This window comes from Arachis ipaensis, chromosome B5, assembly GCF_059453495.1.
Source record: "Arachis ipaensis isolate K30076 ecotype BB chromosome B5, ASM5945349v1, whole genome shotgun sequence".
Classification (NCBI taxonomy): Eukaryota; Viridiplantae; Streptophyta; class Magnoliopsida; order Fabales; family Fabaceae; genus Arachis; species Arachis ipaensis.
Window position 1 is genome coordinate 15,798,414 of NC_142440.1, and position 286,610 is coordinate 16,085,023.

General features: G+C 35.0%; 24 protein-coding genes, 2 non-coding genes and 1 pseudogene across 45 annotated transcripts; 15 read left to right on the top strand and 12 right to left on the bottom strand.

Moving 5' to 3' along the window:
• Window positions 1–538: 538 nt before the first annotated feature.
• On the top strand, window positions 539–1,476 carry LOC107643062 (protein P21). The gene has a single exon (XM_016346610.3). The coding sequence runs from the start codon at window positions 596–598 to the stop codon at window positions 1,268–1,270; it is 675 nt and encodes a 224-aa protein (XP_016202096.1). The 5' UTR covers window positions 539–595; the 3' UTR covers window positions 1,271–1,476.
• A 7,603-nt stretch (window positions 1,477–9,079) lies between these two features.
• Window positions 9,080–10,069, top strand: LOC107643061 (thaumatin-like protein 1). Its single transcript, XM_088488851.1, has one exon. The coding sequence runs from the start codon at window positions 9,150–9,152 to the stop codon at window positions 9,879–9,881; it is 732 nt and encodes a 243-aa protein (XP_088344977.1). The 5' UTR covers window positions 9,080–9,149; the 3' UTR covers window positions 9,882–10,069.
• Window positions 10,070–10,854: 785 nt separating this feature from the next.
• LOC107643060 (uncharacterized) lies at window positions 10,855–18,295 on the bottom strand. The gene is made up of 9 exons (XM_088486667.1): window positions 18,102–18,295; window positions 16,905–17,215; window positions 16,703–16,804; window positions 15,932–16,060; window positions 15,460–15,750; window positions 15,040–15,174; window positions 14,461–14,524; window positions 14,144–14,332; window positions 10,855–14,037 (listed from the first exon to the last, which is right to left on the bottom strand). Exons 2-9 carry the CDS (start codon window positions 16,980–16,982, stop codon window positions 11,288–11,290), a joined length of 3,738 nt encoding a protein of 1,245 aa, XP_088342793.1. The 5' UTR covers window positions 16,983–17,215; window positions 18,102–18,295; the 3' UTR covers window positions 10,855–11,287.
• Window positions 18,296–29,205: 10,910 nt separating this feature from the next.
• LOC107643063 (transcription initiation factor IIE subunit beta) lies at window positions 29,206–31,772 on the top strand. Of its 2 annotated transcripts, none has more exons than XM_016346611.3 (5): window positions 29,206–29,378; window positions 29,670–29,915; window positions 30,046–30,177; window positions 30,293–30,409; window positions 30,933–31,772. In XM_016346611.3, exons 2-5 carry the CDS (start codon window positions 29,670–29,672, stop codon window positions 31,272–31,274), a joined length of 837 nt encoding a protein of 278 aa, XP_016202097.1. In that variant the 5' UTR covers window positions 29,206–29,378; the 3' UTR covers window positions 31,275–31,772. The 2 variants fall into 2 exon arrangements, with proteins under 2 accessions (XP_016202097.1, XP_016202098.1); XM_016346612.3 differs by having other exon boundaries at window positions 29,216–29,568.
• Window positions 31,773–32,260: 488 nt separating this feature from the next.
• On the bottom strand, window positions 32,261–34,810 carry LOC107641713 (tetraspanin-10). The gene is made up of 11 exons (XM_016345182.3): window positions 34,568–34,810; window positions 34,108–34,220; window positions 33,949–34,003; window positions 33,796–33,851; window positions 33,493–33,540; window positions 33,328–33,376; window positions 33,157–33,240; window positions 33,012–33,079; window positions 32,759–32,884; window positions 32,593–32,668; window positions 32,261–32,467 (listed from the first exon to the last, which is right to left on the bottom strand). Exons 1-11 carry the CDS (start codon window positions 34,619–34,621, stop codon window positions 32,399–32,401), a joined length of 798 nt encoding a protein of 265 aa, XP_016200668.1. The 5' UTR covers window positions 34,622–34,810; the 3' UTR covers window positions 32,261–32,398.
• A 606-nt stretch (window positions 34,811–35,416) lies between these two features.
• On the bottom strand, window positions 35,417–38,215 carry LOC107641714 (remorin 1.4). Of its 2 annotated transcripts, none has more exons than XM_016345183.3 (5): window positions 37,523–38,215; window positions 37,138–37,188; window positions 36,976–37,063; window positions 35,986–36,067; window positions 35,417–35,848 (listed from the first exon to the last, which is right to left on the bottom strand). In XM_016345183.3, the coding sequence occupies exons 1-5, from the start codon at window positions 37,662–37,664 to the stop codon at window positions 35,648–35,650; spliced, it is 564 nt and encodes a 187-aa protein (XP_016200669.1). In that variant the 5' UTR covers window positions 37,665–38,215; the 3' UTR covers window positions 35,417–35,647. The 2 variants fall into 2 exon arrangements, with proteins under 2 accessions (XP_016200669.1, XP_016200670.1); XM_016345184.3 differs by having other exon boundaries at window positions 37,162–37,188; window positions 37,523–37,802.
• Window positions 38,216–58,716: 20,501 nt separating this feature from the next.
• LOC107643064 (uncharacterized) lies at window positions 58,717–63,330 on the top strand. 4 transcript variants are annotated; one of them, XM_088489099.1, is made up of 9 exons: window positions 58,717–59,370; window positions 59,494–59,694; window positions 59,773–59,895; window positions 60,046–60,083; window positions 60,172–60,280; window positions 60,413–60,590; window positions 60,693–62,527; window positions 62,655–62,792; window positions 62,884–63,330. In XM_088489099.1, exons 1-9 carry the CDS (start codon window positions 59,293–59,295, stop codon window positions 63,109–63,111), a joined length of 2,928 nt encoding a protein of 975 aa, XP_088345225.1. In that variant the 5' UTR covers window positions 58,717–59,292; the 3' UTR covers window positions 63,112–63,330. The 4 variants fall into 4 exon arrangements, with proteins under 4 accessions (XP_088345225.1, XP_016202101.1, XP_020978788.1 ...); XM_088489098.1 differs by having other exon boundaries at window positions 59,152–59,370; window positions 62,652–62,792; XM_016346615.3 differs by having other exon boundaries at window positions 59,004–59,370; window positions 60,413–62,527.
• Window positions 63,004–64,316, bottom strand: LOC107643065 (protein LURP-one-related 4). The gene is made up of 3 exons (XM_016346617.3): window positions 63,909–64,316; window positions 63,575–63,829; window positions 63,004–63,505 (listed from the first exon to the last, which is right to left on the bottom strand). The coding sequence occupies exons 1-3, from the start codon at window positions 64,206–64,208 to the stop codon at window positions 63,371–63,373; spliced, it is 690 nt and encodes a 229-aa protein (XP_016202103.2). The 5' UTR covers window positions 64,209–64,316; the 3' UTR covers window positions 63,004–63,370.
• An 18,195-nt stretch (window positions 64,317–82,511) lies between these two features.
• LOC148563457 (uncharacterized) lies at window positions 82,512–82,982 on the bottom strand. Its single transcript, XM_088486817.1, has one exon. It carries the CDS (start codon window positions 82,980–82,982, stop codon window positions 82,512–82,514), a length of 471 nt encoding a protein of 156 aa, XP_088342943.1.
• Window positions 82,983–83,563: 581 nt separating this feature from the next.
• On the top strand, window positions 83,564–87,116 carry LOC107643067 (uncharacterized). Of its 2 annotated transcripts, none has more exons than XM_016346619.3 (6): window positions 83,564–84,114; window positions 84,198–84,781; window positions 85,674–85,866; window positions 85,958–86,022; window positions 86,111–86,321; window positions 86,405–87,116. In XM_016346619.3, the coding sequence occupies exons 1-6, from the start codon at window positions 83,920–83,922 to the stop codon at window positions 86,807–86,809; spliced, it is 1,653 nt and encodes a 550-aa protein (XP_016202105.2). In that variant the 5' UTR covers window positions 83,564–83,919; the 3' UTR covers window positions 86,810–87,116. The 2 variants fall into 2 exon arrangements, with proteins under 2 accessions (XP_016202105.2, XP_020978789.2); XM_021123130.2 differs by having other exon boundaries at window positions 83,736–84,040.
• A 15,280-nt stretch (window positions 87,117–102,396) lies between these two features.
• On the top strand, window positions 102,397–106,802 carry LOC107643066 (putative LRR receptor-like serine/threonine-protein kinase At1g63430). Of its 2 annotated transcripts, XM_016346618.3 has the most exons (13): window positions 102,397–103,161; window positions 103,318–103,456; window positions 103,585–103,656; window positions 103,779–103,922; window positions 104,016–104,165; window positions 104,316–104,432; window positions 104,520–104,590; window positions 104,770–105,009; window positions 105,095–105,300; window positions 105,395–105,530; window positions 105,620–105,777; window positions 105,956–106,171; window positions 106,262–106,802. In XM_016346618.3, exons 1-13 carry the CDS (start codon window positions 103,068–103,070, stop codon window positions 106,505–106,507), a joined length of 1,989 nt encoding a protein of 662 aa, XP_016202104.1. In that variant the 5' UTR covers window positions 102,397–103,067; the 3' UTR covers window positions 106,508–106,802. The 2 variants fall into 2 exon arrangements, with proteins under 2 accessions (XP_016202104.1, XP_020978790.1); XM_021123131.2 differs by having other exon boundaries at window positions 102,564–103,161; window positions 105,956–106,802.
• A 249-nt stretch (window positions 106,803–107,051) lies between these two features.
• On the bottom strand, window positions 107,052–107,828 carry LOC107643068 (actin-depolymerizing factor 7-like). Its single transcript, XM_016346620.3, has 3 exons — window positions 107,649–107,828; window positions 107,309–107,568; window positions 107,052–107,202 (listed from the first exon to the last, which is right to left on the bottom strand). The coding sequence occupies exons 1-3, from the start codon at window positions 107,649–107,651 to the stop codon at window positions 107,052–107,054; spliced, it is 414 nt and encodes a 137-aa protein (XP_016202106.1). The 5' UTR covers window positions 107,652–107,828.
• A 5,245-nt stretch (window positions 107,829–113,073) lies between these two features.
• LOC107643069 (putative copper-transporting ATPase HMA5) lies at window positions 113,074–132,041 on the top strand. The gene is made up of 6 exons (XM_016346621.3): window positions 113,074–113,621; window positions 128,940–130,319; window positions 130,409–130,663; window positions 130,730–130,852; window positions 130,952–131,434; window positions 131,535–132,041. The coding sequence occupies exons 1-6, from the start codon at window positions 113,340–113,342 to the stop codon at window positions 131,949–131,951; spliced, it is 2,940 nt and encodes a 979-aa protein (XP_016202107.1). The 5' UTR covers window positions 113,074–113,339; the 3' UTR covers window positions 131,952–132,041.
• Window positions 115,903–118,584, top strand: LOC148563458 (uncharacterized; annotated as a pseudogene).
• A 495-nt stretch (window positions 132,042–132,536) lies between the features above and the next one.
• On the top strand, window positions 132,537–134,180 carry LOC107643071 (xyloglucan-specific galacturonosyltransferase 1). The gene has a single exon (XM_016346622.3). The coding sequence runs from the start codon at window positions 132,537–132,539 to the stop codon at window positions 134,178–134,180; it is 1,644 nt and encodes a 547-aa protein (XP_016202108.1).
• Window positions 134,181–134,671: 491 nt separating this feature from the next.
• Window positions 134,672–135,729, top strand: LOC107643072 (putative phospholipid hydroperoxide glutathione peroxidase). 2 transcript variants are annotated; one of them, XM_088487632.1, is made up of 6 exons: window positions 134,672–134,707; window positions 134,815–134,891; window positions 134,993–135,054; window positions 135,134–135,267; window positions 135,357–135,515; window positions 135,604–135,729. In XM_088487632.1, exons 1-6 carry the CDS (start codon window positions 134,672–134,674, stop codon window positions 135,631–135,633), a joined length of 498 nt encoding a protein of 165 aa, XP_088343758.1. In that variant the 3' UTR covers window positions 135,634–135,729. The 2 variants fall into 2 exon arrangements, with proteins under 2 accessions (XP_088343758.1, XP_016202109.1); XM_016346623.3 differs by having other exon boundaries at window positions 135,149–135,267.
• A 313-nt stretch (window positions 135,730–136,042) lies between these two features.
• LOC107643073 (large ribosomal subunit protein eL6z) lies at window positions 136,043–136,969 on the bottom strand. Its single transcript, XM_088487631.1, is given in 2 exon segments — window positions 136,043–136,463; window positions 136,465–136,969. Coding segments are annotated over 2 exon segments (687 nt in total). The 5' UTR covers window positions 136,866–136,969; the 3' UTR covers window positions 136,043–136,177.
• A 16,448-nt stretch (window positions 136,970–153,417) lies between these two features.
• On the bottom strand, window positions 153,418–156,659 carry LOC107643074 (AT hook motif DNA-binding family protein). The gene is made up of 5 exons (XM_016346626.3): window positions 155,428–156,659; window positions 154,810–154,877; window positions 154,314–154,445; window positions 154,037–154,195; window positions 153,418–153,901 (listed from the first exon to the last, which is right to left on the bottom strand). The coding sequence occupies exons 1-5, from the start codon at window positions 155,972–155,974 to the stop codon at window positions 153,659–153,661; spliced, it is 1,149 nt and encodes a 382-aa protein (XP_016202112.1). The 5' UTR covers window positions 155,975–156,659; the 3' UTR covers window positions 153,418–153,658.
• Window positions 156,660–157,826: 1,167 nt separating this feature from the next.
• LOC107643075 (Polynucleotidyl transferase, ribonuclease H-like superfamily protein) lies at window positions 157,827–161,031 on the bottom strand. 11 transcript variants are annotated; one of them, XR_015883470.1, is made up of 9 exons: window positions 160,704–161,031; window positions 160,230–160,382; window positions 160,086–160,143; window positions 159,838–159,906; window positions 159,651–159,746; window positions 159,481–159,573; window positions 159,065–159,130; window positions 158,863–158,908; window positions 157,827–158,332 (listed from the first exon to the last, which is right to left on the bottom strand). XR_015883470.1 is itself a non-coding variant. In XM_021123138.2 (9 exons), the coding sequence occupies exons 2-8, from the start codon at window positions 160,370–160,372 to the stop codon at window positions 158,905–158,907; spliced, it is 510 nt and encodes a 169-aa protein (XP_020978797.1). In that variant the 5' UTR covers window positions 160,373–160,578; window positions 160,704–160,985; the 3' UTR covers window positions 157,827–158,332; window positions 158,863–158,904. The 11 variants fall into 11 exon arrangements, 4 of the variants coding, with proteins under 4 accessions (XP_020978797.1, XP_020978792.1, XP_020978793.1 ...); XR_002362443.2 differs by having other exon boundaries at window positions 158,863–158,904; window positions 160,230–160,578; window positions 160,704–160,985; XR_002362442.2 differs by having other exon boundaries at window positions 160,230–160,578; window positions 160,704–160,985.
• Window positions 161,032–164,884: 3,853 nt separating this feature from the next.
• Window positions 164,885–181,011, bottom strand: LOC107643076 (transcription factor jumonji (jmjC) domain-containing protein). Its single transcript, XM_088486631.1, has 34 exons — window positions 180,923–181,011; window positions 179,491–180,826; window positions 178,248–178,305; window positions 176,578–176,700; window positions 176,183–176,240; window positions 175,954–176,090; window positions 175,414–175,575; window positions 175,225–175,311; window positions 174,251–174,424; window positions 173,801–173,953; window positions 173,528–173,713; window positions 173,343–173,408; window positions 173,085–173,180; window positions 172,869–172,955; window positions 172,579–172,695; window positions 172,287–172,494; window positions 172,106–172,170; window positions 171,947–172,005; window positions 171,729–171,860; window positions 171,450–171,600; window positions 171,035–171,370; window positions 170,582–170,755; window positions 170,333–170,394; window positions 169,875–169,953; window positions 169,323–169,472; window positions 169,113–169,246; window positions 168,870–168,987; window positions 168,708–168,781; window positions 167,776–167,920; window positions 167,483–167,632; window positions 167,257–167,352; window positions 167,081–167,176; window positions 166,786–166,976; window positions 164,885–165,397 (listed from the first exon to the last, which is right to left on the bottom strand). The coding sequence occupies exons 2-34, from the start codon at window positions 180,822–180,824 to the stop codon at window positions 165,133–165,135; spliced, it is 5,523 nt and encodes a 1,840-aa protein (XP_088342757.1). The 5' UTR covers window positions 180,825–180,826; window positions 180,923–181,011; the 3' UTR covers window positions 164,885–165,132.
• A 20,378-nt stretch (window positions 181,012–201,389) lies between these two features.
• LOC148563459 (small nucleolar RNA R71) lies at window positions 201,390–201,497 on the bottom strand. Its single transcript, XR_015885063.1, has one exon. It is a non-coding gene; the product is annotated as a small nucleolar RNA R71 (small nucleolar RNA).
• A 17,871-nt stretch (window positions 201,498–219,368) lies between these two features.
• On the top strand, window positions 219,369–223,407 carry LOC107640231 (ASI1-immunoprecipitated protein 3). Its single transcript, XM_021123143.2, has 8 exons — window positions 219,369–219,925; window positions 220,014–220,076; window positions 220,342–221,091; window positions 221,215–221,349; window positions 221,638–221,721; window positions 222,508–222,567; window positions 222,651–222,737; window positions 222,829–223,407. Exons 1-8 carry the CDS (start codon window positions 219,530–219,532, stop codon window positions 223,111–223,113), a joined length of 1,860 nt encoding a protein of 619 aa, XP_020978802.1. The 5' UTR covers window positions 219,369–219,529; the 3' UTR covers window positions 223,114–223,407.
• Window positions 223,408–224,402: 995 nt separating this feature from the next.
• On the top strand, window positions 224,403–228,224 carry LOC110271785 (uncharacterized). 2 transcript variants are annotated; one of them, XM_021123145.2, is made up of 3 exons: window positions 224,403–224,743; window positions 225,362–227,239; window positions 227,716–228,224. In XM_021123145.2, exons 2-3 carry the CDS (start codon window positions 225,386–225,388, stop codon window positions 228,037–228,039), a joined length of 2,178 nt encoding a protein of 725 aa, XP_020978804.1. In that variant the 5' UTR covers window positions 224,403–224,743; window positions 225,362–225,385; the 3' UTR covers window positions 228,040–228,224. The 2 variants fall into 2 exon arrangements, with proteins under 2 accessions (XP_020978804.1, XP_020978805.1); XM_021123146.2 differs by having other exon boundaries at window positions 224,412–224,743; window positions 225,090–227,239.
• Window positions 228,225–228,349: 125 nt separating this feature from the next.
• TRNAD-GUC (transfer RNA aspartic acid (anticodon GUC)) lies at window positions 228,350–228,421 on the bottom strand. Its single transcript has one exon. It is a non-coding gene; the product is annotated as a tRNA-Asp (tRNA).
• Window positions 228,422–229,906: 1,485 nt separating this feature from the next.
• Window positions 229,907–233,487, top strand: LOC107640232 (transcription factor EGL1-like). The gene is made up of 8 exons (XM_016343775.3): window positions 229,907–230,010; window positions 230,118–230,375; window positions 230,559–230,655; window positions 230,799–230,813; window positions 231,553–231,609; window positions 231,737–232,513; window positions 232,605–233,018; window positions 233,230–233,487. Exons 1-8 carry the CDS (start codon window positions 229,913–229,915, stop codon window positions 233,302–233,304), a joined length of 1,791 nt encoding a protein of 596 aa, XP_016199261.1. The 5' UTR covers window positions 229,907–229,912; the 3' UTR covers window positions 233,305–233,487.
• Window positions 233,488–250,286: 16,799 nt separating this feature from the next.
• LOC107643077 (signal peptide peptidase-like 2) lies at window positions 250,287–255,129 on the top strand. The gene is made up of 14 exons (XM_016346634.3): window positions 250,287–250,565; window positions 250,810–250,968; window positions 251,071–251,182; window positions 251,309–251,428; window positions 251,636–251,787; window positions 251,899–252,081; window positions 252,324–252,358; window positions 252,861–253,017; window positions 253,380–253,433; window positions 253,734–253,826; window positions 253,918–254,060; window positions 254,233–254,303; window positions 254,487–254,570; window positions 254,650–255,129. The coding sequence occupies exons 1-14, from the start codon at window positions 250,419–250,421 to the stop codon at window positions 254,769–254,771; spliced, it is 1,632 nt and encodes a 543-aa protein (XP_016202120.1). The 5' UTR covers window positions 250,287–250,418; the 3' UTR covers window positions 254,772–255,129.
• Window positions 255,130–255,871: 742 nt separating this feature from the next.
• On the top strand, window positions 255,872–257,421 carry LOC107643079 (putative aquaporin PIP1-2). The gene is made up of 2 exons (XM_088488212.1): window positions 255,872–257,048; window positions 257,126–257,421. The coding sequence occupies exons 1-2, from the start codon at window positions 256,497–256,499 to the stop codon at window positions 257,219–257,221; spliced, it is 648 nt and encodes a 215-aa protein (XP_088344338.1). The 5' UTR covers window positions 255,872–256,496; the 3' UTR covers window positions 257,222–257,421.
• Window positions 257,422–286,610: the final 29,189 nt, after the last annotated feature.

Sequence of the window (286,610 nt, forward strand, 5' to 3'; positions counted from 1 at the left end):
ATTAATTAACAAAAAAAATACAATAAGAGACATTTTTCAAAATCAAAGGAGAGATGAGAAAAAAAAAAAAAAAAACTCTAATAGTAAGGATTAACTAACCGATTTTCTAACAATAAGACCTAATATAAGCTATAGTTATTTAGATTATTTAAACTTTATGTTCTGAATTCATGCTTAGCATCCTATCTAACAAAAGGTGAACTCGAACGGGGATTAAAGATTAGTTAGCCTCAGGCTAATGAATGCTAAAGAATTTGTACTCTTATTCAGCCAAAGACAAAGTAATCAGTTTTTCCAAAATCACGGCACAAAGCACGTTTTCCATTAATTAACGTGACTGTTTTTGCCAAGTTACCTACAATAGTTATTTTGATCATATAGATTTTCCAAACAGTTGACTTGTCTTCATATCAATGTGTATATCATATATCTACCAAGAATGACATCACCAGAGATCATTGTTTTTTTAAAAAGTCCAACCGTCGGAAGGTTCCTTCTTCAATATAACAAAGCTGAATAATCTCCCATCCACTTCATTTTTATATATATCCAACCCTCAAACAAATCCTTCAATTTTCACCAAACTCAAAAAAAAATGGCACTTGCGAAAAACCTCTCCATTTTCTTTGTGATCGCCCTAACCTGCTTGGCTGCAGCTCAAGCAGCAACACTCAACATCACAAACAGTTGCAATTACACAATTTGGGCAGCTGCGGTGCCCGGCGGAGGCCAAAGACTCGACCCCAATCAAACGTGGACTCTCAACGTGACAAGCGGCACGTCGGGGGCACGTCTTTGGGGCCGAACCAACTGCACCTTCGACAGCGCAGGTAATGGGACGTGTTTAACTGGTGACTGTAAAGGCGTCCTGGAGTGCGATTCATTCGGCACCGCACCCAACACGCTTGTGGAGTACGCGCTTAACCAATATAACAATCTGGACTTCTACGACGTCTCGGTGGTTGACGGTTTCAATATTCCTCTTTCATTCACTCCATTAACAAACAACTGCACGCGATCCGTGAACTGCACTGCGGACATCAACGATGAGTGCCCGTCTCAACTGAAGGCTCCAGGTGGTTGTAACAACCCTTGCACGGTTTTCAAGACCAGCGAGTATTGTTGCATGAACACCACGTGTGGGCCTACTGATTATTCCAAATTCTTCAAGACGAGGTGCCCTGATGTGTTTAGCTACCCTAAGGATGATGTAACCAGTACTTTCACTTGCCCTGGAGGAACCGATTATAGTCTTGTATTTTGTCCTTAGAATTCTTCTTCTTTTTCTTGTGATCTTTTATTTTATTTTATTCTATTGTTTTTATTCTACCATGATTTCTATGTCTAGGTTGCTATATATACCTGCAGCCAAATAACAGGGTTCTTGATTGTAATAAGGTTTATGAGCACATGTGTAGTATGTGCCCTCTTCTTTTTTCCTGAAATAAGCGAGAGATCTCACGCAAATTCTATAGATATCGCTGCTTGTTTATCCATACATGTATACTAAAAAGTAAAAACTCATTATTAAATTGTTTGTTTTTTAAAAATACTATTACACTAAAATTATTCATTAAAATCAATTATTAATATATTTGTGTATAAATTTATATGTGATTTAATTTATTTTTAATATATATTTATATTTTAACATGTATTTTATATATACTGTAACTAATTTTTACGACAGATTTTAGTATACACTTTTTATGTTTAATTAGACCGAGTTTTTTTTGTTAAGATTGATTACGGATCGAAATCTTGGATGCATGTATTCTTGTATTTTTAGGGTTGTCAATCTTCATGACTTTCTTAGCAAAAGAATAAAAAATGTAGGCATGTTTTTCTTATATATTTTTAACTTGATTATTAATTATTAATAATTTGATTATTTAACTGATAATTTTATTTCAAAAATATTAGTTATGTACCAAAATATATATATATATATAATTTATTTTATTTTTAATATAAATTTTATATTTTAATATTATTTTATATTAATAACTTATTTTAATATACATCTAATATAATTATTTTATTTATATTGATAATTTTTTTTGGTGACTATTTATATTGATATTTAATACTATCATTAGAACTTTCTTTTAGGTCATTGTTTATTTAAGCATTAAATTTAGGATTTGGGAAAATAAAAAAGAAACCTTCTGGCCTGTAGGTTGATGTTTGAACTTCAGACATATAGCCTCAGAGACAAATCTTTCGTTCTTATATGTTCTCATCCTCTTATCATCAACTAGAAGTACTCACAGTAAGAAAATAGCTGGACATGGTTAGATTTATTAGCTGATTTATAGAAAAAATTTATTAATAATCTATTTTCAGTTAGATTTAATAATAGAATAAATTTAACGGTATAAATATTAATTACTTATTGACAAATTTTTTTATATGCTACTAATTATCAACATATAGTTTTTTGCGATAATTATTTATCGTCAAATTTATTTTTTAGTAAATCTAATGTAGGAGTATATATTTTTATATTTGTGTTGTTAATTAAAGTAGTTTAATTTATCATATATTATTATATTATGTTATGAGTTAGTTTTATATTATCTAAGTGATGAAGGTTCTCCTTTTTTTTGCTAGTATAAATATGCATATGTACCTTTTTTGTTTACGAAATTGAGTTGATTGAGTTATATATCAAGGGTTTGTTTGGGTGAGTTTTTTTAAAAAAAATAATTTTAGTTATGTTTTTTTAAAAGATCTTATAAAAAAGTAAAAGTAATTTTATGTTTGGATATTTCATGCAAAAAGATCTTTTTATCTATCAATTATGTTTGGGTATAACAATATAAAAATATTTTTTTGTTTATTTATTATATAAAAAACAATTTTTAAAAAAAAAATCATTTAAAAAAAGATGTAAATTGCATCTTCTAAATAAGATGTTTTTTTATTTTTCTAGTGCTTTTAGTTTTACTACTAGAAATTTGTCAAACATGCTAAAAAATAAAAAAGATTTTTTTTTTATTAAAAAATATTTTTTTTATCAAGATAATGACACTCAAACAATCATTAAAGGTTTGTTTGGGTGAGCTTTTAAAAAAAGATTTTTTTTAGTTATCTTTTTTTAAAAGATCTTATGGAAAAGTAAAAATAATTTTATGTTTGGGTATCTCTTGAAAAAAGATCTTTTTATCTATTAATTATGTTTGAGTATAACAATATAAAAATACTTTTTTATTTATTTATTACATGAAAAACATATTTTTTTTAAGAAAAAAGATCTTTTAAAAAAAATGTAAATTACAGCTTTTCAAAAAAGATATTTTTTTTATTTTTCTAGTGTTTTTATTTTTACTACTAGAAATTTGTCAAATACACTAAAAAATAAAAAAAAAAAGATTTTTTTCATTGAAAAAATATCTTTTTTTTTATCAAAATAATAGCGTCCAAACAAATACTAAATAAACTGTGTTTATTTTTATCTAGGCTCTTTGAGAGTAAGAAATACATTTTTGGCTTAGCCAACCAAGATAGCTTCTTGGTTTTTTTTACCATAATGAGGTTGTTAACTTTGCAAAGATTGATGACCCAAACAACATCTTGGGATCATTTTGGTATTTGCATTTGGTGCCTTTTGGTGATTATCATTAGTAGGGCCTTCCTATATCATTATTATCATTGGTGCATTCCCATTATCATTGTGCATCATCATCATAAAACATCAACATTATTATATAGTAGTAAAAAAACGTATAACTATTCAAGAGATTGAAATGGAGAAATTACGCCGTCAAATTAAGAAATTGCAAGAGCAACTTACAAAATATGAAGATGTTCAAAATGATAAATAAATGTATTGATGCATTAACTGTTGATTTTGTGTTGCTAGAATTTGTACTTGTTATTTAGATTATCGACTTTGTTCTTATACTGTTGTCATGTAGGACATTATGTTAATTATTTAACTTTGTCCTCATGATAAAACTACATTAAAACTAAATAAAACTTTTTTAGATTTAAATAAGACACTTTAAATTTGTAGGACTAAAACAAAATTATGCCCAAATACAAAAAAAATTTCGATGATACTGACAGAAAAAAAAGGCATGCTATGAAGACTATACGTGTCCTATTTAAAGAATGACGCGTGGTTTTTTTTTATCGTCCGTTACGTTTTCAGTAGGGATGGCAAAGCGGGTCGACCGCCCGTCCCGCATAGGCCCGCCCCGCCAACTAAAATAGGTTTAAAATGTTAGCCCGCGTCGCTTTATGGCAGATTGACGGGTCAGCGGGCTAGTCCGCTTGACTTTTTTTTTAAATAAAATTTATTAAAATTAACTAAAAAATAATAAAAAATAAATACAAATAAAAAATAGTCAAATTATAATATAATTTTTTTGACTTTTTTTTAATTTTTAACTTCAATAAAATTGTTCAAAATAATATTTGTCAATAGAACTATCTTTATTTTAAAAAATAAGTCACATAATTCGAACAAATATACGAAATTGTAAAATAAAATAAATAAAGTTAATAACTAAAAGAAGAATAAAAATAAAAACAAAAAAAAGTGTTTGAAAATTCTATAATTATTAATTTTATAATCAGGGACGGATCCAGAAATGTTATTATGGGGGGCCAATAACACATATAATATTAAAATTATGTAAAAAATTATATAATATAATATGTATTATAAAAATATACCGATAGAGAATATATTTTAAAGTAAAAAAAATGTATCTATTTTTTATTAACGAAGTAGTCAATTCTTCGTATCATAAAATTCATTGATAATAGAATTTATGTTAAATTTTTCAATAATTTTCTTTTCAATATAATTAAAAACAATTAGCAAGAAATTCATCTTTTATTTTATTTCTGAGTTATTTTTCACAATATTCATAGTTGAAAAAGATCTTTTAGTTGTAGCAATTGAAACAGAGAAAATTAATACCAAATGAATAAAAAAAGACGGTCACAAGAAGAAAAAAAAATTCACTTTATGAGATTTGAAAATTTTTATTTAATTAAAAAATATTAGTAATAATATCTTTTTCATATTTTTTTAATATTATTACTTATTTTTTAGATGTTAGAAATCATTAATATTTAAATTGGACTGGACTATTATTTGTACTACACTAAATACTAAATAATTTTTTTAATTAAATTATACATAATAACATATTACTATTAATTATTTTAAAAAAAGCTGGGGTCGAGGCCTCCACTCGCCCCCCTTATGTCCGTCCCTGTTTATAATAGTAATAACTCTTTTATTTAATAAAAAAATAAAATAAAATCTTCGACCCGGCCCGTTCCACCAAAACCCGCCAATTTGGCAGTGTGAATTTAGCATATTTTTTTTAAAAATTTGGTGGGCTTCAAATCCTAGCCCAACCCACCCTTTTTAACGAGTTTAGCGGGTTGACCCGACAGGTTCAAACCGTTTTATCACCCATAATTTTCAATTTTCAGAATTGATTTTTTATTTTTCGTTTTTCCACATGAGGTTAATTAATTTAATTATTTATACTGAATTAAACATTTAAACCTTTGGACTTTTTTTTTGTGTATTATTAATTTATTATATGTTTGTGTAAGTTTTTGGTTTAGATTTTATATTTTCTTTTATATAGCCTTCTATCTAACTAAATTGGAATCACAAATTTTATTTATTTTTAATATTTTAACTTATCACAACAATATTTGTTTAGCTTTATTCCAAGAAAATAAAACGTATTACACCAACAATAGATCTATATGTTGTATTAATATTAATATAATTGTAATGGTAAAATAAATAATATAAAACACATTTATTGTTATCGTAATATATTTGGTTTCTTTAAATTATTTAATCATTAATATTAAAAATTAGTGTAAAGTCACGGAATAAAATTTACATTATATGTTTAAGTACACTACTTTGATATAAATACATTGCATCAAATTATAATTTTTAAAACAATAGTTTAATATAAAATATTTATTTTACTCATACTGAAATATCGAAACAAAAATTTGTTAAAAATTATTAGAGAAAATTATTGCTTATCTTAAAAGAAAAATTGTTTATGAAAAGAAGAAAACAAAATATTATTTTTTATAATTATCATTTATGACTAATAGAAGAAAACAATATATGTTTTTTTATGATTGTATTGATAGTTTAAAAACATGAATATTGGAACGAATAAGAATGGATTAATAATCGTAGTTATAGTTGGGATAATCTCCAAAATTTTGTTAGCTTGTAAAAATTAAAAGGTATAAAAATAATATAATATATTTACCAAGTGAATAAAAATTTTAAATAAAAATTATAATTTGATATCCAATTAACCACGAAGAAAACTTAGTAGTATTTTGTGCATGGATGAAAAAAATGAGAAAAAACTATTAAAAAGGGAAAGTTTTTCAATAATGCTGGTGTAATACATTTTATTTTCTTGGAATAAAAAGCTAAATAAATGTTGTTATGATAAATTAAAATATTAAAAATAAATAAAATTTGTGAATACAATTACTAAAAATTTTAATTAAATAAAAATCTACAAAAAATAGTCCAAACTCCAAAGTCTAAACCAAAATCTTATACAAAAGTATAATAAATTAATAATACATTAAAAAAAAGACCCAATTCTTCTGACGTTCAATGCAAATAGTCAAGTTAATTAGCTTTACAATTATCCTCGTTTTTTTTTTTGTGACTACAATTATCTTCGTTTAATTTTACATAGGTGATAGGTCCTCACAAAAAAAAAAAAAAAAAACCCTCATATATGAGAAGGAGAACAGAAACAGAAAATTAATTAAAAAATTGTGACAGAAACAATAAAAGAAGAACGCGTCATTTTTTAAACAAATTTTCTAATACAAAAAATCAAATTAATACTTTACCATCATTATTATTATTAGATAACCGAAATATATCACCTGGCAGCTTTATTTTTTTCGCTCAAATTTTCCCTTTAAAATATGTGCGATGTTGCTTATATTCTTACACTATCTATATACTCTCTTCTTTGTTTTACGGCCTTCTCTTTTTCTTGATGTAATTATAATTCACATGTACTAGATGTTTCTAAAAAAAATAAAAATAAATAAAATAAAATAGTTTAAATAAATTTATAAAATTATAAAAAATATGTATTAAATTTATCAAAAAATATATAAAAAAAGATTTTGTAATAGTATTCAATTAATTATTAATAAAATATTAAACTATTTCACATAATAATAAATTAAATAAGTCAATAATTAAACAAGTCAATAAAATTTTTATAAAAAATAATAACTAGATAGTTTATCATTTGATTTTTTTTTTCTTGATCTACGAAAACTTTTGACTCCACAACAAAGTAAAGAAAATTTGAAATTTTTCTTTGCCGTAATACACAAAATCAGAACCAAACCGGGAGACATAATTTAAAAAGTTTTATGAGTAATATTATTTTAGAAAAAAATGTTAGTATACTACTTATTTTGAGGTGTTGCTTGAAATTAAGGTGGATTTGTGTTTAGACATTAGGTTCAAATGTCTTTAGGTGTGGGTTTGGGATTCTTGTCTCAAGTTAACAAGAATTTTAACAAATTTAAGTGAGATTGAATTTTTAAAAAGTATCTATATGATGAGATATTTATATATGGAAAAGTATAGGGTATCAATATATTATCTGCTAATTTATTGTCAATAATAATTAATTATTATTTTTTAAATACATGTATAAAGAAATACATCTAGAAAATACATCTATAAAGACACTTCAATTAAACACAGTCATACAAAAAGATATTTTTATTAGACATATCTATAAAGACATTTCTATTAAACACAATCATAAACAAGAGTTGACAGAAGTTGACAGAAATACTATTGATAATATAACAGGATTGTTTATATATTTATAGAGTAAAAATGTTAGACTTACCTGTAGAGTGAAGAGTTAACCCCACGTTTAGAGTAATTATCGCAGAGGGACGATAACCAAAGTAATGAGGGAAGTGTTCAACTTGCTCCCCAAGTTGGATCGAATTCGAGTTCTAGGGGACCCAAGGAAAAATAGAGAAATGAGCATTATCGAACATTATCGAACAGAGAACGCCGCCTCTACTTTTTAAAATTTAACCAACTTAGATCGAATATATTGTGCTTACATTTTCATATCACAACAACAAATTAATAATAGTTTTTACAAATAACAATTGTTTTTCGTTGTTTTTTTGTGCAGTGGTTTTAAAATATTCAAATCTCATTTTGTAATTTAGTCATACAAAAGCACATGTACTATACAATTATTGAACGTTGAAACTATTAAGGTAGATGATTTTACAATATGATAAATAATTATTTAATATATGTTATTCAAATCTCAGTCTTTATCTCAAAAGTTATACTATCTTAATATATAATTATTGAAAATCAACGGAAAAAAAAATCCATGAATTAACACTGAATAGCTTAATAGCTTTTCATGCAAAAGTCTTTGTCAGGGATCGGATATGGCCTATATGGAAAGCTAGAGATTTTTCTATATCAGTGTTGATTTTTCTATATAGGAACTAGTTTACAATATATAAAATATATCTATAAATTTCATTCAAGGTGTATACTTATTTATTTATATAATTCTCCTATTTTATTTTATATAAAAACGTCTAATCCAAAAATCTAAAATGGTAAATAGATTCAAGTTGTAGATTCAGAAATTTATACATTTATCAAGTTAAACTATTTATGACACTACATTTTTAGGTACGATTCTGCTCTAAACGTTGCATAACATGAAATATTTCTGCACCAAATTGCTGTTCATAGTAGCTCCCATTTAAGTTTAAATGTATTTTCCTTAAATTTGCCCTAAATTTACTTCTGCTAAGTTAACCTTTATTAGGTTTATTAACAACTTTCTCTAAATCCATTACAAGTATATCCATCCAATTATATATAAAAGTCTAAAGAGTTAGACTTTTGTCTGTTTATCCTAATAGCCGCCCCTTCATTTCATTATTGAATCTTAGCTAACGCCTTCATGCATTATTAAATTAGCATGATAGAATCCACTCAATAATATAGTCTATAAAACCCCTTCAAATATAGCACTCTTCTACTCACTCACTCACACACACACACTTACAATCAATTAACCCCTCACAACAAAGGCAAAATGGGTTACTCACTCAGCCTCTCACTCTGCTCCATCGTCATCTTTGCCTCTTTTCTCACCTTAGCAAATGCAGCAAACTTTGAGATCGTCAACAATTGTCCCTACACTGTCTGGGCCGCTGCTAGTCCAGGCGGAGGTGTGCGCTTGGACCGAGGCCAGACATGGAACCTTTGGGTGGCACCTGGCACTACCATGGGCCGCATTTGGGGTCGCACCGGATGCAACTTTGATGGCAATGGTCAAGGCCATTGCCAGACTGGAGATTGCACCGGTGGACTCCAATGCCAAGGCTGGGGTGTCCCACCCAACACCTTAGCAGAATTCGCATTGAACCAATATGCTAACCAAGATTTCTATGACATCTCAGTTATAGATGGATTCAACATCCCCATGGACTTCTACCCTCTAAATGGTGGGTGTCACAAGATCAGCTGCACAGCCGACATTGTCGGACAGTGTCCTAACGAGTTGCGAGTACAAGGAGGGTGTAACAACGCTTGCCCGGTGTTCCACAGCAATGAGTATTGCTGCACCGATCCGCAAGCTAGCTGTGGACCCACATATTACTCGAGATTCTTCAAAGATAGGTGCCCTGATGCTTATAGCTACCCTAAAGATGACCCAACCAGCCTTTTCACTTGCCCTGCAGGTTCTAACTACAGGGTTGTGTTCTGTCCTTTGGGGTCATCTAAATTTCCTCTTTTGATGCCTGGAACTAGGAGCATTCAGTAGAGAATGTGAGAACAGATGCTGCCGTGGCCTATTATTGGCTTAGAATAAAAGATGAAGTTTCTTTGTTGAAAACTTCATTCTGTGATGATAATAAGCTCTGAATATGTTGGTTGTGTTTGTTTTTCTTGGTGGGTAATAGAGTACCTATGTTGAGCTAATGAGCTATGCATCCCTTTTTGTGTCGAAAATTATGACCTACGGATAGCTTCCATTTTTCTTTATTTGTTTTGCAACTTTTTGCCTAACAAATATATCTCTGGCAGATTCAGTGAGGTGGACTCCGTACTTGAAAATTGAAAAATGCCTAACTATATGAATATGATGAACACAAGTTGATGCATAAATTAATTATCAGTAATCACTAATCTTTTTACATTGACACTTGACATGAAAGCTTCTTTGGATAAGTATTCTGATGGACGAAAAGTACCTTAGGAACTAGTATGAGTCTCGAAGTGTAAGTTCAAGGACAAAATTGGATAACTATTAATTTCAAAGACCACTTTGAGACTCGAGTACAACTTCAAAAACCACTTTGAAGCTTAATTCTATCAAGCAATCACAAAGAGTACATTGTCAAACAGTACCTGCTGCATAGGGACAAACTAGACCTATTTATGGGAGAGTTCCAAATTGAATGATCAACATTACACCAGAAAAAATACGTTATCTAATTTTTATAATTTACAATTTTAAATAAGAATAAGATTCATAATTAGAAAATAAATATTTTCTTAATAATGGAGGAAATCCATGAAACATGTATTTTGAAAAAAAAAACTATGTTTGAGAAATGTGAATTATTATCTTTAATATTCGAATAAATGAATTTTCGATAGTTAATATTTGAATATTTCAACTAAAAAGTAATTTTAAGATAAAAATTGTAAAAAGGTGATTGCATTTTGTTAAGAGATAATTAATACACAATTTTATGCTATTTTTTGATAGGGTCACACTCGGACCTCAACCCTTTCTTTTTCTTTTTATCTATACCAGTTTAGAAATAAAAATTTTATAAGAAACAAAATTTGTAAACTTTTTTTGCCATATCATCCAACATTTCTTGGCCGCTAAGGAAGACTTGCGTGTTGCTCAATGCTCGGTCCTAGACATAATATTGCAACTTCTATGATTTTAACCTTGGAGGCCTTATCATCGCCCCAAAAGTTGATGCTATTTTTTTTTTGGTGACTAAAAAAGTTGATGCTATAATCACCTGGATGTTATCCGCAGATTGCAGACAATAGTACAATACAATACATCATGTCTAAGTTCATTTTTCAGAAGGTATTCACAAACCTCGACCAGAAATATTAATACAAACATTGGTCTTGTTGTCTACAACAATAGAGTCAGACATTACCAATCATAATTAGCTACTTAAGCTCATGTTTTGCGAGTGTTTACCTTCTTTGAAAATTAATGTTGTACTGAGAATAATGCCTCTGCGCATCGGCTCCTGTGTGCTGCTGGCTTGATTTTTCTTCGGGGAAGATTGAAGAGTTCATCGTTGACTGTGGTGATGAGTGTTGTGTCGGGGGTAAGAACGAAGGGCTCATTGATGGCGGTTGTGCCGGCATGGGTTTATCTGCTATGTGACTTAGGGAGAGGAAGGGCTGGCTCATTGATGGCGGTTGTGCCGGCATGGGTTTATCTGCTATGTGACTTAGAGAGAGGAAGGAAGGGCTCATTGATGGCGGTTGTGTCGGCACAGATTTCTCTGCCATGTGACTTCGGGAGAGGAAGGAAGGGCTCAATGATGGTGGTTGTGTCGGCACAGATTTCTCTGCCATGTGACTTCCGGAGAGGAAGGAAGGGCTCATTGATGGTGGTTGTGGCGGCACGGATTTCTCTGCCATGTGACTTCCGGAGAGGAAGGAAGGGCTCATTGATGGTGGTTGTGGCGGCACGGATTTCTCGGCCATGTGACTTCCGGAGAGGAAGGAAGGGCTCATTGATGGTGGTTGTGGCGGAACGGATTTCTCTGCCATGTGACTTCGGGAGAGGAACGAAGGGCTCATTGATGGTGGTTGTGGCGGCACGGATTTCTCTGCCATGTGACTTTGGGAGAGGAACGAATGGCTCAATGATGGTGGTTGTGGCGGCATGGATTTCTCTGCCATGTGACTTTGGGACAGGAAGGAATGGCTCAATGATGGTTGTGGCAGCACGGATTTCTCTGCTATGTGACTTCGGGATAGGAACGAAGGGCTCATTGATGGTGGTTGTGGCGGCATGGATTTCTCTGCCATGTGACTTCGGGAGATGCTGGAAGATCCGATTTCCGGTAATGCCGAGCCACCATTTCTCTGGTCATGTCGGTTCGCATGTTCCGGGAAACATCCTTGCTCTGCCATATTTTCCTCAACTTGGATATCTCCCGTGAGTGTCTTAAATGCAAATTCTAAGCATGGGTCTGACCAAGTATCCATGAAGGAAACACAAAACTCTCTTTCAGAGTTATCACGGTTCGTAGCTTCTGTTCCAGGCTGTGCTTGTTCTGCAATAGAATTATCCTCAAGAATCTGTTCATCTTCTGTGAATGGGTCGTCAAAAAAGAGTGTGTTTATATCAATTTGCGTCATATTCCCAGCTTCAACATGTAGAGATTGTCCCCCATCAGAGTTCCTTGTTATTTTGCCTTCATCACCGCAAGACACACTACTTGCAAATGCAGGATCACTTTGATAGGATGTAGGGTTGGATCTCAACTCAGGTTGCCCTTGCCCTAAGCATTGTTCCGATGGCCGGCAAACTGGTGCATTAAGCACTTCCTTGATCTGGCAATGATTGTTGTTATCGGCAGCAGCATTACTGCTCTTCTGCACTGCATTCTCCGACAATTCCTCATTTGGTGGGTCATTGACATCAAGTGTCACAACAGGCACATTGGCAGTATCAACAGTCACCGAACCAGTGAGAGTCTTAACTGCAAATTCTACACATGGATCCGACCAGTTGTCCCCAAACTGTACAGGGAACTGTGGCTCTGATCTCTCATTAATACTTTCAGCTTCAGGCCCCCGTTGTTGTTCATTGGGAACAGGTTGTGATTTTTGCAACTCATCACCATTCGATGATTCACCACATTTGCTAGTTTTCAACATGTCAGATGCATGAACAATAAGGTTGGATGATTCTTCCCCAGCATGAAGCTTCCCGGATGCTCCATTAGTTAAAATCTCATTTGCATCTGGTTTAATCTTACCTGATTTTCTAGTGGAATATTCAGGTGCTGTTTCAGTAGGAAGTACCTCAGGATCATGGCCAGAAAGTCGCTTAGACAATCGCGTAGGCACTTTAGGCTCTTTCTTCTTCTTGGATTTACTTGAATTTACCTTGGGTTTTTTGTCACTGTTGCTTCCTGTAACATTCTTAAACACATCATTTTCAGGCAACTTATCTGTTTCAGAAATCACTATAGGTCTGTTGGCAACTGAATCCTCTGCAGGTAATGTGCCAGTGAGGGTCTTAATTGCAAACTCCAAACTTGGGTCAGACCAAGAATAATGGAATGCAAGAGATTGCTGAAGTTCTGATTTCTCATCATTCATTTCCTCATTTTTACGTTTATCCAGTTTATCTTTGGTTACAGGCAAGGTTTGGGGGTGTTTCCTCCCTCTGGTGGATGACAATCCATTCATTGATCCATGTTCTACAAGCTTCAACCCTGCCTCACCATCACATGAAAGCAAGTTTGTATTGATCCCACTTTTAGACTTTTTGCTTTTATTATATTCCGGAGCTGTTTCATAGGAGAGGGAGTTGCTCATCAGCTCAGGCTCAGATCCAGCAAGTCTTTTTGATGCTCGCCGAGGAACCGAAGGCTCTTTCTTGTTGCTGGATTTGTTCAAGTCAGGACAAATTTCTCCACTTTTAGCAATCTCACTTGCAAGCAATTTGGATTCTTTCAAAAAGTGATCGTCAGCGGCCAAACCCTGACTACCTCTTCTCAAGTTTCTTCTTGGAACTTCAAGGCACTGTTCACTGGTCAGGCTGTTAGTCAATTGGTCAGGTTCTGCTGCAGCAAGTCTCGGCGAAGACCGGTGAGCCACACTGAACCCCCTGTTTTTTGATACAGTAGGGTTACTGTGATTCTTCTTACTAGCATTTTCAACCACATTGACAACATCATTCTTATTTTGCACATCATCTGCACAATTTAAGTGGAACTCTAGAATCAGCAGGGAACTTTTTTACTCTTTTGAAGATTTTTCCCATTTTTCTGAAGATTCAATTTGAACAAAATACCAATATACCTGGATCAGACATTTTCTTTGTTTTGCGAGGGTATGCAACTCCATTCTTTAACGATTGAATTTGGCCAATAGATTCCCCTGTAGGTACAAAAGGAGCCATCATTCCAGAAGACACCTCCACATGTTGCCTTTTTTCTGAGCTGTTAGCATCTGGCAATTCTAAGCTGCTTTCATCGGATATTTCTTTGCCTGCAGTAACAAGTTTGCAGTTGGAAATTTTAGATGTAAATGGAATATACTTTTATCATTATGATTTGAATCAACTTGTGGCAAAAGTCATAAGCTGATTCTAAATATAATCATCAAAGATTTCTTACCAGCAAAAAGTTGTCGGTTAATTCCAGACTGCTTTATTTTCTGCTTTTTGACTGTAGAGGCCGGCTAATTTGAACAAAAAGAAAATTCACAGAATTACTTTCACCTTCATTTCTCACATTGAAAAATGGAACTTCAGATTTGTTAAGAGGAAACAAAATACAACATGCTAATAGGACCCTTTATAAGAGGATACTATGCAAGTAGGCAAATTCTAATGATGGAAACTTATCACTTGCTAAAACTAAGTGGGAGTCACAGTTCATGAAAGATAATCTCTCGAACTGCTTGAATTAGATAATTTAAAAACTACCAGATTCCAAGTAGACACTTTTAAGTTTTAACAGGGCAGCACAAAGATAACTGAAATAATTATGTGCATGTAATTATCTTCTGTAAGATTATCTATCTTTATCAAGGCAGAAACTGTTTTCAAAACAAATCTCAAGTCTTATAAGATGACAAAAATTTCTTCCTTCCTTTAATCTTTAAATGTCATGCAGTTTGGACAACTAGAAATTAGGCGTACTCAGAGACAGCTAGGATTGTAGAGTAGCACAAGTTGAGAAAGCAAGCCTTACAGATAATTTATCTTCATCTTGAATTTCCCGTTTAAATGGTTTAATCGCACACGAACTTATATCTCCAGACTCGAGATACCGCAGTGCATCCTTCTTGGAACGGAATACATATCCACTCTCTGGATCTATATATAACTGTCAGGATATAACCCAGTCAAAATCTATATAAGCACTAAGCATTTGAGAGAACTGTTAATTCAGTGTATTACACAATAATTAATATAATAACCAATGTCCAGTTCCATGAAGGGGAGAGTGAGGGGGAAGAAGAGAATGAGTAATTCTAGATTTGGTGGGAAAAAGCAATACTACAAAAATGTCCACCACCACTTCCATATTTAAAAAATAAGAGTTGCACTTTGCAGTGGAGCTGGGAAGCAAAGCATGAATCTCTATCAGGCATCAAATGAAAATTCATACCAAATCTTTTCTATTGGTTTTGCTGTTCTTCCTTTCTTTGACTTCTATTATCCAGCCAGGTGGTAAATCCTCAGCTGTGGACTTCTCCGCCCTGGGCTTCTCAACTGTGGACTTCTCAGCCCCAGGCTTCTCAGCTGTGGACTTCTCAGACCTGGGCTTCCCAGTTGTGGACTTCTCACCCCTGGGCTTCCCAGCCTTGGGCTTCCCAGCCGTGGGCTTCCCAGCCGTGGACTTCTCAGCCACGGAATTCTCAGTCCTGGATGTCTCAACCATGGGCTTCTCAAGTGCATCCTAAAATAAAACAATCAACACACCAAACATTGAAAAGCTACATATGGGAAAACTATTCATCTAAGATAATTTGCATCTTCTAAATTCTAACAATATTCAATAGGCTAAATAGAGGCTCACAAAGATAATGAAGTTCACAAATAAAAACTTGAAGAAGAAAAAGAAAACTAGAGATACAAACATTGTTTGGAGAATGGATGGTATTGGATTCCTCCTTTCTGGAATTGCAGTTGTTGCCCTTTATAGTTTCAAGATACCGTAACACTTCTAATTTGGAGTAGAATTTCTTTCCATGCGGATTAATGTAACACTGCAACAATAAACATGGATACAATACAGTGGGCAACTAAAACAAAACAACACCTTGATACTTCAACTGAAGAGTAGAAGAAAACAAAATGCACTGGATACAGAATTACGTGGTCACATCAAGTGGAGATTGTAGCTTTTGTCAATGAACCATTACAAGTAATTTGTGAGTGGTCTCAAATATGTCCCAAACTCAGTTCATACCAATTAAGGACAACTGATGAAAAGCCAGGCACATAGAACAAAATTACAGTTCAACCAAATGCTGAAGTTATGATTGTAATTAAGAATGAAGTGCATATTTTAAGCATATGTCTGGGTGATCGCCTGATGTTCCTGCCATGAACAATGCAAAAACTGAGCAGTTTAAATAATGAAATTATGAGTGTATAGAATCTGTGTTTCAAGGCTAGATATCTGAAGTGTGAGCAGGTTATGACTTGCAGAATCAATGATGCATCTGCGGGAATGTTAAGATGCCAACGACCAGCAATGAGACATTTAGGAATCATAAGAGGGTTAATACAGCGATAATAAAGAAATAACATGATAGAAGATGGTCAAAATGAAGTTGCCATTTTCTAATTGGCTGCAAAAAAAATATCCAAAACATAACTTAAAAAAAAAAAACTTTAACTACCACCTTATATCCCTGTCCCATAGCTGAACCACTTTTTCGAGTTTTGAAATCCACATTCCAGCCATCAGGTAGCCACTCAGGACGCTCAAATGTTTTCTCTACAATCTGAAATTGTCAAATATCAACAAATGGTAAGCGATAAGTACATGGCAAATGTGGGGAAAACAATCAGAAAAGAAGAATGGAGAAAGGAACATTGACTAACCAGTTTAGAATTGGACTTTGTGTTACTGCTGATCTGTCTATTAGTTGCTTCAGACTCTTCAAGTTGGGTTTCTCCCATTTTAATTAAGGCAGGTGATGTCTATGGGAAAATATAAGAAATTTTTTTTTTCTCCACTAAAATTTGGAACAGTTTTCAGGGCTCAAAATATCTTCCTCGTTTCCATTATTCATTATTTATAATCCTTCCTGCTTGGTTTATTGCCACAAGAAGGAAACATGAGGCATATAACAGAAGCTGAGACTTGACCTCCTCCAAGATAGTGGTTGGGCAAACCTCCAGTATAACATTACCTGAGGCAGAAAATTGCTCCTCAATTAGAGAAAAAATACACTAAAAAATAATGAATGAACATCAAAACAAAGATGCACATTAAATAGATAATACTACCTACTTATAGTGAACAATTATGATATAAAGACCTTGATAGGATGAGTTATGACTGCCCCCTACTATTTTGGCTGGAAAGTAATTCACAGATAGTACAAAGAGCAATTTTGAAACAGATGTCCCAGCAAATTAAAAAAAAAACCTTTTCTTTTCAAGGGAGACAAAAAAGGCCTGGATGACCATGATCTTAGCCTCTGCCCTTTGGTTTGGTTGGGAAAAAATTATAATGAAAGAGGAGATGAGGCATATAATAGATAATGAATCCAGCAACAAACACAACAATACAAATAAAATTTGGTTCAGCTCCAAACTTTATCTCCTATACCAATTCTACAAACAATCAAAGTACACATTTGTTTTTCATGTCAGCTCAGGGAATGTGCACTTTGTCCATATAACAGCTTCAAACAATCAAAGTACAGAGTCACAACTTCATAGATTTTCGTTTGACCGTTATTTTGGCTATTCAATTCAACTTAGGGAAACCGAAACACCATTTTGGGTCAATTAATTCATTGCAATTATTTTCCCTTACCAAAAACAGCAAAGAAATAAAGAAATTAGATTTGAAATCTAGGGTTTTGGATTACAACGTTTAAACAAAAAAATGAGCTGACCAGCTTCTCTTATTCTAATACCCAAGCTAGTTTCTGTTTTTCTTTGCCAGTTAACACATATAGTGAAGAAGAATTTCGCCATGGATGCATCAATTTCAGCGGAACAAGTGGGCTTAATAGTCAGAGTCCAGAGAGCAAAATCGAAATAAAGAGTGGTGAATATTTGACTCACCGTAGAAGAAAGTTACAGATCGGAGGAGGAAAGCTCCGATGACGGTGGTGTTGGGAGAATCGGCATTGAACTATTTGAGCTTCGGACTTTTCGGGACTGAGAAGGTTGCTGTAATTGATACCGTAATATCTGCATCGAAGATGCTTTGTATTTGTCTTTGTTTATAGTGTTTTTTTCTTACTTTATTTCTTTTCTTTTTCTTTTTCTTTTTCTTTTTTTCCTTTTATTAGCAGAATTCACGAATTACCTTGGCAGCCACGTGTCGTGTTGAAACCCACTTGCTGGTTAGCACCTTCACTCTGTGTTTGGGTTTGTGCCGGCGAAATTGCATTTGGTTCTGTGTACTTTAATTTCAACTAAGGCAACTAAAATGATACCCATTAATTATATTATATAATATATTTTAATATTATTTATAAATAGATTAGATAATATGCATTTAATGTATTTTATATTAAAAATATGTTATAAATATTTATTTAATAATTTGTATATGAAAAAAATCTATCAGACCAGCAATTTTATTAAAATTTAACCCACACTTAATCAGCAAAAAGAAAATAAACAATTCTATACTATTAGATACAATCTCACATCATTAAAAAATATTAATGATGGCTAATTAATCGCTACAAATTACAAAACTTGTTGATCCCTAGACCCTAGCACTCCTCTATGTATATAATATAATTATTTAATAAAAATATAATACAAATTAAATTATAGATTATTATTTTTTGGAATTTAAATTCATTTATTTAAAAAAACATATTTTTATATTAAAATTGTATAAATCTACATTTTTGTTATTTTTATTGTTTGTAAATAATTTAAAAAAGTTAAGAAAAATAAATTCAAATGAAAACATTAAAAATATAATATAAATGTATGAACTAATTTTATAATAATGATATATTTAAATATATTTAGTAAACAAATATATCAAATTTGAATTTAGAGTAGTTTTTAACAATTTATACGAGAAATTAAGAAATGAAGTAATAATAATAAAAATTGTATGTAATGTGATTTACAAATAGATCAAATATTACAGTATTAAGAATTTTATACAATATTATAATATTTTATTTATATATATATTTATTGTATTTAATTAATAACTTATATTTTAGTTAAATAATAGATAAGATTTTTTTAATTTTTTTTTAAAAGATAATTGGTTGATATTTAGAAGTGCCAATGTATCATTATTAAAAAGGCAAAATGACTAAAATTCAAAGTATAAAATTTTGGTAACAATTTTTATAGATTATAAATAGATGGTAATATATTTTTCTAAAGATTTTTTTTCTAAAGGCAAATATATATTTCATAAATAATAGAAAATAAAAAAAATCCAAAATTAAAGAGCAGACATCACAAAGTGATAAAATTAAAAATAGAATAAATAAGAAGTAGGAGTTATATGCCAAAAAGAAACAATAAAGACAAAATTATAAGAAAAAAAAGATAAATTAATTTTTGATTTTTTGATCTGTAGACATTTAAATTTTTGAAGATTTGAAAATATATTTAAATTTTCGACCTTCTTAAAATCTGGACACATCGATTATTGAGTTTAATTTGTCCTATTTTAAAACTCTTCCGCGTGTGCATCTGTATCGACCAGATTAGTATAACAGTATAAATACTACCGATAACTATGCTATCATCGGATTTTTTTGTCCACCGCCAATTACCTGCGGATATAAACCTTTAATTGCGAAATTCTAAAGCTCGTTACCATCGAATTTTTTTCCCAATAAATCCGAAGGTAATATATTTTTTTTTATCAATAATTAAATTAATAGTTACTGGTGGATTTAATCGACGATAAATATGATGGTAGACTTAAATTTTTGTTTTTTTTCAAAAATTTATTTAAAAATTTAATATATAATTTTAAATATTTAAATCTAATATTTTTTAGTTGAAAGTTTACAAATAAGTTTAAATATCAAAGTTTATTATTAAAATAAAAAAATCAGATTTGAAATATATTAAATCCTCAATTACAAAAAATATGAAAGCACTCACAACACAATATGGCAGCAACTATAAGAAGCAAATATAGCAAGTAAAGCAATAATAATAACACATTGAGATTTTAAGGTGGAAAACCCCCTCAATGTGAGAGGTAAAAACCACGGGTCGTCCAGACCAATGAAATAACTCCACTATAATCAAATGAGGTACAAAAGAGTCTCAAACAAAGCACAAAAACATGCATATAACCAGCCAAAACATCAAAGCACCAAAGCTTATAATGAGAAGCAATAAGATGAAAAATATCCAAAAAAAGCGCTGATGTTCGAAGCCTATTTCTCCCTCTGTAGACCTCTAGTTAAAATCTCTACCGTTCAGAATGAATAACAACATATGAAGAATCTGCAGTCTATATTTCATGTCGATCCAACAGTGAAAGAATGAGAAACTGCTGTTCAAAGAATGCTGCTCTGTGTAAAAATGGGAAACCTATTTTTTCTCTTGTGAAGCCAATTTATCCTATTGAAAAACTCCAATAAACATCTCCACCGACCAGAATGAAGAACAAGATGATTAAAACACGCAACTTAAATTTCAAGCCGATCCAACGGTGAATGAATGAGAAACTGCTATTTAAAATTTACTGCTTTGCATAAAAATAGAAATTCTATTTTTCCTCTTCTCTCTCACTTGGTGGCTATTCTCTCTCTCTCAAAAGACTCAAAAAATATGATTAGGATTGTGACACAATGGGTGCAAAGAGACACCCTCAAAATATTGGGTTTGGGCCTCACAAAGGAGAGAAAAACCCAACAAATCTCCCCCTTCTCGACTAGGTGGAGGCTCTCGCCATTCTGGCAATCAAACAACATGTTTCAAGCTTATCTCTTGACAATGCTTTTGTCATCATATCAGCACCATTGTCATCAGTGTGAACTTTCTCAAGTTCCAATAACTTGGAATCTAACACATCCCCTATCCAGTGATACCTAACATCAATATGTTTAGATCTTGCATGAAAAGTTGAATTCTTGGCAAGATGAATAGCACTTTGGCTATCACATAACAACACATAACGGTCTTGTTTGAAACCAAGTGCTGTAAGAAACTTCTTCATCCACAACAACTCTTTATATGCTTTAGTTGCTATAATAAACTCTGCCTCTATGGTAGAAAGTGCAACACACTTCTGTAGCCTTGACTGTCATGAAATAGCTCACCCTGCAAACTTGACCAAATAACCTGGAGTAGACTTTCGAGAATCAATATCTCCTGCCATGTCTGCATCAGTAAAGCCAACTAGCAAAGGTTTCTCACCACCAAAACTCAAACTCAAGTTAGTTGTACCTTTGAAATATCTCATAATCCATTTAACAGCATTCCAATGTTCTTTACCTGGATTAGAGAGAAAACGACTTACAATACCAACCGCATGAGTAATGTCTGGTCTAGTATACACCATAGCATACATTAAACTTCTAACAGCTGAGGCATAAGGAATTTCATCCATTGCTTGTTTCTCCTTATCAGTGGTTAGACACTGCTTGGTGCTCAACTTAAAATGAGGAGCAAAAGAACTAGCAACACATTTGGCATCATTCATGTCAAACCTTTGAAGCACCTTCTTTATGTACTTCTCCTATGACAAATAAAGCTTCTTGGAATCTCTATAATGAGTAATATTCATGCCCAAAATCTATTTGGCAAGACCCAAGTCCTTCATAGCAAAGAACTTGCTCAACTGTTTCTTCAACTCATTAATCCTCAAAGCATTCTTACCCACAATCAAAATATCATCCACATAAAGCAAAAGAATGATAAAATCACCATCAGAAAATTTTTGCACAAATACAAAATGATCTGAAGTTGTCTTACGGTAACCATGCTCTCCCATAACAGATTCGAATTTTTTGTACCACTATCTTGGAGCTTGCTTCAACCCATAAAGACTATTCTTAAACTTGTACACAAAACCTTCCTTTCCTTTAACAACAAAGCCCTCCAGTTGCTCCATGTAGATCTCCTTATCTAAATCATCATGAAAAAAGTTGTCTTCACATCCATTTGCTCAATCTCCAGATCAAGAGAAGCTGTTAATCCAAGCACATTACGAATGGATGACATCCTCACAACAGGAGAAAAAATCTCCTCATAATCAACACCTTTTCTCTGACTAAAGCCTCTAACAGCCAATCTAGCCTTATATCGAGACTTAGAATTATGTTCTTCATTCTTGATTTTGAATACCTATTTGTTCTTCAAAACTCGCATACCCTTCGATAGCTTCACCAACTCATAGGTATCATTCTTAAGCAAGGACTTCATTTCTTCTTGCATAGCTTCAAGCCATTGAGCTTTACTTTCATCTTCAACAACCTCTCTAAAGCATTCAGGTTCTCCCCCATTAGTCAACAAAACAAACTCTTGTGGAGAATACCTTGACGAAGGCTTCCTCTCTCTTGTAGACCTTCTGAGTGCATTTACAGGAATTTTCAAAGTTGGTTGTTCATCTTGATCATCATCACCAACTTCATCAAGTATCGGATCAACTATTCCATCTTTACCTGCACCTATATCATACTCATTATTTTGAGCTTCAACTCTACCATCTTCTACTATAGGCATAGAGGGAGTAATATCCAAGTCAGAAAAATCATCACTAGACTGAATCATTGGCTTCTCCGCATTATCAACATCCTTCAATGTTTGGTCTTCAACAAAGACAACATCTCTACTCCAAATCACCTTCTTGCTAACTGGATCATAAAACCTGTAACCAAACTCATCCATGCCATAGCCAATAAAAATACACTGCCTAGTCTTTACATCAAGTTTAGATCTCTCATCTTTGAGAATATGAACAAAAGCTTTACATCTAAAGACTTTTAAATGACATAAGAAACATCTTTACCTGACCATACCTTCTCTAGCACTTCAAATTGTAAGGAAACACATGGTGTCTGGTTGAAGACATGAAGAACAGTGCTCAAAGCTTCACCCCAAAAGGATTTTGCCAATCCAGATTGTGATAATAAGTACCTAACTCTTTCAACTAATGTTCTGTTCATCCCTTCAGCCAAGCCATTCAATTGAGGAGTCTTTGGAGGAGTCTTCTGATGTCTTATACCATGCTCTTTACAATAAGCATCAAATGACCTGAGTACTCACCACCATTGTCAGTACGAATGCATTTTAACTTCTTCCCATTTTCTCTTTCAACAGAAGATTGAAATTGCTTGAACACATTCAAAACTTGATCTTTGGTCTTCAAAGTATAAACCCATAGTTTCCTAGAATGATCATCAATAAAGGTTACAAAAAAGATAGACCTTCCAAGTGTTCTTGTCTTCATCGGCCCACATACATCAGAATGCACTAAGTCAAGTATCTTCGGCTTTCTTGAAGGTGGATGACTCTTAAAAGAAACCCTGTTTTGTTTTCCAACAAAGCAATTGTTGCACTTTTGCAAAGTAACCTTACAACCAGATAAAAGATTCCTCTTGGATAACATATTCATACCCTTCTCACTCATATGACATAATCTCTTATGCCATAAATCAGTATCATCAATAAACTCAGCAGCATTAACAACATCTTTCACAATTTTTGCTTGAGTTAAATAAAGAGTAGAATGTCGTGTACCTCTAGCAACAACCATGGAACCCTTGGTGAGCTTCTAACTATCACAAGAGAATGAGCTATCCAAGTCTTCATCACACAACTTACCAACAGAAAGTAAGTTCAACCGAATATCTGGAACATGCTTCACACGCTTCAAAGTCAACTTGGTACCGTTGGAGGTTTTTAAGCAAATTTGTCCAACACCGGCACATTTTGCAACACCTTGATGAGCCATTTTCACATCACCAAAATCATCAGGAGTATAAGATGTAAACAAATCCCTCCTAGATATAACATGAATAGAAGCACCACTATCAATCACCCAACTAGTGCTATTATCAACAAGGTTAATAGATTCAAACTCCTCAACAAGAAAAAAACCATCATGAGTTACATTAACCTTGTTTTCATTTCTACCATCATCTTTATTTGTACTCTTGTCTTTACTTGCCTTGGCTTTCTCCTTCTTTAGCCGCCAACAAAATTTCTTCACATGTCCCTTTTGACCCAATGATGACACTCAATATTCTTATATTTTCCTTGAGACTTGCTTCTGCTTTGATCTCTACTTTTGGGACCTCGACTTTTGTTTCTCCCCCTAAACTCAGAAACAAGAACATCTGAATGCGTAGTTGATGTACCTTGTGACTTTCTTCTCATCTCTTCATTCAAAACACTACTCTTGACAAGATCTATAGAGATTACACCATCAAGAGCAAAATTAGACAATGACATTCTGAGAATTTCCCACGAGTCTGGTAAGGAGCCAAGAAGTAACAATCCTTGAATCTCTTCATCAAATGTGATACCCATGGAAGATAAATGATTCATAATTCTTTGGAAATTATTCAAGTGATCTGTCATTGATGTCTCATCTGTATACTTCAAAGCCAACAACTGCTTGATAAAAAACATCTTGTTATTCCCAGTTTCTCGAGCATACAATTGTTCAAGCTTAATCCAAAGGGTCTGAGCATGTGTCTCTCCAATAATATGGTTCAACACATTATTGTCAACTCACTGCCTAATATATCCACAGACTTGTCTATGCAACAAAGTTTAATCATCATCTGGTTTATCATTAGGCTTCTCTGTACCAAAAATTAGTTGATGAAAATTTTTGACATAAAGCAAATCTTCCATCTTTGACTTCCACAAATCATAATTAAGACCATTAAGAGTGATCATCCTACTAGTATTAATATTAGCTTCTATTGTTCACAAAATCATAAGCCCAGAAAAAATACCAACAAGCTCTGATGCCAGTATGAAAGAGTCTAGCAGTGGAAATGACACAAATTTTCAACACAAGAACAATATGAAAGCACTCATAACACAATATGGCAGCAACTATAACAAGCAAATATAGCAAGTAAAGCAATAACAAGAACATACCGAGATTTTAACGTGGAAAACCCCCTCAATGTGAGAGGTAAAAACCACGGATCGTCCAAATCAATAAAATAGCTCTACTATAATCAAATGAGGTACAAGAGAGTCTTAAACAAAGTACAAAAACGTGCATATAACCAGCTAAAACATCAAAACATCAAAGCACCAAAGCTTATAAATAAGAAGCAAGAAGATGAAAAATACCCAAAAATAGAGCTGTTGTTCGAAGCCTATTTCTCCCTCTGCAGACCTCCATTTAAAATTTTCACCGTTCAGAATGAACAACAAGATGTGAAAAATTTGCAGTCCAAATTTCACATCGATCCAACGGTGAAAGAATGAGAAACTGCTGTTCAAAGAATGCTGCTCTGTGTAAAAATGGAAAACCTATTTTCTCTCTTGCAAAGTCAATTTCTCCCACTGCAAATCTCCAATCAACATCTTCAATGACCAGAATGAAGAACAAGATGAGTGGAACACACAGTTCAAATTTTAAGCCGATCCAACGGTGAATGAATGAGAAACTGCCATTTGAAAATTACTGCTAAGCATAAAAACAGAAATTCTGTTTTCCCTCTTCTCTCTCACTTGGTGGCTATTCTCTCTCTCTCTCTCAAAAGACCTCAAAAAATCTGATTAGGGTTGTGACATAATAGGTGCAAAGAGACACCCTCAAAATATTGGGCTTGAGCCTCACAAAGAAGAGAAAAAATCCAACAAATTGAACAATATTAAATTAGAAATCGAAAAAGCAATACTGATAGGTATTAGAGATTAGGCTATACTAATACTACTACATTACATAAAAATCAACCATACCAAACTATTTATGATATTAATAATTAACTAATTTATCGTGCACAACATCAATCATACATTGTCATAAATTAAGCTAATACAATAGCCAAATCAAACACTAATTAATAACCAATAAAAAATTCATTGTCAACTATTAATTAATATAAATCATCTGAGACAAATCTAAAAATTGAAAAGTAAATAATTTTTTTTAGTTACCTAAAGTTCAGTCCTGATTCTTATATTAAGTTTGATGAAACTTAAAACAAAAAATTTGCATCGTCACTACTAACATTCAGTCACATGTTCACAAACCTCAAACTATATATGAACCAAAATCAAGCAAATACCAAAAGCACCTAAACCATAAAAACTTTGCACATATATTCACCAAATCTAAAATCCAAAACATCAGTCAAATACAACCATATACAAAATCAATCAACCAGCCACATGAGACACTAAGGCTACGTTTGTTTATAGAGACAGGGACACAAAGACATAAAATCGTGTTTGACAGAGGAGACATTGACAGAGATATTGTGTCCAGAGACACTGAATCAGTGTATTTTGTGTCCATCCTGACAGGAAGGACATAGAAACACTAACAAGAGACACAACTTATTTTTTATTTTTTCTTTTATTATTCTTGTTAATTTTTTATAATTATATTTTTCATTATTATATTTTTCGTCTCAAATTTTTTAAATGAAAAAAATGAGAATAAATTGAATTTTCATAATTTATTCTAGTTTATCACCAAATAGAATACAAAAACATAAAATTTTGTGTCTCTGTCCTTTATGTCTTATTCTCAGTGTCTTGTGTTGTCCTGTTCTCATAAACAAACGCAACCTAATTGACATTCAGTCATCATTAATCCAGAAACATAACTTAAATCAATAATTAACTCAGATAATAAACAAGTTAAAATTAACTCTGATAATTAACAACAATCAACTAATTAACTCAAAAAATAATTAACTCGAATAATAATAAACTTAGAATATTAATAACAATAAACAATAAGTTAATAATGAACTCAAAAAATAAATAAGTTAGTATTAACTTAGACAATTAACAACAATCAATTAATTAAGAACAAAAATTAGAAAAATGCAATTGGAAATTTTACATCTGCAGAACAATAAACAGAAATTAAAACAATAAATAGAAATTAGATTAATAAACACAGAATCATTAAAACAAAATTCAAAATCAAAATCATAAACAAAATTTTAAACATCGAATAATCAAAACAAAATTTAAAAAAACTCTAAATCAAAACAAAATTAAAAAACTCTAAATCTAAACTAATACATGAACTAAATCTGAAAAATAGTTAAATCTCTAATACAAACATCCTAATTACAAATTTTCTAATACATAACAAATTAAAATTGGATAAATTAGGGTTATGACTTCTTAAATAAATTAAAAAATTAGTAGGAATAAGGAGAAGGACAACATACCTGGAGGGAGAAAGGAGGCAGCTTCGTGTGACACATGGAGCAGCGGCGATAACAATGGCAGCAGTGGTGGAGCGACAAAAACGATGGCGATAGAGCGACCAACATAATGTAAGGAGTCCACGCAATCTTTGAACGTTTTTTGTGGTGGCGGACGGTGGTGAAGGGGTTTCCAGAAGTGGTTTGTTGGGAGAGAGAGGAAGGGGGAGAGAGAGAGAGAGAAAGGAGAAGATTAGAGAGAGAGGGAGTAATTCAGAAATGAGGGGAGAGGGTTCACAATTCGAATTTAGAACAAGATTTCTGTCGAATTTACCGGTGGATAAATCTGACGATAAGGCTTTACAAATGACCAAAATACAGCGTTCCATGAATTCGGATTACTGTCGGATTTATCGACTGGTAAATCCAACGGTAATAATCGCGCCAAATTTTCTTTTTTTCTTCTAATTATTTTCGGTGAATTTACCGTTGGAAAGTAAAATCTGACGGTAATTTTTTTACCCGACGAATTTATTGTCAAATCCACCGATAAATTCGTCGGTAAACCCACTACTAATGTCCGACGCTAAATTCGACGGTATTCAGCGTTTTTGTTGTGGTGATAATATTAGAATTTCTATTGTCTCAATCTTCTAAAAAAAAAAAAGAAATAATTTAAATAATAAAAAATTTCTAAAAAAAATCAAATTCAAATCTAAAAAATATTCTTATGTAAATTGATATATTAAATATATAATAGATATCTAGTTTAAACTTTAAAAATAAATAATTTATAATATTAGCGTTTAAAACACTAAAATAATAATTTATATGCACAAAAAGACTAATTTATCACGAATCTAAATTTTGTTAATTTATTATTGGCCAATAAATTGTTATATGCTTAAGACGATATGTGAATCTTAGACACTTACTAGTATTTTTACCTGTAATAACGTTACGAAAATATAAATATTTTGAAACTTTGGTGGCTTTATCATGATATTATAGAGATGGCAGAAAAAATTTATAGAATCAAAATACTTTTATAAAATATGTCGTATGGGACAAAAGTTCCTATCGGCTAAGAAGATCAGGATCTCCGTAGATAAAAAAATCAAATAATAATCTTTTTAGTTATTATTTTTATAGGAAAGAGTTTAATTTTTAACTAAAAATTAATTTTAACATTCATTATCTAAAACTTGAAAGAATTTAATATTTATATTTTTATATTTGATTAGTTGTTAAGTCTGTTGCCTAAATAAAAATAATTATTTTTTATATTTAATTTAAAAAAATATATTTTTTCTCTCTATATAAAAATATAATTAGATATTAGTATAAAAAAATTATATTAATAATTATAAATTTCACTTAATTTTTTTTAAACAATTGAATCTTGATTCTAATTATTAATCTTGATTCTAATTATTAATTACAGTATTAATATTTTTTTCAAATTATATGTAATAAATATTTGAAAAAAATAGAAATATAAACATTATAAAACTGAAACTAAATATAAAAACTAAAATATATCTCGTGACATAATTTAGTTTGTCAAAATAATAAATTAAAATGTAAATTATAAATTATATATAAAATGAGAAGAATAGAAAAAATAAAAAATAAATAAAAGAATAAAAAAAATTTATTAATTTAAAAAAAAATATTTTATTTTAATTTTAATAAAAATATTATATAATATATTTTAATTATTAAATTAATAATATAATATATTTAAATTTTAGTTTTAATTAAAAAATGTCATGTTATATATTTTAATTGTTAAATTCGTTTCACCAAAAAAATTTTTGTTGTTAGTTATTGAGAATATATAAGGGAGGTAGAAGTATAAGTACAAGTATTAACGTGTTACCTAGTAGCACCTGTTCATCAATCATAGAGTACGGGAAGAAAAAGGAGGAAACGCGGTGTTTTTGTTTTCCCTGATTTGGCCTCCTATTCTCATTCATTCTTCCCGTCGCCGTCACAAGCAGCAACTCTCTCTATATATTTATCGTTCACGGTTATCTTTCTCTCTTTCTGGCACCCTCGCACGCCTTTGAATCATTTTATTCCCTTTCATCGACCAACTTGCAATGCACAACACTCTAATTTAATTTCTTCACTCCGGTTTGATTTCCTTTTCCGATTCCGATTCCGATTCAAACGAGTGATCGGTCAATCTTCCAAACAAAATTACTAAAAAGGACCATGTAAAGATTAATAAAATTGGAGTCGTGTCTTTCGTTTTGTCCCCAAATTGGTTATGGTTATTTGATTTTGATTTTGATTTTGATCTTGATCTGATTCTCAGATGTCGCTGCAAGGAAAGCTGGACAGCTTCAAGAAGCAGCAGGCGAAGTGCCAGTCGACGCTGTCAAGCATCGCGGCGTCGAAGGCTGCCAATCAAAAACAGAAACAGAATCCTGCTTCGGCAGCAGCTTCTCCGGTGCCGGCAATTAAATTCTCAAATGACACAGAGAGGCTTCAACAGATCAACGGTATCCGCAAAGCCCCCGTTGGGGCTCAGATGAAGCGTGTCATCGAACTCCTCTATGAGGTACATCGATATCCATATCAAAATCACGTTGCTAACTGCATAATTTTTCTCTCAAGTAGTGTTTAGCCCTTTCAAGATTGGTGAATGTTGGAGGTTACTTAGTGATTGTTATGGTTGTGTTTGATTGCAGACAAGGCAGGCTTTTACACCAGAACAGATAAATGAGGCTTGCTATGTGGATATGAGGGCAAACAAAGATGTTTTTGAGAATATGAGGAAAAACCCCAAAGTCAAATTTGATGGGGAACGATTCTCTTACAAGGTATAATTTTGTTCATCCTTGTAATGTTGTATCTAAACCTTAATGTATTATAGGATGATGACAACCATTTCTTACTTTGGATTGTTATGCAATTGGCTTTGCTTCTGGTCTATAGTCGAAGCATGATGTTAAGGACAAAAGTCAGTTGCTTTACCTGATTCGCAAGTTTCCGGAGGGCATTGCTGTTATTGACTTGAAGGATTCCTATCCAGCTGTGATGGAGGACTTGCAGGTACATTGCTCTTTACTAGTTCAAATTTAATTGATGAGAATTTCTTAGCACTCTATTTCAGTCGGATCCGTGAAATACGGATAATTGTTGTATATCTAACCCCCATGTTGCCTTGGCCCTGTTGGGAAACTATCTCTATGTCACATACTTCATTCCTTTTCTCGGCTATGAATTTCTGGCAGAAACATGGGTACCAAAATCACACACCTTGAAAGCTCAAATGTTATGTGCAATAGTAGGGGCAAATATCCTGTATTTTTTTTTTAAAGGACCATTCCCTTTGTTTCTCTGCTGCTTATTTTCTTATTAATTTACATGATATTGAGATGGTAATAGAAGAGGAAACTGCTTTACCAAGCTTTCATTGAAATATGTAGAGAACAAAATAACTATTTGACCAATTTGAATTACAACATGTATAGATGTATTACCCTAAGATGATTTGGTGTGGTGAAGAGTCAAAAGCTAGTTTAAATAATTGGTTTCTCTTGGACTAAGAACTTATACAGCTATCAATCTCTAGGGTTTGAAAGCCGCAGGGCAGATTTGGCTGCTATCCAACTTTGATTCACAAGAAGACATTGCATATCCTAATGATCCCAGGGTACCCATTAAGGTTGATGATGACCTGAAACAGCTTTTTCGGGGGATTGAATTGCCTCGTGATATGCTTGACATAGAGAGGGATCTCCAAAAGAATGGAATGAAGCCTGCTACTAACACTGCAAAGAGGAGGAGTGCGGCGCAAATGCAAGGCATTACTCCCAAGGCCAAGCCCAAGGCTAAGAAGACCGAAATCAGCAAGAGGACTAAGCTCACCAATGCCCATCTTCCAGAGCTTTTCCAGAAATTGAAAGATTCCTGACTTAAATGAACTAATAACAATTGGTTGGTGAATTCTGGCTTGGCGTGAAATGGATCGTGTGTTTTCAACTCGTTCAGATGGTTTTGTCCTTTAAATTCTATTTAAAATACTTCTGGTTTTGGATGTACCCAATTAGTACGAGATAAACAATATTTGAAAGCGGCATGGTGCAAATTCAGGGCATTCCTTCTACAAGATTCCAAAGCAAAAGGGCAAAGGTGGCTAGTCCGATTTCACGATGGTTTCTCCGAACTTGAGGTCAGATCTTTGAGCCAAGGATGGATGGATGGGTTCATGGGGCCGAGAGATAATGTTAAGGAGGTTTCCACTGATCTGCCATGCTCTTAAACAAAATTTTCTTGTTTAAATATTTCAGTTTACTGCCGTAGCTCATCTTTTGGGTTTCACGGCTCACCCTAATGGGATGATGCAATTTATTTCAACTTCGAAACTTTCATATACACACAATTGAATACAAATTACTCTCAAGTTTGGCTCGTATTTCCGACTTACTTTGCTCCTACATGTTAGTTTAGTATTTATTCTAATTAAGTGCTTGTTTGTGTGTCATTAAGTTATTGAAAAAATAATTTTTTTAATAAAAAAAGCTTTTATTATTAATTTTTAGTGTATTTGACAAAATTTTAATAATAAAAGTATTAGCAATATAAAAAAATATTTTTTTAAGTTATAATGTATATTTTTTTAAAAGTTTTTTTTATTTAAAAAATATATCTTTAATATAATAAATAAAATAAAAATATATTTTTATATTATTATATCTAACTATAATTATTAAATAAAAAGATATTTTTATATGAAATATCTAAATATAAAATTATTTTTATTATTTTAATATATTTTTTAAAAATACCTTTTTTTAAAAACACACAAAAACAAACTCTAAATCTGTTTCCTTAATTAGTTTAAGGGTATTGATTGAGAGATTTATTACAAATAGAGAAGCAACTTATGGTAATCCTTGGTTTGCAAATTTGAAGTTGTGTGTCCTCATTGATTGAATAATATAATGTATAAGCTAAGGTGCTTACATGAATTACACAACTGACTACAACCTGCTACAAAAATGAATTAAAGCAAGTGCATGAGATCCAGGCCTACTATCAAGCTTTTGAATGTTGGTTCCTGGCAGCACTTCGTCGTGCACAGCATCCCACAAAGTATATAATTGACTGTCCATTGAACCAAGAAAAAGGTAATTGTAAAGCAGTATCATTTGGAAGGATAATAAACACAAGTATAAATGATCCAAGTTAATGTTGCAAGAGCATTAAAGAAGAAGATGTGAATGTCTTACCAAGACAAGAAATAAAGCAACATTAAAGATTGCAACAACTCTCCACTCAGTTTTCATGTATTGTGCCACGCCAGCCCTGGAAACAAAGTTTTGAGGATAAGAACACACATTAACATATTGGTACATGGAGGCATGGACTAATTACTACTAAGCATGCCATGCTTACTTGCATGAATCACAATCATAGCATTTGATGGCACGAGAATTTTTGTACAGCTTGCAGTCAATGTTGGAGCTAATTGGGTGAAAGGTCAAATCATAGTACGATGCATTTACAGCAGGATATCCACATCTGTGTTAACATAAAAGTCCCACAATATAGTAGGAAAGAAAAAAGATAACAAAAAATCAGTAATATTGAAAAAAAAATGTGAATTTGAATATGCTTAAACAGCAATCTTTGAATGGGTGGAACCTACTCAGAAGGTGGTCCGCAGCAACCAGCTTCAATTGGGGTCAATTTAGCTGATTTATATTGTTTAAGAGTCTGCAAAATATTACGAAATTATAATCAGAGTTATGTAGAAGATAGCTGATAATACAGTTAAACAGCTTGCTATAGACCTTGTATTTCTTGGAAAGTATACTGCAGTCTTCAGATTTGACTAGGCAACCCCTCAAGTGCTCCCAGTTATGAGAATTGTTAATCTAAAAATATAAGAGAAAATATCAATCAAACCCATGTTTTTAAATGCGATCTAATTCATTAGTTCTTTATGCTAATTAGTATCTTACTTGCTTGAGAAACCATGGACTATAATCTTGGAGTTGATATTCCTTATACCTAATCACAAAACAAAACTCTCATTCATGCATAGTCTGATCCACCTCAAGCCAACCACAGCATGTCCACAATAATGTGTACATAAATGAAATGAAATGATTGATTGAATCCCTTACCTCAAGCCAGCCACACTATGACCTGATCCATTATTAGTCACAATGAACCTGTCACAATGCCACATGACAAGGTTGCATAAGAGATAAGATCCACACAAGTACTTAACATTGAAGAAGCCAAATCATCATATATGATCAAAATAATAGAGAAACATTCACAAAAGAAAAAGAGAAAGTCTAACACATGTTGATGTTACAGAGAAGCTGCAATACTGAGGAATTTGTATATCCATTTGAAGAAACAATTTATGACTAAAAATCAAGAAGCCAAACAGAAGATGGTGAATGAATTTTCATACTTACGCCAGCACTGTGAAGATCAGGATTCCCACCAAGATGAAACACAGCATGATTAGATACTGCAAAATAAATGTCAAGGAGGATAACAATTCAAAATTTCTTACTGCTTTGAATTTAAGTAGCCATATTAAGTAGGAATCTGGTAATTGAGGATACAATCCATAACAGTATGGAGCTTCTTTTCAGAGCGCCTATGAAGCCAATCACGGATCTTTGAAAACATAAAAAGATTGCTTCTTAGAGGATTATAGATTAGCAGAAAAAGATTCAAAAAAAGCAAAAGAAAACAAGAAAGAATGCTTAGGTGAGGCTGACATGAAGAAAATGAATGCTCCAAGGCCGATCATAGGAACAGTAAGAGACTTTCTGCATCCATCATGATGATTGCTCATCCACATCCCAAATACTATAACTGCTATTGCCAAAAGCTGCAACAAGGATATTATGATGAAGAGACTCAATCATGGAACCAAAGAAAATGCTTGGATTCTGGATTATAGATTAGCAATTCAATTATCAGCATAAGTCTTGAAATAGCATGTGACATTTTATATTAAGGAGCTGAAATAAATATGGAGGTTTGAACTATCAAAGGGGAACATGCAAGAACAAAGACATAAAAAACATGAGCTCAAGAAGATAAATATGCAACACAAAAAACCGGAAACAACAGATTTGACAAGACATCAAAAGGGCATCATGCTTTTGAAAATGCAGCTTAAAACTGATAAAGAACTTGAAATAGAGAATAGAGAAAAGAGCATTGCATACATACCATGGTGATAAAGTTGATCCATTTGATAATAAAAGTGCTTGTTCCTACTCCCATTTGTCTTCCCTTTTCTCTTCTTTCCCCCTTGAAAATTGGAACTGTTGGAAAATTCTGTTTTGTTTAAGAAGCTTTGTTGTCTTTTCTTATTGCTTAGAAAATAAAGAGAGAGTAAGATAAGGTTAGAAGTTAGAAGGAAGGGTTCCTTGCGAGGCCTCGAAGTGGCACTTGCACTTCAAGAAAGAAGGGAAGGAACACAAGAAGAAAAGAGAAAGAGTGAAGGCATTGGAGGGAGGGGGCAGGGGCATTTTCGTCATAGGAAACAGAAAGAGCACGTGCTGTGGCTTGTGTATCTAATGTTCACGTCCACGTCAGCACTATCTAACACGCCACGACAAACAAAACAAAACATAACGGAACATAAAGCTGTCTTTGAATTTGGTTGTGGAATTCAAAGGTTGGTCTAAGTTGTGCTCACGGATTCCTAGTACAATCTCTTTGCGCATGCCTCCAACCTCTTCTTTTTCTGTGTTTCCTAAAACAAATGTTTAGTGTAAGTTAGATTTGTTTAACTCTAATATCAACTTGTTTATTTGAATAGCCACTTTATTTTCTGTCTCTCTTTTTTGCAACAATTAATATTTTCAACTGTTCCCGCAGAGCATCTTATCCTTTTCAATTGTATCTCTATCAAATCAAATACTTAAGCTAATGCAGAGATGACAATAGCTTATGAATTTATCATGATACTCAAATTGATGCAATTGAAATCAAGATTCTAATTGTTAAAATCACTTTTATCTTCCGACCATGATGATTAATGGAAACTCTACAATTCGTTCTTGTGAACTTAAATGCACTATGAACTATGAAGGCCAGAGAGTAAAGTTATATATATAAAACAAAGCATACATAGTGAAGACAATTGCTTCACTTATTTCTTTGTTCATATCAGTGATATAATAGTATATACACCAAGAGAAAATACAACATTCCAAAGCAAATTTTTAAATGAATATTAACAAGTAATTAATAACCACACCAATGACATTGTGATATTTTTGTAGTTAGCTAAACAGAAAAGCCTCATGCTTTAAAACATGCAAAGAATTTGGCTGGTGTACGACCACTACTACGAAACTTTGCAGCTGTTTCCTCTAACTCGATAAACTCTTCCCTCTTTTGAGCTTCAACCATTGCCCTTTTCTCTTCTGCTGACCTATGAATATCAGCTATCTTATTCTTCATCTTTTCTGCATATTCTGCTTTCTTTCTTTCTAAGTTTTCCTGTTAAAACAATTTTTTTAGTAATGTCATGTGTTAGTTGAACACATACAAGTCCTTAGTGAAATTTAAAAAAGCATAAAGAGGATTAAATTCTCTTTGTAAATGATAATCTATGTATAGTTACAAAAGTTGATGACCTCAATTATCTTGAGTTGTGCCTCCACTGAGGCTTTCTTTTTACTCTCCCACAATCCAACGGCTGAGAGCTTCTTGTATGCCCTGTTTGGTCATTTCACTTTCATCAAGCTCAGTACTCAATAATAGAGAATGGAGTTGGAAATTTGTCTCAATCAAATTTACATGGATAGGTTTGCAAGTGAAGTATATATATATATACTACCTTCAACTAATGGTCCATTTCAACACTTCAAAGTGATGCAAATAGCAATAAGAAAGCTTTCAAGGCAGTAAAACTTCAACAGAGAACCTCATTGCTTTCTTCCAAAATGTATATGAGGATATCAAGTTTTTAAAGCCATTCTTGATGTCAAAATTAAAGGCAGTGTAATTACCAATGGAGCCAAATAATTTCAAACCAATTTTTTCTTGTGAAGTATGTTAGAATAACAAACAAAATGAAGAAAAGCACATAATCTTGGACATTGCTGTGCATCTTGTATCAAGATAATCCAATGATACATGGTTCAAATTGTACAGAAATACAAAGAGAGGATAAAAGTGAAAGGAACTTATGATATGTTGTGGGTCCCACTAAATAAAGGTGTTTAAATTAAAAAGAGTTATTTTTTCTTTGTATTTCTGTACCATTTTATTCTGTATCAGAGTCATCACCTCAAATTTATGTTGCTAAATTATCATAGCACATGATTTACGAAGTTCAATTCAATATGCTTAACACATTGTCCAAATTCTAATTTATGGATGAAATTTAACTGAAAATAACTTCATACATAAAATTATATTTAGCATAACTTTCACTAACAAAGTAGGATGACTCATAAATTGATCTAATAGTATCTTAGATTTGGACTAGCAACAAACAAAGTTATACCAAGGTCAATAAGATCATTCCCAACATTTCTTTTGAATCTACTTACATGAATGGCTTATTGTATTCAAATGCAGTTAGGCATAGGTATAATATAGATTATGAAATGGGCACTTGCCTATTCTCTGCTTTGGTCTTTTCACTTTCTTCCCATGCTTTAATTAAAGCCAATCTTTTCTCCGAAACTACTCTTGCAAGCTCAGCATCTGATTAAACAATATGAAAATGATACCAAGCCATTAAATATTAAAAAAACTATTACAGATATTTAGTTAATAACCTCTGTCAACTGAATCCACTGTACCCTTGTTGCCACCAGAATCTTCAACCTCTGTAAGAAAAAAAAAATGACATGGTTGAAATAAATACTAGTATAGTATATGGCTATATGCAAAGTTGTACACACCTATTTCAAGTAATTTGTCTATTGTGTTCATTGTAAAATTACATGTTGAACTTAATTACATGTTGAACTTAAAATACAAAATAAACTCGTCTATAATAATTAATAAATTTAAGATACAGATATAAACAAAATAATTTTATTCTATGGACAAAATTGGTCTAGTTTAAAAAATTGGTGACAGGGTAAGCGAAGTTAGGAAGAAAAGCATGAAGTTGATTTCATGGAATAAAAACCTTAATGCCTTGGATCATAGACTTACTTTGAACAAGTGGAGCAGTGATGGCATGCTCTTTAGGCTCCTCCAGGCTCTGATGGCTCACAGCACTTGCAGTTGGAGGGTCTGGTTTCTCCAATTCCTTGACTTGAACAGAATCCAGAGAGTGTAGCTGTGATGATTCCATGTTGTTGTTCTTCTGAACTCAAACTCAAAAATTTGGCGGCAACAGAAAAGCTAAGGTTATTATGGGAGCAAAGCAAAGCAATGAATGAATAGAAGGATTGTTGTGTTAGAATACAACTATATAGGAACCAAGTAACAAATGGGATTAATTAAAAGTACAAATTATAACAAGGTGAAATTGAAGAACACAATTAACGTAGGGGAGCAGCGAAATTTCATGTTGGGTCCTGACAAAGATTTGCGGATATTCACGGCCTTCTTTCCTTAATTAATACTATTAGCTTAGTTACTACCTATGAATAAAGCCTCTACCAATATACTATTTATACACTCAACATTATTCTTTATATCTGTATAAAAATATAATTATTATCAGCTAACTGTATATTTTCAGATTGTTTTTAATTTATAAAATAAAAGAATGAGTATTAATTATTAAAAGACATTGATGTCAAAATAATATATATTATAATAAGTGCATGCATAGTGAAATTGAAAATTAATTTATTTTATTAAATAATTATCTTTGAGATTTATTATTATTGTTGTTGTTGTGAACCCCCGGAGACACAGAAGCAGAAGCTTAATATGGTCATGTTGGAAGTAATTGTAATCCAAAGTGTAAGGGTTCAGTTATTGTTAGTTGGTATCACACACGTTACGTTAACAAGAATTAAAAAATGCATATAAATATTAGAACTTTATTTTTTTTATTAATCAAATATAATTGTGCAAGCTTAACAAATAAAAAACAGACACATCCGTGCATAATAAAGACCATATAAGATAAGCTAAATCCCTACAATTTTAATTAATAGGATAATAATTTTTAAATTAAATTCTTTAATTTTTTTTAATAATATATATTAATTCTCATCCTAAACTCTAACAAAATTTATGGACTTATATGCATATTCAAAGATTTTATCGTTTACAAAAATGTATAATTATGTTCTTTTTTCATATGAACTTATAGTAATGATAGAATATCGAAATATTTATCGCATATACTACAATTACTTAGATTATAAGTAATTAGATTGTGAAACTTGTTCTTATGACTGTGTAAATTTTTTGAAGTAAAATATTTTTTATCACATTAGTCACACTCGTATTTTACATCTTAATCAAACATGATGAATAATATTCAATATTCAAATAAAAAAAATATGTAGAATAAAATTGTGAAGCAAATAGTAAGAATGGATTGCGAGAAGAAGTGAGGCCCTAGTTATTCAGCAGCTTGATTCTAGTTTGTTGAGTCTGCATCGAAATTTTGACTTCTAATAGATAGAAAGTAATATGAAATTGAACATTACTCACAATAATACACTCGCTATATAATTATTAAAGAGAAAAAAAAGAAAGAAAATGAATAATTGCTATGGATGTGAATTCCTTTGATTTTTAATTTTTTTAATTGAATATATTTTAATTTCACTCATTTATATAGTTTCCTAACTTCTATAAATAACAAGAGAGCATACTATAAAATAGTTTCCTATAAAAACTCCTTATAAAATAGTTTCCTATAAAAGCTCCTTAACTATCCACCATTTTCTCTCTTCCATCCTTTGTCTGCCTCCCTTTGTTTTCTCTCTGCTTTTCTTTTATTCTCACAATTCTCCACCTCGTTCACAATTTGAAATCTACTCAAATTTTGGACTATCAAAGTGTGGTATTCATATCCGGTTGCATCATTTTTACAATGACTGCCTACGTACCCTTGTTCAGGATCAAACCAATCGTAGTTCCTCTATTTCTCCATGTAATGCCTAACATGAAGTAATATTGAGCAATTCCAAACAGTGTTGGAACTTGTTTCCTGACATTAGTTTAGTCAACATATCAGCAGGGTTTTCATCTGTGTGTACTTTTATAAGAGAAATATTACCTTTCTCTATAACATCGCGCACGAAGTGATATCTTACATCAATATGCTTGGTACGAGCATGATGAACCTAATTTTTAGCTAAATGAATTGCACTTTAACTATCACAACTCAGATTCACGCAATCTTGCTTCAACCCCAAATCATCTAGAAGACCCTTTAGCCACAATGCTTCTTTCACCCCTTCTACTACTGCCATGTACTCATCCTCTGCAGTAGATAGTGCCATTGTAACTTGTAACATCGATCGCTAACTAACTGGAGCACCTTGTATTTTATATACATAACCAGTCGTAGAACGTCTTCTATCTAGATCACCAGCATAATCAGAATCAACAAAGCCGCTGATTTGACATGATTTTTCCACTAAAGCATAAACCTGTGTCAATGGTACCCTTCAAGTATCTTAATATCCACTTGACTGCTTCCCAGTGTGCCTTACCTGGGTTTGCCATGAACCTGCTAACAACACTGATTACTTGTGAAATATCTGGGCATGTACACACCATAGCATACATTAGGCTACCGATTGCACTAGCATAATGTACATTTTCCATGTAAGCCTTATCCTCTGCTATTGTGGGAGATTGTTTACTAGAGAGCCTAAAATGTGGAGCCAACAGCGTTACCACCGATTTAGCATTTTTCATTTCAAACCTTTCAATGACGCGCTCAATATATCCTCTTTGGCTCAAGAACAATTTTTGGCTTGATCTCTCTCTTTTAATTTCCATGCCTAATATTTTCCGTGCAGCACTCAAGTCTTTTGTTTCAAATTCTTTACCAAGTTGAACCTTTAACATATCTATCTATACCTTGCTCTTAGAGGCAATAAGCATGTCATCTACATATAATAGAAGATAGATATAATCACCTCCAGGAAGCTTACGAATGTATACACAACAATCATAATTACTTGTGAAAAAACCTTATTTTAACATAAAGGAGTCAAATCGCTTATACCATTGCCGAGGAGATTGTTTCAATTCATATAGCGATTTCCTCAAACGACATACCTGACTTTTTTTACCCTCAATCTTGAAACCCTCAGGTTGATACATGTAGATTTCTTCCTCTAAGTCACCGTGCAAGAATGCAGTCTTCACGTCTAGTTGTTCCAACTTAAGATCACCATGAGCGACAAGACTTTAAAGCACCTGTATGGAAGTGTGTTTCACCACAGGAGAAAATATCTCATTGTAATCAACACCTTCTTTTTGTGCAAATCCCTTTGCTACTAACCTAGCTTTGAATCTTGTACCATCTGACTTAGTAGGATCTTCTTTTCTTTTATACACCCACTTACAACCAATTGCAGTATTTTCTACGGGCAATGGGACCACATCCCATGTCTTGTTCTTATGAAGAGATTGCATCTCTTCCTCCATAGTGACCAACCAACTCTCTCTATCTTTATCTTTGATAGCATGTTTGAAGGTGACCGGCTCATCATCCTCCACTGAGAGTGCATAATCTACCAAGTTTACCTGCCTATAATGTCTCAAAGGCTTGTCTAACTCGAACTTCTGAACAAATTTATAATTCCTCTTTGGCCTAGTAGATGCCAAAGAATCCTGCTGTTGCTACTGTTGTAATGCATATGCATTTTCTCGCTGAATTTTCTCATGATCAAGTTCATCCTCTACGTCATCTCGAGTAGCATTAGGATGCTCTACCTGAATATTACTAGAGTCTATTTGTTGGTATTTAGACTCTATCTCTACCACTTGAGTATTTAAAGTTTTTCTAACATCACCATCATCTGGTACCATATCTTTAGACAAAGCTACCATAGATCGTTCATCAAAGGTAACATCCCTGCTAATTACAAACTTAGAATCATTTACACTCTAAAGGCGATAGCCTTGAACCCCTCTTGGATACCCCAAAAAGATTGCCTTCTTAGCTCTATCATCAAGCTTATTATCTTTGACATGATAATAGGTTGTGCATCCAAAGACTCTGAGTTTCTCGTAATCTGCATGTTCCCCTGACCACACCTTATAAGGTGTGTCTCCATCTAGAGAAGAATGTGGGGATCGATTCACTATGTAGCAAGCTGTAGCAACCGATTCTGTCCATCATTCTCTGCCTAACCCGGAATTAGAGCGCATACACCTTGCCTTCTTAAGTAGCGTACAATTCAGTCGTTCGGCGACTTCATTCTGTTGTGGTGTTTCTCTAACTGTCCAGTGTCTTGCAATGCCTTCTCGGTCACAGAACTCCTTGAAATCCCCATCCGTGTACTCTGTGCCATTATCAGATTGTAGAGTTTTCAGCTTCCTACCTGTTCGGTTTTCAACCATTGCTCTCCACTGCTTAAAAGTATCGAATACCTTATTCTTATGTTTGAGGAAGTAAATCCAAACATACCTGGAATAATCATTAGCAAAATTAACAAAATACCTGGAACCACCATTGGAAGTAACTTTAGCCGGGCCCCAAACATCAGTATGCACATAGTCTAACAATCCTCTGCTTTTATGCTTGCTTGTAGAAAACTTCACTCTATGTGCCTTTCCATACACACAATGCTCACAAAATTTCATTTGTGGTTTCTTCATATTCTTCAGCAAACCTTGTCCACAAAGCAATGATAGACCTTTCTCTGACATATGTCCAAGCCGCATGTGCCATATTCTTGTGCAATTTGTTTGATCTCTACTTCTACCGATTCCAACTGCTAACTCACCTGTGACTGTTGTCCCCAAAAGAGAATAAAGATTACCGTGACGAACTCCCTTCATCACTACCAAAGAACCACGAACAACTTTTAGTACCCCATTTTTCGCAACTATTTTGTAGCCATTTTTCTCCAACAAACCTATGGAGATAAGATTTTTCTACAAGCCTGGAATATGCCTCACATCCTTTAAGGTTCTTACTCCTCCATCATGCATCTTGATTCTTATAGTACCCAACCTCATAGTTTTACAAGCATGATCATTGCCCATTAAAACCGTGTCACCATTTATGCTTTCATAGGTAGTAAACCACTTCCTATTTGGACACATATGGTGAGAGGCTCTTGAATCAAGAATCCACTTATCGAAGATTTCATAAGATTGTTCTGTTACAGAGTAACAATCCTCCTCATCATTTGAGATGTAGCTTGCTTCTTGCTTTTCTTTTGGGTTGTCGTTGTTCTGTTTCTTGAAAGTTATCTTCTTATTTGGACAATTTGCTTTGAAATGTCCAGCCTCACCACATTTAAAGCATGTTCTCTCCATGTGAGGTCTAGATTTTGGCCTAGACTTTCCACGCTTATTACCTTTTTCTCTTTTATTAGTCCTTCCTCTAGTCACGAACAATCCTTGTGCTTGATCATTATACTCTCTTCCATTTGAAGATGACATTACACTTGTAGCAACTTTACGTAGATCATCCGCTAAAAGTGATGCCCTCGCCTCATCCATGGTCAGAGTGTCACCCACCAGCATCAATGTCTGCACCAGATTTTCATAGGACTTCGGTAATGAAAGTAACAATATGAGTGTCTGGTCTTCATCATCAACCTTCACATCTATATCCTTTAAGTTTGATATGATCCTATCAAACTTATTGATATATTCTCGGATTGAGGTGCCTTCTTCCATCTTGCATGTATACAATTTGGATTTTAAGTAGATCATGTTAGTTAGAGTCTTCGTCATGAAGTTACTCTGCTAACTTTGTCCAGACGCCTGCTGCAGTTGTTTCTTCGTTCACCAAGAAAGCAACATCCCTCTCAAGGCATAAGATAATTGCAGCCCGTGCCTCAAGATCTAATTCTTCCCAATCCTCATCTTTCATTCCTTTCGGCTTTTTCTTTTTTCCCGCTAGTGCCTTGTGTAACTTTTGTGATATAAGCAGATTTTTCATCTGCATCCTCCAATAGGAAAAATTATTTTTCCCATTGAACTTATCGATTTCATATTTTCCTACTTTGATATTACTACTAGTAGAAGCCATTATATTCAAAATTGAATTTTACCACTCAAATAATGAATAATATAACGTTGGCTCTTGATACCAATTGTTGAGTCTGCAGTGGAATTTTAACTTCTAATAGATAGAAAGTAATATGAAATTGAACATTACTCACAATAATACACTCGCTATATAATTATTAAAGAGAAAAAAGAAAGAAAATGAATAATTGCTATGGATGTGAATTCCTTTGATTTTTAATTTTTTTTAATTGAATACATTTTGATTTCACTCATTTATATAGTTTCCTAACTTCTATAAATAATAAGAGAGCATACTATAAAATAGTTTCCTATAAAAGCTCCTTATAAAATAATTTCCTATAAAAGCTCCTTAACTATCCACCATTTTCTCTCTTCCATCCTTTGTCTGCCTCCCTTTGTTTTCTATCTGCCTTTCTTTTATTCTTACATAGTTGGAACACAAGTTGAGTTGCAATGATGCCAAGCAAAGGGAGCTCGTCTTCTTCAAATCACTGCGGAAGGAGACACAATGGTGGCTATAATTGCAACGGTTTCAGAGACGATGACATCAGCAGCCTAGGCAAAGTCACAATCACCAACGGACAACACCCAAAATATCTATGCGATTTGTATACAATAATCTCTATTAAAAGGACTTATAAAAATCTGGATAGACTATTTTTTGGATGCCCACTATATAAGGTAAACAATTGTAGGATTTCTAGTAATTTACATTTTGACAGATTTGTGTTGAATAGTGTGTTTGATTGAGTAGGAAAAGTTTTCTCATTACAAGTTCTTTGCATGGGTTGTCAAATTTTTTACATCAACTTGAATGATGATGCTATCGAGAATGTTGCTATGGGTGTAGTAAGATTGTTGCTAATGTTTCAACCATGTATTTTGCTGATGATGCTGGTTTGGAACATAAAGTTATGGAGTTGCAGAGTAGAATTGACTTGTTAGAGATTCAGAAAAATATAGTCCTAAAAGTTGAGGGCAAGGGTAGGTATTTGAATCTAGTGTTTGTTATTATGTTCTTTTCATTGTTAGTGTTGAGTTTGTCATTTGCAATAATTATTTTGTAAGTTATATTTTAGATTCACTCAAAGAGTTGATTGAAACTGAATTTTGTCTGCAAATTTGTTCTCTTTCTTTTCTTGAATTAAATGATTGTGAGATGAAGTAAATTTAAGCAATATATCTCCTAGTAAATTTTGTTCCAAATTTTTATTTTTGGATGACCATTGTAAATTCAAAGTACTTAATAATGTTCCTATGTTAGATTGCAAATTAAATTAAGAAGAGCAAATGAATTAGAAAAAAAATTTGCATCATTAATTATAACGGCAAATATAAAAAAAAGTTTGCACCATTATTTATAACAGTAAATATATTGCCCTAATGTCAAGTGACACTTCAAAACATAGCATGCAAGCTACACATTACACTTAGCAAAAAAAAAAAGTTGTCACAGTAGCAACTTAACAATATTGTAGCCAACTTAAACTAAAAACATAATTTAGGCATACATCAATCCAAAAATGATCCAAAAAAATGAGATTTTTATCAATGACAATCTCCCATTAAACCCTTCATAAAGAGTACTTCAAGGTTAGATCCATGAACTTGAAACATCATAACCAAAATACAAATCAAACTACTACATAAAAAAGCAAAGCATATTCATTTCTTCCTTGGATGCTTGAAACCAAGATTTAGCATAAATTAGAACATCCTTGATGCAGTGTCATTACTTGCTGCTGCAAGTGTTTCTGCTGAGACGATTTCAGTTGTTCTAGGTGGTAGAATAGGAAATAGAGTGCTAGACTGAATTTGTGCAGGACAATATTGTGTAATGATTGGCTGCTTAGCTCTTGCACTAGGTGGAACAGTTCCTCCAAAATTTACTGCACCTTGTGATAAAACTGGTGTGATAGTATTTTGTAATGGATGAACAAAGTCATGTTAGTTTACCTATTAGCACAGTCAGACAAAGAGTAGATCTTTTTGAGGATATATAAAATTCTGTGTCTTGGATTTTGAACTTTTAACCTTTAAGAACAAGGCAACAACCTAACCATTGTATCATGTCTAACTCTTAGGAACTAAAAATGTAATTAAGGAAACTAATTTTTTATCCATGGCTAAACCACTCATTTATGTATGCCATAATTAAAACATTCTAATGCATGTTTTCATCATTTTTGGGGTTATACGACCCATTATGTTAAGAGGCTTGAAAATTCTCTCTCTTTTTTTTTTATATTTCAATCGATATAGGTCTTCTTATTTTCTCTCTGCATTGGAGGGATCATGCACTATTTGAAATATGAACCAGAAACCATGGCCCCTTTTCTTAGAAAAACCAGAAACCAAAAACAAATCTAAACTACCATAAACAAATTAAGAGAATATTCAGAGAATAAGAACATACACCATTCTCACTTTGTTCAATGCGAGTCTTGAATGATCTTCATATCCACTTCAAACACTCTTTTATGCGAATTCAGTGCTTACGGTTTCAAAATGCAGCTTCACCAACAGTAATGGAATGCTGAAATTGATCAATGTTAGTGACGATGGTAATGATGGAAATAATGTGGGAGATGAAATGGGAGATGAGATTCCAATGAAGTAAGGCTTTCTTTGTAAAAAAATTGAAAGAGGGGTGGGGTTTGGGGTTGAGAGATGATTGAAGATATTGCAGCAAATACAAATGGACCTTAGTGCTTAGGAGGAGATTTCAACTCTATTCTTTCTCTTGAGGATTCAGGGGGTTCTTCTAACCTTTCTATAGATACTAGTAGATTCTTAAATTGTATAAATACTTGTGATTTAAATTATTTAAATTTTTTGAGGCCTCCTTTTATTTGGCAACGAAATAATGTTAAAAGAAGGCTGGATCGTTGCCTTAGCAACCTTGAATTTACTGGCCGTTTTAAAGAAGTAGGGGTGAAGCATTTGCCTAAGCTTAAAGTCTGATCATCTCCCTATTTTACTTGACTTTCATATGGCACATCTTGAGGAGGGCAACAAACCTTTTCGTTTTTTTGCTCCCTGGGTTCTTCATGAGGACTACAACAACCTTGTTAAACGAAGTTAGGATAATAGAAATAGCTTCACTCAAAATATTGCCAACATTATACAAAAAGCAAAAAATTTGGAACAGAGAAGTTTTTGGTCATATTTTCAGAAAAAAAGCAGCAAATTCTTTCAAAACTTGAGGGAATTACCAATAACCTATCCTTCAACCCAAACCCCTTCCTAGACAAGCTCCAAAAGGAGCTTTGGCTGGAGTATGAAGGCATTGTGGTGCAGGAGAAAGTTTATTGGCAGTAGATAGCAAGGAGTAACAAACTCAATTTTGATGATAGAAATACCAAATATTTCGATAAGAGAGCCAATGGCAGGAGAAAAATGAACAAAATAACAACCCTTAAGAATGAAGCGGGAGAATGGATTGATGGTGTTGAGTGTTTAAAGAGTTGGGGCATGAGCTATTTCAAGGCCTTATATTCTACGGACTCGAACTATAGTACTTTTCCGTTGTCTGACTATTTTCCAAAGCTCCTTAGGGGGGACTACATGGATATCTCCAGAGAGATTTCTCAGGAAGAGATTAGAGCTGCCATTTTTGATATGGAAAGTTGGAAGGCCCCAGACAGTAATGGCATTCCAGCAAAATTTTTTCAGCAATCCTGGAATATTATTGCTGAATCCGTCATGACCTAGGTGAAGTTCATTTTTCAACAACCCACAAATATTAATGAAGTGAATAAAACTCTCATTGCGATCATCTCCAAAATTTTTGTCCCTGAAAATTTTAGCCACTTTAGACCTATCAGCCTCTGTAATGTTTGCTACAAAGTTGTTACTAAAATTATTGCCTCTAAACTTAAAAAGTATATGTTTGTGGTTATTTCTAACACTCAAGCTAATTTTGTCCCTGGCAGAGTTAGTGCGGATAATATTCTTGTGGTACAAGAGGTTGTTCACACCATGCGTTATTGGAATCAAGGGAAATGGATCATGGTCATAAAGATTGACCTGGAGAAAGCCTACGATAGATTAAACTGGAATTTTGTGGTGGATACTTTGAAAGATGTTAGTATTCCAGAAGAGATCATCAATGTCATTGCCTACTGCATATCCACCCCTACTATGAACCTCCTTTGGAATGGTTTACCATCTGAGGCCTTCTCTCTTACAAGGGAAATAAGACAGGGAGATCTCCTCTCACCTTATCTCTTCGTCCTTTGTATCAAGTGTTTATCTCACCTTATTAATAAATTTGTTGTTGATAAGAAATGGGAACCAATAACTATTTCTAGAAATGGGCCTAAAATATCTCATTTTTACTTTGCAGATGATCTAATTATTTTTGCTAGAGCTACTAGCGAACAAGTGCAATTGATCAAAGATAACTTACATGTGTTTTGTGAAAGCTCAGGACAAAGAATCAATTTCAACAAAATGTCAATCATAATGTCAAACAACATTTAAGCCAGGAGCTTGGGGTGACCCTCACGGTAAATTTGGAAAAGTATTTAAGAATGCCCTTAATAAATGAGAAGTGCAATCAATAACATTTTCAGTTCATCCTTGACCGTATGCAAACCAATCTTTCTAGCTGGAATAAGAAATCTCTATCCCTTGCGGGGAGATACACCCTTATCCAATCGGTGCTATCAACCATATCTAGCTATTGCATGCAAACTATGAAGATTTCTATGGCAATTTGCGCAAAAATCGACAAAATCTATAGGGATTTTCTTTGGAAAAGTAGCGACGAAGAAAGAAAGGTTCACCTCCTAAATTGGAAGAAAATCTGCAAACCAAAAGAGGAGAGTGGTCTAGAAATACGAAGGACGCAGGAGACAAATCAATTATTTCTTATGAAATTAGCCTAGAGGTTAATCCATAAAAGGGATGCCTATGGGTTCAGGTGATGAGAGCAAAATATAGGGAAGGAGACAACACCATTCCCAAAGTCCACAAGAAGGCCAGCAGCTCAAATGCATGGATTGGAATAACTAAGGTCTAGGAGGAATTCCAAAAGAACCTTATTTGGAGGATAGACGATGGGAAGAGCATCTCCTTTTGGGATGATTACTGGATCCCAGGAGTTTGGAAGCTTAGGAATCTAGCCACGTGTAACCTTGACGAGGATAAGCTCGGAGAAAAAGTGAGTGACTATGTTAATATTCAGGGCAATTGGAATTGGGCTAAGTTTAGCTAGGTCCTGTCTGAGGACATCTTAGAACATATAAGTTTTAAAATCCTCCAACCCAGACATTGGTGCAGATACAGTGGAATGAATACCAGCAACAGATGGCAATTTTTCTATTAACTGAGCTTATGAAGTGTATTTCACAAAAAAAAAAAAACAGCAATTTACACAAATTGCTTTGAAAAATCAAATTACCTCAGCATTTAAAAACCTTCAGTTGGCACCTTACACATGAAGTTCTGTTAACCAACAGTAAGAGGAAGCTCAGAACCCTCACGAAAAATGGCAACTGTCCAAGATGCTGCGGAGAAGAGGAGACTTTGCTCCATGTCCTATGTGATTGTCTCTACATCCATACGACATGGATTAGCATAGTAGACAGAGACGTACATGATACTTTTTTCTCTCAATCCTTCTAAGATTGGCTCAGTACTAACATATCCTTAGTCTCTTGAAAGCACTATGAGACCCTGTGGCCCATAATTTTTGTCACAGTTTGCAACATAACTAGGAAGTGCAAGAATAATCTCATCTTCAGCAATGAGACTCTGCCAAATAATCAGCTTCTCCTAATGATAAAAAGATTGATGGAGAATTACAATGCCATAATAAAAATTACGGAAAAGAGAAATAGCTTACTAAACTTTACCAAAGAGGAGCTTATTGGCTGGGAGGAGCCAATTTGGGGTTGGACCAAACTGAATGTGGATGGATCGGTTACCCAACCTGGCAGTAAAAGCGCTTGTGGAGGTCTCATTAGGGATTGGACGGGTCGCACTATTGTCGGATTCTCGATGAACATCGAAATTTGTACCATAACCATGGCTGAGCTATGGGGCATTTATGTTGGGGTTAAACTAGTATCCGGGCTGGGGATTGCGAAGCTGGTGATGGAATCGGACTCAAAGTGCGCTATGACGCTGATTCAGAAGATGTCAACGGAGATTCATGGTAGCTCCTCCCTCATTCGTTCCATCAAGGAGCTTTTGGTGAAGATGAAAAGTGTTGAAGTTAGACACATCTACAGAGAAACGAATTTCTGTATCGATACTCTTGCTAAGCTCGGAGAGGAACATAAACCGAGAATTAAATTTTGGGAGCAGCCACTTCCATGTTTGTTTCATCACTTTTTTACTAGTGCAAGCAATGTGAAGTTCAGCAGAGTTGTAGTGCAATAGGTTTCTTTTTCTTTGGGCCTTGGGTCCATAATTTATAAAAAAAAAACTATAATTTTATTCACTTCTAGTAATAATCTGTCACCATTCTCACCCATCCATTGCCTATTACTTTAAATTTTAAATTCTAAATTTTAAATTCTAAATTTTATATGCTAAGCAGCTAAGTTAGTCTTTTTTTTCACTTTTAAATATTTTTTTATTAGTTGAAATTTTTATGTTTATATTATTTTTAATTTTAGACTATTCTTTTTAATTATCAATTATTGATTACTTTGTTAGTTGACAAGTTTTGACACCAAGACAAGTGGGTGAATATATATACATATGGATGAAAGTTTGTGTTCCAAAAAAAAAAATTAGAACACCACCACCATTTAGGGAATACTACTGTTGGATTGATATAAAACCGCAACAAAACAAAAATAAATATATTATAGATGTCTCTTATAATAAATTTATATTAATATTAATTTTTATATAATAAAAATAGATGTGTCTAACAAGCCACACCTTGGTTCTTTGTTCGTTGTCTATTGCACCTTCTATATTCAAATTTGGTACTATTGGATCCTCGAAAAGCATGCAATGTGAATGAATCTTTTGTTTATTTATATAACTTTATGATTCGGAGTCCCATTAAGCTTTAATTTATTATTCTGATATCTGACTTTTCCTCACCACATTTGACACTTGAGTCTCACTCTTTAAGCTTTTGATTTTCTTGATTGGGAATTTGGGATTGCACCATACACGTTATTATCCTAACAATTCACTTTGCAACCGACTAACTTTGCTCTTTGACTTATATGCCGCTTACAGCATTATTTTTAGTCATTAATAATTAATCATTGAATAACTATTATTTTACTATATCCTTTTTCAAACCACTTTTAGAATAAAAATATAAGATAAGATCGCAAAAAATGTGACAGAAAGTGGAGAAAAGTTGAGAATTATAGATTTTTTTTAAAAAAAATTAGAAAGCAAAAAAAGAGAACGAATAAATTTAAGATAACATAGCTATTAGATAAATGTTTTTATATTTTTAAAATTAAAATTAATGATAAAAATCTAACAAATAAAACACATAAAAAGAAAAAATGGTATTAAAATAAATGTTTTCAGATTAGTTTTTCTTCTTAGACAGTTAGGCTATGAGGTAACTGGGCCTGACTTCAAGGAAAATGTTATGATGAAGATAGGCCAAGATGAAAAGAAAGCTGGGCTTTATTTATTGTACTCTTTCCATATCTCAGTCAAAATAACCCAATTTCGTCAAAGGAAAATGTTCTCCGTACCAAAAAACAAACTAAAGACTAAGCTCATTGAGTTGGCTGTCTCAAAACATAAAGTGCTGCTGCATGAATTTCACATGATCTCTTGCAATCCCGATGTTAAAGAGAAAAGTGAACCAAGCAATAAATGTGATCTTCTTTGTTTACAATTAATCTTTATTAAGTATTACTACACCAAACAAAGCGGGTTGGTGTAGTAATTAACTCACTAATTTGCTTAAACAAGTGTTATAATAAGTTTGAATCTTGCTTAGTGCATGCAGCAACTTTTTGACCAACGACACACTCAAATGAAGTTTTGATTCGCAACGAATTAATCCTTGACTTGTTCGGCAATCGAATAATAGAGTGTAATTACTAATTAGTATTGAGAGTTCTTATATGTCTCAAAATTAATAATCCAAGGATATTACTTCCAATAATATTGATGCTATACCAAAATAACATCAAGAGGGTGTGAGTGGATAGTTTGATGATGATGGATAAGGGGTCAATTCCAGGTTCACGTGAGCACCTTCTGTTGTCTCTCATGTCATCATGTCTGTCCCAATGCAAGCTCATCATTTCAGCACTCTTGTAATCACTTCATCATTGCTTTCAGCACTGTCTTTCTCCAACACAATATATAAAGTTGAAGCCAAAAATATCTAAAAAGTTAATTAACTTGGTCTGTTCTATACCTTAATTTATTAAAGACGTGTATCTTTATTGTTGTATGTAGTCACGTTATTGAATTGAAAGAGATAATTCAGTGATCCAAAATTCCCAAAATTATGCAAAACCGTCAACCATATATATTCACGAGAACATTAACAATAGTAATAAAGAATAATCTCTGATGAGTGACCTACTAACCCTTTTGTCCGTTTTCTTTCTAATTATTAATTATAAAGGGTCGTAGATAAATATTTGTTTGTTTCCCACTTTCCACGTGTAACAATCTTGCTTGTGATTTTTCTAATTTATTTGTAAATAAATCATAATAACTAAATCTATTTATGGGCACGGAATAATTGCTCTAATATTTGTAATTTGTTGAATTCATGTCTACTTCTGGTTGTATATATAGCTCAAGTTGTGACTCAACAATGCTTTTGCGAATTAGAAGTTAAGAACTCTTGATGTGAAAGGAAAGAAGCCAGACAAATTTGTCAATTATTCCTATATTATTTAACAATTGCTTGCTTTTAGACCTGGAAAAAGAAAAAAATCACTAGATATATACATTCAACCGAATATATTATTATAAGGATCAAAAGTGGAAATCATAATGAGAAAAGCGGATTAAGGTTCAATATTGGAATGGGACCAAACTAGCCTGCAATGATGTTTCTATGCAAATAATTAACATCATCATTATTATAAGCTAGCATCAAACATACATCTTTATGGTTACAACTTTTGTGTCTCATAAGTACAAGATGGGCCTGTCTTCAACAACCAATAACAATAAGCTAAGTATCCTATAATTAACATATATATGTTGAATTGTTTGCTTAATCAATCCAATCTTGAGCACAATAATCTTCATTCTTTTCATGATCAGTTGGTGATTAAGGATCAATAATCTGCCGTTTATGAACCCATTCATTGTAAATGGCTGCTTTGGTACTTTTTGAATCATCCCTTTGAAGGTCAATAATGATTGATAACCTAAAATAAGGTCTACTAAAATTTTAACATCAAATATTAGGTCTGTGTTACTTATGTAAACTTAATATGTTGCTTTTTCATTATCATAACATCACATTGCTTTGTTATCTAATTTTACTTTTTATTATGCAATAACATATACTTTGAGTTGCTTATCATTTGCCTCATTATAGCACTGTAGACTAATTTCTATATTTGGATCATTTTATAAGGAGAAACTCAGATCAATAATTTTTAATATTTTTACGCATTATTTAACTAATACAAACATTAAATTATTTTTAATAAATAAATTTTATTAATTTATATATACAAATTCTAAAAAGATGTGGATACAAATTGTATTAATTTATGTGTGTAAAATTTTAGTAAAAATATAAATACAAATTATATATTTTTTATGTGCAAAATTTATATAAATATAAGTACAAATTATTGCTAGACAAATACTGATAAAAAAGACAATATTTTGACAATATAGCATTACTCTTTTATAAAACTAGCGAACTTCAAACACAATTTTTCTTTCCATTCTTTTAAGCAATAATAAATAAGTTATTTGGCACTCTTCAAAATAAAGGCAATATTATGGGGTATTAAAAGCTATTATTACTTTATATGAACACTATTACTTCTAGCATTTGTTATTTATTATGAGTAAATATATTTTCAATTTTTTAAATAAATTTATGGTATGGTATATATATGGTATGGTGTACCTATATCTGTATGCTTTATTTGTAACCGATGCTTGGTGTTGGTGATGAGTATATTCTGTATTCATTGATGAATTGAGTTCTGTTCCAATTCGGTAGCTGCTAGCTAGTGACTGCAAATACACGCATTATGCATTGAAATTGGACCAAATCGAATAATGCACTTTACTCATATATTGACTAACTTATATAGTCTTCCACTCACCACAAATATACACATAATAATAACCAGCTTTAAAGTCAAGTAATAAATTAAAAGCATGATATATACATCGACTTATCTAAGCTTCATTTGAGATCGCCCTCCACGTACGTACCACTGCTTCTGCAAATCTCTGGATGTGTAAGTTTCGTCACCATCGATCCCCATAAATCCATGTTTTTATTGGCGCTCATTTTATTTTCAAGGAAGGGTATAATATGCCTAATGCCTAACAATGTACATGCAACTAACATTGAACGTTACCCTAATGTATTTGTTGCTCCAAATATATATAATGTAATGTGCTTTTTGTTATGAGGAGTGTTAGCGACAGTAATTTTTGTAATTTGTAACTATCAAATAATCATCAATAATATTTTTAATAATGTAAAATTTTATCTAATAATATGAAATTACTCATTTTTTTTTATTAATTCAGAATTTAATAAAGTTGTAGAGTTTTTCATTTTGTTATTATATATCATGTTTAGGTACATCGTGATTTTAGATATTCGTCATTTGTGGGCCCAAAAACGAAACCACCTTTGTCCTCAACTGCAGTCACACAGTACATCCATCAACCTAACGACGAATATATCTTAAATAGTGTGTGTATAAAAATAATCCTCACAATTTAGAATAATAAATTCAATTATATTAGACTAATTGAAATGAAAGCAATTTGGTGATATGAGATAATATAATAGTTATTTATAAATCCATCAACAAGATCCTTTCACGGTAGCATATGGTTTAGGGTGTGATTCATCCATTTCTTTATAAAATATATCTACGAAGTCAATTTTTCATTGATTTTCTGGATCCTTAGATTTGCATCCAACTCATTTTCAATTAGTAATAATTCTTTGAAATTCAACTAAAAAAAACCTTCACCTAAAACTCAAATAATCACTTTTTATTATGAGATCATCGTCGTTTCAAGAAAGTGCACATCATATAACAATTAAGTTATATTAAGTATACACTAAAATCAGTTATTAATATAATATATATTAAAAAAATTAATCAACACATATATTTATAAAATAAATATATAGTGACTAATTTTAGCATACAAATAATATTTTTTTATTATATAATTAGCTTTTAATAAAAGATGGTTTGAGAATGTTAAATTAGTTTATTCACTTTTTAATATTGGCAGGACAAAAAAAAAACTTGGGCATGGGCGTGAGTTACCTATTAATATACAGCATATTTATCTTGATCAATATATAACAGATTCAAATATTTTGTTCGTTATATAACATAAATAATGACTTAGAATCTGACAACAAAAATTTAAGTCCATAAAAAAAATTATATTTTTAATGACTTGTAACTTGCAGCCTAAGATGCCTGCAGCTTAAGATGCCAGTTAGTTTTAGACCTAATAAGCTACTACTATATGTATGTCTTGATTTTATTTGTGTATTATTATTGGTGAATATTTTCATATTCATTTCGAGTATAGACAGAGTCTTTAAGTCAAGACGTTGCCAAAAAACTATAATTTAATAAAGTGATGGATGCTTAGGAAGCAAGGAGGAGGAAGAAGAAGACATAAATTTGGTCGTGTATGTGCTTTGGCACAAAGGCTGGTTATTAGTATATAGCAGGTTCTATTGGCTTTCTCTCAAAGCTATTAATATTGTTGGTGCTCTAATTAGCATGTATTTACATTCGTATAGAAACAGTTTATTAAAGCTATATATTTCCTTTTGTGTAATAATATGTAGCGATGTTCATTTTCTTGTGTTGTTTTTATTAAGGATTATTTTGTCTTTTTGTAAATATCATATCGAAGAATATTAGAAAACTATCAAAATTTATTATTAATTATAAAATTTAAAAATATAAATTAAAATTTATTATAGAATTACTAGACTAAAAAAATTGAGATGATAACTAAAAAATAATGGCCAAAACCAAAAATTCTAACTATCATCTAATATTTCTCTATCATAACATCAAAGGACATATAATTTTCTTTTGTTCACTAGTTGTATAAAAATATTTTTATTTAAAAATAACAATTAAAATATCGACATATATAAGTTTAAAAATTAAACAAACATATGAAACTATTTATTATCTTCGCATATCGTAGTTTTTTTTATTCATAATCGTTGAAATTTAACTGTCGTCAATGTGACCGATTAAATTTTATTTTTAGATGAAAATAATCACTCCCTAAAGGAATCCAATGATACCCTGTCAAATTCTTTTGAATCCATGGATGTATGACAATATCTTTTTATTTATCTTTAGAAAAGAAAGAATCTCAAAAATGAAATGAAAGCAAACAATAAATTCCGTTCAAAGCTTCACATACAGTTGGATAACTATCTCAAGTCTCAACCAATATTAATTCATATCCTTCTACAGGTAGCACACATTTTATTTATGATTACAGATCAAACACTACGGATTGTTACTTCTCCTTTCATATTTAACTAGAATGAGACCCGCACGATACGCGGGACGGTAAATTAATGATAGTATATAATAAGTATTAAAAATTATTATATTTTGTAGAAATAAATTAAATATGTGTAAATTGAAGTTAAATTTAAAAAGTATTTTATTTTAAATAATTTGTAATACAAAAGATTTGGATGTTGGAGTTGTACAAAGTAACATTTTTATTTGGTGGTTTGATTTTTGCATTTGTTTTAGTTGATGGACTTAATCATCTTATGTGGCGCTCGTCCTCCTTTTTTTTTTGGTTATTAGAGTTGGTGCTTTCTTCTTTTTGTCTTAGATTCCTGTGAAGATATGTTCTTTGTGAATTGTTGAATTTGATGCACTTTTTATTGTGTTATTTGGTTCCATCTTTGTATGTATGTTCTTCTTTCGAATGTGTCTTGAATTTGTATGGTTTTCTTTCTCCTTAATCTCTTGATGGGGTGGTGCTTCAATGTCATTATTTTTCTGAAATGTCATTAGATTTAAAGCAGTTGTGCCCAATAAATTTTTTGCGTCGCCATCAAATAGTACAAAAGTTGTTGTAACACTTTGATCTAAAACCTTTAATTGAATTCTGAACCTAAAATAAATATTGGGCTAACAACTAATAATTTGATAGATGAGATTATGAAAAGTATATAGAGTTACCTTATTGTTAGATATTGTGGTGTTTGATTACATGTGCCACAAATGTAGTTGTTTCTTTTTTTTATATATGCTTTCTTCTGACACTTTATACATTTAACATAGTTCCATCCTAATTTGTCATCAATTTCGTTTATAGTTGCTAAAATTGTGAAGATCTTTTCCTATTCCAATATTCACTTTATGTTATCATTAGGTATATGGTATTTGAGGAAATATGAATGTATGATGCGTGTTGTGATTTTTTTTTGTCATATCTGATCATCACATTCTCATTGCATGACCATTAGATCTAATAGTTCTGCTCTGAAAGAATGATGCTCTATTAAGTAAGTTTGAGATGTGCAGTTTAAAAATAAATTTTTTGTGCTAAATTTGATGTTATGTGAAGGAATAGTGATAAGAGACTTATATATGTAGTTTAAATGGTATGGAATTTAAATACTTATAATGCAAAATTTATTATGATTAATAATATTATTATGACATTTGTAATATAGATGTTTATTACCTTTAGTGAGTTATTTATAAAAATTAATAAATTAATTGTTATGGTTATAAATTTATTGTATTGTTTATAACGGTAAGATATAATTGACGTAGTGAATGGCCTAAACTTATGGAGTTGTGGTCAACATAATTATTGTAATAATTATATATTTAGATTTGTAGCCATGCATGATGCATCTTATATGTACAAATATACGCAACAAAAGCTAAAAGTTAAATATTTTTAGTAAAAAAAAATAGTTAATTAGTGTTTTGAGGTAAACATGCATGCATGATGCATCTTATATACTACAAATGTATCTAATATGAAAATGTATGTCTAATATCATATATTTTTTTGTTTCATTTTGATACTCTTTTAATAAATTTGTTTTTTTTTTTTAGTTTTTAAATATTCTTTTCAAAATTTATATTGGTAAAATAAAATAGAATTTGTTTTTAATAATAAGTAAAAACTACAATAATAGTTCTTTGTACCCAGTGTTACTTCTAAAAATTAAAATGATTATTTTTTTTTACCAAAGATACAGAGACTCGAACTCGCGACTAATATGGGAGATTATGCTATTTGAGGTATAACTCATTGGCAAAAATTAAAATGATTATAATAAACATAATTATAATAATAAAATATAATTTTTATTTTTTAAACTTTTAATTTATAAATTAATTGTTGCGGTTATAAATTTATTGTATTGTTTATAACGGTAAGATATAATAAATATAGGAATATGAATTCAATATATTTGGAGGTTACAAATTTATTAGATTCTATTTTTTAGTTTTTTATTTGTATATTTTATTTTTTTGCTGATTTGGAAATAGTAGTGATTTGGCAAGAATTGAGTGGTTGATTCTAAAGTTGTGTCAAGTAAGTAACATTGCTAACATGGTATTAGTAGGAGGAAAAAAATGTCTCAAAAATAATGTGATGCTTGCTTATGTATCTACTTTTATATATTAAGAATAGATTAAAAAGATTTACAAAAAGAAAAAAAACCCTTTGATTCTCATGTATCGTAGAGGCATAGCATGACAAACCTTACTTTGTGAAATGTCCTAACTTCTAGGCCCTAGCTTGCTAAACAGTGTAACTACCTCAGCTTATATATGAACCCTATCTTCTACGATATCATTACTGAACCCTTTTATTTAACTCAAAATTCGAGCCCAACGAACCATCTTTCTTACTTTTCCTTTTTGTCTGGATTCAAAGTTTTCTCACCATCTTAAAAAAACATATCTTAGAAACACCCCCAAAGACTTCAGGACTATGAGAAAAACCCAAACTGTTGACGGTTATATATATAAATATAACTTCCCTTTCAAGGGCAAAACAAAATTTCTTCTCCTATGGATTACTCTAGGTCTCTAACCACTTCCTTTTAGGTTATTTTTTCTATTATTTTTCTAGTTAAACTTAGAAAAGTGGACTGATATATCACATGTAATGTAATGGGTAAGGCTAAGCATGTGAATTCTTGTATTCCAATTTAATACAAAAAGAAAAGGCGTTAATACCTATCCATGTCAAAAAAAGGAGGAGAAGATACGTTATTGTCATGTTCCATAGAAAATACAAGATTGTGAAAATAGCTAAACACAAAACTTTTCTTGATAATAAAAAATAAACATGAATGATTAATTAATTGTTTGTGAAAAGAGAAGCTTCTATTTCAATACAGATTCATGCATAAACCGCCATCTAACTCTTCAGACCAATACAACACAATACATGTATTTCTCAAAACAACTTTAATTTGGTGCCAAACATATATAGCAGCAAAGCAACCAGAAAATTCAGATCTTTGAAAACAACTCATCATTTCTGAGTTGCACTTGTGATATTGTGTGTGGCATTTCCATTCTATGTGGATGAGTGAAGAGTGAGACACAAAAAGAGACATGTTTCGTTCTGCAAGATGGTGGACCGACAGGAACAGAGTCAAAGCTCTTTTCAAGCTCCATTTCCATCTCACACAGGTTTCATTCATTTTCTTAAGGATCAAGGATGAATAATTCAAACTCACCTATTCCTTTTCATTTGAAGTTTGCTTCTTAAATGGTATTAGAATGAAGTTGTTGGGGGATGTAACAATTTTTCAGGTGAATGAATGTGGGGTGGATGCATTGGTGCTGTCAATAGTTCCAGGGGACTTTGGAAAACCAACCACCAGATTGGATCAAGCTACAGTTAGAAATGGAGTTTGTACATGGCATAATCCTGTATATGAAACTGTCAAGTTCATTCAAGACCCAAAGACTGGCAAATTCACTGACAAATTATATCAATTTTTGCTTTCAACGGTATGCATTCATTAACTCACTCTTGTTTGTTTTTGTTTATCAGAATGTGATCTCATTTTTGCTTTAATTTATATGCAGGGTTCATCAAAAGGTAGCCCCATTGGGGAGGCTTCTATAAATATTGCTGACTATGCTGAGGCCACAAAACCATCCTATCTCTCTCTTCCCATCAGGGTTTCTCATTCTGATGCTCTTTTGCATGTTAGTTTTTTTTTTTTTTTATTTAATATCTATTTTTCCATATATAAGGTTGCTTGAAATTTGAGTGCTACCTAATTTAAAGGTTTGAGTGAAACATAAGTCAAGGCAATGGCATTCTCATTAGTTTCTCTTCTGTTGCTTAATAAACAGGTATCCATCCAGAGGATTCAAGAAAATAGTGATCAAAGGTAACTGGGAATTGCCATGATCATTTTCATATTTTAGGTTATAGAATGTCCCATAGTGAAATTTGTTTGATGCCAATAACATTTGCAGAGAAGAAGAGGAATGTGAAGATGCCAAACAAAAATCCCATGATTGGATCATAAGCAACCATTTAAGCAATGCAGACATAGATGAAAGCACTAGAAGCAACTCTTCTGAAGTAAGCCTTGGAATTATATTTTCGTGTCTCTACTTCATATATAATAGTGTCATATAACTTCAACAATGATGTGCTTTTCATGAAAATTCATTCATTTCATGTATTAATTGTACAATTTGTTGTTTTTCACAGGAAGTCACTGCCAAAGCAATGAACAATAGAGAAGAATTGAGTGTTAATTGCAGCACATCTAGTGAATCTGACACTACATTGTCAAGTTCAGATGACAGCTCTGGACTTGATAGTCCTCGAAAACTTGGACTGAAAAGAAAAAAGAACATCCATTCCAGGAAAAATGTGTTTCTTTCAGGTATGAGCCACAATTCAAAATCTCAAAAACTTGTTATAAGTGACTCCACAACACAAATGCATGATGATATGCATCAGAGAATACACTTTGATTGGCCACCAGGCGATTCGACAAACGGCTCCAACCATGACATTCCAAAGGAAGATTCCGAAGAATCACATCCTACAGAAACTGAAAAACTCAAGGCTGAGCTTGCTGCATTGGCTAGGCATGTGGATGTGTCAGACATGGAACTACAGACCCTTAGAAAGCAAATTGTGAAGGAAACCAAAAGAGGGCAAGACCTCTCAAAGGAAATCCTTATCTTGAAAGAGGAAAGAGACGCATTCAAGTTGGAATGTGAGAATCTCAAGTCTTTCCACAAGCGAATGGACGAGGCCAGATTGCGAAGCAGGTCGCAATTGGAAACCAGAGATCTCGGCGCTTTCGTGGAAGAAATCCGGCAGGAATTAAGTTATGAAAAGGACATGAACGCCAATCTCCGGCTACAGTTAAAGAAGATGCAAGAATCAAATGCTGAACTGGTTCTTGCTGTGCAGGACCTTGAAGAAATGCTGGAGCAATCACAGCGTAATAACAAAGACTCCAAGGAGCTAGTAGAAACAGAAATGGAGAAGCTTGTACAGAGACAAAGCAACGGTAATAACGATACAGAAGCACTTGAGAAGAAGATTATAGACCTCTATGGTGAAATAGAGATGTACAGAAGGGACAAAGATGATTTAGAGGTACAACTGGAACAACTTGCATTAGACTATGAGATATTGAAACAGGAGAATCATAGCATTGTGTATAAGCTTGAGCAAAGCCAAGTTCAAGAACAATTGAAAATGCATTATGAATGTTCATCTCCTCCTCCTAATAATAATAATGATCCTGATCTTGAAATGCATATTGAGAATCTAGAGAAGCAACTCAAAGAACAGTCAGAAGATTTCTCGAATTCTCTTGCTACTATTAAGGAACTCGAAACGCATATCAGGAGATTGGAGGAAGAATTCGATAAGAAGAAACATGGATTCGAAGCTGACCTAGAAGCAGTGACGCGCGACAAAGTTGAACAGGAGCAGAGAGCCATCAAAGCAGAGGAAGCTTTGCGGAAGACAAGAATGGCGAATGCTAAAACTGCCGAGAGGCTGCAAGAGGAGTTTAGAAGGCTCTCGTCTCAAATGACCTCCACATTTGACGCCAATGAGAAAGCTGCCATGAAAGCATTGAAAGAAGCGAGCCAACTGCGTTCGCACAAGAGTTTACTAGAAGAAATGCTGCGAAAAGCTAAACAAGAGATTCAGTTGCTTCAATCTGATTATGATTTAAAACTCGATGATCTCTCAAAACAAATGAATACAATGACGGTTCAGATTCAACAGATGAAGCTGGAGATCGAGGACAAGACAAAGCAGCTAGAAGATCAGAAGAAGAACGGGGAACAAGCTGGTAGCGATTTCTCTGAGGAGATTCGAGTGCTTAAGGCAGAGAATGAAGATCTGAACGGAGAGATTTGGCGGTTACGCGAGCAAGTAGAAGGAAATGAAAGTCGTAGAAACGAGTTGGAACTAATGAAGAAATCGATGGAGGAATCCGAGGAGATGTTACAGAGAGGAAGCGCCGAAAGAAATGAACTGGTGAGTACGATTGCATTGTTAAAGAAGGAAGCAGAGCAGTCAGTTAACGAGGCTAGGCGATTGGAGAAGGAGGTGGAAGCAGTTAGAGCTCAATACAGTGAGTTGAAAGGTTCGGTTTCGGAAGAGGCGGCGGAGAAAGAAAAACTTAGGAAGCAAGTTTTGCAGATGAAGAGTGAGATCAAGAAGAAGGAGGATGCGTTAAGCAGCATGGAGAGGAGGCTTAAGGATAGTTTGAAGAACAAGAAAACTGCTTCAGCTCCTCAGAATTCAAAAGACATGGCAAGTCTGAGGGAAAAAATCAAAATGCTTGAGGTAATACTAACTCATTGGAGAATTTCTTAAAGAAAATTTTGAATTCCTGTTTAAGTATTAGGAGTTCCAATCATTATTCTTCTCCTACTTTTTTCTGGCAATTGAGGTGGCCATGTTGATTAAGCAGGGCCTTGTAAAGTCAAAGGAAAAAGCATTGGAGAGTTCATCAAGTTCATTCTTGAATAAGGAGAAGGAACTCCAGACCAAAATTGACGAGTTGGAGAATAAAGTGGAGGAATTCAATCAGATTATTGCTTTGCAGCAGGTATGTATTATATATCAAATTATCAACAGATTAATTATTATTGTTACTGTTATTGTTGTAGTTCAACATTGACGTGCACTTGATCAAACAGGTTTCTCAGGATTTAAGCATTATTTCTTCAAAAGATGTATGTGATGAAAAGGAGATGGTAAGTGAGTTGACGGAAAGAAACAAGTCAATGGAAAGCGAACTAAAAGAGATGCAAGAGAGATACTTAGAAATGAGCCTCAAATTTGCAGAGGTAGAAGGTGAGAGACAACAGCTTGTTATGACTCTGCGCAACCTCAACCTCAACCTCAAGGCTATTAACAAACCCTAATTAGTACTAATTACTTAATACTTCTTCTTCTTTCATCCAAATACATGTGTTATATAATGAATAAATTGCCAAAATTATGTGTATCAATCTTCCCTTTTTATTGGCCTTGATTTTTGCATCCTGATGCTGAATCTGTAATATTAAAGTGTTGTATCTTCTTTACCAATGGCACTCGCTTACATACTATAATGTACAATCACCACTTTTCTTTTATTGTAAGTGTATATTTATGTTTCTTTTGATTGAATTACATACTTGATTAGATTGTGCCGCAGACTAGAGCAAATACAGTGACAAAAGCCATTATAAGAGAGTGATCTATGTCTCCCTCCACATCCAACCTTAGAACATCCTTCCCCAGTAATATCCCTGAACATGTCTGCTTTTGCTTTGCCTGCACACTCAGACAAACAATCAATTAGTTATTATTAAAATCAATACAAAGAAGTAATTTAATACTTACATTTGCGACTATGTGTCCGTTCTTCATATTGAAGATCATAAACCCTGATGTTTTGCTACAGATTCTGTGTATGCAATATTTTTGGGAGCCTATAGTAGTGACTTGGCAACTGGCTACTCTTCCCGTAATCATCATCTTATAACTTGTTTTCACTTCAAACCATGGCTTCTTCTTCGTTTTCTGCTGCTGCCTTGTACAATCGGAATCAGAACCGTTGCATCTATAAACATCCCATCGTCCAAAAGCAAGTAATTTCTGCAACAACAATAATCAAAGATCACTATATATTGCTTCATGCATGCATGAAAGTCACCATTGGTTGATACCTACGTACCTTGTGAATGGAACAGACAAGTGTGCCTCGTAGATCCATAAGGTTAACTTGAGTTGCTCCCTTTTTGTCATAGTTATCAACGCGGTAAACGATGTCACCATTTGAATCATACACAGTGCAGCCGTTAGAGTGGAACACAAGCGATTTCATCCAAACTGTGTATTTTCCAGAACATGAGGCCTCTGCCGCAGGGTAAACCTTCTTCGCCATTGGAACCACATCGGTCATCGGAAGAATAATGTCTTTCTTTATATTATACAAAATAGTGAAAACTCTTTTTCTTGTTTTCATTTGCCCCATTCGTCATTCAAAAAATGAAATATTATATATTTTTTCATATAGCCTTTGGAGGAATCGGAGTCATTATTTTCCATTAAAGCACGTTTTGTGCACTACATTGGGCGTGCTGACAGTACTCCGATCCAACCCAAATATATACTAGTTAGTAGCGGTTATTACTAGTTGCCTAGTACATGCACGAGAACAAGCTCACATTGGATGATATGTTACCATCTCTCTGTCTATCTTTGTTTTAATTTGATCTTTTGCTTTTAGAGAAGCACTCATGTATCAAATATATATGCCATTTAGTGTATGTATTTGTGTGGATTGATGTATTTTATTTTGTCATTCTTAGACACTAAATTCATGCATCATCATACTCACGAAGAAAAACATCTATTAATCACAACCTTTTAATAAGTTATAATTTTTTAATAAGCCATAACTCTATAAAAAATATATAGCATTTTAAATATGATTTTTCATATATTTTAAAAATAGATCTCACATGTATTGGATGAAGACGATTATATATGCTCCACTATAGCGAGTCAACAAAAATGTGCTAATATATGCGTTGCTATCGATTCAGTAATTAAAGTGAGTTCATGTTGATCTATACTAATCGGATCATATAATATGTATAGTTGATCGTTTCGCAAGATTGATTATAGGTGGCATGCATTACTAAGACAACGACTACCCAATAGCGTACCGATGATGCATATATATACTTATCGTTAGATATAAACCTTTTAACCTTTTGGCACAAAAGGTCTTTAAATGTGAATCCAGAAGAAACTGTATGTATGTCCAGTGATAGTGTAATCACCCCCAGAATATTAATTTTTATGTATCTTTTATATAAGAGAAAGTATGAGGAGCCAATATATTATATTGTACAATATGTATATAATGGAATTAAATTGAAATTAAAATTAAATTATGAATAATTAATTAATTAATTTTAAATAGTTTTTAATTTGAAACAAATTAAGATTAGCATCAGATATAGAATAAAAAAAACTCTTGATCTCTCAATACGGTATGACCTCCTTCTCTCCATTTCTCTTCGAATCTCGTTGGTGCAGCGTCGCCACAGACACCAGCCGCCGTCCGATATAGTGCCGACTCTGTTTCGACTGACGCCGTCGTCCGCACAGGCCACCGCTCAGCACCACGTTCCTATCGTGTGGGTTGAACTTCGCGGCATCGCAGCAACCCGGACGTTCAGCGAGGACAGTGCGCAACCGGTGTGTGTCTTCTTCCCGATGTCGACGTTGTAAGATAAAGGGGTCTCAAGTGTGCTTCCCCTTTCACTCCCATCACTCCGTCGAAGTTCCTTAATGGAGTGCAATGTGGTTAAATCGCTGGGTTGTGTTCCATCTTCCGGCGGTAATGAGAATTCATCAAATCCACATGAAAACGTAGCCGATCATTTTGTCGTCAAGGGTGAGCAATCGAATAAGGTGAGCAACTTACGTTCAAAATATTGATAGATGATTATTTTTCAAATGATTTAGATGTTTACACTCAATGCAAGTGGCGTGTTTAATTTTATGTTTAATGCTTACCCAGATGCATCATAAACATTCATAATTCAACTAAATTTGTGATGGTTTTATATTGATGGTATGCTTATATGTATGAAAAATTTGCATAAATTAAATAATAATGGCATATTGATTTGTCGCGGGATGAAACTAGGTCTTTTTTGGACTATCTTTTATGAATATATGAAGTTATATAACCAAATTTAAATTGCATGTATAAGCATGAGAGTTGACTACATTTGGAGACCTTGCTACTCAATAAGTAATCACCCATGTTCCTCTGCATGATTCCCATAGGTCCCCTGAAATCTTAGTAGTGATGTATATTGAATTTGAGTTACAGCTAATGGTATTATTATTATGAAGAATATATTTGAAAATAAAAATTAAAAAGGCAAGAGTTATCAACTGATGGGATACTTAATCTGCTTCCTGCGTGTTTAGATTAGAATATATGTATATAATTTATACATGATGGACATTGAATGAATAAAAAAAGCAACTTTAGTCATCATTGGCTCTGAAACCGAGAACTGAACTATATATATGGTAGTTGTATGTACTGCATGTTCAGCTATGTGATGTACAGTGTCATTGTGAAAGAGAATAGATAGTAGTTACAATACTTATATAATAGGTAAAATAAAATAATGAGTAAATGCCCTTTCCGGTCCTTAACCATTTGCCCGATGGATTTCCCACCCCCTAAGAAATCTAAACACCTAAATCGGTCCCTATCTACTTTGATATATGTACATTCCAGTCCCTGGTTAGGGACCAGAAAGGACATTTACTCAAAGTAGATAGGGACTGGAACGTACATATATCAAAGTAGATAGGGACCGATTTGGGTGTTTAGATTTCTTAGGGGGTGGAAAGTCCATCAGGCAAATGGTTAAGGACCGAAAATGGCATTTACTCTAAAATAATTAATTCAATTACTATCATTGTCATTTTCATGCATTTGTTTCTAAGCTAAAATGGGTACGATGATTGACTTCATTTCTATTTTTTATCGTATTTTTTGTGCTGGTGGTTAGTGAGGTTTTATGTACATGATATTTACTAAGGATTTATCTTTTTTTTTTTTGCATTTATGCATTTATTTTGGAATTGTAGGCCATGCAACTGTCGGATGTTACTGAGGTTGGAAGTGAAGAGATGGATCTTCGTTACGAGGTTTAGACTCTAGTTTAATTTTGTGTAGTCATGATCCGCATGTTTGATTTGATAATTAATGGCATTGATTTTTTTTATCTGAAACGTAGTTACCGGATCACGGTTGCCTTCAGGAAGACGAAATACCAAGAGTTAGAATGCGGTTTGCGCAGTTGCAAATGGCTCATGAATTCTATGTTACCTATGCAAAGAAAGTAGGATTTGCAACTAAGATAAGGACGATAATATGTGACAAGATCACAAAGGAACCCGTTAACCAATCTATCCACTATAATCGGGACGAGTTTTGCGGGTCTCGTATCAAAGCACTATCGAGAAAAGGAATATATTATGTTACCACATATGCATCGAATTTATCCCGTTCATCATCTTTTGGTACAGAATGCAAACTGTCGATTATCATTAGACGCTTCGCATTCACCTCAAATTCATACACCCACCAATGGCCCCTCCAACAATTAGGAATTAACCACTGCAGCAAATAGTACACAAGATTAAATATGTCTCTTAGAAAAAACAAGTTAACTACCTCGACCATGAAAGAATAAGAACATCTTCGAATCAGATGACAGTCATAACATAATTCTAAAAAACCCAGTTTACTGATCATGAAGACACATGATTCCTTAAGCAACTATTTACTAAGTCTAGGAGACCCACCCAACCCACTATAAACGTAACCACCAACAAAAAAAAGTAGATTCAATCAACGCAATAACATGACACACCTGAAGAGAAATATATACAGATAAAAACAACCATCTTAATAGTATGAAATAGTAACCATACGTTTCATATGAACCATAGAATAAATATTTGATTTCGAAGCCCGCTTTGGGCAATATATACACATATTCTTACCTAAAAAAAAGGACAGGCATAAACTAGCACCTGATTCAAATAGGCTATAAATATTGTAAAATAAAACAGGAGTCTCTAAGAGCCAAACTGACCATCCTAGTCCATGTTAAAGTAAACATCCAGCATGAAGAAAAATCTTGACAAGTTTATTTTGAATACAATAAGAGAGAGTGGTGCTATTTCTGGTAACAAAATAATCACATGCAACACATGAAACATAACCAGGCAAAATAGAACAAGCATGTTCGATATTTTACAAGTTGTCTAATACATGCGGAAATGCAGACTAGTTAAAAAAGATTACAACTGGCCCATTTTCTCTTTGCAGCTTCGACTTTGTCAATAAACCTATTATCCTCACCAAAGCTTGGACCAATCCCCACATACACCGGACTTGCACCGTCAATGAATGATGCCAGATTATCATCTCGTGTGACTGATTCCTGAAAACCCACAACCAGTAAGAATCCTAACATAATCTAAAGCATATTGTAATCAGTAGAGTATAATTACCAATATTCCTATACACACGCAATAGAAATATCGATTGAATCTAGATGATTGGGTATCGTTGAAAATGTAGCACATCCATTGAATGATCTACACGATAGAGTAAGCAAGTACAAACTTAACACCGGTAAAAAGGTAGGGAAATAAAACGCATGATTAAGTTTAGATACTTACCGTGCTGTTGACCCAACTACGGGCTTTCAGCGTCCATAATTCCTTCCTTCGCAGTACTAGATGCTCCCGACCTTCATGGGCTGCCAAATGTTGCTCTTTGTCCAAGGACGAGTTAAGTATCCATGCTCTGATTTGTTTCTCCTTATTCTCTCCCTTCTTTATATTCCTAAGCCTCAGATGAATTGAATGGATCGGGGATGGGGTTGGAGTCTTTACAAGCTGAGTCAAACCTAGTGAAAAGCTGTGATGAGTTTGGAAAACTGTAATTTAAATTTGATGATGAACAAACATTATTGAAATAATTAATTACAAAATTATTAAATTGATTTTCATTTAACATGTGTTAATTAATAATTTTGTGATGCAGGTTTCTCTTATTGAGCCAAATATAAAAGCAGAATTATTGCAAGCCTAATATGCTTAAAACCATTCAGCCTTGTTTAATGTTTCCTATATGAAGTGGCTGAAGCAATTTGTAATTATTTGGGCCAGAATTCAAACATTATCATAAACCCAAAATTGTTTTGCATACTTGGTTCGAAATCAAAAAGGAAATTGGGCCAGAATAAGTTTTATTGCTACAAGCCCATAATTGTTGCTCCAATGCTTGATCCGAAACTTATTATGAAATGAAGCAAAATTGCTCCATGCCTCCAACGGATCTCATTCCTCCCTTTGTGATGGATTTCAAATTTTAATTTGCTAGTATTGGAAACATGAGAGAGATTGTCATTGATATGATTGATGGCATTGAAAGCTACACGCTACTCAGGGAAGTAAAAGCAACTTTTTCAATTAATTTGTTTAATTCATTTAATTGCTTTCCTTCCAAATTGTTTCTTATCTCTCATCTCTTTCTTCCTTCGGTCATTTCCATCAGGAACCATGGAAGCTACATTGAGCTACCGAAAAGAAGGAAAGGCACGCCAAAAGACCATCACAATGATGGCAAGAAAACATAAAAAATGTAGTGGCTAAGATCTGCAACCATGAAAGGAAAGATATGGTGATGAGATCTTGGCTTCTCCATACCAAAAATGGTTGAAGGAGATTCGGCCAGCAAGGAGAAGATCCTAGGAGGAATGGCTTGTCACTGCTTTTGGGTTCACTCATTACAGAAGGTAGCTAGGGTGGCTACGTGAGGGAGGAAGCAAAAGTGGAGCAGAAGAAGCCATCATCATCATGAAGCACCAAGGGCCAGAAATTCATCTTGGAGAGCAAGCCAAGGATGGAGCACTCGGATTGATGAAGAGTGATGACCAAGGAAGGACTAGAGGTAATTGCATGTTGGGTTTTGCATGGGTTATTTCTTCTCTCTCTCTAGCTGAACCGGTTTTGTTCATGGAGAAGAAGAAGTTGGCTTGGTTTTTGGCTTCAAATGTGGAGGCTTCTCTCTTTTATAAAAAGGGAGAACAACCACGGTTTGGAGCAAGGAAAAAGTGTGAGAGTGCAAGGCACAGAGTTCTCAGAGCTACCTGAGCTAACAGATTTCTCTTCTCCTTCAATGTATTCTATTTTATATTTTTCTATTTAATTTTGTCTTGAGTCTCATGGAAAAAGGCAAACAGTGAGGTTTGTATGAAAAAGTCATAGAGCGGAAAAAGGCAGAGAGTGCAAAATTAAAAGAAAAAGCCATAGATGTCCTTAGAGTTCCTTTGTTCATCTATGTTGTGTTTCATGATTCTGTGGAAATCTCCTTGTAAGTTGGGTTAGCACTTTACAGTCTGTAATCAAGAAGATTATAGTGAAATTCCATCATGGTTGTGATGGAGACTGGATGTAGGCTGCACTGCACTTAGCAGCTGAACCCGGATATATCTGGGTGTAATTTTCTCTCTTCTCTACTCCATTTCTGTTTCTACTGCACAGGAGCTAAAACTGAAAAAATATCTCGTGCCAAGTGACAAGACAAAAATAAAAGTCTCGTGGCTAGGAGCGAGACAAAAATAAAAAAGTCTCCTGAAGTTATTTCAAAGACCAGCAAGTGTTACTGAGCAAAAAAGGGGGCTAAGATTTAACCCCCCTTCTCTTAGCCACTGGAAACCATCAATTGGTATCAGAGCTTGATCTCAAAGAGATCAAGCTTTGTAGCTTGGAGAAAAGATCCAGATGGCATAAAGCAGTGGCTCTAATCTGGTGTCCTACAACCTCACAGAAGGACAGTCAAGCAACAGACCGCCTCTTTTTAATGGGAAAAACTATACCTATTCGAAAGAGAGAATGAAGATCTTTGTGCAAGCAGTAGACTACAGACTTTGGAAGATCATCTTGGAAGGTCCTCAATTTCCAACTAACACAAGCGCAGAAGGAATAGTCTCTCTTAAACCAGAAGCAAGCTGGACCGAGGAAGATAGGAAGAAGGTGGAGCTAAATGCCAAGGCTGTCAACTTGCTCAACTGTGCTATCAGCTTCGAGGAATACTGACGGGTATCACGATGCACAACGACAAAGGAAATCTGGGACAAATTGCAAATCACTCATGAAGAAACCACCATTGTAAAGAAGACTCGGACAGATATGTTGAACAGAGAGTATAAAATGTTTGCAATGAAGGAAGGAGAGTCCATTGATGAACTGTTTGAACGATTCAACATCATCATTGTTGGCTTAGATGCTCTGGGAATTACGTATCCTGATTCTGTGCTTGTGAGGAGAGTGTTGAGATGTCTCACAAAAGAGTGGGAAACAAAAGCTTTAATTATTTCTGAGAGCAGTAGCTTAGATTCCATGACATGTGATGATTTGAGAGGAAACCTTCTTACTTTTGAAAACACCTATTTAAAAAAAGATTCAAAAAAGAAAGGAATTATTTTTTCTTCTGTAACTAACCCTCTGGATGATGAATCCAGTGATAACTCTTCTGAAAATGAGTTTGTGTTGTTTGCCAAAAAATTCATAAAAATGGTAAAGCTCAAAGGCAAAGGCAGCAGCTCAAGGAAAATGAAGAAAGATCTTAGCAAAGTAACTTGTTACAACTGCAAGAAAATGGGGCATTTCAAATCTGATTGTCCCAAGTTAAAGAAGGAGGAGAAGCCAAAAAGGAGAAAGAAGAAGGGACTAATGGCTTCATGGAAAGATTTGAAAAATGACTCAGATGATGATGATGAGGAATCCGAGACCAAGTCACAACCATGTCTCATGGCAGATCACATAGATCAGGTAGTCTTTCATAACCCTAACACTGAAGATCTTCATCTTATGATAGACCACGTTTATAAAAAAATAAGATGCTTCCAGAATTCAAACATTATCATAAGCCCAAAATTGTTTTGCATACTTGGTTCGAAATCAAAAAGGAAATTGGGCCAGAATAAGTTTTATTGCTACAAGCCCATAATTGTTGCTCCAATGCTTGATCCGAAACTTATTATGAAATGAAGCAAAATTGCTCCATGCCTCCAACGGATCTCATTCCTCCCTTTGTGATGGATTTCAAATTTTAATTTGCTAGCATTGGAAACATGAGAGAGATTGTCATTGATATGATTGATGGCATTGAAAGCTACACGCTACTCAGGGAAGTAAAAGCAACTTTTTCAATTAATTTGTTTAATTCATTTAATTGCTTTCCTTCTAAATTGTTTCTTCTCTCTCATCTCTTTCTTCCTTCGGTCATTTCCATCAGGAACCATGGAAGCTACATTGAGCTACCGAAAAAAAGGAAAGGCACGCCAAAAGACCATCACAATGATGGCAAGAAAACATAAAAAATGTAGTGGCTAAGATCTGCAACCATGAAAGAAAAGATATGGTGATGAGATCTTGGCTTCTCCATACCAAAAATGGTTGAAGGAGATTCGGCCAGCAAGGAAAAGATCCTAGGAGGAATGGCTTGTCACTGCTTTTGGGTTCACTCATCACAGAAGGTAGCTAGGGTGGCTACGTGAGGGAGGAAGCAAAAGTGGAGCAGAAGAAGCCATCATCATCATGAAGCATCAAGGGCTAGAAATTCATCTTGGAGAGCAAGCCAAGGATGGAGCGCTTGGATTGATGAAGAGTGATGACCAAGGAAGGACTAGAGGTAATTGCATGTTGGGTTTTGCATGGATTATCTCTTCTCTCTCTTTGGCTGAACCGGTTTTGTTCATGGAGAAGAAGAAAGTTGGCTTGGTTTTTGGCTTCAAATGTGGAGGCTTCTCTCTTCTATAAAAAGGGAGAACAGCCACGGTTTGGAGCAAGGAGAAAGTGTGAGAGTGCAAGACACAGAGTTCTCAGAGCTACCTGAGCTAACAGATTTCTCTTCTCCTTCAATGTATTATGTTTTGTATTTTTCTATTTATTTTTGTCATGTCTTGAATCTCATGGAAAAAGGCAAACAGTGAGGTTTGTATGAAAAAGTCATAGAGCGGAAAAAGGCAGAGAGTGCAAAATTAAAAGAAAAAGCCATAGATGTCCTTAGAGTTCCTTTGTTCATCTATGTTGTGTTTCACGATTCTGTGAAAATCTCCTTGTAAGTTGGGTTAGCACTTTACAGTCTGTAATCAAGAAGATTATAGTGAAATTCCATCATGGTTGTGATGGAGACTGGATGTAGGCTGCACTGCACTTAGCAGCTGAACCCGGATATATCTGGGTGTAATTTTCTCTCTTCTCTACTCCATTTCTGTTTCTACTGCACAGGAGCTAAAACTGAAAAAATATCTCGTGCCAAGTGACAAGACAAAAATAAAAGTCTCGTGCCAAGTGACGAGACAAAAATAAAAGTCTCGTGGCTAGGAACGAGACAAAAATCAAAAAGTCTCCTGAAGTTATTTCAAAGACCAGCAAGTGTTACTGAGCGAAAAAGGGGGCTAAGATTCAACCCCCTTCTCTTAGCCACTGAAAACCATCAAGCTGGGTTTTCCTGGACTCGGTGTATGGTAGCATGATTTCTTTGGCATCACCGTTTGCAGGGGCTGCATGCTTATAGGCCTTGTGTGCCGCCCTTGTTCAACATTTGCCAGCACTTGTTCAAATTCAGGACACTGTACGATGGAGACGTCAAATTCACTGCAAACGAATGCCCTATGACGTTAGCTAAAACGACCAGTTATGTTTACCAGGACCGCTAATCACCACACGGGGAAAAAAAAAGAAAAAGAGACAGCAAAGTAAGCCACAAACAACTTACCGTCAAAATCGTACTCGGTAAGCTGGACAAGTGCTATAAACAGCGTACATGGAGATGCTTCCTTGTGGCCAGAGTGATCTTCTTAAGCACCTTCATGATCGTCCGTGACCACGGGCTCTGCTTGATGGACATCCTGTGGTGGAGGCTCTTGTTAGAATAATCGTTGCCTTCTTCTAGCAAGTGGCACGTTATCTTCATCATCAGAGTCTGGGACAACCAAAGGTGTCCCCTTGCTTTTTGGGACAGGCTCTGCTGGACATGCTATTTTTATGCCGCTGCCTGATCGGCTTCTGCGAATGGGCAACTTTCTCCTCGTACTAGGCCTGCATTCCTGTGGTGTAGACATTGAATGGATTAAGAGATATAAGCAACACAGCAATATATGAAAAACAACATATATAAAACACTTTATCATGCTGGAGAGGAAAGGAATAATATTTATAACTACAGTCGCAGCTATATTCCCAGATATCATCATATGCATGATAAATACTCAAACCAATCGCATACTTACTAAAATAAACATCCATGATAATAACTGAAGGTTGTAGAAGGCTTAGAGAAGGGGGGGTTGAATCTATGGCCTTCTTTTACTTTAATGAAATAACCCTTTAATTATAAACTTTCAATCTGAATCTGTTTGAACTCAGCAGTGGAAAATTTGTGAGACAATTTTATTTTGTCTCATGAATATCAAAAAACAGAACAGAGAAGGAAAAAGAGAAGCTGCCACCATCATGTATCCTGGTTCAGTTGCCTTGTGCAATACAACCTACATCCAGTCTCCACTACAACAGTGGTGAAATTTCCACTACAGTTAAAGTATTACATATACCAATTCCAAAGGATTGACACAATTCTTTCCCTCTCAAGTTCTAACCTAACTTGAATTGGTTATGCTAATACCTAACTCTTCACTCTAAGTGCTAACCCAACTTAGAAAGGGGTACCTTAAAGGTACAAGACACGTGACATTTGAAACAACCAAAAAAAAATCTGAAATTACTCTAGGCTTTTTACTCAAGTGTATCTCTCAGCTTTTTGTCACTCTTTGAATTTTTCTTAAGCTCTCTCCTTCAGCCTTTTACCTCTCAAGAAATTACAGAAAGATATACATTAAAAAATAAAATTACAATCTGTAAAACATGAAGGAGATTAATGCTTCAACAACCTCTATTGCCATAAGATGAACCGGATTGAGCTAACACTAATCGAGTTCTTCATCTTGGCGGAATGCTTCTTTCTCTAGAACGCACTGTCCAAAACATTGAACTTTCTCAAGAAGCTCTCTATGAAACTCAAACTCTGGTTCTTTCTCCTTGTCTTCTAAAGGACAAAAAATTTTCTTTTGTACTTCTTTCAATGTTGCTGTCTTGGTTGCTTCTGAGTTAACTCCTTGAGTTGTGTGCTTCCCAAGCTTGTCATTTCACTTTCTTCAATTAACCTCCAAATTAGGGATTTCAAAATTGGTCAGTTTGCTTGACCGAAGACATTTGAGTAGCAAAGAGAAATTTGTTCAGTGGTAAACCCAAATCCGAACCATTAATAATGTGCTTTGGCTCCAAGAAACTTTGTGAACCATTGATTTATAGCAGCAGAGATCAAAGACTTCTTTCTTCATTTAACCAAAAATGGTATCATAGAAAGTTGGAGAAGGAGTGAAGAAATTAACATGCATGCAAATGGAAATAAATCACCTTTATCTTCTGACTTAGCTTAATATGGTTTGATTTTGGTGATTAGACATTTGCTTTTTGCTTAACCCTTTTTCTTTCTTTCTTCTCTGGTGAAATACACAAGAGGAACGAAGTTCTCTCTCTCTCTCTCTCTCTCTCTCTCTCTCTCTCTCTCTCTTTCTGATTCTGACCGAAGCAAGTTTGAGAACAATGGCTTTGGAAAGTTTCAGCTTGGTGAATGCTACTTGGGCTTGAGTTGGATATGTTTCCATTCAGCCCATCTAATTTTTGCAATATTCCTTTGGGCTTTGAGTATTTGAGAGCCCACTGAGAGACTTGTTTATTTTTCTATCTATTTGGGCTGCTGCAACTATTTTATTTCTTTGGCCTGCCACTAATCAAACACAATCAAAACTAATTGGGTGTTTAACCCAATAAGATAATGTTTGTCATCATCAACTTAAACTTAGTTATTTACTTAACTCAACAATAACACAAGTAATTTTAATGAACCGAGATCACCTTCTGCGCATCCATATCTATATGCTAAGATTTGGTTGTGCTCCGGGTAGATGGCACTTGTTCGGAGTCCTTGCACGGCCATTTACTTCCATCGTTAACCTTGCCAGACTGCTGGCATGACCCAAGAATTAACAATTACATGCACATCACAACACGTTGCACACCACACAAGGAGGAATGTACTAACAAAATAATAACTAGTCGCATACATACTACAATAAATATCCATGATAATAATACGAGTAATCTTAATGAAATGAGATCACCTTCTGCGCATTCATATCTCTTTGCTGAAGTTTAGTCCTGCACTGGGTAGATGGTGCTTGTTCGGAGTCCTTGCGGGGCCGTTTACACCCTGCTTGTTCGTTATCTTGTTTACTACTAGCTGCTTCTTTGGGTTTTTTTCCCTTCCTGGGCTTGTCCACGATGCATCCCTGTGTGTTCAATGTGGGACAACGAGATAGCAAAAATCAACTTAAACCACTGATACCATTTGTATTCAATTTGAGTCTAAAAATGGAATTATTACGGATTGTACCTGTGAAATAACATGGTTGGCCTTCTTATCAAGTTCATTAGCGGTCCATTTAGCAATCCAAGACTCGCGTGCTTGATGTGCATGTAACGGACCATGCTTTAAGCGTTGAAAGTACAGAACCTGGACACAAGTAATTCACATGTTAGGATTTATAACTTAAGACGTACATGCAGGAGAAAATTAGGTAAACTATTTGCGATACCAGCAACACGAACATGCACCCACCGTATGTTTCATAGTTCTCAATTTGGAATTTTCTTATTACATCTTGCAACCACTTTAATATCTGATACAGCCAGTGAAATCTTTTGGGGTTTGAGACATCCAAAGTCGAAGGGAGGTGCCATGGGGAGATAGTCTGCTGGCTTGTGGGGTAAAAAAACATCTTTAGAACCACTAGAATAAAGTATCGTCTAAAAGCCATCCTTTGCTGCTCGGTCTCCATTGGACAGCCAAAGACAAAGTCCCGCAGTTGTGTTATTATTTTCTTTTGGAACTGTCTCTTAAGTGCCAGATGGGATGCATTTTTCTTCTGCAGTTCCGGAATTGGTCCCCTACATTAACGAAACATTGTATAATAATCAATCAGTGTTTACAAAGGCAAACCAAAAAACATGCACAGTAAATATTACATCTTACATAACTTCCACTAACCTCTAGAAAGTATGCCGAATCCATTGCCGATCAGTTCAGCGGTAACGCGGATGTCCCCTGCGTTCACCCTGAGAGTGTTTGATTCCACATCATAGGCCCTCGCAAGTTGAAGCATGATGCTCTGCTTCACATGCCACAGTGGTACCCGCCCGCAGGAAATCAAATCCAATAGCCTCAATCTCAGCCAACTTTGCGTCCTCATTATGTGTTTCAAGTGGGAAAACAAGTTGTTGATGTAGCAAGGTGAATATCGCGTCTCGACTAATTTCTGTCGAGCAAAAATTAAGAAAAAAATTATGTCACAATATATAACCAAACATGTTTTTTCAATCACGTAAATAATGTGATACCTTTTTACCCATCTGATTTTGTGTTCGGACGGTATGATAATGGATGGTTGGAACGCTGTGAAAAGTTACTCACGCAATAGGTCATTTGAAATCCAATGAAAGATTCTATTCAATTTATAACCAATTAAGAAAAATTATAATAACATGAGCAAAAAATCTTGTAATCATTCCAGATGCTAATACAAAAAAATTATAAGACCCATGAAGAGAAAAGATGTCCACATCAAGAATTTAAGTGGTCTGAGAGACCGACTCGGCCAATTATAAACACAACAATCAGAAAGGTAAATCAGATTCACACAAAGCAACAACATGGCATACCTAAACAGCAAAGTAATCAGTGTAATTCAACCATCCAGATATTTATTGAAGTAACCATTTGTTCCATGTCGATCCAGGAATGAATATCCGAGTTCGAAGTACGCTCTAGGGACCATGTATACATTTTCTTACTAAAATACAAGACAACCCTCAAACATCACCATACTCAAACAAAATACTAACACAATAAACTTCCCATATATGAAAATCAACCATCCAAATATGGACAAAAACTAATCATATTTACTAGTCATATAACATTGGTCTTTTTAGTATTTAATAAGTCATACATTTAAATAACAAGATATATACATAATTAAAATTAAAGGATATAGATCAGTAGTATTTCTATAAGATTAGTAATTTTTTATCGAAAAATCAAACTTTCTTGGACGATTAGTGAGTAAGGACTTGAATGGAGTGCATCCACACTTCCATGCCTTCATGAAACAGAACATAGCCACTTGAAGATAAAAACAACAAAAAGGCAATAGGAAAGCGGTGACTTTTGTGGTTTTATATGTCTTCAAATGATCTGATTCATACAAATATTATAATATCAACTCCTGAAATACACTACATGGTTGCATCATCAGTTTTATTCATGACTACCGAGAACATCTTAGTGAACAACCGTATGCCCTACTGGACCCATATCTTGTCCTTTCTTCTAGTACACGATTAGAACCCTTCACACCTAACATCTTTTACAAATGTTCTATAGTTAAATAAACTAATTTAACACCGAACATAAGAAAATTAATCTCTTTATGTGATATGTTCATAATAAAATTAAAGTAAATCGTATGTGTGATAGTAAACATCTAACTTGAAAATTTTCAAACTAAATAAACGGTTAATATAATTAGTATCATATATGCATTGTCTTACTTACAAAAAAAAGAGACTCATCAAACAACAACTCGTTCAAACAAGATGATAATGTACTAAGATCAAAATAGCAGTCACCATCATGAAAATCGACCATCCAAATTTTGGTAAATTAACAAACCTATTTGCACTTTAACTCATCATGTGTACATCAAGATATCTGCAAAGTCAAAACAAATCATACTTTTAAAATCAAGGAAACAAAGTTATATTGAACTATGATCAAATAGAAAAAGAATACCCGTTTCTAATTTATTGACTTATGCAATACGAAACGCGACTTGATGAGCATATATACAATTACACTACCTCAGGGAATATTCAATAGTACTCAGATACTAAGATTAATTGCTTACGAGGAAAACAAAAAAATTCCTTGCAAAAAAAAATCCAGTTAAGCAAATAAGTGATCGTCGATGGAAACCAACCATCCGATAACATGCTAAAGTAACCGCTAATCAATGTCAACTAGAGATCGATAATGGTCAACCGGTCTACATAGCATTGCATGCAATGGTCCACACAGCAAGGGGAAAAAATGTCCCATTTGAACCAAGCTTTTGCAATTTTTCCCACACAAACATTAAATCAACTGCAACCATCTACATCAGAATTTTATTCAACAAGCTCTAACAAACTACAAATGCAGCTAGTGAGATTTTCACTGTAATAAATCGAACAATTCAGCAAGATAAACAGTATCCTCCACTAGAAACAGTAGAAATAGGAATCATGAGAACAAGACATTACGCCACTAACTGTATAACGTCGATGATGGTAGCTGTGATTGGGCAGGCACACCAACGAGACCGTGAACCATCCAATGGTCACGCAGGAAGGAGGACCCAGGCCGCCGGCTGATGCAGGATGGCGAGCGCGAATAAGGTTGGGTGATGCAGGTCGGGTTGGCACATATGGGAGTTCCAGATCACGCAGGGACGTAGCGGCCGGGGGTTCAGTCGCGACATTGTGAAGCGGTTGCTTCCAGTGAGGGCGGTCGCGCGTGAGGAACGCTCTGTGTCAGGCGGCAATTCGGCGGGGGGATGCTCAGCCGTGACAGTGTGCACCGGCTGCTACGAGCAAAGGAGGACGAGCGCGATGGAGGTTGGCCCCTGAAGTCCTGATCGGCACGGACGCAGTTTGCAGGCAAACGGTGGCTGGGGGGACGGAATGTTTAGCTGCGACAGTGGGGGGTAGCGTGACCTTCCATTCAAAAAAGGGGAATTGGAGAAAAATTAAAATTAGGGGTTAAAACAAAACTGAACAGGTCTTAGTGAATTAGGATAAAAGGGGATTAATCCTCATTTTTAACTCATATTGGGCCTAACAAACAGCCCATTGTAGCCATTGTATAGATAACTCATTGGCTCCCTAGCGAGATTCTAAATATTAAACTAATTTCATTCATTTTTCTTCATTAGAATAACTAAATGGGCCTTCTGCCCGCGTTTCCCATAAAATAAAAGATTGGCACCCTTTTTGTTGTTTGTGAAATGTTACAGGCTTACAGCTGCTGTCAGTATTCTATAATACAGGATTTGCCACATTGGATAATTGTACATGACTGTGGGCCTAAAGCTTCGGCCTCCCGCCTCCGAATTTCTATGAATCCTATGTAATCTTTCAGTAGTAGTAGTAGTAGTAGTAGTAGTAGTAGTAGTAGTAATTAAAAATAAGAATGAAGTTGTGAGAGCATGGAATGGATAGTTATAGTAAGGTGCTTGGCGTAAAGCAAAGAAAGCGGGGAGAATATTGTGTGTGTGTTTTTTTAACAAAGAAAGCTCACCACAATATATAGGAGTAGGTAAAAACTATAAAACACAACTAAAACATAAGACAATGAGCACAATAAATAGGATATAACCCGTTGTCATCTCCGGCATTGCCATCATTAACAATCAAGCGGATCAACTCCAAGCCATTCCCTATAGCTCAAAAATGACTTATTTATAATTTTATCAACACCTGTCTCTGAGTTTTGGAACATTCTGCTATTTCGTTCCAACCAAATGTTTCAAATAATCGCAAAGAAACCTATTGGCCACTTCTTTTGCTCCGAGTTACGACCAGGCACTCCAATCCAACTCTCAAAAAGCTCTTTAACAGTCCCCGGAATAACCCAAGCTCTACCTGCAAACATCAACTAAGCGCACCACACCTGCCACGTATACTCACAACCAAGAAACAAATTATGCACAAATTCTACATCTTTTTTACACAAAACACAAATATTATCACTATGATGAATAATTCCTAACCTACTCAATCTCTCTTTCATATTAACTCTGTCTACTAAACCAAACCATGCAAATAGTTCAACTCTTGGAGGAACCAATCCTTTCTACATGGTACTTGTGAAACTGTAGCTTGTGATGTCCTTCGAAAGAGTCTCTTTCTGCAACACTTGCACAAATGAATTAGTAGAAAAAATACCTGTCCTGTCAAATTTCCATATAACTGTATCCTCTCTACCAGATGATAATCTCACGAGTCATAATCGGTCATGAAATTTATTGAGAAGCTCTAACTCCCATTGAAATAAAACTCTCCTCCACTGAAAGTTTCATACCCACTCTAACCCATCCCAGAACCCACAGTCCCCTATAACAGATCCTTGTTGATTTGAAACATAGAAGAGCCTCAAAAAACTCTCTTTCAACGAGCCACTTTGTAACCAATCATCCTCCCAAAAGTGAGTACGTCTTTCATTTTCCACCTCCATAGATAGCCCACTGATCATCTTATCTCTCACTTGTTGCTCCTAAATATTAAGCTGGCAAATATATTTCCAAGGGCCACCTCTTGTTGGTAGTGGCTGTTTTGACAACATTATATTTGGATTCAACTTATTACAAGAACATACAACCTTCTTCCACAGTGGGCAGTCCTCCTTCGAAAAGAGCCACCACCACTTAAACAGAAGCAACGTATTTCTGATTAATACATCCCCCACCCTCAATCCACCCAGTTTTTTCAATGCTTGCACCACCTCCCATTTCACAAGTGGTATACCATTGTTCCCATCTTCTTTACTCTACAAAAACCTTCTTTATAAGCCAATTAACTTCTCTGCAACTGACTTTGGCATCTTATAAAAGTTAAGGTAGTAAACCGGCAAGCTATTAAGAACAGATTTTATGAGAACCAGCTAGCCAGCTTTGTTGAGAGATTTCGCTTTTCATAAGCTGAGCTTATCTTCCACCTTATCTATGATCAGTTTCCAGGTCTTCACCAACCGAGGATTTGCAGCTAGAAAATTTTCTAAATACCTGACAGGTAAAGCAACTTCCGCACATCCCAACAAACTACACATATTCGTCATCCATTCCTGCTCACAGTTAATCGAAATCAAGTTTGACTTATCAAAGTTAATACCCAGGCCAAACATTAGCTCAAAAGAATGTAGAAGCCTCTTATAATTCATGACTGTCTGTTTTCTGTGGGTAAAATAAGATTGTGTCATCTGCAAACTAGAGATGCGACAACTCTATATTGTCCCTCCCAACCAACAGTGGTGAGATGCATCCATTTCTCACTGTTTCACCCACCATCCTGTGCAAGACGTCAACGGCAATAATGAACAGAAAAGGAGAAAGAGGATCTCCTTGTCTAAGACCTCTCTCCATCCTGAACACCTTTGATGGTGACCCGTTAATCAACACCGACATAGATGCTGTAGTGATACATGCCTTCACCCATGTCCTCCATCTAAGACCAAAACCCATCTTTTGTAGGACAATATCCACAAAACTCCATCTCACCTTATCGTATGCTTTTCGAAAGTCTAGCTTGATAATTGACACCTTTTTTTTGCGCAACTTCAGCCATTGGACCGTCTCACAAGCAATAAGAGCACCATTATGTATTTTTTGACCCTTTACAAATGCAGACTGAGTCTCTCCTACTAAACCTAGCATCACTAAATGCATTCTTCTCACCAATACTTTTGAGATCATCTTATACACACAATCAACCATACTAATCAGGCGAAGGTCTTTGATTTTTTTAGCCCCACAAATTTTGGAGCTAGCGCCACCCATGTTATATTAGCATCCGTTGGTATTGTCGCACTTTGAAAGAATCCCAACACAGCTATAGTAAACTCTTGGCTAAGCTCACCCCAACATTTTTTTATGAAGTTCATATTATATCCATCACTACCTGGCACTTTATTGGACTCACAATCCCAAATTATCTGTCGTATTTCCTCAGGCGATGGCATCACCTCTAACCCTGCTACCTCTTCGATATCAATTTGCTTAACCAATCCATCACGGAACCCTATCATAGGAGCATATTCCTGCCGATACAGTTCTTTATAAAACCCTCTAATCGCAACCTTTATTCTAGCCTGGTTCCGCACCAACCTTCCATTAATTAACAGAGAATCGATTCTGTTGTTCCTCCTTCTAGCTGACGCTAGGTTATGAAAGTATTTAGTGTTCTTGTCCATATCTCTAGTATGTTGAGATCGAGACATCTGCTTCCAATAAATCTCCTTTCTGATATACCACTTTACACAACAAGTTACAAGAGCCTTTCGTCTAGCTTTCATAATCCCTTACCAATACTGGCCATATGATCAATCTTCTTAGTCTCTTTCTCAAACTTCTTTATCCTATTATCCATGTCTCAAAAATTATTTTTATGCCATCTTCTCAATAATATCGTCAAAATTTTTAGCTTATTAGTTAACTGATCATCACCCAAATTCTTTCACTCATCTTTTATCATCCTCAAAAACCTCTATGGATAAACTAGGAACCCAAACTTTAAAAAAGTCTTGGACTGCACTAAGCCTTGTATCTTCTAACCAGACATTGGAAAAAGATGGGAAAATGGATGAGGCTGAGCACTACTAACCAGACATGGGCAGATTAACGAAGTCAATTCATTGTGTGGCGCGGTCGGAGGGGAACACCTTCCACGCGTTGCTTGTGATTTTGACCCTCCCCGGCCCCTTCACTTGTTAATCTAATACTATCTCTAATCTCTAGTGCATTATATCATAGTGGCTCCTTACTCATTGTTGGCATTTGCGTGCCCTTGTCAATAATTGTTGTCGGTAATCACAATACAGAATTTTCGCATTATTCAATGATGTAGCCTGTAGCCCTTAGCCCTTCTTATTACTCTCATTGCCCAATGTCCAAGCTACCTAGCTTATCAACTAGGGTATTCTTCTTACATTATTAATTTAATTCGTAGAAAAAGCTACCTAGCACTAATTATATTCTCTCTCTCTCTCTCTCTCTCTCTCTCTTGTGCACCCTTCTCTCTTTTTTCAGCTCCTTCATTCAGTTCAATTATATTCTAACCTTTCCAAATTCATTCATCAAATATATATAATTTATAATAATAAATCTGATCAGAATAGCAGGGATCCATCCATGCAAAGATTCACAGCGCAAAGACACAAGAGACAGTTAGGGGGCCCCATTACTACTGCTACTGCCACTGCCACTGCCACTGCCACTGCCAGCACCGTATGGCGCCCTCTTCTAAACAAGGGTCCTGCTTATACTTCTCTCCTTCTCCTCCTCCTCCTTATTCTCCTCACCGCTCTATTTGTCTCTTCCTTCTGGGTTCGTTAACACTTACTACACTTAATTATTAATTAATGAATGAATTATAGTTAGTTATAAATGATCGATTGTGTTGCATGCAGTCCACGGCTTCTACTGGTGAGCCTGCAACTGTTGTTGCGAACCAAAGCGTAATAGTAGTGCAGAGCAAAATGAGAGAGAAGAAAACCAAGAAACGGTGGTTGAGGCTCAATTGTAGCAGCACCACTGAGAATAACCATACATGCTGGAGGAGAAGAAGGGTAGAGGAGGAGGAGGAGGAGGTGGTGGAAGAGAACAGTACGGTGTGCCCGGAGTATTTGAGGTGGATCCACGAGGACCTTGGTCCATGGAAGAAGAACAAGATCAGGAAGGAGATGGTGGAGGCGGCGAACGCAACAGCACACTTTCGAATAGTGGTGAAGAAGGGAAGAGCGTACGTGTTGAGATACAAGAAATCGATTCAGACACGCGATGTATTCACCATTTGGGGGATCCTTCAGCTTCTGAGGAGGTACCCTTCCATGGTGCCAGACCTCGACCTAATGTTCGACTGCGATGACAGGCCCGTCATTAGAGCTCGAGATTACCGCGGGCCCAATTCCATAGGCCCACCACCCTTGTTTCGCTACTGCGGCGATCGCTGGACGCATGACATTGTCTTCCCTGATTGGTCCTTCTGGGGTTGGTATGCATTTGCATCTTCTTTGCCTCAATCACCTTATTTTATTTTTATTCATATTTGCTTGCGGTGCTTGTTTTCATTTGTTCAGAAAAGGGTAACAAAGTAATTATATAAGAATCCAATTTCAACTTGAACTGGATAATGACTCTTCATTGGCGGCTTTGCACGCATACAGCTAGGCCTTTTTATTTATCAAAGTAATATTTTATCTACAAATATATAAATATAAATTTGTCAAAAATCCAAAATGTTCTATCTAGAATTTCCGGAGAGCAATATAAGTATTTATCCATATCTCTATCTAGGAAAAGGACGCATCCTACATGACGTGACCTACCATACCACTTACAAACAAGACACTACACTTCATTCATTGGAATTTGTTCTGAGGAATAGCATCCGCTCTAATTTGCCCCTCTGATTGCGGTTGTTGAAGAAGGCTACAAAATAATACAAATTTTCACTGTTGACTTGACTTGGATTGAGTGTTTCTGTTTATTGGAATCCAAGTAGTCATTCCTAAGTCCTAACTGCTTTCATCTTCTTCTGACTTTTTCCTTCATTAAGATGGTGATCAATTACCGTTACGTGTCGGGATTGCCAACCATTTCCTCTTCCCTTGTGCATCCTTGCTAAACACGTCTGTAATCTTGCATTTAATAGTTAAAAAACAAATCATAAGGGGTGGATTTAGTGCATATCTTACTGTAATTCCTAAGAGTGAGTAGGGCAATAAGAATTGAGTACGGAAAACAACATAACCTCATCAGATCTACTGACATGGAAACTGCCGGTTTTTGCCATGTCTAAGGATAACATTAATTATTGTTGTCCAATGTCCTCTGTTTCGTTAAACTAATCATCATTAAGGATATTAATAAAATGATTATTTCAGGGCCGAGATTAATATAAGGCCTTGGGAACATCTGTTGAAGGAGATTAAAATTGGCAATGAAATTATTAAATGGATAGATAGAGAACCATATGCATATTGGAAGGGAAACCCTTTTGTTGCTGAAATCAGGCAAGATCTCCTCAAATGTAATGTTTCAGACACGCAGGATTGGAATGCACGTTTATTTGTTCAGGTTTACACATCTCTCACATATTACCTTAGTAGCCTCACTTAAATGTTCCTCCACTGGAATTAACATTGTTTATTGTGTAACATTATGGAAGGATTGGATTAAGGAGTCACAGCAAGGATTCAATCAGTCAAACTTGGCAAGTCAATGCACACATAGGTACTTCCTTCCATTTGATCATCACCTCAAAATTCTGTTTCCAACTAATCATCATGATAATATATTTGTGGCTCTGATCCCATGTTAGATATAAGATCTACATTGAAGGGTATGCATGGTCAGTGAGTGAGAAGAACATCCTAGCATGTGATTCAGTTACACTCATGGTGAAGCCTCGTTTCTATGATTTCTTCATAAGAAGCCTGCAACCAACACAACATTACTGGCCTATTAGGGACGATGACAAGTGCAAATCCATCAAGTTTGCTGTTCATTGGGGAAATAATCATAAACAAAAAGTAAGTACTCTTGAGACATTTCAAATTCCTTGCATTTGTCCATGTATCTGAAACAAAGTTATCAAAATCTCGAGTTAACTCAGGCACAGGATATTGGTAAAGCAGCGAGTAAGTTTATTCAAGAAGAACTGAAGATGGAGTACGTGTATGACTACATGTTCCATCTTCTAAATGAATATTCGAAGCTGCTAAACTATGAGCCAGAAGTGCCTGAAGGAGCAGTGGAGGTGTGTGCTGAGGCCTTGGCATGCACAAGAAGTGGGTTGGAGAAGAAGTTTATGATTGAATCAATGGTGAATGAGCCTTCCACAAAAGCACCTTGTACCTTACCACCTCCATTTGAGCCCACATCGCTTAGAGTCTTTTATGGTACCAAACTCAATTTAATCAAGCGTGTTGAGAGGTGGGAAGATAACTACTGGAATAATAGCACTCAGACTCAACGACAAGGAAACACTATAACATCTCAAGTAATTAAATCTCAATAAATAATTAAACAGGTATAAATCATTAGCACAAGATAAATTAAAAATAGCTACGAGCTAGTCATCCTTTATATGTTACTTGAAAAGTGAAATTCAAATTACAAAATTTGTAATGTATATGCAGCAGAAAGAGAAAGAAAGAAAGAAAATACAGAATCTGTAAAGCCATAAATTCGCAATTATAGAAGACAAATCAATTTCGTTTTTCTTTTGAAAAAAAAAGGCTACTTTTGTACTTATGCAGGCGAATGTATTCCCTGTTGAACTAAATGTTTCATTTATATAGAAGGGAAATAATTTTTAGGGTAAAGTACTAGTAATTCATGTTTGAGTTAAGTTTTAATAGTTTTTATTTGTGCCGCAAACGATAATAGAGGAAATATTAGGAAATAAATATTTTTGTAAAAAGGATTTAGTTTGGGCAAAAGAATTAGTTTTTTATAAGATAATGATAATAGAGGAAATGTTAGGAAATAAATATTTTTGTAAAAAAAGTTAATTTTGATTAAAAAAAACACTAAAGATAAATCATTTAAAGATTTGCTGTTGGCCAATAGATTATTGTATACACAAGACAGAATTTAAATCTCCAATATTTATTTAAGTGGATTAGTGACTAACTCAATTTAGTTAATTTTTATTTTTATTTTTGAGAAAAGAAGCCTAATTTTAATAAATGTTGTTTTGGGCTTGTGCTAACAAAGTGGTCCAAGTGAGGGTGGGGTTAGGTTGGACCAGCCACAGTGCCACTGCCATACCCTACACCTTTATTGGACCAAATTTTATTGAACAACATCATAATGGACTTGTTGGTATCATACATGTCATGCAATTGTATTATTGATGATGGGGCATTTAATTAGCATAATTTCTGGTATGAAGATGTAAAGACTATAGTTCAAAATTCTTTAAAAAATTTGATATATTTTGACTAAACTACTTAGTTTAATATGTATTGATATTTTAACTATTGTCTTTACATAGAAACATTTTCATAAATAAATAAAGGGTAAAGTATATTTTTTGTCCCTTAAGTTTACTAAAAGTTTCAAAAATACCCCTAAGTTTTAATTTGTTTCAATTTTATCCTTAATGTTTTCGATTTGCATCAATTTTATCCTTATCTTCAAATTTTTTGGTCAAACTATGGTCAACATTAATTTTTTCCAATAACACCCCCCAAACTCTATTCTCTTTCATCATCATCCCCAAACTTACTCAGCAACAGTCCCATCCGGCCATCCCTCACTCCCTCTCTCATTATTTCTTCTGCTGTGTAGTCTACCTCCAGAACAACTCCCTCTCCAGCCACCTCCCTCCGCCGCTCCTCAACCTCGCCAACCTCCAGCTACTCAACCTCGCTCACAACCTCTTCTCCGGCACGCTCTTCGGCTACATAACGAACTTTTTCTGGTACCTCAATTTGTCTTCCCACACATTTTCCAGCGACGTTCCAATGAACTTCTCTTCCAAATCTCAAGTCCAGCTTATTAACTTGTCCTACAATGACTTTTTCGGTGGGATTTCGGTCACCATCGGAGCTCTAAAGAAGCTCGAGCATCTCTGGCTTGACTCCAACAACTTTCATGGAACCTTACCTTCAACACTTGCAAACTGAAAGATATAACGCCCCATGAGAAGAGAAGGTTGTTGATTCCCAACATGATTCCAATGAAGATGATAAAGATAGAATCTTTTTGTTGAAATCTTTGAGAACATGCTTGAAGATATATACGGTACCCACAAAGAGTAGAATAAAGTAATTGAGAATCAGAAGGGACATGTACCTCTTATTTGTTATGGAGTTTTGATCTGTTGTTGCATGGAGCTGTTGTTGTGTTTTGTTGTTGTTGATGTTGCCGTTGCCCATTTTTTATTTTGCTTCTTCTTTTTAAATGTTGATGGATTCGATTTCAAGTGCTTCGTAGTACTTGTTGGTTGGAGCCATGGTCAGGGATCGGTGGTGAAATGATGGGTCTTGTAATGGAGTCTTCTCCATGAAAGAGAGAAGGAGGATTTGATATACATCACTTGCGGTGGCCGAAGTTGGGGCGCAAACGGCGGCGGGGATGTAGGCTAGTTGTTGTTCTTGATGATGATAGTCTATGTTCTTGATGATGATGAAAGAGAGTTCTTGATGATGATGAAAGAGAATAGGGTTTGGGGGTGTTATTGGAAAAAATTAATGTTGACCATAGTTTGACCAAAAAATTTGAAGATAAGGATAAAATTGAAACAAATTAAAACTTATGGTATTTTTGAAACTTTTAGTAAACTTCAGGGACAAAAAATATACTTTACCCATAAATAAATAATCACAAGTTACCTTTAATTAATGGGTGACCAATTCGCTCCCCTGTCCCCCAAAACAAACATATATAACTGATCAACTAAATTTGTGGTGTCTGTCCATGGAATGAATGATACCGAGTTAAATCTCAATTTGCCTCCTGAAATTTGGCCTTATGCTCAAAATGAATCCCACAATTTCGTTGGCCTCAATTAGAACCCCCAAATTTACAATTGTGGCTCCAGCTTGCCCCTACGATCATCTCCGTCATTGGAATGCTGATCTAGCGCAATTGCATGACATGGTAGACACTACTTAAACAACGTCGCATTGGTTTCGCGTGCAAACCCTTTGGAAACCACGTAGTGTAAGAATTTTCTTGATTTTTGACAACTTATGATCGTCGTAGTGGAAAGAAAGAGAGTTTTAACCCACAAAAAACTGAAATGACGTGGTTTCCAAAGGGTTTAGGCGCGAAACTAATGCGCCGTTGTTTAAGTAATATCCACTGTGTCATGTAATTACATCAAATCAGCATTCTGGTAACGGAGATGATCACAGAGGCCAGTTAAAGCCACAATTACAAATTTAGAGACTCTAATTGAGGTCAACGAAATTGTGGGGCTCTATTGTGTTAGTTATGAATATATACATAATGATATTCATTGAAGTGGAATAGAAGGACAAGGATCTAACATTAAGAAGATATAAGAACCAATAAAGTGTATGATAACCTAACCTATACTTTAACATTGTGGCCATATATCAAAATGATGGGAGAAGAAACATGCTTTACTTCGCCATTCCATATATCATAACCTTCCATTTCTCTTAAAAACTGATCATTATATATATTCAAGCAAACTTGATGATAATCCATCGCATTTAACAAGTACTTTTTTAGCAAGTTGTATTAGAAGCTCATGTATACATGTCTTCAATGGAATTAAATAATTAAGAGCCTTATTGTATAAAAATAAACGATAATACTAGGAAGCTAAAAGACAGTTTAAATTTATCTTATTTATTATTTATTAATTTTAATAATAATTAATAAAAATTAAATAAAACAAATTTTAACTATTTTTTACTAATTTTTTTATTATTAAACGTTTTCGACAAATAAATCATGATTTTACTTCATTTAAAAGCTAGTAGTTTATTTAATTTTATCTCCTCTTATTTCATTGATTGTTGTACAAGAAATTTAATAAGGCACTTATTGTGTTATTATGTACTTTAGGTCTACATGCATTTCTTTTGATACACTTTATATTTAGGTTTAATTATTACGTTAGTTTTTATAGTTTTATCGAATTTTTAATTAGGTTTTTATATTTTTTTTAGTTGAGTTCTTATACCATATCAGATTTTATAGTTAAGTCTTTATTAACAATAAACGTTAACAAAATGTATATAAAATATAAATTTATTGATTTATCCACACCATCTACCCTCTTTATAACATCCTACCATACAAAGCCTTACGATTAAGTCGTAAAGTAGAGATAGTGAAGTACTACGACCTCTAAAAGAAAAGGCTCATTAAATATAGTTGAAAGAAAGTATATCTAGGAGTCTTGAAGAATAAGCTAAATAAAGCGAAAATAGAAAATCGTTTCACACTCGCGTAGATAATCGTAAAATGGATAGATAAGCTCAAAAGAAGGCTAAAACATAATATACATATCAGAGTTCCAAAAATACAGATATCAAACTCCAGACTCGACCTGCGAAGTTAAGGCCAGCCAGAGTATATATATATAACCCAAAATAAAACTCAAACTATATAACAAACACATGTTTCTCCAAGTCAACCTCTAGGAAGGGCAAAGATAAAATATATACAAAGGAGAATCTATATACATATATACATAGCATAAATACAAAATACAGCATCCCAAAACAACCAAACTTCGTTTGCACAGGAAACTCCAGATGCTCAGCGAGGTGCCTCTCGACCTGCATCTGAAAAACAAAAGAATATATATGGAATGAGAACCAGAGGTTTTTCAGCATGGTAAATGTGCCCACATAGTTAATATAAAAGATTTCGGGAAAGCCAGAAGCATTCCTAGAATTCTGACATTCAGATTTCAGCTTAAAGACCCAACTAAACCAGAAATTAGGTAAGTTATCTAAGGTATTCAAGTTCTAAATCTAACTTTAACTTAACACTTCACTTTCTGTCTCCTTCAACCCTCTGAATCACCGGTGGAACAACCCCCCTCACACCTCCACCAAGAGGGGTTTCTCAGAAAATATACACATACAATTCAAGTAAAGATAACACAGACAAAAGTGCAATTATAGCAAATAGAATAAGTAGCAGATAAGCAGAGTTAAGCAATTAAGCAAAGCAAAATAATGCACACCCAAGCAAAACATACAAATGCACATGATGTATGCCTATCTTATGGCTGATGAGTCTTATTTGTCAGTTATATAGTCAGCCCGACATATCCTGGTAGTTAATCATTGGAGAGTCCTTCTGTGTGCGCATCCCTAAACTCAAAAATAATATCTATGGAGTCAAACTCCAAGTTCAAATATAATATTTTATAGAGTCAAACTCCAAGGTCAAATATAATATTCAAAATCCATATATATATATATATATATATATGCCTGCCCATGGGGAACCCGGTGAGTTAAAGTGCCCGATCACATCTTGTAATAGAGGATCAACAAATAGTCTCAAATACACAAGCCACATAATAATCTTTTTCTTTTTAAAACAACACTTCAAATCAAAACTCCAATTCTTATAGAAATTTCGACAGTATTTTCTCTAAAATTTAAACTTCTGCTACCCTTCAAGGATCCCAACCACCAAACAAAACACCTCTGAGTCATTCAAATCATTTCCAGTATCAAATTATTTCAAAAGCAAATAAATACTAATATTAAATATTTTTTCAAAACCAACCAACTCCAATAGCAAATTATTAACAACAACTAAACCATATATCTTATACCATATATACAATCCATCAATAATTCGTTCAGTTCATCCCTATCTTAGGGTCTTATAGCCTAAGTTTTCACGTGATATTAAACATTAACTACGAGAAACCAAAACCATACCTTGACCGATTTCTCCCTAAGCTCGGAACACCTCAAAAATCTCTCCTTTCACAAGCTCCAAGCTTCCAAATGTCAATTTCTCAAACTTAATCACCCGGATTTCGTTTCAAACCGCCCAATTGAACTCCAAATCAACAAGAACACAATCTAATTCACACAATATCACTATAGTCATCATAGGGTTTACTAATTCAATGATTTACAAGGGTTCAACAGTTTCTTGCCTTACCTACGGATCAATTGGATAAAACCCAGTATTTTTCTGCTACTAGAGTTCACCTAAACCATCAAAATCATTCGATTTCTTAATACCCAAACTCAAAATCTATGAATTTGAGAAGAGAAAGAACTGGGGGAGAAATGTAAATTTCTTACCACTTTGTTCGGATAGAATTGAAGAGAATTCCAAGACAAACATGTGGCCACTGACAGCTCGTCAATCGAAATTCCGGATTAAAAGTTATAGACAATTGAATTTTCAGAAGGAGGGTTAGGTTTTCTTAGTGTGATTAAGGAAGCTTCGTTGGGAAGTTTATATAGGTTGGGCCTTGAGTTGGTTTGGGCTTGGTCCAATCGGTTCGGTTCGTTAATCCGGTTTTGAGCCAAAATCTTTAAAATTAGTGTCAAAATTCATATTTTTTAATATTTCTACTCCTCTAAATTATAAAATTTAATTTTTCTAATTTTTTTGAATAATAATTAATTTATTGACTAATTATTTATTAATTTTGCGGGGTTTACACTCTTCCACCTTCACTGCTATCCACCATTCCCGCCCTCCTTCATCCACCATTTTCTCATCCTTCTCTTTCGTCACCACTACCAAGAAGTTCTCTTTCTTCTATAGTTGAATTTTTGCCATAATCAACATAAATTCAGAACCAAAATACATAATCAGAATACAACCAAAATTGTTTTAACATGATCAGAAGCAAAATTTTTTCATAACATAATCAGTTAATTACAACCAAAATACATAATCAAAACTCATAATCAGAATTTTTTAATGAATCAATTTTTTTTAACATAATCAGTGAGCAGAAGTAAAACTAAGTAGAAGCAGAATGAAACAAAAGCAAAATGAAACAGAAGTAGAAGCAAGATGAAATGTTGAATTCAGTTCTCCTGAAATTTGAATCGAGAGATGTAGGTCCAACAGCATCGGTCCAAGTTGCGAGGATGTTGACACTAGGAGTAATCAAATTTGGTTTGAGAATCTCAGGGTTCACGCCGTTAGGACCTCTTGCAGAGAATGATGCCAGTACCAGTGCCGATTTGATTCCGATGATCGTTCCTTTGAATTCGAGAGTTGCAATAGGGTTTACAGTAGATGATGTAGGATTTGATCATGTTACATTCATCTGCTCCAATGGTGCACGTCAGGATGAAATGAGAATCGCCGATGAGACGCTCACCGTTGGAGATTCTGTTTGCGAGGATAATTCCAACTCCAACTTTTTTCACCACCAAAATTGGTAACCCTAGAGCTACGTCTCCAATCGCAAACCACGATTTTGTCTCTCACTAGTCTCGGATCCTGTGAATTCTTCGTGCAGAGTGAATTAGATATAACACCAGGTTTTTTAGAGTACACTAATTGGTATATTTTTTTCTCTTAATGGAACTTGAAGTGTTAGATTTGATGGAAGAGATAGATGGTATGAAAGAGAAAGAGGAAGGAGAGAGAGTAGAGTTTTTTTTATTTTATGTTTAGGAAATTTTTGTAATTTAAAAAAAAATAAGAGATGTTATCTTTTAGATTTTTTATTTTATCTGTGGTATATATAATTATTTTATTTAACAAAATATTTTATTAATTTTAATTTTTTGTAACAGTTAAGACTCAATTATAAAATTTGATATGATATAAAATTTAATTTAAAAAAATATAAGAACCTAATTAAAAAAATTTGATGATGGGTAGAATAATTAAACCTTATATCTACTACATTTCTAGCTTCTTGATTGATTGCCCTACCGACAAAGGTTATTACTGTCATACAGCCATTTAGAGAGAGCAAGCTTTCCTTAATTATGGTTTTATTCGAAAATTATCTTATTGCTTCTGCCTAATTCTTAATTAATATCATAATGAATAAAACTAAGTACGCTTTCTGAATCTCAAAATATGATACTATTGTATTTTAATGACTGTTGCCATTATTGAAAGTTCTATAGCCTTTTTTAACCATATTTAAAAAAAGAAAGCTATCCTGGCCTTAAGCGTGAAGCTAAGTTATGATTAACATCACAAAAAAATGATTGACTCTTGCTGCTTCTGTGAATTCGGAGAGAATGAGAGATAATTTGACTTGAAACCCGCACATCATTGCAGTAATAACCTGCTAGCTACTTTAATTTTAATTTGGATTTAATTCAGCTATGTCTTTAGAGTATATATTAAAATTAATTAAAAAATTTACATAAAAAAAAAACAAAATTTAAGTTTTTAAAGTATTTACTATCTATTTATTTAAAAAATATAGAAATTTTATTAATAATATTTTTTTAACAGTATTTTTTAGTTCAATAAGTCAAGAATTAATTTGTACTAATTACTAGAGTCTAGACCAATCCAATAATTTGATTTACTAGTAATAATTTTAATATGTATTTTAAAAGATATATTTTGCCTAGATCCTTCTAATTTTAACCTCTCACCAAACCAAATTATAATGCTTTCTCTTACTTTTCCAATGTGTCCAACCAATTCATATAATTACTTAGCTTGTTCTTGAATCAACTTTGATTACGACACGGACAGGCAAACTAACTCCAAAGATCATAAGATTCAGAAGCATTTGTAAGACTTTGCCCTATATTTTCTGCCGCGTCAATTGTACACATCCTAGTGTTTGGGGAATTTGATAATGTTGCGTAGGATTTAGGAACAATATATTATGTATGCGTTATTGTAAAAAGACATGTAGTTAAAATATGAACAGCAAAATAATTATATAGCTAGGTAGGACATGCTATTATTAGCCCACGAAGTTTCAGTGACCAATTTAATTTTCACATACAACACCAAGGAAATATAAATAGAGAGTTTCGTTAACATGCTTTCTTAGAGCATATAATAAAATTATTATTAGAAGAAAATTTTAAATTTCTGATTTTTTAATAAATATAAAATAAATATAATAAAATTTAAATTTTTTATATTTTTAATAAAAAATTTTGATTTATAATCTTAATATATGTTTTTCACAAAATAGATAAATCTAAATAGATTTTTTTTCCTTTTAAATGGTACTGAAATTAATACACTCTGTTGTATTCGATAAAAATTTAATATATATATATATCATTGTAGTTATCATGATGATTATATATAACTTTTACAATATTTAAAAAAATATTATTAAAGTTAAGGTAATGTTTTTTTCTTATTTAGGATACCAGATACTTAATTAGTTAATTTATATTTTTATTTGATAAAATTTTATAAACAAACAAAAAGTAAAAATAATAAAATTATGTTTTCTATTTTTATCTTTTGTTTTTTTACAAAATTTAAAAAAAATATTAAACAAAAAAATACAAATCAAATTTATCCTACCATTAAAACTTAAACTTTAAATCACTAAAATTAAAATAAAGTTACTTATATTAATTACTAGACTTTTTTATTTTCTATAATATTTAAGAATATATTTAAGAGCGTGTCATTGGTTAATAAATTATATAATACACAAAAAAAATACTAGACTTAAATTGATAATGGTAGGAAAAAAAAACATTTTAATAAGACTTTGGAGGGAATCAATTCAACCTAGAAACAAAGAATAGCACAGGGAATAATAAAACTACTTATAGGAATTTCCTCTAGTATGAGAAAGATGTAATACTTGGATAAAGATGGAGATGTGTAGTTCTTTAATTATTTGGGTAAAAAGCACATTTAGCACTCTTAATAACCTCATGCCAATTGATCAACATTCAACTACTGGGGACTCATCATCAACTTGGGATCTGAACATATGGACCTTTTACAAGAGCTAAAGAACAAAAGTCATGTCATGTTTTTAAAGTTCAAATTATATTGTGGACCCGACAACATGCCTTCATGCTTCACCTTCAATACTCATTTTCAATTACGTACTTATTATTTTAGGTCCCTTATAAATAATAATAAATAAAATTCATTTTCTGCATTTCCATTATTTATTTAGTATTTGATTACTTGTCAATTGATAATACTTTCTTTTTATCATGTTGTGAATGACCGTTTTATATAAGGTGCAACAATCTTGATTGATTCAACATCATGATGAGGTTTCTCAATCTTGAAAAATACTCCAATATAGTGTAACACCTTGATTACATGTATTGCTTGGAAGCATTGTTAATTAAATATCGAAAATATTTGGTAATAAAAAAAATTAATTAAAAATAATTAAAATTTATTTTATTTAATATTTATTATTTATTAATAAATATTAAATAAGATAAATTTTAATTATTTTATATTTTTCTAATATTACTGATTAAATATATAATAAGAATTTTTTAATTTTAAAAAATATAAAAATATAAAAATATTTAATAACTAAAATAAATTAATAAAAATTAATTAAATAAAATAAATTTTGATTATTTTTTATTTTTTAGCGTTACAGTACAAAATGAATGTACTCCCTCAATATATCCCTTGTATATAGGGAAGAGACTTTATTGCCCGTACAAGAAGAGTAATCAAACAGGGTAGTAAAGGAAAGAACATAATAATTTTCATGTTTAATGTTTGGCTTTTGATTATGTTGTATTTCCCTATTTGTACCTAAGCTTTAATAAATAAATTTTAAATAAATACATGCAGACACAAAGATGCAGACATATATAGAGTTTGATTCAACAATTAAATAAACTAAATTGGAGATAGATGCAGATGAATGATGGCAATCTTTATTAGGTATTAGTTGCATATTAATATCCAAAATCGTAATCTAGACAACGAAAGGTAAGGTGGGGTTTGTTATATTTGGAAGACCATAGATATTGATTATTATTTTTATGGAGAACAACTGTAAAATGTGGAATTTTGCAAGCATTTCTATTTTCTAGCAATTTTCAAAAGGCACTCTTCTTTTAGTTAATGTATATTTTACACTGACTAAGTAACAATAACAATAAAAAAAAAGTCAATCAATTGATTTGGCACATTACTAAAAATGGCTGATTTTCAAGAATTTTTTATTATTAAAATTCTACCTATTAATCACATATATTATTTTTAACATAATTTAAAAATAAAAAATCAAGATTTTTTAACAAAGACTCTAATGTCACTTGTTAAAAATTTTTAAAAGAGTAAAATATCGTTTTTGTCCCCAACATTTGGAGTAATTTTTAAAGTTGTTCTTAACGTTTAAATCGTCCTATTTAAGTCCTTAATATTTTAAAATTGGCTCAGTATTGTCCTGCCGTTAGGGATCTGTTAACAAAATTGACGGCGGAACAAAATTGAGACGCTTTTGAAACGTTAGGCACTTAAATAGGACAAAAACGTTGGGAACAAAAATGATATATAGAAATAAATTTTAATTTTATCCTTCAATAATATCAATTTTTTACGGTACATAATTATTCAATTATTTTTAATCACATCTAAGTAAATTACACTTAATCACATTACTTTTATTTTAAATAGATTTATTTTTTTATAATTTTACTCTTAAAAATTTTTACTCATCATAAAATATTTGTAGAATAACTAGTACATAAACTTGCGAAAAAAAATGATACATATACAATAAAGTATAAATTGTACTTTTTGTCTCTAATATATAAAAATTATTTAATGTTTAATTTAGTTAAATTTTATTTTTAATTTTATTCTTCAATAATATCAAATTTTTATGATAGCTAATTATTTAATTATTTTTTAATTTTATTTTTAATTACATTATTTTTTCTAAGTGAATTTATTTTTTATTAAGAGAAAATTTAAAAAATAAATTAAATAATTATTTATCGTAAAAATTTAAAGTTATTAAAGAAAAGATTAAAATTTATTAAAAATTAAAATTATCGAAAAAAGATTAAAATTTATTAAAAACTTTTTTTCGATAATTTTAATTTTTTTATAACAAATAATTACTTAATTTATTTTTTGATTTTATTTTTAATAAAAAATAAATTTACTTAGAAAAAAATAATGTGATTAAGAATAAAATTAAAAAATAATTAAATAACTATGTACCTACAAATTGATATTATTGAAAGATAAAATTAAAATTTATTTCTATGTATCGTTTTTGTCCTTAACGTTTTAAAATCGTCTCAATTTTGTCCCATCATCAATTCTATTAACGAAATTCTAACGGCAGGACAACATTGAGCCAATTTTGAAACATTAGGGACTTAAATAAGACTATTTAAACGTTAGGGATAATTTTAGGACTTATCACAAACGTTAGGGACAAAAACAATACTTTACTCCTCTTAAAATTTTCTTAAACCTTAAAACCATCCATGTTCAATCATTTAAAAAAGAAATACTTGAATATGAAACGTACCTGAATTTATGAGTATAATTAGAAGAATTTGATTTTTTTATCTTTCTCAACTAAAGCCTTCTTTATCGTTAATAGAGTTGAATTGCAACTCCTCTGATGAAAAAAGAGCTATGAAAGTAGCTTTGATGTATTGAGAACCAAAATCTTGAAGTCACTATTTATATTTGAACATGACATCTACTAAACCCTAAAATCCAAATAAAATAATATCTAAAGCCTAAATAAAGATAGTATCTGGTTTTATCCTCATTTAATTCTAAATTAAAAGTAATTATAACTTATTCAATTTAGCATTTATAACAATAAATGAGCACCGTTATATAAGTCATTTAATTTGAAATGGCTTAATTTGTGATTATAATTAATATATGTATTGCCCACAAACAAATTAGGAAATTAAATAATTTATCAACAATCTCCCACTTGGGCTATACATATATTCTTTCCTGAGATAATCACATTTTATAAACTTTATGCGCATATCTGAATGCTATTTCACTTGTTACTTTAACAATCTGGTCCGTCTCATATATTAGTTACGGAATTACCGCAACTTTTATCACATTATTGTCGCAACGAAACTACGATGATTACCATACTAATATACTCAATGATGTAGATCAAATTTGGACGGAAAAATTCAAAAATTATATGCAAAAATGATTTCATACATGCCTATTAATTTCCAATTGATCCAAACTTTGATAAACTTTATGAGATCATGAGTTAAAGTGAAAATGAAACTTAATACTTTATTTCTGCAGAATTATCTATATTCTTAAATTTGTCTAAATCATATGAGCATCCAAATACACACTTCCACTGAAACAACGTATCATATAAAATGATGACATCCACTTGAATAGTATCCACATAAAAGACTTAGGGCGCTTATTTTTTACTAAATAAATATGCATGCATTTATGGAGTTTGTACTAATATGCTCAATAGACACTTAAATACTTTAAACTCTTGTTTAATTACAATTTAAAATATTAGACTACTAATACATTATCACAAAATAATTCAAGTGGTCTTTTCAAATTTTTTTTTTTTTTATAATTTGTGACAAGTATTCGTAGTCACTAAAATGAATGCCTTCAAAAAGTGTTTTATATTCAATTACTTTAGTAGAAAGAGTAACAAGTGTCTTTTTAACACCTTTCCAAAGAGCTCTTTCAATGAACATATGAATATACTTGCAATTGATCAAATTATCTAAACATCCAACAAAGTCAGAATTTGAATACCAAATAATCTCTAATTTTAGTTTCTGACTTCATATGTGTGAACATGTAATATTTTGCTATAACAAGATTTATTTATCTACTATTTAGTGATTCATTCTTAATTGATCTAAATATCTGTCAAAAATACCAATAAAGTACACAATAACTATAAGTGTATAAATTTGTTATCCATCAGACTACTGTTAAAGAATAATAAAACTTACGCACTATTGAGTTTTATAACTTTCTTGAGTCATCTAATAAAACTATACTTATTTTTCTCAGAGTTGAGTATATAACTTTATTTATAATTTTGCATGCCGCTGACATATAAAAATAATAAAATATACTTATTCCCACTGAACTGATATAAGTCATCAACTATATTTATCTCAAAAAATTATATGAGATAATAATTAATTTGATGAAATATAAGTTATTAATAACAGAAAGTCTTTTTTTTTTTTAATTTCAAACAAATCTATTTAAAAATAAATTAACATTGGCAGATATAACTTGAAAGCAAAATAATATATTCAGTTATTCACACAAGCTACATATTATATGAATAAAATTCATATAATGGTAGGCTCATCACAAATACCCTACACAATATTAATATTTAATTTTTGGACAAAAATATTAATTTGTAAGTTGTATTTTTAATATAATAATTAAACATTGATAATAAATCCTTTTAAATAATAAGTTTATCATAAAGTGTTTATCTTTGGACAAACTTATTATTCACATGGAATCAAATAAGTATCACATGTCTATTACACAAATCTGTATGTAATTTAGTCAAGTACAAAACTTTTTTGGGCCGATCTATACTCGTATAAACTACATAAATTCATTTAGTGCGATTTATCAAATATTCTCAACAAAATTATGTCGAATAATAAATCTATCTTTAGATTGACTCATTATTCACATGAAAACTTGAGAATTTCAACTCCTTATTATCGCATATATTTTTTATTAATTGGACAAACACCAACCTTCCTTTGAGCTGATTAATGATCACATAATTAAAATAAAAAATAAACACAAAATTCAATATTTATTATTTGGCCAAACAATAAACTTCTTTTGAATCAATTATTGTTCGCATAAATAATAAGTATTGATTTATTCTTAATTAGTTATTCAAGCATATATTTATCATTAACATGTATATGTAATTGTACTAAATATAGCCTTCCTTTGGAATGGATCGACTAATATATTCCTAATTATGTTTTAAAATAAATCAATTTTCTCAACAAAAAAAAATTACTATACTAGTATCATGTTCAATTAATTTATTTAAAAATTAAACCTTATAAAATATATGAGTATAATATAATCTAAACTGTTATCGATTTTTTTATGTAACAAATTTAAAATGTTTATATAGCATAAAATAAAATAATAGACCACAGTATATATAACCGCATAATATTAAGAATCTTTATTAATCAATTGTTATTATTTTTGTTTAAAACGAAATTAAATTTAAGACAAAAAGATTCAAATAATAAAAAAGACACAACCATTTTTAAAAATTAATCATAAATTAATATTTATGCGATATATTATATATTTTTATCTAAAATAAATATTTATGTCATAGACAATAATATAGACCAAAAAAAAATTTCTTATCATCAATCACATACAATACATGACAAAAGGGATTCATATTTCATAAATTCTAAATTTTGATATTAATTCATTTTTAAATAATCAGTAACCACGTCAAATATTACAAGAAAATTTTCTTGTCATATTAATTCATGTCGTGGTTTGAATTTGATGATTTCATACATCCTTCCGAATTGCGGTGATATCAATTTAAAAAAAAAGTTTAATTAGCGAGTTAATTTTTTTAAATTAATATTAATTATTTTTTAAAATTTAAAATTTAAAATTTAAAATTTTATATCTTAAATTTTGATTCTAAATTTTAAATTTTAAAAAATAAAAATTACAAAAAAAAAACATTTTTACAATAAAAAATTATTAATATTAACTATTTAAAAATTAATTTTTTATATATATTTTTTGAAAATGATAAAGTATATGCCACTACAAAAAATTTAATACGAGAGTAATTTGTAACATTATTCCTTTTCTTTAAATAAGATAAATCATTAATTCATTACTACTTTGTTTTTTTATAATTTTGTATTAATTCTAAAATATTAAGAACGAAAAAATATAATAAATAACAAAGTTTAATCATGAAATAACATTTTAGATGAACGAAAAGTCAGAATATTTGTTAAAAAGAAAAGAAAACTACGGAATTGATTGACACTGACTTTACACGTTAAATTGAATTCAATCCATGAGGGGAGGGACAACACAAATTGAACAAATAAAATAAAATAATTGCTAAAGTCATTTTTGTTTATCATTATAAATTATAAATAATAAATATAATAATATAAATAGAATAGAATAATAGTATTACCTAGGAGTTTGAGGACCTCATAATTATGATCGCTGGCTGTTTAACCCTCAAATTAGTTGTTAATAATGGACCCCTAGTCTTACCAATTAGCTCACTCTAATCCCTAATTAGTGTTACATAGCACAACAGCAACATCCCAAAAATAAAAAGGTTCATTTTTTTAATAATAAAAAACCGCCATTTTCAACATAAAGGTGCCTTTTTTTCAGGCTAATTAAGAGGCTAGTTTTCTTGATGAAAATGCATTGATTCTTGGCACTCACTTTGTAGCTAAACTCTCTGTGAATCAAAGTTTCAATTTTTCGTTCTCACTCTTCTCTGGGTTTTCTTCACACTTTGAGTTCAGTTTCCAGTGTCACTGTCACCATCCTTCTCATCCCAAATTCCCAACCAGCTAGTTGGTTATTCTTTCCAGTGGCAGTTACTAATTCTTGGATTTTAAACTGCTTCCTTTTTTTCTTTCCCTCCTCACTTTGTTTATCTCAATCATTTTAAACTGCTAATTAGCATGCATTCTTTGGAACCATTGAAGTGGTTGTAGCAACTAGCTCATATATTCTTCAGTCATGTATTCGGTTCTGCTGTTTTTGTTCTTGGAAAGAAGAGGTCTTTGGTTCTTGTTAGATATATAACAGAAGGTGGAGAACTTTAGGGGGAGAAAGAAAAGGGAAATATGAAGAAGCTATGCACTTCATTGTTGTTGTTGTTTCTGGGTTTGGTTTCCACGTTTGCTCTTGTGGCTTCTGATTCTCTGCCCCCAAATGAAGGTATGACATTCACTCCTTTTGTTTTCAGATCTCAATTGATTACTTTTTTCTTTTCAAATCTTGTTTTCGTTTTAGTGATGTGCTAACTTTATACATTGTGGGGTTCAATTCAATGTAATGAAGTATTTTGCATTGCTTTATATTTGTTCTGTGCAGTTTGGGCGCTTTCTAGCTTCAAAGAAGCCATGTATGATGACCCTTTTCTAGCTCTATCCAATTGGAATACGATAGATTCAGATCCTTGTAACTGGTTTGGTGTCTTATGCACTACTGCTAGAGATCATGTCATCAAACTGTAAGATATTACTTTTTTATTGCTCCTTCTGCTTCTGTTGCATTTGAAATGCCTTGTATGATTGTTATGAGCAAAATGATGAAATGAATTTTCCGAGTTAGCACATTGATTGGGGTTGTTCTTTGCAGAAACATTTCAGGATCATCATTGAAGGGATTTCTTGCACCAGAGTTGGGGCAAATCACCTACTTGCAAGAACTGTATGTTCATTTTCCCCTCGTCCTTGAATACCTTCTGTTTTGATCACTGTTATGTTATCACCAAGTTTCTTAGTTCTAGAATGTCATGGTTGAAGCTAAACTTTGGTTCTTCGTGTTTGTAGAATTTTGTGCAGCAACGAACTCATAGGAATAATACCTAAAGAGTTGAGCATGTTGAAGTCCCTTAAGGTGCTGGATTTGGGAAATAATCAGTTATCCGGACCAATTCCTCCAGAGCTTGGAAATTTAACTGAACTTGTGGACATGTAAAAAGAAATTCACGATGAATAGATAAACAAATATTGACTCTCTTTCCAGTTTACTCCTATACTTATTCCTCTCTGTGTGTTCTTTTGTAGGAATCTGCAGTCCAATGATCTGACTGGCAGGTTACCTCCGGAGCTCGGGAATTTGAAATACCTTCAAGAACTTCGGCTCGATAGGAATAAGCTCCAAGGGCCTGTTCCTGGTGGTGACAGTTCAAATTTTTCCTCAACTATCAATGGGATGTGAGTACAATTTAGTTGGTATACTTTGGTTAAGGCATTCTGTATCCTTATTCGCATAATTCTTTAAGTGAACCTTGAAAAATGCTAGTTATGCCAATCAAAGTTTGACTTTAGTTAATTGATGCCTTAAAGTTCCCATAATTTCTTCAGGTATGCTACAAATGCAAATTTAACTGGCTTCTGTCGTTGGTCTCAGTTAAAAGTAGCGGACTTTTCGTATAACTATTTAGTTGGCAGCATACCTGATTGTTTGCATTATCTTCCAAGGTATTCTTCTGATACCATTGTCATCTTGGTTGGTTGGTTTTCTACTCCGCCATCATATTTAACAAAAATATGTTTTCTGTCAATCAGTTTATACTTTCAAGGAAACTGCCTTCAGATTCAGAACAAAGACTCAAAGCAGCGGCCCTCTATTCAATGTGGTATGCAGGACATGACCTTTTTAGCATTCAAAAATGATGAATGTAATTAAGATTTCTCTTCCTAGATAATCTCATAGATTAAAATGTAAAGTGTCATTTACTGTGATACTTAGAAACGTAAGACCTAGTGTTCCTTTTTATTCTTGTAAAGTAACTAACTATGAAATATTATCTCATAGCCGGTGCATCACCCGCAAGAAGCCAGCCATTGGTGAATCCTAATATGTATGTGTCGAAGCATCATGGAGCATCAAAACCTGTTTGGCTTCTGGCTCTAGAAATAATAACGGGAACCATGATTGGTTCTCTCTTTCTGATTGCTCTTCTCGCTGCCCTTCAGAGGTGGAATAAAAAAGCATCCATCATTATTCCTTGGAAAAAATCTACAAGCCAGAACGACAGCACGACAGTATATATAGGTTCAGCTTCTTTGTGTTTTACTATCTGTTCACATTAATGTTTATAGAGCCGTTTTTCAATGTAATTAGCTTTATTACTGTATAGACCCCGAGATGTTGAAGGATGTGAGAAGGTATACCAGACAAGAGCTTGAAGTTGCCTGCGAAGACTTTAGCAACATAATCGGGTCATCACCAGACAGTGTGGTCTACAAGGGAACCATGAAAGGTGGACCTGAGATTGCTGTAATCTCCCTCTGCATCAAGGAGGAGCATTGGACAGGATATCTTGAACTCTATTTTCAAAGAGAGGTAAATGCAAACATTCAAGTGCTTACGAAATTGCAAGATTTGCAGACAAATATTTAGCTAAGTTCTCTAATGTTTATGCTATCATGGCATTCAGGTGGCAGACTTGGCAAGGTTAGATCATGAGAATACAGGAAAACTGCTGGGGTATTGTAGAGAGAGCACTCCATTTACAAGGATGTTAGTTTTTGAGTATGCTTCAAATGGGACACTTCATGAGCACCTACATTGCTGTAAGTCAACTTTCTTACCAATGATTCTTAGCTTGTGTATTATAATTTAGGCGTTTCCAGTTCATTAAACATGAAATTTACGACTACAGACGGAGAAAGATGTCAATTCTCCTGGACAAGGCGTATGAAAATCATAATAGGCATTGCACGTGGGCTCAAGTATCTACATACGGAAATTGAGCCTCCATTCACTATTTCAGAGCTGAATTCTAGTGCTGTATACCTTACAGAAGAATTTTCCCCCAAGGTTTGCATGCTAACTAGTTCAAATCTTGTAAATTAGCAATCACAAGCAATTATGATTATGTTTAATAACATCTTATTCCGGTTTTAGAATGAATGGAATAGAGTAATGCACATGGCTATTTATTATTAGAAACCAACATCTTGTTTAAGATTGTCATTGCTTTGGACCTGAACTGCAGTTGGTTGATTTCGAAAGTTGGAAGACAATCCTTGAAAGATCAGAAAAGAATTCTGGTTCTATTGGCAGTCAAGGTGCTATTTGTGTCCTTCCAAATTCCGTCGAGGCTCGCCATCTCGATACAAAAGGAAACATACATGCTTTCGGGGTACTTCTACTGGAGATAATCAGTGGAAGACTTCCATACTGCAAGAACAAGGGGTACTTGGTTGATTGGGTAATAAAAAACTTGACAAAATGTTATGTTAAAAAACGTTTGGTTTGGCTAAGTGGTTATGCTAAACGTGTATATGTGATGCCTCTGCAGGCCAAGGACTATCTTGAAATGCCAGAAGTGATGTCATATGTGGTCGATCCGGAATTGAAACATTTCAGATATGATGACCTCAAAGTGATATGTGAAGTAGTGAGCCTCTGTATCAACCCTGATACCACTGCTCGCCCGTCTATGCGAGAATTATGCGGCATGCTTGAGAGCAGAATCGACACGTCAACTAGCGTGGAGCTCAAGTCATCATCATTGGCCTGGGCTGAACTTGCACTCTTATCATAATTGAGTTCAAAACTCAAAAAACTAACAGATCCTACACTAAAGCATACATAGATATACAAGAGCAAGCAGCACTTATTCTTGTTCTTTCTTTTCAATTATCTCTTCCTATTGTAAATGATTGCTATAGAAGGGATTATGCTAGGTTTAATCATGACAAGGCCTCGTTGTAAAGCACTTTCCAGAAATTGTTGAATAGAAGAATTATGTATATTAGGATTAGGTTTAGACTTTAGAGTGCATGTATATGTTAACAAACTTGAGTTTCAAGCCACTCATTCATTATTCCTCTTCTATAGTACAGAACAGGTTGTATCAATATACATAGAAGAAAACAAAAGAAAATGACAGAATAGTGGCAGGCACTCTAAAATAATATATCTGTTGAGCATATAATTGAGTGAAGTCGAAGATAATAATAGTACATGCGAGTGAGTTTTCTTTTGGATTAGTGGAAGTTGAATCCAAGCTAAGAAGAAAATGATGAAACAAACAGTAGGAGGGATCGAATTGATGATGAGAGAGGGTGAATTGGTTCCTTCTAAGATCAGATGGCTCGGGCTTTGACAATGTCCAAGCTCATCTCGCTTGGATCAGTTGCTTGAAGTTCGACTTGAATGCCATCCAACTCCCTCTTGAATCTGTCCTTGGAACTTGCATACACCATCTTCATCCTCACCCTTGAACTGTCAGGGGACCTGCATGCATGCACGCACGTGCGCACCCACGCACGCATCGTTAAATATTATAAAAAAGAAAATAGAAAATACATGAATGGTTATATATCTAAGAATATTATTATACCATGCAACAAAGAAGATCTTGCTCTTCTGGCATTTCTCGTCGGTAGTGAAATCGAAATCGTAGACAGCATAACGACACTCGTCGTTTGGCAAACTGGCCTGGAAATCGTCGTAGGTGTCATGAGGTCCTCCTAATTTATCGACCACAACTTGTTGCTGATCAATTCTGAATACAATGTATCGATAGATCCTCTTTGCTTTTAGTTCCTGGAACTTCAATTTGCACTCATCGTGCACAGCCATTCCGGACGCCGCATTTGCCTGCCATGCATAAAACACAAACAATATCATCACATTAATTAATTAATAACAATAACTAGCGTTGATTGCAATGGAGATACCATTTTGCCAAGAATAATGAAGAAGCGCCCTGCGAAATGTGGAAAGAAGGAAAAGGGTGGGGGGAGCAAGCAACAGAGAATGGGAAAATGGAAGGAAAAGCTATGCAGAGAAATTAAGGAATTAAGATCCTTGTTTTTTGGAGTCACGAGAGGCGCAAAATTTCACAACACTAACTAACGTAATTAGTTAATTACCCAATTCCCACATCATCCATATTTGGAGAACCCTTAATTATAGATATCATATCATTATTCCTATCCATTAATATCAACTTTTTTTTCTTAACTATATGCTTATTTAGATACTTTTACCCTCCACTTTTAACAAACATTTTTTTCTCCATAATTATCTTCATTTTTTTTATGTCGGTATCCGTCATTATCTTTAATTATCAAGGGAGAGGGATATTTGATTACTCGTACAAAAATGCTAATAATTAAGAATCATTAAATAATGTGATTTATAAATGTACCCGACTAAATTCATACCATAGAAACTTATCTTTTTTGGGACTTGGTGAGAGAAACTTTTGAATGGATTTTTCTTGTAGTGTCAAATTCAACTATGGTTATCCAGCTTCAAAGCGTAATCCATGATAAATCCGATGGCCCAGTTCAATAATACCCATTGCACCACAACAACTACAACAACAATAACAACAACAACAACAAAGCCTTGTCCCACTAAGTGGGGTCGGTTACATGAATCAAACGATGACATTGTGCTCTGTCATGTATATGTCTACAGAGAGACCGTTTACATGTAGATCTCGTTTGATCACCTCATAGATGGTCTTCTTAGGTCTTCCTCTGCCTTTCGCCCCTTGTCCATCTTCCATCTCATCCACCCTCCTGACTGGATGTTTTATCGGTCTTCTTCTCACATGTCCAAACCACCCGAGACACGATTCAACCATCTTTTCCACAATGGGTGCTACTCCAACTCTCTCCCTTATATCTTCGTTCCTTATTTTATCCAATCGCGTATGACCACTCATCCATCTCAACATCTTCATCTCTGCTACACTCAGCTTATGTTCGTGCTCCCCTTTAACTGCCCAACACTCTGTACCATAAAGCATAGCCGGTCTTATAGCGGTGCGATAGAATTTACCTTTAAGTTTTAAAGGCACTTTTTTGTCACATATAAAACCAGATGCACTCCGCCATTTTGACCAACCTGCTTGGATCCTATGATTTACATCATGTTCAATCTCTCCATTATCCTATATGATGTACCCAAGATACTTAAAACTTTTACTTTCCGTAGGCTGTTTTCTCCAATCTTCACCTCTATATTAGGGTTTTCCTTTCTCAGACTGAACTTACATTCCATATATTCCGTTTTGCTATGGCTTATGCGCAAACCATACACTTCTAGAGCTTCTCTCCATAACTCCAACTTCTTATTTAGGTCTTCCCTTGACTCTCCCATAAGGACGATATCATCGGCAAAAAGCATGCGCCATGGCACAGGCTCTTGGATGTGCTCTGTGAGGACTTCCAAGACTAATGTGAAAAGGTATGGACTTAAGGATGATCCCTGGTGTAATCCTATACCAATAGGAAATTCCTTTGTCACACCACCTTGAGTCTTCACACTAGTTGTGACCCCATCATACATGTCTTTAATTGCACGAATATATGCGATCCTTACTCTCCTCTTTTCTAAAACCTTCAATAAGACCTCCCTTGGTACTCTATCATACGCTTTTTCCAAATCAATAAACACCATATGTAGATCCTTTTTATTACTACGATACCTCTCCATCATCCTTCTTAAAAGGTATATCGCTTCAGTGGTAGATCTGCCTGGCATAAATCCAAATTGGTTCTCTGTTACTTGTGTCTCTTTTCTCAACCTCCGTTCTATCACCCTTTCCCATAACTTCATGGTATGACTCATAAGCTTGATCCCTCTATAGTTTTCGCAACTTTGTATATTTCCCTTATTCTTGTAGATAGGTACTAAGGTGCTCTTTCTCCACTCATCAGGCATCTTCTTTGACCTTAAAATCTCATTAAAAAACTTGGTTAACCAGTTGATGCCTTTTTCTCCAAGACCCTTCCAAACCTCAATCGGGATATTATCAGGTCCTACTGCCCTGCCATTTTTCATCTGCTTTAGAGCCTCTTTTACCTCGAAGTCTTGGATCCTCCGATAGTAGTCAAAGTTTTGATCTTCTTCCCTTGTGCATAACCGACCAAGGCTCGGAAGAGTCTTCTGTCCCTCATTAAATAACTCGTAGAAGTAGCTCTTCCACCTTTCATTAATCTTCTCCTCTTGAGCCAACACCTCTCCATCCTTATCCTTTATGCACTTAACCTGATCCAAATCTCTCGTTCTTCTTTCACGGCTCTTTGCGATTCTATATATACATTTTTCTCCTTCTTTCGTGCCCAAAGACTGGTAAAGATCCTCATATGCTCTTGTTCTTGCTTCACTTACAGCCACTTTTGTCTCTTTCTTAGCCGCCTTATATTTTTCCCAGTTATCTGCGTTGCGGCATAGAGACCACTCTTTAAAGCACTCCCTTTTTATCTTTATCTTATCTTGTACACTCTCATTCCACCACAAGGACTCCTTGTCTCTTGGTCCTATTCCTTTAGATTCACCAAAACTTTCTTTTGCTGTTCTTCTAATAACTTTTGCCATCTCCCTCCACATCTCTTTCGCGCTTCCATTCCCATCCCACTTTGCCTCTTCTCCTACTCGTCTTAGGAAGCTTCTTTGTTCCTCACCTTTCATCTGCCACCACCTTGTCCTTGGGTTCTTCGTATGATGTCTTTTCCTCAATTTTTGCTCAACGCGAAAATCCATTGCACCAGAAGAAAAAAAAAACTGGAGACATGACCAACAAAAAAACAAAAAAACAAAAAACTGAAGATAAAATAATTATAACCAAGTTGGGTTGGTCTAGTGGTTAACTCACTAGTCCGCTTAAGCAAGTATTGGGATTCGAATCCCGCCTTGTGCATGCAGTAACCTATTGGCTAGCGATAAATCCTTAAATAGAGCTCAGTACCGCGACGGATTACTCCTTAATCTGCCGGGTTCGAAAATACCGTGAGAAACAAAACAAAAAAAAAAAACACCTCAATAAACTAAAACAAAATTAAGTAATTTAAATTAGTCGAGTTATTGGTCTAATTTATTTACTTAAATAAGTATTAAAAGTTTGAATTTTACTTTTCAATTCATTGACTAAGGATAAATTCTTAAATGGATTGGACATTTGGACTGATACCAGAAAAAAAAAAAAAACAAATATGTATAACTAATATATCACAACAGAAAACAACATACAGTAGAGCTTGTTCTGTGTCGAGTCATTTTTAAGATCTGCTCCTTTCAAATATTTTTTTAATTGTAGAGAATAATTAACACTAGCTAAACTTAATATATATGTTTATTATCGTCACACCAATTTACTTGATAATTAAGCTTATCTTTATACTACATTTCACGAGCAATTACTCTAATTTTAAACTAAAAGTCAGCATAGTGTTAACTTCTTATATTAGCTAGTTTCCTTACTTCTTATATTATACAGTGCACTAATGCATATTTAATGGTTCCATCGACATCGTACAGCCAAATTATAATTTTTAAACCCTAGTTAAATTCTTCTTTTAGTTTATCAAAGAAATTTAAAACTCTTATTAGCACTTATAATAATGCCAATGTGATTGTTGGTCATTACAAGTCATGAGTTGGATATGTTAAAATAAGCAAAAAGTCAATCTAATTTCTTATCACCAAATATTTCAGCTTGTTATACCTATATAGTGGATGATGTTACGGGACTAATTAATAAACCAAATGCTTTTATTTTTCACTCCACAAACAACCAAATTAATATATACTTCTATTTCATTATATTATAACTTGTAAATAATGCGGAAATCACTGAATAATAATTAAAGAGAAGTTGTCAAATTTGATTAGACGTAGAGTATGTAGTGCGTGCTTGATAACGACAAAATAAATAATAATGATAATGATAAATAAATAACAAAATAACAAAAGAAAATTGCTATCTTAGTAATGATAATTATGGGGCTGACTCTGAGGATTGCAGTGAGAGAAAACGAAAATACAATAACTACTAACGAATATTGGACAAGTGAATTTTCTGTTTATTAGTATGATTATTACTCATTAGAAGAGACAAGTCCCATTCAAGCCTCATTAACATAACTTCAAGATTTCAATTGACATTTACAACAAAGTTTTTTTTTTCCAGAAACAATATTTGTACAATTTTTTTTACATCTCTTTCGCACACCTTCTTTATATGGTACAAAGGAAAAATCTTTTATCTTCTCTCACTTTTTATAAATTATTTTTAATATAAAACTAAAAATTATACAAAAAAAACATGTACACAAAAATAGTATATATAAAATATTTTTTTCGCATATAATTTGTCATTGAAATCCGATCGGTACATGTAAATGTATATATACGCTTGGTAGTATGTAGTGGGTAGTACTCCATTGAAGACTAGAAAGTATGATATGATAATTATTGCTTATTGCCCTACACTATGTATAAGCTTCCACTATATATATAAGTATTTTGTCAAGTAGTGTTAAGAACAAATAAAGTTAGGGACTCCTACTTATAGGGACATATATATCCCGGCACTATATACATCCAAATATCTGCATATATTTTATAGGTATATATATATATACCAAAAACCTCTCCCCTCATTTGCATGCTTCCATGATAGTTTTGTTCGTCCTTACGTTTGTCATTGTGCACATATATAGCATGCATATCCTTCTCACAATAAGATTAATAAAAAAAGAGTAGAGTAAATTTCCAAATTTGTTTTTAAGATTGTAATAACTAATAAGTATGAGCGTATGGTTTAATATATTCTTTTGTCATTATTCCATTAATTGTTTATAATTACTGACATTATCGAAAAAAAATTAAGTTATTTAGCAACTAAATTGAACCTTGACTAATGAAAGTAATAGACGAAGAAAAAAAAAAGAAAAAGAGATTATCAATTTGAGAGTTGATCATATAAATTTTTATTTATACCGTGTATATTAAAATTAGTCATTAATATATATATTAAAATATAAAATATAATTAAAAATAATTAATTAACAATACATATATTTATATATAAATATATAATATTAATTTTAGTATACAAAAAATATTTTAGAGTATTAATAATATTTTTATAAAACTTTTTTCGTTAAACTAATTAATTAAAACCAGTTTGCTCAAGTCTTGTTTGTTTAAATAAGGGACGATGATGTTTCATTATTAATATGTGTGACATTATTAAATTTACATAGTTGAAAAAAGATTACTCAAAAGGGAGAGTGGAACCGAACTTCTAATTTAATAATAATAAAAATGATATTTAAAAAGATGAGAAAGGACACTACTATAGATATACATACTCCTCCATTAATTAGTTGATGAAGCATAGCGTTAATTAAGGCAATTAGGGAATAAAATAATTAAGAATCAAAGACATTATGCTCTTAATTACCCAAGCTAACTTCATTTCCATAGACAACCCCACCACCCTCCTTTCTCTCTTTTTCTCTTTGGATTCTATAAAATAGAGCTAGCCATAGAATTTATTCTCACTGTTAACAAAAAAGAATTCTATCTTCGCTTAGCTTGCGAAGCAAGAGATCGAAGATAGATCAATAATGATGGGTAGAAAGTTTGAGAGTTGGGACTGCATTAACAGCTTCAAGTGCTGTGGGAATCTGTCTCCTCAGCCACACTACCCGTCCATGACGACATATCCTAAAGGGATGTCGCCGGAAGGATCGGAGGCGAAAGCGGTGTTGAGTGTGATGGGAATGACATGTGCTGCTTGCGCTGGATCCGTGGAGAAATCTATCAAACGCTTACCTGGGATTCTAGAAGCTGCCGTTGATGTATTGAATGATAAAGCTCAGGTTCTATATTATCCATCTATGGTTAATGTAAGTATTATCATTAGTTTAATTTATCTATATATAAGTGATGAATATAATCTACACTTATTCTTGTTAGCTTGTTAAATTGCTTGTGTATGGTTTTCTTGTGCTTGCCATAAAATATTTGTGACAACTCAGAACTGTTGTATACTTTTTTATTTTCTTTGGTCAACTATTTAAGAGGTTCAGATTACCAAGATAAATGATTTGAAAGTGTGAATAACATTTAAAATAGGTTTTTTAAGGGGGGGGGGGGGAGGGTGTTTGTGGCAATTACATTATTCTAAGTAGTTAAAAGGGATCCTATTAATCAACCAATTAAAAATATGTCACAAAAAAAAAATTAAAAATATTTGATAATATGGACTTTTTAATTAAGGTAACTACTCAAATGAAGATGCTAAAAACATCTTTTTATGAAGATTCTTGTGTTAAAAGTGTATTTTGTTTGTTTAGCCACACTTTAAAAAAAATAACACTTTTATAATACATCAAAATCAAACCATACATTTCATGATCTAATGGTAAAAAAGAAGCATCTTCCTATGAAGACAATAATAAAATCTTTATGGTAGTATCCACCTTTAATTAAACCTGAAAATTATTCTGAAGTGCATAGAATATTAATACTTCGAAAAAAAAAATCTAAAATAGAGAGAATTGAATTATAAAATGATAATGTAAATACATTAATTATTGTCATATTGTCAAATTTATAATTTTTATTATGTGTAAATTTTATCACTTTAATTTAAGGATGATTAAATTTTTATTTTCTTATTTTACTAACTTTTTCCTTTTAATCTAAAATAAAGAGTTTAAACTTTGATCCAATACTTCTTACATGATCATTTATATGGAAATGATATTTAAGAATTCTTTATTAAACTTAAGATATTTTAATTAAAATATGAAGTTTTTATTATATTAACTAATTAAATTTAGATTTATTATTATTTATTATAGTATATACATTTAATTTGAAAAAAACAAATTAATAAACACATTTTTACCTGTTAATTACTGCACTAATACTAATCATAGCGTCATTTCTTCCAAGTTTTAATCCAGACTTTTAGCAGAACGAAGGACACGTTCTAACAAAGATGATTCATTTAATAATTATTGGAAAGTGATATTTTTCGTTGTCATGTCAATATCTTATGTGTGTGTGGGGATCACTAAAAAAAAAAAGCATATTTCAACTTTCAAGGCATGTACACGTTCTACATTGTCTTTCCTCCAAATAATTAAGCAATTGGCTATTGGTCAATATCTTTTAACTTGTAAAAACGAAATCGCATTAAAAGTACAGGTAGACGATAAAAATATTAAATAATATGTATAATAGATATATTGAATATTTAATTTATTAAGTATGTATATAGTTATTTTAATATTAAGATTTAGGTAGATAATTTGAGGGTGTAGTGTGTTTTTATTTTATTGAGTCAATTTTAAAACCCATTATTTATATTATTCACAAAAGTTATTATCTACCTAACAAAGTCTATCACAAAATCAATAACCGAATAGCATCCTAATAATGCTTTATATATAGCCGTTTTTTGAAAATGATTATATTCATGAATTATATATATATTGTGAAATGGATATGAAGAATTTTAGGTACTATGTGTTTTGAGGATTATCTAAAACGATGATTTGGATTTGAATGAGGTTCAGATTTTTTTTGAGGTAGCATCTGACTTCTTCTGGTGCGGAGGTGCCGTCGTCCGAATTCCTCGCGAGGAGGTGGGGAATGGTATCTGTAAGAGATTCTGATGGTTAAGTTAGTAAGAACTTTGAGTAGGTTTTTAGTAGATTGGAACTTGAATATACATGTGAGGTGTTAATATATTTATAGTAGAATAAATAACCACCTTTTGGAATAGTTTCACCTTTATTGGTGGATAATTGTCCCCTTTATCTTAGGAATTTATTGAGATCTACCTTTTAGATGAGGTAGAGATAGTAGGAGATATTTAGGGAGGTAGTTACTTATTCAGATAAGTAGGGTCAGACCTCCCTTGTCGTGTCCGACTTCTTATGAGGTTAGACAAGTAGAAGAGGCCACCCTTTTTGGGTGGGCCTTTATCCTTATTGGACTTGGCTTTATATTTTTGGGTCAGGGTATGAATAAGGCCCCTACTTGAATCTATGCTTTTATAAGGGCGGGTTCAAGTAATTGTGGCTTTAGTTCCTTTTGTCAAGTACGCTGCCTTTGGGAGGTTGGATACTTGACGTGTTTCAAAAATTTTGAACTATTGTGTCGTTTAATGACACGATGTGGGTTACGCTGCAGTTTCCTTGGGATCCATGCACATCATTAAAGAGGGGTGCGAAATGTCTCTTTTGCCCCTCGTGTCTTATAAATACTTCACTTTTTTCCTCTTCTTTCTTTTTGTGTTTCTGAAATGTTCGCTTTCTCATTTTTTCACTTTCTTTATTCTTCGCTCCATCATTCAAGATTTCTCTATCTTAAACCCTTTTAGAGGATTTTGTTTGCACTTTACGGGAGGACCGTTCGCATTTTTGCCGCTAAATCGTGCCCTTCTATCTTCGTGCATCTTTGAGGTTGGTACTCTTTTTTGTTTTTTTTTTTTTTCTGTATTCTGGCATGTGTGAATGAATGGTAATTTTGAAATGTTGTTTGTGATTGTCACTCTGACTCTGGGATTTTGTGTTCTTGAAAATCTAATTTTGGTTTTTGAAAAAAGATTTGAAAAGATTTTCACTATGGTTGTTTCACTGTTGCTATGGTCCTGTTCTTGGGGTGGTTTTATACTGGTCCCAAATGATGCCATTTTCAGATAGAAGATGAATTCATTTGTATTTGTTAGAGGTATCGCGTATCTGTTTGTGTTCTGAAAGGGTTTCGCAATATTGGCCCGACCTCTTTTGGGATTTTGTTGATGCATGTGCTGTTGTTATTTTTCGTCCAGGAAGTTGGTGTCGACTTGTGATGTTGACCCAACCTTCTAATTGCTTAGCTTGCTTGGCTTGATTTGTAGTGATTATTTTTTATTTGTGTTGTAGGTGTAGCTTGTATGTCTCGTTCAGTAGTTCACAGCATGTCGACTAAGGTTCCATTCGACTTGATATGGGTAGATTTATCTGTCCTTACCCCTGTCCCTGTTGTTGATAATGAATATGGCGTGGCCTTTCGTAGGCATCATAGGCTGTGTTTAAGTCGAGAGGATGAGAGAAACTATGAGATAGTTGTTGCCGACCCTAAGGAGAGAGTTTGCTTTCCCCGACTTGATAGGTTGGGACGACATTTCATATATGTCTATGATTATTTTTTCAAAAAGTTAGGGGTTACCTTCCTTTTTTTGAGTTTGAATCTGGGGTCTTTAGATTCTGCAACGTTGCCCCTACTCAATTACATCCTAATTCTTGGGATTTCTTGAAAATATATTAACTTTTTTATCGGAAACTAGATGTCCGACCTTCTCTCAAGGTCTTCTTTTATCTCTTTGTACTCACCAAACCCTTTAGTTCTAAACTAGGATGGCTATCTTTCAGTACTATCCTATCTTTACTATCTATGATGAGTCCTTTCATGACTTCAAAAATTACTTTTTTAAGGTTTGAGCTGTTGAGGGTGCCTGATCTTTTTTCTTGAATGATGAGGATGAACCCGTCTTCCCTTTGTATTGGGAAGATAGCCTCGTAATAGTTAAGTATAACTCAGATGATTTAGATGAGATAGAGTCGAGTGTGGTCGGGGTGTTTTAAGAGTTCTGGGGCCGAGCTCCTTATCTGGACACAAAGAGGTATTTAGGGAACTCGAGCCAACTTCAGTCCGAGCTAGGTAGTATTCTCTTCCCTTTATAGATTCTACTTGTAAATTTTCATTGATGACTAATATTCCTTTATTTGGATGTTACAGAAAGGATGGCTCTTAAATTAGTTGCCATGAAGATGCTCCATTCTACCAGAAAGAACGTTGTTGCATAGAACATTCAACTGAAAGAAGCTGGTAACCCCGCCATCCTGTCCTCGCCTGCGAAGTTAGACTCAGGCCCTTCAACTTTTTAGAATATTATTCCTAACCCGACCTCTCAATCTACTCCTCCTCCTGGCTCGACCAAACAAGTAACTCGGCCTCCCCCTGCTACTAACGAACTAAATCCTAAAAGGCGCAAGACCTCAAAGTCAGGGAGCATATACGAGCAGGCTTTGACAGCCTTGCGTGGAATGAAAAATATATCCTTCCTCATAGCTATATTAGCATGGATGATGTGGCCACTAAAAGTTAGCTTCAACTCTTGGCCTGAGGTGGAGTTCGAACGACGGGTATATGTGCATCCTTGGCCAAGGAGTTGGAGAAGACTCCCCTCAATACCACCCATAGTTTTTTAGTGGCCTCACAGGTCGAGGTAGCCTCGTTGAAGGAGACAAAAAATGAGCTTGAGGAGGAGAGGGATGCACTGCTCTCCGACCTTGGTAAAGATTGGGCCAAAATCAAACAGGCGAAGGTAGCCTTGGCTATGTTAGAGGGATTGAAAAAGAAGGTTGACGAGAGTTATACCCGCGTCTTTGGGGAGAAGCTTGATCTTGTGGATGAAGTGACTAAAGCTCGGGACAAATATGCAGAGCTCGAGGAGTCTATGACCGAAGGTATGGACGAGATGGTTGTAAATCTGAAGGCCTAGTTTCGAGTTATTGCTCCCGAGGTGGACCTTTTCCTGATCAACCCAAACAACATAGTGGAGATGGGAAAGTCGTTCCTGCTCCCGATGAGGATGATGATACTCATTTGCCTGACCCGAAGGCTTCGGGGGCAGAGGTCGATCAGACTTCCCAGGATCTTGATCTTCAACCCAGAGGCAAGGTCGTTGGTGGCAAACTCCTTCCTCCTCCAACTCATCCAATTCCTGCCGCGCCAGTCTCTAAATACAATCTGACTTCCTTTGTTCACGCCGAGAATACTACCATAGGGAAACAACTTAATTCTTTATAAACTTTGTTTTCGTAGCTCCTGAATGGCTTGGTCTGTGGGTCTAGTAGTTGGTTTTGAACAATTTTTACAACTTTAGAATATTATTAAAAATCTTTCTTCACTTTGATAATGATTTTAGGTTTTAAGTGATTGCTTATTTTTTGAAATATATCTTACACAGCTATTTTATTTGAAAAATTTACTTCAACAACTTTTAATTTAGCTGTTTTTTCGCTAAGTTAGAGATGGTATCGGCGAAATTGGTTGGTCCTTTTTGGACTTTGCCTATACGAATATTACGTTTTCCTTTGTAAGTTTTGACTTTGTGTAATCGGACTTTGCCAAGTTACTTTTACATTTTATTTTTGTTCCAAATTGCTTTAGAGGTTGGTTTACGAATTGTTTCATAATTTCTTACACTAATTTGTACCTCGTCGCTTCATCTTGCCGACCATACACGTCGGCCAACGATTTTTGCGATTTTTTGAGCTTAAATTAATGTGTTTGAGAGTAGAAAATCTGGTAGAAGAGATATTTTATTATTGATAAGAAAAATGGGTTTACATAAGTTTGCTATTATATATTTTCTCATAATCTCTAGCCCTTGCTGTGATGCCTCATTAAAATCCTTTAGAAAAACTCTTTTAAAAAAAAATCATGAAGTCAGAAGAAAAAGTATATCAAGGAGCAAAGTTCGCTTCCCTAATTGTAATACCTTTTTAAGTTACATGCCTGCCACGACCTCGGGAGCTCATTCCCTTGTAAGTCGGACACTGACGTTAGGATTTTTGCCAGTAAAATTTTTTATAAAAACAGTCGCGTTGTAGATATAGTCTCTAAACCAACAGAAATCCCTTCGTACAAACGTTTTGGTTGTCACAAGTAACAAACTCCTTTAAAATTGATAACCGAGTATTTAAACCTCGGGTCGTCTTCTCAAGGAATTGCAGGGAAGTATGTTCTTATTATTGGTTAGGAGTCTTGTAAATTAGGGTTTTGAAAGTAAGAAAGCAGTATGTTGAATGATAATAAGAATAAAATAAATAACTATAAAATAGACTCTTGGCAAGGTATGAAACTGGAAGTCCTATCCTGGTTATCCTTATCAATTGTAATGAGAATTGGATTTTTCTCCCACTTTGTTAACCTCTAACTATGAAGGTAAGTTAAGTGGATGAATTAATTCTGATTCCTCAAGTCCTAGTCTTTCCTTGGGAAAAGTTAGTTATTAGAAATCGAATTAATTCTTGAAGAATTCCAATTTTCAATCAACAATGAGTTTGATAACTCAAGTGTCACCAATTAATTAACCAAAGCCAAAAGAGAAAATTCTAAATTAAATTAAAAGTATTTATAGATAAAATAAAACAATCATAAACTGAAATACCTCAAATTATATTAAATAGAAAGTTAAATTGAACATAGGAATCCGTAAACCAAATTGGCAACATCAAATAATCAACTAAAGTAATGGAATGAATAAAAGTAGAAGGGAAGCTTAAAGTAAAGGAACATTGAACCTGAGAAGCAGTTGAAATCCTAAATCCTAATCCTAAGAGAGAGGAGAGAACCTCTCTCTCTAAAAACTACATCTAATCCTAAAATTGTGAATTGTGAAAGCTTGTCTTATGAATGAATGGATTTCTCCACTTTATAGCCTCTAATCTGTGTTTTTTGGGCCGAAAACTGGGTCGAAAACAGCCCAGAAATCGCTGGAGAAGAAAGCTGCCACGCTGATTTTCGGAACTGCGACGCATCCGCGTGGAGCACGCGTTCGCGTCGCCTAGCGTCAAGGAAACTATGATATATTATATATCAAATCGAAGCTCCGGACGTTAGCTTTCCAACGCAACTAGAACCGCGTCATTTGGACCTCTATAGCTAAAGTTATAGCCGTTTGAGTGGGAAGAGGTCAGGCTGGACAGCTTAGCAATTTCTCCAACTTCTTGTATTTCTTCCAATTTTGCATGCTTCCTTTCCATCCTCTAAGCCATTCCTGCCCTGTAATCTCTGAAATCACTTAACACACATATCAAGGCATCTAATGGTAATAAGAGAGGATTAAACATAGGGAACTTAAGGCCAAAGAAGCATGTTTTCAATCAAAGCACATAATTAGGAAGGCAAATATAAAACCATGCAAATAGTATGAATAAGTAGGTAAAGAGTTGATAAAATCCACTCAATTGAGCACAAGATAAACCATAAAATAGTGGTTTATCAGACACCTTATAGTAACTCTTTTCTATGACCTCGGTGACCTTATAAGGCCCATTCCAGTTTGCTGCCAGCTTTCCCTCATCTGACTTCTGAACTCCGATATCATTTCAGATCAGTATAAGATCATTGAGGGCAAGGCTTCTCTTGATTACCTTTCGGTTATACCTTAAATCCATCCTCTGCTTTAATGTTTCTTCTTTGATCCTAGCTTGTTCTCGGACATCTGGGAGGAGGTCGAGTTCTTCCTTTTGTGCTTGGATATTGACCACTTCATTATAGAATATAACTCTTGAAGATTCTTCAGTGATCACTATAGGAATCATGACTTCTATGCCATAAGCAAGTCAGAAAGGTGACTTTCTTGTTGTTGAATGAGGAGTTGTCCGATATACCCATAGAACTTGAGGAAGCTCGCCTGCCCATGCTCCCTTCACATCTTGTAGTTGGCATTTCAACCCAGGCAATATTACTTTATTTGCTACTTTATCTTGCTCGTGGGCTTTAGGGTGTTCTACCGATGTGAATTGGTGTTTAATCTTCAGGCTAGTCACCAAATTTCTAAAGGTTGAGTCAGTGAATTGAGTTTCATTGTCTGTGATAATGGAGTGGGGAACTCCAAACCTTATGAAAATGTTCTTATAAAGAAATTTCTGACTTCGTTGGGCTGTGATGGTCACTAATGGTTCTGCCTCAATCCATTTAGTAAAATAGTCAACTCCTACTATGAGGTATTTTACTTGTCTTGGAGTTTGAGAGAATGGTCCGAGGAGATCAAGACCCCACTTTGCGAATGGCCACGGTGAGGTGACGCTGATGAGCTTTTCGGGGGGTGTGACATGGAGGTTGGCATGCCTCTGGCAAGGCGGGCCTTTTTTGACGAACTCAGCCGCTTCCCTTTGCAAGGTTGGCCAAAAGAAGCCGACTCAGACCACCTTCTTGGATAATGATCAGGCACTTAAGTAGTTCGCACATATGCCATTGTGTACTTCCTCTAGGACATCTTTGGTGTTAGAGGCCGGGACACACTTTAATAGAGGCGTTGATGTTCCTATTTTGTATGGAATGTTGTGGATCAGGGTGTAATTTTGTGCTTCCCTTATGAGTCTTCGTGCCTTCTTTTCATCTGCAGGAATGATATCAAATTTAAGATAGTTGACTATGGGAGTCATCCATCCTAAACTTTGGTTGAATATGGCCATTACTTCCAAACTATCATCTCCTTTTGACACTGATGGTGCATGGAGAGTTTTCTGGATGAGATTTCTATTGTTGCCCTCTGGCTTGGTACTGGCTAACTTGGAGATGGCATTTACTCGGGTATTGGATACCCGAGCTATATGTCGGACCTCTCTTTTCGAGAACTGTACTAGTTGTTCCCGTACTTCTTATAGGTACTTTTTCATGTTGGAGTCTTTGGCTTGATAAGTGCCATTAACATGGGAGGTTATTACTTGAGAATCACTAAACACTATCAACATTTCTGCCCAACTTCTTTAGCCAGTTTCAAGCCAGCAAGTAAGGCTTCATACTCTGCTTGGTTGTTAGAAACAGGAAACTCGAATTTGAGTGATAGTTCAATCCGAGTTCCTTATCATTCATGATGACTTCAGCTCCGCTTCTAATTTTGTTGGATGATTCATCTACATATAGGTTTCAAGTGGTCGGAATTTCTTGACCTTTAGTGTATTCGGCCACAAAGTCAGTCAGATACTAGGACTTAATTGTTGTCCGAATTTCATATTTTAAATCAAACTCGAACAATTCCATAGCCCATTGTAGCATCCTTCCCGCAATGTCTGTCTTTTGTAGAATGTGCTTCATGGGTTGATTAGTTCGAACTTTTATAGTGTGAGCTTGAAAGTAAGATCTGAGCCTTCTGGAGGTAAGGATAAGAGCATATGTGAACTTTTCTATCTTTTTGATAGTTTAGTTCTGTCCCCTGTAGGGCTTTGCTCACGAAGTAGATGGGTTGTTGTCCGTTCTCATCTTCTCGGATCAGGGTCGAAACTATAGCTCAGCTTGCAACGACCAGATAGAAGATGAGCTTTTCTCCAGCAACAGGTCGGGTCAGTATCGGAGGTTGACCCAGACATGCTTTAAAATTCTGAAAGGCTTGCTCGCATTCCTAGGTCCATTCAACTTGGTTCCTTTTTTGAGTACTGAGTACGAAGGTAGAGACTTCAATGCTGATCCTGCTAGAAACCTAGACAACGTTGGCAACCTTCCATTTAGTTGCTGGACTTCTTTGAGACAAGTCGGGTTTTCTATTTCCAATATTATTGTGCATTTGTCAGGGTTGGCCTCTATGCCTCTTTGAGTGAGCATGAAACCTAAGACTTTTTCTGCCTCTACTGCAAAGGTGTATTTTGAAGGATTCAATCTCATTCCAAGCTTTCTTATTGTGGAGAATACCTTGGAGAGGTCGGACAAAAGAGTGAAGTTGTCCTTGGTCTTGACGAGCATGTCGTCCACATATACTTCCATGAGTTTTCCTAAGTGGGAGAAAAACACCTTGTTCATCAGTCATTGGTATGTAGCTCTGGCATTCTTTAATCTGAAAGGCATTACTACATAACAGTAGTTAGCCTTGGGAGTGATGAGAAAAATAATTTCTTGGTCCGGTTTATATGTCGGGATTTGAGTATATCTCAAATATGTGTCCATGAAGGACAAAACCGATATCCTAAGGCCGAGTCAACCAGGACATCGATGCTTGGGAGAGGGTAAGGATCCTTGGGACAAGCCTTGTTGAGGTCAGTGTAATTAACACACATCCTCTATTTTTCATTCTGCTTTTTTACCAGAACTACGTTAGCCAACCACAATGGATAATTTACCTCTCTTATGAATCGGCTTCTAATAGGGCCTGCACCTGTTCTTCCACCACCTGTGTCCTTTTGGGATCGAGCTTCCGCCGCTTTTGTGGAACAGGTTGGGAACTGGGTAGACAGCGAGCTTGTGAAACATGAGGTCATGGTCTATACCAGGCATATCGGAAGTTTTCTAGGTGAATAGGTCGGAGTTCCTTTGTAAGAGATTAACGAGTTGTGCCTTTAGAACTTCCTCCAGGTTGGCCCCCATACCCGTTATCTTTTCAGCACGATCCCCAATTTGCACATTTTCTATCTTTCCTTCAGGTTGGGGATGTAACTCTTTTCAAGTTCGGACACCACCGAGTTCAATAGTGTTAACTTCTTTATATCCTGTACCACCTCTTAAATTGAGGCTTTCATTGTAATATTTTCTTGCCAACTTCTGATCTTCCTTTATGGTGGCAATTTTTTCTGCAGTTAGAACTTTCATGCATAGGTGAAGTGTAGAGACAATTGCTACAAGTCGGTTTAAAGTGGCACGGCCTATCAAGGCGTTGTAAGCAGACATAACGTCCACTACAATATAGTCGACGCTTATCGTCCTTGACCTCGTGCCCTTTCCAAAGGTAGTGTATAGTGAGATGAATCCAAAAGATCGGATCGGTGTGTCCCCCAACCCGAAAAGTTATCTATGTATGCGTTTAAATCCTTTTCTTCTAGTTTGAGCTTGTCGAAGGCGGGCTTAAATAGAATATCTGCCGAGCTCTCTTGATCCACCAAAGTTCTATGGAGATTTGTATTGGAAAGGATTATGGTTATCACTACTGAGTCGTCATGGCCAGGAGTTACTCCTTGTGCCTCTTCTTTGGTGAAAGAGATGGTCGGTAAATCGAAAATTCTATTGTCTTCTCGACTTGGTATACTTCTTTAAGATGCCTTTTACGTGAGGATTTTGAAATTCCTCCTCCAGCAAACCCTCCATTTATCATATGTATATGTCTCTCAGAAGTTTGCGGGCGTCGATCTCACCGTCCTCTGTCATCGCCATCTCTTTTCCTCTTTCTTTGATCGTCTGATCTCTCGGCCAAGTACCTATCTAAGTTGGGGGAGGTTCTCTAAGTCGAGAATTTTTCTCCATGTTAATATACTTTTTTGCTTACTCTTGTACTTCGTATAAAGAAATCGGGTGTCGCTTGGATTTGGATTGGGAGAACGACCATTCTTTAAGGCCATTAACCAATCCCATTATTACTGCTTTAGGAGGTAAGTTTTGTATTTCCAAACAATCTTTCCATATAGTCTTGAAGTGTCTCTCCGACTTCTTGTTTGACCCCTAGTAGGCTTAGAGCATGCTTTACTTTGTCTTTCTGGATTGAAAATCTGGTAAGGAACTTGCTTGCCAGGTCACCAAAGTAAGTTATCGACCTGGGTGGTAAGTTATCGAACCTCTTTATTGCAGCTATAGTCAAAGTTGTCGGGAAGGCTTTACAACAAGTTGAATCAGAGGCATCAACTAGGTACATCCGAATTTTGAAATTGCTAAGGTGATGCCTCAAATCGGTTGTTCCATCGTAGAGATCCATGTCGGGAGTTTTGAAATTTCGGAGGACCCTGGCTCACATGATTTCTTCAACAAACGAATCTTCACCTCCAAGAGGGCTTTCCTCCCGATCTGTCCAATTACCTCGTCTTCGGAGGTCAGCTTCTAACCTCAAGAGCTTTTTCTCCAACTCTCTGCGTCGTCGTACTTCTTTTTGTAATTCCCGTTCAGCTTCTCGTTATCGCTCAACCTCCAGCTTGAGTTGTTCTAATTGTCTGCGGTGGCTGTGAACTAACCCTAGTATCTCCGTCGGACAGGGATGTTTTTCATCTTCGGGAAGGTGAACCTCCGAAGAATCCATCGTGGATGAGGGTTTCCTGATGTTCCTTTCCCGTGGATGCATTTGTTCTCTCTTGGGGTGGATGATGGTAATCAGTGGCTAAGAGAAAGGGGGGTTGAATCTTAGTCCCTTTTTGCTAAGAATTACTTTCTGCCTTTTATGATAGCTTCAGGAGATAAATCTGTTTTTGTCTCGTAACTAGTCAAGAGACATTTTCTTTTTGTCTCGTAACCGGTTAGGAGATATTTTTCAATTTTGTCTCCTACACAACAGAATCAGAAATGGAGTAGAAGAGAAAGAGAGAATCACACCCAGAAGTATCTTGGTTCAGCTGCTAAGTGCAATGCAGCCTACGTCCAGTCTCCATCACAACAGTAACGGAATTTCACTATAATCAATAGATTACATACACCAATTCTTCCCTAGGATCTACCCATTCCTATCCGGGATAAGTTCAGAATCTATCCCCAAAACTGAACTTGACTTGGTTACCTACCAAGCTTTCAACCACAAAGTGCTAACCCAACTTGCAAGGGAATCCCCAGAGGATCATGAAACACAACATAGATGTACAAAGGAACTCTTAGACATCTATGACTTTTTCTTTAATTTTACACTCTTCGCCTTTTTTCTCTCACTGACTTTTTCTTACAAACCTCACTCTGTTTGTCTTTTTCACCATGAAACTCAGACAGACAAAACTAAAGAAAAGAATACAAAATAAAACCCATTGAAGGAGAAGAACTCTGTTAGCTTAGGGTATTTATGAGAACTCTGTGCTTTCTCTCCTTGCTTCAACCCTTGGCCGTTCACCCTTATTATAGAAGGGAAAGCTTCCAAGGTTGAAACCGGTTCAACCAAACCACCAACATCTTCTCCATCAAATTGCCAGTTCGGGCAGAGAAGAGAGAGAGGGAAAACCAAAGCTGAAATCAACATGCATGTACCTCTCTCAACCCTTCTCATCAAACTTCTTCAATCTGAGCCTTCCATCTTGACTTTGGCCCCAAGAATGAATTTCAACCCTTGATGATTCTCTGATCCTTGATAGCTCCAACCCTTCCATATTTGCTTCTTCCTCCACGTAGCTACAGTAGCTACCTTTTTTCTTGGATGAACAAAAATGGAACTGAGCTTTATCACAGAGATCTTCTTCTTTGACCGAGGCCGATCCTTTACATTTTTGGTATGAAGATCTTGAAACTTCTTCTTCACATCTTGCCTTTAGTGGCAACAATTTTAGCCACTCCATACTTCGGATCTTCTTTTTGCAAAGGCCATCACCCTAGCCTTTTGCTTCTTCTTAGCTTCTCTGATAGTTTCTCTGATAACTTCAATCTTCTTCCATCTTCTTTTCTGATGAATGTGACAAACGAAGCAAGAGAGAGAAGAGAGAGAAGAGAGAAAAAAACTTTCAAAGGAAGCAATGAATGATATTAAAACTAACTAATTTTCCACTTCCATTCCCCTATGCATAAAGTAATGTGGAGTCATTTAATGCAATCAAATCAATTTTGATTTTCCTTTTCAGTTACCAATGCATGAGTTTAATTAAAATTTGAATTCCATAATCTTATGGAAGTAGGTAACTGAACCAAGCATGCTCCACTACTTTCTTTCTTCTTTCAATTTCGGACCCATGATGATGTTGGGCCAAGGCAATTATAACTTGGGCTTTGTATCAGTTTCCTAGTCCAATTAGCTTTGCTGTGCCTTAAACCAATTCAGCCATTTATAACAACATTTTCTTTATCCAATGCTGATAGTTATTTGGACTTAAAACATGCTTTTGGCCCATCAAGAGAAATTTGCACAATGACAAACTCATCATACAAACAATTTGAAACCAAAATTAAATTAACAATTTTTTAATTAATATTTTTAATAATGTTTGATCATCACAATAATTTGAAGTTTTCCAAACTCATCAGTGGAGGTAATGCTAGCGTCAGGTCGTCATGGTGGGGCTCTAGCTCCGACTCAGACGCTGTATGATCGTCTTCATACTGATTGTCCATCATATGTTGATGTAGACTTTCAGGTCCCAGTAACGGCACCAATATTCCAAGGGTTACCTAAAACGGTAATTTGGGCCTGAATGTGAGGTTTAGACTCCTTCTGAGGCAACGTCCGACTTCTTCCGGTGTCGAGGTGCCGCTGTTCGAGTTCCTCGCGAGGAGGTGAGGGGTGGTACCTACAAGAGACTCCAATGCTTAAATTAGTAAGGGCTTTGAGCAGGTTTTTAGTAGATTGGGACTTGAATATACCTAAGAGGTATCATTGTATTTATAGTAGAATAGATAACCACTTTTTGGAGTAGTTTCACCTTTGTTAATGAATAACTGTCCTTTTTATCTTGAGAATTTGTTGAGATCTACCTTTTAAATGAATAGAGATAGTAAGAGATATTTAAGAAGGTAGTTACTTATTCAGATAAGTAGGACCGGACCTCTCTTATCGTGTCCAACTTCTTATAAGGCCAAAGAGAACATCTTTTATTTGATTTAATTACATATTTTTATTTGTGGTGTAATTAAGTATCCTTTAAATATTATTTTTTATTTCGTTTTTACAGAAAAAAGAAAATAAAAGACAAATAACTCCCCTAATTTTTTGAACAACTAATCCATAAAACTGAATATTTAAATTAATTAAATAATAATAAATCTTAAAAAAACTTATTAAAGGCTAAAAGTTAAAAGACAAGTACCATTTCTGTTTTATATATAAATTATCAAAGTTATCTTATACAACAAAAGTGATTCACATTTTAGTACTACTTAATTAATAATGCTGCCCACTTGCTAACCAATATGCTTAGCTTTTTGTATTATCGTATATCTTCTTTATGATATCAGGAACTTGATGATTAGCAGACATATCTAATATCACTTTTCATAGTGGATTATTTACGATATGATAATAATAAAAATATATAGAATATAGATTCACTACTAGCATGCCTCATGAATTCAATTCGTTGGCTGATTTCATTTGTAATGGATGTCCTTGTAACATGTTATCGATATGCATACTCCACTTAACTCTTTCCTGTGGCCATTAATTTCATTCTCACACAGCAACTTGCGTGAAATTCTTTCAACCAATATTCCTGTAATGATTTTATCCTACATTTTAACCCAGTAACTTAGAAGTCTTATGATTGATCATTTTAAATCTTATCAGTATTATTGAAATTCGATGAATATTAATACACTTTATAAAAAATTCTAAATCTCTTATATTTTAAATTTGAATCACTAATATAAAATTTAATAAATGAAGGGCTAAAATTTATTTAACTAACACGAATTGTAACACTCCTTACTTAATAAAGAGCGTTTAAGAATGAGACTTGGAATTCTTATTATTATGGCTAATTTATCTTATTTCTTCAACTTGAGAATGTAACAACCTAATTCATATAGAAAGATATGTTATACCTTATATTTAATGCATGCAGGTGGAGAGAATATGTGAGGCCATTGAAGATGCAGGGTTTGAAGCAAAGCTTATTGAAGAAGAATCAAATGATGAACACCCTTTTGAGATATGTAGAATACACATAAGGGGCATGACTTGCACTTCTTGCTCTTCAACTCTTGAATCAGCTCTTCAATCCCTTAGAGGTGTGCACAATGCTCAAGTTGCATTGGCAACTGAAGAAGCAGAAATTCACTATGATCCTAATATTGTAACCTATGATCAACTCAAAGAGGCTATAGAGGACACTGGATTTGAATCCATATTAATAAGCACGGGAGAGCACATAAGCAAAATACATCTTAAAGTTGATGGAATTAAGAATGAACAATCAATAAGTGCTATTCAGAAATCTCTTCAATCTCTTCCTGGAGTTGTAAACATTGACACATATATTGACATCAACAAAATTTCTGTAGCTTATAAACCTTACATAACAGGGCCTAGAACCTTCATTCAAGTCATAGAATCTGCAGGTTCTGGATGTTTCAAAGCGGAGATATTTCCGGCCGAAGAAGCAGGGAGGGAGACACATAGGAAGCAGGAGATTAAGCAGTACTTCAAATTCTTCATTTGGAGTTTGGTTTTCACCATTCCTGTGTTTCTAACATCAATGGTTCTTATGTATGTACCTGGAATTAAACATGTTCTTGATATCAAAGTTGTGAATATGCTTAAAGTTGGACAGTTATTGAGATGGGAATTGGCTACACCAGTGCAATTCATCATAGGAAGGAGATTCTACATTGGATCATATAGATCATTGAGAAAAGGCTCTGCCAATATGGATGTGTTGATTGCATTGGGAACCAATGCAGCATACTTGTATTCTGTTTATGTGGTGGCAAGAGCTGCATTCTCAAGAGATTTCAAAGGCAATGATTTCTTTGAGACAAGTTCTATGCTGATTTCGTTTATTCTGTTAGGGAAGTATTTAGAGGTGTTGGCCAAAGGGAAAACATCTCAGGCCATTGCTAAGCTTATTGACTTGACACCTGATACAGCAATCCTGTTGAATCAAGATGGTGAAGAACAGGTTGATAGCAGGTTGGTACAAAAGAATGATGTGATTAAAGTTGTTCCTGGCGCGAAAGTTGCTTCGGATGGAATTGTTATATGGGGCCAGAGCCATGTCAATGAGAGCATGATAACCGGAGAGGCAAGGCCGGTGGCAAAAAGGAAGGGTGACATGGTGATTGGAGGCACAGTGAATCAGAATGGAGTCTTGCATGTTAAGGTAACAAGGGTTGGATCAGAGAGTGCCCTGTCTCAGATTGTTCGACTAGTCGAATCTGCTCAGATGGCGAAAGCTCCAGTTCAGAAACTTGCTGATCACATTTCTAAGTACTTTGTTCCTCTTGTAAGCATTCTACTAACTACTAACCACTTTTAATTTTGATAATGTTCTCTAGTTGTGGACTAATTTCTTCTTTTTTCTGTTTGTTGCAGGTCATTCTGCTTTCTTTTTCAACTTGGATTGCTTGGTATTTAGCAGGAAAGCTGCATGCATACCCAAAATCATGGATTCCATCTTCCATGAACAGCTTTGAGCTTGCCCTTCAGTTCGGGATATCGGTAATGGTCATTGCATGCCCTTGTGCTCTAGGCCTAGCCACTCCTACAGCTGTTATGGTTGGTACTGGAGTTGGTGCAACTCAAGGTGTGTTAATCAAAGGTGGACAAGCTCTAGAAAGTGCACATAAGGTTAGCATTGTTACTTTACTTTGGTTATCTCTTTTTACTTCACTCTCAAGTTTCATAATTTTGCAGGTGAATTGCATTGTGTTTGACAAGACAGGTACTCTCACAATTGGGAAGCCAGTGATTGTAACTACAAAGCTCTTCAAGAACATGTCAGTTCAAGATTTCTATGAACTTGTTGCAGCAGCAGAGGCAAGCCTTCTTCTACTACTAAACACTACACTTGTTTACCTTTGAAACAATGTCTCTAAACAATGGTTATGTTATTGTCAAAACTCAAAACTAATATAGGCGAATAGTGAACATCCCATAGCCAGGGCTATTGTTGAGCATGCCAAGAAGATCATCACAGAAGATGAACAGAATCATACCTGGCCAGAAGTGCGTGACTTTGTTTCGATATCAGGCCATGGAGTTAAGGCCATTGTTCAAAACAAGGAGATATTGGCTGGGAACAAAAAACTGATGATGGATCACAACATAGCCATTTCAGTGGATGCTGAAGAAGTTCTAGCAGAAGCTGAGAGATTAGCACAAACTGGGATTTTAGTATCCTTAGATGGAGAAATAGCTGGAGTCTTGGCTGTATCTGATCCATTGAAACCTGATGCAAAGGAAGTTATCTCAATTCTCAAGTCCATGAAGATCAAAAGCATCATGGTCACAGGTGATAACTGGGGTACTGCTAATTCCATAGCTAGACAAGCTGGTATTGAAACTGTTATGGCAGAAGCCCAACCTCACACTAAAGCTACTCAAGTAAAAGATTTGCAGGTACATACAAATTTCATCGTTTCTTAATTCTAACATATCATAATTTGATAGTTCCAACAAGGGTCAAAATGTTAATACTAAATTCATGTGATTAATTCAGAATTCTGGCTACACTGTGGCAATGGTGGGAGATGGAATCAATGACTCGCCAGCACTTGTGTCGGCCGATGTAGGAATGGCGATTGGTGCTGGCACAGACATAGCTATTGAGGCAGCAGACATAGTTTTGATGAGAAGCAACTTGGAGGACATAGTAATAGCCATAGACCTTGCAAAGAAAACCTTCAACCGAATTCGCCTCAACTACATTTGGGCACTTGGTTACAACCTCTTATCAATCCCAATTGCTGCAGGCATACTTTACCCTTCCACTAGATTCAGATTGCCACCATGGATTGCTGGGGCTGCAATGGCTGCCTCTTCTATCAGTGTTGTTTGCTCCTCCCTCTTGTTGAAGAATTACAAGAGACCAAACAAGCTAAACAAATTGGACTTAAATGGTATAAAGATTGAGTGACAAAACTATTTACTTGTCCATTGCATAAAGTTGTATATAGAACTACTCTCTGAATGTGATAAATGGTTCAATGATACAGATTTTAGTGAAGTCTATTCTTGTTCTCTATGTTGATTACAGATTTTGGAAAATTATAGAATAAGTCCACAATTTTTTACTAACCATTTATCACGAAAAGCTGTTTTGGGTTTAGTTAATTTTCTTTTCCACCATTTGAGGAAAGAAATGGCGCTTGGGAAAGGGGAAGAACCAACATCAACCATGATTTGACATTTAAGAAAGTCAAATATTTGAATGACCCCACCTTTTTGGGAGGATTAATGTTCAGTGCATCATGAATATCATTCTCAATCTTCAAAATCTGCTAATATGGGAGCACGATGCATAACTGACACATAATTAGTCCAATCATGAACATTATTTAATTAATTGAAAGTTGGAAACTAACTACGTGCTTGCATGATGATAAAGCATTAGGCGAGAAAATGATACTTGATCTAATAATAAGATCTTTACACTAGAAATACCATAAGTAAGGTGTTCTGGATTCATGAATTGTAATCACCTAGCAAGAAAGAAATTAAAATGGCAGTGTCAATATCCAGAAGAAGATCAAAACCATATAGAAAGCAAGAAGCTAAACAATCTTATTTTCATTTTAGTGCCATATACAACTTTCTGAGTAGAATATCTGTTGCATTGTTCCTTCTAATCCTTATATACATGTGGTGTTCCTTCTCCACCATTATAACTGGAAACATAGTTCATGTTTGCTTCTCTTCTTCAAGGAAGCTTCATAGCCTCTATTGTCTTTCTGCAGGCACTCATCCCTCCTTTGAAATCCCAACTTCCACAAACAATCACAGTTTCTTAGCACCTCGAATATTCGAAGGCAACAATGCAACTGAGCCTGTTAAGTTTTCAGTTGGATCAAATCTTGTTACTAGCAACAATGGAAGATATGATGAAGAGGTTGCAAATGCAGTGAAGGTTGTTGAGGAGCATTTGCAGGTTCATCGATCGTGGAGGTCGAATAGAAGCAATGCAGAATCATGCAGTGGTGAAGGGATATATGTGTATGACTTGCCATCCAAGTTTAACAAGGATTTGGTAGGTCAATGCAGCAAGATGATTCCATGGCAAGATTTTTGTAGTTACTTAAGCAATGATGGATTTGGAAAGGCTATTATTGCTAATAATAAGTTTGGTAAAGGATGGTATCAAACTCATCAATACTCACTTGAACTCATATTCCATTCAAGGATTTTGAAGCATCCATGCAGGGTTTATAATGAGAATGAAGCAAAGATCTTCTATGTGCCATTCTATGGTGGCTTAGATGTGCTGAGATGGCATTTCAAGAATGTTTCAAATGATGTGAAGGACGGTTTGAGTTTGGAGCTGGTGAATTGGCTTCAGAGACAGAGGCCATGGAAAAGAAATGAAGGTAAGGATCATGTTCTTGTGTTGGGAAAAATCTCATGGGATTTTAGGAGAACTAATAATAGTGAATCTCCATGGGGTACTAGATTGTTAGAGCTTGAGAAAATGCAGAATCCAATCAAGATCTTGATCGAACGCCAGCCGTGGCATGCGAATGACATTGGAGTTCCTCATCCAACTTACTTCCATCCAAGTTCAGACAATGACATCATTTCATGGCAACTGAAAATCATTAGATCGAATCGCAAGAGCCTTGTTAGTTTCGCTGGAGCGGCGCGCTCTGATGCAGAGGACAGCATAAGAAGAATACTAATAGATCAATGCAGTAGCAATGGTAGATGCAAGTTTCTGAATTGCAGTTCTGCCAAGTGTAATGAGGCAGAGTCAATCATAGATGTTTTTGTTGAGTCAGAGTTTTGCTTGCAGCCTCCAGGGGATAGCCCTACAAGAAAGTCTGTTTTCGATTCGCTGATATCGGGTTGCATCCCAGTTCTGTTTGATCCTTTCACAGCTTATTACCAATATCCATGGCATTTACCTGAGGATCATGACAAGTATTCAGTGTTTATAGATAAGAAAGAAGTGAAGGAAAAGAATTTGAATGTGGTGGAGAGGCTAAGCAATGTTTCATCAAGAGAAAGGGAAAACATGAGGAGGTATATTGTGTATGAACTTCTTCCTGGTTTAGTATATGCTGATCACAATGCCTTGCTTTACAAGTTTCAGGATGCATTTGCTATTACAATCAATAATCTGCTTCTGAGGGGTACAAGATTAGCTACATGATTCTTTCATTACACCTTTAATCAATATTTGTAACTATATTTTTTATCAATGACAATGTGTTAATTGTTTGAATTGGCACAGGCCGGTTTCCGATTCCACAAGCAATAAAATATTACATGGATATGAAAAATGAGATAATACTATAACACTTGTGGATTCCTATATTCCAAGGCATATTCATCCTAATTTGATTAACTATGTGAACAATAAGAATATACCAGTTGAATTCTTATGATGCTTACTCTAGAAGCTAATAAAAATATAAAACTATGTATAGATATAACAGTTGGACAAATAGCACTCTAGATTCTAGTGTTTGTTCCCCATTGGATGAGAATATTAACATCGTAATCTTAGAATTATTTTAGTTGCCTTCTTGGTCATGTACTTGTACTACAACATACTTTGATCCTTCATTAGTGTTAACAGTTCAGAAATCACTTTCATTAATTAGTTTACAAGTTCAACTGAGTTTGAGAAGATATCACAGAATGGCAAGCCAATCAGTTCATTATTTCATAGTTAAAGTATGCTCTTTTTCTTATACACTAATATGAATATGATACCTACTGCACTTATTTATCTCCTTTTTCTTTTTAATATATTATAATCTCTTACCTTAATTGGTTTGTAGGATGGGAGGGGAAATGATGTGAAACTGGGAGAATACAAAGGAAAAGTCCTTCTCATTGTTAATGTTGCCTCACAATGGTAATTAATCTCCAAATTAATTAAGTGCTTCAGTTGAACTTACCATGATTTCATAGTTCATATACAAAGGTGAAAAAGCTTTATAATTTTCATTGATGCAGTGGGTTGACCAATTCAAACTACACAGAACTTAATCAATTGTATGACAAATACAAACAAAAAGGTATGTTTTTTCTTGTCATATATATTTCCTTTCCAATTAGGAGGATACAAATTCATTATTGAATGATCATAAGATAAAGCTGTGCACTGTGCAGGGCTTGAAATTCTAGCATTCCCATGCAATCAGTTTGGAGCACAGGAACCTGGAACTAATGAAGAGATAGCAAATTTTGTTTGTACTCGCTTCAAAGCTGAGTTTCCCATTTTTGACAAGGCAAGAATTCTTTGGTATCTCATTAGAATTCTTTTGTGTCTCCAAGTGTAACATAACATGTGCATGTTGTTGATTAAATTCGAATATAGGTGGATGTGAATGGTGAGAATGCTGCTCCACTTTACAAGTTTCTGAAATCAAGCAAAGGTGGAGATAATATCAGGTGGAACTTCTCCAAATTTCTTGTTGATAGAGAAGGCCATGTTGTTCATAGTTATGAACCCACAACTTCTCCTCTTAGCATTGAGGTAAATATGTGTATATATATGCATAGCACAATTTCATTTGTGTGATTTCATGCACAACTCCAATAAAATGTTTCTCATTAATCTGCAGAAAGACATCAAGAATCTGCTGGAAGCATGAATGAGCAGTGGAGATTTGCCGCAACATATGAATTGTAATGAATAAGAATTACTCCTACCTTCTTCATGTTTGTGAAATAATTAAATGTATTCATGATCTATTCATAAATCATAGTAACTATCAATCAAGCCTGAGGCTACTTTTCTTTTGGGGATATGCATGTGACCTCAAAGATTCTAAAAGTTACAAATCCAAATTTAAAACTGAACAGTGCCTATTTATTTTGTCCTTAAAGTTGTAATTATATACAGTAACAAAAGAGATCATGCTACTTATAATATGGTAGATGTAAAAGAAATCATTATACATGAAGTTCTCAATCATATAAAGTTTGAATAGTGGATAATACCACAAACCAAAATAGTCATTCATCTTTTTTGTTATGAGGAAACAACAAAAATAAAAGAGGAGGAGGAATATAAAAATTATATTAGCTATGAAAATTATTAAAACAAGATTTTTTAAACAAAGATGATGTTAGAATATAATTAGGACAAAAATTCAATAAAAAACAGAATATGATAAAAACAAGTGTAAAACCCTTTTAAAAAACTAGCTCATGAGGCTTCATGCCTTGCTTGAGGGAAAACCTAGCACCAATATATGCCTTCAAATCTGGAACGCTTTCAATGGCTTTTAACAAAGCAGAGTCCACCGTTTTCTGATCATCTTTCTTCTCCTGGGGCAGAACTTTTTTCTCCTCTTTCTCTGATTCAAAGAACTCTCCCTCTTCCTTTTTCTTCTTCTTCTCAGCTTCCTTTGCAAAATATTTGTCATCAAATTTATCCACATTAACACCAGAGACATCTACTTTGGTTGATGTACCAATGACGTCTCAAAGGCACTCCATTGATTTTGAAAGGGCCAGTAACAAGAAGCAAGCCCGAAGGAAGCTGCTTCAGGAACACTACCCTCTTTCCCTTAAATCTGCCAGCTAGAAGAATCAGCACTGTTCCAGGAGTAATGCTAGCCCTGAGCTTGGTAGGTTTGGGCTTGTGCTTGTTGACAAGGGGTTTCTTGACGTCATCAGCAGGATAAAATTTGGGAGGCTTCTGAGAAGGTGCTTGAGGCTTAGGTTTGGGATCGTGGCGAGGCAAAACGCCGCCGTTTTTGACCTTGATGGCCCAGAGTCCCCTCTTGTGGTACATCTTGGACCTCGAGTACTTTCCGATTCCCCTAATCAGTTCGGGGTTCCGGCTCACCTTCCTCGCTGTTCTCTGCTTCGGCGCCATTGCTGCTCCACTCCCACTCGCGCTTGCTGCAACAAACCCTAGTTTTAGTTTTTTGCAGCACAGACGCAAATGCCAATTAGGATCAATTATATTCTAACAGATGAAATATAAAATTTTAAAATACTATATCATTGTATATATTGAAAAAAAATTTAAAATTTACTTCAGATATGATAACTGATTATTTTAGTTGTATGAAGCATTATTAAAAAAAAAAAATCTAAAAATACTATCATCATTAAATATGTTGCTGAATATAACTTCTATATAATATAATTATTGACTTGATATATATACATGTCATAAATTATAATTTGTTAATTTTTTATTATATTATATTATAATTTATTTTATGCTTAATTTGGCCGAATTTTTTTCTGTTATAAAATAAAAAACATCAATTTCCATAACAAATTATTCTGTCATTATATTTCGGAATTCAATTTTTTTTTTGATAATTTTTAGAGTTAAACTCTAAAATAGTCCTGAGATTGACGTCATACACTAAAATCGTTCTTGAGATTCCAATTGCACCAATTACGTCCCTGAGATTGAAAAAATGCAGCATATACTTCCCTGACCTATTTTCTATTAACGACGTGATGACATGTCATGATAACGTGGACTGTAAGTGACACGTATCACTTCATGATTTGGCCACGTATAATGGTATGATGATGTGGTGACCAGTGACACGTGGCATGCTGACGTGGATAGTTGTGCCACGTGTCACAATGTTATTTGGCCACGTGTCCGTTTGTGTCACGTATCGCAACAGTATTCGTCCATGTGTCATCCATTATGTCATCGTTGTATATGCACTAAATTAGTCCCTCACTTTGCATTAAATGACTCATTTTAGTCCCTGAAATTGAATGTCGTGCACCAAACTAGTCCCTTCACCAATTTTTTCTCCTTTTTTTTAAATTTAAAATTTTAATATCTTGGATACACTAATTTCAATTCTATTTTTTCATATATCGTTTAAATACAAGTGCTTTCATAAAAATTTTTTAGATTTTACTTTTTAGTTTTAATTATATAATTTTTTTAATAATTTAACATTGGTAAATTTTGTAATATATAAGTATGTTATTATAAAAAAATAATTATATGATTGATTAGACACATTTTTTTATAAAAAAAATATGTGTTTTTAACAATAAATTAATAATTAAAATAAACATTTTTTTCTTATGAAATACAAGTTTTCGTTATGTGTAAATGAGCTAGATTGAAAGCACTTCAAGCACCCTCACTACTATCTTTGACCTCTGCAGTCTAGACGAAAGAGGTCGGAGATGGTAACGAGGGAAGCTTGAAATGCCTTCACGTCAACTCCAAGACGGCAGTTATTAGGGGTATCCGCAAGAAAAAAAATATTTTATAAAAGTATTGAAAGATGTCGGAGATGGTAGTGAAGGTGTTTGAAAAGCCTTCACGTCAACTCTAAGTCGGCGGTTAGGGTATTTGCAAGAGAAAAAATATTTTATAAAAACACTTTTATTTGAAGAACATGTGAAAAAATAGAATTAAAATTAACGTATTCAAAAATATTGAGAATTTTGAATTTATAGAAAAAATGAGAAAAATCTGGTGAAATGACTAGTTTGGTGCACGACATTCAATTTTAGGGACTAAAATGAGTCACTTAATGCAAAGTGAGGGACTAATTCGATGCATATACAACGATGACATAATGGATGACACGTGGACGAATACTGTTGCGACACGTGGCACAAACGGACACGTGGCCAAATAATATTGTGACACGTGGCACAACCATCCACGTCAGCATGCCACGTGTCACTGGTCACCACATCATCATACCATTACACGTGGCCAAATCATGAAGTGATATGTGTCACTTACAGTCCACGTCATCATGCCATGTCATCACGTCGTTAATGGAAAATAGGTCAGGGACTAATATGGTGCACTTTTTTCAATCTCAGAGATGTAATTGGTACAATTAGAATCTCAGGGACGATTTTAGTGCACGACGCCAATCTCAGGGACTAATTTGGAGTTTAACTCAATTTTTATAAGTTCACACATGACATAGGCAAACTAATGGAAATATGCTGAAGTTCACCCACACATCGGCAAATTTTTTAAAATTTACAGAAGTTTGTCTAGGTTAGCGGCAAACTCGTTGCAATGCCTAAGATTTGCCTATCTTTTAGGCGAACTTGTCCTCCTCCCTTAACACAAAATACATTCTATAAATGATAGTCAACGAGTGTTCTTCATTTATCTTTGTATTTATCTCTCATTCTACTTCTTTTTATTTTGATTCTTATCATTTAAAATATTTGAAATACCATTCAAAGGCGAAACTAGGTAATATTTAACAAGGGGCCAAGATTTTTTTTTTTTGAATTTTTATTTTAATAAAAAATAATTAAAAATATATAAAAAATTAATTTAAAATAATAATTAAGACTTAAACTTATTTCTTAGAAGATATTTTTCTTGACGTATATCAAAATAATTAAACACAAATATCTTAAAATTAACCTTAAAATATTGTAAAGATAGGTTGTTTCATTTAAAATATACAAATATTATTCAATTTCTTTTTAGATGTTTCATGCAAAATTATAAAAAAAAAATATTAACAACATATATCTATGCTTTATTTAAATAATTTAAATCACAACTATAATTTATGCAATGAAAAAATCAATAACAATATTACTAGAGTTGAAATGAATTAAAATTTATAACTTACATAAATCTGCAATTTCTTTCTCAATGTAAATGACTAAATTATTTGCAAAAAATTCATCTGTCATTTTACTTCTAAGTCTTGATTTTTCTGTTTCTTTCAATCTTTGACATAACTCAAAGTGTCCAGACATCTTTTAAATGATTTGGTATATCAAATACATAATATTGCAATTGAGCATTTAAAAGAATTCTCTCATGATTAGAAAAATATTAAGGATAGAACTTTTCAGTTAACTTACATATATTCTGAATATTAAACAACTTAAAATTGTCTTTAGGATCTAAAGCAGTACTTAAAGTCAAAAGCTCCATGGTTTTCTCATTGAATCTACTATTTAACTCTTGTATTTGAGAGTGAGTAAAAAACACATCTGCTTAATAATGATGCTCAACTGTTATCTTTGGTTGACGAGATCGACCTCTTTCAACCGTGTACTATGTACTCATTTCAGGGATGTCAATTTCATGCTTCTTACAAAACTTCTTAACAGTCTCAAGTAAATTGCACCAACCTTTATCTTTCAATGTTAAAGAAGTAGTTTTGATGTGGAAACAACGTACATTGCATTCAAAATATCTTGGAATTTTGTTGTAATACTTAGCACAAAATATTAGTAATTCCCATAATTTTCTTTATCAAATATAATGCAAAAACAAATTCAAACGAAGATAGCACTTTGTTGACACCATAAGCCTCACCTCTTTGAGCATAAGTTATACCATCTTCAATAATTCATCCATCCATTCTTATTATATAAAAGTTGATACGAACTCTTTGTACATTGGATCTAAGCCATGTTTCTTCTTGTAATGATGTCACATCATCTATTTTGATTACTTAACAAAATCTTAGAAATTAACCAATTAATTTTTAGTAAAATATTAAAAAAAATTAAAACTATAACTCCCATGTATAATTAATTAATTTATTACATATTATTATTCAATAAAAATATGAAACATTAATTAAATATAATAAATATTTATATTAAAAGTATCGTAATAATAATATGATCATAATAAATTTTAAATTACAGAATATTCAAATTCTATCATATTTGACCTACTTATATATCTATCATACATAAGACTTTTATCACTATTACCTCATTTCATAATTCGTAATTCGTCTATAAAAAATATTTACACTAACAAATGAAGAAGAGTTTGTCTACTTATAAATGATTCTATTAGATAATTAGATACAAAATAAAAATATTTATTATATTTTTAAAATAAATTTACGAAAAAATACTCTTATACCTTTTACTATTTATAATTTTTTAAGTTTTTGTAATAATTTACATATAATTATATTTTAAGATTCTTATAATTATACTTATTTCAATATGCTATTTAAATCAAAGAATTAATTTTGATCATTTTTCAATACTATTTTGAGTTTGTATCACTTGAAACATTGTTTGATAGAGTGTGTTAAAAAAATATTAACAAATATTTTTACTTTATACTATTTAAATTATTCTTATTAAAAATAACGTATTCAATATATATACAGAAGATAATAAATATTCTAAAAAATTTTATTCTTACTATTATAAACGTCATTAAAAACCTGTATGTACTAAGAGAAGAAAAATAAATAGATGTCAAAGAAAAATCTACAAAAATACAAAAAAAAAAAAGTTTTCGTGCAATAACATAAAAATTATTACAAATTCAAATTATATTTATCATAACAATTTTCATAAAATTATAAATTACTAACTCAATCGTTACTGCATATTCAAAATTATATTAAAGGTTGCAAATCAAAGTACTACAATAATTTTTGTGCTATTTGATAAAAAAAAAATATTAGACATAACTATTTTAAATCTAATTACACTCCAAGTCTCCAATGGCATTAAAGCACTATCTCAATTAAAGAATTTATACAACATCACACTTATATTAGAAGTCAAAGTAAATGATTTTAACTTTTAAAAAGACTCTCAAATGTTATCAAGATATTTGTCCCAACAAAAAAATACTGAAACTCGATCCCTATTACAACAAATCTAATAGGTAATACTACAAAAAAATTATTTATTAAAAATATCATTTATATTCTTCATTGATTATAGGAACTTACTTCACCAACACTAATATCGTCAGATATAGATGACATACCAATCAAGAGATTAAAGAGAAGAAAAAGTAAACGAATCTAAGACACATCTTCACATGAAGAACAGTTTAGATAATAGAAAATGTATACAAGTTAACAGTTTAGAAAGAATATGTTTTCATAAGAATATACGAAAAAAGAGACAAGTCTAACAACAACCGAAAATTAAAAAAGGAGGACAAACACCACATAAAAAGACTAAGTCTGTCAATTAAAACAAATGCGAAAATAAAAACAACAATAAAGATATAGCTTTGTATAACTTCAATATAAAAATTTTTTGTATTATAAAATATTTTAAATAAAAAACATATCAAATTTAATATTAATTTGTATATTTTAATTAATTTTTAAATAATATAATACTTATTAAAACATATTTCATACTATAATTAATTTATCATTCTGTGCATCGCGTGAATATGAATCTAGCGTTATTAAAAACGGTATGAATAGTTGTAAACATTTTGATCAAGCTACAAATAGAATAAAGGTGAGAACTGCATCTTGTATCTCCAACTCTTTGCAAAGTACCTACTTAATTTGCACATTGGCCTATTTCTAGATCATTATTGGCAATCAATTTTGCATTTTCAATTTCTTGAGCTTTTTGTAGTTGATCATGTCGTTTGAAAGATGCACCAACAATATTGACAATAGCAGTTAATTGTGTGAAAAATTCATGAATTTGAAGTACTTTTCTTTAAGCAGCCGACGGTGCTAACTGCAATTTATGAGCAAAACAATGGACATAATATGCTTGTTGGCAATCAATAAAAAATAAAGCTTATAAACCATTCCATTTCCCTCACATATTGCTAGCACCATCATACCCCTGACCTCGAATGTTTTCAATTTGGAGATTATAAATAGAAAGTATAGACACTAATTCTTTTTTCAAAGTCAAGGCACTAGTATCACTAACATGTACAAGATCAAAGAAGCGTTCATGAACAAAACCATCCATATCAACAAATCTCAAAACTATAGCCATTTGTTCTTTTTTAGATTCATCACGAGTTTCATCAATAATAATACAAAACTTGGCATCTCCAATATCTTTTTTAATTAAATTTCTCACCATTGTAGCAAGAACATGTAGAATTTCCTTCTGAAAATCACTTGAAGTATATTTAGCAAATTTAGGAACATTTTCCAAAACAAGCTTTTGAACACTATTATTGTTAGATCCCAAAAATTTTTAACAATTCAATAAAATTACCTCGATTATATGAACTCAAACTTTCATCATGCCCCTATAAGCACAACCTTGAAAAGGTAACCATCTAATACAATCAATAGATGCTCCAAGTCTACGTCGATTATTCTCAATTTTTTTTTTATGTTGTCGCTTCATAAGTGTATCAACATGTTGTGATTGCTTCATCAAATCATCACATGATTTTGTTACCTTGTGATGGAACGAACGAGGACATTTGTCAATATGATTTAAAAGAGGACAATCCTTTCCACTATTTACCTTCTTCCAATTCTTGAAGTCGTTTTTAAAGAAGGCATTTGAACCTGTATTGATTGAAGATTCCTTAGCAAATAGGTAGCATGGTAAATAATATACAACATCATCTTCAATAAAATACTCTAACCATGAAGGGTATAATTCAAACCAAGAAGCTTGAAAACGACGACATGACTTGTATCGCTCGAGAATGGATAATTGTCAAGTATTTGTTGATTCGTTCCAGCTTTAAGATAAGCTCGATGAATTTCATCTCTTTTACTTAGATGAAACTTTCAAATTATTGGTCGAATTCTCGTATCTCTTACCAAATGACATACTTCCATTTGTTCAAGATTAAGTCGTGGGCACTTTGACTTTGAACTATCTTGTTGAGGATCTAAAGTATTGACGTTTGATACCTCAAGTGTTAAAGAAGTTGGTTATTGATGTAACAATATTAGAAACATCTTCACTCTTTTGGCTAGTCTTTTTAAAAAAGAGTCTATTATTTTCATCTTACCCATAATTCAACTAAAATCCTACAATTGAGAATATACATAAATAAATATTATACAACTTAACAAAATTTAATTAATTTTATTTTTTACAAATTAATAATATCAATGTCACAAACAATTAATAATGAAAGAAAAAATTTAGAAAAGATATGCTAAGTTAATATTATAATTGTATAATTATCATCTTCAAATTTTTTTAAAAACTTAAATTATTATTATAAAATTATAGGCTAAACAAATACTTAAACTTAAGATCGAAGGCTAAAGTTATCAATTAAACTTTTTAAAAAATAACAAACTTTGAATTTTAATATATATTGATATTCATTAATATATTTTGATAAAAATTTATGATAATAGTATAACCTTTAAAACTCTCATTGCTCGTTATTTTTCAATGATAAAGACTATATATCTTTTTACAGTATGAACATTGTTGTATCTCCAGTGTCGGCAAAAAAATTAGAACTTGAAAAATTAATAAATAATAATTACAATTTACAAGCCAAATAAAAAAAAGAGGGACATATTAATACGGAAGGAATTAAAGTAAGATTTATAAAAAAATAATTTACAAAGACAAAAGAAAAGAGAAGAATAAGTGAGTGACTTTTTTTTTTTGTTAAAGACTCAAAGAGTGACATTAAGAAAGAGAAAAAAAAGAACATATTTTTTATTTTTGATTCAATTTAAAAATACATCATATAATAAATGATTTATTACGTTTTTTTTTTTAATTTAAAACTACAATTAGTTCATGGCTCAAATTAAGTCCATGGTCCAAACTAAATCCATAAAGTCTGATTAAGTGGAGGAGGTCATACATTTTTAACTTGGAGGACCACTCTTCTTTTTTGTTTTTTTATAAAGAAAATATTTTTTTAGGGCCATTGCCTCTCCTCCCTAGTATATAACTTCGTCCTTGATACCATTGTAATCAATTTATTATGATAAAAAATTTGTGTTTGATCAAAATGGATCTGCTGTATTTGGTTATGTTCAATCAATTTTTGTATACTTGTCAATTGAAGTGAGGGATCTAATAACGATAAAAAATTTTGTAGTACATGTCATTGGTCAATACCACGCAAAGAAAGTGAGAAAATTTATTATATATATTCGATAGAGGTAGACAACACTTTTATTTAAAAAAATGTATTATGTTGTTCACATCGTGTATTTAATTACTTTATTATTATCTTATTTTTCATAGATGATACTTTTTATTATTTTAATATGTCATTAACTCATTATCACTTCTAATATATTTTTTTTATCTAGGTATCAAATATGTTGAATTTGAGAAAATAAAAAACAATAATTTGATGATGATTAACATTATAGTTTTGGGTTAAAAGTCCAAAAGTATGGTTGATGTATGTATTCAGTGTGCAGAAAATTAAAATATGTTAAATAGGTCCAAAATTCCCAAGAGCCAGCACTTATTCTCTTCTCTGTCCCATATCTAATGTACCCAACACTCTAATCAAACACTCTTCTCTCTTCGGATTGTAACCTACGTGACTAACTGTAAATCAAGGATGAAAAGTTTCACAAGCAAAAAGGTATGTTCAGATTAGGGTTTTATCAAAATAAAAAAGGTGATCACCAAGTCTCAACATTAAAAAGAAAAAAAAAAGAAGAAAAAGTCAAATGCCGGTGCCAAAAGCAAAAATCAAATCAAAGGTTGAAAAAGAAGAAAAATCAACATAGCAATTCTATGTTTGTGCAACCACTGTAGCTTGTTGAAAGGAACTTGTTTGCTTTGTTATTGATCATTTGTCAAGAGACAAAATCAAATTGTCTCCTGCATAATCAACATTATAGACTCAATAACAACACTGATTTAAATCCAGTTTGAAGTTAAAGTGTACAAAAATTAAAAAAGGCCATAGATTCAACCCTCTTTTTCTAGGACATTCAGAACCTTCAGAATACATGATGACAAAGAGATATGTCTAATCACGGGTTGGCACAATCATTTTTCAAATGACCATCTGTTGGTCGACCTGTGTGGGAGGACTTCTTTAGAAGTTGATGATGAGAACCCCGCAAATGGGGCACCTAGAACAATCTGAACATGCCACCTAAGGGGAGTCAAGGAGAGTCAAATCCTGAAGGTTACAATGATGGGATGTTGGCAGATTTTAAAATCCATAATAGTTCTGCGATCAGAGATCTAATGATGGATTCTTCTAAAATTAACCATGTGTTCGATGGTGAAGTAGTAGAGAATGAACTTGTGGATATACCAAATGAGGAGGATGAAGAGATAAATAACTTCACAGTCTCATAAGTCACGCTGACATAGTCTGCTATTTTCAAACTGTACAATCATCCCATTCACTTTTTCATGTTGAACCTCGAGTCAATGAATCGAGATTGGTCTTTTGGTCAGGGAGGCCTCAAAGATGATCTAACGAATGAGTTTGAGATTGGGTAACAATTTGAAAACAAAAAAGAAGTCATTATGGCAATTAAAATGTATAACATCAGGAGGGCTATAGAATATAAGATATTAGAGAGTGACAAGTTGAAGTATAGTGTACAATGTACTAAGTTTGGGTCGGTTTATCAATAGAGCATATGCCTTTTCTATTGCCAAAGTAGAAAAAATAGGAGGTAAGGAGATACAACGACCCTCATTCTTGCATGCAAACATCATTAGGCTAGACCATGGAAGGCTGAACTCGAAGGTGGTAGCTTAACACATATTCAAAATGGTCAAAATAGATCAAACGATTAGTATAAGAGTTCTTCAAGGATCTTTGAGAATCACCTTTGATTACAAAACGTCTTATAAAAAAGTTTGGCTTGCAAAGTAGAAAATTATTACCAGGATATATGGAGATTGGAAGGAAGTGTACAACGAACCTCCTAGGTGGTTATTCGCAATACAAATGTACTTATCCGGTAAGATTTATTGTATTGCATTCAGTTACATATGGTTTCTTGTATTTTAATATGTTCCAACAACTATGGTGATTTAGGTACTTGATGCAACTTGTAACACAAGGTGATAATAACAGTGCTATGTTTCGTCAGACATTTTTTACGTTTCCTCCTTGTGTAGAGGCTTTCAAGCATTGCAAACCATTTATCTCCTTGATAGCACTCACTTGGATGAATCATTAATGTGTCGTGGGACATAGGCTGAAGGTGGTGGAGAGGCATGCATCTATGCAAAACAGCTCTATATAGTGTGGTTAGCTATCCCTAGACGTAGCTCCCTGACAACCCATGACATCGGTGGATGGGTCGAGAAAAATCTTAATCCAATCTAGTATAAACCCAGTCTGAGTGTCGAGATCTTGTGTTTGGAGCTCGGGATGATAAGATTGTGAAGTAGACAAATCCTTCTGGCTAAATATAGGATCAAAACGAATCTTCCATTGATGATTGAGGTCTACCTCTAATGCCTGCCCCTGATGACTAAGCTCGAAATTTGATGACTGTGTCAGATGTGGTGGTCTGAGTGTCAAATAATCCACAGGGATGGTTCCTCTACTATCTGTCACATCTTGCAACTTCCTTTACTATCTGCAACTCAACAACTGTATACTCCTTTACTCTTTGTAGGCCAATGAGAGAATGACTGGTGAGCCGCACTAGCCTCGCGCCTAAGATGCGCTCTGTCCCGTCTCCCTCTTCATGGTCACACTTGTGGGAGTTTGCCATTTTCCGGCTTATGCAACTATGGAGCAAGTGGGTCGTCAACTGGTAGATTCCCAGGAATGTCTCCAACCACAACATCCAGCCGATCACCTAATCCTACCAAGACTAGATGTGCCTATCAAAAGTACCATCATAGATATTCCTATGATGGGCACAGATCAAATGCGTGATGTATAAAGATGCAATTGTTCAACTGAGCCTCCCACATCTCGTACCAGTTTCTTAAATAATCAGGGTACCACTCGACTCTACCAAGTCTACTATCATGTCTATGTAGCTCCTCAATGTTAAGTGGCATCATAGGAATGTGCTGCAAACCACCGAATTGCCTGACAACAGGATCCATCTGATGCCACCCCACAATCGCAAAGCACAATAGTGGACACATGAAAACATATGAGGGTTCAGCCTGTACTACCCTTGATGGAACCATGTTCTGGATATGTGAGTCAATATATGGAGTCCAGTCGACTTGTACACATTGCTAAGACAATACACTCAATATTAAGATAAGAGTAAAATAAAATCGAAGCACAACACAAAGATATTTAACTAAAAATGCAACTAATTAGATATATTATAAATCCCAATGTTGTTCAGAATCTGTCTCCAAGACCGAAGCCTGGTTTGCACAGTGTCATTTCACGACTTGTGACACACATACACCTATAATATAATGATATATTAAAATTTATACAACCATAAACATTAACTTACATGAGAATGAAACATAATTTTTTAAATGCATATAATACCTCTATAAAAAAAAGCCACTGCTCAAATTTGTTAGGTCGACAACTACAAATGTTATGATATGCCCAAGACAAAAGCAACTCCCACGTCTACCTAAGTTTTGTTGACTATAATCGGTGGTATGGCACACGTGACGGTACAACCATCCAAGCACAACTGAACCCCAAGATAGCTAGTCACAGCAGTCCAGATCCTATAAAAGAGGTAGCCATCTGAATGCGGGAGTCGGACACATATGGAAACAAGATGTCCCCTAAGATCTACACTATGTACCCTCGGGTGTACTGCAGTAATCGCTTCTCCGTTGCATCTTCTTCCAAATCCCAACATCCAGTATCTCTGAACCACGATAAGTTGAAAGTTCATTTATTTTGCGCCTGTCTGTGGTAGGACATGGTATACATGTCCTAGTAGCTGCTGACACAGATCCTCCATGAAACATCTATCGTAGAAATGCTCTCATCCACCAATACAGTCATTAATAGGATCTCCATCAATATTAAGATCTAATTGATATGCCATATCATGTAGGGTGATGGTTATTTTTCAATAGGGTAGGTAAAAAGTGTGAAACCCAAACTAAAGCCCAACCATGGTCCTACTGAATCATGTAGGCTACATGCTCAAAATCAGCACGTCTGAGATATATCCTAGTACGCTCGTTAGGTCTTGCCAGTAAATTTCGTTGCGTCCATAACACCCTATTAGGCTAAATTTTTTTTTTTTATGTCAAATTCATGTTTAAAATAATATAAATTTTATATTCATTAAAGACATAACTTAGATGTTATACCAATTGTCTAAGTCTGCTAGCAATATGCTTTACCTGATCTAAGCTATAAAAATTGTTCTCATAGTCTAACAAGTTTTACTCTATCAAAGTAGCTAAAATAAAACATTTAAAAATTAATATCAATAACTTCAACTATTTTACAACTAACAATGATTCTAAATACTTAAATAATTAATATCAATAACTCTAAATAATTAAAACTAAAAAAATAAAAATTAAAACATATTAAATTTACATAACAAATTTAAATAATTAATAAAATATGTCTAGTACTTAACACTAATTTTTAAATAATTAACTCTAAATAATTATCTCTACATTTTTAAATAATTAACCCTAAATAATTATTTCTATATTAATACTTAACATTAGTTTCTACAAAATATCTACTCTGAATTTAAATAAATAACATTAAATAAATTATATATGAAAAAAATAACTTGTAAAAATAGTTTATAAAACTTATTTAAAAGTTGATGTGAGATGAGAGAAAAGGAGAATAAATATTAAAAGTTATTTCTAATTGTGAGAAAAAAGAAGAAGGATTATGTCTTTATGTAATTGGGTAAATTTTTTAGTGTGTGTTTGGATTACAGTTTACAAACGGGAGTTTGAATAAAATTGATTTTGCAAACTTGATTTTGATGAAAAATAGGTTTGTGTTAAAGTGATTTATGTTTGGTAATCTTTGCATCAAAATGAATTATAGTAAAATAAATGTTGTTTGGATTATACTATTCAAAATCACTTGTAGATAAAAAAATTACTAAAATAGACACCAACTTAAATAACTTTTGTATATTATCTTATCATTTTAATTTAGATATTTGAATAGATCTTATTAATTAATTCTATAATAAAATTAATATTTATACACTAAAATAAAAATAATATATAAAAATTGGCAAAATATATTTTTAATTAAAACTAACAAAATATAAATTTTAGAGAGTACTAAGAATAATAAAAAAAATTAAATATTTATCTTGGTAGTAATTGAAATAAATAAAAAAAATTTTATGATATTTTTTATATAGTATATTTTTAGTACTCTTAATACTCTTTTTTAATATGCTATAATTTATTATTATTATTATTATTATTATTATTATTATTATTATTATTATTATTATTATTTATTATTAATTTTTTGTTTAATTTACTTTACCTAATAGAATCAATAAATCATATTATAAAAAGATAATAAAAATAATATAAAAAATTGCAATTATAAAAGTGTATAATATCAAATAAATAATTAATAAAAAATAAAAATAATAAATAATAGAAAAAAAGTTCATGTAAACAAAAATAATACGAATTCCAGAAATAATATAATAACATGCATAAAGGATAAAGTTAGTAAAAGATAAATAAACATGGAGTATTGATGGCTAAAAGTCTGTTGGTGAAACGCAAAAACTCAAAATTATAGCTTCTTGTAAACGTGATTTTGAAAGTAAAATTACTTCTGCGTTTATGGATCAAAAGTTTGTCAAACCAAAAATTGATTACTTCTTCTCTTGTAATACTTTTGCTAAACATACCCTTAAAATTTGTCGAATTTATGGACGAACTTCAATGACTTTATAGGAGTAAATCTCCAAAATAGTCCTCCAGATTGGGCCCGTGCACCAATGTTGTCCCTCAGTTTCTAAATGCTCTAAATGTACCCTCCAATTTGAGCTCCGTGCGAAATCCTGGTCCTTCCACCCAATTCCGGCATGACTCAGCAGTCGAAGCGCTGAGCTGGCAGTTCCACCACCTCCACGTGGGCTTCATCACCCTCCACCATCACCATTGTTCCTCCAATTGGAGCCATTACCCTTCTCTCTTCTTCCAATCTTCCTTTCCCTTTCTCCCTTCCTCAAGCATTGTAGCTCTTTCCATTGGCCTAAGGCTGAACCACCACCGCGAGCCACCATAGCCTCCACCATCTGCGACTACCGCGTCCAACCTCCTCCCTCTATCCTCTCCTTCCCCATCAGGTCCAGAGTTGTCGAGCTTTTTTCCTGGCGAACCACTTCTGCCGGGCCCGAGCTTACTGTCGCCGCCAATCTGCCATCTTCATCACCCTCTTCCACGCACCGAACCCTAGTCCTATCGCAGCTTCCAGCATCTCCATCGCCACCACCATCACCTCCAGTCTTTACCCAGTGCCGCCACATCTTCCTCCCCCATTTCCTCTTCTCAGCTAAAGAGCCGGGTACCTTCATCTTTGTTCCTCATCACCGAACTACTGCTACCGCAATAGCCGCTGCAACCACTACTCTGCCGGTGTCCTCCCCTCGTCTGCTTCTCCTTGTCATTTCCATCACCCATGATGACTAACCCTCCTCTCCTTCCTCATGTTTCGGTTTGTCTTCTTTCTCTGTCTGACCACCTCCAACTTCCCCTATTAGTTTAGGTTTATTTAGAATTTAGTTTTAATTTTCACCAGTTTTAGGCTTAGTTTAGTTTAATTATCTGTTTTAATTGATTTTAGGTGGTTATGATAGGTTAATTTAGTTTGTTGGATTCTGATTGTTGCTGAAAGTGTATGGAAATATTCTCCAAGCTTGAGGAAGAAGAGAAAAGAAGAGAGGAAGAAGAAAAGAGAAAGGGTTGCGGCAGTGGTTCTGAGGTAGTGATCTGAAGGCTGGTGAACTGAGAGAAGGAAAGGGTTGCAATGCTTGAGGAAGGGAGAAAGGAAAGGAGGATTGGAAGAAGAGAGAAGGGTAGTGGCTCCGTTGGGAGGAGAGGAGGAACGATGGTGATGGTGGAGGGTGATGAAGCCCACGTAGAGGTGGTGGAACTGCCAGCTCAGCGCTCCGGCTGCTGAGTCATGCCGAAATTGGGTGGAAGGACCAGGATTTCGCACGGAGCTCAAATTGGAGGGTGCATTTAGAGCATTTAGAAACTGAGGGACAACATTGGTGCATGGGCCAATCTGAAGGACCATTTTGGGGATTTACTCGACTTTATAGAGTTCGAACTTTAATGACTTTATAGAGTTTGTCGCTGATGTGGCTGAATTTGTTCCAATATCTACAAATTTGCCGATCGTAGGGCAAACTTGTTATAACCTCTACAAAAAATAGATTTCAATATATAATGGGAGAATAATTTGTTATGAGAATTAATCATTTTTTTTTATTTTACAACAGAAAAAAAAATCTAATTTGGTCCCCTCGTATAAAATTTTTTTATTCCGCCAATATATATATTATGATTGAACTAAATAATATAATGAATTAACTAATAATCTATGTAATGCTTATTTTGTAAATCTACCCGTAAAATTTCTAGATTTCCAATTCCAATTATTGATGTACAATTTTCTTCAGAGGAACTCATCCATAATAAGTTTAATAATTCCTCCTACTCGCCTACTGTATGCAAGTGCTCAACTGAGTTGTCGTAATGATCTACAAAGTACAAACATTGCACTTTGAATTGACTTGTGTGATTTTAAAGATTTCGTCGCCATTCATTAAATTCTCTATTAAATGTTACTAATAAATAAAACCAATAAATTCTTCGTTTTTAAAAAAAAAAATTAGAAATTAGAACCATAAGAAAATAATAATTTAATTATAAAAATAATAATACCACTCCTATTTTTATAATACAACTTCTCATATGATTTTTTTGCTTTGTAATTTTATAAAAAAAATAGCATTATCAAAATAAAAGTGACAATATTTATTTCCTTTAATTATTAAAGTATAAACGCAAATATGGATAAGCAGGTTTTCAAAAAAAAAATGAAAAAAGAAAGAGAAAACTTTGTAAGAAGATAGAAATAAGAGCTTTCTTTCTGAGTTAGCAGATACATGCTAAAATTATAAATTAATTTTTTTTATGAAAATTGTATAATTTTATATACTTATTAAAATTTAAAAATAAAAATATTATAATAATCTTAATATGTACTTTTTAGAATTCATGTCAACTAATTTTTTAAAGATTTTTCTATTCACAAAATTAAAATAAATGAAAACATCAAACAAGTTTATATTAAAATATAAATTAAATTAAACAAAAAATAATATTTAATTTTAAAAAACTTTAAAATAAATAATTTTTTTTGTTTACAAGTGAGAATCGAATCCAAGGCAAAAAACTACCTACCTAACGAACTTCACTAGCCATGGCTTGAAACAAAAGGATTTGAGGGTTTTAGTTTTTGTTTTCCAAATAATAAAAAACTTGTGAGCTCAATGGAATCTTATAAAACCTTTTTTTCCTCCTCCAAAAACAAACTCCTTAACAAACCCTCGAACAAACCTGAAAAGAAAATTCATAAACCTAATAACCATAATCATGTTATTATGATTCAAATGGGAACAAGCTGATTTAATCGAATGAATTTTCTTTTACTAGATGAATCCAACTAAAATTTTTAATACTTCCTTTCTATACTCTGATTTCTTTCCATCGTGTTGAAACAATTACCAACTTATATCCGTTCTAGACACCCAAAAAATAATCACAACACACCAACACCAGAGAGCCTAATTGTGTTCTGAAATTAATTTCAGCAGAAATTTTTGAACAAGTCAAGATTGTTAAACTAACCCCAGAAATTATCCACCGCCATTTGTTACAGCATTATGTTAGTGCCATCTTGTTACCCAGTGAGAGGGAAAACAAGCATAAGCATAGTTACAAATGCTCACAATCAAGTTGATTTACAACAGAGAGATTTATATACAAAACTGCAACATCTCTTCCATAATAAAAATGTGTTCATCCACGAGTCAGGTCAATACCAGTGTGTGGATGTGCACTTTTAAGATCAGCCGGCTGCGAACCAGGCCAAATGGCTACCGCGGATGAAGATGAGTTGTAGTTTTGATTAGGAGGAGGTGCACTTGCCGGAGAAGCTAACTTGTCGCTACTTTGAGGCTCCGAACCACTATCTTTTGTGCTTGTCACTTGCTTAGGCTTTGCCTTAGAGCTGCCACCGTATACAAAACTGCATACTACCACCTGCACCAAGCAATGTCTCAGTTTCTGAAGCATAACATATGCAAGGAATGATGCATTCTTATGGTTCTATCATAACATGAATGAGCATGCAACAAGAATAAGAATGGCCCCTAGATTGTGATAGGTTTTATATACCTGCACTGGGGTTGCGGCAATAAGCACAGCAACGCCACCACCAATAACATGCCCCTCAGGACTAGAAAGGGAAACACTGATGCCGCCTGTTCTACTACGAGCTCCACCATCGTCCGCAACCAAATAAGAACCAGACAAGCATAAAATTTGAAATCGTCCCTGAGAACGGGAAAATAACATGACATAAGCTTACTAATGCATCATAAGAATCATCAAAGGGGGATACAGACAAAACAAAAGGCATGATGATGCTTGTAGAGTAGTTTAATTCATTTACCTCATAAGTAACACTGACAGTATTAGAAGCAGGTTGACGCATAGTGACTGAAGAAACTATCCCAGTACCAGACATGATGCATACAGCCCTTGGTCTCTGCTGTGCAAATGACAATAACTTTGCTACAATGTCCTGAAACAGAGAAATTCTATCACTAGAGAAACCATGTTTTCATGTACAACAATAAGGCAAACTATGATTATTATTTGAAAGCTGACAATTCAATTAGTGGCTTCCATTAAGTGAAGACATATCTAATGCAATGCAAATAATGTTAATACTAGACAAATAAACTGTTAGAGATCCCAGACGAACAAACCTAATCAACACCCAATGCATTCAGCATTGATCTGTTTTTGGGGCAAGATATCCATCATGTTTAAATACATAAAGCAATGTATTTAGGTCAAAAAAGGGAGGAAAAAAAAAAAGATAATACTAGATAAAAAAGTGCATCAAAAACAAAATATCTAATGATATGGAAGAACATAACTACCTCCCCAGGTTCAACACTTATAACATGAGGTGAGAAGGCCATCCCTGCAGAACTATTCATCCATTCACCTAGAAAACAAAACATACACAAGAATGTCAAATAACACATTTTCAAAGCAAATTTTTTAGATAAAACACTTCCAAGCATAGCAGATAATAATAAGTTTGTTAACCCCACATGGCTTATCATTTAAAAGAGCTACACACAAAACGGAAGGAAAAAGCGCAAAAGCCACTGGCCAGATTTTCATGGTTCTTCTAAGACAAACATTATGTTCGGTTATTCATGGCTACCAAGAAATGATATCAAGAGGAATCAAATTACACAATACTAGTAACCACAATAGATGGAAAAACAATCCAACCATATAAACTACAATGTGTCTATAAATGAAAAACTATTGGTATGAAATGAAAGGCCACGCATCCACCCTTTTCATTCAGTAGATTATAATGACAGCAAATAAAGGAAAATTTAAAATAAGTCACAGGAAATTAACCAGATATTCACATAGTTATCTGCATCTACATTAAGCAAATAGCCAGCCACATACCACTTTATACATCAAATAGAACAAAGTAATCAAACAATAAACGATAATGCTAAAGCTAAGTATACCTAGAGAAGCTAGCTGTTGCTTCCTTCCACTTCCAGGGGGGCGTCCGCGCCGCTTCTTTTCCAAGGGAGTACCGGAGCCAGGAGAGGAATTAGCAGTGGCAGAGAGCCTCAAAGAAACAGGTCCACCAGGACCATACTTTCTTGGCCTCCCTCTTTTCTTCTTTACAGGCTCCCCTGAAGACGAAGGAGGTGCACCACTACCACCTCCACCACCACCTCCTCCACCTCCACCTCCACCAGCACCAGCACCAGCACCAGAACCAGCACCAGCACCTCCACCAGGGGAGGAGGAACCTATGCTGATTCCATGGCCAAAATTAGGATGCTGAGGCTCTGGTGAGAATGCAGAAGCAGCAGGACCAGGGCCACCAGCACCTCTAACGTTTGAGAGAGCCCGGAACCCAGGAGGTCCTTGGAAGCCTCCGGGTTGTGGCTGTGTTGGTGTTCGAGAACCACCAACACCTCCTCCTCCTCCTCCTCCACCTCCTCTATGTATGTAGAATGAGGCAGAGCCGCCAGAGAATGACATTGCTTCTCGCCCATCCATGCATTTACCACAAAAAAAGTTGTATGATTTGTTATTAATGCAGCTTGCTTTTAGGGTATCTAAGTTAATGTAGAGATCCTCTTCAAAACTAGAATCTATTCAACAGCTAAATTACCCAGACGAAAATACCAAAACGAGGTTTAAGAGCGTGGTCAAGAACAAAAAAGCTTCAAAATGTTCGAAAAAGGATGGATCTTTAATCGGAAAACAACAAAAGAAGAGAACGGGATCTAACTATTTTCCAATTGACAAGGTTCTGATATTTGTTTAAGTGAATGCCAGGTTACTTAAGCGAAGATACAGGAAGCATCAAAAGGATGAAATACGAATGCGCTAGTAGAAAGAGTGAGGGAGAGAGTGTGTGAAAGAAAAAGAAAAAGAAAAAGAAGAGAAAGGAAAAAGGAAGTGGCTTAAGAGCTGAAGCAGAGTCACCATTGAAGGCGCATGGCAGATTTTTAGTGAGCGGAGAAATGTAGAAAAATCAAGGGCTTGGATTGAGGAGAGAGAAGCGAGAGTAGCAAGCTGGCAGTTCCGAAATTATGACTGTAACACATTAAGAAAAAATAAAAACCCTAGATTTTCAAATCTAGGGTTTTGACAGAGGGGTGCAGGAGGTGGAAAAGGGAAAAAGCAAGGGAAGAAAAGACAAAGAGTGGGACTTCACTTGGGACTTGAGGAGGAAAACAAATTGAATTTAAACTTTATTATTATTATTATTGTAATTATTATTATTGTTTTCTTTGGAAAAAAAGAGATCCTTTTTTATTATTTTTTTATTTTTTGGGTTAAGGAAAAGAGAGCTTTTGATTTGAATTAGAGAGGAGAGTGCGTGTGAAAGGGATAGGCCTATGCTATGCTGCATGTTGAATGAAAAGAAAGAGGCTTTTTGTTATCTGAACAACATCTGACCAAAAATGGTGAAAAATAAAAAAATAAAAAAGAATAAGAAACTTAACAATAAAAGAAAAAGGGGAAAAAGGAAAAAGGAAAAACTAATACGAAGAGGGAATAGTGGGATTGAGTTGGAAGGACAGAGTGGGGCCCTACAACAGTACCAAACCCCCCAAGATGTCTTTTTCAGATTGCCAATTGTTAGGTTAGGGCAGTGAACCCTTTCGTTTTAGACCTTGGAGGATGTTTCAGTTTCTAGTGTTAACCCACTTGATCCCATCAAAGAGAGAAAGGAAAAAAACCTTTTTTTTTTTTTTTTTGGATAGTAGGAAAAAAACTTATTTATTTTCGGACCAAAAGCAAATCTAATTTTAGTCTTTGTATTCTTTAAAGCGATATTGTCATTTGTCAGGTTTAATTTCACGCTTTCTCACTTTATTGCCTCACTTCAATGCATCTTTATTTCTAAGTAATGAAATTTTCTAATAAATACTCTCAAGACACGATATATCATTATAATTTCTTTAAAGTTTTTTAAATGTATATTTTATAAAACATGTATATCAGAAATAACCTTAACAAGTTTCCAGAAAACAAGGCAACAACTACACACCATAAAAAATCCTGTATTAAAAAATGATATAATTTTAATCAACTTGATTCGATGATGTGAGAGGAAAAGACTAGTAAAAACAAAATGAAAATAAATCAAATTGAAAATAGTCCAATAAACTAGGAGACTAAAGACAATTATGAACTACCATAATATTATTTTAATCCGTTGTCTCTTTACACGTAGTCAATCTCTTAGAATACCACCCGACAACCCCATTTCACAAAACAAGACTTCTTATATAAAAGTTGTGAAATGACACAAGTGAATAGATGAGATCATTTTTCAAATGTTTGTGTTGATAATGGTATCATTGATACTGAATAGACTTTTCTTGGATAATCGAAATGTGAAAACAAACACAAATACTAAATATTTTATAGAATCTATAACAGAAAAGAAACGCAATCCAAAGTTTCTCCAAAACTTCCAGCATGTGCAAGCTCGAAGAATTAACATGGTACTTACCAAGTAATACCTACAAAGAGCAAGGTACAAGTATGGAGCTTGGCTTGAGAAAACAATTTCCTGAGTCACTTTTCGTCATAATCAAATTCCCAAAAAAAAAAAAAAGTAAAAGTATGTTAATGAAATAATTTGATGCTTGCTTTCCAAAGAAATTGGTTGTAGTCTATTTGGTGGGGCAGTCAAATTGCTGAGACCAAGTCTTTTTTCTACTTTCTCTGCTTTTTCTTAATAATTTCTCTGCTAATCTCCAAGAAATAAATTGAATAGAGTCAATCACAACAAGCTTGCCGTTCAACTTTAAAAGGTTTAAAATTTGCTGGAGTTGATGTCGCACGTTTGATCTTCTGTGAAGCCAATTTTTCCTTCCCCTACTTTGGTGCTTACACCTTCAATTCAATCACCAAAAAAATCCAGTTATCAATGTTAAAACGTGACCGACATTCCAAAATATCCATGATGCCACAAGAGAATCATAAGAATGACCAAACTTACAAGTTCTACCTATTGATCAACCAGTAACATAAAACACTGATGAAGTCCCAAAGTAATATATCATTGTTTACATCTTCAATTCCATAATCCATCTAACTGTGCATTCTACATGGATTCTTTATTCTTTGGATAAAAAGTCTATAAATAAATTATTAGATCATTAATAGATGTTTCTAACATATCTAACTACTGGATTCATAAAGCTGAAGAACTTGTAAAATACAATACTGAAACTCTTTATCAAATAATATTGTAGTATTTATGAACTCCCACTTAATCCTTTCAGTTTTCATCAAGGTTGAAAGCTAACAACCTCAGTAGACTCGATGATGACATGATTAATTTCATTTCACTCATAGATTAAGAATACAAATACAGAAAAAAAAAAAAAAATTAAGATTCATTATTGTAGCCAAAAACCTACCTTTACAACAACAGTTTTCTACATGTGATATCTGGCTCATGCCTACCTGCAGAAAGAGACCTAATTCATCAAATTGTGAGAATCCAACAAACACACTGAAACAGTAAATTAAAAAGGAAAAGAAAAGAAGTACAAAGTAAGCAACTAGTTTTGAGAGGCAACAATCATGCAAAAGAAAAGACTAGGATACTTGAGAACTTACACCATTATTAGAGTCTTACTCTGTTTCAATTAACTTCATTTTTCTGTTAACATAATCCAGGTACCCCTAGAAAACACCAACATATGAATGTATATAAACTGAACCCGATTAATTCGATCAACATACAAGACAGAATACAAAAAGCTATCTTCAATTGACTCCATGAAAAAGTGAAAGTTTTCAAAAGGCAAAATAATATTTAAAAAAATATGTAAATACGTTATATTACGTATGATGAATTTCTTAGAACGAACAAACCTTTGCCAACTTCAGAAGCAAATAATGTATACATCAATAGGATTGCAGTTGTAAATGAATTGCGAATGCTGAATAAAATTACCTTTTCCGTTAGGAGTCATAAGTCACAACAACAAAATAATAGATTACGTCAAAGATGAAGAACCCAAAGAACCTACCTGGAGTATCCCTACAGCAGCAAATTTGTCGAGCATAGTCTTGGAATGAACTGCATTATTCAAGTTCAAAGGCCTTAAGAGCAATTCAACATTCTGCAAAAAATGGGATATATGAGACTCAACACCAGATTTCTATCCACTAGTTTCAGAGTTGCACTCGTGGAGCTCACCTTTGACGTGAAAGACTCGTTCCAATAAGTATATTTCAGACCTTGAAGTTTTTTAGTTCTAGAAAGGGCATCAATGAAGACCTTCACTTGTCCAGCCTAATAAAAAACAGGAAATCCATTAGTAAAGGGGGGAAATAATTATAATACATAATACATAGTATAGCGATGGTTAAAGATAGAAACAGACATCAGTAGAAACACGGTGACAGCTGAAAGGGAGGCCAACAACAAAGCCCTTCAATGAATATTTAGAGATCTGCAAAACAACAAATAGTAAAACTGTCAAGGATGATATTGATTTTTTCATTTTCCGCTTGAACCATTGAATTCAAAAGCAGCAACCTCGACAAATCATATTTACAACACAGAACACAAAAAAGATATAAATTGAATTGAATTGAATGGAAAAGAGAGAGAGGAAGAGAAGAAGCTCACTAGAGTCTCGAAATCGGAAGCCATTAAATCAATATTTGATTTCTTCCTGACCAGAACACTGTGGCATTGAAGAACATACAGAAAATAGTATCAAAATCAATATCTTATAAATAAGAAAAGGAAAAGGAGAGTTAAAAAAGGGACCTAAAGGGCGAAGCAATCTTGTTCTGGAAGTCGGAAAGAGCAAGACCAACGTATTTATCACCGACATCCAAACCAAGCAACCGAGCTGGTTCATTCTTGTTCACCAAATCATGAAACAGCTGAAGCGCCTTCACCTGCCTCATTTCATCTCATCTAACAACATAGTGCTGCTTTTCATTTGGGATTGGAGATTACAGCAACTAAAGTCTAAAACCCTAAACACTGATATTCTATAGAAAAGATAATCATAATCACAGGATATTATATATAACTACAGTATATGTTTACAATTTACACAACAAAGCAACAAAATATATAACACGGGTGGTTTCTCCAGGATATGGAAACCCTGTAATTGCATCGACATATATCATAATCATTATATGCTTATTTTCATTAACCAATAATAACAACAATGGGGTTTTAAAGTTATAACCAAGGTTTCTTACCCCAAAAAAATACATAAAGGTTTACCTGCTGAAACTTGGAAGGCTGAGAGATGAGAGCACGAGATGCGGTGAGAGGCCAGACGTGGGGAGCGTTGCGGCAGGATGGGTGGTGCGCGGTGGCGGCCTGGGATTGAACGGTAGAGCACGACTGCACGAAGAAGAGGGGTTCCATCGTTGTAATAACGAGTCATACTCATATTATTTCTTTTCTTTTCTTTTTTTTTTTTTTTGGGTTATGCATACACATGTTGTGTTATATGAGCCCACATCAATAGTGGATTAAACAGATTCATAACCCATAAGTCAACACCAAAACAACCCAGAAATAATTAATGACCAAGAAAACCAACACCAAATAATATATAACTGCCTTTTTTTCCAAAGGATTTTGTTTTTCTTTTTGAATTTTTTTGACATTTTCGATTTACGTTCTCTTTTATTTTTGTGTTTTTCTTTGTTTATTTTCTGTGTTCTCGTTTTTAGGTTTTTGCGATTTTTTTCGTTTTCTACGTTTTTTAAATCAAGTTTTGAAATCAGTTTTGAACAGTTATCTCATTATTAAATATAATAAATGATTCAAGTTCAGATTGTTAATTGAACCAGAGCGAAATGGATTATTAATTTATTATTTTGAATCCAATCAAGTGGCTGAGTTGTGGTTCGATTCTAGTTAATATTTTCGTTAGTAGTTTATGATTTGATAGGTGAATAATGTTATTTTTGTTTGTGAAAATTGCTATTCATCGTTGATGGTTTGAATTAAATATAATGTACGAGTTTTGCATCAAAGAAAATATTTTTGTGTATTTACAGAAAATTTTGGTATAAAACTAAGACATTTATGTGTATTATTTATGAATTTTCGATGGATTTGTACTTATAAGTTCTGTATAACTCTTTCTCTTCTTTCTCCTTCATCTTCTGCTGCTTCTTTTTTTCATCATCATCATCACAATCTTCTTCTTCTTCTTGTTCTTTTTCTTATTCATTTTTTCTTGTTATTTTACTCTTTCAAGTTTTTTCTTATTTTATTTTATTTTTTCTAAAGAATCTTTTTGTTTAACTCTTTTAACAAGAATGAAAACAAAAAAAAATCAAACCAAAAAGAAGAAAAAACATATAATGCTGTAAAATTAAATTGGAGGAGCATGAATTTATATTTATTCAACTAAAAGAAAGAAAGAAATAAGAAAAAAGAAGAAGAAGAAAAAAAATGTAACATTGCAGCCTGTTTGGAATGCATCTGATTTGAAATCATAGATGAATTGAATTCTATTCCTTGCTTTGGAATAGAAAAAAAAAAACATGAAGTTGAATTCCGGTGAGAATTCCAATTCTCATTTTACTCCCATTTACAAATCAGACCTACTTTGGTCTGATTTCAAAATCAATTATCACCTAAATCTCACTTAAACTGTGCAATATTAAAAATATCACTGTCCAAATTATAATATTCCATAATCCCTTCACTTTCTTAAACCCTATTTTGCTTATTTGTTAGAGGATTGAAGCTGCACATTGTGAAGCCCTATTCGTGTTCGTCAAGGTTGTTCGCTATTTTTACCATTTTCTGACAAGGTGCAAGCTCTTTGTTGCAGTGCCGTGAAGCTTTCCTCTTTGAGCAATGCAAACTCTCTACTCTGTCCATTGCTAGGAGCTGGAATTAGAAGTAGGAAAATATTGATTACTTTAACAAAAATTTGTTACCCATACTCTAAATTTGTGGATTTTTTTAATGTGCATAATTTGTTTGATGAAATGTCTAATTTAATTTCTAGTTCCATAAATTGTCATGATTTTTTGGCTTGTTATTTTCAAAACGGGCGTTGATAGCGTACATCAATCGAACCTTCTTATTAGGGTTCCATTGTAGTGCAACTGTACGACAACGCCACAAGCATGCAGTGAGGATAACGAATGTAGTCGACGATTGAGCAAGGTGACGAGGGAGGAGGCAGCGCAATGCATCAATCTCTTTTGGGACCAAAGAAGAAGGAAACTTGGGAGGGTTTTAAGAAGACAGTTTTATCATCATTGTCAATTGGTACTTGTTTGTATTCATGGTGGATGAATGTGACTCTTGGTGGGTCTCTGGCACAAAGAAGATCCCTACACCAAACTGGGAGAATTGAAGGCTTTGATGCACCTTGGGCTATTTCTGCTATGGCCTTTATGAATTGACCAATTCCACATCCATCACAGTGTGTGGTTAACACGTATAGCAAAGATGAACCCATACTCTATGAGATGTTGATTTTTTTTTAAAATAATTTAAATTTCTCATTTTTAAAAAAATTCCAACTATCATGATTTCATGGGTGAGATGGATCTAATTGGTGAGATTGTGTTAAACCAATTTTACTTATAAGTGATTTATATAATTATATTATCTAATTTAACTAATAAATAAAATTATACTTAATATTTATTGAGGGATAAAAATGTCTTAGAGAAATAATATAATTCATCAACAAGTCATTCCAAGCAATGAAATTCAATTCTATCTCATTAAATGAGTTAGTTGTTCCAAACTATGGAATTGAATTCCATTTCTTTAGGAATTTATTTCTTGATGGAATTGAATTCTAATTCCATCATTTAAAGGTGTCCAAACAGGTAAGAAAACATTTTTGTGTAGTTGCAGCAAATTTCAGTGTAAAAATAAGACATTTATGTGTATTGTTTAAGAATTTTTGGTGGATTTATACTGATAATTCAAAATTCTTTCTCTTCCTCTTTTTCATCTTCTATTACTTCTCTTTCTTTTTTTTCCATCATCATCACCATCTTTTTTTTCTTATTCATCTTTTCTTTTTTGTTTTACATTCTCAAGTTTCTTATTGTTTTACTTTTTTAACAAGAATAAAAACAAAAAAAAAAATCAAACAAAGAAGAAGAAAAAACACATAATATTACAAAATTACTTGGAAGAAGATGAACTTACATTCATTCAACTAAAAGAAAGAAATAAGAAAAAAATGCAGCATTAGAGAAATTATTTTTATGTATTTGCAACAAATTTTGGTGTAAAACTAAGACTTTTATGTGTATTGTTTAAAAATTTTCGATGAATTTATACTGATAAGTCTTGCATAATTCAAAACTCTTCATCTTCTTCCTCATCATCTTCTGCTTCTTTTTTTTCATTATCATCACCATCTTTTTTTTCTTATTCATCATCCATTTCTTGTTTCACCTTCTCATATTTTTTCTTGTTTTTCATCATCCATTTCTTGTTTCACCTTCTCATATTTTTTCTTGTTTTACTCTCTTAATAAGAATAAAAACAAAAAAAAATCAAACAAAGAAAAAGAAGAAACACATAATGCTACAAAATTACTTGGAAGAGGATAAACTTACATTCATTCAACTAAAAGAAAGAAATAAGGAAAAAAAGAAGAAGGAAAAATGCAGCATTAGAGAAAACATTTTTGTGTAGTTGCAACAAATTTCGTGTAAGACTAAGACATTTATGTGTGTTGTTTAAGAATTTTCGATGAATTTATACTGATAAATTCTTCATAATTCAAAACTCTTCCTCTTCTTACTCTTCATCTTCTGCTTCTTCTTCTTCTTCTTCATCTTCTTATTTCATTTTTTCATAATTCTTTTCGAATTCAACTTTGAAACTTCCTTCACTTTTTCCACGATTTTGAGAGGTTTTTCAGAAATTTTAATCGCTGTTTGAATTTTAAACGTTGCGATTTTGGTTGCAATTTTGATTGAGGAAAAAAAAACTGTTTGAGTTGGGAAAACATGTTTACATGCAATCTAATCTGAAAATTATTTATTGAGTTTAGATCAACTTGTATGCCAAAAAGACTTAAATGTATAAAAAATAAAATATAATAATTTTATTATCAAAAATCCTTTTTTTTTGGGACAAAAAATTGGATACAGCCAGACCCAGTCACCCACTATACATTAGTTGTCCAAAAACTTAAATATTAATTAGAAAATAATACTAATTAAGGCTATTGAATGAAAATATATAATTAAAAAAATCTATAAAAAAAAACATTTTAAATAAAAAACTTATCTGACAAATAATAATAGATGAAATATTAATTTCTATTTATGATAATACTTATGTATTAACTTACATATATGCAAAGATGAGTATACTTATATGGTTGAGTAGACTCATTAAACAAGAGTTATATAATCCGGGGCCTTGCGACAAATTAGTTACCGGGGAATTCTTCGTTTAACAAACTTAATCGTAATTTTGCATTCTATTTTCAGCTGCATAAACACTAGTAGCATTAAGTGAATTCACACCATCGTTATAATAAATCTGGATGGCGTGACATGCAAACAAATAAATAGCTACCACTAACAAGGAATTACAGATTAGATTTCCCCCATATTGAGATGGATTAAAAACGATAGAGATGACATCATAAGAATCAATGGAATCAATTTAATGGCCAATGAGTATCTAATATGCATGCTTATCGTTGTGTGTATAGAATTGGAGTAAGACTTCGAAGCTCAACACGCTTCTTAGCTGCTCTTCTAAAAGGCTTTCGGTTTTGCCACCTAAGACATTCTATCCCATTTGATTTCCTACACCTACTACTATCTCTATCTTCTGCTGCTGTTGCTGTTGTAAACATCTTGCAAGTGACATTGCCCACATCTCTTTTCTGTTTCTTTCTCGGGTTTGTGTGCCTCGGAGATGGGGTTTTAGGCTCCACAAATTTAGCACTACCTAATCTGCAAAGCACAAAAACATAATAATCATGCAATAGAAATTTACACGATGTTATGTAATCCTCTAGCAGAACACTATTACAAATCTCACATCTTTTAAGAATAAGGTCTCTTAGGTAGCGTTTGTTTTGAGGTACTGAGACAGAGACTGTGAGACTGAGACTCAATATCATGTTTGTTGGTTCAGAGACTGGTATTAAAATTTCTGTCTCTGTCTCCAAAATTTTAGTATTTCAGTACCTCCAAAAAGTAGGGACACAGGAGACTAAAATTTTTAGAAATGGAGACTCAAACTTTAATAACATTCTATACCTAAAATACCTTTTTGTGCAAATTAAATTAGAATTTCATTCTTGTTTTAATTTCTTTCTCTCACTTTGCACCAAACAGAATACTAAGATTTATTTCAATCTCTGTCTCTTAGTCTCAGCCTTTCCATCTCTGTCTCTCCACCAAACGCTACCTTATAGCTTATAAGTAGGGGTGTCCATGAATCGGATCCGATCCGCATATCCGCAGTGTTTATCCGAATCCGATCCGAAAATTGCGGATATGGATCCGATCCGCAAGGCTTTCGGATCGGATCGGATTGGATCCACACACTAATCGGATCGGATTGCGGATTTTGTGTTGGTATCCGCATATCCGCGTATCCGCAAAAATAAAGAAATAAATAAGTAAAATATTTTTTTTATGTTTTATTTTAACTAATAATTATCATATATGTTAAATTATTTTAATTTATTATTCAAGAAAAGTATGTTTAATATTATTTTAAGAGTAAACATATTTAAAAGAATAAAAAAAATAAATTTTATTGATTTTTTTTAATAAAAATAAGCTTTTAAAAATATTTTTGTGTTTTGTGGATATATCCGATATCCGATCCGATCCGATCCGCAAATGTGCGGATCGGATCCAACCTTAAAAACTGCGGATATTGGATCCGATCCGATCCGATAATTTTAGTGCGGATCGGATCGAAATTTTGGCCATATCCGATCCGATCCGATCCGCGGACACCCCTACTTATAAGTGCGAGACATCTCTCATCCAAAGCGCTAGCTTTTGGGATTGAATTTTTGGTGACACCAAGGATCGAACTCTTGACCTTTCGGATCTAGAGCTCTAATACCATGAATTAGGTCCATTTAATCTCAATTCTAATATGATTTGAGAACCTATCCGATCCAATGATGTTGAAGGGGATGTATTATAAGTCTCACATCTCTGGACTCGCAAAGATAAGATCCCTAGATAGTTTATAAATGCGAGGCCCTCACCCCATGAACTACCTTTTGGAGTTTAATTAGGTCCACTCAATTTTAATTCTAATACTTTCAATAAAAGCTACGGTTGAACAAACCGAATTTCATAAGAAAAAATGTGACCTCTCATGGTTTGTAGGCAATGGTTCTTCTGCACAGGGGTTGCATGCAGGACAAATGTAGAGCTGCTGCGTGCATGGTAATTTCATGCAATCAAAATGGTACCATTCATTGCATTGTTTGCATGCTATCATCCCTTTCTTATCATAAGGCTTTCGACATATACAGTAAAGCATGCATCGAAACCTCAACATCTGCCAACAAAAACCACCTCTTCATTAACAACATCCCCACAAGTTATATTAAAATAAATATAAATGACAATCTCCAGATTTTAATAACCATGAAAAGTGCTTACCTTGAGTTCCTCATCAACATCAACAGGCAAGTTTTCACCTTCTACTATTACTTCCAAAACTTTATCTAGGCTGAGTGCCCCAGAATCGTTTGCCACCTGCCCATGGTGATACGTATTAAGAACCTGAATCAAAAGGAGGTACAGGGACACAATAACAAGGGGAAAAAGATCACCACCTTTTTTGCTAGTTCTGCCCACTGCAAACCCAAGCATTTCACACTTGTAAGTTTAAGCATATAGTGATCTTCAGCTGATATTTCCATATCCACTCCCTGCCATGTTCTTCGAAATTTAGTAGCCTCAAAGTTGCTTTAATTCAAAAGAAATTTTATAAAACAGAAAAGTGAAACAAGTACTTGAAATAAATAAGGCTACCACATCAACCTAACCAACAGCAAGTACCTCATTCATATGCTTCTGAATCTGCCGGATTGTGGGCTTGCATACACCATTTAGCAATCTATTGACTTGAATTTTCCACAAGTTTTTTGCTAAAGCCAACTCAAGGTCAGAATTATCATGTTCATCATAGACACCAGCCACATCGCTAGCCTATATATAAAACTTCAGTAAGCAAAATGAACCAAATTGTGACCGGTGTCCGGCCAAGTGAGATGAAATAATCATATTCCACAGTGAAACATAATATGAATTAAAACTAGTAACAGGCTCTTAAAAATAGATGGATAACATACCTTTATAGCTTTCATCAATTTTTCAGAGACAATGCTTATATCTTCATCAACAACAGTTGATGCAAAGTTCAGTATTTCTCTCAAGAAAGATTTGCACAGAAGGGCTTTCTCAACAAGTTCATTCAGAACTTCCATTTCATCAATCCTGCATAGACTAAATTTTGTTACCCAAAGTAACTGTTGGGTGAAATGGTATAGAGAATTAAAACATCATCTGCAACTATCAATATGAAGTGTAGAAGATAGCTTTACGAAATAAATGTATCTAAGGCATGTTTTGCAATGTTATGATTTTCGACATGGAGAAAATAAAAGGCAAGAGCATTTTGTTTGGTTTAAAACTTTATATGTATTCAGAGAGCCGGAGTGGCTCAAGTGACTTGACAAGCAAACTAGGAGATGCATCACAAAGAAATTGTTACTGTAAGACAAAACATAAATCATGGCCGCAGCTCCAACCTTTTTCCCCTAAACTTAGACAATTATTCTTTTCTACCTGAAAATTCTATTAATTCAATATACAATATCTACATGGTAATTAAATACAATTATTCTTTTCTACTTGAAAAGCTACGCTTAATAGATATATCCTTCTTCTGCTTTGTTTTTGTATAAGGAAACTCTTATCCCAAGAATGTATTATCCTTCTCCTCATCTTAATGAAATCTCCTTTTATCAAAATAATAATAATAATAATAATAATAATAATAATAATAATAATAATTAAAAGAATACAATGGCTCCATTTTATTTTATTATTTTGGTATCAAATGATTTATTAGTTTAGTATGAAATTTACATGGCTTTTATCATGCGTAACATCATCTCTTGGAAATCCATGTGTTCCTGTTTGAGTAACATGATAAATCTTACTGAATCAATAATGGTCGTTGCATACGATGAAAATAAAGATTTGATGTGGATCACAATACCTCAAACAGAAATGTTCAGCTTCCGACAGAAGAGCAGTGAGAATTTTCAATTCAATACGCTTCTTACCAAACCTCTGCACCAAGCAAAAGAAATAGAATGAATATGTGAGCTTTTGTGAAATTATGACTAGTTTGGTATGGCTAAAAATGATTTGACTATACCAGGAGGCCACCTCCACTTGGATAATGAGATTCACCAATCAAAATTGCACAGTAAGGGCATTTGTAGTTTTCAATGCAGGTGTCCTTTGCTGTTAGTCCAATGCACTGCAAATGATAGCTGTCCAGAAGGAAGATAACGATAGATAGAGAAAATATATCAAATGTAAATTCATAGTAACAAAATAAACGCAAAAAGTTAGAAATAAAATTCCATTATTTGAAACAAGGCAATAAGTACTTTACCAGTCCATACAAGTCGAACAAGTAAGAAATTCCTGACACTCAGAATGCAAAAGACAGCAAATGCAGAGGTTTTGATCCTTCCTTTCTTTAACATCACCATATATGAACAATGATCTCTCTAGAGTCTGTTTTATCTGAAAAATATCAGGCAAGACCCTAAGTATGTAGAATATACAAATGAGACGCAGAAATATATTTTAAAATCCATACCTTCTTCAGCACATTAAACAGCAAATTGTCAGTTTGGACAGAAGATCCTATTTTGTCTAAGCATCGTTTCTTCCAATTTTCCACCTTCTCAACTTCAGATAAAATCATATCCAGCTCTGAGCAACTGAAAGCAACAGTATCTCCAAGCTCCTGAATGCAATTAAATCATATTTGATGACTCTTCTCAATTAAACCAATGATATGATATTTAAGTCCTACTAAAATACATCATGACTGGTAAAGCCTTGATGAAAGTTGTGAAAGCTTCCACTTTTTAACCATAGCTTTCACTTTTATACTATAACTTTCACCTTTTAAAACCGGCATGCTATCAAGAAGCTCAGCACTAGAAGAAAATCTCTAAGGAGAGAAAGCAATTAACCACCAGTCTTTCACCCATAGTAATTTTTTATTTTATTTTCTTTTTTTGGTGGTAGCGGCTAGTTGTAGCTTAGCCACCGGTAAAAGAAGATTACAACTATGAATGCAGCTCAAAATATACTCATCAATTGTATGCATAAGGTCACCTATTGATACATCGAAAAACTATACCTTCAGCTGCAACATCAATGACCAAGATCGATCCCTAGAATTCAGGCCAAAAAATTGGTGCACTTGTTCTTGCCATAACCTAAAGTAAAAAATGAAAAAACAATTGCGTAGGCAATCAGTCAATAGTGATATAAACTAGTAATATATTCTTGACCAACATAATTTAGTCTAGTAAAAACAAGGGTTCAGAGAGCAATGTCAGAAGGCATGGACTCAATTTGAGAATGGCTTCAATAATGAGATAAAAAACCTTTGGCTCCAAATTTGCATGCCAGAAATCTAAATCACTTAACAAAGACTTCACAAGAATAGAAAAGGCCAATATATAAAGAACACCCAAAGAAGGATGGATTGCCATTGAAAATACTAAAAACAAAATTAAATATCATAAATACAATCTTAATACTACAACCAACAAAATAAGCATTTTTTTTCCATTTTTAATAGAAAAGACTTACATATGTTTTCTAATGGCTTCTTCAAGTTGACCATATACTGCTCCAAAGGTCATATTAACATTCTGTAAGTGGGGGAAAAAAAAAAAAGAAAAAGTGGTAGATGTAAGAGGAAAAGTCATTCATTTATCATTATGCACCCAACATAGTGAAAAAGTCGTTCATTTATCATTATGCTGTTGTTGTTTCTTGTTAACAGATGGATAGATAAGACATGAGATTGTAACTTCAGAAAATTGCATAATATAGTACCTTATAATCATTAAGAGTATCTTGAACCTCAGTCAAATGGCATCTTCTAGAATTACAAGGTCGAGATATTTCCTCCAACGCTCTCCTAAGCCATTCAACTCCATCAACCAGAACTTTCAACAGCGCACCAGAAACAGAGGAATGAGAAAGACCTTCCGCAACCTCCAAAACATCCTACATTAACAATCAGCAAGCATGTCGCACAAATAAGTGTTTTTATTCCTTATATAAGAAGAAATTCATCGAGATAGAAGAGATACAAAGACCGGAAAGAACAAGGAATCCTCTTGGATCCTCACAAACAAGATTTAAAAAGGCAGCGCAATCAAATATTGAGAGGGTGGAAACAGCAGCAAAGCATACATTAAAACCAACAGAAGTCACGGAAAGACAACTTGGGTACACTACAAATACAAGCTTAGAAGCATATTTGACTAAAGCAAAAATAGTAACCTCTAACGATGACGGACAATCACTGAAACAAAGGGCTCTTTTGCACCATTGTAGTGTAGAACAAGATGCTTGAAGTTTTGAAATCTCTATGAAGTCAAAACCAAGTGAAACACCAGATGCTATAGCAGATTGGATTCTTGCAATCAAATCTTCCACCCTAAACATTAAATCACTGCTTACTCCATCAACACAGTTATCCAATTCGAAAAGGCACCGACAATCATCCAGTAGAGAAGATGCTTCACATTCCCAAAGTTTGCAGTTCTTCAAAACAAGTTCCAGCATCCTTCTTTCTCCCAAAGATACTTTAAGAAGCTTCGATTCAGAAACCAACATCTAGTAGTGCAGAATTAAACTGTCATATTATGATCATAATATTTTTGGGAAGATAACAAAGGATGGACAAAATATGAACCTGCAAGTCCTCAACTTTCAGCAAAGAACTTGAAGCACACGGAGAAGAGACTAAATATGGCTTTGAATTCCTTAACCATAAATTAGCTTCAGAAAATGCGTCTTTAACATCATTAAGTGAAGGAAGAATAGCAAATATGTTTTCTGAATCCCTACAAACAAGCAACGAAACAAAAATATTCCCAGGAGCCAAAATTAGCTTGCTGAGCTGAGTTCAGTAAACACCGAGAAAACAAAACAAAAAAAACATCAAAAAACAACAACTCAGACATTGTTGAACCTGATCATGTCCTCAAAGTCAGAAATAGGATTCTCATGTGAAAGAATCTCTCTAGCCCTTTCCTCCCAAGGTATGGCAAGAGCAAGGACACAAGATAAATCAACGAATAGTTTCTCTTCCTCAATGTGTAGCCTGAAGAATCAATAACAATATTAGTTGAATAAAACTAAAGCCAAATGACATGTCAGTTCAAATGAAGAAAGGAAGTAAAATGTTACATTTTAGCTTCCTCTAGCAGTTGCTGAATGAATTCCAAAGGCATTCTAGAATCATGAGCCTGTACCAATTTGATATAATTTCTATCATTTCTCAATATTGTAAGAATTTATTGAGCATATAATACCAAAATTGGTGAGCTTGGTAAAATGATGACTAACCTTCAAAGCATTCTCCCGGCAACTAGCTTTCTTTAGCTCCATCTCAACTAATGGCAACTCATCAACTGCAAAATATAAACTGAACCTTCAGTTACTGTAAATTAACAATAAAAGAAAAAATACCAAATGCACGGGCCTTCAAAAATCTAATTGATCATAGATCTGAAATAATCCACAATACCTTGAATTTTTAAAGATGAACCTTCTTCAAAAATGTGCATCAATTCATTAACTGTATTATGTTGATCACCCTGCACATGAGCTCTCCTTAAAAGATCATTAACATGGGCAACCCACAACACAGTATCTGAATGGTATTGTCTTAGAAGCTGCAACTCTGGTACAGCAACTGCAAAATTGTCCCATTCCTTAAGCAGCAAACTAACATTCTGCAGACCTCATTAGTTAATAAAATTATGCCTTTGAATCATCACAAACAATTAAAAGATGTGAAAAAGAAGCAATAGGCAGACCTGTAGATTCATAGGACCTTCTAACATCTCACGACATTGGATGCTACAAGATTCAGCTCGATTTAGCATATTCTCAAACACCTCTATCTCTGGAAGATGAACTTGAAGATCCAAGATCTATTGAAACCATGAATTTCTTAATATGATATAAGCTCAAAGTTAACATCATATTACTTTTCCTCGACTTATTAAGTTACCTTCCATCTTTTTCTTTTTCTTTTTTTTTTTTTTTTGGATGGGCCATAGAACGATAAACAAATTTAACAAAACCAGTGAAAGGTTTTTATTACCTCTGATTTTAACTTGTAAAGAATGTTAAACTCTAAGACAGTAGGATGTCTCGCAGAGATACACTTTCTAACACTGTCCAGCCATGTCTGTCAAGCCTCAAACAAACAAAAATAATATTAGTGTCCAAACAAACTTATCAGTAAAGTAATGAACAGGAGATTAAACATGGGAAAAGAAAAGAAATATGTGTCAAACTATCTGGTGGCAATGCCTACCTTAATCAAAGAAATCCTCCCTTCTAATTTCTTACTCTCTTTCATGTAGATGGGCAAGCCACAAGCTCTGGAGTATAAAAGTTCCAACTCAGACATCTGGAATGAATAATATTAATCAAATTGAATGGAGTGGAAAGAAAAATTAATGTCATAATATGTTATTACAACTAGCAAAAACATGAGCTTTAAGGAGATACATTTATTGTCAATATGAAGTAATGAAGGCATATGAATAGTCTAGATTCTAGGACAAAGTACCTTTGAACACCTCGATAAAGCAGTATCAATATCCTGAACTAATAACCTCGCTTCTTCAGCGTATTCCTGCAAGAACAAAAGTTTTTATTGTACAAATCCAATTTGCAGAAAGTTACAACCACCAAAAACACTATAGAGCTTCTCAGCCAAAAGACACGATCCAGCTTATTCAAGTGAAAAGGCACCTTCAATTTATGATAATTAGGCTCATTGCAAGGTGGAGGATTAAATCTCAATAACTCATCAATGAATTCTAAATGAACTTTCTTTACAGTTGAGTCTTGATACCAAAACTCAATTTTTGTTATGCAATCTCTTATCCCTTCTGCCCACTTCTGAGCTTCAATCAAGGTCTTCACCATATCTCGAACCTATATCCCAAAATAAAGCTGGACTTAGTTGTGTACAGTGCATAATAAGTTTGAAGTAATACATCAACAACAACAACGAGAACTCACAGAGTCCATCTCAGAACCAGCCCAAAGAAACTGTTCAGCTTTCCTTAGTGTAGTAACAAATGCATTGCTCAGAAATGGATTCTGAAGAATCGTACTAGATTGCAGAAGCCATTCTGTAGCAAGTTGATTTAAATTAACGGAGATACCTTTCACCTACATGCATTCGAGGTCTCAGATTTAAAACAAGAAATATTATTTATGAATAACAATACAAACATCATGTTGTCTAACTTTATTTAAGAAATGCAAAACTTTGTTGACAATCAACTAGGTGGTCGTTGTTAGGGAGGATAACAACATACCACTTTCAAGAGAACAGCTAAGTCAAAGGTATGGAAGTATAAAGACAGCATATCTTTTGATTACAGAAACATAACCAAATCTTACTCTTGCAAACTGGATTATAATTTAACAAGATTGAAAAAGAACCAAAAAAACTAAATATATAACCTTTTTGGTCAAAGCACCCTGACAAGAAGATTGCCTTCTAACACTTCTACATTCAGCCTTGTCATCAGAAGTAAATTCTTCCATGGAAAAGGCCAAGTCAAACAATTCTGCAAGTGAATGACGGTAGAGAAGACGCAGCTTCACAGTCTTACACTCACAAAGGTGTTCCGAGTGCTGCACAATAAAAACCGAATTCAGCCAATTGAAATGTCACCATCAGTGAGTTAACAAACCCAGACTAGTAAAATCCTGGAAATTTAGAGCATATACAATACAAATAATAATAAGTATGGGTTAAAGTTTCACAGCCACTTGATAAATACAATGATTGGGAATTATATCTTCGGTGGGTGTTTACAAAGCCAATTTAACCTCAAAAGATCAGGACAAAAGAGGTTTGAAAGAACAAATAACCACCAAGAATTAAGACATTGCAAACTTCAGTTGGAAATCAAGAGAGACAAAAAAATAAGGGATAAAGTGAAAGAAAAACCAATATTAAGAGGCCAGATGTGTAATACATAAACTGAAAAATGACTTTTGCAAATGCAGCAAATTGATCCCCAGATTTGTCATGGAATAATGCAACTACACTTGCTGGATCAGTACTATCGTAAATTTCAGAAGAATACAAACAAAACAACAGAACATATATTAGCAATTTTCAATCATATGTAAGATGTGAACCAACATGCATATCGAACCAAAATCTTTATGATCACACTGAATATAAGGCAGAATATTGTAAAGAGCTCAAAGCAGTCATGTGGATATCTTTAGACGTGTCTATATATCTATTAGTTTCCTTCAAAATTAATAAGATACAGAAAGTTGAATGATTCAACCGAAAAAATTGGAAATACATATAGAGATGAGTTCAGATTTATTTTTGAGTTTTGCATTGATTCAATGTTGCATATGAATGATAGATGCTAATCAAACCCATTAGCAATACCATAAGCACATCTATTTACCTCCAGGCACACAAAAGATGATGGTCGGCAACTGCACACAACAGCAGAGAGATAGAGATATTGCTGGCAAATAATGCATGTTGGATCCTACAAAAGACACCAATGCATACAACCAGAAGAGAAAGAAATTAGGAATAATCAATTTATGTTGACATAGATTAAAAACAAAACCAACAACAACTACCTTACCTCCTCAGTTCCCACATATTGTGGACATTTGCGAGGAGTCATGCGAGAATATTTAATTATACCATCTTTCCATAGTTTCTCTCTCCAAGACTTTTCTTTATCTGATATTCTCAACAATTCCTTCTTCAAATATGAAGATACTCTGCTGTCAACATCGCCATGCTGAAACAACGAAAATCAACCAACAAATGATATATTTTGGTCAAGACTGGTTTTTGTTTGCTAGATTTGAACCACAAACAACATGCCTCAAATATTTACAAAGTTCCCCCCCTGATTTTATTTGTTGTTGAAATTCTCCATTATAATTACAGAAACTACTTTATTTTCTTTACCTTTCATGGTTTCAAAATTCTATGAAGAAAATGGTGGAAACAAAAACTTCAGAAAATTTTGAATGCAAGAACTTTTCCCCCCCTCAAAAATATGGCATTTGTCATTGCAATAATACAAGAAATAAGCCAAATACTTCGTAGCTTTTTAATGCTGTCTGGAAATTGCAACTTAATTGCATGCAACAAAGTCAGAAGATCTACAAACCTGGGCTACTACACAAAGAAGCTCCTCATGCGACAATACAGCAGGTTTGTGATACCGCTGATAGAGATCAGCACCAAATGCACCAAAAGGTAGCCAGTCAGCTGGAGCAAAATTTACTGCCTCTGCACAATTCAAACCTGAGAACACAAACAAATTATACGAGCTTCAGAGGCACTAGATTGAATAATAAGCTGGTAGTTTTTGATAGATACAATATATAACCACATACCAAGATTGAAACCTCCATGATATGATCGTGGGAAGGTTATAACAAAATTCCCAGGCTCCTGATGAATGTAAAGAATGGAAGAAAAGTGTCAAAAGGTAAACACATATAACAAGAAAATGAAGAGTAAAATCTCTACAGTTGTTCTAGGCATTCTAAGAAAACATGCAAGCAGGTAGACGCAAAGAATCTATAATATGTTCGTAGTAGCAACTTCAATAAAACTACTACGCCAATCATGATTTTCAAGTCCATTTAGTGTGGAGTGCTTATTTACAATATAAAACATTTCTCTTCTGATTTCACAATTTCAATAAAAGCAAACAATCAATCATGCATTTACAATAGTAAGCCAAAAAAAAAGAAGGTTCACTAATAATGAGCAAGGTATATGAAACCTGAAGTACGCTGTAGACAGGAACCCCATTTTCTTGCAAGACAGATGGGTTTAACATAGTAACAAGCTGGAAAAGTAGATCAGGTTGCGCATCGAAAAGATCAGGAAGACTACTTCTCATCACCTACAATGAAGTTGATCATTTTACTGTCATTATAAATAAGTATTTGAACACTCACATAGGTGGACTCTTCCATTTAAAAAATAAATAAATAAAATAATAAATAAATCCTTAACAAAAAAAAAGAAGAAAAGCATTTTTATTTTGGAGTTAAACAAAGGAGATATAATACATAAGATCTAATAAAGAAGCAATTAATAAATGCACATAAAGTGATATTTAGACAGTATTACCAAAATTTGAATCACATCATATGCCTGATATACATTTATAATAATGATAACAAAATGCTTTATCTTAAAAAAAAAATTTTAAAAAATCTCTATAAACATGTGAATTGTAAAATATTTTTACATTTAGAAAATGAAATATTGTATTGGCTTAAATAAGATTTTGGTTCCTATAAAATACTCTTTTTGGTTTTGGTCCCTATAAAACTTTTCTTTTGATTTTAATCCAGTAAAATACAGGTGGTCTCTATTTTAGTCCCTATTGTAATGCAGCGTCAGCACTTAAACAGAGCAAACTATTGACAACAAATAAACTAGAGACTTTAAATATTACTGGATCAAAAAAAAAATATAGGGACCAAAATCAAAATAGGAGTATTTTATAGAGACCAAAAATTTATTCTAAGTCTATCTTTATTCATAGTACACTAACTATAAAAATCTGAGCCTTTTCTCACTAAATGAGATAGACTATATAGATCAAGCAACACCATACTGGCGAAAAATCATATCTATACTTAAACTATTTCAAAATCCAAAGTACACCAATAGATAGAGATTCTTCACAGGCAAGGCTATCTAAATTTAGTGATGTTATCAATTCATAAAAGTTGTTTATTTACATAATCAAAATTTCAAATTTTAACTAATAAATTCTAAAAATCACTTCAATCAAATTATTGAAGGAATCCCTCTATGCTATGGGTGTATTTGTTTCATTTTTTGGGGCAACCAAGTCACTTTTTATCTTAAATGAACAGAATATTTAAAAAAATCTTTTCAATTTTTTAATAGAAGCTGAAAGAATGGCTTCTCCAAAAAATACTTTTAGCTCTAAGAGTATGAGCTAAGCTTTAGTATAAGTGTAATGCAGGATCATTCCCTGCGGCCAGCAACCTGCAGAGCTGCCATAACTACCCCACCTACTATAACTAAATTAGCATGTTGATTACTATCAGATCTATGTGGCCAATAAGTCATGGCTATCTTGGTATTCCACCTCTGTGCTAGGTTTTGTTTTATCTTGTAAATTACAAATAAATTGATTTTTCAATGACTGGAACCCTTTTCAAAATATTGTCCATCTATCTTTACTTATCTTACATCTCTAGTTCCTGTAAAGCAAATAAATCCTGTACCTATGGCTACCATACGCACAAATGTGAATAATTAGGTTCTACTAGATAATAGAATCAGATAAAACTGGTTAATTCTTTTTGGCAACTTTCAATCCTACAAGTGAAAGGATGGAAAAAGCAATAGAAGTAGAAGAGTAGAAGAAGTAATAACACAGTGAAATTCAAGAACCCCAAGACATACCTTCTCAAATGCACTGGCTTGATTGCCAGGAACACTGTACCAGCACTTTGGCTCTCCCCTAGAACAAAATTGAAATCAGGACCAGATTCGTAAGGAAAAAATACATGATTTCAGGTAGAAACGTTTAAAAATGTTAAGGAATTACAGCAATAGTAACGAAATGTTAAGGAATTGCTGCAATACTAACCAGATGTGTAGACTTCTAGGCATAAAGCCATACTAGTACTGTAGAATATATTACCCTCTTCCATGTATACATTATTCCCAGAAAGAAAGGGCAAAAAAAATAGAGTGTATGATAACCGCTAGGTGTTCGAGAGACCTAGCTCTTCCGGGTCCATTTCCAACCTTTCGGAATGCTCCACTTAGCACTCTCCCACATCCTATATAGTTCTTACCACCTCACTCCACATGCCTACTCTGCAGAGTTTGCTACAAATGTGCATACCCCACTATTTGTTAATTCTCACTATGTGTAGTTCCTTGTTTGCCCTTATCTTTCTTTCACTCTTTAGCATAAGACTTTTTAATGGGCATTGGAACCAATAATGAAAGTTAAAATTAAATCCCATGATTTCTTTGTATTCTTACATGTAGGGTACTTCATAGGCATGTCAGGATCTCCATAATACATATATAAGTTGAATGAACTAGTGAAAATTTTCCACATTTAAGCCATCCCTAATATAATAAAATCTTGCTCCTATGACTATTTTAGTATTCATTGAAGACATTAGCTTATGGAATTCAACTCTAAGGCCCAGTTTGGGTAAACAACTTAATTAAGCTCCTTTTGAAAAAAGAGCATAAACAATAAATATTTATATTAAAAGTAGCTTATAAATAAGTTATTTTGTATTTGGATTTTTAGTCCTAAAAGTGCTTATTTTAAAAGAAGAGTGAAAAAAAGCTTTTTATTACGAGAGAAGTCATTTTTTAACTTCTTCATAAGCACTTCAATAGCTTTTTAGAAAGTTACAATTTGGTTTTGAAATTTGCACCATGCTATAACTTTTCATAAGTTAAAAGTAAAAAAAAAATTACTTATGGACCTATCCAAACTGACCCTAAATCACCTAGTACTACAGTAAGGTTGGTACATTATCCAAAAAAAAAAACAAAAATCAGGCCATTGATGGTGCTGATAACTAATGTATTACAAATAAATAACAAGATAACTTGTGCAATAAATAACAAGATAATTTGTACGGGGACAGCACAAGTGAATAAAATTAGAGCATACCAGTGTAAATAATTCATTGAGTAAAAGCAGTGATCCTCGAAGTGCCAGCAAAAAGATGAGAACAACATCCCAATATATAGCCAGGGTACCATAACACCAGTGATATTGTGTTGAATAGATCTAAGCATTGAGCCTTTCAGCTTTGGCAAGTTATTGAGATTCCATGGGATTGTTGCGTATTCTTGCCATAACTTGTCGTCAACGGATTGCATTTTCTGATCAGCAACGCGTGGGAAACCACTTCCATATACAGATGTATCCAAGTCATTTCCATACATAACCTCAACTTCACCAACTGATCCTTCGACAATCTCCCAAAATTTTTTCTCCATCTGCACCCTTGAAACAGGCCCTGATCCAAACCATCTCCTCCTTGACCGATCAGCAATACGCCTAAAGGCTTCCAATGTGTAATGCTTCCCAGGCACAAAACCAAAGCTGTCCCTGTCAGAATTCAAGCAGCTGAAACAGTACCAATTTCCCTGTGGAATTTGCTTCAACGGCGGGGAAAGACAATAAGTATGCCAGCCCTTATCGCACCTATCACACAAAAGCATGACTTCACCGTGCAAACCACTCTTGCACTGCTCACAAATCTGATCACGTTCTTCTTCTACATGTACTTTACAATCCTTAACTTTCAGACCACTAACCCTCCGGGGATGCTTCTTGGACGTCGAGGATTGCACTCTGTGATCACTCTTCCTCTCATCTCTCTCACCTTTCTTACAGTTCACAGCAGTCCCTTGATTCATCTTATTATAAAACTCCTCATAATCATACAAATGCTCCCGGTACAATTGACACAACACATGCTTAGCACAATCCGTAATCTTCCCGGCCGGCCTCAAAAACCTAGCAACATCCCCCCACTTCTTGGCATCAACAACCTTATCGTACCCGCCAAAGCGCTTAACCGCATTGAACAACTTGCATAAGTCCAAGTCCTCCCCTTCAAACACAACCCTCTTTCTAGACTTCTTACCACACTGGTCCTGCAAGAACCTAGAGTACTCCAAGTCAAAAGTCATGGAGTCCGATGCGGCGGGGCGAGCCTGGAGCTTGTGAATGGCCTGTGTCTTGGTGGGAAAAGTGAAAGTATCCAGATCCAAAGCAAAAGGAGGGTTCCAACCCTTTGGTGGAACAATCCTACAAATCCCATAAGGCTCAGCCTCAGGCCTAATCTTGTAAATATAATCTAAAGGATCCTTGAACTCATCCTCAGTAGGGTAATACACAGGACCTGAGGGTACACTGGTGGACTCGCAGCAGGTAACAGTGTTGCTCGCCCCAACTACACCCTTCTCCACAGCCCTAGGTCTACCCTTCCCCATCACTATACATACCAATTCATGAATGTGCAGTGCACAACACAACACTCAGATATAGAAAGTATGAAAATGAGTAAAGAGCTAAGGTTTATGGCGCTTACCTTCTGAGAAGTGAAGTCAATGAGAGTGGATAAATTATGGTTTATGGTTTATGGATGGTGTAAGTGGGGACTAGTCTTTTGGTGCTTTTGTTTAAAGGAGCAGTGTCTGTTGATTTTTTTATATAAAAAAGGAGGATGGAGCAATGCTGATGTGCCGTGGGACAATGGAAAACCTTCGTGGGAAAGATAACACTCAATAAAGGGTTGGGCTGTTTATCTCAGGCCCAATATGTTTAATCCATAGAGACCCAAATCACCCTGATTAGTAATTATTGAACACGTTATTAAGAACAATGCGTTTCTGGAAAAAAAAAACAAACAAACAAACAAAAAGAACAATGTATTTTATCTTTTCAAAAACAAATTTTTTTTTATTATTTCTAATACTTGAATTCAAATTTGTTTTTTAAAACTCAACATATTTATCATTTTAACTAATATTATATTTAATATTATTATACATTATATATTTGTCACCAAAAAAAATATACATTATATATTTTAAAAAATATTTTTTATTTTCATTTTAACTAATAATTATTTTACATACTTTTTAATAAATAAAAATTTAATATTTTTACTATCACTCAATTAAATTTATCTATTTTTTTATACGACTATGTGCGATTGATTATAGTTGTAAACTTCTTTTATGTTCACAGAACATAAAAGTTAAATTCTTTTTTTAAACACCTTCAAAAGGTAATGAAAATTATTTTTAATTTTTAAAAAATAATTTTAAATATATTTTTTATACATATTTATTGTTGCTTCTAGAATAAAAATATTTTTTTTTCAATTTTATCACAATAATTTCTTGTAAGAATAAATTATTTGGATAAATTAGATTTTAAAATTTTAAAATAACATATTTTCAAAGACAATTTTTAAAAATGAGTTAAAATTTTTTAAACCAAACAGTTGAATATTGTACTCTTATTATTGTACTCTCTATTTTTTAAATAAATAAAGGTGATTGCTATTGACCTTGTTCATTTTTAGCCGGGTAAAGTATATTTTTTATCCCTGAAGTTTACTAAAAATTTCAAAATTACCCCTAAGTTTCAATTTGTTTCAATTTTATCCTAAAAATTTTCAATTTGCATCAATTTTATCCCTGAACGTTAACAGCATTGAAATCACTAACAGACGTTAGTGACGTGGCAATAAAGGAGTTCTATGTGGCACATATGTGTGTGAGTCATTTCTAAAACGTTTTTTAAATAATTTTTAATTTTTATTTAAAAATTTATATTACAAAAATGATATGGCTAAAAATCTCAACCTCAAACCCTAAAATTAACTTCTTCATTTACGTTTGCATCTTCATCTTCTTCACTCTCTGCAAGAATAAGAAACCCTAAAGAATGGCTTCCCAAGGCTCTGTATCATCACAAAAAAGTAGTCGGCGACGACAAACGCTGACATGCAACTGTGGTGAATCCCCTGTACTGAGATGGTCGAAGACACCAGAAAATTCCGGCCGGAAATTTTGGGGCTGTGTATACTTTGATGCAAGTTTGAGTGCTTTTTTATTTTGATGTCTTCATGAGTTTCTTCAAGTTCCCTTTTTTTTTTGTTTATGTTGCAGATTGGGAAGGAGTGCACATATTTTTCCTGGGCAGATGGAGTTGTAGAGACAGAAGAGGCTGAGGTTACAAGGTTGAAGATGAAGATTTTCACCTTGAAGGCTAAATTAGTTTATGCTAAATGCAAATTATTGGTGGCTGTTATTTTTGGTGTGTTGGGTTGGTTTATGGTAATTCTAATGGTTTATTTATGGGTGAAGAATGGAACCCATTTGAGATTAGGGTATTAATGCGTTTGGGACAGCTGAAATTAGCAGAAGTAAGAATAGGGCGGCTGTTTGTAATCAGTTACAAAATTGTACTCAACTCGAAAACTTGTTAATGTAGTTGTCCTTGAAGTTTAATTTATGTTTCAAAAATATCCCTGAAAGGATTAAAATAGTTTGGCACTAAAATTGGCATTAAGAACCTGTTGTGGCAAAGACAAACTCAAGTAATGAGAAATAATTTCAGTAGTGCACTAAAATAAATTTGCATGAATGAATCCATCATATCAGTCATTATCAAAATAACGTAAGTTGTTAATCAACATAATCTCTAATTAACATAAGTCATAACCAAAGTAAAAACTTAATTACATAAGTCATAAGCAAAAATAATTCAGCAACAAAGAAAGAGTTGGAGTCATAGGTCATAAGTCATAATACAAAATGCCAACATTGTTTAATCTTTCAAAAGCAACAACAAACACAAGATGTGACACAACTAAGACCCTGTGAGAGCACTCTGAGTCTGACTCCCTTGTGATGAGGGTTGTCCCTGTGCAGTTAAAGTGGAGTTGCTCCTAAGGATTCTAGTTGGTCTTGGTGGCTGAAATTTTTTGTATGCATTTGGTTGGGTATTAGGCCTTGCTGCAACATTGGCCAACCTGGTCCTCTTATGCACTGAGCTAGTAGATCCAGCTTTCCTAGCAGTGCTGTGCTGGACTGGTGATGTTGTAGCAGTTCTAGCATTATTGTTTTGGGCTAGCGATGCTGAGGATGTGGCAGCAGTTGTTTCCTATGATGGACATGAACAAAAAACAGCAACAAGTTACAATTATAAAGAGGTAAACAACATAAAAAAACAGTGTTATGTATGGAACCATATCTAATAGACAAGTACTCACACTTGGCCTTTTAAGAGGGCAGTCTCGCTTGTTGTGACCCAATTTTAGACAACGAGAACATTTTTGTTGTAACCCCAGCCTAGATGTGCTTGGGCCCTGTGGTTCTTCACCCGCCCCTCTTGCTCTTTTCTTCTTAGGCCTCCCAATTGGCACTCTGTGTGGTGGAGGCATCACATCTGGATGAGTAGTTCTCTCCCACATTGTATGTCCATTACAAGGGTTAATCATGGGGTATAACAAGCCACATAAGCAGCTTTAGTGTAACAGCTTGCAACATATTTTCGAATATCATCTTTAGCACAATTAATTGCACTAACTGCATGTGGACAAGGTAAACCTGTCATTTGAAACTTTCTACAAGTACATTCTTTCTTCAGAAGATCTGCTACAAATTTGTCCCTGCCTCTTATGACTTTAAATTTTGAAATTCCGGCAGCAACCAGAAACCACCACCTAGAAGCATCTATTTCCTTTTGTAACTTAAGCTTAATCCTAGGAAGAATATCATCCTTATACTTCTCAATAAGTACCCTATTTTCAGCCCATCTCTTCATCAAATAAACTCTAATATCTTATAGCATTGTCAATATTGGTTTTTCCCTTGATTCAACAATTGCAGAGTTGAAGCTTTCACACATATTATTGACAAGAGCGTCACATTTAGGATAGAATTAAAACCTTGATTTAGTCCAATATTTTGGACGAATTCCTATCAAGTGTCGATAGGCACCCTCACTAATGGCTTGGATTTTCATCAACTCTTTTTCCCATGCTGCTAGATATGTACATTTTGCAGCTCTCCACATCCTTTTCTTAAGATCCAACCACATCATAAGCCTCTATAACACTCCATCTATCTCTGTCACACCAGTCAACTGTTGTCACCTCACCATCAATATACTTAGTTTTATCCTTATCACTACAAAACCTACCCCTGTGATGAACTCTAACACTGAAATCATCCATCATGCCGTTATAAAAACATTTTCAGACCAAAGAATAGAGTAACTAATCATTCAAAAATATAGACCACGTAAAAGTTATATTTTTTACAAAAATAGAACACAATAGAACCCTAACAGCAATTAAGAGTGATAAAAAAAATCCTAAATCTTAACCGTTCAAACATGCAGTAGCAAAATTGATCAGAATGGTGGCCTACCTCGTCAGAAACCTTGATCAGAATGGCGCTACCCAGACTGAGTCATTGATGACTGAATGTTATCCCAGACTCCTCCCTCAGTCTCGATGGAGTCGCAACATGAGCCGTCCTGCACGTCGTCGCGGCGGACTGAAGACAACGGTGCGACGTCTGACCACCCACCAAGCTTCCTCATGTGACTCTGTTTCTCTGGCTATGTTCCTTCGTGCCAAAGGGAAGACAAACAGGTTATGTTTGAAAAAGAAAGCCAATTAGTATACTTGGGTTACTCAGCCATGGGTCTTTTGGGAGTTTCACGTTTCTTGCCACATCACACACTATACTTTGTCATATCACTAACGTCTGTTACTAATTTAAATGGTGTCAACTTAAAGGATAAAATTGATCCAAATCGAAAACTTTTGGGATAAAATTGAAACAAATTGAAACTTAGGGGTAATTTTAAAACTTTTAATAAACTTCAGGGACAAAAAGTATACTTTACCCTTTCTAGCCTAAAACATAAAGTCAGGCCCAAAAAAGATAAAAGTTCATCCAATAAAGGTGGCTACTCTTACCCGACCTCATAGAGGTTGGACACGACAACAGGAGATCAGCTCTGCTTATTTAAATAAGCAACCGACCCCTAAAATATCTCCTACTATCTCTCCTTTATCTAGAAGGGAGATCTCAACAAATTCTTAAGAATAAGGGAACGGTCATCTACCATCAAAGGTGGAACTACTCTAAAGAGGTGGTTATCTTTCTAGTATAAATACACTACAAAATCTCAGGTATATTCAAGACTCAATCTACTAAAAACCAACTTAAAGTCATTGCTAACTTAGGCATCGGAGTCTCTTGTAGATACCACCCCCACCCCCCTCACGAGGAACTCGGACGGCGGCACCTCGGTTCCAATATAAGTCAGACGCTGTCTCAGAATGAGTCTGGACCTCACTTCCAGGCCCAAATACAACCCAGTTTCAGGTAATCCTCAGAACATTAGCACCATTATCGGGGACTTAGAAGTCTACATCTACGTATGGCGGACAACCAATATGAAGATGGTTATACGGCATCTGAGTCGGAACCAGAGCCCCACAACAACGACCTAACGCTTACATTACTTCCACCACGGGAGAAAACAAATGCCCCCATGGGGAAGGAACGTCAGGAAATAATCATCTGCAACGGATTCACTCGGAAGTCCACCCACCTGAAGACGAAGAACCTCCACATCTGACGGAGATATTAGGGTTAGTTCACGGCCAACGCAGTCGATTGGAACAATTCAAACAAAGGTTGAAGGACAACGAGAAGCAGAAAGAGAATTACGAAAAGAAGTACGATGATGAAAAGAGCTGGATGAAAAGCTCTCGAAGTTAGAAGCCGACCTTTGAAGACTGAAAAATCGAGCAGATCGGAAGGAAAGCCCTCTTGGAGGAAAGGATCTGTTCATTGAAGAGATTATGCGAGCCAAAGTTCCAAGAAATTTTTAAGACCCCTGACATGGATCTCTATGACGGAACGACCGACCCGAGACATCACCTCAATAATTTCAAAAGTCAGATGTACCTAGCTGATGCTTCTGATGCAACTCGTTGCAAAATCTTCCCAACTACACTACTAAAGCAACAATGAAATAGTTTGACAACTTACCACCCAAGTCGGTAACTTGCTTTGATGACCTGGCAAGGAAGTTCTTTACCCAATTTTCAATTCAAAAAGATAAAGTCAAGCATGCTCCAAGCCTGCTCGAGGTTAAACAAAAAGTCGAAGAGACACTCTGAGATTATATGGAGAGATTTAATAAAGCCTGCTTGGAAATACAAAATTTACCTCCTGAAGCGGTAATAAGGGATTTGGTTAATGGCCTTAAAGAAGGGTCATTCTCCCAATCCATATCCAAGAGACACCTGATGCGTAAGCATCTTTCCTATCTTTTCCTAGTGAATTTGCATTTAATTTGTTGAGTTTAATCAAGAATTAATTATATTTTAGCCACTATGGATGCTACTTTGAGTCTTGCGCAATTCTGTTTACTTTAGATAGCATTCGGCTGGATTTGATGGAGTTTTTATAGCACAAAAATTAAAGGAGATGACAGCGAGGAGCGGCGCGTGCGCGTGACTGACACGTACGCGTGATTTGAAGATTTGCACGGCGACGCGTGCGCGTACCTGACGAGTACGCGTGACATGCGCCACGTGCAGAAAACACCGAAAAACGCTGGGGGCGATTTTGACTGTTGTTTTGACCTAGTTTTCAGCCCAGAAAACATAGATTAGAAGCTACAGAATGGACGAAACAAGTGGTCCCCATCCATCAATTGAAGACTTGCTGATTATTTAATTAATTCTGATTTAAATTCAAATCTGATTTTAGGAAATGATATTATTTTAATTTTAAAATTTAGATTTTAAATTTATTAGGATTATATATAAAAGGGAAAAGAAACCTCCATTTTGCAGAGGTCCCAGGGGGATCCCAATTAGTTAACTTTTCATTCCAACTTAGCCCAATTTACAATCCTAGTTTTCTTCTCTGAACCATGAGCAACTAATCCTCCATTGTTAAGGTTAGGAGCTCTGTCTATTTGTATGGATTGATTTTATTGCTTTTTCTATTTTAATTCATGTATGGATTTACAATTTAAGAATTGTTTTCGCTCTTTATCTTATGAATTTGGGTGGAACGGAAGTATGACCCTCTTTCTAATTGAGTTATTGTATAACTTGAAAAAGCTCTTTACATGAACAACAGTTTGAAAACAAATTCTCCTAAACTTCTAATTATCTGGACTTAACGAGATACGTGACATATAATCCTTTTATATTTGGGTAATTAGAGTTTTTGTGGCATAATAACTAGAATTAAACTTCACCCTCTAATTGGAATTAGTTGAGCAAGGAATTGGCAGTTGATAAAAATTAGAGGAGACTAGAAAGGTCTAAGGAATTAGGTTCTAGTCACATATCGTTTGCCATAAATTAAATCCTACATGATTAAAATAGTTAGTAAGAAAAGTTAATCCAGAAAAATAGATAACTCTGAAGCCTTAACTGCCTTCTCCATATTTTATTCCCAACTTATTTATTTGCCTTCCTTTAATATTCTTTATATTGTTTAATGTCTTTTGAACCCTCAAACATTATTTTCTGCTTGCCTGACTAAGCTAATTAATCAATTATTGTTGCTTAATCCATCAATCCTCGTGGGATCGACCCTCACTCACCTGAGGTATTACTTGGTACGACCCGGTGCACTTGCCGGTTAGTTTGTGGTTGTAAATTCCGCACCAACACCCAACCTCCTTATATGAAGTACAAGAGTGAGCAGAAAAGTACATCAATATGGAGGAGAATTTCTGACTTAGAGAGCCTCCCTCGAGGCCAAACTTATCCTACCAAGCTCAGAACAATGAGAAGAAAGCTAAGAAAAGGGAGGAGTATAGAAGATAACACAACTACACCCCACTCTGAGTCTCTCTTGTAGATGTTTGCAGGGATATATGTCACATTGAAAAGCTTCCACCTCCTCGACCCATCAAACACAAAAAGGCTAGAAGTCAGACGGAATATTGCGAGTACTACAAGCTGTATGGATATTCGACAAATGATTGTTACGACTTAAAAATGTCATAGAAAAGCTAGTCAGAAAAGGTCGGCTAGAAAGGTACCTAGCCGAGAGGTTGATGACCAAAGAAAGAAGAAAAGATGATGATGACGAAGGACGGCGAGATCGACCCCCACAAACTCCTGAAAGGCACATACATATGATAAATGGAAGGTTCGCAGGAGGGAAAATCACTAAATCCTCACGTAAAAGGCATCTTAAAGAACCAGATTGGGAAAAACAACAAAGTTCTCGATTTACCCACAACCTCATTCACCAAAGAGGATGCACAATGGGTGACACTTGGCCACAATGACCCAGTAGTAATAGCAATGATCCTTGCAAATACAAATCTCTATAGAACTTTGATGGACCAAGGGAGTTTAGTGGACATACTGTTTAAGTCCGCTTTTGACAAACTCGGGATAGAAGAAAAGGATTTGAAGGCATACAACCTTTTTGGGTTGGGAGACACGCCGATTCGACCTCTTGGATTCATCTCGTTATACACCACCTTTGTTAAAGGCACAAGGTCAAGAACGTTAAGCATGGACTACATCGTGGTCGACGTCATATCCGCTTTTAATGCCTTAATAGGTCGAACTACTTTAAACTGACTAGCAGCAGTTGTCTCTACACCCCACCTATGTATGAAGTTTTCAACTGCAGAAGAAATTGCTACCGTAAAGGGAGATAAAAAATTGGCAAGAAAGTGTTACAATGAAATCCTCAATTTAAGAGGTTGTACAGGTGGTAAAGAAGTCAACACTATTGAGCTCGACAATATTCAAATTCGGGAAGAGCTATGTCTCCAACCTGAAGGGAAGATAGAAAATGCACAAATTGGGGATCATGCTGAAAAGACAATGAGTATAAGGGCCAACCTGGAGGAAGGTCTAAAGGCACAGCTCGTTGATCACTTACAAAGGAACTCTGACCTCTTCGCTTGAAAAGCCTCCGATATGCCTGGTATAGACCCGACCTCATGTCTCACAAGCTCGTCGTTTATTTGGGCTCTCGACCTATTCAGCAAAAGTGGCGGAAGCTTAGTCCTGAAAGGACACAGGTTGTGGAAGAACAGGTGCAAGCTTTATTAGAAGTCGGATTCATAAGAGAGGTAAAGTATCCTTTGTGGCTGGCTAACGTGGTTCTGGTAAAAAAGCAAAACGAGCAATGGAGGATGTGTGTTGATTACACCGACCTCAACAAAGCTGGAATTAAGGATCCATACCCTCTCCCCAGTATTGATGCCCTTGTTGACTCAGTTTCAGGGTATAGGTATCTATCCTTTATGGATGCATACTCGGGATATAATCAAATTTTAATGTATAAACCAGATTAGGAAAAGACTTCTTTCATCACTCCCAAGGCTAACTATTGTTACATAGTAATACCTTTCGAATTAAAGAATGTTGGAGCCACGTACTAACGACTAATAAATAAGGTTTTTGCCTCTCACCTAGGAAAACTCATGGAAGTATATGTGGATGGCATGCTCGTCAAGACTAAGGATGAACTTACTCTCTTGTCCGACTTCTCCGAGGTATTCTCCATAATAAGAAAGCATGGGATGAGATTGAACCCTTCAAAATGCACCTTCGCAGTGGAGGCCGAAAAGTTCTTAGGCTTCATGATCACTCAAAGAGGCATAGAGGTCAACCCATACAAATGCATAGTAATATTAGAGATGAAAAGCCCGACTTGTCTTAAAGAAGTCCAACAACTAAATGGAAGGTTGGCAGCGTTCTCTAGATTCCTGGTAGGGTTAGGATTGAAGTCTCTATCTTTGTACTCGATACTCAAAAAAGGAATCAATTTGAATGGACCCAAGAATGTGAGCAAGCTTTTCAAATTTTTTTGCAATATCACTATGTTTGGTCATTATGCCCACCAAGTGTGTGTGAAAATGTCAATTTTGAATATGTAGTAGATTTTCACTCCTTGGCTTGGAAAAATGAATACATATATACTAGAGTCATAATATCCAACATTTAGTGGTGATTTTGGGTTGTTAGTTGTTCTTGTTTTCACTAACGCTAGCTTCTTAGTAGGTTAATTAGTAAGTTAGCTAGGATTTGTGGATTAAGGACAATTATGCTCACTTGACTTACTCACGATGTTAAGAGTTGACTAAATGGGACTCATTGTAATTGTCATAGTTGTGGTTATGACAAGGAAATAATTTCTCAATCCTCAACCCCAAGCCAAGGTTCCCTTATGCTTTGAACCATATTTTCACTAGTTTTGATTGTATTCTCTCCAATTTAGCATTAATTGTTCTTTGATTCATTATTGGTTTATTATTTGCTATATTATTACTTAGTTACCATTATTCCCTTGCTTGTTTGTTAGTTTTAGTTCTTATTAATTCATTGTTTGAGTTGTTGATTCTTTAATTCCTTTATTTTTCACTCTATGCTTGGGACCCCCAACTTCACAACTAAACTTGTGCACTTGTAATTGCTAGCTCCATGGAAAGACGACCCGAGAAGTAAAACTCTCGGTTAATTAAATTGAATTGTGACACTCCTTAATTTAAACTTTAATCTGGGGTCAATTGTCGGTTTAGAACTATACTTGCAACGCAATTTTTATTCCTAAGAAATTCCTAACCAACGTTCAACCCCTATCAAGTTTTTGGCGTCGTTGCCGGAGAGTTTATGCACTTGAGTGCCACATTTTTTGTTGTTGTAAATATGTGAATAGTGTGAATATTTGATTTTTGTTTGTCACTTGACACTAATTGGTAGCTAGTTTTTTTATTTTGATAGTTTTGGTAGTTGTTAGTTGTTAGCTTGCTTTTGGTTACTTTCTTACTCTTGTTTGGTTTTGATAATTGCATGATTTCTATGATTCTCCAGTTGAATGACACGACCGCTTTCAGACCCGAGCTTAGCCCCCTTTGATCCTGAGATAGAAAGGACTTTAACTCATATTAGGCAAGCTCGGAACTGATTAGCATTTGTGCATAGTGAATCGAATTCTCTTGAAGAGCAACCCAATTTACCATCACTTTCTAACTGTAATTCTCATTCTCCATTTAACGAGGTGACCTTGTATTCTTCTGTTGGAAGTAATAAAATTTCTGTGAGTGAATTAGGTGACGAGAACATGGCGGCACCACCTTGGAGAGTCACTCTTAAGGAAGCGGGAGCTCTAGACATCACCTTGTAACCATTACAAGTTCGCTACTCGGATCTAGATGCAAACTCTGAACTTAAGACGGGGTTGATCAACTTGCTTCCAAAAAATCATGGTTTACCGGGTGAAGATCCTCTCAAGCACTTGAAGGGCTTTCAAATGGTATGCTCAACCGTAAGGAGACATGGCTCGGATAAGATAGCCATGATGGTATTTGCTTTTCCTTTCTCTCTAGAGGAAAAAACAAAGGAGTGGATTTACACCCAACCGGATGAGGTAATAACTAATTGGAAATTGTTGAGAAAATAGTTCCTTGAAAAGTTCTTTCCACCTCAAAAGGCGAATCGTTTGAGGAAAGAAATTTCATGCATTATGCAAAGAGATGGAGAGACACTTTATGAGTATTGAAAAAAGTTTAAGAAGTTGTTGGAGTCTTGTCCTCACTACTGCATAGATGATTTGGTGCTTATTAGCTACTTTAGCCAAGGTTTAGTCCCTCAAAATAAGCTTCTCATTGATGCCTGATAAACCTCAATTTTGTGGTTTATCTTGTGCTTAATTTGGGGGATTTTATCACCTTTTCTCACATTTATTCAATGAAATATCATGATTTTGTAATTCTCCCTTGATTTGTGCTTCAATGTGAAAACATGTTTTTTAGGCCCTAAAATTGGTGATTTTAATTCACTTTAATTCCATTCGATGCCTTGATGTGTTTGTTGAGTGATTTCAAGTTTATAAGGCAAGTATTGGATGGAAGGAATGAAGAAAAAACATGCAAAGTGGGAGAACTCATGAAGAAATGAAGGAACCGTAAAGCTGTCAAGCCCGGCCTCTTCGCACTCAATCGACCATAACTTGAGCTACAGAGGTCCAAATGAGGCGGTTCTAGTTGTGTTGGAAAGCTAACATCCGGGGCTTCAAAATGATATAAAATTTGTCATATGTTGCTTCGCGCTCAGGGGCGCGCACGCACCATGTATGCGTGCGCACCGATGCTGTCCGTGGCCCACTAAAGTGAAATCGCCCCCAGCGATTTCTGAAGCATTTTGGGCCCAATCCAACTCATTTCTGATGTTATTGAACCCAAGGATTGAGGGAGGAATGAACCAAGTAGTCATAGTTTAGTTTCATCATGTTTTACGATAGAATTCTAGAGAGAGAGACTTTTTCCTCACTCTAGATTTAGGATAGAAATTAGGGTAAAGTTAGGTTAATCACTCTCAAATTTGTCTTTCAATTCTTATTTTGATTTCAACTCTCTTGATATTTTAATGTTCTATTGTCTTAATCTTCTTAGTTTCTCTTGTTAATTTATTGTTTTGCTCTCTTTTATGTTTATGAACAATTGTTGGATCTTATTTTTCTTTAATGCAATTTTATGTTTCCATGCTCTTCTATGTTCATCTTCATTGTTATTGTTGATTTCTTGCTTATGATAGTTATGGGTTTTACTAATTCTTGCATTTGATGATGTTTACTTTTCTTGCACTCTAGGTGTTTGTTAAAATGCTTTAACTAGTTTTTGAGTAGTTTCCTTTGCTCTTGGCCTAGGCTAAGGGAATTGAGTGACCTTGAGTCATTGGATCTCATTGAATTGGTGATTTGAGAACCCTTGGTGATCAATTTGATACTCATTGACGCCAAACCACTACTAATCTAATTAGTAGGTAGGTTGGGACTTATGGGTTGATGTGATCAAACCTATTTGACGTACTTCAAGCCTAGGAGTAGATATTACGTACTTAAGGCTTTGGAAGTAGACTTAATAGGTTGGCCTCTCATAATTGTCAATGTATGGTTTGTAGACAAGGATGGTGATTTCAATTACCTATTTCTAGCCAAGAGTATCTTTCTATTTCTTCTATTAGTTCTTGTTATTTTACTTTCTTGCTTTTATATTTTCTTGTCAATCATCAAAATCAAACCCCCTTGCATTTTCATAGCCAATAATTGAGCACTTCATTACAATTCCTTGTGAGACGATCCGGAGTTCAAATACTTCGGTTAATTCTTATTTGGGGTTTGTACATGTGACAAAACTAATATTTTTGATGTGGGAATTGTTTGTTGGTTTAGAACTATACTTGCAACGAGAATTGATCATTCATTAGTGGAATTCTAGACCACACAAAAGTTCGCTCATCAAAATGGCGCCGTTGCCGGGGAGTTGCAATGGTGTATGTTATTGGCTATTGTATATATGTTAATATGCTTCTTTGCTAGTTTTTGCTTGTTTTAGGAGTTAGTTTTTATTAGTTCTTATTAGTATTTATTTTATTTTCTCTTGCCACTATGAATTCTCATCACTTTGGCTATGAGTTTGGTTCAAATTATGTTGTAGGAAATGGGAGCTATAATGAAGATGTGCACCAAGGATGGAACAATCAAAGATGGGAGGAGCCTCAAGGGATTGATCAACCTTCTTGGCAACCACAACCTCCGGTTTCTTATGGGTATAATTCTCATCCTAATGCATATCAATCTAATGGATGTGGTGACCCTTATTGTGATTGTCAACAACCACCACCATATGCCTATGAACCACCCCCTCAACATGACTTTGAACCACCTTACTCACAAGCCCCCTACCACCAAACACCCCCATATGACCCCAACCCTTATCCACCCTACCAACCACCTTATGAGCCATATGAACCATACATAGAACCACCACAATCCCAACACAATTACTCTTAAAAACCACCTTAATATACACCAACTTCATACCCTTACCAAAATGAACCACCTTCCAACTATAATGCATTCCCCTCAAACAATGAACCCTCTCTTCCACCATCGCCCTCCGATAAAGCCTCCATGTTGGAATTGAGAGATCTTGAATCTCATATCTTAAGGCGACAAGAGGAGGATGAAAAGAAGTTTAGAGAGCTAGGAGCCAAGATGGTTATCCTAGTGGAAGCCGTTAGCAATATGGCCTCCTCTCGACTAAGCCTAAGCAACCAAGGCACTCCCATTGACGAATGTGGAGAAGCACCCAAGGAGCATAGTGAGGGAGTGAGTTTAGAACTTCAAGGTGAAGAAGAGGAGTTGAAGTAAGGAGTGCAACAAGAGGAGAAAGTTAAGACAATTGAGCCGGAAGAAGTGGTTGAAGCCTTTGAAGAGGTTGACCAAGAGATGGATTCAATCATTGAAGAATTCTTATGTATAATTGAATTCTCTCCAATTGAGTTTGACATAGAGGGTAAGGAAGAAGATACCTCACCTCCCATGCCCTTGGTAAGCAATAAAGAAGAGATTGAATTGGAAGGAAGCTACCAAGAGGAAGAGGTTGAAATTGAAGAAGCTTGTGAAAAGGTAGAAATAATCAAAGAAGAGCACAAGGGAGTGGAACTTGCAAGACCATTGGAGACATCCCTTCCTAAGTCACCATCCAATACAATATTCAAGTAGGTAAAATTTCTATCCTAAGCTTCACTTTCCCACTTGAATATGGTTTGATTGAAAATGATGGTCAACTTAGAGCTCTTTGTGGAGTTAAGAGTAAGAGAGAGTTGTGTAGTGGTTGGAAGCATCACTCTAAGTTCATGATGGTTGCTTGCTCAAAGTGTGATTGCAAGGTTTGGTGTGGAGCTAAATTGTATGGGTCTAGGAAATTGTTTGGAGGCTTCTTTGAGAATTCTATGTGCCTACCACCCAATTGGAATCATGATGATCAACTAGACGATGGGTGTAAAAATAAGATATGGGATCCCGGATCACAACATGAAGACCAATTTTGGGAGCTCATATCTTGGGAAGAACTTCCCCCAAGCTTGGTGAGGATGGTTGGAAATTCTGACAACCATTTGAGGAGCAAGCATTTTTGGAGGTTCAAGGATGGATACAAGCATAAGCCACCATGACAAGGAGCTTCCCAAATGTCCAACTTAAGGACTTAAACTAAAAGTGCTAGGTGGGAGACACCCCACCATGGTAAATTCTTTTCATTTTTCCCTTTTGTACATATTGGTAATTAGTTTAATTTCATGTTTTGTTAAGTTTGTTGAGTTTATTTGGTAGTTTAGTATGCCCAATAAGGTTTTAAGGTGTTTGGGTAGCTATTTGGAGGTTTGGAATGCTTGGTTTGGTGCAAGAACTTGGAGAAATTTTGAAAAAACAGAGCACCAACCCGCGCGTGCGCGCACCTGGAGCGTACGCGCGCCTTAAGCATTTTCGACCATTCACGCGGACGCGCCATGTACGCGGATGCGTGGATGCAAAAATCTCACCCCTCCATACATTGACCCGAGAGTTGCGCCTACACTGCACCAGCACCATGCCTGAGGCACAAAACCACCCGCGCGTGCACGCACCTGGCGCGTATGCGCCCTTGAAGCTAATTGCGTAATGCGCGCGCACGCACGCTGTGCGCGTGCGCGCCGATGGCATCACCTACCCTCATGGTACATGTCCCAGAGAGTTATACCCAGTTTGTGCCTATCCTGTGCCTGCAACCCACGCGTGCGCGCACCTGGCGCGTACGTGTCCGTTAGCCAAACTGTGCATCGGCGCGGAAGCGTGCATGACACGTCCGCGCCGGTAAAAAAAAAATTAAAAAAAAATTTCTTTTCTTCCAATTTCTTTTATTGCATTTACTTATTTTCATTTATTGCATTTTAATTTTGTTTTTATAGCTTGTTCTTGTTTTCTTTTCTAAGTTCTTATTTTAATAATGGTGTTGGATTCTTATATTCAATTGTTGATAATTTCTTGGTTAATCTTGGTGCTTTGTGACTTGTTTGATATTAATTGTAATATTTGCTCTACACACAAGATTAATGCTTTAGTCCTTCCCAACTCATGATCCCTTATTTTTGTACCTTATTATCATTGAGTTAGGATGGGACCAAATGCTCTCATGCTTATCACTAATCTTGTTTGTGTCACTAGTTGATTAAGCTTGATGCAACATACTCTTCATGTCATGTACCCATGCTTTGTCTTTTCTCTTGCATCAAGTATTAATTGATATACCCTTTGCCTATATTGTTCTCTCACTTACATGCGTAGCTAACATGTAGTGAGAACCTCACTCTTATTTGGCATTAGCCCCCGCCTATGTTCTATTTGCTTTGATATCTTTGTTATAGGCTTAATTATCCTTCTTTCTCTTTCCTTTTAGGTTGGCCACCAAGAAGGAAAGGAATGAGGAAGCTTCAAATGGGGCAACGAACAAGTTCATCCGTACAACCTTTTGAAGGAGCTCATCAATTGTAGCAATCCGTCCACCTTGCTCTTCTTTACATGCACCGAGGACGGTGCAAATTTCTAAGTGTGGAGAGGTCGTCCGACTGATCTCCATGGGTAACAATTTTCTTTTTCAACACCAATCCTTGATTTTCTTTGTTAGTTAGTTGTTGCATTGCATGATAGGTTGCATGCTAGTTAGAAATTGTACATATTTTACCACTTCTTTTTATGTTAGGACTACTTTGTTAGGGTGATGATTTCTTTTCCAAGAAACTATTTTTAGGGCACCCTACCAATTTGAAAAAAAAAATTGTGTTGAACTTTCTTGAAGAATGTATTTTGGAACATGATTTTTGAGCTAAGAACACAAGCAAGTGAGTTTTGAGCCCAATTGTGTGGTTACATCTTATAACCACTTATTTTCAGTCTTGTGTGCATTGTTCTCTTTCTATGATTATGATCTTTGATTTGTTTGATTCTATATGTCCATTATTCCATGTATACATACATTTATATGATTGATGCTATCATTTTATTTAGCTCACTTACCCAAATAGCCTACCTTTTATCAACCATTGTTAGCTAAATTTGAGCCTATTTAATCCCTTTTGTTCTGATGAGCGGATAATTTATACGCTTTTTGGCATTGTTTTTAGTATGTTTTTAGTAGGATCTAGTTACTTTTAGGGATGTTTTCATTAGTTTTTATGTTAAATTCACATTTCTGGACTTTACTATGAGTTTGTGTGTTTTTCTGTGATTTCAGGTATTTTCTGGCTGAAATTGAGGGACTTGAGCAGAAATCAGATTCAGAGGTTGAAGAAGGACTGCTGATGCTGTTGGATTCTGACCTCCCTGCACTCAAAGTGGATTTTCTGGAGCTACAGAACTCGAAATAGCGCGCTTTCAATTGCGTTGGAAAGTAGACATCCAGGACTTTCCAGCAATATATAATAGTCCATACTTTGGCCAAGAATTGACGACGTAAACTGGCGTTCAACGCCAGCCTTCTACCCAAATCTGGCGTCCAGCGCCAGAAAAGGATCCAAAACCAGAGTTGAACGCCCAAACTGGCACAGAAACTGGCGTTCAACTCCACAAAGGACCTCTACACGTGTAACACTCAAGCCCAAGCCCAAGCACACACCAAGTGGGCCCCGGAAGTGGATTTGTACATCAATTACTTACTCATGTAAACCCTAGTAGCTAGTTTATTATAAATAGGACCTTTTACTAGTCTTTTGGACCATCTTTGGATTATCTTTGGATCCTGGATTGTATTTTGATCCTGTGATCTCGTTTAGGGGGCTGGCCATCTCGGCCATGCCTGGACCTTCACTTATGTATTTTCATACGGTGGAGTTTCTACACTCCATAGATTAAGGTGTGGAGCTCTGCTGTTCCTCAAAGATTAATGCAAAGTACTACTATTTTCTATTCAATTCTTCTTATTTCGCTTCTAAGATATCCATTCGCACCCAAGAACGTGATGAAGGTGATGATTATGTGTGACGCTCATCACCATTCTCCCTTATGAACGCGTGCCTAACAAACACTTCTGTTCTACATGAATTAAGCTAGAATGAGTATCTCTTAGATCTCCTAACCAGAATCTTCGTGGCGTAAGCTAGAATGATGGCGGCATTCAAGAGAATCCGGAAGGTCTAAACCTTGTCTGTGGTATTCTGAGTAGGATTCAATGATTGAATGACTGTGACGAGCTTCAAACTCGCGAGTGCTGGGCGTTAGTGACAGACGCAAAAGGAGGGTGAATCCTATTCCAGCATGATCGAGAACCGACAGATGAATAGCCGTGCCGTGACAGGGTGCGTGAGCATATTATTCACTGAGAGGAGGGGATGTAGCCACTGACAACGGTGATGCCCTTGCATACAGCCAGCCATGGAAGGGAGTAAGACTGATTGGATGAAGATAGCAGGAAAGCAGAGGTTCAGAGGAACGAAAAGTATCTCCATTCGCTTATCTGAAATTCCTACCAATGATTTACATAAGTACCTCTATCCCTATCTTATTAATTAATATTCGAAAACACCATTATCACTTTATATCTGCCTGACTGAGATTTACAAGGTGACCATAGCTTGCTTCATACCAACAATCTCCGTGGGATTCGACCCTTACTCACGTAAGGTATTACTTGGACGACCCAGTGCACTTGCTGGTTAGTTGTATCGAAGTTGTGACAATTATGTATTGAGATCAGAGCACCAAGTTGCTCACGTTGCCGGGGATTGTTTGAGCCTGGACATCACAATTTCGTGCACCAAGTTTTTGGCGCCGTTGCCGGGGATTGTTCGAGTTTGGACAACTGACGGCTCATCTTGTTGCTCAGATTAGGTAATTTTCTTTTTGTTTTCTTTTCAAAAAATTTTCAAAAATAATTTCAAAAATCTCTCATCTGTTTTTGAAAAAAAAATGTTTTCAAAAATTTATTCAGAATTTTTAAGAATGAATTCTAGTGTTTCATGAAGCATGTGAAGCCTGGCTGGCTGTAAAGCCATGTCTAAATTCGTTTGGACTGAGGCTTCCAACCATCACTTTATACGACTGTAGGGCATGTCAAGCATGTCATGTCTGAATCACATGCTGAAGCTTGGCTGGCTAGTGAGCCATGTCTAATTCCTGGACTGAAGTTTTAGACTAAGAATGCAAGATTCCTGGAATTCATATTAAAAATTTTGGAATCCTTATTTTTCTTTTTCATAAAATTTTCGAAAAAAATCCAAAAAAAATTAGAAAATCAAAAAAATCAAAAATATTTCTCTGTTTCTTGTTTGAGTCTTGAGTCATGTTATAAGTTTGGTGTCAATTGCATATGCATCCTGCATTTTTTTCGAAAATATCATGCATTCATAGTGTTCTTCATGATCTTCAAGTTGTTCTTGGTAAGTCTTCTTATTTGATCTTGATGATTTTTTGTTTTGTGTCTTTTCATGTTTATCATATGCATTCTTGAATTCTTAGTGTCTAAGCATTAAAGAATTCTAAGTTTGGTGTCTTACATGTTTTCTTTGCATCAAAAATTTTTTAAAAATATGTTCTTGATGTTCATCTTGACATTCAAAGTATTCTTGGTGTTCATCTTGACATTCATAGCATTCTTGCATGCATCACATGTTTTGATCTAAAAATTTCATGCATTGCATCATTTTAGTGTTTTTCTCTTGCATCATAAAAATTCAAAAATCAAAAAAATATCTTTCCCTTTTTCTCTCATCAAATTCGAAAATTTGGGTTGACTTTTTCAAAAATTTTTAAAATCAAGTTGTTTCTTATGAGTCAAATCAAATTTTCAAAATTTGAAAATCTTATCTTTTTCAAAATCTTTTTCAAAAATCAAATCTTTTTCAAAATTATTAGTTATTTTCGAAAATTCCAAAAATATTTTTCAAAAATATTTTTCTTTTTTTTAATCAAATTTTCGAAAATAACACAATCAATTAATGTTTTGATTCAAAAATTTGAAGTTTGTTACTTGCTTGTTAAGAAAGATTCAAACTTTAAATTCTAGAATCATATCTTGTGATTTCTTGTGAATCAAGTCATTAATTGAGATTTTAAAAATCAAATCTTTTTCAAAACTAATTTCAATCATATCTTTTCAAAAATATCTTCTTATCTTATCTTTTTTCAAAAATATCTTTTCAAAATATCTTTTCTAACTTCCTAACTTCTTACTTTTTCAAAGTTTGTTTCAACTAACTAACTAACTTTTTGTTTGTTTCTTAACTTTTTCAAAACCACCTAACTAATTCTCTCTTTCTAATTTTCGAAAATATCTTCCCTCTTTTTCAAAAATTTCTTTTTAATTAACTAATTATTTTTATTTTTATTTTTGATTTCAAAAATTTTCGAAAAATACTAACAAATTTTCAAAAAAACCAATTTTCAAAAAGCACTAACTCCTTTTCAAAAATAATTTTCGAAAATTCCCTCCTTCTCTCTCATCCTATTCTATTTATTCATTCATTAACTAACATCTCTTCCTCACATCATCACCAAATTCGAACCCCCTCTTCTATCTGTGTTCGAATTTCTTCTTCTTTTCTTCTACTAACAATAAGGATCCTCTTTACTGTGACATAGAGGATTCCTCTTCTTTTCTTTTTCTCTTCTCTTTCTTATGAGCAGGGACAGAGAAAAGGCATTCTTGTTGAAGCTGATCCAGAACCTGAAAGGACTCTGAAGAGAAAATTAAGAGAAGCTAAATTACAACAATCCAGAGACAACTTGATTGAAAATTTCGAACAAGTAAAGGAGATGGCAGCCGAACCCAACAACAATGCAAGGAAGATGCTTGGTGACTTCACTGCACCTAATTCCAATTTACATGGAAGAAGCATCTCCATTCCTACCATTGGAGCAAACAACTTTGAGCTGAAACCTCAGTTAGTTTCTCTGATGCAGCAGAACTGCAAGTTTCATGGACTTCCATCTGAAGATCTTTTTCAGTTTTTAACTGAATTCTTGCAGATATGTGATACTGTTAAGACTAATGGAGTAGATCCTGAAGTCTACAGGCTCATGCTTTTCCCTTTTGCTGTAAGAGACAGAGCTAGATTATGGTTGGATTCTCAACCCAAAGACAGCCTGAACTCTTGGGATAAGCTGGTCACGGCTTTCTTAGCCAAGTACTTTCCTCCTCAAAAGCTGAGCAAGCTTAGAGCTGATGTTCAAACCTTCAGACAGAAAGAAGGTGAATCTCTCTATGAAGCTTGGGAAAGATACAAACAGTTGACCAAAAAGTGTCCTTCTGACATGCTTTCAGAATGGACCATCCTGGATATATTCTATGATGGTTTATCTGAGCTATCAAAGATGTCACTGGACACTTCTGCAGGTGGATCCATTCACCTAAAGAAAACGCCTGAAGAAGCTCAAGAACTCATTGACATGGTTGCTAATAACCAGTTCATGTACACTTCTGAAAGGAATCCTGTGAGTAATGGGACGCCTATGAAGAAGGGAGTTCTTGAGGTTGATACTCTGAATGCCATATTGGCTCAGAATAAAATATTGACTCAGCAAGTCAATATGATCTCTCAGATTCTGCATGGAATGCAAGCTGCATCCAACAGTACTCAAGAGGCATCTTCTGAAGAAGAAGCCTATGATCCTGAGAACCCTGCAATAGCAGAGGTAAATTACTTAGGTGAACCTTATGGGAACACCTATAACTCAACATGGAGAAATCATCCAAATTTCTCATGGAAGGATCAAAAGCCCCAACAAGGCTTTAATAATGGTGGAAGAAACAGGTTTAGCAATGGCAAACCTTTTCCATCATCAACTCAGCAACAGACAGAGAACTCTGAACAAAATGCTTCTAATCTAGCAAACTTAGTCTCTGATCTGTCCAAGGCCACTGTAAGTTTCATGAATGAAACAAGGTCTTCCATTAGAAATTTGGAAGCACAAGTGGGCCAGCTGAGTAAAAGGATCACTGAAATCCCTCCTAGTATTCTCCCAAGCAATATAGAAGAGAACCCAAAAGGAGAATGCAAGGCCATTGACATAAGCGCCATGGCCGAACCTGTGAGGAGAGGAGAGGACGTGAATCCCAAGGAGGAAGACCTCCTGGGACATCCAGTGATCAATAAGGAGCTTCCCTCTGAGGAACCAAAGGAATCTGAGACTCATCTAGAGACCATAGAGATTCCATTAACCCTCCTTATGCCCTTCATGAGCTCTGATGAGTATTCCTCTTCTGAAGAGAATGAGGATGTTACTGAAGAGTAAACTGCCAAGTTTCTTGGTGCAATCATGAAGCTGAATGCCAAATTATTTGGCATTGATGCTTGGGAAGTTGAACCTCCCTTGTTCATCAATGAACTAAGTGATCTGGATCAACTGACATTAACTCAGAAGAGACAGGATCCTGGAAAGTTCATATTACCTTGTACCATAGGCACCATGATCTTTAAAGCTCTGTGTGACCTTGGTTCAGGGATAAACCTCATGCCCCTCTCTGTAATAGAGAAACTGGAAATCTATGGGGTGCAAGCTGCTAAAATCTCACTAGAGATGGCAGACAGCTCAAGAAGACAGGCTTATGGACAAGTAGAAGATGTATTAATAAAGGTTGAGGGCCTTTACATACCTACTGATTTCATAGTCCTGGATACTGGAAAGGAAGAGGATGAATCCATCATCCTAGGAAGACCTTTCCTGGCCACAGCAAGAGCTGTGATTGATGTTGACAGAGGTGAAATAGTCCTTCAATGGAATGAGAACTCCCTTGTATTCAAAACTCAAGGATCTCCCTCTGCAACCATGGAGAGGAAGCTTGAAAAGCTTCTCTCAAAGCAGAGTCAACCAGAGCCCCCACAGTCAAACTCTAAGTTTGGTGTTGGGAGGCCACAACCAAACTCTAAGTTTGGTGTTGAAATCCCATATCCAAACTCTAAGTTTGGTGTTGGAGAGTTTCAACAAAGCTCTGCACATCTGTGAGGCTCCATGAGAGCCCACTGTCAAGCTATTGACATTAAAGAAGCGCTTGTTGGGAGGCAACCCAATGTTTATCTAATTCTTATTTTTATTGTTTTTCATGTTTTCTTAGGTTCATGATCATGTGGAGTCACAAAATAAATAGAAAAATTGAAAACGGAATCAAAAACAGCAGAAGAAAAATCACACCCTGGAGGAGCATCTGTCTGGCGTTCAGCGCCAGAACAGAGCATGGTTCTGGTGCTGAACGCCCAAAATGGGCAGCTTCTGGGCGTTGAACGCCAGAACAGGCATGGTTCTGGCGTTCAACGCCAGAAATGGCACACAAATGGGCGTTGAACGCCCAAAATGGCCACCAACCTGGCGCTGAACGCCCAGAGTTAGGTACAAAGGCATTTTTACATGCCTAATGGTGCAGGGATGTAAATGCCTTGACACCTCAGGATCTGTGGACCCCACAGGATCATCTTAGGATCTGTGGACCCCACAGGATCCACTCAGGATCTGTGGACCCCACAGGATCCCCACCTACCTCCACTCACTTCTTCCCACCACTCTCTTTCACACAACCCCATAAACACTCTCCCCTAAAAACCCCTCACCAATCACCTCAATCTCTCTTCCCCACTAAACCTTCACCACTCACATCCACCCACTCTTCCCAATAAACCTACCTCATAAACTCCCACTACCTTCAAAATTCAAAACCAATTTCCCACCCAAACCCACCCATATGGCCGAACCAATACCCCACCTCCCTACCCTATATAAAGCCCTCCATTCTTCTTCAAATTCACACAACACACCCCTCTACACTCCTCTTGGCCGAAACCACATCTCCCTCTCCCTCTCCATACTTCTTCTTCTTCTTCTTCTATTCTTTTGTTTATTGCTCGAGGGCGAGCAATATTCTAAGTTTGGTGTGGTAAAAGCATAGCTTTTTTGTTTTTCCATTACCATTGATGGCACCTAAGACCGGAGAATCCTCTAGAAAGGGGAAAGGGAAGACAAAAGCTTCCACATCCGAGTCATGGGAGATGGAAAGGTTCATCTCCAAAGCCCATCAAGACCACTTCTATGATGTTGTGGCCAAGAAGAAGGTGATCCCTGAGGTCCCTTTTAAACTCAAAAGAAATGAATATCCGGAGATCCGACATGAAATTCAAATAAGAGGTTGGGAAGTTCTAACAAATCCCATCCAACAAGTCGGCATCCTAATGGTTCAAGAGTTCTATGCCAATGCATGGATCACTAAGAACCATGATCAAAGTAAGAACCCGGATCCAAAGAACTATGTTACAATGGTTCGGGGGAAATACTTAGATTTTAGTCCGGAGAATATGAGGTTGGCGTTCAACTTGCCATACATGGAAGAGAACGCACGCCCCTACACAAGGAGAGTCAACTTCGATCAAAGGTTGGACCAAGTCCTTATGGACATATGTGTAGAAGGAGCTCAATGGAAGATTGACTCCAAAGGCAAGCCGGTTCAACTAAGAAGATTGGATCTCAAGCCTAGAGCTAGAGGATGGTTGGAGTTTATTCAATGCTCAATCATTCCCACTAGCAACCGGTCTGAAGTTACTATAGACCGGGCCATCATGATCCATAGCATCATGATTGGAGAAGAGGTGGAAGTTCATGAGATTATACCTCAAGAACTCTATAAGGTGGCTGACAAGTCCTCCACCATGGCAAGGTTAGCCTTCCCTCACCTCATTTGCCACCTATGCAATTCGGCTGGGATTGACATAGAGGGAGATATCCTCATCAAAGAGGACAAGCCCATCACTAAGAAAAAGATGGAGCAAGCAAGAGAGCCCAGTCATGGAGCTCAAGAGGCGCAAGAAGCTCACTTCCATGAGATCCCTGAGATGCCTCAAATGCACTTTCTTCCACAAAACTATTGGGAGCAAATCAACACCTCCCTAGGAGAATTGAGTTCCAATATGGGACAACTAAGGGTGGAACATCAAGAGCACTCCATCATGCTCCATGAAATAAGAGAAGATCAGAAAGCAATGAGGGAGGAGCAACAAAGACAAGGAAGAGACATAGAAGAGCTCAAGGACATCATTGGTTCCTCAAGAAGGAAACGCCACCATCACTAAGGTGGATTCATTCCTTGTTCTTCTTTCTTCTGTTTTTCGTTTTCTATGTTATGTGCTTATCTATATTTGTGCCTTCATTACATGATCATTAGTAGTTAGTAACTTTGTCTTAAAGATATGAATGTCCTATGAATCCATCACCTCTCTTAAATGAAAAATGTTTTAATTCAAAAGAACAAAAAGTACATGAGTTTCGAATTTATCCTTGAACTTAGCTTAATTATATTGATGTGGTGACAATGCTTCTTGTTTTCTGAATGTATGCTTGAACAATGCATATATCTTTTGAAGTTGTTGTTTAAGAATGTTAAATATGTTGGCTCTTGAAAGAATGATGACTAGGAGACATGTTATTTGATAATCTGAAAAATCATAAAAATGATTCTTGAAGCAAGAAAAAGTAGCAAAGAACAAAGCTTGCAGAAAAAGAAAAAAAAAAGGGGCGAAAAAAAAAAAAGAAAGAAAAAGAAAAAGCAAGCAGAAAAAGCCAATAACCCTTAAAACCAAAAGGCAAGGGCAAATAAAAAGGATCCCAAGGCTTTGAGCATCAGTGGATAGGAGGGCCTAAAGGAATAAAATCCTGGTCTAAGCGGCTAAACCAAGCTGTCCCTAACCATGTGCTTGTGGCGTGTAGGTGTCAAGTGAAAACTTGAGACTGAGCGGTTAAAGTCAAGGTCCAAAGCAAAAGAAGAGTGTGCTTAAGAACCCTGGACACCTCTAATTGGGGACTCTAGCAAAGCTGAGTCACAATCTGAAAAGGTTCACCCAACTATGTGTCTGTGGCATTTATGTATCCGGTGGTAATACTGGAAAACAAAGTGCTTAGGGCCACGGCCAAGACTCATAAAAAAGCTGTGTTCAAGAATCATCATACTGAACTAGGAGAGTCAATAACACTATTCGAAATCTGAAGTTCCTATAGATGCCAATCATTCTGAACCTCAATGGATAAAGTGAGATGCCAAAACTATTCAAGAGGCAAAAAGCTATAAGTCCCGCTCATATGATTGGAGCTCTGTTTCATTGATAGTTTGGAATTTATCGTATATTCTCTTCTTTTTATCCTATTTGATTTTTAGTTGCTTGGGGACAAGCAACAATTTAAGTTTGGTGTTGTGATGAGCGGATAATTTATACGCTTTTTGGCATTGTTTTTAGTATGTTTTTAGTAGGATCTAGTTACTTTTAGGGATGTTTTCATTAGTTTTTATGTTAAATTCACATTTCTGGACTTTACTATGAGTTTGTGTGTTTTTTTGTGATTTCAGGTATTTTCTGGCTGAAATTGAGGGACTTGAGCAGAAATCAGATTCAGAGGTTGAAGAAGGACTGCTGATGCTGTTGGATTCTGACCTCCCTGCACTCAAAGTGGATTTTCTGGAGCTACAGAACTCGAAATAGCGCGCTTTCAATTGCGTTGGAAAGTAGACATCCAGGACTTTCCAGCAATATATAATAGTCCATACTTTGGCCAAGAATTGACGACGTAAACTGGCGTTCAACGCCAGCCTTCTACCCAAATCTGGCGTCCAGCGCCAGAAAAGGATCCAAAACCAGAGTTGAACGCCCAAACTGGCACAGAAACTGGCGTTCAACTCCACAAAGGACCTCTACACGTGTAACACTCAAGCCCAAGCCCAAGCACACACCAAGTGGGCCCCGGAAGTGGATTTGTACATCAATTACTTACTCATGTAAACCCTAGTAGCTAGTTTATTATAAATAGGACCTTTTACTAGTCTTTTGGACCATCTTTGGATTATCTTTGGATCCTGGATTGTATTTTGATCCTGTGATCTCGTTTAGGGGGCTGGCCATCTCGGCCATGCCTGGACCTTCACTTATGTATTTTCATACGGTGGAGTTTCTACACTCCATAGATTAAGGTGTGGAGCTCTGCTGTTCCTCAAAGATTAATGCAAAGTACTACTGTTTTCTATTCAATTCTTTTTATTTCGCTTCTAAGATATCCATTCGCACCCAAGAACGTGATGAAGGTGATGATTATGTGTGACGCTCATCACCATTCTCCCTTATGAACGCGTGCCTAACAAACACTTCTGTTCTACATGAATTAAGCTAGAATGAGTATCTCTTAGATCTCCTAACCAGAATCTTCGTGGCGTAAGCTAGAATGATGGCGGCATTCAAGAGAATCCGGAAGGTCTAAACCTTGTCTGTGGTATTCTGAGTAGGATTCAATGATTGAATGACTGTGACGAGCTTCAAACTCGCGAGTGCTGGGCGTTAGTGACAGACGCAAAAGGAGGGTGAATCCTATTCCAGCATGATCGAGAACCGACAGATGAATAGCCGTGCCGTGACAGGGTGCGTGAGCATATTATTCACTGAGAGGAGGGGATGTAGCCACTGACAACGGTGATGCCCTTGCATACAGCCAGCCATGGAAGGGAGTAAGACTGATTGGATGAAGATAGCAGGAAAGCAGAGGTTCAGAGGAACGAAAAGTATCTCCATTCGCTTATCTGAAATTCCTACCAATGATTTACATAAGTACCTCTATCCCTATCTTATTAATTAATATTCGAAAACACCATTATCACTTTATATCTGCCTGACTGAGATTTACAAGGTGACCATAGCTTGCTTCATACCAACAATCTCCGTGGGATTCGACCCTTACTCACGTAAGGTATTACTTGGACGACCCAGTGCACTTGCTGGTTAGTTGTATCGAAGTTGTGACAATTATGTATTGAGATCAGAGCACCAAGTTGCTCACATTGCCGGGGATTGTTTGAGCCTGGACATCACAATTTCGTGCACCATGTTCTTAATATTAGCACATCATTACCCTTAAGCGAAAAACAATAAATGTCCTTAATTTGGATCTTTGATTAGCTTAGGCTAGTGGGGTGTGTATCATTTGGGTATGGGAACCTTGGGACATTGGTTGAAGTAAAAGTGTATTTTTTCATTTTTGTTGAAAATCATGGGATTGGGTACATGCTTATGCATTAAATATGTAAAACCATATGCATTGATGCATTTGTATATACTTTAGAAAAAAATGATAAAGAAAAAGAAAAAGAATATATATATATATATAAAAGAAAAAGAAAAAGAGAAAAAGAAATAAAAAGGGGATAAAAATGCCCCAAAGTAAAGTTCAATAAAAAAAATCAATGCATATGGAATGTGAATTAAAGAGAATGCATGAGTATGTGAAAAAGTGGGAATCATGGGTAGCTAGGTACTATATTAGAATTTTATAGGTTGTTGTATGTGTTTAGTGAGAGCTTAGGCTAATCAAAGATACAAATTTCAAGCTCACTTAACCATATGCATCCCACCTTGACCCTAGCCCCATTACAACCTATGAATAAGTCCTCATGATGAATGTATGCAGCATTGAATAATTGTTGATTGTTAGATGAAAAACAAATCATGGAAAGCATGATTAGAAGAAAATTGAGTGATCGACCCTATACACTATAGCGACTAGAGCAGATACACTTTCGGTGAGGGTTCGATACTCAATTCCTTGTTCCCGGCTTTCATGAGCTTTTCTTCTTGCAAGTCTATTTGAACTTCATTTTGATATTTGAATTGGTGGGATTTAAGAATCTTCATACTACTTAGCCCTACTTGATATATATTCTTCGAGATTGATTTGCTTTTGACCAAGTAGGTAGAATCATCTTGCATTTAGTTGCATTCATATAGATAGGTGCATATAGTTTATTTGCATTGAATAAATGTTCATACCCTTTTCTTGTCCTTCTTTATTCTTAGCATGAGGACATACTTGGTTTAAGTGTGGGAAGATTTGATAAACCCCAATTTTGTGGTTTATCTTGTGCTTAATTTGGGAGATTTTATCACCTTTTCTCACATTTATTCAATGAAATAGCATGGTTTTGTAATTCTCCCTTGATTTGTGCTTAAATGTGAAAACATACTTTTTACGCCCTAAAATTGGTGATTTTAATTCCATTCGATGCCTTGATGTGTTTGTTGAGTGATTTCAAGTTTATAAAGCAAGTATTGGATGGAAGGAATGAAGAAAAAGCATGCAAAGTGGGAGAACTCATGAAGAAATGAAGGAACCGTAAAGCTGTCAAGCCCGACCTCTTCGCACTCAATTGACCATAACTTGAGCTACAGAGATCCAAATGAGGCGGTTTCAGTTGTGTTGGAAAGCTAACATCCGGGGCTTTAAAATGATATAAAATTTGCCATATGTTACTTCGCGCTCAGGGGCGCGCACGCGCCATGTACGCGTGCGCGCCGATGCTGTCCGTGGCCCACTAAAGTGAAATCGCCCCCAGCGATTTCTGAAGCATTTTGGGCCCAATCCAACTCATTTCTGATGCTATTGAACCCAAGGATTGAGGGAGGAATGAACCAATTAGTCATAGTTTAGTTTTCATCATGTTTTAGGATAGAATTCTAGAGAGAGAGGCTCTTTCCTCTCTCTAGATTTAGGATAGAAATTAGGGTAAAGTTAGGTTAATCACTCTCAAATTTGTCTTTCAATTCTTGTTTTAATTTCAACTCTCTTGATATTTTAATGTTCTATTGTCTTAATCTTCTTAGTTTCTCTTGTTAATTTCTTGTTTTGCTCTCTTTTATGTTTATGAACAATTGTTGGATCTTATTTTTCTTTAATGGAATTTTATGTTTCCATGCTCTTCTATGTTCATCTTCATTGTTATTGTTGATTTCTTGCTTATGATAGTTATGGGTTTTACTAATTCTTGCATTTGATGATGTTTACTTTTCTTGCACTCTAGGTGTTTGTTAAAATGCTTTAACTAGTTTTTGAGTAGTTTCTTTTGCTCTTGGCCTAGGCTAAGGGAATTGAGTGACCTTGAGTCATTTGGGTCTCATTGAATTGGTGATTTGAGAACCCTTAGTGATTAATTTGATACTCATTGACGCCAACCCACTACTAATCTAATTAGTAGGTAGGTTGGGACTTATGGATTGATGTGATCAAACCTATTTGACGTACTTCAAGCCTAGGAGTAGATATTACGTACTTAAGGCTTTGGAAGTAGACTTAATAGGTTGGCCTCTCATAATTGTCAATGTATGGTTTGTAGACAAGGATGGTGATCTCAATTACCTATGTCTAGCCAAGAGTATCTTTCTATTTCTTCTATTAGTTCTCGTTATTTTACTTTCTTGCTTTTGTATTTTCTTGTCAATCATCAAAATCAAACCCCCATTGCATTTTCATAGCCAATAATTGAGCACTTCATTGCAATTCCTTGTGAGACGACCCGGAGTTCAAATACTTCGGTTAATTCTTATTTGGGGTTTGTACATGTGACAAAACCAATATTTTTTATGTGGGAATTGTTTGTTGGTTTAGAACTATTCTTGCAACGAGAATTCATTCATTAGTGGAATTCTAGACCACACAAAAGTTCGCTCATCAATGCCTCAAGTGGATGATCTCTCACTAAGCACAAGACCACGGAAGAAGCATAGGAAGTCATTGTGGATTTGGCAAATTCAACACAACATTTGAGGGCAAGAAACACCTGACCAAAGTCTTTAAGTGACGTTTCCCCCTTTGGTAATGCTATTTTGACCAAGACACTTGGTGAGATGACTGTGTTATTGAGGCAAATCTCCCAAAGACAACAAATTCTACCAATGTTACTTGCTCAACCTCAACCTCATAGGATTGAAGGACCTCTTAGATCTTGTAGTGTTTGTGCTTGCAATGGCCACTATACCGATGAGTGCTCCCAAATTCAAGAAGACAACACATTGGAGGTGGCAAATTCTTATCCACAAAGGTCTAATTTTAATCAAAGCAATCAAGGGTCATACCAATATGGAGGCAACCAAGGTCAAGGTTGGAAAGATAACTCCAATCAAAGACGACAACAATCCTCTCAATGTCACCCTTTCCAACCTCAACAAGCTTATCATTACCAACCATCCCAAAGCCAACAAGCCTACCATCAACCACCTCAACCTCACCATTAATCATACCAACCATAAAGCCCACCCCACTCACAATCCAATCAACAATCACACCTCCAACCAACATATCAATCCCCACCTCAATCAAGATATCAACCACCACACACTAGACCCACCTTTCACCAAAATTGCCAACTCTCTTCTTCAAACCAACCCCATATGAATGATACACTTCAGACCTTTATCCAAGAGCAATGGAAGTTCCACAAGAAACAAGAAACCTATATGGCAACTATTGCTGAAGCCTTATCCCGTTTGACTCTATCCCCTTCCAACAATCACAACACCTCCCAACCATCTATCTCTAGTGGCCTACCCTCTCAACCTCAACCAAACCCCAAATGAAGCATTAATGTAATCACCCTAAGAAGTGGTACAAGGTTGGAGGAGGTTGGTCCTAAGTCTATACTTGTGAGGGAGGAGGTACAAAATGAGAAAGTTGAGGAGGAGGTGGAATTGGGTGAAGATGAGAAGGAAGATGTTGCAAGAGAAGAGGAGGACCCATTAAAGTCCAAGGAACCAAAGAGAAAAGATTTTCTTGAGGAGCCCACACCAATACCTTTTCCATTGGTGGCCAAAAAGGCCAAGAAGCATGAGGAACTTGATCCTGATGTGGTGTAAATTTTCAAGAGTGTGGATGTCACCGTTCCCATTTTTCAAGCCATCCAACAAGTTTCAAAATATGCCAAATTCCTAAAGAATGTTTTTACTCACAAGGAGAAAATTGGTGAGCCAAGGAAGAGTCCGATGAGCAATTCTATCTCTTCTCTCATTCCAGAAAAGTATAGTGATCCCGATCCTTATTTGGTAACTTGCGTGATTGGTGGAATAGAATTCATGGATTGCATGTGTGACTTGGGAGCGTGTATGAGTATCATGCCACTTTTCATCTATGAAAAATTGAACTTGGCACCGTTGAAGCGGTTCGGATCTAGATTTGTGTTGGCGGATAAGAGCATAGTGTCAATTGTAGGTATTGTGGAGAATGTGTTGGTGAACATTCAAGAATTGCTATTTTCGGTGGACTTTCATATCTTGAAAACACCCCCAATTGACTCAGATAAGCCATCTTCCATCCTACTTGGGAGACCGTTCTTGAAGACATCCCAGTTCAAGTTAGATGCATTTTTGGGAGCTTATTTGTTTGTAGCCAAAGGAAAAATGGTGAAGTTCACATTGGAAGGAACCACGAAACAATCACATGAGGTGTATTCTATATTTGGTTATGATATCATTGAAAAGGAAGTGATTGAATCTCATTCCGAAAAAGATGAAGAAATGGTGGTCAACAAGAGCTTGAACAAGGAGCCCACCAATCAAGAGGACAAGGAACCTATCTCTCCATTGAAGGACACACAAGCTAACCATACCAAAGAGTTGAAGATTTTCTTCCTTGGGGATGCCCCAAGAATAGATAATTGAAATCATGCCCGTCCAACTTAAGGACATTAAACCAAAGTGCTATGTGGGAGACACCCCACCATGGTAACATCTTTCTAACCTCTCTTTGTTTATAGTTTTAATTCATTGAATTTTGCTTCTCTTAGCCAGCTTAGCTTTAGTTTAATTTTAAGCTTAGTTGAATTGAATTTTAGTATGGATCATGTGTTTGTGAAGTGCTGCATGTTTTGAGGTTGAAAACCTTTGTTAGATATCATGTTTGGTGCCTTAGGGCCTTTAAAATTTCTTGAAAAATAGAGTTTTGTGCATACGCACACTTATCCTAATTCTTGTAATCTTTGCGCACGCATACATGGCTGCGTATGCGAACTCATTCTCAGCCTCCCTGTTGGGTGCGTGCGCACAAGCTTGTGCGTCCGCACACCCTGCATTCTCACCTCTGTGTGCACACACACATCTGTGCGCACACACACATCTGTGCGCATGCACACATGACCCCTTTTTCCTGGAAAAAAAAAACCTCAGTGTGTGCACGCACGGACCTATGTGTGTACGGATACTCATCGATTTGGGCGTGAATTCAAACGTGAACCCTATCACGCCTTAAACCCCCAGCCCCATTTCTCTCTTCTTCCTCACCGAACCAAACCATGCCACACCTCACCCCCTTCCACCATCTCTTCCGGCGACACCACCGCCGCCGACGCCGCACCGCCACGCCACCTCCCTCTTTCTCTTTCTTCCTCCCTTCTTCTTTCTTTCTTTCTTTCTTCTTCTTCTCCGAGCTCAGCCTCTACCCCTACGCAAGGCCAGCTTGTGCCCTGCCTCCGGCGAAGTCCAGCCACTGCAAGCCTAGTAGTGGCAACCACCAGTTCCACTACCACACCCTTCGTCTCCCCATTCTTGTTCTCCGCTACTCATGTTCCTTTTTTTTTCTTCTTATTTGTTCTGTTCTTTTCTTTAGTTAATCTCAGTTTTTTATTTTAATTTTTGTTAATTATGTTAGGATTAGTTTGGTTAATTGATTGTCCTTTAAGTGCTATTGTTTGCTGCTTGATTTCTGGGTGGTTGTTACTTGAAATTAGCTCAAAATTATTGAATATGAACAATGCACACCAACTGTTTGTTGAATTGCCTGAGTGAACTCTGTGTTTGATTCATATGCCATGGTCATCATATGTCTTAGACCTTATTCTTATTTGGCAAATTTTTAGTGAATTGTGCAATTTTGAGGAGATTTTCATGATGCTTGAACTTGAATTTTTAGCAATACATTTCTTAGTTTTTTGAACTTGCAAACACCCAAAATAGTGGAACATTATACTTTGTTGCATAATGGGTGAATTTTTAGTAAATACATTGAGTTTAAATGAATTCAATTAACTCTTTGTTCATCATGATTTTCAAATCATTATAATCATATAACAAAGTGCTTATTCTTTGATGTTTTAATCAAACTTATCTTGCTTTAACTTAAGAGCTTTGCTCATGTGATTATCTTATTGTTTGGATGAATAAATGGTCTTTTCCTTGTTTGCTTTGGTTATTGTTGTGCTACCTTATATAACCTTGAACATTCATTAGTACAACTTCAATACCAATTTTCTCAAGGAATTTAATTCATTTTATGTTATGTTTGCTTAAACTTGCTTGTGTTTCAATTTTTGCTTATATTGTGAATCGCAACTTAAGCCGCTTAATTGAGAAACTTGGCATTTAATTTCTGATTGTGTGGTTGCCGTTTTAACCGACTAATGTGTGTGTTCTAATCGCGCGCACATTTAGAATACACATATTATTTTTTGTTGAACCACACTCTTATGCAATCTTCCTCAATTAAGTATTTGTTATTTGTTTATATTGTTGTTGCTTCCTCATTTGTCTTCTTGTGCCACTTATCTTGTGATCTTGAATTCTAATTTTTGTTCCTTTTCATCAGCACCCACACCTTCTGCCTGGCCTTTATATGAGATGGTTTAGGAGCTACTGCAAGAAGTCTGCCGCAATGAGTGCTTTAATGCAAGGTGTTTCAACTGGTTGGCGGCAAAGTTTGAGGGAAGAGATCCTGGCCCAGTTCCTGCTGCCTCACCTGAGCCGGTTGTCGAGGAGGAGGAGGATGAGGATGGAGAGGCCGAGCCGGTTTTAGATTTAATTGTCTGTCAACAGCCGAGCTCCCGCCTCCATCAACTGAAGGTGGAGCTTCATAGCTTCTATGCCCCCTGGATTGTGTGCATGTACGGAGGACAGTGCAACGATTAAATGTGGGGGAGGATTTGCAATTATGGGGCGTAAATCTCTTTCTGAACACTTTTGTACTCTATTTTGTTTTTTTAACTACTATGTTTTGTGGATATTTGTTGATACTCTTGACTTTTGCACCGTACATCTCTTATTTTGCTTATATATATATATATATATATATATATATATATATATATATATATATATATATATATATATATATATATATTTCATGTGCATTTTGCTTAGTATATATGTTATAGATGGTAAATGTGATTGGATGTTGTGAATAGTAGATAGTATCTAGTTCATGTTTTTCCTAAATATTCTTGATGATTTCTTTGGATAGCGAAATTAGGAAATGAGCTAGAAGTTTTGAAGTGTATCCAACCCATCATGCATATTTACATAGATAATAAATTTGGCAAAAATAACAAATATTTTCAAGAAATCTCTTTTAGGACATTCCATTGAATTGATTCGGAAATTGTTCTTTTTAAACTTGTTTGAAATGTTTTGTGGAACATAGAAAAGAGATAGAGCAAACAACCTTGTGAGTTGTTGGGCTTTTAATGTGTGGTTGTGCATTCTAACTACAAATTTTGTTCCTTGTGTGATATGCTCCTTCTATGAATGTAATATTGGGTTTGCTTAATTCTTTATTCCCAATATTTGATGTTTGAATGCATTTAGTATGATTGAGGTCATTTTTGAAGTTAAGCTTACTCACCCATATAGCCATACCCGTATATCTACCTTTATGAACCACTTTAGAGTCTTTTAATCCCCTTTGGTTCTAAATGTTACCACATCACTAACCCTAAGCGAAAAACCATGAATTACCTTGATTTGCATCTTTGATTAGTTTAGGTTGAGGTGTTTGTGTGTCATTTAAGTGTGGAGAAATTTTTGAAAATATTGGTAGAGAATACAAACGTTATTTTGGGTATTCATAGAAAATTTTGGAAAATGGCTGCACATTCATGTATCTATTGCTTAAACCATATGCATTTGTTTTGTAAGTTGCTTAATTTTGAAATTCGAATCAATTCTTTAGATTTTGATCACATTGTACTATTTGTTTGTTTTAGCCCTAATTCTCTATTTTGTTTGATTGGAAATTGTTTGCTTGTTTTTCCAAATCAATAGGAAATCGTAGTATGGATAGAAAGTAGCTAGCATTTAGCATAGTTGCATGCATATAGGTAGTTTCATTCCATAAGTTGTCTAACCTTGTATCCTTCTCTTTTGATTGTGATTAGCATGAGGACATGCTATTGTTTAAGTATGGAAAAATTGATGAGTCCATGTTTGATGGTAAATTTTAGCTTAAATTGAGTGAATTTCATCATATAAACTCACATTTATTCACTTAAATAGCATACTTTTGTGATTTCTCTCTAAATTGTGTCTAAATATAAAAACATGCTTTTTTGTGCCTTAATTGATCAATTTAGTTCCACTTTTATTCTATTTGATGCCTTGATATGTTTGTTTGAGTGATTTAAGGTTTTGAAGGCCATAATGGCTTGGAAAAAGTGGAAGAAAAGCATGCCAATGGAAAAACACATGGAAAAACAAAGGAGAAAAGCACTCCAATGTGTGCGTACGCACAACCTCCTGTACTTATACACAAGACGAGATTCAACCAGTGTGCGTACGTACACAACCCTTCAATTCATGGGGGAGGTTTTGATTCACGAACGTAAACTTATCCTTCGTGTCCTCTACCCGGAATTTCTCTGGGTCTCCTTGTGGCTCTGACCTCGGCTTCTCGTCAACTCTTGCATCCAAGTCTACCAGAAATACTCCGGCTGCTTCTTTTGACTTCTTTCTAAGTGATAAACTGGCGTTGTCATAGGCAACCTCCGTTTCTAGGTATCCCCAGACCAACCCTATAGATCCGTTGTCCGACACAAACTTCATTATAAGGAGCTTTGTGCAAATGATGGCTGACAGCTTGTTAATGGTTCTCCTGTCCAGGATGACATTGTACGCCGTGGAATCCCTTAGGACCACGAACTCTGCCATCGTCTACTTCCTGCTCTCCCTGGATCCAATGCAGATCGGGAGTGTGACAGACCCGTCATGCTTAATGTAATTGTCTCCCAATCCTATGACCCCGTGACGATGGTTTTTGAGGTCACTCTCCTTGAGCCCCAAGACGTCGAATACATTCCGGAACATGATGTTCGAGTCTGCCCCTGTGTCCAATCAGATCTGCTTGACTAGGCTTGTCCCAACCTTCGCCATGATAACCATTGGCGGGTCCTCAAGAAGGTTGTGGCACCAACGGTCTTCTGGGCCGAATGATATATTGGGGAGTTCCCCAAAAAGGACCTTGGAGCTCCCCGACGACACAGCTAGTACTTTGGCGTCCTTCTTCGCCGCTAACTTTGTCTTAGGTGGTACATCTCTCCCAACTACTACATTTATCACCACTATTGAGCGATGTCCACATTCTCGGGAAGCCATTGCTTAGGCTTCACAGTCCAACTCCGATCTTCCTCGGGTCATTCCCTTTCTCTCTTCCTTGGTTCCCGGATGAACTGCAAGAACTCTGCTAGCTTTCATTTCCTAGTGGCTTACTCCAAGGCATCCTTCAAATCAAAACAGTCTTGCGTTTTTGTGGCTAAAACCTTTGTGGTAATCACAGTAAAGGCTTTTGTTTCCTCTGCTCCTGTCCTTAAGCTGCCTTAGTTTGGCCAATATGCCCTTCTCCGCACTCTGTTGATAGACCTCCACGATGGGTATAGTTAAGGGGGGGTATAGTTGGTGAATTTACTCACCCGGGGAAATAGCTTGAACGATTTCCTGATGTCCCCTTTCTTGGCACTTCCTTAGGCGCCGGTTTGGTGAGCTGGTTGGCTGGGTAACTGCCGTTTATTGGCGGCTACTACCTAACTGACCTCTTCGTCATTGATATATTCTCTTGCAACACTCTGGATTTCTTACATCGTCTAGATGGGTCGGGTGATGAGGTGCTTCCTGAAATCCTTATTCCCCAAACCATTGGTCAAACACAAGCTTGCTACGAAGTTCGTCAGGCCGTCGATCTCCAAGCATTCGTCGTGGAATCGGACGAGGAACTTCCTCGTCGGTTCGCCAACCCTATGGGTCACTCTGAGCAAGTTAATCGGGTGCTTGGCTTTGGCTATCCGGGTAGTGAATTGCGCCAAAAACTTTTGCGTGATGTCCGCGAAGGCCATAATGGACCTTTGCGGAAGTGCGTTGAACCAATGAATTGCCAGACTCGCTAGGATTACAGGAAAAGCACGGCATCTGACAGCATCACCCACGCCCTCCAAGTTCATTCTGGCCTCAAAGGCCATTAAATGCTCTTGTGGGTCTTTAGTCCCATCATACCTCATGTCTGTTGGCTTGTTGAAGTTCTTCGGCAGCTGAACCTTGAGGATAGATGAGTGGAAAGAGGTGGCTCCCATTATAACAGAATCTTGCCATTTCTTACCTCTGTCTCGTCTTTCCCTTCGCTCCCCACGGTCTTCCAACCTGCCGTGGGTGTAGGTGAGGGACTGAGCATCAGTTCGGTCGCGCTCGTCGTCACTCTTGGGACTCTTCTAGCGGTCTTCCAACCTCTTACTTAGGGACCGGGTTTGTGAGAGGCTTGGACGAGAGTCCCGGCTGTGCTTGAGACGATAACGGTCCCTTGCTGCCAGTTCTCTCTCCAAGTTTTGCACTCTATGTTTGTGCTCTTGCATGATCCGAGAGATGTCGCTGCCAGTACCACCAAATGGGCGTTTCTCGGGAGATTGGGCGTGGGTGTCGCCTTGGCGAGACGGGGATCTTGGATGTTCCTGCGAGATCCCCGAACTCACCCTGCTACGAAGGCGGGCTCCTCCCTCCGCTCGTACCTCCTCCGTATGAGGGATAAGGTCCAAAGTCGCGTCAGGTCCCCACGATGGGTGCTAATGTTCGGTTGCTCGGAGGAGTGGTGGATTGGATGGTTGTCGAGTTGTGAGCAACAGGTTGAATGAGGGGGTGTCTGGACCTGAACACGAGCTCCGCGAGAAATGGGGTTATCCCGATCGTCAGTGGGTCGACAGGTGGGGCCACCTGTAAGGACACTTCGATGCCAAAGTAAGCGTCCGTACGATGATGCGGCAAATTAGGGTAAAAATGACGTACCTCTGGAGAGGGGTAGGTCCCTCCCCATTTATACCTTGTACTCGGGTGAGCCTTTTGTCGTGAACCCGTCCATCTAAAAGCTTCTGCCAACTATCGAAGTCTTCATCAAGGAGTGAGGTGACGCACGAGTCTCCTTGGTGTTTGGGTCGATAGTCCGTAGGATAAACCCCAACCCTTATTGGGCTGGGCCGAAACAAAATTGATTAAAAAATCTAAAAATTTTATAAACTATTATATTTTTATTAAATAATAATAATAATTAATTAATTTAATCTTTTTCTCTATCAAAATTTAACATAAGAATTAATTTATCTAAATAAAAAAAGAATTAAAATTGCAGAAGTCATGGTTTGGAATTTGGAATATTTTGGATATTACTCCCTATCGGTTCTTGATTCTTGAATCGTGACCGCTTTCGACTGTCCTTCGCGGGGACTAATTGCTTTGAGCTACCTGGTAGTGTGGCAGAGTCAGAGAACTTTCAAAATGGTGAATCGACGCTTCTCTCGGGTGGCCACCAGCGATGACGACGAAGACGATCGTCCCAAGCAGCTGCGCAAGAGGAAGCGCATGAAGCTTCTCGAGGAGGAGGAAGAAGAAGAAGAAGACGAGGAAGAGGAAGAGGAAGAGGAAGAGGAAGAGGAAGATGATTACGACAGCGACGATGACAACACCTCCCAACATAGTAAGAGGAAGAATAAGAAGAAGAAGAATAATGAGGGCAGAGGGAAAGACAAGGCCAAGGAAGCAGAAAAGGCGGCGGAGGAGTCACCTCAGGAGGACGCTAAACCCCTCGGCGATCCCATTAGGGTTTCCGGAAAGGGAAGAGGTCGGAAGAAGCATTACCAATCCTTCGAATTCGATGGCAATCAATATACACTCGTATGTTTCTAACAATTGTCATTTAGGTCATAATTTCAATGCTTCTGCTTCTTCAATTGATCCTGCAAATCGTTGTTTTTTTCTGCAGGAGGACCCTGTACTTCTCGTGCCCGAGGAAACAGACCAAAAGCCCTATGTTGCAATTATTAAGGTGAATTCAATTCCCTTGCCAATTTCGTTCTTTCATTCGTTTTACAGTTATTTATTTCTTTTCATTTCTGACATAATATCTGAGCTTTATTACCCGATTCTGATGAAGAAATAGTGAATTGTAATATTTGGTTAGACTGAGATGGGGAAGCTCATGACACAACCCCGTATCCCCCTATCGCGATACATGAATTGCACTTTTTATTCATGGAATTCCAGTTTTCATCTTCTGATTTTATTTCTTGATTTTTCTTTTCTGCTGTTAGGACATCACACTTACCTGCAATGGCAGCATGATGGTGACAGGGCAGTGGTTTTATCGTCCCGAAGAAGCATCACAACAGGAAGGTGGACATTGGCAATCACAAGACACAAGGGAGCTGTTTTATAGTTTTCACCGCGATGATGTTCCTGCTGAGTCTGTCATGCATAAGTGTGTGGTGCATTTTATTCCACTGCACAAGCAGCTTCCGAATCGGAAGGAGCATCCGGGGTTTATTGTGCAGAAGGTATATGACACTGTTGAAAGAAAACTCTGGAGGCTAACGGACAAGGACTATGAGGATGTTAAACAGCAAGAACTTGATGAGCTAGTACAGAAAACTCTACAACGTATCGGTAAACTGCTTGACATCGAGCCTTCAGAAGCATCTGCTGATCAGGAAGATTTGACAAAAAATAAAAGGAACACAAGGACAAAGAGTACTTCACCTCATGATGTTTCCGGGAAGGATGACGGAAATCCAAAGGGCGACCAACTTCTGAAGCCTGAAACACTAGGGAATTGTGTAAACAATGCCTCAGAGTATTATCGTATATTAGTGAAGTTTGATGTGCTAACCGGAAACACTCACCGTGATAAATGGTTGGAGAAGTTGCTTGGGCACGTTCATTACATGTGTAAATCTGATGACAGCATTAAAAGGGATGACAAAAGATTGGAGAATGTCAATTCTGATGAAATTAACAATAAAAATCCAGAATCAGCAAATGACCTTCAAGACACGGGCCAGAAGGTATTAGAAAGATATATTATTTAGTGGCTATTATCAGCTAATCATTTTCTTTTATTGTTCTCTCGATTTCCCTCTCTTTGTGGGTTATATGGATTTTATATTTGTTTCTTTCTCACTGTACAGAGTTCCAAGTCTTTTGTCTGGCCAGATACTGCTGTTACAGCCATAGTTGCACTTGAAAAAGCTTCAAATGACGCCTTTTCATCGGATTTCCAGAAGTACAATAAAAAGATACGGCAATTAGATTATAATATCCATGTTAGAACCTGACCTTATGCATATAAATATGATACACGCATAATATTATAATTATCTTCTTTTGTTTTTCCAATAAATAACATACATGTCACTGCTACTACAAGTTACAGTGGCCATTTTGTATTTCTATTGTTTTGCGTATACTCTCTCTTACAATGAGGATCTAGGAGGCTAAAATTCAGATATAAAAGTTTTATCTCATAATCATTGTAAAGAAAGGAAAAAACCAGTCGGCTATAGTGAATTCTTATACATTATTTATTCTGTTTTCTCTTGGGTTCTTTGCAGAATAATGCACTGCTAGCACGCCGCTTATTAAATGGAGAGCTGGAACCGGCAAAAATAGTAAATATGGCACCAAATGAATTGAAGGTATGATATCTGTTGTGACTTTTAGTTTAACCAAAGTGAAAATGGATCTTTTCAGTTGTCTGCTTACTATTCCAGGACTATGCCTGATTTACACAGCATCATGGTGGTTTTTCCTTTAAAAGAAATGGAAAATAAAATAGCCAATCATCTCTATTCAACCTTTAGTAGTGCTCTTCAGCATATTTTCTCATATCTCTTCATCTTATTTCAATAATCACGTGTACTTGTGGCTTAAAGTTTTATCAAAGTTACAGTGGTACTATCTTTGTTTCTTATAATATACAAGAAGCTGTAACTTTTTTGGGGTTCAAAGCTCTCCTCTCCTGTCTTTTAGTAGATAATGGGATGGAACATGTGGATCATTTTATGGGGAAAAAAGTGGGGATGGTTTGTTGGAAACAATTGTTTGAACATAATTCAAATGCTGATGGAAAATTTAAGTTTCTTTCCGTAGGTTATATGCATTGGCTTACATACAGTATTATGATTATAATTCATTGTATAAGAACTTTTAGCATTTTGGGAAATCATTAGATAGAAATTTTAGACCTCATCAGTGCTTGCTACGTTATTGTTACAAAGTCTCAAGTGTTAGTTAATATCGGAATTTACTTCCAAATCTGACCTTTACATGGTTAAAAAGAGAGGGGGAAAAACACCTAAAAATGATCTGGCTTTTCAAATATGCTTTATATTATTCAGACACTGTATATGGTGATTATTAAGACACTACACTACTTGATTGTATGGTTTGTTGTGGCTATCTGCCAAATTTATGAACGTCAGGAGGCTATTACTGCTGAAGAAAAGGCCAAGGAAGAACCTGATGAATCACAACTCATACAGGTCATCATTTCTTGACAACTATTTTATTTGTCCTTTTTATGTGGAGATATCATCTGACTTCAGCTCTGCCCCTCCTGAAACAGATGACAGATGCCCGGTGCCAAAGATGTATGGAATTGAAGGTGGGCTTGAGGGAAATTATCCATGCTGGACACGGTGACAGATATCAGGTTTGCATCTTTTCTACTTTAGTCCAGAATTCCTAAATTGCCTTCTGCATCTTTATAGCTTGGGTTGATTGCTGCTGTCTTGCCTATTCAGCTTGAATGTGTTGCCTGTGGAAATTCCTGGTATGCCTCCCGGGATGAGGCTTCTTTGCTGACAATAGATGCACCAGTTTCAAAGAAAAGTCTAATGACAGCACCATCGAGCACTTCTAAAATTGAAGATGAAGAGAAGAAGCTGAAAAGCCCCCATGAGTCTGAAAAGTTAGCCCCTGAAAAAAAGAAAGCAAGTGAAGCTTGTGTACCTGAATCGGATGCCCAGAAATCATTTGGCAAGTCCGGGAATGATGACAATATTGAGACAACAAAACATGTTGATTAGGAATATTTGGTCCTGTCTGTGTAGTCTTTAGCCTTTATCAGATGTTTTTTGTTTTTTGTTTAACATTGTTGTGTACAGTTCTCTTCCAGTTTGACGGCATACAACACAAGGGACTCTTTTTGTGCATAGCTTTCAATAAGCTAAAATGTTACCTCACAGGCTCATATAGTGTCATACATCATATAGGATAGTCTCACATCATAGCAGGAGATTATATGACTATGACTTTTGTTTTGTAAGTGGATATGGCTAGATGCTCCATGGGAAAACCATGCGCTTTTGAGTTGACGTCGTAGAATTACTAGCCACACTAGATTATTAATACTACAAAATTATTTAAAACCAGTGAATCAGTAATAAGAATATCTCATTATCATTTTTCGTAATCAATCTTCTCCCAATTGAAGAAATTTTTGATGGTCCGAGTTCAGGATTCGGTGAGTTGGATGTGGGCGACAGTCATTGATTTCGCTAATAGAACCACACCAGTCCAGTAAAACTCTCTTTTTCCCACCAAATTTTCCTTGTCGTTGTTCTGATTTTAGTCCATTTTACATTTTTACCCTCCTCCCTTTCCCGAAATCTTCTTTTCAGAAACACTTGGAAGTTGGAACCAATCACAATAATTGTTTGACCAATCTATCTCGATCTCTATCACTAATTTCACTATCACCATGACCAACCCTTATTCCCCAAATAAAAGGTTAGAACCGCTCTTTAGGAGGACTGGTGAGTAATAAGTTTCACGTAATTGGACGGTGGATCTGATTCTAAATTCGACAGTACTCATCTCTGTTCTTATTTTGGATTATTATTGTTTTCAGTTAGAGATAATGACTCCTTCTACCGGAAAAAAGAAGAAATAATGACTCCATCCAATGCCATTACGCACATAAATTAAATGATTATTTTTCAACCGACAGACGTAGCAAATTATTATTGTCACATGCGCAGTGCAGTCGTAGTACTAGACTCTAGTAATTTAGAACTTTATGGATTTCGGCGTTGATATGTATTTAACGTTGACACAATGATATGTTTTGAGACAACCACTTCTGTAACTGATCATGCCTAATCGGAATCTTAACTTACACAATTACCCTTTATTCACAGCAAGCCAAGGTTGTCTCTTTATGGTGTGACTTGTCTTTTTGATGCCTTGGGGGTTGCTATTGCATCTTGATTGCTTTGGATCACTGGTCCCACACGATGAGCGAGACACAAATAAAGGCAAAATAATAATAACAATTAATTAATAATTATAAAGTGAACCGGAGACGGAGAGAGAGCATAACATATGATGGTTGCTTTAAGGACATGATCTCTTTTTAGCAGAGACATGTACACAGCATTATCAGCCTCCTGTCTCTTCTTTCTCTCTCTCTCTCTGAAACTGAAATGTGAATTCTTCCCTTTCTTACATTCTCTCTCTTAGTTTTGATTTCTGTCTCCAAGTTCACTTTTTTGTCACCATTAATCATCAATCATCATACTTTACTTCTTCCCCTTCTTCTGTAGTGCTACCGGTGATCCAATTTCAACTGTAGCTGCTTCCTTTAAGCTTCTTCACTCTCTCTTTAGAAATTCTTATATTTTCCAATGGGCCATCATTAATGAATTGTTATCACAGGTTTTTCTTCCTTCTTAACTTTCTGCTTAAGCTTTTGAGATTATGATTGCGTGTAGATGATGCTTTATTTTTTCCCCTCTCTTTTTCTCTCCTTCATTTATCAATGATATACTCCACTGTGGTCTTTCCTTTTTCCAGTGTTTTATTATTCCCATTTTCTTTTCTTTTATGCTGTTATGGTTTGGTTTCAAATTCTGCTGAGCTTCATAGAGATCATGCTGTATTGTTTGTACCTTTTGCAATTGCTTGAGCAACAGTCCATCCAGTAATGGTTGTTTGTAAGGTCACAATTTCAATTGCAAATTACATGTTTCAGAAGAGTGTGGATTTCTGTTTTGCAATGTAGGTACCGTTCATTTCCTGCAATTCTGTGAACTATTGCTTTCTACTTCAATATTGTGTGAATTTCATCTGTTCAAATCAATAATTAGGAGCAGGAGCAGAACCATGTTGATTGCGAAGCTGAGTACACTTTGATTAGTTTGCTTATTGCAATAGCATCTAAATCTTGTTTAATGATAGATTGCATGCAGCAATGTGTCAAATGCAGTAGGATCTATATCTCTTGCAAATAACTAATTTCTTCATGCCCCCTCTTTTTTTTTCTTTACTGAATAGTGTTGCCGGATCCTAAATTTATCAATGAGACAAGAGTTGGAGTTCGATCTCAATGACAAGTCTTCGGCGGATCTGAGCCCCAATACTGTTCTTCTATCTCCTCAATATTCTTTGAATGTGAAGAAAATATATAAAAAAGGAAAAGCTATTGGGAAAGATGAGTTTTTGAAACTAAAAGAGGACTTTGCCCAGATCAAATTTGCTCAATTCCACAATTCTTCGTACAACAAACTTCCCTGTAGATCTCATGGATTGGAAGGTAATGTAGGAGGGAGAGGAGGCTCCATTCTAAAGAAAATGGACACCATGGAGGGAAGGAAAAAGATAGAAATTTCATGTCGGAGTAGTGATGCCTCTTTTTCAGGTAGCATTGTTGATTCTTTATGTAGCTCAGATGATGAACCTTCTGAAATATCTCAGAATTCGAATGTGGCTTCACCATCTGTTTCGGCATCCTGGGCTTCTATGGAGTGCAACTCTCCAGAAATATTTATTGACTTCATAAATCCAGATGTTTGGGCTAGAAACTCTAGTGCAGTTGAAGGGGTAGATTCTATGTATTCAAAGGTAAGAAGTGATAATAAGGTTGCTTGTTCTACAATTAATGGTGATTCTCCTCTTCCGAAAGACACATTTGAGGCATTGCACAAATACCATAGTGCTATGGTTGAAGTTGCTGACTTTCCATATCCACTACAAAGTGATTGCTCATCTAGAGGTAACCCAAAACCGCCATTCAGCCCTGTCGGTAAAAGGCTGAATTCATTTGCGAAGTCAAAATCTCCGCAAAGTCCAGCCAGCCATATGCTAGAAGATACTAAGGTGAAATTGCCTGGGACTACTACTTTAACAAGAAACAGGACTTACCAGAAATCTCTGCTGAATGACTTCTCCAACGCCGCAAAACATGCTGACATTGTTTCTGAGTTTATAAGAAGAGATATTAAGTATTCAGGCCTAGCATGTTCACCGGTTCATCTGCACGGTAATCTGAGGTTGAAAATTAAGCAAGGGCTGCCAACTTTTGAGTTTAAGGTGAAATGCCCTGAAGATGTCTTTGTAGCAAAGCCTTGGAGAGCAGGTAATACTTCCAACTGGGTATATACCTTCCATTCCATCAATAGTAGAAAGAAAAGCGATGCCTCAGGTTTGAAGTCCCATGATTGTGACAAATATCCATCAATAGTAGCACAGATGTTAGTTTCATGTAATTTATGTTCAAAATTAGAAGGTGGAGTATTGGACAATTCGATGGTGACAGAATTTGTGTTGTATGATCTAATGCACTCAAGAAGAAGTGTTTCATGTAAAAAGAAGTCTAACACTGAGCAAGATGCTTCTAAAATGCTAAAAGCTTGCCGGGTAGGAGCAAAGGGAGAAACTCTCATGGTAGATGAGAAGAGTCTGGCTAGTAAAAACAAGCTTCCAACAAGCAATGTTGATTTTGATGAATCAAATTCATGTCCATTGTCATCCGCAGAATTGCATCCGAACCTTGAAATTGCTTCTATTCGTTTGCAAATTCCATTGGATAAGAGAAAAAGCTTGAAATACAAAAGAAAGGATATGAGAGAGGCTAACTCGTTTTCCAAACTAAGTGATGTCTCTTCAGTTGTAGAGCACTGTAGAAAAAGCTTCCACAACAGGAAAATGCAGGAACAAGTGAAGGTGGTACTACCAACTGGCATTCATGGTTTGCCGAGTGGCGAAAACCTTGGTCCCTCATCATTACTTGATCGATGGAAACATGGTGGAGGTTGCGACTGTGGTGGCTGGGACATGGCCTGTCCCCTTATTCTTTTAGGCAATCCTAGTATTCAGTTTGCTGAAGACCAGCCCCTCATAAAGGATTATCAACCACTGCAACTTTTTCTTCAGGTAAATAGTTCTATAATTTAACTACTTCATACTTAATTGTATATGCTTTCTCATTCACTGATCAAATCTCATTAAGATGTAATTACAAAAAATACCTTCCTTTTCTATCATTATGTTTTGGTCATTAAGATCTCCAGTTTCTTATTTTCATGTTTTCTTTTTTCCCGAAGAAGATTGATGCCTTTTTATTGGAAACTGCATAACATAAGCCAGTGCAAAGTTTCAAGGTCCTCAAGTTTAGTGCAATTAGTTCCAACTTATTACTTGTATGCTTAGCAACCATTTTGCTACTATAAGATAGAATACACCCAGATTAGGATAAAAATTAAAAAGAGCAAACAGACACTCACTCTATGATTGGAAAATTAATTGATTTAATGAGACATGAAAATGTACAACTTGCTTCATTTACAATGTTGTCATTATTACATTTTAGCAAATATCTGATTTTTTTTCATTTTGTGCATACTTTATAGGGAGCCAAGGAAAATACTCCTACCTTTAGCATGAGCAGAGTTGAAGAGGGTGAATATACAGTTGATTTCCATGCTCGGTTATCCCCGTTACAAGCCTTCTCCGTTTGTGTCGCCATTTTGCATGGCACTTCCACTTGTAGCCTTGCACGGAGGGAGAAAAACCAGCCATTATCTCAATGTAATTCACTGGAAATGCTAATGAGGGAGGAAGCAGAGCTTTTTATGCAATCAAAGGAGAAGAACAAGACCATGTCCAAGACTCACAAAGGGATTCCTCTACCTTATGTAACGATGCCACCCTTTTCTCCTGTTGCACGAGTATAACAGAAATGGGAGCTACAGATTCTACATTTCTTCTTCTAAAGTATAGAGAGATTTAGAGACAGAACAGAATGCACTGCTCCATGGGAGAAATTGAATTATTCTTTGTAGTAACTTAGTTTTATTTATTCTATAGTCTGTAAAATGTAAATGGAATAGAGTTATAAATAATTAATTTTGTCCACAAACTTGTATTGTAATGCGATAGTTAGAACTTCGAAGGGGGAAAATGTGAAAATAGTAACCATTTCTCTTGTAAATAATGTCTGTAACGAAAAAGCATGACATGTTTGCAACAAAAATAAAACTCCAACGCCGTTGCCGGGGATCGAACCCGGGTCACCCGCGTGACAGGCGAGAATACTCACCACTATACTACAACGACTTTGTTGATTACTGAATTCGAAATTTTATATTTGATAAATAAACTTCTAGGTTTATAATAAAATACTAACATTCGGAATTTCAAGAATGAGTCGAGTTCTGACCTCAAAATAAAAGGAGGAAAAGATCAGAAATGAGTGAGAGAGAAAGATGAAGCAACTACTATGGAGTGTGTGTGACTGTGTGCTTTGAACTTTGACGGTTAGGTAGTGTTATATTAAGTTACTATTAATTTAATAGGATTGAATCTATCGTAATATGTTGAGTTAAATAGTTACAGCATATGAGAAAGAAGCAGTCAACTGATGCGAGTTAGTGGACTGCATCAAAATTCAAAAGGCTCTGTTTCGTACTCTGCTCTGTTCAGCTCATTTCTCTCCTCACATTTTTTCTTCTGCCACTCTATCATGTTCTATACTATTACCACACGTTTATATAAAATACCAAATTGTTCAACAATTGTACTTTTTTTTTTTTAACTTGAGCTGTGGCTGTAGTTGAGAACTGTTATATAACAATTTAGTCAAAAATGTTAAATCATAAAGACAACTCTATGGGAGTGGTCACTATTTTGAAAACAAGTATAAATGTGTAATGAACTAATCCAAACATATAATCAAGTTTTAATTTAATTATTTCATTCACATAAATGACTGCACGCTGAGCTGGTGGGTGCTATGAATGAATTGGAGTCTCAGAAACAACACAGAAAACAAAACATTTTCAAGCACAGAAGGCCACATGATCATTCAACTTTTTCCTCCAATAAATTATTTTAGTTTCTTGAAGCCCATCATTGGACTGTCACATCCTTCCATTGTTGTTCTCTTGTCTGTGTTGAAAGTGCATATATAGTTACAACATGTATGAGGGAAGCGAACCAGTATTCTCCCGTTTCTAATCATATCAAACATTGAACACTTTTGTGGAAGGAAAGAAGGAAAGAAGTGTTTGTATTTGAACTTTGGAGATTGTGTTGTAGGTCCCACCTCTTTGGACTTTTCCGGTCTCTCATCCGTACACTACAATACTTGAGTACATTTTGATGATTCTACTCTCCCCAACTTGCAATTTCCCATCATTATTAATATTATTAATTTATTATTACACCACTACCTCCAATATTTCCAATCCCATTGGAATTTCTTAAAGTGAGTGCCTTTATCATATACAAGTTGACCATCTGTTTTATTTTGATGTGCATAGCATCCTCATAGAACAAGTCTTCCACACAAAACTGTTTCTCTTTTGAGTATTGAGTCTTAGTCAATACTCAATATGTTTAGTGTTGCATTGCATTTCATAGATGGTGAAGTCTGATTGGAGGTTCATGAATCAAGAAACTCAACTACACTTTTATTATTTGGAAAATATTATACATTCTAAAAAAATCAATTAAATAAGATTGTTCTTGGAAGGAGTCAAAGAAATCTCTTCCCTTCTGAGAAAAAAAGTGCATTTAAGGTGTGTTACTAGCTTCCAAAACCAGAAAATGGTGCCGGAGAAGGTGAAGAAACAGCTTGCTTTAGCTGTGAGAAGCATTCAATGGAGCTATGCAATCTTTTGGTCTAGCTCACCTACCCAACCAGGGTATTACATAAGAAACCTCCAATTCTGATTTTCCTGATAGATGTTGCTACATAAAGTTCAAAGCTAGTTTGTTTTTATGCTTCTTTTATTCTCTGCAAATTTTGCAGGGTGTTGAGCTGGGGTGAAGGTTATTACAATGGAGACATCAAAACTAGAAAGACAAGCCAAGTGGCAGAACATAACTCTGATCAAATAATAAGCTTACAGAGAAGTGAGCAGCTGCGAGAGCTATACTCGTCCCTTGCAGACTCGAAATCCTGCTCGCAGACGAAAAGGCCATCGGCGGCACTGTCCCCTGAAGATCTCACAGATACTGAGTGGTTCTACTTGGTTTGCATGTCCTTTGTGTTCAACATTGGCCAAGGGTAACATTTTTCTAAGCATATCTTGTCTTAGTTTTGGATTCCTAGTTGTTTTGAAGATAATAGTTGATAACTGTTAGATATAATTTAATAATACATGTCAAATCATCTAACAATTCTCACCTATTGTCTTCACAAAAAGATTACTTCATAAAAGTGGTCACATTTCTATGTACATATTTTTAGTTTACCTGGAAGATCATTGGCATATGGTCAACCTATTTGGTTGTGCAATGCTCATTCTGCTGATAATGGTGTTTTCTGTCGCTCATTACTTGCTAAGGTAAGATTATGTTTCTTGGATTTGTTTGTTACTATACTAGTTATATGCCTTTCTTGGAATGACACTTGATAATTGTGTTTTTTTCTCTTTCTGGTTCTTGTTCTGTAACCATGCTTTCAACGATGGTCTCTTCCCATGATCAGAGTGCATCCATTCAGGTACCATCCTCATTTTGATTTTTACCTAACAGTTACTTGAGGAGAAAAATTCCCATTAACTTTGTGTTGATAAGATTCTATAGTACCTATGAGTTGGTACCTAAATTTTGTCTAACTTATTTTTTTGTAGTAAATTTTGATATTTTAAAAATTATTTATTTTTATATGTTTTAAATTAAATATTAATTTTTAACCTTTTTTAGTAATAGGCACTACCTTTTAGACACCATAACATTCAACAAACATAAATAGATATTGACAATAATGTGCATTCTAAATATAGTAATCATGCTATATATGTCAATATTCCATGCTTTATAGTCCAATTAATTAAAATTGCTGACATGGTATCATTAAAAGAGAAAACATGATTTAAACTCAAAAGTTAGTATCAACTTTTATATAATAAAAATAGATTTACATATATATTGCTCTTTTTTGGTATTCCACGATATTTCTCGATCCGGCAAGTTAAGGACTAATTTGCTGCGGATCAGATCTCCATTTAAGGGTTTGCCACAAGACGAGATTCGAACCCTTGACACTTGTTTAAACAGACTAGTGAACTAACCACTAAACCAACCCAAGTTGGTTATATGCATATATGTATAGCTAATATTCCTAAAAGCTGAACGGTTTGAATTTCTTGATGAGTTCTAAGAATACGAAGATTGTCAAAACAAAATAGTTTCCACTTTAGTGTGAGAAAACTTACTTCATGCTTCTTTCAACTTTTCAGACAGTGGTGTGCTTTCCCTTTCTGGATGGGGTTATTGAGCTAGGTACAACTGATCCGGTAAGCTTTTCCTTAATTTTAATTATGTTGATTAGTTCATACTTTATCTAATAGTATGTGTTGGTTTGTCTATGAAACAAAATAAGTACATAACAGATGAACCTAATTGGATCAATTTTGCATGAAGGTCTCCGAAGACTATAGTCTTATTCAAGTGATAAGGAATTCTTTCTTGGACATTCTTGAAACCAACCTTCCAAATAATCCAGGAGCTAATTTGAACACAAGAAACAAGGAAGAAGGTGGTGTTGCTTGTGGAGAATTTGACCATAATGCTTATGGTCTTAAACTAACCCCAGAAGTAATAGGATATGAACTAATCAACATAACTTCTCCTACTACTAGTTCAAATGCATTACAAGCCAACCAACAAACAGATGGAAGAACAATGTTTCCAACTGAATTCAGCAACTGTTTCCATAACTCCAGGAATTCTAGTGATTGTTTGTCCGAAAATCATTGTGCACAGGACCTTCAACAATGCAATGATAACCCAAAAACAACCTTGGTGAATCTCGGAAGCGACGATAAGCATTATCAGAGGATACTCTCTGCCCTTCCAATACGCCCTGATGATGACCGGTTAATCATGAGAGTGCATCTTCGAAATTTTCGTGGGGAATCAAGCTTTGCCATTTGGAAGCAACTAGGATCAATGGATTGTCAAAGATCAAGAAGAGGAGGAACACCACAGAACTTGTTAAAGAAGGTATTGTTTGAAGTTCCTCTGATGCACATGGACGGATTGCTTGAGTCTCAAGAAAAGATCGGTTCCAAAGACAGAATGAGATTATTAGAGGTAGATGATGTTGGCATGAACCATGCTTTGTCAGAAAGAAAGAGAAGAGCAAAACTAAACGAAAGGTTTTTAACTCTAAGATCAATGGTTCCTACAATTAGTAAGGTGATTCATATATGATACTTGTTATTGTTCATTTGTTACAATTTAATAAATTAAACTAATTATTATAAGCATATAATGATGAGTTCTGCAGGATGACAAGGTTTCAATATTAGATGATGCCATGGAATACCTTAGAAAACTTGAGGAAAAGGTAAGGAAGTTAGAAGCTGAAAAGGATGTAACAGATTTGGATGGTATAGTAAGTACAAGAACATCTCAGGATATGGTGGAGAGGGCTTCTGATAACAATAGCAACAAGAATTCGAAATCGGTGTCAAACAAGAGGAGGGCTTGTGAGGCTGCTGGTGATGAAGAGATGAACAATTCAGAGATTGATGTTGGAATCTATGTGAGTGAGAGTGAAGTTGTGATTGAAATGAAGTGTCCTTGGAGAGAAGGACTTCTGCTGGAAACTGTGGAAGCACTTAGCAGCCTCCATTTAGATTGTCATTCACTTCAGTCATCAAAAGCTCATGGGACTCTCTATCTCACAATTAAATCTAAGGTAACAATTAAAGGTGTGTTTGGTTTATATTTTCATTTTCAGCGTTTCTGTTTTTAGAATTTTATGAAGAAAAACAGAAAATAATAACACAAACCAGATACACTCTAAGCATGTCGACATCTATGATCTATGTTTGTTACTTCATCAACTATAGCCTAAAATATCATGTTAGCACTTTTAACTTAAATTTAGTATATTTTGTTATCCACAGTTCAGAGGAGCAAATAATGTTGCACCAGTAAAAAGGATTAGACGCACACTCCAAAAAGCGGCTATGAAGAGTTGAATAATGTATTTACCTCGATTTAATTACATTTAGATTTATAGTAATGTCACATTCACAAGTGGTTGGAGATTTTGTAGGAAGATTTGTTCAGGTAAAATATAGTTTACTTGTTAGACATGCCATTTTGGTTTCTTAGTTATGTAACATGGACTTCTCTCCCTGACTCTCTCCATGCAGTTGCAAATTGGAAGGCTTATTATATTTTAGTAATTTTACTATAGTTTTGTATTTTTGCTAGTTTACCATTCAGCCTTGACCAATTGATACATATAATTAATGTTGGAATATTTACCTAAATTAGTTTTCAAAAAATCCTAAATCAGACGCATTAGTCTCCAATAAATTTTACTAGCTTCGTAGATCTCCAATAATTATTAGCGTCAGCCAAATTAGTTGATCTGTTATCTTATTCCATCAAATTCTAATTGTACTGTCTAATTTGACACATTAACTAAATGAGTTAGACATTAACTGACACATGGCTTGAAAAACAAATTAATCCATAATTGGACTATCTTCCAATTCACTCATTATAATTTTATCAATATAGAGATCATCTATATAATATTAAAAATTAGTATAAAAAAAATCATCATACCACAAAAATGGCATATTCCTTTTGTTCTTAAAAGAATCAATTTATACTTTTTCTATTATAGACAAAGCCTTCTTGTGATATTGATACTCATGTAGATAAGAGTGTGAATGGAATCTAACGTGCTCACGGAGTGTAACACTTCTATTAGACCGAATACTGATGTGACCATAAAAATAACAGTGAGCATTTAGCCAAAATAAATAAATCAATAAATAATATGACCATCTCTATCCCCTACATTTGTTGGTATATGTGAGAAATAGTATCTCCTTTTAATAAACTATTCACAATCACTCGACATGTTAAGACAATGAAACTGCAATCTGTATGTTACGTGCGTTAAGCAAACTGCAATCTGTTGTATGTGAAGAAAAGAGTCATAGAACCATAGAGGCATGTTGGGTGCGAAGTCCAAACCAAAGACGAGTGAAGGAGATGAATGCAGACCTCAATATCACGGGTCATATAATTAATCATTTTTTTTTATATAGAAACATTTGCTTTTTAATGAAATATTTCTTGAAAAATGATATAAACCTTTTATTAACTTGGATAAAAAAACCTTGGTTTAAATACATACACAATTTTGTATTTAATCAATGATAAAAACTCACGTACATTTTTTTTTATGTGAAATAAACAGTTAAAAACTGTCATAATTTAATTAAACATGGTAAATTATCTAATATTTTTTAACTATTAACTTTACGTAAAAATAAATGTACATAAGTCATCTTATTCTATAGAAAAAGCTTCACATATATCATTTACTGTTTTAGAAGATCAAAATTCCAAGCGGGATTCGGTTTCTTATAATTTATTTGTCACATAGCTTTGTCGTAATGTACAAGACTAGCCTTAACATAAGAGAAAAAAAAAAGATAAAACTGAGCATTTAGTGCCAAGTGACTCGACATAATTGCCTTACCATAAGAGAAAAAAAAGACAAAACTGAGCATTTAATGTCAAGTGGCTCAGCATAATTGTGATGTTCTTTTTTATCGAAGGTAAAGTCATTTTATTTCACTAGAAATAAATTTACAGTCCATATTTGGACACCAATTGAAAAATAGTATTGGAAATATTCCACCAAAAAACAATTAAACTTACAATAAGAAGAGTAAAGGTCTCAAGAGAGGAAGAGTACATCTCTAATCCTGAGGTTCATTGAAGACCCACAGAGCTTCTTCCGCAACTAGGAGGGGGACTTCTGTTTCCCTTCAAAAACAAATTCATTCATAGTCTTCCAATTCAACCAAGTTGTAATAGCTGCCACGTTCTTCTTCTTCTTTCCGTTAGTGTCACTGAACCGTTCAAGCAGTTTCAGCCATCACTGCCATGGGAGGTCCATGTGAGATGGAATAGGGAGGCCGCATGCATGCCAAGCTTCAACCGCGTCCGGGCAAGCCCAGAGACAATGGAAGACCGATTCTTCTTCACTGTGGCATCTTGGACAAATCGGTACTACTGTTTGAATTCTCTGCCCCAATTTCTGTTTCACAGGTAAACCCTCATGCATCACTTTCCACATAAAATTTTTAATCTTTAGTTGACATCTGAGTTTTTAAATGGCTGTCCATAATTCTTTCTTTCTGCAGTGTTCTGGAAAAAAATCTGTTGGAGGGTGAAAAAATTGAAAGGCCTCACCATAACTAGAGAAGCTACTGTATATGTTCCAGATTTTTCCTTCATCCAGGTAATTCTATCCTCCTCCTGGTGAATTATTGAATTTAGAATAGCATTTGTAATTGCTGGATTGAATGCCTCATGAATTAGTGTCTGGTTTCATGTTTTGTCTGGTAGCATCAAATTTAAGACCGATTCTAGTCTTTGACCCTCTGGGTTATTAGAATTAGGAGTAATTGCTTGAAAGTCTCTTAACCATAGGTCTTGCTGAATCTTAATCGTACTGCCTCTGCCAATTTTCCATAAAATTCCTTTTTCTATCACTTTTCAACCCTCCAAAATACTTTGCCAACCCCAAGATGGGTTGTTCCCGACCTCCGCATTTAAAAAATTTGAGAACTTAAAATATTAGCTCTTGTACACATTATAAATCAGAAAGTGTGGCTTAGTTATCAGTCTCCACCCCTTGCTTTACTAACATTGCAAGATTAAAGGCTTTAAGATCTTTGAAGTTAAGACCCCTTTGAGACTTAGGTCTACAAAAAATTTTCCATCCTATCTAGTGCATCCTTCTTTCCGAGCCTCGCTGTCCCCACCAAAATTGGAGCATGAGCTTTTGAATTTCATCAACCAGCGTCTCTGGCAGTTTAAAACAACTCAGAGTATAGATTGGAACTGCCGTTGCCACCGCCTTTATTAGTACTTCTCGGCCACTTGAAGATAGCAAGGCCCACTTCTAGTGCTGTAATTTATGTGTTACTTTATCCTTGATATACGAAAATGTAGCTCTCTTAGATCTATGAATAACCACTAGTAGCCCAAGATACTTGTTCTAGTTGCTAATGTGAGAGACATGTAAGATGTGAGATAGATGATCACGAATGCCCATAGAAGTATTTCTGCTGAAAAATACTGAGGATTTATCCAGATTCACTGCTTGACCGCTAATATCTTCATAAACCTGTATGATCCGAATCAGATTTTGACACTCTTCCTCTGTAGCTTTGCTGAATAAAATTGAGTCATTTGCGAAAAATAGATGGCTGACTTTAGGACACCTTTGATTAAGTCTCAAACCTGTAATCTCCAGTCTCTGTTCTCCTCTGTAGAGCAGATGGGACAACCCTTCTGCGCAAAATAAAAATAGATAGGGAAAAAGAGGGTCGCCTTGACGCAACCCTCTACATGGCTTAAAAAACTATGAGGCTGACCATCTACAACAACAGAGTATGAAACTGTCATCACCAGTTCCTGAATCCATTACATCCACGTCCTGCAAAAACCCAACTTCCTCATAACCTTCCAAAGGAAGCTCTACTCCACCTTGTCATACGCCTTACTCATGTCTAGTTTCAAAGCTAATTCATAATCACCGTATCTCTTATTCTTTAAAAAATGCATAAATTCATGAGCAATTAAAACGTTATCACTAATCAACCGCCTTTTAATAAAAGCACTCTGTGTGTCACTTATGATTCTATTCATCACAAATTGAAGCCTGTGCACTATAATCTTTGATAAGACTTTGTAAAAAACACTACTCAAGCTTATAGGTCGGATATGTTTCATGGATTTTGCGTTCGGATCCTTCGGAATAAGACAAATATGAGTGTGATTAAAGGATTTTAGGATTTTACCTCGTAAGAAAAAACTTCTAGCCGCCTGGAAAACATCTTCTTTAATCGTTTTCCAGAAAAATTGAAATAATTTAGTAGTAAATTCATCTTCTTCCGGCGCCAAAAAAACATTTGTAAAAAAAACAACAGCTTTCACTTCTTTTTCTGTGATCGGTCTAGCTAGTGCACGGTTAGTAGCAGCAGCATTGATTTTTGTTGGAATACCCTCAATTTTGGTTGTTGGCTCTCTTGGATTACTTGATTTAAAGAGCTATTCAAAGTATCGTTGGCCGGTTGATGCAATGCCTTCAATGCTGGTTGCTACATTCCCTTCTGCATCATCTAACTCTTGCACCTTATTTTTTCTACTCCTAGTGTGAAATTTGGAGTGAAAAAATTTTGTATTGCGGTTTTCCCATTTTAACCACTGGATTCAAGATTTTTCCTTCCAATATCGTTTTTTTTAACTCAAGTGCATCTTCTAATATAGCCTCCATATCCTGATAGCTGCTCCATTAGCTTGATCTCCCTTAACTGCCTCTCCTACTATTTTTTCCTTAATTTCCTGAATTTTCTTTTTGGAATTAGAAGAAGAATTTTGCTGTCATTCCACTATGCAATGTCTAGTTGCCTTGAACTTCCCAACCAGTCTAAACATAGGTGAACCCCTCATGTCTAACGCCCAAGTATGTTTAATTAATTCCACCACCTCTTCATTCTCACACCACCTCTCTTGAAATTGGAATCTCCTCTTCGTTCTCCTTACCTCCCTATCCGAATCAATAAGGAGTGGCTTGTGATCTGAACCCATGTCATCTAGGTGCTTAACATAGCCATTTGAAAATTCTGCCCTCCATTGCATTGACACCAATACTCTATCTAATCTTTCTTTGATAAAATTGACACCAAATTGCCTATTCGACCGTGTGAACTTATCACATTCGTAACCTAAATCCACCAACCCTCTCATATTAATAAAGTCATTAAAACTCCTTATAGATGATGCCGATTTAGGTCTGCCCCCGTCCTTCTCATGATGAGCTTTGATAGCATTAAAGTCTCCCATAAGTATAATCTAGTCTCCATCATTCTCAATCAATTGTAATAACTTTGAATATTGTTTCTCCGTAATAGTTTCATCCGTGTGCAAATGGACCGCCAAAATCTCCCACCTCAAGTTACTTCGCTGAATCTCTAATTCAAAGTGAATCAGAAAATTATCCCTGTTTAAGACCTGAATACTTACTCCCTCCTTCCATGCCAATGCTAAACCTTCAGATTGACCAATCAGATCTACCGTGTATACTTAATTAAACCCAACTCTCCTTAGAACTCTCTCAACATTCAAGGTGTTGTTTTTACTTTCACACAAGAACAACACCTCGAAGGAATGGGATTTAATAATCCTTTGTATATTGTGAACTGTCAGAGGTTTTCCCAAACCCCGACAGTTCTACGACAGCATCTTCATACCTCCTTGGGTGCCCAATTTTGGATGGCACCCTCCCTCATTGTAGTTGTCTCACCGTCCTTCAAACATTGCTTCTTGGTTGCTGAATTTCCTTCCACCTCTGTTGTAATTCTTTTAGCACCTGTCACAAGTTTGTGGTTCTGTCCTTTTCTAGCCAATTTCTTTAAATTCAGCTTCTTCTTCTCTAAAACTTTCCTTGTCCCTTCACACACCCTAATTGAAAAAGCGCTAACTGATTTATTATGATAGGACTGATCTGTTCCTTCTCCTTTTCCCTTCTTTATTTCCTCCAAAACTCCTCTAGCCTCAGATTTTGCTTTCTCGTAGTCACTTAGCAGCAGCGCCTTATTTACACTTTGAACTTTCTCTTCTTCCGGCCTAGCTTGCGAGCTCCTATCCTTTACTGAGAGATTGGAAAAATCTTGAATGAGGCATTGACGGAGAAAAATTGTCGATAAAGATTTTCACGAAAATGTCGCTTTGCAAGTATAGTTCTAAACCAACAAATTATCCTCGGTCAATGTTTGAATTGTTTGTCACAAATACAAACCCAATAAAATTAATCGAAATATTCAAATCTCGGGTTGTCTCTCAAGGAATTGCAGGGAAGTGTAGTTTATTATTGGTTATGGAAAAGTATATTTTTAGGGTTTTTGAAATAAGGAACAAGAAAGTAAAATGGCAAGAAAATAAACTAATAATTAAGAAAGTTCTTAGCAAGGAAAGAGAATTAGAAGTCCTATCATCATTATCATTGTCAATTGTGATGGTAAAAGTGAATTGCCTTCACTTAGTTAACCTCTAACTAATGGAGGAAGGTCAATTGCATACAATCAACTTGAGTTCATAAGTCCTAGTCAACTCATAGTGAGAGACTAGTTTTGGTGAAGTTCAAGCTAACCGGCAATCTTCAATCACCAATCAACAAAAGACTTTTGATAACTCAAGAGTCTCTAATTAATCAATCCAAGTCAAGAACATAAAAATCTAATTTAAAATCTAACCAAGCATTTTATCAAACACTTGGAAGGCATAAAATAAAAACATAGAAAACTAACAAGACATAGCAAAATCTAAGGCTAACAATGTCAAGAGGAAACGATAACAACAAATTAAAGAAAGTAATCATAAACATGGAAACATAAATTGTATTAATATGGATTAAAAAAAAAAGAAGAATTCATAAACTAAATTGACAACATAAAGAAATCAACGAGAGAAATAGATAAACTAAAGTACTAGAACAAATAAAAGTAGAAGAGAAACTAAATTAAAGTAAGGTAGAAATCTGAATTTGAGAAGGAACAAGACTAAAAACCCTAAAACCCTCCTCTCTCTCTAAAATTCTACATCTAAAACCTAAAATTGTGTGAATGAAAGTGTGTCTCCCTTCCAGCTCCACTCTGCAGCCTCTAATCTGTATTTTCAGGCCTGAAACTGGGTAAAAAGCAGCCCAAAAATTACCCCAGCAGATTCTGTTTAATGCAGCATGTGACGCTCGTCACGCATACGCGTCGTCCATGCGTGCCCGTCGCTATCAAATTCTGAAATCCTTAATTTCTTGTGTTCCTTCCACTTTTGCATGCTTCCTTTTCATTCTCTAAGCCATTCCTGCCTTAGAAAACTTGAAAACACTTAACAAACATATCACGGCATCGAATAGTAACGAGAGAGGATTAAAATTAGCAAATTTAAGGCCAGAGAAGCATTTTTCAATCATAGCACAAAATTAGGAAGGATTTGTAAAACCATGCAATTTATATGAATAATTGTATGAATTATTGATAAAATCCACTCAATTCAATACAAAATAAACCGTAAAATAGTGGTTTATCAATCTTCCCATATTTAAACATTAGCATGTCCTCATGCTAAGCTCAAGAGAAGCTATAAAGGAGGTGAAGAGAATGGTAGAATTTATGAAATGCAACCTATCTATATGAATGTAACTAAATGCAAAATACTTTTACCTACTTGGTTAAAAGTAAATCAACATTCCAAAATAAATATGAACTGAATTTCACTAATTCAAATTCCAAAATAAAGTACAAGTAGACGTGCAAGAAGAAAGCTCGTGAAAGGCGGGAACAAAGAATCGAGCATCAAACCCTCACCGGAAGTGTATACACTCTAATTGCTCAAGTGTTTGAGGTTCGATTCTCTCAATTCTCTACTAATTTTGCTTTCTAAGGCTTGCTCTTCTTCTACCAATCAACAAAAATTTAATGCACAAACACACATATCAAGAGTTCTTTTAAGGGTTGTAATGGGGTTAGGATCAAGGTAGAATTGTATTTGGTCAAATGGATAAAAATCTAAATCCTTGATTAGCCTAAACTTCCCACCTAACTTAAGACAATCCATGTAATCAGAATACAAAATCTAACTACCCATTAACTATTTGTACCACATATTCATACATTCCAATTTTGAGTGCAGTACATATGCATTGCTATCACCATTTACTTTGGGGCATTTTGTCCCCTTTTTATTTTTTATTATTATTTTTTCCTTTTATTTTCTTTTTATTTTTGGTTTTTCTTTTTCTTCTATTTTTCTCAATGCATACGATTAAGGTATTGAATGCATGAACATGTCCTCAACATTCTTTTCACATTTTCACAAAAAAGTCTAACATTATCAATTCCCAAACCAAATATTTCCAAACCCAACTTCCCCACACTTAAATCATGAACACTTTCACTAGTCTAAGCTAACCAAGAATTTAAATTAGGAACATTTATTATTTTCCACTTAGAGTTAATGATGTGCTAAAATAAAGAATAAATGGATAAAATAGGCTCAATATTGGATTGCAAAGGGAAATGAAAGGGTAAAGTCATATGGGTATGTGAGCTATAGTGAAACAAAGGCCTCAATCACATAAGTGCATACATATATCAAACAATGAAAATATAGAATCAAGCAAGACAAAGATCACAATTTTAGAGAGAACAACACACACCAAAATAAAACATTGGTTGATAAGATGCAACCAATCAAATAGGTTCAAAATCTCACTGGTTTTGTGTGTTTGAGCTCTAAACCATATTCCAAAATAAATTTCTTCAAGCAAGTTCAACAAAAATTTTAATTCAAATTAGTGAAATGCTATAAAACAGTTTCTTGGAAGAGAATTTATCACTTCAACCAAGTAGTACATACATGCAAGCAACTAACTACACGTGCAATCTATTATGCAATGCAACAACTAATCTAACAAAGAAAATAAACATTAGTATTGAGACAGGAAGTAGTTACCCATGGAAGTCGGTATCGACCTCCCCACACTTAAATATTGCACCGTCCTCGGTGCAAGAAAAGATATGCTAAGTGGATTAGGGTTGCTACAACTGATGAATTTTCTTCAAAAGATTGTGCGGAGGAACTTGTTTGTCGCCCCATTTAGAAGCTTTTTGTCTCCCTTCTTGGTGGTCATCCTGAAAAAAGAGAAAAAGGAAGAAGAATAACCCACAAACAAAGATATGCAAACAAATAAAGTCTAGGTGGGCTAATTCCAAATAATAATGAGGTTCTCAATTACATGGTAGCTACAACATGCAAGTGAGAAAAATAATATAGGCAAATGGCATATCAATAGTGCAAGAATTGCAACAATGAGGGAGAGAGAGTGGGTCATAAAAGACAATATAAGTTCATATCAATGCAAAAGGAATACAAGTGTCATAAAAGATTAGCATTGACCTATAAATAATATCACCTAACAATATAAAACAAGTCATTAAGCGCCAAAACAATGGAAAAAATATTCGACAGATGAGTAAGAACATTTAACACCAATGTTAAAATAACAAATATAGAATAGAAAAGAGGAACAAACAACATAATTAAAATGCAATGAATGCAAGTATACAAATGTAATGAACAAAAAAAAAAAAGAAAGATAAGAAAAATGAGAAGTGAAATGTTGAAAAGTGAGAGAAGAGTAGAGTAAGAAAGGAAGAAGAAAAGAAAGAGGAAAGAATAATAAAGGAGAGAAGACAGAAGAAAGAAGAAGAAAGGAAAAGAAGAAGCGGCGCATACACGTCAGTCACGCGTACGCGTCAGTCACACGTACGCGTGAAAAGCAGAAAAGAGAAGGTGACGCGTACGCGTGGAGGTGAATTGTGCTCGTTGCACAGTACTCGCACAGTTCCCGCGTAAGTCTCTAGTTTAAGTATTGGACCATCAAAATTTTGGCGTCGACGCGCACGCGTCGTCCACGCCTACGCGTGGATGCCAAAGGATCAAGTGACGCGTATGCGTCAGCGAGGTGAACGCGTGGGTTGGGATGTGCGCCTAGCACCCCACCCGCATGGTTCCAACACAACTCTCAGGTTTTTTTACCAGAGAGCAAAATTGGAATCGACGCGTACGCGTCGGTCACGCGTACGCGTGATACCCTCCTTTTTTTTAAAGTTGGTTGAGAAGCTAACAAGCTACCAAAGTAATGTCAAAGATTATTAAACAAGCTAAACCATAACTCAAAATAAATAAATAAATAAATAAATCTGAGTAAAATTAAAAATTCAACTTATTACCAATATAAATAAAAGATAAAATAGGAAGAATTTACCATGGCGGGGTGTCTCCTACCTAACACTTTTAGTTAAAGTCCTTAAGTTGGACATTTGGTAAGCTCCTTGTCATGGTGGCTTGTGCTTGAACTCATCTTGAAACTTCCACCAACGCTTGGACTTCCAATAAGTTCCAACATTTCCAAGTGAATTCACCAAACCTTGATGAAGTTCTTCACAAGCTTTGATTTCCCAAAGTTAATCCTCTTGTATTCCGGATCCCAAATCTTGTTTCTACACCCGTCTTTAAGTGGATCATCATTGTTCCAACCAGGTGGCAAGCAATCCGAATTCTCAATGAAGTACCAAACTCTTCTCTTAGATCCAACCAATTGATCACTAGTCCAACCCTGGCATCTACCTCTTGAAATCTCAACCTTGATGAGTCTTGATTTGCAACTCCAACCACTAAACATCATTCTCTTACACTTAATTCCACAAAGCCTCCTAAGTTGGCCATCCGTTTCAAGCATACCATACTCAAGTGGGACTATAAAGTTAATAGAGATAAGTTTTACCCACTCAAATGAAGGAGTAGATGGCAACCTAGGTAGAGAAGTCTCCAATGATCTTGACAAAGCATATTCAACTCTCGTCCAACCTTGCCGAAGGACTTCCACCTTTTGAAAAAATTCTTCACTTTCAAGCTCTTCCTCACCGAGTTCATCCAACTCTTCTCCGTCACTCAAGTCATAAATATGAGGTTGAGAGAAATCTACCTCAATGTTGCTTTTAATGTCATCGGGAGAGGGTTCTTCAAACTCAAGGGGTTCACTTGTGGATGCAAATTCATTACTAGGATGGCTTGATTCAGGATCATCACCACTAAGGGAACTTGCTTCTTGATCTATCCCGTCCAATTCTTCACAGGGAACATGCCTTGGAAGCTGTGCACTAGCCTCCTCAACATCGATTTCAAGCTTCTTGGAGGAATACTCTACAACTCTTGATTCCCATGGAGGTTCAACATCTCCTAAGTCTTCAACCACTTTTTCCTCTTCAACAATTACGGCTTCCTCCAATTGGTCTAATACAAAGTCACATTTCTCACTTTCCACCGGAGTTCCCAGTCTCTCGTTCATGCTACGTTCTTCATTAGATTCTCCACATGTAGCCATGGGAGTTCTTTGAGTGTCCAAACATTGGGAAGCTAATCGACTTACTAACTCGGTCACGGCAGCCATGAATTCTAGTGTCGTCCCTAGCATTTCTCTTTGCCCTTGAAAAATAAGATCAAGGGTGTCATCCATTAGAGGTTGGAGTGGATGTGAGGGTTCATTGCTTGGAAGGAAGGGTTCATGATAGGAAGGTAGTTCATCTTGATAAGGATATGGCGGCTCAACCCAAGATCTCCTTCATGCTCCGTTCTTCGGTCGACTTTCCACATTCATCCGTGAAAATGCTTTGTTGCATGAGTCCCATGGGTCGATGGTGGTTCTCGTTTTGGCAATGTTAGCCATGAGAGTTTCGTGTGCTTTTCGGCATTCCTCTCACTCCATTTGATGGATGGTTGCTTGAAGTCGATCCATTTTTTCCTTAAAATGATCCCATGGCTCTTGTTCTGCTTGCCTAACATAATTGGGATCATATTGCTCTTGGATTGATGGATATGGACATTCCCCTTTGGAGGGTTGTGGTCGAAAGAAAAATTCATCTTGTGGTTGAAAGTTCGTATACATTGGAGGTGGTGTATATTGAGGTGGTGGTTCTTGGGAGTAACTGGGTTAGAATGTGGGTGGTTCTAAGTATGGCTCATATGCTCTTAAAGTGGTTGGTATGGTGGATATGTGTTAAGGTCATATGGAAGTGTTTGATTGCAGGGGGCTTGTGAGTATGGTGGTTCAAAGCTATGTTGAAGAGGGGGTTCATAGGCATATGGTGGTAGTTCTTGGTAGTCACAAGGAGGTCCACCATAGCCATCGGATTGATATGCACCTTGGAATGGCTCTTGCTCATAGTATGTTGGAGGAGGTTGTTGCTAAGAAGGTTGTCCACAAGCTTGAGACTCCTCCCACCTTTGACTGTCCCATCATTGATACATGTTCTCATTGTAGCTTCCATTCCCTACAACATAATTTGAACCAAACTCATAGCCAAAGGGGTGAGAATTCATAGTAATAAGAATTAATAAAACAAAAACTAACAAGAAATAATGAAAATAAACTCCTAAAACTCGAAACAACTAACAAAGAAACGAAAAGGCAAACATATTCACAATATTCACAATAACCAATAATAAGGCACACATTTGCACTCCCCGGCAACGGCGCCAAAAACTTGACAGAGGAAAATTGTCGGTAAAGATTTTCACGAAAATGTTGCGTTGCAAGTATAGTTCTAAACCAACAAATTATCCTCGGTCAATGTTTAAATTGTTTGTCATAAATACAAACCCAATAAAATTAACCGAAGTATTCAAACCTCGGGTTGTTTCTCAAAGAATTGCAGGAAAGTGTAGTTTATTATTGGTTATGGAAAAGTATATTTTTGGGGTTTTTGAAATAAGGAACAAGAAAGTAAAATGGCAAGAAAATAAATTAATAACTAAGAAAGCTCTTAGCAAGAAAAGAGAATTAGAAGTCATATCCTCATTATCATCGTCAATTGTGATGGTAAAAGTGAATTGCCTTCACTTAGTTAACCTCTAACCAATGGAGGAAGGTCAAGGGCATACAATCAACTTGAGTTCACAAGTCCTAGTCAACTCATAGTGAGAGACTAGTTTTGGTGAAGTTCAAGCTAACCGGCAATCTTCAATCACTAATCAACAAAAGACTTTTGATAACTCAAGAGTCTCTAATTAATTGATCCAAGTTAAGAACATAAAAATCTAATTTAAAATCCAACCAAGCATTTTGTCAAACACTTGGAAGGTATAAAATAAAAACATAGAAAACTAACAAGACATAGCAAAATCTAAGACTAACAATTGCAAGAGAAAACAATAACAACAAATTAAAGAAAGCAATCATAATAACCATTGCAAGCTCTAAATCTGATCCATGTCCCCCATCCTTTCTCTTTTAGTTTTTCTACCATGGAATCTTCTAAATAACCATTGCAAGCTCTAATTTCATGTCCAATTCCTCCACAATAGTGACAGAAATTGCCAATTTTTTCGTATTTGAGCTGCACCTCCAGAATTTGGTTATTATTGCCTGAAATCTTCATAATTCTACACAAAAATTTGATAACATGAAGCTGCAACAAAACCTTAATAATACGATCTTCCTTTTCCCTCATCACAAACAGGTCTGCATCAATTACTTACCCTAACGATCCTCCAATCCTCCCATAGTTGGACCCATATTGGAACGTAGGAAAAGTCTTTCTCATCAATCGGATTATTTTCCCTCCAACATTTGAGATGCAAAATATAGTTCTTGAACAACCACAGTCCTCCTTTTTCCACTCTAAGCATATCCACTTCGCTACTGAAAAAGAATTGGAATAAATTTCTCCCATAATCCATCACCCGAAAGCCTTCTAGTTGCCTCCATATTGTATAGAGAACTGCCTCCAACATTCCAAAACTAAATTTTTGATCCGCCAATAACCTTTCAATCAAACCTATTGCATTTCTCGATACTCTCCTAAATGTCCTCATCTTCAAACCTCAATACCTCATTCTCTTCTTCTTCAATTGCATGCATATCACGCCTCTGTTTGATTAATAAAAAAATTACATAATAGTACTAGTAACTTATGCAGCGAATCATATACTATATAGTTAATATAATACTTTTGTAAAAGGAAAAAAAAAAACAAGATTAACACCAAAATAGTTTTGTATGTGAAATAATTTAAATATCATGGTTTTTTTTTCTTTAAATTTTAAGATAATCATAGTTAAGATAGTTAAATTTTATATGTTCATGAACTTTCAATATAGTTAAAATAGTCAATTTTTATAAATTTTTGTGTGTTAAAATAGCTAAATAAAAAATAATACTTTATTAAAATAATTATATTTTTTTTATATCATAAAAATAAGAAATTATTTTTAATAAATAAAAATTGTTTTTATTTTTAAAATTTAAAATAATTTAATATCTCAATAATTTTTTAAGAAAATGAGGATTAATTTGTTAATTTATTTATAAGATATTAATTTGTTATTTTTTATGTAAATAAAAAAGATTTGTTTTCAATTTGCATTAAAAAAGTATTTATGTTTATGCATATTATTTATTAATTTAACAACACAAGTTGTAAAATTAAGAAAGAAATGAATATTCATAGGTACAAAATACGAAATAATGAAATAAAAAGAATCACTCTATATTTTTGCAGGCTATTAGGCAAAATTATGGTAACAAATATTTAATTTTAAACATAAATATCAATAGAAAAAATTTTAGTTTGTATTTAAATAAAATATTAAAAATTTTAAAACTAATAAAAATTTAAATTCAAATTAAAAAAATTATGTTTGTAAAAACCTATAAATTTAAACTATGAATTTTGATTTAAAAAAATGGACCTAATATATAACCATTTATGGTAGCACATGAACTTAAACTTTAGAGATTTTAAAATTTGAAATAACAAATAATCATAATAAAATAACTTAAAACGATAAACTAGATTTATACAATATGTAATTGAAAAATGTTAAAAAATAACATTAGTCAAATTATTACTATTATTTAGTTTTTAAAATAAATATAATATAACAAATGTTTTGATATGACTATGTGATAATTTAAATTCAAACTCTAAAATATTCTAAGTTTGAGCTGCTTTGTCCTATGTCATAAGGAAGGATATATCTTAAGTGTATTTTTTTAAAAATAAAAAATTTTGATAATGGTTTCTTAGTTGATAATATATTAAATGATAAATTTTAATAAATTGTATAAAGTTGTTAATCATTTTGTTTTATATTCATAAATCTGGTAAAATACGACTTTTACTAAATTTGAATTAAAGCACAAAATTTAAATTTTTATTAATTTATTTTTTATATTTTATTTAAATCTAAATAAAGATACTTTTTATTAATATTTATATTTTAAAATTTATAAAAAGTAAAATAAATAATTAATTTAAACTTTAAAAATATCAATGTCAATAAAAATCTCTTTTATCCTGATTTTACATGCATAGTTTGTGAAAAATAAGTTAATTTTTTTTTTGTTTTTAATTTTGAAATTAGTATTTGTGAATTTTTTTTTAATTTCACATTTTACACCTACTGTAAAATAAAGTTATTTGCAAAAATAACACTACCTATAAAATAAACAAATAATACATCTAAAAGTAAATAATTAGTTGTTTCCAACACAAATTAGAAATTAATTTTTTTATTTAAATAAAAAATTCTAATTTATATAGTATTATTAAAAGATTAAAAACTAATTTATTGTTGTTGTTGTTGTTGTTATTGTTGTTAAAACTATTTTGTCCAAAAAATTTTTTATTAAAAATTAATTAAAATATTTCACTTTATGTATATAATAATCTATTAGTCAACAACATACTTTTAAATAGAACTATATTTAACCAAATATCAATTTAATACTACTTTTAACATAAGCCAAATAGAAATAATGCAACTCATAAATCTAAAAGGTTAAAAAAAGTTTGATTTTGGATTCAGGGACCATATTTATCCATATTACACTTATTTTAAATAAAGTAGTTCTTATAAATTCTACTGACTTACTTTGTTCTCTCTTTTTCGAATATTTAAAACTCCTAACGAATTAATTTTTTGTTCTTTTATAAAATATAACATTATTTTATTTTTTTAAGAGTTTAATTTTGATATTATGACAGTTATATAATCACATTAATTTTTTTGAATGATCATTCACATAGCTAATAAAAATTGTAATTATTTTTAATAATATAATATTATATAATTAGATGCACGTATAAAACTATTTTACATTAACAGTACATCAAAATTAAAATTTTTAAATAATAGAAATATAAACAAAATTAACTATGGAGCATTATTTCTCATCGTCTTTTAAATAAATGAATCCAATAATACAACTTGCATACAAAATCTCAATAATGAAATCAATAATATGTATTTGTATATATTTTTCGTATTAAATCATACATTTTTTTCATATAGATATTTAATTACCACAATAATTAAAACTTATTTATAATAATATACCAAATAATTTTTTATCAAATACTAAATACATATTTTTTACACAATAACTAATTTTTAGTGTATGAAGTATGAACAAATTAAAATAATTAAAGATGAATACGAGATACAATAAAAAACAAAAATAGAATAAACAAAAAATTTCTAACACACAGTGCATTTCAGCCAAAGCCATATGGTTGAAAAAACAAAAAGGCTTTTTAAACTTGCAAGAGGAGTGGAAGACAAATTAAGAATTTCAACATAAAAAAAATTTGAGAAAGGAAGAGTCAGTCATATGATCTATAAACACTCTAAATCTCTTCATGTGCATAATATGTTTTATCCTCAAATCTGAACCTGGTGTGTTTAATATTATATGTCAATGATAATGATAATTGAAATTTCAGATTTCTAAAAAAGGTACACGTCATACCTGAAATTTTTCCTATTCTATATGGTTCAAATAACATTGTGTTAATTATTGAAAGTCAATTTTTTTCGTTTATCTAATGGAATAATTATATAAAAAATTGCATCAAATTCAACATAACTAGAATTTTGAGTGAAAAAATATATATTTCATATTAATTAATTGCATTAGAAAGAAAACCAGTTTGATTTCTATTTCAACCTTATAGAAAAATAAAGATTTTCTCTAAAATAAAATATATTAGAAATATTGAAGGTGTCGTCACTCGTCAGGGACATACAAGACAACAGCAGTCTACTAACTGATTCCTCTTGCTCATGGCCGCCGGGGCATTTACGCCTTTTACTTTGCCGCGGTTTTTTCCACCCGCTTTCTTTTTTTCTCTTAAAAAAAAAAAAAAAAGAATGCACATTCCATATTTTTATTTTTGTAAAATAATAAAGTTTGTGAGAAATTTCAAGGAAGGCCCATTGCCACTGCCCCTTCGTGTTGATATCGCCTATCACCATTTCCCTCTTCGCAATTATTATTATTACTATTATTATTTAACAATTATTATTTTAATATTTTAATATTTTATAGTTCATTATTCCAAGACACGGCAAAAACCTTCTCTCTCTCTCTCTCTGCTTAGCTGCTGAGTTGGTAATGGAATTGTGATAATCGTAGAGCGTGCGTTTATCTATGGCTGTGGAGAAGTTTTTACCGGTTGCTGCTTTTTTAGCTGTAATACTGCTTCTCCGTCACGCTCCTTCTGTCATTGCTGGGGACATAGTTCACGATGACGATTCTACCCCCAAGAAGCCCGGTTGCGAGAACCAGTTCGTTCTGGTATTCGCTCTCCAAACTTCAATTCTTTTTTTTTTTCCTTTTGCTCATAGTTAAGTAGATTAGCATGAAACATCAAACTACTTAACTTTTTCTTTCTAATTTTGGGTTTTGAGCATCAAATTACGGTGTTGACTTGTTCAACTAAGCATTTGATGATCACAGTTTGGTTCCTAATTAGTTAATCTCTCTCAATTTCAAGTGGTGATTATTTGTGGTAATACTTGTTATGTGTTGGCTTTGTTAGGTGAAAGTGCAGACATGGGTCAATGACAAAGAGGATGATGAATTTGTTGGTGTGGGGGCCAGATTTGGCACAACAATTGTGTCCAAGGAGAAGAATGCTAAGCACACTCGCCTTATTCTTTCAGATCCCCGAGATTGTTGCAATCCTCCAAAGAATAAGGTTCTTTCTTCATATATGGCATGTTTGTATTCTCCTTTGGAGTTTGGACACGTGTAGCAAAGTAGAATGTTACTAAATGCTTGTAGTACAACTCTTCATTAGATTGCGGGAGATGTCATCATGGTCGATCGAGGGAACTGCACCTTCACAAAGAAGGCAAAAACTGCACAAACTGCTAATGCTTCAGCTATCCTTATCATAAATAACCAAAAGGGTACACAATTTATAAGTTTTGGGCTGTTTCTTGTCTTTGGTGGAGCAGGAAGTTGGAGGATGCGGTTTGATGGAATGTTGAGTGGGTCATATCTAATGAATGTCTCTTTGTTTCTGTTGTTTGCAGAGCTTTACAAGATGGTATGCGAACCAGATGAAACTGATTTGAACATACACATACCCGCTGTCATGCTCCCACGAGATGCAGGTGCAAGGCTCAAAGAAATGCTGACAAGTGCTTCATCTGGTGAGCTTCCACTTGATTTTTATGATTGTTTGATATGTCTTATGTATTCTGTGTGGATTTATAATACACTTTCACTTAATGATTTAGTTGCATTTAACTCATGTTTCCTTATTGGGGAACTGGTACATGGATTCCCAATAATACCTTACCAGTTAAGTCTTAAGGAGAGGAGAGGGTAGCTTTCTAAATTTCGTTTCCCTTTTGCAGTGTCTGTCCAGCTATATTCACCACGTCGACCAGCTGTTGATGTAGCAGAAGTATTTCTTTGGCTACTAGCAGTTCTTACCATATTGTGTGCATCATATTGGTCAGCATGGAGGGTCCGAGAAGCAGCTGATGAACACAACAAGCTATTAAAGGTCAGTGATTTGGAGTCTGTTTAGCTTGGCATTTCCTCGAGTATGGTTCTCATATGTTCTCCTAATTTGAATATGCATCCTAATACTTCCTTTCTTTCCTCACTTCTATAGGATGCTTCAGATGAAGTCCCAGACACTATAAACACAGGTGTTAGCAGAGTTGTAAACATGAATATGAAGGCTGCAATCCTTTTTGTTGTGCTAGCTTCATGTTTCCTGTTTATGATTTACAAATTGATGTCGCCATGGTTCATTGATATTTTGGTTGTTCTCTTCTGTATTGGTGGCGTTGAGGTATGAACGTCCATTTAACTTGTCTATGTTCTAGATGTATGCATCTTTCTGAGGGGGAAAATCTATTTTCTACATTATATCTTTGCTAAAAGAAAGGGAAGCTTCTAGTGCGCAGTTTACTACAGTTCCTCCAGTTGCCATTACTGAATTCATATTCTCTGCATATATTCTATCTTTCCTGCTTTTGCCATGTTATCATGTATCTTGTCATCCCTAACCTTGGGTGTTTTTGTATCTTGCAGGGCTTGCAAACTTGCTTGGTTGCTCTTTTGTCAAGGTTTGATATCTCAAACCTAATCTTATGAATGATTCTGGAAGTTATGAATTTATTATCATAGGATACATCAACACTGCCAGCCATAATATATTTTTGGAAATAAGTATCTGTTTGATTACTTGAGAAGCTCAGATTGGAGCTGATGGAGTGCTTATGTGCTTTTTATGATGAAATACTGAACTGCATTGGCATTCATAGTATGTAAGGCTTCGTTGATTTTATAGGATTTGAAAGCCATATGATCAGGATTGTGTATTACCTAGTTTTACTTTTGAAAGTCATATTTAAGTGTGCTTAGTCTTGTTTCCTCACATTTGCAACAATAGTTTGCAATTCTGAATAGTTCCAGCTGGCTTGTTCTGGAATGTTTGAGTTCTCACACTTGCACCCTTTTTTTGTCCTTATTAATGGACAATTGGACCTTGTCAATACAGTCCATCTGATCACATGATGTTAGGCTTTCTCTACATGTTAATGAAACTTGTCTTCTTTTGCAATATAGGTGGTTCAAGCATGCTGCCAAGACATACATTAAAATACCTTTCTTTGGAGCTATCTCATACCTGACTTTGGCTGTTTCTCCATTTTGTATAACCTTTGCGGTTCTCTGGGCAGTTTATCGCACTCACTCGTTTGGGTGGATTGGTCAAGATATACTTGTAAGGATAATTTTCTCCATTCTTAAATGTTTATGCTCTCCTTTTTAGATATATCATGTTGACTCTCAAGTGATAAAGAAAGTTCATCTTTACTTTCTTCATGACAATTTCAAGGAGACACATTTCTTGTAGTTTAGTTGTGCTTTGTATGTGTATAATATCCCTGTTATGAGCTAGGACTTGGGATGTAATGTTCTTCTGGAATATTTCATTTTGCTGAACTACACTGAACACCATAATCTTTGCAAGTGCTAGAGATATAATATGATTCTATTTTGTTTATTTATTGATTCATCAGGGAAGCTATCTAGACTAGCAGTGTCCATCTAATCTTCATTTCTCTTTCATTGGTTATTTTACAGGGAATTGCACTGATAATAACAGTTCTACAGATTGTACATGTACCTAATCTCAAGGTAATAACTCTTGGGGATTACTTATGAAGTATTTTGATGTTTTATGTTTGGACAACTCTCAGATAAATCTTATATGAAAAAAGTGAACTTGCAACATGTTACTTTGTTCTGTGTGTGCTCCGTCATCTGTGGACTAGTGTAGTGTTGCCTCTATTTTCCCCACCTGTTTGTTTGGCAGCAAATACTTGCATGTCTATTTGTTCATATTTATAGTTTGTGCTGATAAATTTGGTTATATGAAAAATTCTTGTCCAAAAAAAATAAGTCATTCATCTTGATTTGATTTGTTTTGTGAATTAGGTGGGTACGGTTCTTCTGAGTTGTGCCTTCATTTATGACCTCTTTTGGGTGTTTGTCTCGGCGAAGTTTTTCCAGCAAAGCGTGATGATTGTGGTTAGTCTTACACTTCACTCTGATACATGACAATCACTAATTCCCCAATGCGATTCCCTAGTTTTGTCATTGTTAACATTACTCACTATAGGTAGCCCGAGCTGATGGAAGTGGTGAAGATGGTATCCCAATGTTACTGAAATTTCCCCGCATCTTTGATCCATGGGGTGGTTACAGCATTATAGGTTTTGGAGACATACTTTTACCAGGAATGCTGGTAGCATTCTCACTCAGGTTGTTATCTCTTTCCCGTTTTCCACTCAGTCCTTTGCATGCCCCAAGTATATCTCTTGAAGGAATATTTACCTAGCTCCCTAGAACAGACTTTCTTAATTCTAAACTATATTTTCCTGGCAAATCTACTGTTGAAAAATGTTTTGATCAATGGTATGGTCTATGCTTGCAGATATGATTGGCTGGCGAACAAGAACATAAGAAATGGGTACTTCTTGTGGGCAATATTTGCATATGGCTTTGGTGAGAATCAACTAGCAATCTCCTCATCTGATTTAGATAACTTCATTCAAACAATAAATCATATTATTTCCTGACTGAAAGAATAAAGAATTTCTTTATTATTAACTTTTAAGTTATATAATGATTTATGTAGCTACATACATATATGACTGGTCTTATTTTTTTTTCCCCCAATTTTGGCAGGCCTTCTAGTTACATATGTGGCACTAAATTTGATGGATGGACATGGCCAGCCAGCACTACTATACATTGTTCCATTTACCCTTGGTACTTTAGACCTAATTTGTAATAATTTTTTTATCTGGAAACAAATGGTAGATTCTCATGGTTTCGTGCATCAATGCAGGGACTTTGCTGACATTAGGGCGAAAGCGAGGAGATCTGCAGGTTTTATGGACAAGAGGAGAACCAGAAAGACCCTGTCCACATATCAGACTCCAGCATAGTGGAGAAGTAAGCCCTGAATGACAACCTGTTTCAACATACTCAGCTGCATGTTTGATCTTCGGGAATTGGGAGCAAAACCAATCTTCGAAAGGCCTTTATCATCAGAGGTTTATGAAACCAATCCCCTTCAAACGTAGCTGTTGCTCACATATATAGAAATTGTCTACATTTGGTGTAGATAACTGTAGCTGATACAAATCTCTAATTACCTACTGTGTTATAAGCAGCCTGGTTCGCTCACACTGTTGGCTGCAAAATAACCAATAGTTGATCTTAGAATCAGCATAGTTGTATCATGGCTGGTGGATTATAAGATGAATGGCTTTGTACCGTAAACTGTAATTCATTCATCTATAAGATTAACATTTTAGGGGGGAAATTTAATGTTTGACCAAGTAACAAGGAAAGTTAGCTGGTTTGTCAATTGAAGAGTTAGAAGCAACGTGAAGTGTGGTATTCTCATTCTAATTCATCTCCTTTCTAATTTCATGGGGAAGCATGAGTTTTTGAATAGTTAAGACAATTTTAGTTGGAAATAATAAATATATCTCCTTAGAGGATTAATTGTATCATAATTAAGGTTGGCAGTTGGGGACATCATGATTCAAGCAAGGCTTAGAATAACAACTGCGAATGAGTTCATGAAACACAACACCACCTAGGTATCCAAAGAATTTGAGATGTCTGGCATAACATAAGTGCCTGCATTTTCGCACTCTTCTCTGTTCCGTGTTCAGTGTTCTTGTTCTGTATTAGGTGGAGGATCATCGCCACATTAAATGTTCCTAGAGTACGTCTTCCATAATTCATCATCATCATGCAACCTAAAAAAAAATGGATAATGATTGCTAAGAGCATTCAAAATCTATGAAGTGAATAAACTTTTCTTTAGTGCACAAGTGTTCAACAGTATTTCCAAAATGTATGACGTCATTAATAAGACTTTGGCAAGTTTTCCCAACTTCCCATGTGCATAGTATCGCATGTCACTTTCCAAGTCCAACGTTCACCAAACGGCCATTCATTCTTGGCCATTCGATGTTGTTTCTACTTTTCAGCCGAGTGGCTTCGATTGTCCTACCGTTAGAATAAAAGAAACCTATATCTCACCTACCAAACATATGGTACAATTTACACTTTACAGGGCATAGGGCCGTTGTTGAGTGGTAATTGGGTGGGCGTAACTACACTAACCTTTATCTTGGAACCAATCTCATTCACATTCACATTCACATTCAACAATCATTGATTAACATAGCACCCTGTTTAGCCTCTTAAGATAAGAACGCACTTTCCAGAATACTCTCTTAAAACTGCCCCCTTTTTTAAAGCAATAAGAAAATAAAAAGTTGTGCACAGCCACAGAAATATTCTTAGCTTCTTTGCTCAAAAGAAAGAAAAAGTGACTGCAATTATTGTCATATGCCAGCAAAGAAAGATATCACTACTTTACCTTTCTCCAATCTCCTCTATATAGCAGTGTAATCTCCCAAGCTTAGTTTTGCAAAGAAGAGAAAAATGGAGAGGGAAGAAGATGTGAAAGTTGGAGCAAACAAATTCTCAGAGAGGCATGCACTGGGAACAGGAGCACAGAGTGAGAAGCCGGAATAGCTGAGTGGGAACAAGGAGGCACCACCAGCACCATTGTTTGAGCCTGGTGAGCTCAAGTCATGGTCCTTCTACAGAGCCGGAATAGCTGAGTTTGTGGCCACATTCTTGTTCCTCTACATCACCATCTTAACCGTCATGGGAGTGAACAGATCTCCCTCCAAGTGCTCCTCCGTTGGCATTCAGGGCATTGCTTGGTCTTTCGGCGGCATGATCTTCGCCCTTGTTTACTGCACTGCTGGAATCTCCGGCGGACACATAAACCCGGCGGTGACCTTCGGGTTGTTTCTGGCAAGGAAGCTTTCACTGACGAGGGCAGTGTTCTACATGGTGATGCAGTGTCTTGGAGCCATTTGCGGCGCTGGTGTGGTGAAGGGGTTCGAAGGGAATGCGAGGTTTGAGATGTATAAAGGTGGAGCTAATATGGTTAACCATGGATACAGCAAAGGTGATGGGCTTGGTGCTGAGATTGTTGGTACCTTTGTTCTTGTTTACACTGTGTTCTCTGCTACTGATGCTAAAAGAAACGCAAGAGACTCACATGTTCCCATTTTGGCACCTCTTCCGATTGGGTTTGCTGTCTTCTTGGTCCACTTGGCAACCATTCCTATCACTGGAACTGGGATTAACCCAGCTAGGAGCCTTGGTGCTGCCATCATCTTCAACAGAGACCATGCATGGAATGATCAAGTATGTCTTCTTCGATTCTGCCTTTTTTTTCTCACTCATTTCTTTCTGAATTTCATATGTCCTTTTTTTCATTGCAGTGGATTTTCTGGGTTGGGCCTTTCGTTGGAGCTGCTCTTGCTGCCGTGTACCACCAGATAGTCATCCGAGCTATTCCTTTCAAGTCAAGGCCTTAATTCATCGTCATCGTTTCATATGTCTGCTCCTCTCTTTGAATGTTTGATATCGTGTGTGTGTAAATTGATGGAGAATTCTTTCGTGCTACCATGCTTTGTGTTTATTAGACTTTGATCTTTATTTATCTGTTCTATGTTGGTTTTTCTGGTTTGAAAAAGAAAAAAAAGAAATAAATGCATCGAAATCGTGAATATTTGAAGATCTGGGCTTGCAACTGGGTCTGGATGAGCTGCTCTCTTCCTTCCCAGTTCCCACTACCAATCTTCGATACTCCCTGCCCCTAAAACGCAACCCTCATTCTTTCACAAATCACAACAACTAATACCCACACGACGTCGTTTTAGAAATCCAATTAACTAGATTGCTCTCTAATAACTTTTTTATTTTTTCACGGTATTCCCCAACCCAGCTGGGCAAGAACTAATTTGTTGCGGTACTGAACTCTATTTAAGGGTTTGCTGCTGGCCAATGGGTGCTCTCTAATAACTTTATTACCCACAAAATCATCCTCAATAATTTGGTAACAAAAAAATAAAAATCATCCCCAATAATTTAGTAACAAAAAAATATTAATAAAAAACATCGAATATCTGCGTTATTTTAGTATTTATTAATTATTGAAATAATTAATGAATATTAAATAAGATAAATTTTAAATTTTTTGTTTGTTTTTCTACTATTATCATTAGATTAAATAACCATTTTGACATTTAAAAGATTTTAATTTTAACAAAATAAACTTCAACCTTTATTGTTTGACAAAATAGTCTAATCATTCAAAATGATGAATTAACAATTAATTTATTTTATCAAATAAAATTGATATTTGAGATTCATTCTATCAAAACAAATTTAAAATTTATTTTATCAAAATCAAAATTTTTTTATATTACAATAGTTATTTACTCTATATTTTATTATCAATATTTTTAAGTTAGAGTTTTTTAAAATAAAAAATGTTAGAGATCATAAAAAATTATTATTGTTTGTCATCACTTAGTCATCAATTCAATTAATATATTTTATTCCATACTTATAAATATTTATGGCCAAAAATAATAAATTTTGATTGCCTCTAGCGGTCCTCTTTTAAAAGACCAATATTCACAAAATAACTCCCACACTTCTTTCAATTTGGATCGACTAAACTACTGAAAGTACCAATAAAAGATGTATTCGTTGACAAGAGTATCTATGAATTTAGAAAACAACCCAAATGCCCATAGAAGATCGATCCTGTATATGAAACTAACCAAATGTGATCCAGCCTTAACTCAGCGGCTTACGTGGACAATTTTGATACACAGTATCACGTGTTGTTAATCTGACGTGCATTGAGTTTGAATTGGGAATAATATGAATCCTAGTTCTTCATTCTTCGTTGGACATACCCCAACATTGAAAATGTGAAATCCTTCCAAAATACTTCATTCATCTCCAACACTCTCATCCATCGTTCCCTTCTCCCCCTCTCCCCACTAAACAAGAAGATAGCTAAAACAACTTTAGCTATGTCAAGAAGAAAAATGACCAGGAGGGAAAGTTGCATTTTTTCTGGAACATCAAATTCGAAGACGAAAAAAGGTGAAAATCCTGGATAGAAGATGTTACTGTGGTGGGAATGCTGTGTTGTTGGATTCTTCGACAGTTGCGAACCCAGGAAGATGATTCATTCGCTGCCTATTCTGGAAGGTATGGTCCTTGAGTTGAGTTTCATAGTTAGAATTTAGAATTCTTCTTCAACTCTAATTCTTTTTTTTTTTTTTTTTCTATAGAATGAAGACTGCAATTGCTTTGAATGGATTGATGAAATTGATAGTGGGTGGCAAGGTTTGACAAGGGCTTTAATCACACGACTTAATGAGCATGAATGTGGTACTTCCAATAAGGATTTGAAGAATATTGTAAGAGACAACATTGAGAAGAATCTGAACAAGGTTATGAGGATTGAAGGTGAAACTAAAGTTATTGGGGCCTGGCTTGTGGCTCTATCATTAGGGCTGTTGTTGCAATTTACAATCTTTCTTGTTTATAATGGTGATAATATATAGGTGAGTGACAGTTTGAGTGTAAGATCTAGACATAGGTTGGGTGCATATTGAAGCACTATGTGCTAGTGAACATCAATGTTAATAATGTTTGAATGAAAATAAATTGTTAGCATCTTGTTTTATCTTTATTGAACTTGATTATGAGCAATTGGTATATTTAGTTATCAAATTAAGCATCTTGAGTTCAGTAATTACTAATACAATCAGCATCAGGAGATAATAATAGAATGCATAAGTCAACAATAAATAATGCATAATAGGTTTCACTTTTCCCAATAATAAAGACAAGAGAAATTCTATTTTACCAACGAAATACGCAGTTTACCAACTGCCATCTACGATACAGATATATATGTTAATGTACAAAATCGGTTTTCTCCTTCGTAGTGCCGATCAGAATTAGACGCGCTTTTCTCCTTTGATTGAACCAATGTGTGTGCTCTCTCTCTCAACTTTCCGATTCGATTGTCTTCTACTCAAATTCAAAAAATTCTAAGTGTTAATTGCCAAAATGAATCTCTGTAAACATCTCTCTATCTTTCTTAAACCATACTTCGATTTTTACTTCATTTTTATGCCCACCGATTTTGAGTCTCCATCATTCCCCGATTTTGTCAATTTTCACTCGTTCATTGCCAGTTCACTTCTTTTCTCCCGTTCTAATATTCTCTATCGGTTCTTCGTCCCTCGAAGAGTCTCCAAGTCACTCTCCATTCACCGGCGATAGGAGGAAGGGAAAAAGTTCACCGACAGAGTTTATGAGGTTCTTCACGGGCCATGCACAAATTCTCCATGGGTCGTGCAAGCTCCTCCACGGACAAGGTTTCTATAATCACGGGCCGTGTTGCTCTCATCCTTCCTTTCGCGATTTCTCTTTTCTTGTTGTTGCAAGAGTTGGGCTGTGCGACTTTTTTCGTTGTTCATTTGAAGTCTACAATAACAAGTATTGCTCACTGTCGTTGTTCAATTATGTTAAATAAGAGAGTTCAGAGCGTTTAAGTGTCTTGTAAGAAAGTTAGCACAAACTCCACAAATACATGCATATTTGGTTAGTAAAAAACAAACATTAAAGATCTTTCGTGTGGATACTATTTATACGGATGTCATATCATTTTATGATATATTGTTTCAGTGAAAGTGTCAATATGAATGTTCATATGGTTTAGACAAATTTACGAATATAGATATTTCTACAGAAATAAAATATTCAGTTTGCTTTCACTCTGAGTCATGATCTCATAAAATTTATTAAAGTTAGACCAGTTGGAAATAGGCATTCATGATATCATTTTTGCATGTAATTTCTGAATTTTCTCATCTAAATTTGATCTATGTCGTTGAGTATATTAGTATGGTGATTATCGTGATTTTGTCGCGACACTAATATGATAAAAGTTACGGTAATTCCATAATTGATATATGAGACGAACCAGATTGTTAGAGTAATAAGGAAAATAGCATTCAGTTGCATGCATACAATTTGTAAGATGTGATTATCCTAAAAAAATATATGTATAGTGTAAAACCCTGGAAATTTAAAAATAATTAACTAATGAATTAATTATTATTCAAAGAAATTAGAAAATTAAATTTTATAGTTTAAAGGAGTAAAAATAATTAAAATACGAATTTTAATACTAATTTTAAATATTTTAGCTCAAAGTTAGACTAACGGACTAAACCGATTGAACCAAACTCGTATTGGGCCCAAAGTCCAACCCATAAGAGCTTTCCCGTTGCCTTTATTTCAGCACAATTGTTCCTCAAGCCAAAGAAAGAGAGAGAACGGTGGTGAAGAGAGAAAAGAGATCAAGAACTAAACCTTTAATCAGTTCCAATTTTCTTTTTTACATCACTTTCAATTTGGAGCTCCGATTGACGAGCCATCAGCAGCCATGCATTCGTCTCAAAATTCTTTTCAATTCTATTTGAATAAAGTGGTAAGAAATTTGCATTTCTCACCTAGTTCCTCCCCTCCTCAATTTCGTGAATTTTGGATTTTTGACATTGATAAATTGTATAATTTGATGGTTTAGGTGAACTCTAGTAGTAGATAATCATTGGATTTCACCCAAAACGTCCGTGAATAAAGTGAAAAACTCATATCCCTTGTGAATACTTTGATTTGGTGGAGTTTAGGTATTGAATTGTGGTTATATATGGAATTGTATGTATTAGATTGAATTTATGTTGAATTGGATATTGAATTGGTGAAATTGGATGCTTGGGAGTGAACCTTGGAAGCTGAATTATTTTTTGGAGAGGAGTTAGAGCTTTGGAGCTTGAGGAACAGTGGATATTTGAGGTGTTTTGGGCTTAGGGAGGAATCGGCCTAGGTATGGTTTTGGTTTCTCATAATTAATGTTTAATGTCACGTGAAAACTTATGTTAGAAGACTATAAGATAGAAATAACTTGGATGATTAGTGTATATGATATATGAGTTGTGTATGAAGGATGTATGAGTTGGTATGTGTTGAATTATGATTTTGATGGGTATATGAGCTTGTATATATGCAGTGGATTATGAGGTTGATGATTTACAAATAGTAATGATTGTTGTTGATTTTGGTTGAGGAATTGTTGAGCATATAAATATATGAAATTGTTGAATAATTGAATGAATTGGGTGGTGGTGTAAAATGAATGGAAGATGTTGAATGGAGTTTTGGGGTTGTTTTGGGATTGCGAATCATTGGTTTAAAAATGATAAATTTGGAAAGTTTGCAATTATGTGAAATTGGTAAAGGCTGAATTTTGACCAACTTCGGCAAGCTATAACTTGGCTTTCGGATCCCTAAATTTTGTAAAGCTAATGTTGAATAAAAAACGGGTTCGTAAAGTTTATGTTGTTTAAAGAACGGATTAAAAACTATTTTTAACGGAAAAGTTATGTTCGTTCGAAGTTGGGTGTCAAAAATGGCATTCTGCAGACTTAACAGTTTTTCTAAGAAAATTGATGCATGCGTACACGGACACATGCATGCGTACGCGAGAATCTTCTTTGTTTCATACACTCTCATACACATGAGGTGGATGGGGGTGTGTGTGTGTGTGCGCTTTTTTTTTGTGTTTTTCGCTCGTTTCCGCACGTGTGCTTGTTTTTCGCTCCTTTCGCACATGTGTGTGTTTTTTGCTCGTCTCGCAAGTGTGTGTGTGGGTGTGTGTGTTTCCTTTCTCGTTTATTTTCCACCTATGTGTGTGTGTGTTTTTTTTCGCTCATTTTGCACGTGTGTGTATTTTTTGCTTGTTTCGCACGTGTGTTTTTCGCTCGTTTTGCACGTGTGTGTTTTTCACTCGTTTTGCACGTGTGTGTTTTTCTTGCTCGTTCACACGTGTGCGTGTTTTTTGCTTCTTTTGCACGTGTGTGTATTTTTTGCTCGTTTCGCACATGTGTGTGTGTTTTTCTGTTTTTCGCTTGTTTTGCACGTGTGTGTTTTTCACTCGTTTCACACGTGTGTGTTTATTTTTCGCTCGTTTCGCACATGTATGTTTATTTTTCACTCGTTTTCGCACATGTGTGTTTTTTTTGTATTTTTCGCACATGTGTGTTTTTCACTCGTTTCGACCGAAAATCTCGCACACCTGCGAAACGAGCGAAAAACACACACACACACACACACACACGTGTAAAACGAGCGAAAATCACACACACGAGCGAAAAACACAAAAAAACACATAGATACACACACGTGTGAAACGAGCGAAAATCACACACACGTGCGAAACGAGCAAGAAATACAAAAATAACACATAGACACACACGTGTTAAACAAGAGAAAAATACATACACGTACGAAACGAGCGAAAAAGACGTGCACGTGTGAAACGAACAAAAAATACAAAAAATAAAAAAAAGTTAAAAAAATTTAAAATCACAAAAAAAACATGTTCGAAACGAGCAAAAAACATGCACACGTGCCAAACCAGCGAAAAACACAAAGAAAACACACACACACATGCAAAATGAGAAAAAAACATACACGTGCGATACGAGTGAAAAACACAAAAAAGGCACGGACACATGTGCGAAACGAGCGAAAAATAAACACACATGCGAAACGGCCAAAAATCTCGCACACCTACTAAATGAGCAAAAAACACAAAAACACACGTGGGAAACGAGTGAAAAACACTCACACGTACATGTGTTTTTCATTCGTTTCGCACGTATCTGTGTTTTTCGCTCGTTTCGCATGTGTGTGAGTGTGTGTGGGTGTTTGTTGTGTTTTTCGTTAGTTTCACACGTGTGTGCGTGTTTTTTTATTTTATTATTAATTTTTATTTTTTTGCTCATTTCGGACGTATGTGTGTTTTTCGCTCGTTTCGCACATATGCGTATTTTCCGCTCGTTTCGCACGTGTGTGTTTTTCGATCATTTCGGACGAGTGTTTGTTTTTCGCTCGTTTCACACGATTGTGTTTTTTGCTTGTTTTGCACGTGTGTTTTTTTTGTGTTTTTCACTCGTTTCCCATGTTTGTGTGATTTTCGCTCGTTTCACATGTGTGTATTTTTTTGGGGTTTTTTGCGAAACGAGCGAAAAACAAAAACAGAACACACATACACACACACGTGCGAAATAAGAGAAAAATACAAAATAATAAATAAATAAATCAAACACACGTGAGAAACGAGCGAAAAATACTTACACGTGCAAAACGACGGAAAAACACGAACACGTGCAAAAAGAGCGAAAAACACAAAGAAAAATACACATACACATGTGCGAAACGAGTGAAAAACACACATGTCCGAAATGAGCGAAAAACAAAAAAGCGCGCGCACACACACACACGTGCGAAACGAGCGAAAAACACGTACGCGTGCGAAACGAGTGAAAAATACGCACGCGTGCGAAACGAGCGGAAAACACGCATACATGCGAAATGAGCGAAAAAATAAAAAATTAATAATAAAATAAAAAAACACACACACGTGTGAAACTAACGAAAAACACAAGAAACACCCACACACACTCACACACATGTGTGTTAATTTTTTTTGGGTTTTTCGCAAGTGTGTATTTTTCGTTCGTTTCGCATGTGTGCGTGTTTTTTTTTGAATTTTCTGCTTGTTTCGCATGTGTGAGTGTTTTTCACGTGTGCATTTTATTTATTTATTTATCCAATTATTTTGCTCGTTTCGCACGTGTATGTGTTTTTTTTGTATTTTTCGCTCGTTTCGCACGTGTGGGTGTTTTTGCTCGTTTCACACGTGTGTATTTTTTTGTTTTTTTGCTCGTTTCGCATGTATGCATGTTTTTCGCTTATTTCGTACGTGTGTGTCTTTTGCTCGTTTCACACATGTGTGTGTTTCTTATCGTTTCGCACTTATGTGTGTATTTTTATTTATTTTTTTGTGTTTTTTGCTGGTTTCGCACGTGTGCGTGTTTTTCGCACGTGTGTGTTGTTTTTGTATTTTTCGCTCGTTTCGCTTGTGTGAGTGTTTTTCGTTCGTTTCGCACGTGTGTGTGTTATTCATTTATTTTTTTATATATTTTTCACTCGTTTCGCACATGTGTGTGTTTTTTTGTATTTTTTGCTCGTTTCGCGCGCGCGTGTGTTTTTCGCTCGTTTTTGACGTATGTTTTTTTATTTTTTGTTTTTTGCTCGTTTCGCACATATGCGTGTTTTTTGCTCATTTCGCACTTGTGTTTTTCGCTCGTTTCGCACGTGTGTGAATTTTTTTTGTGTTTTTCACTTGTTTCGCACGTGTGTGTGGTTTTTTTGTGTTTTTCGCTCGATTCGCACGTGTGTGTGGTTTTTTTATGTTTTTCACTCATTTCACACGTGTGTGTGTGTGTGTGTTGTGTTGTGTTTTTCGCTAGTTTACCCCGTGTGTGTTTTTCGCTCGTTTCGCAAGTGTGTATGTATTTTTTTTTGTGTTTTTCACTCGTTTTGCACGTGTGTTTTTTTCGTGTTTTTAGCTCGTTTCACACATGTGCACGTTTTTCTCTTGTTTCGCACTTATGTGTGTTTTTCTCTTGTTTCACACAAGTGTGAATTTTTTTTCTGTGTTTTTTACTCTTTTCGCACATGTTTGTATTTTTCATTCGTTTTGCACGTGCGTGTGTTTTTTGCTTGTTTTGCACGTGTGTGTTTGTTTTGTATTTGTCCCTCGTTTTGCACGTGTGTGTTTTTCGCTTGTTACGCACGTGTGTGTTTTTTATTATATTATTTTTTTGTATTTTTTATCCTTTCGCACGTATGCGTATTTTTCGCTCATTTCGCACGTGTGTTTTTTTCTATTTTTCACTCGTTTCGCTCGTTTCGCACATGTGCGTTTTTTGTGGTTTTTACTCATTTTGCATGTGTGAGTGTTTTTCGCTCGTTTTGAACGTGTTTTTTTTTTAATTTTCCGTTCGTTTTACATGTGTGTGTCTTTTTATATTATATTATATTTTTTGCATTTTTTTCTCGTTTCGCACTTATGTGTGTTTTTCGATCATTTCGCACTCTGTTTTTTTATTTTTTGAGTTTTTCGCTGGATTCGCTCGTGTGTATTTTTTTGCAATTTTTGCTCGTTTTGGACGTGTGTGTTTTTTGCTCGTTTTGCACGTGTGTTTTTCTTTGTGCCTTTTCGCTCGTTTCGCACATCTGTGTGTTTTTCGCTGGTTTCGCACGTGTGTGTATTTTGCTCGTTCCGCACGTGTGTGTTTTTTTGTTTTTTGCTCATTTCGCATGTGTGAGTGTTTTCGCTCGTTTTGCACGTGTTTTTTTAATGTTTTTCGTTTGTTTCGCACGTGTGTGTTTTTTTCTATTTTTTGCTCATTTCGCACGTGTGATTTTTTATTTTTTTATTTTTCGCTCGTTTCACACGTTTGCGTATTTTTCGCTCATTTTGTACGTGTGTATTTTGCGCTCATTTTGCACGTGTGTGTTTTTCGCTCATTTTGCATGTGTGTTTGTTTTTTTTGTGTTTTTCGCTTGTTTCGCACGTACATGTGTTTTTCATTCGTTTCGCACGTATGTGTATTTTTTGCACGTGTGTGAGTGTGTGTGGGTGTTTGTTGTGTTTTTCGTTAGTTTCACCCGTGTGTACGTGTTTTCTTTTTTATTTTATTATTAATTTTTTATTTTTTTCTCTTCGCACGTATGCATGTTTTCCGCTCGTTTCGCACGTGTTCGTGTTTTTCGCTCATTTCGCACGTGCGTTTGTTTTTTGCTCGTTTCGCACGTGTGAGTGTTTTTTGCTCGTTTCGCACGTGTGTGTATGTGTTTTTTTGAGTTTTTCATTCGTTTCACAAATGTGCGTATTTTTTTGCTCGTTTAGCATGTGTGCGTGTTTTTCGCTCTTTTCGCATGTATGTGTGTTTTTTGCTCGTTTCACACGTATGCGTGTTTTTCGCTCGTTTCGCTCGTTTGTGATTTTTTTGGTGTTTTTACCTGTAATATTTTAAAAAATCTTTTGTTTTTTTTTGTTTTTCACTCGTTTGGCACGTGTCTGTGTTTTTCATGCGCTTCGCACGTAGGTGTGTTTTTCACTCGTTTCGCACGTGTGTGAGTGTGTGTGAGTGTTTGTTGTATTTTTTTGTTAGTTTCACACGTGTGTGCGTGTCATGTGTGTGTGGGTGTTTGTTGTGTTTTTTGTTAGTTTCACACGTGTGTGCGTGTTTTTTTATTTTATTAATAATTTTTGATTTTTCGCTCATTTCGCTCGTGTGTGTGTTTTCCGCTCGTTTCGCACATGTGTATTTTTCGATCATTTCAGACGTGTCTTTGTTTTTTGCTCGTTTCGCACGTGTATTTTTTGCTTGTTTCGCACGTGTGTGTTTTTTTTGTGTTTTTCGCTCATTTCAAACGTGTGCGTATTTTTCACTCGTTTTAGCACGTGTCCGTATTTTTCGCTAGTTTCGCACGTTTGTGTGATTTTCGCTCATTTCACACATGTGTGTGTTTTTTGAATTTTTTGGAAAACGAGCGAAAAACGCAAAAAATAAAGTATAAAAACACACACACATGTGCGAAACGAGCGAAAAACAAAAGCAAAATACACGCACACACCCGTGCGAAACGAGTGAAAAATACAAAAAAAATAAATACAAAAAAATCAAACACATGAGAAACGGGCGAAAAATACGCACACGTGCAAAACAAGCGAAAAACAGAAAAAAACACACACATGGGCGAAACGAGAGAAAAACACGTACACGTGTGAAACAAGCAAAAAATACAAAAAAATAAAAAAATAAAGTAAAAAATTTAAAAAATCACAAAAAAACATACACGTTCGAAACGAGCGAAAAATAAGCACACGTTCGAAACGAGAAAAAAACCCAAAAAAACATACACAAACCACAGGTGTGAAACGAGCGAAAATACAAAAAAAATACATAGACACACACGTGTTAAACGAGCGAAAAATACACACGTACGAAATGAGTGAAAATACGTACACGTGCGAAACGAGCGAAAAATACAAAAAATAAAAAATTAAGTTAAAAAATTTTAAAATCACAAAAAATATACATGTGCGAAACAAGCGAAAAACACATGTGCGAAACAAGCGAAAAACACAAAAAAAACACACACACACATACAGAACGAGCGAAAAACACACACACACGTGGGATACGAGCAAAAAATACACACATACGTGCGAAACAAGCAAAAAATAAACACACATGCGAAACGGCCAAAAATCTCACACACCTGCGAAATGAGTGAAAAACACAAAAACACACACACATACACACGTGTGAAAAGAGCAAAAATCACACACGTGCGAAACGAGCGAAAAACAAACACACGTCCGAAATGATCGAAAAACACACACGTGCGGAACAAGCGGAAAACACGCACACGTGTGAAACAAGCGGAAAACATGCATACGTGCGAAACAAATGAAAAACACATATACGTGCGAAATGAGCGAAAGACACTCACACGTGCGAAACGAGTGGAAAACATGCACACGTGCGAAACAAGCGGAAAACACGCACACACATGTTAAACTAACGAAAAAACACAACAAACACCCACACATACTCACACACGTGCTAAACGAGCGAAAAACACACATGTACGTGCGAAACGAATGAAAACACATGTACGTGCGAAACGAGCGAAAAACAAGCACACGTGCGAAACGAGCAGAAAACACGCACACACGTGTGAAACTAACAAAAAACACAACAAACACCCACACACACTCACACACGTGCAAAACGAGCGAAAAACACACATACGTGCAAAACGAATGAAAACACATGTACGTGCAAAACGAGCGAAAAACATGCACACGTGCGAAAATGAGCAGAAAACACGCACACGTGCAAAATGAGCGAAAAATACGCATACGTGCGAAATGAGCGAAAAAATAAAAAATTAATAATAAAATAAAAAAACACGCACACACGTGTGAAACTAACGAAAAACACAACAAACACGTGTGTGTTTTTTATTTTTTATTTTTTATTGTGTTTTTTGCTCGTTTCACATGTATGCATGTTCTTCGATCATTTTGCAAGTGTGTGTGTTTTTCGCTCATTTTGCACGTGTGTTTTTTTGTGTTCTTCACTCGTTTGGCACGTGTGTGTATTTTTAGCTCGTTTCGCACGTACGTGTGTTTTTCGCTCGTTTTGAACGTGTGTGAGTGTGTGTGGGTGTTTCTTCTGTTTTTCGTTAGTTTCACACGTGTGTGAAATTTTTTTATTTTATAATTAATTTTTTATTTTTCGCTCATTTCGCACGGATGCGTGTTTTCCGCTCGTTTCGCACGTGTGCGTGTTTTTCACTCGTTTCGCATGTGTACGTGTTTTTTGCTCGTTTTGCACGTGTGTTTTTTTGTTTTTTGCTCATTTCGAACATGTGTGTTTTTTGCTCGTTTTGCACATGTGTATGTGTATTTTTCTTTGTGTTTTTCGCTCTTTTTGCACGTGTTTGTGTTTTCGCTCGTTTTGCACGTGTGCGTATTTTTCGCTCGTTTCTCACGTATGTTTGATTTATTTATTTATTTTTTTGTGTTTTTCGCATGTTTTGCACGTGTGTACGTGTGTTTTGGTTTTGTTTTTCGCTCGTTTCGCCAAAAACAAAAAAACACAAAAAAACACACACGTGCGAAACAAGTGAAAAACACACACGTGTGAAACCAGCGAAAAACAAACTGACATCCGAAATGATCGAAAAACACACACGTGCAAAATCTAGCGAAAGACACGCACACGTGCGAAACGAGCGAAAAACATGCACACGTGCAAAACAAGTGGAAAATACGCACACACATGTGAAACTATCGAAAAAACACAACAAACACCCACACACACTCACACATGTGCGAAACGAGCGAAAAACACACATACGTGCAAAATGAATGAAAACACATGTACTTGCGAAACGAGCGAAAAACACGCACACGAGCAAAACGAGCGAAAAACACGCATACGTGCGAAATGAGCGAAAAAATAAAAAATTAATAATAAAATAGAAAAACACGCACACATGTGTGAAACTAACGAAAAAACACAACAAACACCCACACACACTCACACACGTGCGAAACGAGCGAAAAACACACATACGTGCAAAACGAATAAAAAACACATGTACGAGGTTTTTCGCTCGTTTCCCACATGTGTGTATGGGTGTGTGTGTTTTTTTTGTGTTTTTTCACTCGTTTCACAGGTATGCGAGATTTTTGGCCGTTTTCGCATGTGTGTTTATTTTTCGCTCGTTTCGCACGTGTGTGCATTTTTTGTGTTTTTCGCTCGTATCGCACGTGTGTGTGTTTTTTGCTCGTTTTGCATGTGTGTGTGTGTGTGTATTTTCTTTGTGTTTTTCACTGGTTTGGCACGTGTGCGTATTTTTTTCTCGTTTCGAACATGTTTTTTGTGATTTTAAAATTTTTAATTTATTTTTTTAATTTTTTTGTATTTTTTGTTCGTTTCGCACGTTCACGTGTTTTTTGCTCGTTTCGTACGTGTGTGTATTTTTTGCTCGTTTAACACGTGTGTATCTATGTGTTTTTTTTGTATTTCTCGCTCGTTTCGCACGTGTGTGCGATTTTTGCTTGTTTCACACGTGTGTGTCTGTGTTTTTTTTTTGTGTTTTTCACTCGTGTGTGATTTTGTGTGTGTGTTTGTGTTTTTCGCTCGTTTCGCCCATGTATGTGTGTGTGCGAGTTTTTTCTATTTTTCGCTCGTTTTGCACGTGTGTTTTTTGTTCGTTTTGCTCGTGTGTTTTTTTTCTTTCGCTCGTTTTGCCCGTGTGTGTGTTGTTCGCTCGTTTTGAACGTGTATGTGTTTTTCGCTCGTTTCGCATGTGTGCGTGTTTTTCGCTCGTTTCGCACGTATCCGTATTTTTCGCTCGTTTCGCACGTGTGTGCATTTTTTGTGTTTTTCGCTCGTATCGCACGTGTGTGTGTTTTTTGCTCGTTTTGCATGTGTGTGTGTGTGTATTTTCTTTGTGTTTTTCACTGGTTTGGCACGTGTGCGTATTTTTTTCTCGTTTCGAACATGTTTTTTGTGATTTTAAAATTTTTAATTTATTTTTTTAATTTTTTTGTATTTTTTGTTCGTTTCGCACGTTCACGTGTTTTTTGCTCGTTTCGTACGTGTGTGTATTTTTTGCTCGTTTAACACGTGTGTATCTATGTGTTTTTTTGTATTTCTCGCTCGTTTCGCACGTGTGTGCGATTTTTGCTTGTTTCACACGTGTGTGTCTGTGTTTTTTTTTTGTGTTTTTCACTCGTGTGTGATTTTGTGTGTGTGTTTGTGTTTTTCGCTCGTTTCGCAAGTGTTTGATATTTTCGGCCGTTTTGCATGTGTGTTTACTATTCGCTCGTTTCGCACGTGTGTGTACTTTTTTGTGTTTTTCGCTCGTATCGCACGTGTGTGTGTGTTTTTTGCTAGTTTTTCATGTGTGTGTGTGTGTTATTTTTGTGTTTTTCGCTCGTTTGGCACGTGTGCGTATTTTTCGCTTGTTTTGCACGTGTGTGTTTTTTGTCTTTCGCTCGTTTCGCACGTGTGCATGTTTTTCGGTCGTTTCGCACGTGCGTGCGTTTTTCGCTCGTTTCCCACGTGTTTGTTTTTCACTCGTTTTGCACGTGTGAGCATTTTTTTCTCGTTCGCACGTGTGCGTGTTTTTCTTTACTTTTGCACGTGTGTGTATTTTTCGCTCGTTTCGGACGTGTGAGTGTTTCTTGTGTTCTTGTTTGTTTCACACGTGTGTGTTTTTTTATTTTATTATTAATTTTTTTTCGCTCGTTTCGCATGTGTGCGTATTTTCAGCTCGTTTCGCACGTGTGTGTGTGTTTTTTTCATTTCGGACATGTGTGTTTTTCACTCGTTTCTCACATGTGTATGTGTATTTTTCTTTGTGTTTTTCGCTCTTTTTGCACGTGTTCGTGTTTTTCGCTCGTTTTGCACGTGTGCGTATTTTTCGCTCGTTTCTCACGTGTTTGATTTATTTATTTATTTTTTTGTGTTTTTTTCGCTTGTTTCGCATGTGTGTGTGTTTTGTTTTTGTTTTTCGCTCGTTTCGCATATGTCTGTGTGTCTTATATTTTATTTTTTGCGTTTTTCGCTCGTTTTGCAAAAAACTCAAAGAAAACACACACGTGTGAAATGAGCGAAAATCACACAAACTTGCGAAGTGAGTGAAAAACACAAAAAAACCATAGACACGTGCGAAACGAGCGAAAAACACACATACGTGCGAAACTAGCGAAAAATACGGACACGTGCGAAACAAGCGAAAAATACGCACACGTGTGAATCGACCAAAAAACACAAGATAAAAAATACACACCCGCGAAACAAGCGAAAAACACACACGTGCGAAACGAGTGAAAAACAAACACACGTCCGAAATGATCGAAAAACACACACATGTGGAACAAGCGGAAAACACGCACACGTGCGAAACGAGCGGAAAACACGTACACGTGCGAAACGAGCAAAAAACACGCATACGTGCGAAACGAATGAAAAACACATATACGTGCGAAACGAGCGAAAGATACGCACACGTGCGAAATGAGCAGAAAACACGCACATGTGCGAAACAAGCGGAAAACACGCACACACGTGTGAAACTAACAAAAAACACAACAAACACCCACACACACTCACACACGTGCAAAACGAGCGAAAAATACACATACGTGCGAAAACGAATGAAAACAGATGTACGTGTGAAACGAGCGAAAAACACGCACACGTGCGAAACTAGCGGAAAACACGCACACACATGTGAAACTAACGAAAAAACACAACAAACACCCACACACACTCACACACGTGAAAAACGAGCGAAAAACACACATACGTGCGAAACGAATGAAAACACATGTACGTGCAAAACGAGCGAAAAACACGCACATGTGCGAAACGAGCGGAAGACACGCACACGTGCAAAATGAGCGGAAGACACGCATACGTGCGAAATGAGCGAAAAATAAAAAATTAATAATAAAATTAAGAAACACGCACACACGTGTGAAACTAACGAAAAAACACAACAAACACCCACACACACACTCACACACGTGCGAAACGAGCGAAAACACACATACGTGCGAAATGAATAAAAAACACTTGTACGTGTGAGTGTTGTTCGTTCGTATCCCACGTGTGTTTATGGGTGTGTGTGTGCGTTTTTGCATGTGTGTGTGTTTTTTTTGTGTTTTTCACTCGTTTGGCACGTGTCCGTGTTTTTCGCTCATTTCGCACATGTGTGTTTTTTTGTGATTTTTAAAATTTTTAACTTATTTTTTATAATTTTTTTGTATTTTTTTCTCATTTCGCACGTGCACGTGTTTTTCGCTCGTTTCGTACGTGTATGTATTTTTCGCTCGTGTGACACGTGTGTGTCTATGTATTTTTTTTATTTTTCGCTCGTTTCGCATGTGTGTGTGATTTTCGCTCGTTTCACACGTGTCTGTCTATGTGTTTTTCTTTGTATTTCTCGCTTGTTTCGCATGTGTGTGTGATTTTTGCTCGTTTCACACGTGTGTGTGTCTATGTGTTTTTTGTGTTTTTCGCTCGTGTGTGATTTTCGCTCATTTCACACATGTGTGTATGTGTGTGTGTGTGTGTGTGTGTGTGTTTTTGTGTTTTTCACTTATTTCGCAGGTGTGTGAGATTTTCGGCCGTTTCGCATTTGTGTTTATTTTTCGCTCGTTTCGCACGTGTGTATTTTTTTTTGTGTTTTTTGCTCGTATCGCACGTGTGTGTGTTTTTTGCTCGTTTTGTATGTGTGTGCTTTTTTTTTGTGTTTTTTGCTCGTTTCGCACATGTGTGCTTTTTTTGTGATTTTTAAATTTTTTAACTTATTTTTTTGTATTTTTCGCTCGTTTCACACGTGTACGTATTTTTCGCTCGTTTTGTACGTGTATGTATTTTTAGCTCGTTTAACACGTGTGTGTCTATGTGTTTTTTTTTGTATTTTTCGCTCGTTTCACACGTTTCTGGGTGTTTTTTTGGTATTTTTCGCTCGTTTCGAACGTGTATATTTTTTTGTGATTTTTTAAATTTTTTACTTAATTTTTTATTTTTTTTATTTTTCGTTTGTTTCGCACGTGTACGTATTTTTCGCTCGTTTCGCCCATGTATGTGTGTGTGCGAGTTTTTTCTATTTTTCGCTCGTTTTGCACGTGTGTTTTTTGTTCGTTTTGCTCGTGTGTTTTTTTTCTTTCGCTCGTTTTGCCCGTGTGTGTGTTGTTCGCTCGTTTTGAACGTGTATGTGTTTTTCGCTCGTTTCGCATGTGTGCGTGTTTTTCGCTCGTTTCGCACGTATCCGTATTTTTCGCTCGTTTCGCACGTGTGTGCATTTTTTGTGTTTTTCGCTCGTATCGCACGTGTGTGTGTTTTTTGCTCGTTTTGCATGTGTGTGTGTGTGTATTTTCTTTGTGTTTTTCACTGGTTTGGCACGTGTGCGTATTTTTTTCTCGTTTCGAACATGTTTTTTGTGATTTTAAAATTTTTAATTTATTTTTTTAATTTTTTTGTATTTTTTGTTCGTTTCGCACGTTCACGTGTTTTTTGCTCGTTTCGTACGTGTGTGTATTTTTTGCTCGTTTAACACGTGTGTATCTATGTGTTTTTTTGTATTTCTCGCTCGTTTCGCACGTGTGTGCGATTTTTGCTTGTTTCACACGTGTGTGTCTGTGTTTTTTTTTTGTGTTTTTCACTCGTGTGTGATTTTGTGTGTGTGTTTGTGTTTTTCGCTCGTTTCGCAAGTGTTTGATATTTTCGGCCGTTTTGCATGTGTGTTTACTATTCGCTCGTTTCGCACGTGTGTGTACTTTTTTGTGTTTTTCGCTCGTATCGCACGTGTGTGTGTGTTTTTTGCTAGTTTTTCATGTGTGTGTGTGTGTTATTTTTGTGTTTTTCGCTCGTTTGGCACGTGTGCGTATTTTTCGCTTGTTTTGCACGTGTGTGTTTTTTGTCTTTCGCTCGTTTCGCACGTGTGCATGTTTTTCGGTCGTTTCGCACGTGCGTGCGTTTTTCGCTCGTTTCCCACGTGTTTGTTTTTCACTCGTTTTGCACGTGTGAGCATTTTTTTCTCGTTCGCACGTGTGCGTGTTTTTCTTTACTTTTGCACGTGTGTGTATTTTTCGCTCGTTTCGGACGTGTGAGTGTTTCTTGTGTTCTTGTTTGTTTCACACGTGTGTGTTTTTTTATTTTATTATTAATTTTTTTTCGCTCGTTTCGCATGTGTGCGTATTTTCAGCTCGTTTCGCACGTGTGTGTGTGTTTTTTTCATTTCGGACATGTGTGTTTTTCACTCGTTTCTCACATGTGTATGTGTATTTTTCTTTGTGTTTTTCGCTCTTTTTGCACGTGTTCGTGTTTTTCGCTCGTTTTGCACGTGTGCGTATTTTTCGCTCGTTTCTCACGTGTTTGATTTATTTATTTATTTTTTTGTGTTTTTTTCGCTTGTTTCGCATGTGTGTGTGTTTTGTTTTTGTTTTTCGCTCGTTTCGCATATGTCTGTGTGTCTTATATTTTATTTTTTGCGTTTTTCGCTCGTTTTGCAAAAAACTCAAAGAAAACACACACGTGTGAAATGAGCGAAAATCACACAAACTTGCGAAGTGAGTGAAAAACACAAAAAAACCATAGACACGTGCGAAACGAGCGAAAAACACACATACGTGCGAAACTAGCGAAAAATACGGACACGTGCGAAACAAGCGAAAAATACGCACACGTGTGAATCGACCAAAAAACACAAGATAAAAAATACACACCCGCGAAACAAGCGAAAAACACACACGTGCGAAACGAGTGAAAAACAAACACACGTCCGAAATGATCGAAAAACACACACATGTGGAACAAGCGGAAAACACGCACACGTGCGAAACGAGCGGAAAACACGTACACGTGCGAAACGAGCAAAAAACACGCATACGTGCGAAACGAATGAAAAACACATATACGTGCGAAACGAGCGAAAGATACGCACACGTGCGAAATGAGCAGAAAACACGCACATGTGCGAAACAAGCGGAAAACACGCACACACGTGTGAAACTAACAAAAAACACAACAAACACCCACACACACTCACACACGTGCAAAACGAGCGAAAAATACACATACGTGCGAAAACGAATGAAAACAGATGTACGTGTGAAACGAGCGAAAAACACGCACACGTGCGAAACTAGCGGAAAACACGCACACACATGTGAAACTAACGAAAAAACACAACAAACACCCACACACACTCACACACGTGAAAAACGAGCGAAAAACACACATACGTGCGAAACGAATGAAAACACATGTACGTGCAAAACGAGCGAAAAACACGCACATGTGCGAAACGAGCGGAAGACACGCACACGTGCAAAATGAGCGGAAGACACGCATACGTGCGAAATGAGCGAAAAATAAAAAATTAATAATAAAATTAAGAAACACGCACACACGTGTGAAACTAACGAAAAAACACAACAAACACCCACACACACACACTCACACACGTGCGAAACGAGCGAAAACACACATACGTGCGAAATGAATAAAAAACACTTGTACGTGTGAGTGTTGTTCGTTCGTATCCCACGTGTGTTTATGGGTGTGTGTGTGCGTTTTTGCATGTGTGTGTGTTTTTTTTGTGTTTTTCACTCGTTTGGCACGTGTCCGTGTTTTTCGCTCATTTCGCACATGTGTGTTTTTTTGTGATTTTTAAAATTTTTAACTTATTTTTTATAATTTTTTTGTATTTTTTTCTCATTTCGCACGTGCACGTGTTTTTCGCTCGTTTCGTACGTGTATGTATTTTTCGCTCGTGTGACACGTGTGTGTCTATGTATTTTTTTTATTTTTCGCTCGTTTCGCATGTGTGTGTGATTTTCGCTCGTTTCACACGTGTCTGTCTATGTGTTTTTCTTTGTATTTCTCGCTTGTTTCGCATGTGTGTGTGATTTTTGCTCGTTTCACACGTGTGTGTGTCTATGTGTTTTTTGTGTTTTTCGCTCGTGTGTGATTTTCGCTCATTTCACACATGTGTGTATGTGTGTGTGTGTGTGTGTGTGTGTGTTTTTGTGTTTTTCACTTATTTCGCAGGTGTGTGAGATTTTCGGCCGTTTCGCATTTGTGTTTATTTTTCGCTCGTTTCGCACGTGTGTATTTTTTTTTGTGTTTTTTGCTCGTATCGCACGTGTGTGTGTTTTTTGCTCGTTTTGTATGTGTGTGCTTTTTTTTTGTGTTTTTTGCTCGTTTCGCACATGTGTGCTTTTTTTGTGATTTTTAAATTTTTTAACTTATTTTTTTGTATTTTTCGCTCGTTTCACACGTGTACGTGTTTTTCGCTCGTTTTGTACGTGTATGTATTTTTAGCTCGTTTAACACGTGTGTGTCTATGTGTTTTTTTTGTATTTTTTGCTCGTTTCACACGTTTCTGGGTGTTTTTTTGGTATTTTTCGCTCGTTTCGAACGTGTATATTTTTTTGTGATTTTTTAAATTTTTTACTTAATTTTTTATTTTTTTTATTTTTCGTTTGTTTCGCACGTGTACGTATTTTTCGCTCGTTTCGCCCATGTATGTGTGTGTGCGAGTTTTTTTCTATTTTTCGCTCGTTTTGCACGTGTGTTTTTTGTTCGTTTTGCTCGTGTGTTTTTTTTCTTTCGCTCGTTTTGCCCGTGTGTGTGTTGTTCGCTCGTTTTGAACGTGTATGTGTTTTTCGCTCGTTTCGCATGTGTGCGTGTTTTTCGCTCGTTTCGCACGTATTCGTATTTTTCGCTCGTTTGGCACGTGCTTGTGTTTTTTGTGATTTTTTAATTATTTAACTTATTTTTTATTTTTTTGTATTTTTCCCTCGTTTCGCCCGTGCGCGTGTTTTTCGCTCGTTTCGCACACACGTGTATTTTGTTTTTGTTTTTCGCATGTGTTTTTTTGGTATTTTTCGCTGGTGTCGCACGTGTGTGTATTTTTTTGCATATTCCCCTCGTTTCGGACGTGAGTTTTTCGGTCGTTTCGCACGTGTGTGTTTTTCTTTGCGCTTTTTTGCTCGTTTCGCACGTCTGCGTGTTTGTCGCTTGTTTCGCACGTGCGGGTGTGTGTTTTTCCTTCTTTTTGCACGTGTTCGTGTTTTTCACTCGTTTCGCACGTGTGTATATCGCTCGTGCCGCACGTGTGTTTTTTTTTGTTTTTTACACTTGTTTCGCATATGTGAGTGTTTTTTGCTCATTTCGCACGTGTGTGTTTATGTATTTATTTTTTTTTTATATTTTTCGCTCGTTTCGCTCGTGTTTTTTTTATTTTTCGTTCGTTTCGCACGTGTTTGTGTTTTTTATTTTTTATTTTTTATTGTGTTTTTCGCTCATTTCACATGTATGTGTGTTCTTCGATCATTTCGCACGTATGTATTTTTCTCCCGTTTCGCACGTGTGTGTGTTTTTCGCTCATTTTGCCCGTGTGTGTGTTTTTTTTTGTGTTCTTCAATCGTTTGGCACGTGTGTATATTTTTCGCTCGTTTCGCACGTACGTGTGTTTTTTGCTCGTTTCGAACGTGTGTGAGTGTGTGAGGGTGTTTCATGTGTTTTTCGTTAGTTTCACACGTGTGTGAGATTTTTTTATTTTATTATTAATTTTTTAATTTTTTGCTCATTTCGCACGGATGCGTGTTTTTCGATCGTTTCGCACGTGTGCGTGTTTTTTACTCGTTTCGCACGCGTACGTATTTTTCGCTCGTTTCGCACGTGTGTTTTTTTTGTTTTTTGCTCATTTCAAACATGTGTGTTTTTTGCTCGTTTCTCACATGTGTATGTGTATTTTCCTTTCTGTTTTTTGTTCTTTTTGCACGTGTTCGTATTTTTTGCTCGTTTTGCACATGTGCGTATTTTTCGCTCGTTTCTCACGTGTGTTTGATTTATTTTTTTTTTGTATTTTTTCGCTCATTTCGCACGTGTGCACGTGTGTTTTGTTTTTGTTTTTCGCTCATTTCGCACCTGTGTGTGTTTTTAAATTTTATTTTTTTGCGTTTTTCGCTCGTTTCACAAAAAACCCAAAAACACACACACACATGTGAAACGAGCGAAAATCACACAAACGTGCGAAAACAAGTGAAAAACACAAAAAAAACCATAGACACGTGCGAAACGAGTGAAAAACAAAAAAAACACACACGTGCAAAATAAGCGATAAACACACACGTGCAAAATGAGCGAAAAACAAACATACATCCGAAATGATCGAGAAACACACACGTGCGAAACTAGCGAAAAACACGCACACACGTGTGAAACAAACGAAAAAACACAACAAACACCCACACACACTCACACACGTGAGAAACGAGCGAAAAATACACATACGTGCGAAACTAATGAAAACACATGTACGTGCGAAACGATCGAAAAACACGCACACGTACGAAACGAGCGGAAAACACGCACACGTGCAAAACGAGTGGAAAACTTGCATACGTGCGAAATGAGCGAAATAATAAAAAATTAATAATAAAATAGAAAAACACGCACACACGTGTGAAACTAACGAAAAAACACAACACCCAGACACACACACACACACGTACGAAATGAATGGAAAACACACATACGTGCGAAACGAATGAAAAACACATGTACGTGTGAGTATTTTTCGCTCGTTTCCCACATGTGTGTATGTGTGTGTTTTTTTTTCTATTTTTCGCTCGTTTCGCAGGTGTGCGAGATTTTTGGCCATTTCGCATGTGTGTTTATTGTCGCTCATTTTGCACGTGTGTGCGTGCTTTTTTTGTGTTTTTCGCTCGTATCGCACGTATGTATTTTTTTTTGCTCGTTTTGCATGTGTGTGTGTGTTTTCTTTGTGTTTTTCGCTGGTTTGGCACGTGTGCGTATTTTTTGCTCGTTTCGAACATGTTTTTTTGCAATTTTTAAAATTTTTAACTTATTTTTTTATTTTTTTGTATTTTTTGTTCGTTTCACACGTGCACGTGTTTTTCGCTCGTTTCGTACGCGTATGTATTTTTCGCTCGTTTAACACGTGTGTTTATGTGTTTTTTTTTGTATTTCTCGCTTGTTTCGCACGTGTGTGTGATTTTCGCTTGTTTCACACGAGTGTGTGTGTCTATGTGTTTTTTTTGTGTTTTTCGCTCGTTTCACAGGTGTGCGAGATTTTCGGCCATTTTGCATGTGTGTTTATTTTTTGCTCGTTTCGCACGTGTGTGTACTTTTTTGTGTTTTTCGCTCGTATCGCACGTGTGTGTGTGTTTTTCGCTCGTTTTGCATGTGTGTGTGTTTGTTATTTTTGTGTTTTTCGCTCGTTTGGCACGTGTGCGCGTCTTTCGGTCGTTTCGCACGTGTGTGTGTGTTTTTCGCTCGTTACCCACGTATGTGTTTTTCACTCGTTTTGTACGTGTCAGTGTTTTTTTTTCTCGTTAGCACGTGTGCGTTATTTTCGCTCCTTTTGCACGTGTGTGTATTTTTCACTCGTTTCAGATGTGTGTGAGTGTGTGTGGGTGTTTCTTGTGTTTTTCGTTAGTTTCACACGTGTGTGTATTTTTTTATTTTATTATTAATTTTTTTCGCTCGTTTCGCACGTGTGTGTGTTTTTCGCTCATTTCGCACATGTGTATGTGTATTTTTCTTTGTGTTTTTCGCACTTTTTGTACGTGTTCATGTTTTTTGCTCGTTTTACACGTGTGCGTATTTTTCGCTTGTTTCTCACGTGTTTGATTTATTTATTATTTTTTTGTATTTTTTCGCCCGTTTTGCACGTGTGTGTGCGTGTGTTTTGTTTTTTTATATTTTATTTTTTTTTTGCATTTTTCGCTCGTTTCGTAAAAAAACCCAAAGAAAACACACATGTGTGAAATGAGTGAAAATCACACAAACATGCGAAACGAGTGAAAAACACAAAAAAAACCACAGACACGTGCGAAACGAGCAAAAAACACACATACGTGCAAAACTAGCGAAAAACACGCACACGTGCGAAATGAGCAAAAAACACGCACACGTGTGAATCAAGCAAAAAATACAAAAAAAACCACATGTTCAAAACAAGCGAAAAACACACGTGCGAAACGAGCGAAAAACAAATACACGTCCGGAATGAGCGGAAAACACGCACACGTGCGAAATGAGCAAAAAATACGCACACGTGCGAAATGAAAGAAAAACACATTTAGGTGTGAAACGAGCAAAAGAGACGCACATGTGCGAAACAAGCGGAAAACACGCACACACGTGTGAAACTAACAAAAAACACAACAAACACCCACACACACTCACACACGTCCAAAACGAGCGAAAAACACACATACGTGCCAAACGAATGAAAATACATGTACATGCGAAACGAGCGAAAAACACGCACACGTGCGAAATGAGCGGAAAACACGCACACACATGTGAAACTAACAAAAAAACACAACTAACACCCACACACAGTCACACATGACCGAAACGAGCAAAAAACACACATAGTGCGAAACGAATGAAAACACATGTACGTGCAAAACGAGCGAAAAACACACACATGTGCGAAAATGAGCGGAAAACCCGCACACGTGTAAAATGAGAGATAAAATAAAAAATTAATAATAAAATAAAAAAACACGCACACACGTGTGAAACTAACGAAAAACCACAACAAACACCTACACACACTCACTCACGTGCGAAACGAGCGAAAAATACACATATGTGCGAAACGAATGAAAAACACTTGTACGTGTGAGTGTTTTTCGTTCATTTCTCACATGTGTGTATGTGTGTGTGTTTGTATTTTTCGCTCGTTTCGCATGTGTGCGAGATTTTCGGCCATTTCGCATGTGTGTTTATTTTTTGCTCGTTTTGCACGTGTGTGCTTTTTTGTGTTTTTTGCTCGTATCGCACGTGTGTGTTTTTCGCTCGTTTTGCATGTGTGTGTGCTTTTTTTTTTGTGTTTTGGGCTCGTTTGGAACGTGTGCATGTTAACGTTCGTTTCGCACATGTGTGTTTTTTCTGTGATTTTTAAATTTTTTAACAATTTTTTTTTCTATTTTTCCCTCGTTTCGCACGTGCACGTGTTTTTCGCTCGTTTCCTACGTGTATGTATTTTTCGCTCGTTTAACACGTGTGTCTATGTGTTTTTTTTTCTGTATTTCTCGCTCGTTTTGCACGTGTGTGATTTTTGCTCGTTTCACACGTGTGTGTCTATGTGTTTTTCTTTTGTGTTTTTTGCTCGTGTGTGTGATTTTTGCTTTTTTCACACGTGTATATGTGTGTGTTTTTGTGTTTTTCACTCATTTTGTAGGTGTGTGAGATTTTTGGGCGTTTCGCATGTGTGTTTATTTTTCGCTCGTTTCGCACGTGTGTGTGTTTTTCACTTGTATTGCACGTGTGTGTTTTTCGCTCGTTTTGTATGTGTGTGTGTGTTTTTTTTGTATTTTTCGCTTGTTTCGCACATGTGTTTTTTTTTGTGATTTTAAAATTTTTAACTTATTTTTTAACTTATTTTTTTTGTATTTTTCGCTCGTTTCGCACGTGTACGTATTTTTCGCTCGTTTCATACGTGTGTGTATTTTTCTCTCGCTTAACACGTGTGTGTCTATGTGTTTTTTTTTTGTATTTTTTGCTCGTTTCACACGTATGTGGCTTTGTGTATGTGTTTTTTTGGGTTTTTTACTCGTTTCGAACGTGTGCGTATTTTTCACTCATTTCGAACGTGTATGTTTTTTTGTGATTTTTTAATTTTTTTACTTTATTTTTTTATTTTTTTGTATTTTTCGCTTGTTTCGCACGTGTACGTGTTTTTCGCTCGTTTCGCCCATATGTGTATGTGTGAGTTTTTTTCCTGTTTTTCGCTCATTTTGCACGTGTGCGTATTTTTTCCTTGTTTCTCACGTGTTTGATTTTTTATTTATTTTTTGTGTTTTTCGCTCGTTTCGCACGTGTGTGTGCGTGTTTTTGGGTTTTTTCTCGTTTCGAACGTGTGCGTATTTTTCGCTCGTTTCAAACGTGTATGTTTTTTTGTGATTTTTTAAATTTTTTACTTAATTTTTATATTTTTTGTATTTTTCGCTTGTTTCGCACGTGTACGTGTTTTTCGCTCGTTTCGCCCATATGTGTGTGTGAGAGTTTTTTTCTATTTTTCGCTCATTTTGCATGTGTGTGTATTTTTCCCTCGATTTTCACATGTTTGATTTTTTTATTTATTTTTTTGTATTTTTCGCTCGTTTTGCACGTGTATGTGCGTGTGTTTTGTTTTTTTCCCGCTCGTTTCGCACATGTGTTTGTGTTTTTATACTTTATTTTTTTTTGCATTTTTTGCTCTTTTCGCAAAAAACCCAAAAAAAATACACAAACGTGCGAATCGAGTGAAAAACACACAAAAAACCACAGACACGTGCGAAACGAGCGAAAAACACACATAGGTACGAAACTAGCGAAAAATACGGACACGTGCGAAACAAGCGAAAAACATGCACACATTTGAAACGAGCAAAAAACACAAAAAAATACACACGTGCGAAACAAGTGAAAAACAAACACACGTCCGAAATGATCGAAAAACACACACGTGCGAAACGAGAGAAAAACACGCACACGTGCGAAATGAGCAAAAAATCAAAAATTAAGAATAAAATAAAAAACACGCACACACGTGTGAAACTAACAAAAAACACAACAAACACCCACACACACGTGACACGCACACACGTGTGAAACTAACGAAAAAACACAACAAACATCCACACACACGTGACACACTCACACACGTGCGAAACGAGTGAAAAACACACCTACGAGCGAAACGAATGAAAAAAACACCTACGTGCGAAACGAGCGAGAAACACACACACGTGCCAAATGAGTGAAAAACAAAAAAAACAAAAGATTTTTCAATACATTACAGGTAAAAACACCAAAAAATCACACACGCGTGCGAAATGAGTGAAAAACACTTATACGTGCGAAATGAGCGAAAAATACGCACACGTGCGAAACGAGCGAGAAACACGCACATGTGCAAAACGAGCGAAAAACACGCACATTTGTGAAACGAGCAAAAAACAAAAAAAAACACATACACACGTGCGAAACGAGAAAAAAATACTCACACGTGCGAAACAAGTGAAAAATAAACACACGTGCGAAACAAGCGAAAAATACGCATACGTGCGAAGAGCGAAAAAATAAAAAATTAGTAATAAAATAAAAAAGAAAACACGTACACACGCGCAAAATGAGCAAAAAATAAAAAAAACACACACATACGAAACCAGTGAAAAATATAAAAAAATAAATAAATAACACACACACGTGTGAAACGAACGAAAAATACTCACACAAGCGAAACGAGCAAAAAATACAAAAACAACACACACACACACGTGCGAAACCAGCGAAAAACACACATACGTGCGAAATGAATGAAAAACACTTGTACGTGTGAGTGTTTTTCGTTCGTTTCCTACATGTGTGTATGTGTGTGTGTGTGTGTGTGTTTGTGTTTATCGCTCGTTTTGCAGGTGTGCGAGATTTTTGGCCATTTCGCATGTGTGTTTATTTTTCTCTCGTTTCGCACGTATGTGTGCTTTTTTGTGTTTTTCGCTCATATTGCACGTGTGTGTTTTTTGCTTGTTTTGCATGTGTGTTTCTTTTTTTTATTTTCGCTAGTTTGGCATGTGTGCGTATTTTTCGCTCGTTTCGGACATGTGTATTTTTTTTGTGATTTTTAAATTTTTTAACTTATTTTTTTATTTTTTTGTATTTTTCCCTCGTTACGCACGTGCACGTGTTTTTCGCTCGTTTCGTACGTGTATGTATTTTTCGCTCGTTTAACACGTGTGTCTATGTATTTTTTCTGTATTTCTCGCTCGTTTCGCACGTGTGTGATTTTTGCTCGTTTCACAGGTGTGTGTGTGTCTATGTGTTTTTTTGTGTTTTTCGCTCGTGTGTGTGATTTTTGCTCTTTTCACACGTGTGTATGTGTGTGTTTTTCACTCATTTCGCAGGTGTGAGATTTTTGGCCGTTTCGCATGTGTGTTTATTTTTCGCTCGTTTCGCACGTGTGTGTGTTTTTCACTCGTATCGCACGTGTGTGTTTTTCGCTCGTTTTGTATCTGTGTGTGTGTTTTTTTTTTGTATTTTTTGCTTGTTTCGTACATGTGTATTTTTTTTGTGATTTTAAAATTTTTTAACTTATTTTTTTGTATTTTTTGCTCGTTTCGCACGTGTACGTATTTTTTGCTCGTTTCGTACGTGTGTGTATTTTTCGCTCGTTTAACACGTGTGTATCTATGTGTTTTTTTGTATCTTTCACTCGTTTCACACGTGTGTGGCTTTGTGTATGTGTTTTTTTGGGGTTTTTTCTCGTTTCGAATGTGTCCGTATTTTTCGCTCGTTTCGAACGTGTATGTTTTTTTGTGATTTTTAAATTTTTTATCTTATTTTTTATTTCTTTGTATTTTTTGTTTGTTTCGCACGTGTACGTATTTTTCGCTCGTTTTGCCCATATGTGTGTGTGAGTTTTTTTCTATTTTTCGCTCATTTTGCATGTGTGTGTATTTTTCCCTCGATTTTCACATGTTTGATTTTTTTATTTATTTTTTTGTATTTTTCGCTCGTTTTGCACGTGTATGTGCGTGTGTTTTGTTTTTTTCCCGCTCGTTTCGCACATGTGTTTGTGTTTTTATACTTTATTTTTTTTTGCATTTTTTGCTCTTTTCGCAAAAAACCCAAAAAAAATACACAAACGTGCGAATCGAGTGAAAAACACACAAAAAACCACAGACACGTGCGAAACGAGCGAAAAACACACATAGGTACGAAACTAGCGAAAAATACGGACACGTGCGAAACAAGCGAAAAACATGCACACATTTGAAACGAGCAAAAAACACAAAAAAATACACACGTGCGAAACAAGTGAAAAACAAACACACGTCCGAAATGATCGAAAAACACACACGTGCGAAACGAGAGAAAAACACGCACACGTGCGAAATGAGCAAAAAATCAAAAATTAAGAATAAAATAAAAAACACGCACACACGTGTGAAACTAACAAAAAACACAACAAACACCCACACACACGTGACACGCACACACGTGTGAAACTAACGAAAAAACACAACAAACATCCACACACACGTGACACACTCACACACGTGCGAAACGAGTGAAAAACACACCTACGAGCGAAACGAATGAAAAAAACACCTACGTGCGAAACGAGCGAGAAACACACACACGTGCCAAATGAGTGAAAAACAAAAAAAACAAAAGATTTTTCAATACATTACAGGTAAAAACACCAAAAAATCACACACGCGTGCGAAATGAGTGAAAAACACTTATACGTGCGAAATGAGCGAAAAATACGCACACGTGCGAAACGAGCGAGAAACACGCACATGTGCGAAACGAGCGAAAAACACGCACATTTGTGAAACGAGCAAAAAACAAAAAAAAACACATACACACGTGCGAAACGAGCAAAAAATACTCACACGTGCGAAACAAGTGAAAAATAAACACACGTGCGAAACAAGCGAAAAATACGCATACGTGCGAAGAGCGAAAAAATAAAAAATTAGTAATAAAATAAAAAAGAAAACACGTACACACGCGCAAAATGAGCAAAAAATAAAAAAACACACACATACGAAACCAGTGAAAAATATAAAAAAAAATAAATAAATAACACACACACGTGTGAAACGAACGAAAAATACTCACACAAGCGAAACGAGCAAAAAATACAAAAACAACACACACACACACGTGCGAAACCAGCGAAAAACACACATACATGCGAAATGAATGAAAAACACTTGTACGTGTGAGTGTTTTTCGTTCGTTTCCTACATGTGTGTATGTGTGTGTGTGTGTGTGTTTGTGTTTATCGCTCGTTTTGCAGGTGTGCGAGATTTTTGGCCATTTCGCATGTGTG

What these genes read in the sequence shown, in the direction of transcription:
- LOC107643064 (XM_021123129.2), top strand. Translation starts at nt 59,293, where the DNA reads ATGTTTCGTTCTGCAAGATGGTGGACCGACAGGAACAGAGTCAAAGCT. An exon ending in ATTCTGATGCTCTTTTGCAT is followed by an intron (nt 59,896 to 60,045) that starts GTTAGTTTTTTT and finishes CTTAATAAACAG; the next exon opens with GTATCCATCCAGAGGATTCA. An exon ending in CAAGAAAATAGTGATCAAAG is followed by an intron (nt 60,084 to 60,171) that starts GTAACTGGGAAT and finishes TAACATTTGCAG; the next exon opens with AGAAGAAGAGGAATGTGAAG.
- LOC110271785 (XM_021123145.2), top strand. Translation starts at nt 225,386, where the DNA reads ATGAGACAAGAGTTGGAGTTCGATCTCAATGACAAGTCTTCGGCGGAT. An exon ending in CACTGCAACTTTTTCTTCAG is followed by an intron (nt 227,240 to 227,715) that starts GTAAATAGTTCT and finishes CATACTTTATAG; the next exon opens with GGAGCCAAGGAAAATACTCC.
- LOC107643076 (XM_088486631.1), bottom strand. Translation starts at nt 180,824, where the DNA reads ATGGGGAAGGGTAGACCTAGGGCTGTGGAGAAGGGTGTAGTTGGGGCG. An exon ending in TTCTTTGTGTAGTAGCCCAG is followed by an intron (nt 175,576 to 175,953) that starts GTTTGTAGATCT and finishes TCGTTGTTTCAG; the next exon opens with CATGGCGATGTTGACAGCAG. An exon ending in TGAAAGTTGAGGACTTGCAG is followed by an intron (nt 171,371 to 171,449) that starts GTTCATATTTTG and finishes CTGCACTACTAG; the next exon opens with ATGTTGGTTTCTGAATCGAA.
- LOC107643068 (XM_016346620.3), bottom strand. An exon ending in AAGATCTTCTTTGTTGCATG is followed by an intron (nt 107,203 to 107,308) that starts GTATAATAATAT and finishes GCATGCATGCAG; the next exon opens with GTCCCCTGACAGTTCAAGGG.
- LOC107643061 (XM_088488851.1), top strand. Translation starts at nt 9,150, where the DNA reads ATGGGTTACTCACTCAGCCTCTCACTCTGCTCCATCGTCATCTTTGCC.
- LOC107643071 (XM_016346622.3), top strand. Translation starts at nt 132,537, where the DNA reads ATGGCAGTGTCAATATCCAGAAGAAGATCAAAACCATATAGAAAGCAA.
- LOC107640231 (XM_021123143.2), top strand. Translation starts at nt 219,530, where the DNA reads ATGGTGAATCGACGCTTCTCTCGGGTGGCCACCAGCGATGACGACGAA. An exon ending in TGGCACCAAATGAATTGAAG is followed by an intron (nt 221,722 to 222,507) that starts GTATGATATCTG and finishes TATGAACGTCAG; the next exon opens with GAGGCTATTACTGCTGAAGA. An exon ending in GACACGGTGACAGATATCAG is followed by an intron (nt 222,738 to 222,828) that starts GTTTGCATCTTT and finishes TTGCCTATTCAG; the next exon opens with CTTGAATGTGTTGCCTGTGG.
- LOC107643074 (XM_016346626.3), bottom strand. Translation starts at nt 155,974, where the DNA reads ATGGATGGGCGAGAAGCAATGTCATTCTCTGGCGGCTCTGCCTCATTC. An exon ending in GCAACAGCTAGCTTCTCTAG is followed by an intron (nt 154,878 to 155,427) that starts GTATACTTAGCT and finishes TTTGTTTTCTAG; the next exon opens with GTGAATGGATGAATAGTTCT. An exon ending in TTGCCGCAACCCCAGTGCAG is followed by an intron (nt 153,902 to 154,036) that starts GTATATAAAACC and finishes TGCTTGGTGCAG; the next exon opens with GTGGTAGTATGCAGTTTTGT.
- LOC107643072 (XM_088487632.1), top strand. Translation starts at nt 134,672, where the DNA reads ATGGCAAGCCAATCAGTTCATTATTTCATAGTTAAA. An exon ending in TTCATTATTTCATAGTTAAA is followed by an intron (nt 134,708 to 134,814) that starts GTATGCTCTTTT and finishes ATTGGTTTGTAG; the next exon opens with GATGGGAGGGGAAATGATGT. An exon ending in TGACAAATACAAACAAAAAG is followed by an intron (nt 135,055 to 135,133) that starts GTATGTTTTTTC and finishes CATAAGATAAAG; the next exon opens with CTGTGCACTGTGCAGGGCTT.
- LOC107643062 (XM_016346610.3), top strand. Translation starts at nt 596, where the DNA reads ATGGCACTTGCGAAAAACCTCTCCATTTTCTTTGTGATCGCCCTAACC.
- LOC107643079 (XM_088488212.1), top strand. Translation starts at nt 256,497, where the DNA reads ATGGGAGTGAACAGATCTCCCTCCAAGTGCTCCTCCGTTGGCATTCAG. An exon ending in ACCATGCATGGAATGATCAA is followed by an intron (nt 257,049 to 257,125) that starts GTATGTCTTCTT and finishes TTTTCATTGCAG; the next exon opens with TGGATTTTCTGGGTTGGGCC.
- LOC107643077 (XM_016346634.3), top strand. Translation starts at nt 250,419, where the DNA reads ATGGCTGTGGAGAAGTTTTTACCGGTTGCTGCTTTTTTAGCTGTAATA. An exon ending in TTGGTTGCTCTTTTGTCAAG is followed by an intron (nt 252,359 to 252,860) that starts GTTTGATATCTC and finishes TTTGCAATATAG; the next exon opens with GTGGTTCAAGCATGCTGCCA. An exon ending in CATTGTTCCATTTACCCTTG is followed by an intron (nt 254,571 to 254,649) that starts GTACTTTAGACC and finishes GCATCAATGCAG; the next exon opens with GGACTTTGCTGACATTAGGG.
- LOC107643066 (XM_021123131.2), top strand. Translation starts at nt 103,068, where the DNA reads ATGAAGAAGCTATGCACTTCATTGTTGTTGTTGTTTCTGGGTTTGGTT. An exon ending in TTCTCTGCCCCCAAATGAAG is followed by an intron (nt 103,162 to 103,317) that starts GTATGACATTCA and finishes TGTTCTGTGCAG; the next exon opens with TTTGGGCGCTTTCTAGCTTC. An exon ending in TTAACTGAACTTGTGGACAT is followed by an intron (nt 103,923 to 104,015) that starts GTAAAAAGAAAT and finishes GTTCTTTTGTAG; the next exon opens with GAATCTGCAGTCCAATGATC.
- LOC148563457 (XM_088486817.1), bottom strand. Translation starts at nt 82,982, where the DNA reads ATGGACAAGAACACTAAATACTTTCATAACCTAGCGTCAGCTAGAAGG.
- LOC107641714 (XM_016345183.3), bottom strand. Translation starts at nt 37,664, where the DNA reads ATGGAATCATCACAGCTACACTCTCTGGATTCTGTTCAAGTCAAGGAA. An exon ending in CACTGCTCCACTTGTTCAAA is followed by an intron (nt 37,189 to 37,522) that starts GTAAGTCTATGA and finishes TTTTTCTTACAG; the next exon opens with AGGTTGAAGATTCTGGTGGC. An exon ending in AGTGGATTCAGTTGACAGAG is followed by an intron (nt 37,064 to 37,137) that starts GTTATTAACTAA and finishes TTGTTTAATCAG; the next exon opens with ATGCTGAGCTTGCAAGAGTA.
- LOC107643075 (XM_021123133.2), bottom strand. Translation starts at nt 160,372, where the DNA reads ATGAGGCAGGTGAAGGCGCTTCAGCTGTTTCATGATTTGGTGAACAAG. An exon ending in AAGATTGCTTCGCCCTTTAG is followed by an intron (nt 160,144 to 160,229) that starts GTCCCTTTTTTA and finishes TCAATGCCACAG; the next exon opens with TGTTCTGGTCAGGAAGAAAT. An exon ending in CTGCTGTAGGGATACTCCAG is followed by an intron (nt 159,131 to 159,480) that starts GTAGGTTCTTTG and finishes GGTGTTTTCTAG; the next exon opens with GGGTACCTGGATTATGTTAA.
- LOC107643063 (XM_016346611.3), top strand. Translation starts at nt 29,670, where the DNA reads ATGTCGCTGCAAGGAAAGCTGGACAGCTTCAAGAAGCAGCAGGCGAAG. An exon ending in TCATCGAACTCCTCTATGAG is followed by an intron (nt 29,916 to 30,045) that starts GTACATCGATAT and finishes GTTTGATTGCAG; the next exon opens with ACAAGGCAGGCTTTTACACC. An exon ending in GGGAACGATTCTCTTACAAG is followed by an intron (nt 30,178 to 30,292) that starts GTATAATTTTGT and finishes TCTGGTCTATAG; the next exon opens with TCGAAGCATGATGTTAAGGA.
- LOC107643060 (XM_088486667.1), bottom strand. Translation starts at nt 16,982, where the DNA reads ATGGGAGAAACCCAACTTGAAGAGTCTGAAGCAACTAATAGACAGATC. An exon ending in AAACCAATAGAAAAGATTTG is followed by an intron (nt 15,175 to 15,459) that starts GTATGAATTTTC and finishes ATATCCTGACAG; the next exon opens with TTATATATAGATCCAGAGAG. An exon ending in AAAGAAAATGTCTGATCCAG is followed by an intron (nt 14,038 to 14,143) that starts GTATATTGGTAT and finishes TAAATTGTGCAG; the next exon opens with ATGATGTGCAAAATAAGAAT.
- LOC107643067 (XM_016346619.3), top strand. Translation starts at nt 83,920, where the DNA reads ATGCAAAGATTCACAGCGCAAAGACACAAGAGACAGTTAGGGGGCCCC. An exon ending in GCAAGTCAATGCACACATAG is followed by an intron (nt 86,023 to 86,110) that starts GTACTTCCTTCC and finishes ATCCCATGTTAG; the next exon opens with ATATAAGATCTACATTGAAG. An exon ending in GAAATAATCATAAACAAAAA is followed by an intron (nt 86,322 to 86,404) that starts GTAAGTACTCTT and finishes GAGTTAACTCAG; the next exon opens with GCACAGGATATTGGTAAAGC.
- LOC107640232 (XM_016343775.3), top strand. Translation starts at nt 229,913, where the DNA reads ATGGTGCCGGAGAAGGTGAAGAAACAGCTTGCTTTAGCTGTGAGAAGC. An exon ending in AGCTCACCTACCCAACCAGG is followed by an intron (nt 230,011 to 230,117) that starts GTATTACATAAG and finishes CAAATTTTGCAG; the next exon opens with GGTGTTGAGCTGGGGTGAAG. An exon ending in AGCTAGGTACAACTGATCCG is followed by an intron (nt 231,610 to 231,736) that starts GTAAGCTTTTCC and finishes TTTTGCATGAAG; the next exon opens with GTCTCCGAAGACTATAGTCT.
- LOC107641713 (XM_016345182.3), bottom strand. Translation starts at nt 34,621, where the DNA reads ATGGGAGTAGGAACAAGCACTTTTATTATCAAATGGATCAACTTTATC. An exon ending in GGATCAACTTTATCACCATG is followed by an intron (nt 34,221 to 34,567) that starts GTATGTATGCAA and finishes TCCTTGTTGCAG; the next exon opens with CTTTTGGCAATAGCAGTTAT. An exon ending in TATGATTGTGATTCATGCAA is followed by an intron (nt 32,669 to 32,758) that starts GTAAGCATGGCA and finishes CTTTGTTTCCAG; the next exon opens with GGCTGGCGTGGCACAATACA.
- LOC107643069 (XM_016346621.3), top strand. Translation starts at nt 113,340, where the DNA reads ATGATGGGTAGAAAGTTTGAGAGTTGGGACTGCATTAACAGCTTCAAG. An exon ending in ATTATCCATCTATGGTTAAT is followed by an intron (nt 113,622 to 128,939) that starts GTAAGTATTATC and finishes TAATGCATGCAG; the next exon opens with GTGGAGAGAATATGTGAGGC. An exon ending in CTCTAGAAAGTGCACATAAG is followed by an intron (nt 130,664 to 130,729) that starts GTTAGCATTGTT and finishes ATAATTTTGCAG; the next exon opens with GTGAATTGCATTGTGTTTGA.
- LOC107643065 (XM_016346617.3), bottom strand. Translation starts at nt 64,208, where the DNA reads ATGGGGCAAATGAAAACAAGAAAAAGAGTTTTCACTATTTTGTATAAT. An exon ending in TTGTCTGTTCCATTCACAAG is followed by an intron (nt 63,830 to 63,908) that starts GTACGTAGGTAT and finishes TTGTTGTTGCAG; the next exon opens with AAATTACTTGCTTTTGGACG. An exon ending in ACGGACACATAGTCGCAAAT is followed by an intron (nt 63,506 to 63,574) that starts GTAAGTATTAAA and finishes CTGAGTGTGCAG; the next exon opens with GCAAAGCAAAAGCAGACATG.